The sequence below is a fragment of the Anabrus simplex genome, chromosome 1, assembly GCF_040414725.1.
Source record: "Anabrus simplex isolate iqAnaSimp1 chromosome 1, ASM4041472v1, whole genome shotgun sequence".
Lineage (NCBI taxonomy): Eukaryota > Metazoa > Arthropoda > Insecta > Orthoptera > Tettigoniidae > Anabrus > Anabrus simplex.
Genome location: NC_090265.1, coordinates 1,524,705,927 through 1,524,994,284, shown reverse-complemented (window position 1 = coordinate 1,524,994,284; position 288,358 = coordinate 1,524,705,927). Strand labels below are relative to the sequence as shown.

The 288,358-nt window shown below is 38.7% G+C and overlaps 1 protein-coding gene across 2 annotated transcripts; it reads right to left on the bottom strand.

The window, feature by feature from the left end:
• Nucleotides 1–91,302: 91,302 nt before the first annotated feature.
• Nucleotides 91,303–266,281, bottom strand: LOC136880077 (furin-like protease 1). Of its 2 annotated transcripts, XM_068229113.1 has the most exons (12): nucleotides 266,095–266,281; nucleotides 245,830–245,934; nucleotides 245,559–245,750; nucleotides 222,848–222,982; nucleotides 198,611–198,782; nucleotides 183,725–183,897; nucleotides 174,596–174,725; nucleotides 174,372–174,484; nucleotides 159,983–160,083; nucleotides 116,550–116,765; nucleotides 109,654–109,799; nucleotides 91,303–91,754 (listed from the first exon to the last, which is right to left on the bottom strand). In XM_068229113.1, exons 1-12 carry the CDS (start codon nucleotides 266,236–266,238, stop codon nucleotides 91,561–91,563), a joined length of 1,821 nt encoding a protein of 606 aa, XP_068085214.1. In that variant the 5' UTR covers nucleotides 266,239–266,281; the 3' UTR covers nucleotides 91,303–91,560. The 2 variants fall into 2 exon arrangements, with proteins under 2 accessions (XP_068085214.1, XP_068085215.1); XM_068229114.1 differs by lacking the exons at nucleotides 245,830–245,934; nucleotides 266,095–266,281 and having other exon boundaries at nucleotides 245,533–245,627.
• Nucleotides 266,282–288,358: the final 22,077 nt, after the last annotated feature.

The window sequence follows — 288,358 nt, the reverse complement described above, 5'->3', positions numbered from 1 at the left end:
AATATACACAACCAAACTTTATGGAAGTCTACCTACCTTGGTAGAAATTAATTTCTAAACCTTTTTTCTCATGTGCATCATTTCGATACGAGGATTAATAAGGGAGATATCATTAACGGACCGTTTTTTTGTACAAGTCCCATCGGACTTAACTCATAAGCCACCAGCGCAGTAAGACACTACACTAACGGTTAGCAAACATGCACCGGTCGGTACTACCTATAAACCGGTGTTAAATAAACAATGTTTATTAAACAAATCAAGGAAATCAGTCACAAGGATAGGAAAATTACATTCAACAGTTACTTACCCAGGAAGGCCCAAATGAAACTCCCAGAGGAAATGGATAAAATTCCTTGTTTCGGCGCTGAACCACACAGATAATAAAGGAGACACTGGTTTCAATGAAATAAACTTTTAATTAAAGAAAGAAAACTTAACATGAAACCAAAAGAACATCGTCCTATCTGAGGGAATAAAAGTATTTTAAGTAGTTCAAAACAATTAGTGAATAATAGAAAATACACGGATGAAACTGAAAAACGTAGTCCTTTTCAGAAAATGATACTGATGCAAATCATTAACTTAAAAACAGAAGGTTGTACTAATTAAAGACACTAAATCATTACCAGAAACAGTACACCTTGATAACATTACTATAATAACAGAAAATGATTCGAATTAAAACTTAAATTGTTCACAGAAGGTTTAAACGGGCCCCGTTTGTTAGACTACTAAAATTAAATTAAAACTAACGCATTAAACCTAGGGAAAGCCACTCTATTAACGAGTTTCATTGAACTTTCTTAATAAGAGGAGGCTTCGCAGGAGCATGGAACTCTAGCCCAATAAATAAACTACGAGGGGTTTAAAAGATTAGCGAACGGAAAACACACACAGTTAAACAGGGGAAAAGGAAGAAAACCGTAAGAGATCAAGTGAGGAACCAAGAAATCTTCCACAAAACTCGAAAATTCTAAGTAAACACAGGCTCCACAATTAACACGCAAAACCCATAGGCAACAATCACCGTCCTGCCCCCAAAAGCCAAACGTTACCATAGCAACGAAAACATACGCCCGCAAACCAATCATGTTACAAGGCACAACAAAGGCCAGAAACAAAATAAAATCAGGAAACACAAAAGTTTAAAATACCAGGAAAATAGAACCAAGGGTTTTTTTTTTAAACCGAGGAAACCAGAATTATATGCTTCTGCGGAACCTCACGCAGAATAAAGGGGACTAAGTGCCCGACACATTTTGAATTTACATGATCAATGAAGTTCATTAACGGGTGAAAATGATAGTTAATTTAAAAAGGATTTCCTTATTTTCGTAGTCTTTACATGCCAATAATTTTGATATATTATCAGGATTAACCTCACGTTCGTCCGCTTAGTAATTTCCAAAATAATTATTTTCACGAAATTCCACCTTGAAGGAGTTAATTTTCAAGACACAAATCACACGAATTTCCTTGCAGTTTCATAATCACAGGATATAACTTGCCAAATGATGAAGCCACTTACTTGGGTGAAGCTGACGCTCAGGCATGTTGAGCTAGTTCCTCACATACTTACAGATTCTTGCTGATCAGTTAGGTTTCCCCGGTCAGAATTCGTTGAAAAGTATCATAATAGGACGATGCAGGAAACAAAGTAATTTGGTTTAAAACCCACATCTCAAGACCCTTAGCCGGGGTCTATACTCCAACATGACGCCAACATCTTAACAATCCAGTTAACACAACCGCATGCCATGACTTCCCAATGCGTACTGACTCGGGTCAAAAATGGCGAGGCTCGCTTCCTCAGGCAGTAGCCGCGCTCTGATAGGTAGAAGAGCGCTTGGGGAGGGGAAACTTATTGTGGGTGTCTGGCGGAAGATTGCAGCACTTATTAGAAGAGAAATGAAACAGTCCGTACAATTCAGAAATGCGATAATCCAAAGACGTTGCCATCAGTCCACAATAAGAAATATAAATAAGTTCGATGAGTATCACCAAAGCACGTAGTAGTACGAGGGAAACCATCCGCTTAGACATATAGAAAGATTAAGATTTTCTACGGCGATATTGCCAGTTCAAAATAGGTTCACAGGGTAGGGTAAATTGCGTTACACCGTAACAGCCCTCTCCCCCCGAAGCCTAGTGTATTCACTGATATAGCTTCCAGTTCAGTTTAGTGGTCAAGAAGTAAGCTAATTTTCAAATCAAGTCCACATTAGATAGAGACCACAAATGACGACTTCATGTATGCATAACAATAACACACCGACCTTGAGTCATATTAATATCACAATCCTCACTTCAGTTCAAGTTTGTGGTGGCAAGAGTTTAGTAAAGAGATCACGCTTCCCTCAAACAGGGTTCCATTTACCTAACGTTTAAAACAGCTAGGTTTAGCTGAATTTACACTCTTTAGGCAGTGCGCTTCTAGTAAAGCCTGTTACATATTACAATTCACCCGTTTAAAGAATATTAAGATTAAGTACTTTATTACAGGTTAGGAAATAAATATTCTCTAGATTATCAAGAAATGCAGCCTCTTGTTTCATTAACATAATTAAAATTTACCATAACCGCAAAAGAGCAAAGAAGGAAAACAGAGGAAAGATGGGCTAAATTGGTGACTACGTTCCGACGGATACTAAGATCCAACTGTCAATTAAATTTAAAATCTCAACTACAATCAACTGAGTCAGGGCCAGAGCATACCACATAAGAGCATAGGTTTGCCGACGGAGCAGTACATGAGTAAACCGCACGAACATGAGCAATTCGACAAATACCACCCAATACAGAATGAACGACACTTAAAATACGTGCACACGTCCAAGATTTAGAAAATAGAAACTTTGACACCAATTTCAATGAGCAATGTAATAATCAGGATCAGATTCACCACATAACGGAAGTCCATTACCCGTTAACATCACCACAATATATTAAAAATCCACAACTTCAAGTTAAATAACAGTCCCCTACAGAACACTTAACTAGGTAATACACTAAGTTAAGGCATACATCGCATGTACTTACCAAACCAGGTCACGACCAACCACATCACGGTGAACATAAAATAAGCCCCGGTATTTTCAGAGGTTCAAAATTCCTAACCATAACACATTACAGGAGCGGACATTCCGAAGGTACACTTAATTTCAAATTATTAGAACAAAACCACCTCAATACTACCGCTCGGTGAGCAATTAGTGCATTTTACAATTTCTCAAGACATTATCACAGACATCAAGTAAATTTTACACCCATTACTGGTTCAACATTCCCAATCACAACACATTACCTGATTGAATAACAGAACTGAGAGGAAACAGAACTTCAACTCAAGAATATCACACACCTACGGCAAGTTTAGGAAAATGAAAATATCCTAGGGTTAGAGGAAAAGTCTTCGAGACAAGATAACGTTGGCAGCACGGAAGGAGACTTCAGATTCAATAAGATGGTGAGGTGCGCTAAATGTTTGTCATCAACAACCGAACAAGCGACAACAATACCAAGCCAAGATTAATTTTGGGATGGATAATATTAAATACATAATGGATGCTTCGATAACACCATAGGAATAACGGAATAGAAAATGGATGAAAGAAATTCAGTAGGGAAAACCAATCCGAAGTCACAAAACCTCAAACTTCATAGAATTCACAACAACATGCTTTCACGCAGGACACCTGATTAAGTAAGAAAAGGCGATGAAATCCACCTCAAACCAAGTGACCATCAGGAAATTAGAGCAATGACCTACGCAACCTAATCTACCGGTTGTCTTCTACAAGACCTCGGAGCTAGCCGGACTAATAATATATGACATCCGCAGATTCATACTGCCGCATTACCGCTAAGCAGGTACCCATCCATACAACCAGGAAACAAGGTAAAATAAAATATACATGGCAGAAAAGATGGCAGGACGTTAGCAAATGCTCAATGATAATGAAGAATAAAGGAACTCAACACGTAGATCCCATAATCTAACAGTTGGGCGACTTCGGTACCGCCTATGAACTAATAATCCGTCCCATACCAGATTAATAATCCCATAGAACGGCAAGATGACCAAACAACCTTGTCAAAAGACAAATTAGATCCACTGAAGAGAAAAGATGTCAAAGAGTGACAGGTGAACATTAACTGAGCTTTAACAAGAAGTACCAAAAGAACACAAGATAACGTCAGATCATTAGGTAATGCACTGAGACCAAAAGCGAAGAAACCAGGACACACCAAACCAACAAGTTACATGACACAAGTTAAAATCATTCCATCAGAGCAATAGATCCACACCGAAGGGTATTTCCAAATCTACGAAGACACAAGGTACAATAATAAGACCACGAACCAGTCCATACCTGACATGTCATAATGAGCCAACAACACAACACAGAAACCATAAAATAACCATGACTAGCTCCAACATGCATGCGCCAGACCCCGATAGGGAAAAAGGGACACTTAGAACCCTCAACGACATGCTGCGAAACTATCATGCCCACCCCGAAATATAAACCCCAAACAACAAATACTTGGTACCAATATCATCACCCAACACCGATCTGCACCCGATCCTATTAGGTTAAGAGGCTTTTCCATCCTCAGGCTACAGATCACATTAGCTCAACAGCAATCCAACACAGTAGAAATGGTAGGGAGGCCGATGGAATCCACAACTCAAAATGGAATGCAATTAAATACAAATAGGTTATAAATTTTCACAACATAGGAATTCCATTAACACAATGACCATGACAGAGTACCACAAACCATACAAGAAACTACTAGCCCCCTAAGAATATCCACACATGAACCAGACCTAACCGCAAGGAGGTTAACAGGACAACCCTTTTCAGAAATCATAAGTTAACTAAAGCAAGACCAAAATGTATGAGCCAGAAACTTGAGGAAAGCCACACACTAAGTGATCACACTACAACAAGGGAACAGGTTAAATTAATAGGAGAGCACAGTATCCGTTAGAAATAGAAGACTACCAGCAACCAATAACCAGCACGGATGAACTAGTAAAGACCTGAATAGGTCCAGACACAGGGTCAACAAGGCATCCACACAGTTACGGCCTGACAGAGTTCAACCATAACGAATGCATACACAATAACCCCATACAAACAGAATCCTTGGTTAAATAACTCGAGTGACCCCTGACCAACTCACCAGCCCACACCAACAGCGAGACAGGGTAAGAATAGTACATATTCACGCCATAGGCGAACACCAGTCCCACAATCAGTATAAGCCAGCAACCGCCCAGGAGGCACAAGAACACAACACCAACGAGAGTCCCCAGATCACCAGAATAAATTATACATGAGATATATTTTCAATACTCAGACAAGATATCACCACAAGAAAATATGACCGAACCTCAAGTAGCCCAGAAAGGTACCAATTTTGAACAATTCAGAAATAATTATAAGTCAAAGTTACTAATACATGGCAGCTCACATCAAATAGAAGGTTAGTTAAACAATTTTCAACCGTAGATCACAATAAATTTTCAAAGGAAGCAAGGCGAGCATAAGAACGATATCAATTAGGCCAAAGGTAGTTTCCAACAGCACATTATCACATACATCGCAGGTAAAAGGTTCACAAGTTAACCGTATGCAACCGTAAGCAATGCCTTCCCCATAACACATAATATTAAGGACGAGGTGGGTGAATGACTCAAACCTCTGCCCAGCAGTTCGCCAATCCATACCAACCGTGAGACAGGGTAAAAATGAAATACTTCATTCATGCAATTTTGCAAACCCCAACCTCACAGCTAGCACAGATCAGCAAACACGCAACAAAAGCAGAGCCATCACATCAACAGGCCATAAATAATCAAAACAGATGCTACACAGGTTAATACAGGCATTACAGGCTTGCCAAGCCCAGGTTACTGATACACAATAGAGCGTATTAAATCCAAAACCAGCATAAATAATTCACCACCGGTTAGGTTTCACTTAATTTAGAAAAATCAGAGCTAGCATGAAAACCGTACGAGCAAGCCCAAGGTCGATTTTAAACATAAATATGCACAAAAGGGCACGGAAAACACGACCACCAGGAAAATCACACTACACCAGAAACAATTAAAATACGTGGCACCAGGTAATAACGATGCTAGGAGAAGATAATTTCCGATATATGATGGTACAATACTAGTGGCACAAATGAATAACACACGATGCTTAGGCCTAAATTTAGGTTAAGTAAAATTTCCGTTCACACGACAGTACTAGTACAGCAGAACACACTAAGAAACAGTAGTTTCTCATATAAAATGTTGGTACACACCTTGACAAATACACAGGTCAGGGAACAACACTAATTATAATCACCACACTAAATCTGGGAATCAAAACACAATGCTAGGACAAATAATATAATAAAGCGTTCCCAGATCACGAACTATCACATCATACTTTAAACCAAAAAACCAACTGCACTTCACACGGAGAATAAAATCACACGAGCTTACCAAGTAGAAATTACAATTAATGCACACGGAAGTAGTATAGAGAACACACACGTTGTTTTTAAAATATCAAAACAGATATGTCACACGAATCACGGAGAGCACACTGCAAACCGTAGCATGCTCAAAGCCCAAGCTCAATGATTTGCGTCCAAATATAAATACTAGCAACAGTTTCAAGGTTTACAATAATACACCAAATTCCAAATTAAATCAATAATGCCGTACTCACCAATTTATGAAGAAACAAGAGAGGAAAAGATACAGGTCACCTGAGAAGCAGGAAACGAGGAAGCAGCTACACCGGAACCAAACAGCTGGTAGAGGAGAGCTACCAACTGTACACATGACCCGAAACACCAAAACACCACGAAGGCGAAAGATACAGAACTCCATGAAGATAATCACATGAAACAAAAGGTAATACCTTTAAACAAGATGAATGCATTTCTTTTCACAATTATGCATATAATTACCATACACAGTCATCCTTCATAATCCAGCGCTTCAACGCCATCACAAGTACAAAAACCCAGGGGAAAAAAAGGGGAAAGGAGGACAATGGTTAGCAGCGCCCTCAAGAGAAAAAAGACAACCACGCTCTGCTACCACTTTACTAAGCCACCAGCGCAGTAAGACACTACACTAACGGTTAGCAAACATGCACCGGTCGGTACTACCTATAAACCGGTGTTAAATAAACAATGTTTATTAAACAAATCAAGGAAATCAGTCACAAGGATAGGAAAATTACATTCAACAGTTACTTACCCAGGAAGGCCCAAATGAAACTCCCAGAGGAAATGGATAAAATTCCTTGTTTCGGCGCTGAACCACACAGATAATAAAGGAGACACTGGTTTCAATGAAATAAACTTTTAATTAAAGAAAGAAAACTTAACATGAAACCAAAAGAACATCGTCCTATCTGAGGGAATAAAAGTATTTTAAGTAGTTCAAAACAATTAGTGAATAATAGAAAATACACGGATGAAACTGAAAAACGTAGTCCTTTTCAGAAAATGATACTGATGCAAATCATTAACTTAAAAACAGAAGGTTGTACTAATTAAAGACACTAAATCATTACCAGAAACAGTACACCTTGATAACATTACTATAATAACAGAAAATGATTCGAATTAAAACTTAAATTGTTCACAGAAGGTTTAAACGGGCCCCGTTTGTTAGACTACTAAAATTAAATTAAAACTAACGCATTAAACCTAGGGAAAGCCACTCTATTAACGAGTTTCATTGAACTTTCTTAATAAGAGGAGGCTTCGCAGGAGCATGGAACTCTAGCCCAATAAATAAACTACGAGGGGTTTAAAAGATTAGCGAACGGAAAACACACACAGTTAAACAGGGGAAAAGGAAGAAAACCGTAAGAGATCAAGTGAGGAACCAAGAAATCTTCCACAAAACTCGAAAATTCTAAGTAAACACAGGCTCCACAATTAACACGCAAAACCCATAGGCAACAATCACCGTCCTGCCCCCAAAAGCCAAACGTTACCATAGCAACGAAAACATACGCCCGCAAACCAATCATGTTACAAGGCACAACAAAGGCCAGAAACAAAATAAAATCAGGAAACACAAAAGTTTAAAATACCAGGAAAATAGAACCAAGGGGTTTTTTTTAAACCGAGGAAACCAGAATTATATGCTTCTGCGGAACCTCACGCAGAATAAAGGGGACTAAGTGCCCGACACATTTTGAATTTACATGATCAATGAAGTTCATTAACGGGTGAAAATGATAGTTAATTTAAAAAGGATTTCCTTATTTTCGTAGTCTTTACATGCCAATAATTTTGATATATTATCAGGATTAACCTCACGTTCGTCCGCTTAGTAATTTCCAAAATAATTATTTTCACGAAATTCCACCTTGAAGGAGTTAATTTTCAAGACACAAATCACACGAATTTCCTTGCAGTTTCATAATCACAGGATATAACTTGCCAAATGATGAAGCCACTTACTTGGGTGAAGCTGACGCTCAGGCATGTTGAGCTAGTTCCTCACATACTTACAGATTCTTGCTGATCAGTTAGGTTTCCCCGGTCAGAATTCGTTGAAAAGTATCATAATAGGACGATGCAGGAAACAAAGTAATTTGGTTTAAAACCCACATCTCAAGACCCTTAGCCGGGGTCTATACTCCAACATGACGCCAACATCTTAACAATCCAGTTAACACAACCGCATGCCATGACTTCCCAATGCGTACTGACTCGGGTCAAAAATGGCGAGGCTCGCTTCCTCAGGCAGTAGCCGCGCTCTGATAGGTAGAAGAGCGCTTGGGGAGGGGAAACTTATTGTGGGTGTCTGGCGGAAGATTGCAGCACTTATTAGAAGAGAAATGAAACAGTCCGTACAATTCAGAAATGCGATAATCCAAAGACGTTGCCATCAGTCCACAATAAGAAATATAAATAAGTTCGATGAGTATCACCAAAGCACGTAGTAGTACGAGGGAAACCATCCGCTTAGACATATAGAAAGATTAAGATTTTCTACGGCGATATTGCCAGTTCAAAATAGGTTCACAGGGTAGGGTAAATTGCGTTACACCGTAACACTCACGAGCGGGTGCGTATAAAGCGTATTCCTTACAAATTGAAAACTACTGAAGACATTCGAACCAAAATTCATATTTAGCATCCACCTGTCCAAAGGTAGGTTTTAAACGTAAATAACATTTCATGTTCCGGAATGGACTGGCGGTTTATAGGGAACCGAAATGGTGATTTTACTCTTCCACAATATATACAGAACAAGACCAACGTGACTGGAAATCGACCAAATGTGATGGAATTCCACCTCTAAACCTTTTTTTTCATGTGCATTTTTTCGTCAGGAGGATTAATAAGGGAGATATCATGAATGGTCAGTTTTGCAGGTTAAGTCCAGCGCACATAGCCAAAAAGGTGTTTTACATGGAGCAGATTCCTTATCTATATAAATCAAATCGTAACGACTGTGTGCCTCTACACTGACTACTTTGGCGAAATTTTCGTACAGCTTTCCGTTTAAGGGGTAATAATGACCATCTGCATAATTATTGGTTTAGTTTCCTGAAAGTCCTAATTTTTACCCGCCTCGCCCAAAATCCAGATTGCGGCATAATCTGCCAGAAGAAAAAGAAGATAATTGAAATTTGACAAAATTATACGTTTTAGCCTGTAACGAACGGAAAACATCCAAGATCATTAAATTTTTCACTTTTTATCCCCGAAGAATATCGAAATATGCAGGCAATTTTAATGATGGTGCAGACCTTCGGAAATTCCTATCACATAACAGATTGCACAATCTCCGTTCAATTTGGAATGATCTACAACCTTGGTTTTATGACTTTTTGCCGTATCTGTATCCCTTTTACGTTTGATTTTTCTCTATTAATGGATGTTAAGTCAGTTTGGAATTTTCGCATGCATAATTCATACCTTCGATTACTTATATGAAATACAGAATCATCAAACTCTTCACGAAAATTGGCCCACCCAGTAGCCATATATGAGCCAAATGCTATGTATGTAGCTGTCACATAATTATCCGAAAATTAATGTAATGTGAGATAATCTTACAAGAACGTTACCCTGTTCCACGTTTCTAACTCAATCTGACCCAAGAATAGATGACATATCATAGGACCAGCCATTTAGGCCACTAAATCCGGCGTGTCTTATGGTATAATCCTTTGTCGATATGACGTACGTTTAGTAGCAGTTAATCTGTAAATGAAGGTCTTCAATATTGTAAACACGCATATACTTTCGTATGTCGATCTATATATATTCACTGATGTCGATTTGTAGCGATCGAGAAAGGGTGGGTCTGCTATTGTAATCAGTACTCCCCACACCGACTTTGACTGGCAGTATGAAAGGGTTCCTTCTCCAACTCCTGTGTAACTGTCATTAGTAAGGAAGGTCTACAATTGTAATGAATAGTTCACTTCTCGATTTGACTTGCAGAAGGCAAGGGAGCATGCAGTTTTGTTTAAAACTCCCCTACCCGATTGTGTTTGACAGTAAGCAAGGGTGCCCGCCATTATAAAGAAATGTCCTCATCTAAAATGTGACTGGCATTAGGCATAGTGGCCTGCTATTTTGATGGAAACTCACCAACTTGGTGTGACTGGCAGTAAGCTGGCTGGAAGTAGGAAAATGGGCCTGGCATTATAATGATAACTGCACAACTCAATTTCGAGTGATAGTAGGGTAATTGCCTGCCATTATAATAAAAACTGTAATCTGTCTGGAAGTAGGAAAGGGGGCTGCCATTTTAACGAAAACTCCCCAAATCGATTCTGTCCGCATAGTAAGCAATGGGGCTTGCAATTATAATGTAAACTTCCCAACTCGATTGTGAATGGCAGTAGGCAAGTGAGCCTGCCGTTATATCACAAATCCATAACAAACACTTTACATTGGAAACAACGTACGGGGACCTCCCCATGCTCTTCATCGGATAACGCTAAGAGACATGCAATTTTAAAACAATCTTATTTACTGCATGCACACTATTTACTTCGATATTCGAATACAATGTAGAATACCATAGCGAAGCACGGGTACATTCGCTAGTTAAACAATAAACATGTATTACTTACTTACACTTCCTGCTAAGTAACTGCAAACAAAATATGTACCGCTCGCATGTAGTAGCAGTTTAAATAAAATGAAAAACTAGTCTTAAAAATGACGGCTTCCCACTCCTGACGAAATTCCGCATATATCACAGGGCAATATCATGATCGTCGTCATCATCATCATCATCATCATCATCATATTCGAGCAAAAGGTAAGAAGATTTTCCTTGCACTCTGGTGAGGTAGTGGGTGCGATCGTTATACATATGGATTTGGCCTACTTTTACGATCGGATGCCCCTCCTGCATGGAGAGATGTATTTAGCTATTGCGTGTTTCTGTAGTGCTTGGCAGTGTCGAGTGAATTGTGTATTAAAACAATCTCAAACACACGGTCCCCGAAACACAGAGATTAACCAGATACGATTAAAATCCCTAGAATCGAACACATGACCCTCTGTAACGAAGGCCGCTACTCCGAACCGAAGATATGCCGAGGTTACTTCAGGGTTATAATATCGCCATTTCAGGAGCACAGTGAGAGGATATAAGCTGATATCTTCGACCGCACGGGTCTTTGAGCTGAGTATGATATGATTTCACTTACTTGTATCAAGCTCCATTTTATCACTGGTCCTGTCCGACCACCTTTGATCATGTTTTCTCTTCTCCCTCCTATACCGAACTTTTGCGAATGTTAGTAGGAATTTAACTTGTCCGACTCCATAGCTGAATAGTCAATGTAGCAGCCTTGGGTTCCCAGGATCCTGGGTTCAATTTCCTATCGACATTGCTCACTCGTCGTCCCTTAACCCATGTAACAGCTCCTAAGGTGAGTGGTTTATGGTAACTATGGCCGTGCTGAGCATATGAATGCTCTATACAGCTGATGATAATGCTGTCCTTGTGTCACTTTTGACATGGCAGATCCTCCAAAGAACGTTTTCTACGTCAGTAATAGTAATAATAGTATATATATTGCCCGATTATTATTATTATTATTATTATTATTATTATTATTATTATTATTATTATTATTATTATTATTATTATTATTATTATTATTATTATTATTATTATTGCCGTCCTACATAGCTTACCCGCTACCTTACTTATACATGGTCATCGCGCGGAATCTATGCGGCAATTACAACACAATTAAGCACTCGCGCGGCAATTAACATCTGATTACTGACTGCTAATTAATCGATGGTCGGCACATGGCAACTTTATCGTCACACGGCAATACATTCATTAATTAATTAATATTCACACGAATCGATATTTGACACACGTATTATGATCACTTCCTGGAAAATTTAATCACATAATCAATTTAATTTTATCACTCCCTATCTAAGTATTTCAAAGGGTGGAGTTTTTGTTGTGGCTGTCAGTTCGGCCGCTGAGCCTCGTAGCTGCGTGCCTTACGTACTGTAGTACTTACCGTTTTACATACCATACAGTTATCAAATTAATGAATACTCTAATAACTACTCTCACTGCACTCCCATAAACTAATTATTCCTGGTCTTCTGACGCAAATAAACAAACAGAATCTCCCAAGAAAGAAATAATCGAATGAATCTATATCCCATGCAAAGCTAGAGTATTATATTCCCTAAATTATTTACACTCAATTACTCAGACCTGTTGTCGGTTTCCTAAACTAAGAATTAATAACTACGCGCCCATTCCGGCGCTCTATTTCAACAGGACTACATCTTTAATCTCTTATAGCGTCAGTTTATAATAAATATTCCCATCCCTTCTATGCATGCCAGATATTTGAACTTTGTACTCATCTCTATCACATGATGATGACACCTTCGCCAACTCAGGAGGTCCATCCTGAGCTTACTCCTCCTCCATGGGCACCACGGTGATTACTTCATTTTCCATTCCATCTTGGAGTTGAAGATCCATTGTTCGATGCGGGTGGAGCCCTTGGCAGCTAATCCTGTACACACACAACGTCACTGTTTAATTCACACTTCGGCTAACAGCGTTCACTGTGAACGTCCGGTCACGATCTCGTAAGCTATTACGTAGTCCGCGGTTCAGTACCGAATCTCGTCTATCTCTCTGTTTTCCTATTCAGTCTGCTGCTACGTCAAATTATTATACTATCGTAATGATAATAATATTACTTTACACATCACGGTTTTCTAAAAAGTTAACACAGCCGTTATAGAGATCAAACTATACACTGTTTATGCGAACTGTATTATTTCACTAAAAATAGGAGTTAACTTCACTTGAACAAAGAACTAACGAGGGCTTAACCGAGCATAGCTTCGCCGTCGATAAGCCGCTAACCCCGACTGACGCTTGTCCCTTACTGCAGTAGTTTTTACAAGGGAGCAATACCCCTTCCACTAATTTGCGTAGCGCCTATTCCCGGCGTACTCGAGGTAAAATAGTACGGGTAATCGGTGACCAGTATCTAGTTGGTGCGATTGAGACGTAACCACTCAATTATCCTTCGGTGAATCTCTTTAAATTAATTAAAATCTGTTCTGCTTCCCCCACCATGCGTGGTGAACTCCCTTTCTCGAGGAGGTGTCGTGAGAATAAACAGATGGCCCAGTACTTTTCCACGCAGAAACCACACAGTATTCTTTCTTCTTCTGAAAGTTATCACGGAAGAGGACATTAAACACTCTAAATAAATGTCCCAGTGACATGTATCCCTTTTAAATCGGGAGATGACCCCCTAATTCGAGTTTCATTAATTTTCTAGATCGTAGGTAATTAAGTTGGCCAGTCCGAGTCCAAGATGGCTCCTATATTTCGTTTCGAAAAAGTTAGTTTCCCCTCATTCTGTGAGTCTTGAGGAGGGATGTCTTCTCTCGAGTGATGTCACAGGGAATCCCCATTCATAACCCCTCCCGGGTCTAAGTTGGCTTGGCTTCATCTGCGGGGCCCCCGCTACACAAAGGTTAATACTGCGCAATAAGTCGCAGACAAAGAAATCTCGTAGAATAATTTTAAAAGACACAATTTATCTATCTCAATGGTATGAATATTAATTAGTTTCGGTATGACCTCTATTAATGATATGAATATTAATCATTTTCAGCATTCTTTCCCTTTAATAGTATTGCGTGCGTAATTACGGAGATCGATATCAACCAAAGGTCCTTGGATCATGCCCCTGTCGGGTTCAATATACATTTTTTTTTACAAGTTGCTTTACGTCGCACCGACACATGGCGACGATGGTACAGGAATAGGCTAGGAGTGGGAACGAAGCGGCCGTGGCCTTAATTAAGGTACAGCCCCAGCATTTGCCTGGTGTGAAAATGGGAAACACCGAAAACCATCTTCAGAGCTACCGACAGTGGGGTGCGAACCCATTATTTCCCGAATACTGGACACTGGCGGCACTTAAGCGGCTGCAGCTATCGAGTTCGGTAATAATAGTTTTGAATCCAACTAACTGCCGGAAATCAGACCAAAACATTTAAAATAAAATTTTACATTCATATGTGTTCTGTTTCAATGTTAAAAAATATTCTAGCATGATGTTTCCATGAAAAGTATCAGAACGCTTTCTTTAACCGAGCATGTTAGTTACGCGGTTCAATTCGCGAACCTATGAGCCCGCATTCGGGAGGTAGCAGTTTCGAACATCACCGTCGACAATTCTGAAGATAATATTTTCCGTGGTTTCATGTTTCCACACCAGTCTATTCCTTAATTAAGGCCACGGTCACATTCTTTCATGTCCTAAAACTTCCGTCGCTAGAAGACCTGAGTCGGTGCAACGTTAGAATACTAGCAAAATATTGAATGGCAGTGCTGAGTGGCTCAGACGGTTGAGGCGCTGGCCTTCTAACCCCAACTTGGCAGGTTCGTTCCTGGCTCAGTCTGGTGGTATTTGAAGGTGCTCAAATACGTCAGCCTCGTGTCGGTAATTTACTGGCACGTAAAAGAACTCTTGCGAGATTAAATTCCGGCACTTCGGTGTCTCCGAAAGGCGTAAAAAGGAGTCAGTGGGTCGTAAAGCCAATAACATTATTATTATAAAATATTGAATGATAAATTAATGAATTCATTCATTAATCAACTTGATCAGCAATGATGATGATGAATTGGTGATTGTTGTTTTAAGGTCCAAACATCGGGGCCATCCCCTCTGGTCAGCACCTCCTAGAGAACAAGGCCGGCAGTACGATTCATGACGTCACGCGCGTGGGCCCCAGTGCGGGCTCTCGTAGCGCGAGTGGATAGTAGATGAAGCTAATTCCTTACGATATTTGAAAAATTCGCTGATTAAACTACATTCTACGAATATTAGATGCATTGTATAGATATGACACACATGAGATCAATTCAGGGTTAATCACTATAAGTTCCTTCAGTAGTAAACATTCTTGTGTGAGTGATTGTGAATTCAATTATGAATTTCCTCTTCCAGCATTATAACCTATTCACACTCTGGTTATGAATTTTCTCTTGGAGAAAGTACTCCTTCCAGCTTTTGTTATTGCATGTAATGAATTTAACATGTATCTGTGAAAAATTGGGGATTAATTACTTGATATCATCTGGAGCTTCTCGGTGGGCAGATGTGGTATCAGACAAGTACTCTGTGCAGTTTGGAAACTGAGAAGGAACGGCTCCTAAAACGTTTAGACCAAATTAGAATGCATTCATCATCATCATCATCATCTTCATCTGTTTACCCTCCAGGTTCGGCTTTTCCCTCGGACTCAGCGAGGGATCCCACCTCTACCGCCTCAAGGGCAGTGTCCCGGAGCTTCAGACTCTTGGTCGGGGGATACAACTGGGGAGAATGACCAGTACCTCGCCCAGGCGGCATCACCTGCTATGCTGAACAGGGGCCATGTGGAGGGATGGGGAGATTGGAAGGGATAGGCAAGGAAGAGGGAAGGAAACGGCCATGGCCTTAAGTTAGGTACCATCCCGGCATTCGCCTGGAGGAGAAGTGGGAAACCACGGAAAACCACTTCCAGGATGGCTGAGGTGGGAATCGAACCCACCTCTACTCAGTTGACCTCCCGAGGCTGAGTGGACCCCGTTCCAGCCCTCGTACCACTTTTCAAATTTCGTGGCAGAGCCGGGAATCGAACCCGGACCTCCGGGGGTGGCAGCTAATCACGCTAACCACTACACCACAGAGGCGGACTAGAATGCATTCACCTCGATATAAATGCACTCACCTATTAATTCATGGCACCACTTACTTCACAGGACTATGTCATGTCTTAGATATATCTGATTGGTTTCATATAAAATGAATAGCACACAAAGAGACAGAGAAAATCATTGAGTTAATGTTATTTTAGAATAATTATATAGAACGTAACATAATTGCAATAACATTGCTGTCTAGCCTGAACTAAAAGTATTAACCCACACTAAGAGGTATATTCCATTATGCGATATAACAAACAGAACTGCCTCACTTGCGGTTAAAGGTCCAGCACAGTAAGAATACTTGAAAGCCAATATCTTATATGCCTTCTTAATGTATAACTTTTGCCAGAATATTACTATACCACAACAGTAGTCCTATAAAGTAATGTGAATACTCAGCACATCCCAAACTAAATATAACTGGCAAATTCAATACAGCAAATGCTTAAATCAGTAAGATATAAATCACCCCGAAAAAATCTACTATTTAATTTATGAATAGCAAAGATATTATAGACCTACCCACAAACCTTTCACAAGCCTTGGATTAAATAAAGGTGCAGTCAATAATTTCCCATTTCTCTCATCACACATGCTGGTCATCCATTCAACCTCATGAGTTTTGAAATGGAGCTCGCACACCTACAACACAAGGCTCCATTTCAAGGACCATTCCACAACTTAAGTCATTGAATGAATGAAATCAGATATAATACCTACACTAATAACTAAGACTTACCTTTGCATTTTGGAAGGAACGAAATCATCTCGGCGAATAGCTCTTAACCGCTTAGCTCTCTCCGAGTCGTCAGTTGGAAGCGAGAAAACACTCACTTTAGGGCCACTGCGATAATTGCCCTTACAATTTGGAACACTGAATATCTGAGGCATCGTTATTCATAATTTGAAAAACAGTGATAGCAATTCACAGCAACACACCATTAAAAATAAACTCAGTTCTAACCCCACGTGGCGGCCATGCCGGCACTTTAAACACAATTTATTAACATTAACTATGTGTAAAGTACTACCACCTTTAACTGAACTGACACTAATAGCATGGGCGCCCATATGACAGTTTGTACGGAGGGGCCCAGACCTCGGGGTACGTATTTTTACTATTTTGGAAGATAAGTGGCGACTTGTATTCTGCGGTAGAATAACCCACGGTATCCCCTGCCTGTTGGTGGCTGACGGTACTACCCCTCCTACGTAATACTGACTTTTAAATCATTTTCTTGAAAAGAAAACACCGGACTACATTAGATTTTTGCCTTTCACTGAGAGCTAGAAGGGGGCCGCGGCCCCACCTTGCCCCCCGGGGATGGGCGCCCTTGACTAATAGGAATATTAAGCGAGTGTTAACGCACACGACTCGATTAGGATAATCGATGAAAAACACACATAACAGGGAAACGCGTCCTAATACGCCAAGCGGCACCAAGCTAACTGAGATACTGGCATGGGCCCACGTGCACATACAGTACGTCATCAGCTACTCTCATTCGTGTTGTCAGGCCTTGTTCTATTATTATTATTATTATTATTATTATTATTATTATTATTATTATTATTATTATTATTATTATTATTGGAGCCTCCGTTGCTCAGACGGCAGCGCGTCGGCCTCTCACCGCTGGATACCGTGGTTCAAATCTCGGTCACTCCATGTGAGATTTGTGCTGGACAAAGCGGAGGCGGGACAGGTTTTTCTCCGGGTACTCTGGTTTTCCCTGTCATCTTTCATTCCAGCAACACTCTCCATTCTCATTTCATAGCATCTATCAGTCATTACTAAATCACTTTGGGAGTGGCGACCCCATCGAACTAATAGCCTATATCTGTTTCATTCATTCCATTCCTGACCCGGTCAATGACTGGAAAACAGGTTGTAGGTTTTCATTATTATTATTATTATTATTATTATTATTATTATTATTATTATTATTATTATTATTATTATTATTATCCTCTTACTGAACGTTTTCCATTTGTTTGGGGTAGGCACTACATTTGCAGTTACTGAGAAAGTGCTTGCACGGTTTGGGTCACGCAGCTATCCCGTGGTTAAATTATGAAATTAGACAACTAATGAAACAAAGCGACTGCGCCCACAGACAATAAAAAAGGGACCCTATCATGCAACATTTAGAAGAATATAGGACATTACGAAAAAATACAGTTCAAGAAATACAAAATACCAAACTGCGACATGCTTACAATTGAATTACGCCTAAAGGTAGAACAGCGACGGCAATGTGGATATCTATTAATAACATTGGGCTTATGAAGAACAAGAACGGAGACGATATTACAGTACCGGTACCCCTCGAGACTCTAAACGAGTATTTACCCGCTAACTCCTCCGCATTACTACCTGATGATGACAAGCAGAGGCTCCTGAACCATTGCGATACACAGCCCACCCCTGACAGAGAGAAATTATATTTCAAGTCAGAAATTAGGTCCTCAGAATAAGCACGAAAGCGAAAGGAAATGATGACATTGGGACTGACGTGGTCAAACTCATTCTTGATTTCATATTACCAACCTTAACTCATATAATCATTTTCTCTCTTCTACAGGGTGCATCAGAAGTAAACTGACAAAAACTTTGGGATGCCTTCCTGTTAGGTTAGGAACGATGGCGCAGTCGGAAAATGAGAAAATGAGGTTACATTTTTAGTTGCAGGCGCGCGATTCCTATTGACGTACTCGTCATATTTGCTTTGTAGGAGCACAAGCCGCTACCGTGCTTCAGGAGAGGGAGGGGAAGTGGGATGTATGATGGAGACAGTGATAATGTTCTGCGCGTACGCACAAGTTTCCTCATTAACTCGCACAGGAGTGTCTTTCCTCGTACAGTCAATATCCACAGTTCGTTTATTAAACAGCCGTAACTGCACACGCAGTACAAGAACACACTGCAATTAAGACACACTTGTCAGTTAAGGGACAACGGCCGTAGCCGTGTTGAAACACCGGATCCCGTGAGATCTCCGAAGTTAAGCAACATTGGGCGTGGTCAAGATGTGGATGGGCTGCCATGCGCTGTTGGTGGTAGGTAAGGGAATGCAGGAGCGGAAAGGAACTGGCCAACCTACCGTACGTAAATTCCAGCTCAGGCACACCTCTGCGGAGGTTCGGACCTGCCTTCGGACAGAATACACCCTTACCTTTGTCACTTAAGGAATGCGCCAGATCGTTTCTCCTCTCGCCTGGTGGTCGTAGTAACGTTCTTTATTATGCAATGCTGCTGCCCCACTATTGTGTTTACTTTCACTTACAACATTGTAAATGGAATGAAATACTGAATAGGGGAATCAATAAGCCCAACGGTTTGATTTCAGTAGATGATCAGTATGCCCCTCTCCTACTTCGATGAACAATTCATAACTGTGTAGTAGAGACTTTTGGACTCTGTTCAGGATATGTGGTGTGTCGCGAACGACCTGGAAAGTTGTCTGTATTCTTGGTACAAATTCATCTTCTCTTTCTACGGGGTTCGCACTGTAGTCAATTTGTTCATAACAAAATGTACACTGCTTACCAAGTCTAGGATGCGACTGTGCGAAACGAACGAGAAACTTGTGCATTCGCAACGATCATTACCTCTGTCTCCCACTTTCCACTCCCTCTCCCTTCCCTCCTCTGACGCACAGCAACAGGCTCCGACTGGCCATCTGGCACAGCTAATACGGCAAGGTCGTTAGTTAAATGCGCGCCCGTGAGTAACAAACCACATTTTCTCGAAAAGAAAAAATTTCTCCAGCAAACCGATTGCACCATCGGTGGTAACACAACACGAAGAGCACCGCTGATATTTTGTAGGTATAGTTCTGATACTGTATACTTCACATATCCATCTCTCTGGAATAAGTCTATTGAGCTACCTGTTCCGAAAACTCAAACGTCTTCGGACGAGGAAGACTACCGTCCAATCTGTATTTTATCAGCTCTATTTAAAATCTTAGAATACCGGGTGTCCACGATTACAGTTATGGTATTCAGCGCGGTACAGTACGGGCTGTAATGATCGTAGGAGTTCGTAGATATGCAAACTATCAATGCGCTCGCGAATCGTGCCACAAACATTATCAATTCCAAATTTTGCCACCAGGTGAAAATATGACGCTGTAAGCGGTCAGAACGTGCAATATTCCGTAACTCTGACGTCAAAATGTTCTTCCGGTAGAATTGCGTTGCGTCAGTTCCTTGTTTGTTGCTTGGTAACGCATATTGATTCCTTTTGTGAAGTGAATCTTCCATGTAACGTAAGAAAGTTGAACTTCTCCATGTGAAACGCAATGCCTTTTGGGAAGAGAGACCGTGAACTACTAGTGAAGTTGTTTTATCAGAATGGCAGCAATAGCAACGCTGCATTTCGGGAATATCGCCGACAGAAACAGCAGAGAAGAGGTCCCATGACAAGTAATGGGCTGAAGAAAATGATTGAGAAATTTGAAGAAACAGGTGAATTAGGAGTCGCACCAGGGAGACGACGGCGGCTCATCCCCACGGATGTTCTTGTTGTTGTTGTTGTTGTTGTTGATGATGATGATGATGAAGTTGTTGTAGCTGTAGCAGACCGTGCAGCACATTCTCCCAATTCTGTAACCAGTGCTCGAGCTGTGTCCCATGAATTGTCGCTATCCCGGTCAACAGATCACAAGATTTTTCGGTGCATTTTACACGGTTACCCGTACAAATTTCATACTGTTCAGAAATTGAAACCCCAAGATGTAGCACAACGCCGTGACTTTGCCTTTCGGTTTCTGGAGCGCGTGGTAGTGGGCAACATGTGGCCGGGGAATATTTTATGGACTAACGAAGCACATTTTACTCTGGAGGTTGCAGTGAATGCATAGAACTGTGGCATATGGGGTGCGACTCCTCCAAACGTTGTGCAGGACCAACCATTCCATTCAGCTTACGTGACTGTTTGATGTGGTTTTCGAAGCTCCTTCATTCTTGGTCCGTTTTTCTTTGAAGAGATGACCTCTAGAGAGCCTGTTAGATGTACAGTGACATCTGCACGTTATAGGGATCTCCTTGTGCAACACGTGAGTCCAGCTTTGCAGGAACGCAACTGTGACCACACCGTTAGTTTCATGCAAGATGGGGCAACCAAACACATCGCTCGACAGGTGAAAGAATTGCTTTGAGAATCCTTCAGTAACGACCGTATTATCTCTAGGCATTTTCCAGATGCGTGGCCTTCGACGGCCCCCGACCTACATCCATATGACTTCTGGTTGTGGGGATATTTGAAATATCTTATCTATCAGGGATATGTCCGGCCTCTGCCTGATCTAAAGGCTAGCAACGACGACATGTCGCTCTTATTTCACCCGATATGCTGCGGACAACTGTCGACCATGCGGTGTTACGGATGCAGCACGTTGCTTACAGTGGCATATTTTCGCCTGGTGGCAAAACTTGGAACTAATAATGCTTCTGACATAATTCGCGAGCGCATTGCTTAATTAGCATATCTAAGAAATTTCAGACTCCAACAATCATAACAGCTCATGCTGTACCGCACTGAATACCATAACTTTAATTGTAGACACCCGGTATATAGGCTAGTCCATACACAAATGTCTGAATACCTTCAAACCCATAATCTTCCTAATCCAGTACGGTTTCCGAAAAGGACATAGTACAATTACGGCCTTACTCAATGTGACTAAGGAAGTTCGACAAGCAAGCAGGAAAAAGCTATTTCCCATGATTCAAAGCGTGCGCGGCGTGATGCGCGCACCACTCAAACGATAATCCCGCGAATCAAGTTGATCCACCAAATACGTAACAATCGGGAAAAGTACTGTGTGAAGGTCAACATTCCTGCAACCAAGTAAGACCATTCCATGTTTACTGTACTGAATATGTTGGATTATCACCTTCTGTAATCAACGTGTGAAGATTTATTTTGGACACTGAAATTGTACCATGTAATTTTGTATCCCAACATCTTGTCCCTTCGCCTCCCCGTGTTTTGGCTCTCGGAGGGGAGTACTGAGACAATAATTTACGATACCCTCATTCGTTGGACATATATACTTGTGTGTGGGGACGTTATCTACATTATCGGCCATTGTTGGAACTGTTGCCTAACTGTGGAAATTACCAGGCAAATTTAATTCAAATAACTTTTCCCGATTGTTACGTATTTGGTGGATCAACTTGATTCGCGGGATTATAATTTGAGTGGTGCGCACATCACGCCGCGCACGCTTTGAATCATGGGAAATAGCTTTTTCCTGCTTGCTGAGTGTGAGCTCGAACAGTGTGTTCGCCGCTACGATCCAAGATGGCTTTGTTAAGGGTAGCTCCCAAGAAGACTGCTTGGCGTAAAGGGAAGGCAATTGCAATGGAGCCTGACTCCGGTGGTTAAGTGAAGATGTTAGGGCTATGCCCTTTTATTCTTTTGAAAGTTTTCGAGTGTGCTTCAACCTTAATATTTTCTTAATTTAACATGTGAACTTGGTGTTGTGAGTTAACCGTTACCGGTATGAAAAGTTTTAAATGTGTTGTAAATTGGATACCCTAATTGCAAGTAAGTACTGGAAATTATAATTTATTGAAGGGATTTCGTACGACCAGACATTAAAAGTGAGTAATTTCATCGTGGATTTGACCAACATCATAAATGAACCCTTTCGGTATCGCGTAACTTTTGTAAACAAAATCTGGTACCGGTATCATCTTTGGACTGAATCAGTTGGGAGAAACAAAACAAATGTAATGTAGGGAGTTTGGGATCGCTAATTATGCGTTTACGAGGTGGTATTTGGTCTAGGTTGTTTTATCTTATTGTTTTGTCGTTGTGCATTATTGCCTACTGCGCTTCATGATGTGGATTATTATTATATTATTATTATTATTATTATTATTATTATTATTATTATTATTATTATTATTATTATTATTATTATTATTTTGATACTTATGTTGAGGTGTGTTTTTCTCCCTTATTTTCCTTCGCTGCTTGCATTTGGTGTCTGATTGTGTTCCTATTGCCTTCGTGGCTGATTATTTGTATGTGACCGTGATTTGCATTATTCGGGACGTTAATTAATGACACCTCATGTACGCATTGTAGCGCAATCCAAGGCCCCCTGAGTTCTAAAGTATGTATATATAAGCCGTAGGCAAACTGATTAGCTACAGCTAATGTAAATTGGTACCTCTTGCATAAATTATTATTATAAATTTTAATTGCGTCTAATCTTAAAATTGAAATTTGCTGGTTGACATTTAACTTAAAATATGCTGATTTCCGTACGTTTTCCTGTCACCTTCTGGTCATTGTTTTGGGCTCCTTGCCTTTGTTTTGATTACGTAATGATCCCTTCTTATCTAATCTGATGGACACCTCTAATTTTGGTGGCTTTGATGACTATTACTGGGTTATGGCTTGGCGTCGGTACTGGTAGCTCCTTGGGTGTGCTTCCGTGTTCTATTATTTTTTGTGAGGAACGTTCATTGTAATTTTCCTTTGATATACTGTACTTCATTTAGTTGAGACTGCTGTCGACTTTAATTTCATTGTGTTTTCATCTTGTTCGGTTATTTAATGTAATTTTTATTCGCGGTTGGAGCCACTATTTTTCCTTTTTCGTGTGTCCTTGTGTGTAACTTGTAATTAACTATTTTGTAATGTAGCAAATTTCAATTTTAAGCTATATCTGTAGTTGCAGGCCGATATACTGATGATCATCACTCTAAAAATAACGATGAATTTCTATATACTCATTTCCTAGTGTTTATCTTTTAATTTATTTGAAAAGGTTGCAACCTATTTTAATATTTTCCTCCCATATTTTAAGTAAATCTTATTGAGAATTTTATTCAGTGATGTCTGTTTGAGTAATTCAGTATTTATTTGAGGAAGCCTATTTTGCTAGCAGGTTCATGGTACCTTAATTTAAATTTCATTATAAAATGGTGTTTCACCTTTGAGTTTTAATTGCGTTATGATTTTTTAAAGAGAAGAATATATGTAAATTTAATTGTTTAAAACCTATTTTAAAATTTCATTTCTATTTATTTATTTATTAAAATTTCTTCATTTTCAATTTAATCTGGTCTCTCATTTGGTAGTTAGCAATATTGATCTGGCAACCTGTCAACCGTTAATGATAAGATCCAGCTTTTTCGTTCATGCTATGCCCTCCACGCTTCAGATTTTGTGCTACTGCCCTTACGGTAAGTATTGTGCTTGTTTTCTTCTTGTTGTTTGTGCTGTTTTCATTTTGATGTTTAGTGTTCTTTTGGTAAGGTTGCAGTAGTGTTTGGTAGCAGAGCGTGGTTGTACTGAGACAATAATTTACGATACCCTCATTCGTTGGACATATATACTTGTGTGTGGGGACAAGAAGAAAACAAGCACAATACTTACCGTAAGGGCAGTAGCACAAAATATGAAGCGTGGAGGGCATAGCATGAAGGAAAGGGTTGGATCTTATCATTAACGGTTGACAGGTTGCCAGATCAATATTCCTAACTACCAAATGAGAGACCAGATTAAATTGAAAATGAAGAAATTTTAATAAATAAATAGAAATGAAAATTTAAAATAGGTTTTAAACAATTCAATTTACATATATTCTTCTCTTTTAAAAAATCATAACGCAATTAAAACTCAAAGTTGAAACACCCTTCAATAAATTATAATTTCCAGTACTTACTTGCAATTAGGGTATCCAATTTACAACACATTTAAAACTTTTCATACCGGTAACGGTTAACTCACAACACCAAGTTCACATGTTAAATTAAGAAAATATTAAGGTTGGAGCACACTCGAAAACTTTCAAAAGAATAAAAGGGCATAGCCCTAACATCTTCACTTAACCACCGGAGTCAGGCTCCATTGCAATTGCCTTCCCTTTACGCCAAGCAGTCTTCTTGGGAGCTACCCTTAACAAAGCCATCTTGGATCGTAGCGGCGAACACACTGTTCGAGCTCACACTCAGCAAGCAGGAAAAAGCTATTTCCCATGATTCAAAGCGTGCGCGGCGTGATGCGCGCACCACTCAAACGATAATCCCGCGAATCAAGTTGATCCACCAAATACGTAACAATCGGGAAAAGTTATTTGAATTAAATTTGCCTGGTAATTTCCACAGTTAGGCAACAGTTCTAACAATGGCCGATAATGTAGATAACGTCCCCACACACAAGTATATATGTCCAACGAATGAGGGTATCGTAAATTATTGTCTCAGATTACAGTAAAGTTTTGACAGCGTAGACATGGACATTTTACTTATAAAACTGAAGGCTCTACATGTCTCTCCGAATATGATTACTTGGATGCATGCCTATCTTTATGGGCGTCAGCAGTGTGCGAAAGGTTGTAATGAACACGTTTCCTCGTGGCGGCACGTGAACAGAGGAGTCCCTCAAGGCTCTGTACTTGGATCTCTTCTGTTCGTACTCTTTGTGAATGACATGTTATAGAATCTAAGACACTCTAAATACCATATGTAGGCTGACGACCTTCAACTCTGCATCGACTCTATCTACAGTACTAGAACTTCACGAAAATATTCACTTATTAAACATAGACGTACAGGGTGTTAGTGACTGGCCTGCTGCTCGCGGCCTTAGATTAAACCCAGCAAAGTCACAAGTAATCCTTCATGACCATCGAAATCAAATGACAACTATAAGTAAACATCCCTTGCCCAGAGTAATTCTTCAAGACATTCCAATTTCTTCTGAATCACAAGTGAAGAATCTGGACGTTATCATCGATGAATGCATGTCTAGTCTGCACATATCATGCATATCTACCGAAACGTTTTCTTAGTTCTACAGTCTGTACATAAAAAATACATATCTTTCCAATAAAACTAATAGAAGCTCTTGAAATGCCACATTTTGATTATTGTGATGTTTTCAATTATGCTAGACCAGAATTATCTCTAAGAAAAAGAAAATATGACAATATACCGACATATTTCCTAAAATATTTCCTAACCATATTTCCAAGGCCCCACACCGCTGGCTTCACAGAAGCGTGTGACTGGGGAAGATGTGTCCATGCGCGTCAAGCTGAGAAGTGCCCACAACATGTGCTTGACGAGGAGATCGCAGTATGGAATTCATGCATTTACTTCACTTCGCACATACGAAAACTTCCGCCCTAGTAAATTATGACAGCCTACACCGACTACCGTGCACACACGCAATAAATAGGCTATACATACTATCAAGACTGTGGTAATATCAAAAGATACTTATGTATAAAAACAGAACACATTTTTATTATTATTACAATCGTGTAAATATGTATGTCTCACTGGGATGGAATTTTATTTAAATTTTGTTTCAGTTATAATATAATTTTTTGATTGTGTTAGAGTAGGCCTAATTTTATTTTGTATTAATTACGATAGCATTAATAATCATTATAATGTACAATAATTGGTTTAGTCTAGGAGGAGGCCCAATGGCCTTAATTACGCCAATAAAGATATGTATCTATCTATCAGCTTGCAATCGGGATATAGTAGTTTCGAACCCCATTGTCGCCAGCCCTGAAGATGGTTTTCTGTGGGCTACCACTTTTACAACAGACAAATGCTGGGGCTGCACCTTAATTAAGGCTACGGTCGTTTCCTTCCCACTCCTAATCCTTTCCTCTCCCATCGTCACCATAAGACCTATTTGTGTCGGTGCGACGCAAAGCAAATTTTAAAATAATAATTCCACCATTATTAACACCATCACAGATCTCAATTACTATTAAATTACCATTCATATCATCACTCATGAATGTTAAGAACAAATATAAAGGAAGTTACAATTGACTTAAATGCACAAACATTATCATGGTGATCATTTGGAGCCTAATTCACATAACCTTGCATCATATATATATTTGATCTTATTCTTACAGTGACTTTGATTGTATGGAGTTCACTTTAAATATATATAATTGTATCCCTTCGTAATTCCATTATCCCTCCATTTTAAAAGAAAACAATATTTACAAGCTATGAAAAACGCCAAATAATAACTAGTAGCCTGAATGGATAATAATCAACACCAACAACATTGACTTTCTGAAACATCGAAGACTCAGCTCCGGTTATCTTCACTCTCGTGGTTGCAGCTGAAAAAGAATCACAATAACTCTACATTTAAATCATGGAGTCGTGAATAAAATCTGCGGATGGTCTACTCAAAATAAAACCGGGCGAGTTGGCCGTGAGCGTAGAGGCGCGCGGCTTTGAGCTTGCATCCGGGAGATAGGGGGTTCGAATCCCACTGTCGGCAGCCCTGAAGATGGTTTTCCGTGGTTTCCCATTTTCACACCAGGCAAATGCTGGGGCTGTACCTTAATTAAGGCCACGGCCGCTTCCTTCCAACTCCTAGGCCTATACTATCCCATCGTCGCCATAAGACCTATCTGTGTTGGTGCGACGTGAAGCCCCTAGCAAAAAAAAAGTAAAATGACAATAGGGCTGCTCATAAATAATCGACATGAAGATAAGAATGCAACACCTACTTCCTCTACATTTCTTACTATCAACATAACGGCTACTGCCACTCAACATGATAATCTAAGTAAAGAATATTACCATCTCTAACAATAATCATATCGATATAATATACTAGGAATTAGATGACCCTAATATGTTCATCTTCTTGTGTTTACATATGAGGAATGTCTGTTCAAAAGGCACTATTTTCACCCTCAGAAAGTTGTGGAAATGGGCTGCCTGGCCGAGGCGACAAAGGCGCCCTTAAGGACGTGGGTTCGAATTCACGTCAGAGGGTCGTAAAATTTAAGAAATGTGATTTCCACTTCCGGAGGTGCACATGGCCCTGAGGTTCACTCATCCTACACCAAAAATGAGTACCAGGTTAATTCCTGGGGGCAAAGGCGGCCGGGCGTAGAGCTAACCACTCTACCCGATCAAGTGCCGAGGTTACAAATAGTGGAAGCCTTTACCTTCCACCCCTCCAAGGGCCTTCATGGCCTGTACGGAGATGATTTGGCTTTTGCTTAGCTTTGAAAGTTGTGGAAAAACTAAATGAAACGTATAATAAAGGGCGCATTGAACGTACCCATGATCGGATAGGAAGAATATGTTCCTGGTCTGGATTGCTCATGGCATTCGATGGTATTCAACTACTACATTGCATGTGGACGAAATACTAAAAAAACTGAAGTGATAATAAGCACCTTTTGAGTAGACACTCGTCATTTTTATTATATGTAGGTGACCTTAACGTTGTCTATAACCGAGAATAAGTGCATGTACACGTTCTTCATGAAGACATTAGTTTGTGAATTAGATTATTCCCACTGAACGAGTGGCCGCGTGGTTTGAGGTACATAGCTGTCAGCTTACAATGGGGGTATAGTACGTTCGAATCTCACTGTCGGCAGCCCTGAAAATGGTTTTCCATGGTTTCCCATTTTCACACCAGGAAAATGCTGGGGCTGTGTCTTAATTAAAGCCACGGCCGCATCCTTCCCCTTCCGAACCCTTTCCTGTCCCATCGTCGCCATATAACATATGTACTCTATGTCGGTGCAATGTAGAGCAAATGTTAAATGAAACATTATTCCCCAATAACTATGATCTGTTATTACGAAGATGTACTCTCAGAAGAATCTACATTCAGAACAGTGAAAATGAAAAAGAAATGAATACCTGTTTTCTAGTCTTTGACCGGGTCATGGATGTAATGAATGAACCATATAGGCTATTATTACAATGGGGTCGCCACTCCCAAGGTGATATTAATGACTGATAAATGCTACGAAATGATAATGGAGAGTGTTGCTGGAATGAAGGATGACAGGGAAAACCGGAGTACCCTGAGAAAAACCTGTCCCGCCTCCGCTTTGTCCAGCGCAAATCTCACATGGAGTGACCGGGATTTGAACCACAGTATCCAGCGGTGAGAGGCCGACGCGCTGCCGTCTGAGCCACGGAGGCTCTTATTCAGAACAGTATCAAGGCATATTATCCAATCTACAAATGTTCTTCCGTGAATATCATTACACTCACTTGTGGTAACATGCACCAACAACATAATGACACAATGTAGCACTGCATACGTTTAAAACATATCCTCAACTAGTATCATTAATCATTTACGAAGACTCCACCATTACCTTCTATCACTCATTATATATTTTAACGAACCTTAATTCTCATTGCTCTGTATCTACAGTACACTGTATTATAAATTCATGTCAATCAGGGTGGCCTAGGGGGGGTGATAAGGGTACAGGGAATTGGAAGTCAAGTAGGGATGACATAAAAAGGTTAGTGCTCAACTGTAGAAGTATTGTAAAGAAAGGAATAGAATTAAGTAATTTAATAGATATATACTTTCCGGATATTGTAATAGGAGTCGAATCATAGCTGAGAAATGATAATAATCGATGCAGAAATATTCTCACGGAACTGGAGTGTGTATCGTAGAGATAGGATAGGATTGGTAGAAGGGGAGTATTCAAATCAAATCAAAATCTCTTTATTTGCAAATGAGGTGTCTGCCTCGGTGGCAAATGGTACACTAAAATGCATTATTGTCAAGCACTAAACATCAAATTAACAAGAGAAAACATTTTCCTAGAATACAATATTATACAATTTTTGCTAAGAATTTTTTTCTATTAAACACACAGCTCATCCTTAATAAATTTATGTTATTTACAAAATTCTATTTACAATATCTCCTGTACTTACAAACATAGTCAACTCATATACAGTATGTGGAATTACAACAGGTATAAGATTAAAATTTACATTGCATTTATTTACTTTTTTTTACCCATTTTGGAACCTAAGTAGTATAACGGCCTGCTGCGTCTTAACCACAGCCCCTTACAGAGTTTAGAAAAGGATCAAACACTACCCCTCGTAAACTGTTCCACTCCTTCACGCCCTTCCCAATGAATGAAAATTTACCCCAATCGCTTAATTCCTTCTATGGTAATTTTATACTTGTGGTCAGTCCTGCCGATATAATTATTTTCCAACTGAAGCCTCTCACGGATATCTCCCCATGCTTCTTCTCATGTATAGTCTCTATATAATCTTATAAGTCTAGTTTTCTCCCCTCTCTTATTTAAAGTTTCCCACCCAAGTTCCTTTAACATTTCTGATACACTACACTTTCTCCTGAAATTCCCTGTTACAAATCTTGCTGCTTTCCTCTGCACACTCTCTGTTTCTTTTATGAGGTATTCTTGGTAAGGATCCCAAACACGGTTTCCATATTCCAATAATGGACGAACCATACTTAAGTAACTTTTCTCTTTTAATTCTTTGTTGCATCCTTTAAGTAGCCTCATTATGACATGTAACGATCTGTATGCTTTCCCAACAATGTCATCCACATGACCCTTCCAGTGCAAATTACTTTCAAATCTTACACGGACCGATGACCTTCGATGTTAGGCCCCTTCAAACAACAAGCTTTAAACAACAAGCAAGCAAGCAAATCTCACACCTAAGTATTTGCACTTGCCATCTTTTGGGATAACTACCTCATCCAAAGTATATTCAAATTCAGTTTTAAAACTCCTGTTTGTAAATGTTGTAACAGTTGATTTGCCTCCATTAACCGTCATATTATTTTCTTCAACCCATTGTTGGATACTCTCAAGGTCCCTTTGTGATTCTGAACAATCCTCAATGTTATTTATTTCCCTATAAACAATTATGTCATCTGCATACAATCTTATTTTTGATGTCATATTTTTCCCTAAATCATATGCGTATATTAAGAAAAGTAACGGACCGATTACACTACCCTGTGCAATTCCCTTCCAAACTTTCTCTTCGTGTGATACATTATTTCCTACTTTGACTTTCTGAACCCTTGAATTTAGAAAGGTTTTTATCCAACGTGTAACCTTTACGTCCAATCCTATTCCCTCCAATTTCTTTAATAATAGTCTATTCCATGTTCCACTCTATCAAAGACTTTGCAAAGATCTATGGCTATGTAAATCTAACTGGCCTCCTGAATCCAACTGATCTGATATGTCCTGCTGAAATCCCACCAGTTGTGCCTCACAAGAAAATTTCGTTTCTATATCCATACTGGCTCCTCATGAACAAATTTTTATCATCACATATCCCTCTGATGTACGGTACATTGCTATTAAACTCTCCAGTATTTTACAAACTATACTGGTCAGGCTGATTGGTCTGTAGTTCTCTGGTTTCCTTTTATTACCCTTTCCTTTAGAAATTGGTATTATTATAGATTCCTTCCATTCCTTTGGTATTACACTATTATCTATGATTATGACATAGTCAAAGAGAAATTTTAAATAAGGCACTATGTACCACCCCATTGTCTTTAATACCTCCCCAGTAATTTGATCACTTCCTGCTGCTTTTCCTTGCTGAAGCAGTTGGATTTCTCTGAAAATATCTTCATTTGTGAATGAGAAGCTTCTTGTTTCCCTATGTGTCTCTCCCTCTCTATCTTCTGTTACTGTTTCCAACTCCTGACAATCTTCTACTGAATCTCTGAATTCCCTACTAAATATATTTGCTTTCTCAGTATCTGTTGAATAGTGTTCACCCCCTTCTCCCACCATTGTAGGAATTTGGATTCCTTTTCCTTTTTGATTCCTGATATATGAATACAGCTTTTTCCACTTCCCTTTGTGGTCATTACCCTCTTGAAGTATGCCATTCATATAATTCTCTTTTGCTTCCTTTTTCACTCTATTCAGTTCCCTCATTAGCTGTTTTCTAGTTTCTCTACTCGCCCTATCTTCTTTGATTTTCCTGTTTACTATTCTACATTTTCTTTTTAATTTTCTTATTTCCCTTGTATAATAAACAGGGTCTGAGGTCATTTTACCCTTCTTAACAGGTACAAATCTCCTTCCCAAATGATTCCTTTAAATTCAGCCCAAAGTGTATCCATATTACTCCCTTCACTTATCCAACTACTGAATTGTGATTTAAGGTAAGTCCCAAATTCATCAACTTTAGTTTTTCTGTACAATTTCTTGTCTGTGTGACCCTCTTATTAAGCCTTTTTGGTACCAGTCCTACGTCCATTATTACAGCCTTATGGTCACCTATTCCTTCAATTACCTCAGTTTTATCAACTATTTCCCATGGTTTAACCAAGAATACAACTAGTAAGTTATTGAGACGAGTCAGTTCTTGTACTACCTACTTGTGTATATCCTCCCTCCCAAATTAACTTATTTGCCAGTTTCTGTTCATGCGCTTTACTTGCAGCTCCATTCCATTCAACTTCAGGCAAGTTCAGATCTCCCCCAATTATTACCATATCATTATTATTGTTTTATGAGTATAATCTATTTTCTTAAGTATTTCCATGTCCCTTTCCTTTCTTCCAGGCCTATATGTTCCTATAATTCCCACCTCCTTCATATTATCGCAAACTAATTTTATCCCTAATATTTCATCCATTTCATCGGTAAAACATTCATGCGAACAATAAGTTTCCCTCACCAGAATAAACATCCCCCCTCCCATTTTATCTCCTCGGTCTCTACGATAGACTGTGTACCCTTCTGGAAATGCTTCTCTATTACCCACCCCTTCTCTCAACCACGATTCCACTCCTATCACCACATCAGTCTCATAAGATTCCATCAATGTACCGAATTTTAATCGTTTATTTACTACACTCTTGACAGTTTATCAAGAGCAATCTCAGACCCCCTTCCTCCCTAAAACTTGACTGTTGCAATTGGTTAACTTAAAATTCCTTACTTTCCTGAGTTTCATTTGCTAGTTGACTGAGCCAGCTTGAAGTACAACTGGCTCTTTCTATTAGTTTTCCTGGTCAGTATTATAACTCAAGGGAGTTGCCTTTTTTTACAGTATATATCTTATGATTAATAAAATCTAGAACAATATTTACAATCTTCTGTTTACTTTAATTATTTAGATGAAGGCCATGCTTTGTGTAACAGTGTCTCTCGAAAGTGCTGCATTTAATTACCTGAGTACGATATTACGGAAATGTTTACAAATTTTAACCATATGTGTATTAACTTTGTCCACTTCAATGTTCACACACGAGTCTCTAATCAAATCATGGCTGTGGGGCACGTTCACTACAAAGATGTTAGTGTGAGTCAGCTTACCTAGTGTACATTTAAGTTGGGAAATGACATCCTTAGCGTCGTTGTGAGCTACGTCGTTCGTCCCGCCGATGATCACTACTGCATCACGACTTCCGAGATTTCTTGCTGCCTGTTCCGTGTTTTACAATACCTTCTCGATTGGGGCCCCAGGATAGATGACAGCCGATGCTGCAATATCTTCATTGTTCATTTCCTTCGAAATTCCCCTCGCCTGGCTATCACCACATATAAGAATGTTCGACACTTTCGCCAGTGCACTGTGTGGGATTTTAGGCCTAACTTTGCCGCGTCTCGTAACGGAGTTTGCGCTATACGTTTGACTGCTTCCCATACGGATAAGTCCTTGCGTATCGCTTACTTCCCTCAGGGCTGAAAATCTATTTTTGGTATCAATTACAAAGTTGTCCTTATTTAACTCTACACTTTTCCTCCTAGAATCTGAAGCAACTTGACACCACGCGCTAGAATTCACGGAGCCACATGTGGTCTGAGTGTTTACCGGTACTGGCACGGTTACTAGACTAGACGGTAGGGGTCATGCGCAGGCTCGCTTTGCTGGTGATGTCATGTGGCCTCCACTGCCGAGCTTGCAGTGAACACGACCCATTGTAATTGTGCGTTTCTGTTAATGATTTGCTTGTTTTTATTTAACCACTTGATTAATATTTTTCAATTTTGTCAAATATAATTGCCAGTTGTTATGTGTAGATAATTCATTCATTCATTCATTCATTCATTCATTCATCATCTGTTTACTCTCCAGGGTCGGTTTTTCCCTCGGACTCAGCGAGGGATCCCACCTCTACCGCCTCAAGGGCAGTGTTCTGGAGCTTCAGACTCTTAGTCGGGGGATACAACTGGGGAGAATGACCAGTACCTCGCCCAGGCGGCCTCACCTGCTATGCTGAACAGGGGTCTTGTGGGAGGATGGGAAGATTGGAAGGGATAGACAAGGAAGAGGGAAGGAAGCGGCCGTGGCCTTAAGTTAGGTACCATCCCAGCATTTGCCTGGAGGAGAATTGGGGAAACCACGGAAAACCACTTCCAGGATGGCTGAGGTGGGAATCGAACCCACCTCTACTCAGTTGACCTCCCGAGGCTGAGTGGACCCAGTTCCAGCCCTCGTACCACTTTTCAAATTTCGTGGCAGAGCCGGGAATCGAACCCGGACCTCCGGGGGCAGCAGCTAATCACGCTAACCACTATGTGTAGATAATTATGTTGTAATTCATTTCAGTATTTTTCGGAGCATTACAAGTGATATCACTGAATCTCCACTCCTCTGTGCGCCGCGCCAGCCGTCACGATGCAAGGGTTGTCCAATAGCTGCGTTGTCACACAGATTTTGAATCAATATTTCGACACCTTCCAGTTCGAAAGAACAGCTAAATGTTTGTACATTTCTATTTTATGTTCTACCCATCCTCTCAGCGAAATTGCACAGCTGATTTGAAATGAAAATATTAAGATACATTCATGGGCCTGTTGAAGGCTGTACGATGTGGAGAAGATGTAGTGTTTAAGTTAATGAATACGGAATTCGGTAACTGCATTCGCAAAAGTGCGGTCAGTATCCAGTATTCGGGATATAGTGGGTTCGAACCCCACAGTTGGCAACCTTGAGGATGGTTTTCCGTGGTTTCCCATTTTCACACCAGGCTGCTTCCTTCCCACTCCTAACCCTTTCCTGTCCCATCGTCGCCATAAGACTTATCTGTGTCGGTGCGACATAAAGCAACTTGTAAAAATAAATAACTTCATGAATTGTTTAATAAAGCGGATATCGTTACAACCGTAAGAGTCAGAAGACTGGAATGCGTTGGGCACTCACTGTGTATGAACATCAACAGATCTTCAATAAGATGCCAAAAGGAAAACTGGAAAGAGCTAATCTGAGGTGATGAATGTGCGAGCTAATTCATACGGTCCGTGAGAGTTCGAAACTGGAGGAGCCTGGCTCTAAATAGAGAGGAATGGCAAAAAAGGTTTGAAGTAAACCAAGTCCCACAAGAGGGTGTCGAGCGAATGGTGATGTTCTTCTTGTTCTTGTTCTTGTTATTTTCGTATAAGTAGTTAGTAGGACGTAAAACCAATTACATTATTATTATTATTATTATTATTATTATTATTATTATTATTATTATTATTATTATTATTATTATTATTCCCATACAGGCGGGTAAGTATCCATAAACGAAAATGTAAAAGATGTAATTAGAGCTCTAAATTTATAACTGAAAAGAAGGTAAAATTATAAAGATTGCCTTCCGTTATGTGGGAGAGGAGCCACTACGTACGCACGTCTTGTATTGACGCGAGTCCGGTTGTGCAGCACGCTCAAAGCCACTGCTGAGTTGCTGAGTCGTCGGTCGTTAGGGCTATTCAATGTCTGTCCGCTGCCGAGTCAGTGATTGCTGCTGTGGACGTGGACACGGGTGAACTAAAAAACTAAAACGGTACATCTTCTTGCTTTCAGACTGATCACGAGCAAGATAATTTAGCTGACTGTGTGTCTAAAAAGATCTGTGGGAGGAAGAATTTATTTGAGACAATCGGCAATATGTTGTCTGTGTTTTATCTGCTGGGAGAGCGTAGTTCTTTCTTGGAACACGGCGATTTTCAGCAGCTGACCTGAGTGAGGCGCTCTCTAGCACATACCTCAATCCCTTATATCAAGTCCTCGGATACTTTTGCTCGTTCTAGACCATGCCTCCTCAATAGGCAGCCGGAGGGCCACATCCGGCTCGCAGAGACATTTGCGCTGGACTATCATGAAAATTTCAGAAATGAGAGAGAAATTAGTTTGAATAATTCAAAGGAAATTACTTAAATGTTGCTATTGGGATTCTATTTGTTTTCAAATGACCCGCTTTTATACAAGTAGTTCTTGACATAACCGCAGTGCTGAAATATTGAAAGATTGATCACCACCAACTCGACTATCACTGCGCTCCTAGATCAAGAGTACAACCAGTATATGGATACTTAAGATCGAAAACCTCCTACGTCGTATATTTTCCTGAAAAAGATATATTTGGATCAACGGTTGAAAACCTCGTATGTCAAAACGCTCAGTGACGATAAATAAAAAAGAACACTGAATAATATTGCCTTCCAGCGACCAGCTAGTAAATCACGTAGCCTATATCTGGGTAGGCAGAATTTAGGTTGAAATACTCATTGGCCGTTGATAATCATTAAATATTTTAGATTTAGGTGTCTATAATAATGCTTATTTCAACAACTAGTGAAAGATTAAGTTGTCAAAATACTTTGTGCAGCCACATACATTAATATATTCATGTAAAAATTAAATTATTTCCACCTTTCATACAGTGAGTTATACTAGAGTATCCGATGAAAATGAAAATCTACAGCCTGTTTCCGGTTTCAACCGGGTCAGGAATGGAATGAATGAAGCCGCTATCTAGTGATGAGCATAAGAAATGTGCCGGCTGCCGAAGCCTGTCGCACTCCCCTGGGGCAGACTGACAGATGAAATGAAATTATATTGGAGAGTGATACTGGAATGAAAGGTGGCAGTGGAAACCGGAGTACCCGGAGAAAAACCTGCCTCCCCTCCGCTTGAACCACGGAACCCAGCGGTTAGAGGCTGGCCCGCTGTCGGCTGAGCTACGGAGGCTCTAGTATTTTTAATAATAATAATAATAATAATAATAATAATATTAATAATAATAATAATGGCTTTACGTCCCATTAACTACTTTTACGATTTTCAGAGACGCCGAGGTGCCGAAATTGTGTCCTGCAAGAGTTCTTTTACGTGCCATTATATCTACCGACACGAGGCTGACGTATTTGAGCACCTTCAAATACCACCGGACTAAGCCAGAATCGAACCTGCCAAGTTGGGGTTGGAAAGCCAGCGCCTCAACCGTCTGAGCCGTTCAGTATCTTTGTCCTTTTTGTTTTAGTTTTACAACTTGCTTTACGTCGCACTGACACAGATAGGTCTTATGGCGACGATGGGATAGGAAAGGGTTAGGAGTGGGAAGGAAGCGGCCGTGGCCTGGAATGAAAATGGGAAACCACGGAAAACTGTATTCAAAACTACTAACAGTGGGGTTCGAATCCACTATCTCACAGCTGCGCGCCCCTAACGGCACGGCCAACTTGCTCGGTGCCCTATAGTCTCCGGGAATGCAATGAAATATAACTTAAACCATGGAACTCATTACCATGAAAGTATGAAAAACGCGTATGCCCAATAACAGGCTGCCCAGCCAGTTGTCCTGTAGATATTTGGTCAGTGTGACAACTTCCTCTGTAGATCTATGGTATCCTCTGCCTATCGTAAAAGGCGACTAAGGGCACTCAACTTGGAAGCATGGCCTGTCTACCACTGGGTTTCTAGCTGAACGATGCATTGCTAGCACTTGCATGTGCTAGACTCCTCATTTCCATCTATCCTATCCGATCTCCCTTGGGTGATTCTCTTTCGACCCCGATGGTATTAGATTTGCGGAGCCTAGGAAGTGGTCCTTGCCTTTCGTTTCTCGCTACCTTTATTCCTCGAAGGATCAGATCTCTTCCTAATCACTTCTGATTAGAGTTAAATGGAGACGGTTGCCTAGTAGTACAGTGATTTTTCTCATCGATCCGTCGGTGGTCACGCATCACACACCACCACCCCACTCCGCAGTATAGCAGCAACCACGGCGGTTCCCTCACTTTCTCATTGTGCTCCGTGCTTAGAATGTACGAGTATAGTAAGTGTCGATCTGCCACACTCCAACTGTTCTAATAGTTATCAAGTGTTAGTTCAGGGTATAATTCTCATAATGCCACCACATGTGTATATAGTACAGGAAAAGGTATTTATGTACGATATCTACGTGAAAACATAGTCTTGCGGGGAAGTCGTCAGACTAATCATTAAACAATTTTCAGTTGCCTGCATTCTACATAAAGATACTGTGCGTAAACTCGTAAACAAATTTAGAGGAAGGGGTTATTTACTCGATAATAAGCGAAGGGTAAAAATGAAAGTCTGCTTACTGAGGCGAAAGTTAACGAAATCGCAGAACTAACTAGAGGGCGGATTTTGGCATATGTGCATGTTTTGTTTGTTTCAGGATGTAATATATCCGTATGGAATAAAGACAATTAGTACCATTTGAAATCGAATGGCTGTTTCATAGTGCATATAAATGCACATGTACGAAATACGCGCATATTCTTGACGTACGTGCATGTAAATGTATAATTACAGTTTTTAATGTTATTTTGTATAAAACAACACATAATATTTTATATTGATATTCAACTCGGTACAAGAATGCAAATAAGTGAATATGTAAAAATTCCTTTCGCCACCGCAAGCCTTTACAATGTATTGTTGTTGACAGAACACAGTATTAACAACACCTTGACAATGCGTATTTTTTTCGGTGACGTTTTGGTATTCAGTTCGAATGTTGGAATCATAGACAAATAATGTTTTACGAGACCTCAAGTAGGAGAGAGGAGAGGTCCTTCCTCGATACTTGCAAGGAACAAACCTACCCCCCCCCCGCCCCCTAACAGTATTCTTACTTAAATAGAAGAATTAAAAGAGAAACAGCCTGAACCTAATGATGCCACTATTTTATTTGCTCCTAGGGTCTTGTCACTAGCAGGACCCAACCAGTCGAGACCAATTGCCTTGTCAAGACCAACATTTCGTAGTTCTAACCCACCTTTACCGTTCATCTTTCGTGTTATTCAGTATCTGTGAATAATGCGCCGACGTTGCCAAGCCTATTTAGTGTATTGCTAACTCTCAGGAGCGGCAATGTTTGATCTATAACCTATACTTTCATCTCTTCGTTATATGAAGATCAACAATCATTAAAAAATCATGCCAAAAGAAAAAAACAGATAAAATTGTTCTGCTTCCACATTCGATATTTGAAGAACAAACCTTATAATTGGAGGAAAACAAGTATTTTGAAGAGTATGCAATAGTGCATATATTGCTGTTTTTTAGTGCAAATGAATACACGTACCACGTCTTGGACAAGAAACCGAGCATGGCGAGCTACGAAATTGTTAAAATAGAAACCATACAAGGTAACAGCGTCCACGTGATCATGATAAGCGGGTACGTTCATGATGAAATAATTGATCCATGCGTAATATTGTTCTCTGACGAAGCACGGTTGCATTTACATGGGTATGTTTCGACGCAGAATAACAGATATTGGGCTGTAGAAAAACCTCATCCCACATGCGATTTTCATATTTTTATGTCATATAAATTGAGGGAATTGACGTGCTTGTTGCTATACCGCGGAGGGGGAAGTGATGAGGCCTCGCGCGCCCGCCAGCCGACCGATGAGAGAAACTCACTGTACTTAAAACAATAATCACCACCACTTAGCCTATCCCATGGTTTTCTTGACCAGGTCTTCCCTCACTCGAACCAGACAACTCAGTCCCTCTGCTAGACTCACGATGCTAATTGAACCCACTTGTAGCTCTCAGCCCAGGATTAAAACTCCTTGAACGAGCAGGGAAGCGAACTACACCACATCGCATGAAGTAACTCTATTACTCTATTATACCAGATGAATCAGCAACGCCACTTTTCTTCAATATACACAACCTGCTAAGAATCAGATGTAATTTAGTCGCACCTTACGCAACATCTTACAGCAACTGTATGCACACACAGCCTGATACAATGCAAGAAACGTACAAGAGGCAGTAAGTGAGGATTATCTTTAAAATATTGCACCCTTTTATGCAGTGCTGAGTTCACTTCTCTAATCATTTTTTTTAATGAAATGTTACTGTACTGAAAAAACTACATCCATTCCTATAGTTGTCGCTGAAGAACTGCGTATCTGATTGTCCCAAGAGGCCTTTATGTTTGAATCAAAAGGGCAGACACACTATCATAGAAGACTTGGTAGGTAGGACGAATATTGCAAACATCTATTCACGACCATTCCGTATAGTCTCCACATATCATAATTGATACATGTTCTATTATGATATAAACTATAGCTTACGCCGTATAATAACTTATGTTAGAGCTTCCAATAAAGGCTTAAAACCGGGAGATAAGACTTTGACACACTAGCAAATTTTCGAAGTGAGAATTTCGGTCTCCTAGTGAATGCAGAATTATAATGCATTAAGCTCTATACTTCATTTAGCTGCGTTTAATTATGCAGGGTAGGTTCATGTAGGATGCTCATAGTAATGAGGGTTGTAACCGTCCTTCGATCATGCTTTTTTTCATTTAGTGCTAGGGTAGTCATTCTTGATGAACAATTGACTTTTCTGATGTCTCGGGTATCCTTATGATAGTTATAATAAATAAAGTAGACATAATAAATATCGTAGTCCCGGGCAAGACGCTAAACTGTGTCCACAGACCAAGTGATCACCGGAATAAGTGGTACCCCTTCATCAAGTGCCTATAGCCTCCTCGGAGAATGAATGAGCGGATGGAGATTTCAGGGCAACCTCACGTCTTTGAGTTCCTTGAATGAATCACTAGCTGGTCAGTGGCATAGGATGTGGAACACAAGTGAAAACCACCGCATTAAATATCCACCAGATATCCCAAGTATCGGCAGCTATGAAGAAACATGCTCTGATATAATCCGGGGTGATATTCCCCATTCGAATTTCCAGGTGGGGACTGCTGCAGATTCCCCTTTTGTGAAAAATAGAAGTACAGAATGATCGGAACGTGAAATATCCAAACTCTACTCCGGTGTGGTAAGCCTGAAAAACTAAAGCTTGATATGAAGAAGGTATTCTGGTAATATTTGAAATGAGATGGCCTGATAACAGTGATGTTTAGAGTGATAATTATGGAATAATTCATACATGGACAATGGAGAGCAGACTTCGAACAGGAGAAGTGATCGTGAATTACGCTATGGGATGTAGAGTAAAGGGTGCGAAGTACAGTGGAAGAGTGATGTTAGTGGAAACAGGCAACAAACTCAACGAAATTCTGGTTATGCAAGTATGCAAGCCTACTACGAATCAAGATGATGAAATGGGGGATGTATACACTAAGCTGAACGAAGCTGTATGTGGTGTTAAGGGATATGTAAATCTAGTTATAATGGGAGACTGGAACGTGGTTATAGTGGTTGGAGTACAGTTGTAGGTCCCTTCAGACTCGGGAAGAAGAATAAACACGGATATCGACTGATAGAATTCTTCACCACGAATCAACTCGTGGTGTCTAGCACATGGTTCCATCATCATCCATGCCGTCATTATACCTGGAAGGCTGCTGAAGACTTGCGGCAGTACCAGATTTGCTCTATTTTAGTTAAAAATAGATTTAGAAACCAAATGAAAGACGGCAGAGCTTATGAAATCCTAGACATTAGCAGTGGTTATTGGAGAGTTCCAACACAACTTAACAAACTGAAAATAAAATTGAAAGGAGAAAGTTTGACCTAGTAGAACTTAGTAGAGGAGCAAAGCGGTTCCCACAGCCCCCAATCAGAGGACGCGGAGCGGGTCACGTGACTGCGCGCGGGAAATTTGAATTCGGCGCGTGCGAAATTTGAATTTGCAAACAAAGCTACGTGCTCTTGTTTGTAAACAAAGCATGTGCTTTTTTGACAGCTGTCAAGCTGACATCTTGAGCATCGCTAACCTCAGTGCTGCCATCTTCATGGCACTAAACCTTATGGCTACTACCTTAGGCACGTGGTGGCGGGCAATTTGAAATTCCACGTACTTTTTTGACAGCTATCAAGGTGACAGCTGTCATCTTTAAACAACAGACTATCGCAAACTTCGGTGCTGGCATCTTGACGAGGCTAAATCCACATGGCTGCTACGTTATGCACGTGGTAGCGGGCAATTGGAAATTCTACATGCTTTTTTGACATCTGTCAAGATAACAGCAGCCATCCTTAACCACGTGCACTTGTTCTGAAGATGGCTTACTTCAGTGCTGCTATCTTGACGGAAGTAAACTTTATAGCGCGGAATTTAAATTGATCTTGGCGGGACTTAGCTACACTGCGGACAAGCAAGCTGCCCTTTTCAACTTACTACTATCTTAGTTATAAAGCAAGCTGCCCTTGTCGACACATACTTACCATCATATAGCGAGCTGCCCTTCTCATCATACTATTATCTTAGAGAACCTAGTTTTTAAGTATACTTAAACCAAGCTGCTCTTTTCAACACTCTAAGACTTTGTTTTTGTTGACATACTTACTATCTTAAATGAAGCTATTGTTACTTACAACAGGTGTTGAGAACACTGATTGTTGTGTTCATAACACTAAATAACTGATTAAATCGTGTTTACTGCTTAGCAGGGAATACCTTAGTCCTAAGAAGATGAATTTTATAGGATTCGAACAGAGAAAAAAATATATTGCCTACTGCAATGGTAACAAGACTAGAATTCTGAACAGCTTGCGAAAGATAGCAGATAGGCTGTTATGACCTCCTCCTCCTCCTCCTCCTCCTCCTCTGCCTCCTCTTCCCGCTCTGTCAAGGCATAGTTTTATGTCTCTATCGGTCCCAACATGCATTACTATAATGACACGATCTTATGCATAAGGCTAGAGTGAGCACGTGCTATTATTCTGTTATAACCTGAAGCGATGACATCATCACAGTTATGCATGTTTAGACTTGATCGTTATGAATATAAACGTTATTTACAAAATATGAATACAGCTAACACACAACTTCTATCATTTGCCTAGTGCGAAAAATCAGAAACTGCGGAAACACATACCGCGTAGCCAAATCGCTCGGTAAACGCTAATTTACAAAATATGAATGCAGGTAACGTACATCTTCCATCATTTGCCTAGTGCGAAAATCAGAAACCGCAGAAACACATATTGCACCTACCGCGTAGCCAACTCGCTCGGTAAACGCTAATTTACAAACCATGAATACAGCTAACGTACATCTTCCATCATTTGCCTAGTGCGAAAATCAGAAACCGCAGAAACACAAACCGCGTAGCCAACTCGTTTGGTAAACGCTGATTTACAAAATATGAATACAGCTAACGTACAACTTTTATAATTTGCTAGTGTGAAAATCAGAAACCGTGGAAACACATATTGCGCAGCCAACTCGCTCGGAAAACGATAATTTACAAAATATAAATACAGCTAACGTACAACTTCTATCATTTGCTAAGTGCGAAAATCAGAAACCGCGGAAACACATAGTGGGTAGCCAACTCGCTCGGTAAACACTAATTTACAAAATACATACAACTTAAATCATTTGCCTAGTGCAAAAATCAGAAACTGCGGAAACACATACTGCGTAGCCAACTCGCTCGGTAAACGCTAATTTACAATGTATGAATACAGCTAACGTACAACTTCTATGATTTGACAAGTGCAAAAATCAGAAACCGTGGAAACACATATTGCTCGCCTAGTGCGAAAATCAGAAACTGTGGAAGCACATACCGCGCAGCTAACACGCTCGGTGATAGCAAATTTACAAAATATGAACACATAACAACAGGGGTTGTCGAGCAGAACACACAACTTCTATCATTTGCCTAGTGCGAAAATCTGAAACCGCGGAAACACATACTGCGTAGTCAACTCGCTCGGTAAACGCTAATTTACAACGTCTATAATCCGGAAGTGTGAAAATCAGAAACCGTGGAAACACATATTGCTCGCCTAGTGCGAAAATCAGAAAGCACGGAAACACATGCCGCACAGCTAACACTCTCGGTGATAGAAAATTTACAAAATATGAATACATCACAACACGGGTTATCGAGCAGAACACTCAACTTAAATCATTTGCCTAGTGCGAAAATCAGAAACCGTGGAAACACATACTGCGTAGCCAACTCACTCGGTAAACGCTAATTTACAAAATATGAATTCAGCTAACGTACAACTTCTATGATTTGCTAAGTGCGAAAATCAGAAACCGTGGAAACATATATTGCTCGCCTAGTGCGAAAATCAGAAACTGCGGAAACACATACCGCGCATCTAACACGCTCGGTGATTGCAAATTTACAAAATATGAGTACATCATAACACGGGTTATCGGGCAGAACACTGATATATGCGCACACATCACTCCTTTTTCGAAGAACGCAACACACGCACAAGAATGTTGTGAGATAGCTCTTACACACACTTTACACCACTTACACACGATTTTTAATTTACTCTACACACAGATATATGAATTACCTAAGATACTTACATGTGAAAAAGGGGGAAAAAGATCAAATCATAATTTTGTATTGCACCCTGGTGGGGGTGTGATAAGCGTCATGCAATTGTAATTATGATGAATTATTGAGGAATATATATTTCATGTTCAGAATAAATAGTATCTTACTGTACATACAGTAAGAACAGGCCAGGCCGAGATGGCAGGTTTCACCATACCACAGAATGTTGTCTCCAGTGAGATTAACAAACACAATGAGGGACAGAATTAGGTTTCTCAGAACTTGGGACAACGAAGGAAAGAGAGAGGGTAACTTGTTGCCAAAGTTTTCCTAGCCCCGGGCAGTCTTGGTAGTAGCAACAGCGCAGGGAGCCGGGTGCAAATTTCTGAGAAATGATGGCGAGGTATCTCCATGTAACTAGCGAGAGTGGAACACGGGGTTGGCACTGGAAGAAAAAAATATGAGCCTTCCCGGTCACGTGGTTAAGGTGGACCAATGGAAAAATTCACTTGACCAAAGCAAGGCAACAACTTCGTATTGTAAGAAGCACTAGCGAGGCTAACTCCGTGGATTAAACTGATAGAAAGAAGTGAAATATCGATTCAGAATAAAGTGGAATTTAGGAGCCGTACTATATCATAAAACTCATATAAAGTTAATAATTGCGGGAGATTGCATGGTGTAATTCTGAGAATTCATGGACGCTATTCGTTGATTGGCTGAAGGCAAAGGACGCCACAATAGAGCGCGAAATCCCGAGCCGGCATACGGCAGCTAAATTCGCGAATATATCCATTACCAGCGAACGATAATAGTTGAGAATTGGTATAGAGCATTTGAGAACATAATTACATCATTGGATCATATATGTAAGCCACGGACCAAACCGCAAACTGTCGTATGAAGATATCTTCATCTTGGGATGCATCCCAAGATGACCTCCGTTGAACTCGGAAGAGAGGGGAAACAAGTATAAATATGAGGTCGTAGGCAAGGACTCGAAAGTACTTCTGATATTGTGTTCGGGCGGTCACCACGCCAGTGGTGCGTAACTACTTTTGACAAAGCGTTCGAGCCGTGACTACGCCAGGGGTGCGAGTGTGTACTTACTCAAAGTAGAGTTCGAAGTATTATATTGTTACATAGTACAGTGATTCATGACGTGATGTAGCTCATAGTACGGTCTTGAGCAGTCTACTAATATGAAGTGTTTCAAATAGACAGGACTCAGTAAAGCCTAACTTACGGAGTGTGAGATTCTACCAACAGATTAGGAAGTGCGTTACATGAGAACGGTCACGAGTGTTTATGTCACCTAGTAAGCAGTCGATTCTAAACTGATACCTGGTCAGCTACACGAACGTGAGACGGGAAATTCAAGTGCGCGCACGGGTCGTAGTAAAGGGAATCCCGAGGTAACCCATGTTCCTAGTGTCCGGGAAAGGAATGAAGAATGTAAATCTACATTAAGTGGGCTAGATACAAGGCCGAGAGTGTAAAATTTGTGAATAGAATTTAGGGTGGAAATTATTCCAAAGTGCAACAGTTAATTTATTTGTTTTTATTCAAAATGTGTAAAGTTGAAAAGGGTCAAGGATTAATTCTTCAAGCTGGCATGAATACCAGTGGAATGCATTGCTAAAAACCGGAGGGGCTATGGCTTCTCGTCCGGTTTTAGCAGACTACAGTGGCAGAGTTGAGTACCTTTTAATATGTTTATAGATTGCTATCGTTAGGGGGAGGAAATCATATTAATTTATCATGGTAACTTGATTGTGAAACGAGCCGTTACGGCTCGTATAAATTGATAGATAGACAAAGGGACAAATTAATATGTAGATTAGATCGAGCACTCATCATAATTTTGATTATTAAATAGAGTATAGTAGGGTTGAGTTGTTCATTCAAGTGCTTGAGTTGTTTGATATAATATGGAGCACGTTTCACGTAAAGATAATGTAAATATTCATTTCGGAGTGCTTCCAAAGTGTTTTTCCGTTATCGGAACCTTTATAGATATTAAGGCATGTTGTTAAGATAATCCAGGGGTAGGATTGCCAAGTGATTTAAATTGTTGTGGGACGGAATGAAGTCCATTGATTAGTTTGTAAATATCGCGAAGTTCGCCAGTGGACAAAATAATAATAGTATGTACAAGTGTCGTAGTACATTAAAATTTGGTAATGTGTAAAGGCGTGTTTAATAATAATCTTTGAGAATAAAGGCACGGGCCTAGTTGGATAGTATGATTGCAAATTAAAGTAATTTAAATGTGGAGATCACATGTGCCGTGAATAATTATAATTTGTGCAGTGAATCCGGTTTTAACACTAATTGTTGATTTAACGTTTTTGGACTCCATAATAATCTATATAAATAAAATTGTGTTTGTTTGTCTGTTTGTCTGTCTGTTTGTCTATTCCACAATCACGTCGAAACGGCTGGATAGATCTCAACCAAACTTCATATTTAGGGTATACTCATCCCGGGGAAGGTTTTGATATGCATATCATTTTAAAATCCTTGAATAGACAGGGGGTTTATAGGAAAACCAGAATGGTTTTTCCACCATCACGTCGAAACGGCTGGATAGATCTCAACCAAACTTCATATTTAGAGTATACTCATCCCGGGGAAGTTTTCCATATGCATATCACTTTAAAATATTTGAATAGACGGGGGGTTTATAGGAAAATCAGAATGGTTTTTCCACCATCACGTCGAAACGGCTGGATAGATCTCAACCAAACTTCGTATTTAGAGTATACTCATCCCGGGGAAGGTTTCGATATGCATATCATTTTAAAATCTTTGAATAGACGGGGGATTTATAGGAAAACCAGAATGTTTTTTCAACCATCACGTCGAAACGGCTTGATAGATCTCAACCAAACTTCATATTTAGAGTAAACTCATCCCGAGGAAGGTTTCGATATGCATATCATTTTAAAATCCTTGAATAGACGGGGGGTTTATAGGAAAACCAGAATGGTTTTTCCACCATCACGTCGAAACGGCTGGATAGATCTCAGCCAAACTTCATATTTAGAGTATACTCATCCCGGGGAAGGTTCCGATATGCATATAATGTTAAAATCTTTGAATAGACGGGGTGTTTATAGGAACACCACAGTGGTTTTCCTCCATTTTCTCTTATACTATTGATTTTCTGTAAACTTCGTTTACCGTACGTGAAACGTCTCTTCATTATAAACAACTCTCGTTATGTTCATAATTTACCTTACTCTTCACATGACGGAGAAATTTACAATTTTCTGCTGGTATCATGCTCTGCATTTAGTGACCGACAGACCGACAACGAACCTACAGGTTACTATGGCAACGTCTCTGACTGCATGCCAGTAGGGAAGTAACGTATTGCCATTTTCCTCATCATGCTTTTAAATTCGTGGTTGTTCCTTGGGTAGATGGCAAGAGAGGCGTCAATCGGCTCATCTGCGGGATATTGGCGGAATATCGTTGGAGGTTATAACCGCCCTCGAATAGATTAAGTAATAACACCATTAGTCATCTTCTTATTTGTTTACCTAAGAATCACTGGACCTAAATTTCTCCTCTGTTACCGCTTTATTATATCCATAACTCACACTAGCATAATTTATTGAGGGGCATTTGATTTTCCAATACATTCACTTGGCATTTACATATTTGTCGTTATCCGGCTGTCCTCAGTTATAATCCATTTTCTATTAGTTTCAACATTCTTAACTGTATTATTTTCTTCCTTAATTACGCCGTATGTACGTGAGTGCTAGAAACTACTGGATGCATTTCCACCAAGATTCGTATTTAGAATACACCTGTCCTTGATAGGTTTTTAGGGCAAATATTGTTTCTAAATCCCTGAACTGACTGGGGGTTTATACGAAACCGAAACAGTGATTTTGCACTTCCAAAAAATATACACAACCAAACTTTATGGAAGTCTACCTACCTTGGTAGAAATTAATTTCTAAACCTTTTTTCTCATGTGCATCATTTCGATACGAGGATTAATAAGGGAGATATCATTAACGGACCGTTTTTCTGTACAAGTCCCATCGGACTTGACTCACGAGCGGGTGCGTGTAAAGCGTATTCCTTACAACTTGAAAACTACTGAAGACATTCGAATCAAAATTTATATTTAGCATCCACCTGTCCAAAGGTAGGTTTTAAACGTAAATAACATTTCATGTTCCGGAATGGACTGGCGGTTTATAGGGAACCGAAATGGTGATTTTACTCTTCCACAATATATACAGAACAAGACCAACCTGACTGGAAATCGACCAAACCTGATGGAATTCCACCTCTAAACCTTTTTTTTTCATGTGCATTTTTTCGTCAGGAGGATTAATAAGGGAGATATCATGAATGGTCACTTTTGCAGGTTAAGTCCAGCGGACATAGCCCAAAAGGTGTTTTACATGGGGCAGTTTCCTTATCTATATAAATCAAATCGTAACGACTGTGTGCCTCTACACTGACTATTTTGGCGAAATTTTCGTACAGCTTTCCGTTTAAGGGGTAATAATAACCATCTCCATAATTTTTGGTTTAGTTTCCTGAAAGTCCTAATTTTTACCCGCCTCGCCCAAAATCCACATTGTGGCATAATCTGCCAGAAGAATAGGAAGATAATTGAAATTTGACAAAATTATACGTTTTAGCCTGTAACGAATGGAAAAATCCTATATCATTAAATTTTTCATTTTTTATCCCCGAAGAATATCGAAATATGCAGGCAATTTTAATGATGGTGCAGACCTTCGGAAATTCCTATCACATAACGGATTGCACAATCTCCGTTCAATTTGGAATGATCTACAACCTTGGTCTTATGACTTTTTGCCGTATCTGTATCCCTTTTACGTTTGATTTTTCTCTATTAATCGATGTTAAGTCAATTTGGAATTTTCACATGCATAATTCATACTTTCAATTACTTATATGAAATACAGAATCATCAAACTCTTCACGAAAATTGGCCCACCCAGTAGCCATATGTGAGCCAAATGCTACGTATGTAGCTGTCACATTATTACCCGAAAAGTAATGTAATGTGAGATAATCTTACAAAACCTTTACCCTGTTCCAGGTTTCTAACTCAATCTGACCCAAGAATAGATGACATATCATAGGACCAGCCATTTAGGCCACTAAATCCGGCGTGTCTTATGGTATAATCCTTTGTCGATATGACGTACGTTTAGTAGCATTTAATCTGTAAATGAAGGTCTTCAATATTGTAAACACGCATATACTTTCGTATGTCGATCTATATATATTCACTGATGTCGATTTTTAGCGATCGAGAAAGGGTGGGTCTGCTATTGTAATCAGTACTCCCCACACCGACTTTGACTGGCAGTAGGAAAGGGTTCCTTCTCCAACTCCTGTATAACTGTCATTAGTAAGGAAGGCCTACAATTGTAATGAACAGTTCCCTTCTCGATTTGACTTACAGAAGGCAAGTGAGCATGCAGTTTTGTTTAAAACTCCCCTACCCGATTGTGTTTGGCAGTAGGCAAGGGTGCCCGCCATTATAAAGAAATGTCCTCATCTAAAATGTGACTGGCATTAGGCATAGTGGCCTGCTATTTTGATGGAAACTCACCAACTTGGTGTGACTGGCAGTACGCTGGCTGGCAGTAGGAAAATGGGCCTGTCATTACAATGATAACTGCACAACTCAATTTCGAGTGATAGTAGGGTAATTGCCTACCATTATAATAGAAACTCCTCAACTGTAATCTGTCTGGAAGTAGGAAAGGGGGGCTGCCATTTTAACGAAAACTCCCGAAATCGATTCTGTCCGCGTTGTAGGCAATGGGGCCTGCAATTATAATGTAAACTTCCCAACTTGATTGTGAATGCCAGTTGGCAAGTGAGCCTGCCGTTATATCACAAATCCGTAACAAACACTTTACATTGGAAACAACGTACGGGGACCTCCCCATGCTCTTTCTCGGATAACGCTAAGAGGCATGCAATTTTAAAACAATCTTATTTACTGCATGTACACTATTTACTTCGATATTCGAATACAATGTAGAATACCGTAGCGAAGCACGGGTACATTCGCTAGTCATAAATAAATTTGGTAGAAACGAGATAGGCACTTTTATAATATGGTCACGCTATGTTTGAGATCCAGAGGGATTTGAGCCAAAAGTTGAGATTTGGAGTTTTGTGGGACAGAAATCCGGCCCGAAATGATAGTGAATTGTACTGATGTTGATGAAGAAATAGATGGATCTTAAGGCCCACATAGAGGTTGTATTTATATACCGGTGTATTGAGTGGCAGAATAGAGTCCACACACCGAGGGTTAATTTGTGAAAATGTTTTGAAGAGTTCCAATGGATAAATGGACTTCAAAATGGAAAGGGAAGGAATAATTTAACACTTGCAGAGATTGGAGGTATTTGCCCAACTGCGAGGTGTTATGGGATTTGAGAATTGTCTTAGGAGCATATGGTCTCCATGAATTAACGGCAGTACGAAAATAAGGTTGCGGGTTCGAAAACTATTATGTCCCGACCGATGTGAATTCGGATCTTGGTGATTTCTGTTTGGGAGAGAACGTATGTGACCAAATTATAAAGATGGGGAATAAAAATAGAGATTCTCGAAAGAATAATAATAATAATAATAATAATAATAATAATAATAATAATAATAATAATCCGAGTAAATCATATCTGGATTGATTATTGCCAAAATAAATAGGAGTTGTAAAAGGGGTTATGCGTTAAACATATTAAGAGTGGACTACCGTGTAACAGGCGAAATAATTTTTTTTAATTAATAATAATAATAAATATAAAAAATACTTTTTTTAAGAAGAAGAATTTACTTTTTTTATATTTTGGACATAATATTGATGTTGGGAGTTGAAATGAAAAATTTGAGATTTTTAACTAATAATAATAAAAATGAGAATATTTGAAGAAGGAGAAGAAGAATAATCAACGAAGGTACTTTTATTTATTTCAGATGAAAATAAATAAAATCGCGAAAAGTTGAAATATTAGTCCGAGGATGATTATGGGTTACGATAATCATGATCTCCACAAAACATAATGATAATAATAATAATAATAATAATAATAATAATAATAATAATAATAATAATTAATAAAATATTTTTTTATTTTATTTATTTTTCTTATTATTTCGGATGATGATGATGGATGATACTAGGGAAGTCAGCTGGCGAATTAACGTAATAATGTCAATTGGTTGTAAATAATAAGTTAAGTTAATATGTGTAAAATGAAGGCAAATCCTTACATCTGGACAATTAGGTTAGAGTCCCTTTGTCGTATTCCTTCAACTAACGATTAGCATATCTTGGTTAGGAACCCGGGGAGAGTTTGTAGTTTCCCGGGTTGGTCTCATCTCAATTAAAGTGGAGGCGATAACATGGTCCATGTGATCGCGCCTACTTAGCCAACAGGTATTTGGTCCATGATCAAATATGGTCATGGTGTTAACGAAGGAAAATCTGATACCTTCAGATATCAACGGTTCCACCACCCAAATGGAAGGGTGGTCAAAAGTGACAAATATTATGTAATCATTTTTCAGGAATAATTTGCCAAATTACCGGCAAATCAAGGGTCAACAGATTTTGATTGTGTGTAAAATTTCATTTGTTTACTTAAATAAATGCTCCTTTAGCATTTGCAAGGAAACAGTTCCAGGTTCTTGTTCTTGTAGAATAGTAAACCCTTGGTGACCGTTTAAATATCCGTCCCCATTCCTAGGACGGAGCCTTCATGATTTCCCTTTGATCTGAATATATATATAATTTGTGTGTTTTATGATGAGCCTTAAAGTTAAATATTAGAGTGTCCCGTTCAACCCTGTAGTACTGATTGGATGGCGCCCTTACATTTAGTTTGAGATCTTATATCTCAAAATATTTTTTATTGAGTATTAGTTGCGATGGATTCGGACCGTAACACTCCCTGAGATAAATGCTGGTTGGGACTCAGACTTTGAGCGGGTACAGTATGTAAGCATGTAGTCTGCGCCAGGTCATAAGAGCAAATGAGAGCGAATACTGTGAGGTTCTGCTACTGCTTGTAAAAACGTGAACGGAAGTCACATGACAACTCAGCAAAATACACATGACTTTGTTCGGACATAGTCAAGTAAGACGCACATTTAGTTTGAAATAAAATGATGGATACTGAGGTTCAAATCCCGGTGACATAATGTCCTGTTTCTTGATAGACCTAGCAATTACATCTTAGCGTTAGGAAGGGCATCCGGCCGTAAAACAGATTCTTGTGTTTGTTTCTGTTCTCGTTTACTTGATAGACTTAGTTTCTAGTAATTGCATCTTAGTGTTGTCGTCAGGAAGGCTATCCGGCGGTAAAACAGTATCTTTGATTCTGGCTTGGGAACTAAAAGCCCATACAACAAACAGGTACACTATGTTTGTTATTCAACTACTATGTGTATCAGTCTGTTAATGCATCTTACTCGAAAGGGCCGAGTTTGATTCTACAGGACCAAGCGCCCAGCTCAGAGACCCAGGGTCGCTAACTCACGCTCTCAAGTTAAGAGCCCCTGGAGCCTCTCTTAGTCGCCTCTTACGGCAGGCAGGGGATACCGTGGGAGTTATTCTACCGCCTCTACCGATAGAGGGATCTTCATGAAGACTAATATATAAATGCTTTTTATTTTGTTCTGCATTCGTTATGGCATTATTTAAAGTAATTATTTATTTTTGCTGATACATGGTGATTGCATAGCACATTAGTGATGGTGGTGCAGGTGATTATTGTTTTAAGAGGAAGTACAACTAGGCAACTATCCTCTATATAACACTAGTCAGAGGGAAAAGTAGAAGGGATCAGTTACTTTGAAAAAATGAAGATATCGAAGAAAGGAAGACAAGTGCTACGAAGGGCGTAAAAATGAAGGACTCCCTAGGTTTCGAAACCTAATATTGTCGGAGTCGAAAAGAACAAGAGTTGACCAAGGGAGGAAGCAATGCTAGGACTCAGCTAAGGGTCCCATGGTCGCTAACTCATGCTCTCAAGTTAAGAGGCCCTGCGGCCCCTCTTAGTCACCTTTTACGGCAGACAGGGGATACCGTGGGTGTTATTCTACCACCCCTACCCACAGGGGAATGTGTTTGTGTACTTCTCTATCAACAAGGTTGCTTAAAGATTTATCTATCATAACACGGTCTAATATACAGTACATATCCCTAGGCCTCTATGCGTAATACCGTCGGGGTTGGAAGGAACAAGAGCTGACCAAGGGAGGTCGGATAGGTTAGATGAAAGTGAGGAGCCTGCTCTAAATAAGTGGAAGCAATGTAAGGACCCAGCTCAGGGCCCCGTGGTATCTAACTCACTCTCTCAATTTAAGAGCCCCTGGGGCCCCTATTAGTCACCTTTTACGGCAGGCAGGGTATACCGTGGGTGTTATTCTACCGCCCCTACTGGTAGAGGGATCTTCATGAAGACTCTAATATATAAATGCTTTTTATTTAGTTCTGCATTCATTATGGCATCATTTAAAGTAATTATTTATTTTTCTGATACATGGTGATTGCATAGCACGTTAGTGATGGTAGTGCTGGTGATTATTGTTGTAAGAGGAAGTACAACTAGGCAACTACCCTCTATATAACATAGTCAGAGGGAAAAAATAGAAGGGATCAGTTACATTGAAAAATTTAATATATCGACTAAAGGAAGACAATGGCTACGAAGGGCGTGAAAATGAAGGACTCCCTAGGTTTCGCAACCTAATATTGTTGGAGTCGAAAAGAACAAGAGTTGACCAAGGGAGGAAGCAATGCTAGGACTCAGCTAAGGGTCCCGTGGTAGCTAACTCATGCTCTCAAGTTCAGAGCCCTGGGGCCCCTTTTAGTAGCCTCTTATGTCAGGCAGGGGATACCGTCGGTATTATTCTACCACCCTCTACCTACAGGGGAGGCATAACACGTTGTTCGCTACATTTTATATAAACTCCCCTTGTAGGTAGGGGTGGTAGTATTACACCGGCGCTGAAATTAACAATAAGAAAAAACAATCATCTACGGCACATCAGCCTTCGCTAGGTTTCCCAACCTAATATCGTCGGAGTTGAAAAGAACAAGAGTTGACCAAGAGAGGTCGGCCAGAACGCTAACTGTCGCTATCTAGCTACTATGTTAGAGGAGCCAACCTCAGTTTTACGGGCAGATGGCCTTCCCAACGCTAACAGTCGCTATCTTGAATGGTCAAACCTTACTTAAACGGCTAGATGCCCTTCCAGCACTCTAGATCATTCCCAGACCAATAAGATCCCTCCAATGGAGTCTGTGAGGTTAGGCTTGCTCTCGTACGCAAGATTCTGTACTTCAATGGCTTAGAACCTGCATTGCCTTACTACTCAACTAGGGTCAATGACCTCGCTGCAGGATCGGCATAGCCTTACTACTCAAGTGGGGGTCAATGACCTCGTGGGAAAATGCAGACACAGCACCCTTTGTTTTAGAACATACGTTGCCTTACTACTATCTTCTAAAGTACCATGCTTTGCAATAAACAATTTTATAACGGGCTAAAGTAACTGGAGGTTAGTCTGGCTCGATTAAGGGTCCATTCGATGGCTGTATCCATACCCTGCGTTGGCATTTATAATCGGTGGACAATCTTAATTAAATGTAAATTTTGAGTTCAGCTGTGAAAGTCAGTTTTTTTCACGGGTCATGTAGATTAACCCATAGTCTTGACTGGAATCTGAGTTCCGGACTTCCAAGTTTTTCGCGCTTTCATTATGGTTTTGCTTTTTCATGTTTCTAACTAAGAACGTTTCCTTTGCAATGTCAGATTTTTATACATCAACTATCACTACCCGTCGCGGCTCCGCATTGATTGTAGTTGCTTGACTTACTCCTGTTTAACGCCGTGATAGTTAGAACGTCTTTGACGCACTTTTTTTTTATGCCTTCATTTGTGGAGAAGTTAAGACTCACGGCCCTCTCTTACACTTAACAACATATTATCTAAAATAAACTTCATAAAACAGAATAATGAAATAATATAACAAAATATAAATCCTAACCTCATTCATTCTTCCATTCAAACAAGCTGGTAATTCTGTAAAAATCTGTAAAAACTGAGATTTCTCTTCTGAATCTAGCCCAAACGCCTATATCATTTCTATGACCATTGTTATTTCTAAACAACAACAGGAGTATAGAAAATAACTCATTTCCATATGAGGAAAGTAACAAAATCAGTTCTTTTCTCATTCACACACAGAAATACCTTACACAGTATACACACTGAATGTGGCGTTCAGTCCCCTTTTCTGCTTACACGTAATTCACATCTTCCCTTTTGGAGAGAAAGTTTGGCCAGTGTGCACCTCGATTTTGTAACCTGATTTCGTTGCTGACAGAATGCATTCTTCCTTCTCTTTGCCCATTTGGTCTTCCTCGTCTTTTGCTTGGTGTTCTGCCGAAAGTCCTTTGAAACGTACCATGCTTTCATCAAAGCTCTGAAACTGATCAGGTAACCGAAGTTTTTGAAAGTTTTCTTTCAGGGCAGTAATAAGCGGTCGTATCTTGTACAATCCCTCCTTTCTTGTGAAGTTCCTTCTGGCTGGCTGAGGATTTATATCTTCATCCTCCGTATCGTCGGTGTCTTCATCCGAAGAATTCTGTTGCATTCCAGAAGTGGAGGAGAATGCATTCTGGGAGAACTACAATATCACCTGTTGGACTTACTGCTGTGTCAGATAATTTTCGTCTTCCGATTTATCACAGCTGTCTTCATTCGGCGTACCTACATCAGATGGAATTTCTGTATTGAAATATACGAAATTTCTTCTTCTGAAAGTTTACTTCATTCCATGGCACTGAAAGAGAAAATAATAGCGATAATTATTACTTTGCACGGACTGAAATAAGTGGCTGCGTACAGTACGAAAATTTACCAGTAGCCTCACGGGACTTCTAAGTCCACAATGACCGAGCTCGATAGCTGCAGTCGCTTAAGTGCGGCCAGTATCCAGTATTCGGGAGATAGTAGGTTCGAACCCCACTGTCGGCAGCCCTGAAAATGGTTTTCCGTGGTTTCCCATTTTCACACCAGGCAAATGCTGGGGCTGTACCTTAATTAAGGCCACGGCCGCTTCCTTCCCACTCCTACCCCTTCCTTGTCCCATCGTCGCCATAAGACCTATCTGTATCGGTGCGACGTAAAGCAACTAGCAAAAAAAAATAAATAATAAGTCCACAATGATTCTGTAGCTAGAAAATCCATCCAAGTATACCATTTTCACCAGGACTATGTGTACCACATCAGTATACAGTATTTATAAGGATACGAAAAAATATTTGAACACCTACTCTGTATATACTCGCCGAAACTGACAAACGAAATAACTGACACACTCTCTCCTGCTCAACTGCACTGGCGTCACTAAGCCACATGCCAAACAAGGCTGTAGAGCTCGCTGAAATGGAAATGGTAGGTTCTGCGATCTGGTATACGTATATGCCTAGGGTACTACAATGAGAAGAAGCATCTAGGTCCCGGCAGACTGTACGACCAGCTATGATTACTAGGGACTACTTTACTAACAGGGACCTAAAAGTCCCGACAGGCCATAATGAGAATGGTAAATCGTTTTCCTTTAGATAAACGGTCGTGTTATAATTAATTGCTGACAAATAGCTGGGTGGCTTGGTTATTTATATAATTATCTTCCATTTTTAAGCTCTCTGTGTTGAGTACTGCAATAAGTTAAGTCGTATCGCTAATCAAAACCGAATTAAACCGAAAAAATTACTATAGAAATGTCCAAAATTGTCGTGTTGAACTTTTCACAGCTGCACCTTTTCGAAACAGGAACAATATACTATGTGTCATTTTTCCAGAGTGACTTGGAAGGATAAAAGAATAAGAAGCTACCAAGAATCTCTGATTTTTTAGAGACCGTAAACTTTCAATCTCATAACTCAGAACTAGTCTTTTTTTATATGTCTTACTTTTGAACCAGATGTTGACATACACAGTAGATTAGAATTGTAATTGTTATGTGTCGTTTATATTGTAAGCTAAAATATCAATATATCGTGTGATCTTAGTCATCTATATTATAAACGTGTATGCTATTAACAATATAATCCATTATCACAAACGAGGAAGCTGTCGAATTCCTAATCAGAATAGTGTAACTCACTTTGGCATATTGTAGATGCCTATGTAATAACGGCAGGCATGCAGCGACGTCCTGAGTCTTCAGTCTACCAAGTTTTATTATAATTGATGCCTTCGATACGCCACGTTCCAGAAATAAATTACTCTTTTTTTAAGTACGGCCTACGTAAATATTCTAGGACAGAATGGTAATGTTTATGATGCCATAAATGATTATCCTGCCAAGTTTTATTGTTTTCGGTCTGGTCCAATAAGACCAGTTCCCTCGTTAGCTACAGAGTGTAAATCTGATAAGAGAGGTTTCACTGGGAAGTCCTTCAGCCTCTCCCTCCCTGGTGCAGTTCTGTTCCGGCTACATGTTGTATTCCTAGACTGTCGGCAGGTTATCGCTATTCCGCTCATGGGAGATGGATCATAAGAAAACATCATCACCCCTCTGACCACTATACAACAACAACATTCACCTTTAGGTATAGAGCGGCCGGGATCATCCGACTTAAATCTCCATTAGGGCAGGGGTGCTATTGTCCGGGATCTCGTTCGCGCATTTCACATTCTGTTCACGGTCCAGCGAGGGGATTGGTGAGGCTCCTGGATCCTGCGAGATGAGACCTTCAACATGCGTTCTTTCTCATACAATTGTCGGGGTATTAGAGAGGCGCGTGGCAAGAAATAGGAAAAAATCTTCTAAAAGTGGAAGATACTTCACACGGCTTTTACCACCTCATTTTTTTTTTTGTACGATTCTCTCGCATGTGTGAGAATTATTTCAAATAATGTAGGTTTTTTACTATAAATCTGACATTCACATCTAGCCATGATCTGCGACAGCTGATGGTGCGTCTGTTGGGGATCCAACCCAGCCTTCGAGCTGAAGAAATTATTATTATTATTATTATTATTATTATTATTATTATTATTATTATTATTATTATTATTATCAGTAGTAGTAGTAGTTGTTGTTGTTTTTGTTGTAGTCACATACTAGAACAGTAGTATGAGGTCGGTCTACGGATCCCACTGATTAAAACCTGACAGAGGAAGACAAATATTCGAAGAGCAGAAAGAAATCCTCAGTAGGCCTACTTCCCGTACTACGGTGATGATATATAAAAGATACCTGGTGACGTGTTTGGTGGAAATCCGACAAAATTTAAAACTCAGCCATAGATGGCACAACAAATATCTGTTTCTACGCCATCTGTTTGAGAAAAGTTACCATCGAAATTAACAAGCAAGCTGCTCAAATGTCGTGAAATCGCGATACAGAATTTCCTTTTAATTTCACAAGTTGCTTTACGTCGCACCGACACAGATAGGTCTTATGGCGACGACGGGAGAGGAAAGGGCTAGGAGTGGGAAGGAAGTGACCGTGGCCTTAATTAAGGTACAGCCTCAGCATTTGCCTGGTGTGAAAATGAGAAACCACGGAAAACCATCTTCAGGGCTGCCGACAGTGGGGCTCGAACCCACTATCACCCGAATACTGGATACTGACCGCACTTAAACGACTGCAGCTATCGAGCTCGGTTGCACACAGAATCAGACATCAGCGAAATGTCTGATAAATTTCCGAGTTCTTTGAAATCATTTTTTTTTAAACTAAATAGACCTAAATAGGCCTCAGTGCAGATCAATGATTAGTGGGTCGTTGATTACAAGCATTTGTGCTCGTTCTTCGCACGGGAATTTGCAATGTATTACATGTTTCCTTCATGAATTGATCCGAAGTTGTATGCCTCTATTCACACGTTCAATACGGGATGTTAAACTGACACGTGGCAGTAACGTGAGGTACGATAAAGCTGAACTAAGACGTTCCGACAAAGTAATTGATAAAGAGACACACGATCGTTATGATTTTCATTTATATAGATAAGAAATCTGATCTACGTGCAACCGCGTTTGGGCTATGGCCGCAAGGATTTAGACTGTAAAATATTCCGTTAATGACAGCTCCCTCCTATCGAAAAAGTGTACATGAGAAACAAGATTCAAAAATAAATTTCCATTAAATTTTGCAGATTTCTATTAAGGTAAGTCATGTATATTTTGTGGGACAGTAAAATTGCTGTTTCGGTCTTCCTACAAACCCCCAGTCAGTTCCGAGATTTTGTAACGGTATGCACCTTAAAACCTACCTTTAAAAGATGAAATTTGGTTAAAAAAATTGCCAGTATCTTTCCAGTTATAAGAACTCAGACAAACAGACAAACAAAAAAACACCAGAGCTAAAAAAATGTAGGTATTCATTATTACACCTGAAACGGATAACTATAAGAAAATTTCTCCAAAATAATCAATGTACAGGCACAGAGTCCTTACGATTTTATTTATATACATTATTATTATTAATATTAAGCCTCCATGGCTCAGGCGGCAGCACGCCGGCCTCTCACCACTGGGTTCCGTGGTTCAAATCCCAGTCACTCCATGTGAGATTTGTGCTGGACAAAGCGCAGGCGGGACAGGTTTTTCTCCGGGTACTCCGATTTTCCCTGTCATCTTTCATTCCGGCAACACTCTCCGATACCTTTTCATTTCATATGTCATTCATTAATTAATGCCCCAGAGGAGTATGACAGGCTTCGGCAGTCGGCACAGTTCCTATCCTTGCCGCTAGATGGAGGCTTCATCCATTCCATTCCTAACCCGGTCGAATGACTGGAAACAGGCTGTGGATTTTCATCATCATCATCATCATCATCATCATCATTATTATTATTATTGCTCGCCTCCATTGGAGGTGTGCCTGAAAAGAGCTGCACCGCCTCGGTATGAGGACACGAGATTGCATTATTATTATTATTATTATTATTATTATTATTATTATTATTATTATTATTATTATTATTATTATTATTATTATTATTATTATAGAAGGAATGGATGAGGTTGAATACATTGTCATAATTAAAGTAACCTGAACGGTTTTCTTTGTTATATATCTGTTTCCACACAAAGATCGACGAATTTTGCTGTGCCTGGATGTTATAGAATAGTATATATGTTCAATAAATAAGAGCTTAAAAGAAATAATCCAGTAAAGCCAGAAAGTTTGTAAATATACAAATACGAAAATATTGATATGTTGGGCTTTATCGTAAAAATCTAGAATCTATGCAAAACGTTGCCGTGTTGAAATTTGTCCTAATATTCTATTTTCGCGGCAGAAAAACTATAAGTCTGTCAAAATAAATACATAAATCGGAATATGAGTTCACTTTGAAATGTAACTCCCCATGTATGCGAATCCCATATCATATCCCCAAACCAGCTCAAGTCTCTGTACAGCACCTTATACAATAACTATTATATGATGGGTCTCATTGAGCATCCTTCTCTATTAGTTTTCATTTACTTTATATACAGAATGGAAGGTAACTGGTGCACCAAGTTAACATATATAATATTCTTTGGGAAGAGTATCACAATGTCCCAAGTTTCAGGTCTGTAGCTTGCATCGTTACACTAAAATATTAAAATGAAATCAGTGATGTAAAGGATTAATGGCTCGAAACGCAATACGATGGAGCAAACAAACATCTAGGAATAAGCGTCAGAACAAATGGTTATTGGTTATTTGTCCTGTACCTCGATGAGTTTAGCGGTTAAAAAAAAGGGAAAAAGTTCTTACACAAGAACCTCGTTTATCCGGCCCTCATTAATCCGAATCTCCGGTTTATCCGGATCGAAAATAATTAAAAAATATAATTATTTGCACAGTATTTCTTTTACGGCGTCGACTCTTCTTGAATGTCTTTTCCGCCAAGGATAGTAGGGCAGAAATTGGAAGTAATTCGGCCACGGTATAATAAGGAATCGTCTCGGCGTTCGCCTGGAATTGAAAATGGGAAACCGGGGAAAACCATTCTCAGGACGGCCGAGGTGGGATTTGAACCCACGCTCTTCTGAATGTAACGCACTACTAATTCATTGATGGTGAATTCGAGAATGAATCCGACGCTCCATTGGAAGAAACAATGACTCATGGAGAGGCAACAATGCAGCTGGACAAACTGATGGCCTATTTAGAATCCTTGACAGAAACCACATCGGCAAAACTGTTGTTACTAAAAAGATCTTCGTGATCGTGTTGCGCGCAAACGCTATACAAATGTAAAACAGAAAAAACTCACACATTATTTTAGTGCATAAAACAGAGTCGTAAATGCAAGAAAAGTGTTCTTATATTTTTTTGTACAATTGAAAAAGGTATTACTGTGCAACTTGATTATATAACATGTACTGTATTTTTGTTTCTTACTTTTTCGGATTATGCGGGTTTTCGATAATCCGGATCAGTTCCGGTCCCACTTAATTCGGACAAACGAGGTTCTTGTGCACTTGAATGGTAGCAAAGAACATGTGGTAACGCAGCTACGATGAAGCGAACTGTGCCCGAGGTCGGCAGCCTCGTTGGGAGGGCAGGAGAGACCTGTTTCGTAATCTTTACAACCCGAACAAGACTAGTGTGTAACTAGTGAACACACGCCGCTTAGCCATGGCACAGTTCACATCAATGAAATATCTGGACATGATTTTAATTTACGGCGAAGTAGAAGAAAATGCTCGAGATGTACGCTGAACGATTTCCCAAAAGAAGGGCTCCATATCAGCACATGACCAATCAACTACCACTGATTTTCATTTAGTGCTGTCGCCCAGGGAACGGATTCCCCATCAGTTGTCTACTAGTCTTAAATGATTTCAAAAACGCTGAAAATTTGTCAAACATCCCCCTTGATAAATTACTCCAGTCCCTAATTCCTCTTCCCATATATGTACCAATTTTTCCTCTTGTATTTCAACTTTATCTTCATGTTATGATCTTTCCTGCGTCGATGTCAATCATTCCATCATTTTGCACAGACCTCCATTTAGGGCTGTCGCTCAGGTGGCAGACTGCCTATCAGTTGTTTACCTACTCTTCCTTAAATGATTTCAGACAAGTTGGAAATGTATTGATAAGTTATTCCGATCCAATTATTCCTCTTCATATAAACGAATATTTCCTCCAATTTGCCATCTTGAATTCCAACTTTATATTCATAATTATGAATTTTCTTACTTCAACAACTCCGTTCAAGCACATTCAACGCCATCTCTCTACTAACTGATCGGAACATACCTCTTAGTTAAGCAGCTCGTTCCCTCATTCTTATGTCTTCCCAGCCCAACGTTTGCAACATTTTCGTAAAAGTAAATTTGTATCCTCGTCCCGAGGTGGCGCAGCCTTTTCAGGTATACCCCATTGGATCTGAGATTCACGTACATAACAGCCCTCCTGCCAATCTTAAAATCCTTCCAGAAGGGAACAGGAAGTGTATGTAGGACAGAAAGGTCAGACGACTGGCTGTGAATGACGTACACGTTACCCGACGATCACTCAGGCTGAATATTCTCATCTCTCACATCTACTGTTTAGTTCTAAGGAAAGCAGAAAGAGGAAATAAGCTGGTGTTGTGGAGAACCCCGCCTGCCCACGTTTTATCAGCACTTCATTTCGACCCTCCCAGTAAGAGATTGCCTATTCAAATCTGTAGTCTGACCTCTCTAAGTCAATAGCTTCACTATATTCACGTCTCTTCCAGTGAAAGGTCATCTATCCTAGTCCATAGTCTGGCCTCTCTAGATCAATAACTTCACTTTATTCTCGTCTCTTCTAGTGAGAGGTTGTCTATCCTAGCATACAGTCTGACCTCTCTAGGTCAACAACTTCACTTCATTCTCGTTTTTTCTGGTGAGAGGTTGTCTTGGTAGCAGCTATGCAGAGAATAGCTAACATTGGAAATGTCATGCCCAGGAGTGAAGCTGGGGGCCTAGACATGATCTTCGTGCAGAGGACCGACATTAGAACTTATTGTAGAGGACGCCAGCAGCAGTACTCGCCAAGTAGCGGCGGTCGTAGGAGTACCGTATCCCATCGGACCGTCCTACGAGCATTAGGGGAAGACTGGCAATACCGTACCATCTGCGATGTGTTCAACACCTACGGGAGAGAGATAATGCACCGTGCATGGCCTTTTGTGAATGGGTCCATGGCACCCATCGTCAACCCAAAGTCTTCATGAATTATATTTTATTCATAGACGAGCCCTCTTTTACGAGGAGTGACATCTTCATTTCTCACAATACACGAGTGTGGTTGGAGACACCACCAGGTTCGTTTTTTCATTAATGTGTGGACAGGGACATTGGGAGGCATTATCATAGGACCTGTGGTATTACCTCATAGTAGGCTGACTGCCATATCTTATCTACAGTTTTTGGAAGGCAGTCTACCCCTACTTCTAGAGAATTTTTCACTCTATACTCCATGACACATTTGGTTTCAACTTAATGGATCACTCCCAACCCCGCACATTACCAACGCAGTGCGCTGCCATCAATCCGCAGTGATGGGTTAGGCTTTTGGTCCTTCACGACTGGCTAGCAAGAAGCCTCGATCTAAACCCCCTTAGATTACCTTTTTGGGGGCTACATGAAATCCAAGATGTATCACAGAGAACTGGAAACCATACAAGAGCTCCGGAAACGTGTCTTGGTAGGTGCTCAGAACATCAGCCAAAACCACGACGTACTGAGGCGGGTTCAAGAGAATTTTCTCCGAAGGTGCCAAGCATGTATTACCGCTAATGGTGGACATTTCGAACACCTGCTGTAACAAAGTGCACCACTTTCTACGACCAATCGAGTGTGTCACTCTCTAAAAGGTACACAAACCCTTTGCCGTTTTCTCATTTTTTTTCTATTAAAAAGGAAAAGTACGCTTAGAAATGTACGTGCCCTTTACTTTTGTGATCATAAGCTTTTGTGGAATCCAACCCATAGGATATGACATTTCCTTTCGTAAATCACACATGCAATTGCCGGGAATCAAATCCGTACCGCCCTGGTAAGAAGCGAGTTGCGATGCCACTGGGATTGTTTCTATTACACCCCATTTATTTCCTGCGGGGTCAGGGGTTGTAGGAAATTTGGCAGAGGTTTACGGCCGAATACTCTCCTTGTCGACAACCATTACAGGTAATATTGCCTATTAACCCCTTAAGTGGGTATGATGTCTTTAGATTTTCGCGCTGGGCTTCTACAGTGGGTATGACGACATTAGTCGATTGTAAAATTTATCGCGTTTTTATCTTTGGGGTGAAGGCATATGGCATTGCCATGAAATCTATCGCATTAGTCCATATGTTTTCCACGAAATCAAGCTGTGTATTGTATTTTAGAGCTGTCACAGCTTCGAGAAATGTATTTATTTTGGCGCCTTGCACGAACTTCCCGCGCAGCCATTTATGTCGCGAAGCATGGCTTCCAAACGTAAAGTAGATCGGCTTGATTGTGCGGGTATTTCGACAGTTTTAGAAGCGGAGAGTGATGATGAAGTATCTTCTTTACCTGATGATGATGAGAGGATTCATACTGATGAAGAGGACAGTAAAAGTGATCCTGAAAGTGAAAATGAAGTCGTTCCAGACGAACGAAGTGACGCGGACGACGTTCAAAATGTAACTCAGCCGGCTCACTTCGTTGCGAATGGTGCCCCAAGACCAAGGTTTGCTTTTACAGGTGTAAATAAGATCAATATAGACTTTAGTGACGTGCACAATGTCGCAGAATACTTCAGCGCGTTCGTAGGTGATAATACATTCCAGTTATTAGCTGAACAGACTAACTTGTTTGCTACCCAATTTTTAGCTGCTAACCTTAACCTAAAACCACGATCCCGAGCGAGAAGCTGGAAAGACACAAGTGATGCTGAAATGAAAACTATTCTTGGATTTCTCCTTCTCCAGGGTCTCGTTCACAAACCAGAAAACGGTCTCTACTTCACAAAACGTGAAAGTATAGCTACCCCCTATTTCTCCAAAATTATGTCCGAAAAAGATTCCATCTGCTTTTTAAATTCCTTCACTTTGTAGATAATTCCAAGTTTGATCGTCAGATCCACAATAGGAAACTGTACAAAATACAGCCAATCCTCAACCATCTCCTAAACAAATTTTCCTCCGTATATACTCCTGAACTCGTCGCCATAAGACCTATCTGTGTCGGTGCGACATAAAGCAACTAGCAAAAAAAAATACTCCTGAACAAAATGATTGTGTTGATGAATCCCTTCTCCTCTGGAGAGGACGACTAAGCTGGGTACAGTTCATACCCTCAAAACGCATGAAACTCTACAAATTGTGTGAGTGTAGTTCTGGATATGTTTGTAAATTTACTGTGTATACTGGTAAGGATACTCTACATGGTCAGAACCATCCATGAGAGAGTACAACTGCAAGAATAGTTCTTGAACTCAATGATGAGTTACTAGACAAGGGATACTGTTTGTACCTTCATAACTGGTATACTAGATAAGCTTTGTGAAAGGAAAACTGATGTTGTAGGGACTACGATGACTAATAGAAAGGAGTTTCCAGACTATGTGAAGAAGGCAAAATCACAGAAGGGCGAAAGAGTTTCAGGTTATCGAAAGGAACAGATGAGAATGAAGTGGAAAGATAAGGGTGATGTCACTCTTGTAAGCACTTTTTATGATGAGTCCATGGAGAAGATGAACTCGAGAAAGGGAGTTATTGAGAAACCAGTGGTAGCCATGGACTATAATAAGAATATGGGAGGGGTGGATACGAATGAGAGTCAACTTCACAGCTATAAAAATGCTCGGGAACGTCTCAAGAAGTATTACCAAAAGATGTTCCGATACTTGATTGATATGGTTTGCCATGAGGGGTGGTGCAGCCAAAAAAAGTCCACCTTCTAAATCACCAAGGCCATCTCGTCAATCAATCAGTCAGTCAATTATTTGCATTTAGGGCAGTCGCCCAGGTGGCAGATTCCCTATCTGTTGTTTTCCTAGCCTTTTCTTAAATGATTTCAAAGAAACTGGAAATTTATTGAACATCTCCCTTGGTAAGTTATTCCAATCCCTAACTCCCCTTCCTATAAACGAATATTTCCCCCAATTTGTCCTCTTCAATTCCAACTTTACCTTCATATTGTGATCTTTCCTACTTTTAAAGACACCATTGAAACTTATTCGTCTACTGATGTCCTCCCATGCCATTTCTCCACTGACAGCTCGCAACATACCACTTAGTCGAGCAGCTCGTCTCCTTTCTCCCAAGTCTTCCCAGCCCAATCTTCGCAACATTTTTGTAACGCTACTCTTTTGTCGGAAATCACCCAGAACAAATCGAGCTGCTTTCGATTTTTTCCAGTTCTTGAATCAAGTAATCCTGGTGAGGGTCCCATACACTGGAACAATACTCTAGTTGGGGTCTTACCAGGGACTTATATACCCTCTCCTTTACATCCTTACTACAAACCCTAAATACCCTTATAACCATGTGCAGAGATCTGTACCCTTTATGTACAATGATGTTTATGTGAATACCCCAATGAAGATCTTTCCTCATATTAACACCTAGGTATTTACAATAATCCCCAAAGGGAACTTTCACACCTCAGCCGCTGCTTCCCGGAAAATATTCCCAGCACTGCGTCAAGGATAAAACCTCTCCGAAGGTGTGTTGTGTGTTGGTCCCAAGGGAAGAGGAAGGAAACATCATACTGGTGTCCTGACTATGAAAAGGCTTTGTGTGTAACACCTTGTTTCCGCCTATATCACACACATAACAATCTACAAAACCTATAATCATCGGGATTCAGAACAATGTAAATAATGTTAGTAACCCATTTGGATTCATAACAACCATAGTCAGAGAACACGTCCCGTCCATTAGCGATTCTTGCCCCTATTCACTATATTGAAATTGTGGGGTTTACCAGTGACATTGCAATGCAATATTATTGTCCACACCGTACATTTCCACGTTATGGAAAATTGTGTCCATTGCCAACATTGCAGTTGAGAGTGTGAACGAACACACAACAGACACTGCTGAAACCCCCCGTGCTACACGACACTTCTGTAGGATGTGGTGTAGTTATGAATAGACAGACGCAGCTGAAATCCTATGAACTATACGATATATCTGTTGCTTCAAATCAGCACAGTTCAAATCCCATGTGCCATACGACAGTTCCGTATGATGTAGTGTGGTTATGAATGAACAAAGTTCAAATCCCAAGTGCTACGCGACATGCGCCCCGTGGTTGCCAAGTCACCCTCTCAAGTTGAAATCCCCTGGGGCTCCCTTTCAGTCACCTCTTACGACTGGTAGGTGATACCGTGGATGTATTCTACCGCATCCGCTCACAAGGGATACCGGGCAATTGACTAGAAACATCCCCCTGTGGGTGGGGGCGGTAGAATAACACCCACGGTATCCCCTGCCTGTCGTAAGAGGCGACTAAAAGGGACCCCAGGGGCTCTGAACTTTGGAGCGTGGGTAGGCAACCAGGGGACCCTTAGCTGAGTCCTGGCATTGCTTCTACTTATTTGTGCCAGGCTCCTCACTTTCATTTGTCCTATCCGACCTCTCTTGGTCAATTCTTGTTCTTTTCCGATCCCGACGGTATTGCGTATGGAGGCCTAGGGAGTCTTTCATTTTCACGCCCTTCGTGGCCCTTATCTTCCTTTGGCCGATACCTTCATTTTTCGAAGCGTCGGACCCCTTCCATTTTTTCTCTCTGAATAGTGTTATATAGAGGATGGTTGCCAAGTTTTACTTCCTCTTAAAACAATAATCACCACCACCACCACCACCTGACTAGAAACAGATTCAGTATCGTAGATTAGAAGTTGGTATATACATGTAAGTGCAAATAGCAGCGTATCCGTTTTAAAAGTCGTATATCGACCTTGCCACATTTCATCTCCCCATCTTAGAAAGTTTTCCTCTTTACTTGACTTGATATTATTTTAAAATTATTCTTATGAGAGGAAGATAATCATGATATTATTTTCCTCATAATAACATTAATCAACATGAGAGCCAGGGTAAGTCAGTTAACGTTCAACTCCTTGGATAATGGTCAACGTCGAGGCCTTCGGTTCAGAGGATCCTGTGTTCGATTCTTGCGTAGGTCGGGGATTGTAACTGGTTTTAGTTAATTTTTCTCAGTTGTTCGAGTCATCAGTCCATAAACTGGTTTGATGCAGCCCTCTATGCCACCCTATCCTTGGTAACCTTTTCATTTCTACATACCTACTACATCCTATCTCTACCATAATCTGCTTGCCATATTCATACCATGGTCTACCCCTACCACTCTTACCGTCCACACTTCTCTCAAAAACTAACTGAACAAGTCCTGGATGTCGTAAGATTTGCCTAATTATTTTATCTCTTTTTCTGGTCAAATTTCGCCAAATCGTTCTCCTCTCAACAATTCGATTCAATGTCACTTCATTCGTGATTCGATCTATCCATCTCACCATCAGAATTGTCCTGTAACACCACTTTTCAAAAGCTTCTATTCTCTTTTTGAGGTGGTTATCGCCCATTTTTAACTTCCATACAAGGCCACGCTCCAAACGAAAGTCTTCAAAAGCACCTTTTCAATGTCTATATCAGTGTTCGAAGTAAACATTTATTTTCTTAATTTATCTTAAAATATTTTGTTGTTGTTGTTGTTTTACTCGCCGCGAATTACACTTTTATGCTTTTTGGAGATCTCCAGGTGGTGAAATTTTATCCTGTGAGGGTTCTTTAAATTACCTAGTAATATGCCGACACGAGGCTGACGTATTTGAGCACTTTCAAATACCAACGGACTGCTAACTATGGCTCTAACTGTCAGCCAGCCCGCCCGACGGTAATTTCTCTAACTAGGAGACTGGTTGGCTGTATTTGTCCCAACACACACCTCTTGTATGTATACACAACATACTCACACTACCAATTACCACAGAAACTCGCAATACTGAATACATCCCTCCCACATAGAGATGGTGTCAGGAAGGGCATGGTGTGATATAAATTGCTTCCTGTTTACTAGGGATGTATGAAAACTGCCTCTTATTTGCCTAGGACGTCGAATCTCTTTTTTTTTAATTGGCTTTACGTTACACTGACACACATATGCCTTATGGCGTCGATGGGATAGCAAAGGTCTAGGAGCGGGAAGGAAGCGGCCGTGGCCTTAATTAAAGTACAGCCCCAGCATTTGCTGGGTGTGAAAATGGGAAAGCACGGAAAACTATCTTCAGGGCTGCCGACAGTGGGGTTCGAAACCACTATCTCCCGAATGCAAGCTCACAGCTGTGCGCCCCTAACCGCACGGCCAACTCGCTCGATCCATCGAATCTTCAAATCCGCCACTAAGTGTATCTCACACAGTGATATTTGTTCTGGCAGAGCAACAGTCATGTTCAAAGCATCACAAAAAATTGTGAATTAGAACAGTTAACAGTCTTTTCAACACTAACCATCTAAATACCACGTCACTGAAGTTCTTAAACAATACATTGTGACATCTACGTGTTGCTTATAAGCCTATAAAAAAGAATACATCCAGTGGCGTGCGGTGAACATATTCATTATCCCAGCTGCAAAAAAGTGTTTTTAAATATAAACAATCGTAGTCCCACTACACTCTCTAAAGTCAACAGTACCACTTTATAAGGCTGCATTTTTCGTGGAAAGGTCTATCTGAGAAAGATATCTAAAGAATATTTTCAACCACACCCTCGCTCATACTTCCAAATTGATATTCACGGCAGTGACGACACCATCATAACTTAATCTATAGCAGATTTTAAACATGTACTTATAGTTTCATCTGGTGACGCTTCGTGATAGTATAGTCATGGTTTTCACAAAAATACACTGGGACTAACTATTTGTTTTGTTTTGTTTTTACTTAAAAAGCCTAATCTAAACTAATCAGCAAAATTTTACTGGTATTTTACCGTCGTTGAAGTTTTATAGTTTCACTCGCATACTGAGTGTACGTGTATCAACGACAAACGAGGGAAAATATTTGCCACGATGTATAACACACGTTATATTCATGAAGAATGCCACAGAACTCGCGAAACCTTCACCTATAATCCAAGAGGAACACTACAAAAATTCACTATATACCACCATCACAGACAACCAAATACAAAATTATTTTACTTCGCGCTTAACTCCGTGTTCATGCTGGGCAACCTAAATATTTTTCTGCAGCTATCGGAACACATACTCTGCACGTGCCATCAATGAATTACTCGGAAAAAAACTGTATACATACCGAAACCCAAGACTAAAATAAATTATTCTATATTACAATTGATTTCATATAGCCTACTGGCTCTATTTTATTAGCAAGACGATATTGAAGTGGCTATACTGTTAAGATGTTGATATTTTTCTTGCAGTCTCTAGTGTGTGGCGCTGAAGACTTCGAGTGTCAAGTATTAAAACTAACATTACCTTACCTAAGCTAGCTGGCCTGTCGCCGTAAATTGCTTTCTGGGGGAGGGGCCACAGCTCCGCCTCGCTCCCAGGACAAGGAAGCTTCAAGTGCATGCGTCACCCAAGCGACCTTAAATTTCGCTGGAGTAGCTAGCTCTCTATCGCGCCGGCGAGGAAACCCAGCTCGCTGGAGAAGCTGAACTGCGGTAGTGCGAGCGGCTTGTCGAGACAGCTGCATATGCTTGGCTTAGATGTTCGCAATTTTTTAAACAGTATAAAAAGCGTTCTAAGGAATAATAAAATGTTAATACAAAGCTCTTTACCCCAGCAGCGCTGGGGTAGATGGGGTTCAGTGCACGCCACTGAAGAATCCATATTGCGCAAAGAATTATTAATATAAAATAAAATATTTGCACTTCTACACGAACAGATTACTCAAGATTGTTGGGACTGTTTGTTTAAAATTTCTGCTTGTTTAGAGAAGTCAGTATTTTAATGTTTTAAGAAGATTTTAAGTTTTTTCTAAGTCTATATTACTGATAATCTTCAGTCTTGAAATCGGAAGGAAAAATTTGGTTACAGTGGCGTATTTATAAAGAGGAAACACGTTCGATCTCTCAAGTAAAGAGGAGGCAGTTAAACTTACCGTAGCTTAAGTAGACGTGGACCTGGAAGAAGATGGATCTCGTGACTAAAATATGTCAGAACATGGTTTCTGGCTTTATCCACTGAACTGTTCCGAACGGCAGTAAACTATGACAAGACTGCCATGTGGAGCGCCAACATCCGATTACTGATCGGCACTTCAAGTAGTAGTAGTAGTAGTAGTAGTAGTAGCTCAAGTAAACAGAAAACAGTTTACGTCATTTTTTTGACCTGAGGAAGCAATTAACCGTCTCCGAAGTCCGCATGTGCGACATAGTTCGCATATATGATCTCCCAAGGGTGTGGGAAAATCAGCAGAAAAAGAAGTCAGTTATATCCTGTAATCTTGAATATACATGTTATTTGCTTTACGTCCCAATGACTACATTTACGGTTTTTCGGAGATGCCGAGGTGCGGGAAATTATTCCTGCAGTTTGTTTACGTGCCAGTAAATCTACCGACACGAGGCTGACGTATTTGAGCACCTTCAAATACCACCGGACTGAGCCAGGATCGAACATGCTACTCAGCCCGGCAATTCAACACTTGATCATGTTCTGGATTAGTTGTACTACCCATTACTTTATTAGAGCTTAGCATGTAATTTTACTAGTTGTTCATAACGTGACAGCAGCTTTTGATGTAGCCCACAGCAGGTGGAAAGCAAACGCCGTGAGCATAAAACCAACGCACAGAAACTGAAGGTTAGCCAAGGGTAGACCGCTAGCCGCTTGAAATGTGTTTAAAGCTGTCGATATGAAAGGGGTTAGTCAAGATTTATCGTTTCCATGAAATATTTACGCTTCCCATTAAATTACATTGAGGAAGAGAAGAGGGTGGGGTGTATGTATGTGTGTGTCTGCGCACGGCCACTATTGAGATCCAATACTATTTAGTTCAGCCAACATTTTGTTTTCACAGTAGGATGCTGTTGGTAGCATCAGACACGAAACGCGGAACGAACTACATTTGCATTTGTTTGCAATGCAAAAATCTTTATTTGTCTTCTCTATCGAAGATGGAAAAGACAAAGAATTGCTGCTGGGAGTCCATGAACAAGACGTCGGTCGGATGTGACTCAGAATTGAATAATAGCGAGACTGTCATTAGGTTAATGTTTTCATTGAGATCTTCCGCAAGGCGAGCGAGTATTATTCCAGTACGTACATTCATCGAAGAGGGAGAGACGAAACAATGTAGACGCTCGCAGTGTTTGTATTTCAATGAGAAAGACATTTTCTGCGTTATTTATCTAAGTTTGCCTTTTATGTTAACAGGGGGGAATTTCGATGAATAAATTCATTAAATAACGATTTAATTATAATGGTATTGTTAGGTTAAAACCTGCATCCTCTGCGGATAGTGATAGGGTATCGGCCATTGGATCCCAAGACGGCGAGTTCAAACCCGGCAGAGGAAGGTTTTTTTTTTTTTTAAGGCAGATAAAAATCCATTCGACACTCTATGTGTCGTAAAATGTCGCCAGGTAAATGATGTCTGGTGACACATTTAGTGTTTACCCGATAAAAGTAATTAAAACTGGCATAGATCGCACAACAGAGATTTCCTGTATGGTGAAGTAAAACGAAACGTCGATATGGACATGCAGATAGCCTTGTCTGTCGGTTAAGTCATCAGCCCAGAGGCTGGTTGCATCCTCAAATAGCACCACCAAAGGTTATGTGGTTATAAGGAAACTGCAACAACCAATTGTAGCACCAAAATGAGACGTACTAGGCAAATGGGAAGTGAGGTAGTTTGCCATTGCTTTCCTCACTGGGTCAGAAAGTGCTATTACAGCACGACTGACCCTATGAGCAACACCTTTCATAACATCAGACACACTGGTCGTGCTCCGAACGTCATTACTCAGCACCACCCATACCCCAGCAGCTTCCATATTGTCACAGCCATGGATGAGACTGGGACTTCGGTGGAAGCTACATTTTGCTCTGGCCTGTGCCATGAGATGGATGCAAAAGTACTGCATTCATCAAGAAATGACAGCAGGCAGCAGGTTGCCCTAATGGCAATAAATGACAATGCTTGCACATGGCAGCTGAGGCCATATTATTATTATTATTATTATTATTTTGCGAATGAGCCCATTAGGACTACGCAAAGTACTTAGGAGACAGGCATTTGCCTTTCTTTGTGCCCACACTTCCTTCATTCGTTTGCTGTGTGCTTCTTTTCTCTCTTGAGACCATGTTGTTCCGGTCTTCTTCCTTGGTTCCTCCTCTTGGTCAACTTGCCACTTATGAACTTTGGCTCTGAAGATAACCCGGCTTTGGATGTCTTCAGGTGTAATTCCTGCCAGTTTGAGATCTGTTTTAATTTCGCAATCCATTTTATTGTGTCCGTTTTGGCTTTACTTCGGTTTTGATAAAATTCAACTATTTGCTTGGTAAGTCTATCTGGGTTCATCCTTTTTATATGTCCAAAGAATCTTAATCTGCGTTTCCTGATGTCGCTGTGAATGTTAGAAAATTGTTTGATTTCCTGTTTCCCTCTAAGGCGGTACTGTTCATCTACGAGTTTTGGGCCTAAAATTTTTCTAATGATCTTGCGTTCCTTTTTCTGAATATTTTCTAGATCAGTTTTCCTGTTCAAAATTAGTGTCTCTGATTCATAGAGGCATTCTGGTTTTATTACTGTATTATAGTGTCTTAGTTTTGCATGCTTGGAGTGACACTTTTTGTTATAGATATTTTGGGTGAGTCTATATGCAGTTTCCATTTTTTGGCATCTAACTTCGTTGGCTTTTGTTTCTATTCCATTCTCCTGAATTATTTCACCGAGATATTTGAATTGCTGGACCCGATTTATTTTGCCATATTTTGTCTCCATGAATTTAGGGGCTTCTTTGCTGCAGGTCATGTATTCAGTTTTTTCAAACGATATTTGGAGGCCGACTTTTTCCGCTGTTTCTTTCAGGAGTTCGATCTGGTTTATGGCTGTTGAAACGTCACGAGTTAAGATTGCCAGATCGTCCGCCAATGCCAGGCACTCTACTGCTAATTTGCCCCTACCAAGAGTGATTAGTTGGTCAATCTTGAGGACAGACTTCTGTTTGCGCCATTCCTGTATTACCTTTTCAAGGACGCAGTTGAAGAGTAGTGGAGAGAGCCCATCTCCCTGTCTTACTCCTGTTTTGATCGGAAAAGGGTCTGAGATTTCCCCCATGAATTTAACCTTAGATTTTGTGTCTGTCAATGTCTCTTTTACAATTGCGAGTGTTTTCCGGTCTAGACCCTGTTCTTTTAATATCTGAAACAGTGATTGACGATCAACTGAATCATAGGCCTTTTCGAAATCAACAAAAGTACAAACTACATTTTTGCTACAAATTCTCTGATGCCTTAGGATTAACTTTAGGTTCAAAATTTGCTCTGGACATGAACGGCCTGGTCTGAAACCTGCTTGATATTCTCCAATTTTTTGTTCTAGTTGCTGCTGGGCTCTATCGAGAAGGCACTGAGATAAAATTTTGCAGGCAACAGATACCAATGAGATTCGTCTGTAGTTATTTACGTCTGTTCTGTCTCCTTTCTTATGTAAAGGATGAATTAGTGCACTTTGCCAATCTTCTGGAATTTGTTCTGTTTCCCAAATCTCTTGGATGATACCGGTGAATTCTTTTATAGTATTTGGGCCTGCTGACTTGAGAATTTCTGCTATGATCCCATCCTCACCTGCAGCTTTATTAATTTTAAGTCGTTTTATCTGTCTGGTAATTTCTTCTTCATCCGGTGGTACTGAATTTGGGTTTGTGAAGTCAGGTTCCTGTGGTGGAAATCTTTGTGTTGGCTCTGGGCAGTTATTATTATTATTATTATTATTATTATTATTATTATTATTATTATTATTATTATTATTATTATTATTATTCACGTCATTAAAAAATATTTATCCAACATCTCCCTTGGTAAATTATTCCTGTCCCTAATTCCTCTTCCTCCTGTGGGTGGGGGCGGTAGAATAACACCCATGGGAACCCCTGCCTGTCGCAAGGGACGACTATAAGGGGCACCAGGGGCTCTTAACTAGGGAGCGTGCATTAGTGACCATGGGGTCCTTAGCTGAGTCCTGGTATTGCTTCCCCTTACTTCTGCCGGAATTCTCACTTTCGTCTATCATATTCGTCCTTCCTCGGTCAACTCTTGTTATTTTCCGACCCCGACAGTATTAGATGTCGAGGTCTAGGGAGTCTTTCATTTTCACGTCTTTCGTAGTTGTCTTTCTTTGGCCGATACCTTCATTTTTCGAAGTGTTTGACCTCTTCCACTTTTCCTTCTTCTAATTAGTGTTGATAGAGGATGGTTGCCCAGTTGTACTTCCTCTTAAAATAATACCATCACCACCCAATTCATCGTCTTATAAATTAATGAAAATGAAAATCCTTAACCTGTTTCCAGTCATTCGACCGGGTCAGGAATGGAATGAATAAAGCCCCCATCTGGCGGCGAGGATAGGTATTGTGCCGGCTGCAGAAGCCTGTCGCACTCCTCTGGGGCAATGATTAATGGCTGACAGATGAAATGAAATTGGAGAGTGTTGCTGGAATGAAAGATAACAGGGAAAACCAGAGTACCCGGAGAAAAACCTATCCCGCCTCCGCTTCGTCAAGCACAAATCTCACATGGAGTGACCGGGATTTCAACCACGAAACCCAGCGGTGAGAGGCCGGCGCGCTGCCGCCTGAGCCACGGAGGCTTTCTTATAAATGAATTTGCCCTAATTTGTCCTTTGGAATTCCGACTTTATCTTCATATTATGGCTTTCCTACTTCTAAAAAGCTATTCAAGCTTATTCGTCTACTGCTGTCATTTCACGCCATCCCTCCGCTGACTGCCGCTTAATCGAGCAGCTCGTCTCCTTACTCCCAAGTCTTCCCACCACAAAATTTGTAACATTTTTGTAACACTGCTCTTTTGTGGGAAATCACCCAGAAGAAATCGTACAACTTTCTTTTGACTCTTTTCTAGTTCTCGAATCAACTGATCCTGGTGAGGGTTCCATACACTGTAACTGGTCTTACAAGTGATTTTATGCCCACTCTTACACATCCTTACTACAACCCCAAAATACCGTCATAACCATATGAAGAGACCTGTAACCTTTATTTACAACCTCACTGATGTGTTTACTCTCCAATTAAGATCCTCCATTACATTAACACCTAAATGCTTATAGAGTTATCCTTGAGGTACTTCCTCTGCATCAAACACAGGATATTTCCTCTAGATGAAACTTACAACCTGACTTTATGCCCCGTTTACGAAACGGTTATTATTAGTGTCTGCTGTCTACCTCACAACATTGTCGAAGTCCTTTTGCAGTCGCTGACAATCCTGTATCGTTTATTACTCTATACCAGAGGTGCTCGCGCTGAACTTTTCGTCCCGCAGGCACACAGCAGGTGAGCGATAAAGTGTGTTCGCTTCAGCGACAGCAATGTTGTGGTTACGTCACAGGCCGTAAGGTCAATGAACGGTGAACATTAATTTGACTATTATTATTATTATTATTATTATTATTATTATTTAAAACTTGTCCGAAGTTTTAGATCTTCAGTCACCTCGAGATTTAATATCTGATAAATGATTCAGTGAGATATATTGCAGCGATATAGAAAATGTTGTTGAATATTGGATGGCCGATGATCAGCGGCACTCTTAAAGCGGTGTTTATATTAGCTTTCGTATTTCACTTTAATTCTAAACCTACAGGCGTACTGTATACAGTATATGAATCTAGTATCACACAATTACCTCACCATTCAGCTCACCATTGAATCCTAGTCAATAGAAGACATTAAAATAAAGAACACGCGGTATTATACAGGCTGAGTAAGTTTCAATGTTAATCTCAATTAACTAGTAAATAGAGCAGATTTTTCAAATGATTTGCTGCAAATAAGTCACAAGAGTGCCAGGAGAGAATGAAAGTAAAAGTATCAATGATGCAATCTCCTTCACAAAATAAAACATATCATTCAATCAATCAGTCATCAATGGTCAGTATGTATGACTGTTACCCAGGTGGCAGATTCCCCATCAATTGTTTACCTAGCATTTCCATAAATATTTTCAAAGAACTTGGAAATTATCTTCATACTGGCTGATGTACCCGTGCTTCGCTACGGAGGTAGTGTACACGTTGTGTGCAAGATTGTATTAAATTACGTAGCTCTTAACATTACACTAGAAACGCGATGGGGAAGTCACCAAACGTTTCTTCTCATATGAAGACTGGGTTAGGGAATTTTCATTGTAATGGTAAGCCGCTTGCCTACCATCAGTCACAATCAGGTTGGGGAGTTTTCATAATAATGGCAGACACTCACTCTCCACCTGCCTTTTTACACCCTCAGAAATACTGTCTTAGTAGTTTTCCCAACTGAAATGAACATGGGTCATTACAATGACGTCAGTAGGAATGGCGCGATTAAAAGAAATGCTTTCATAAGAAATACTCGATCAAATGAAACACCACACATTTTCTCACTTTTAGCGAACAGTACTACGCTGCCGATCTAACAGTCCAAAATTCCAGAGCTGGAATGACCAAGCTGCAGACAGCCGTGATCCGTGAACACTCTCCGTCTTTTCCGGGGGGGGGGGGGTCGAATAGTGGAGAGTCCCAGGGCAAAAACTATGCCCTTTTACTAATCTGATTCCTAGGAATACGGTACCTGATAAGTCAGAAAATGTTAATTCACTACACTGGCGGCAGAAAAAACTATCTGAATTGGGGGCAAATTTTTCATACAAGCCAGAGGACAAGCCTGCTAATCTGGAATAAAATGACTGTAGAATTGAATAAAAGTGAAGAGAAAGAAGATTTTCTTAAGAAATGGATCTTTTCAGGGTTGTATTTTGATTTAATTAGTGAATTGTGGTGCTATAATTTGGTATGGGCCTAAATTGTAATTCTAGACCAGGTCATACTACTACTACTACTACTACTACTACTACTACTACTTGAGCTTCTGCCTTAAGTGTGCAAACTGCTCATTCAAAACAGTGCATCAGAGTAAGGATCAAATAGCTGGAATACTATGATGAACCAGTGTGTTACAAACCAGCAGTATCAGGAAATGTATGAACCAGAGGAATGGCATGCTAAAGAAAGAAGTTTTCTAACTCCCAAACTATTTCCCGCCAATATTCAGACAGACCGTTATACTCGGTATGCAGCAGTAATCTCATGTATTGGAATTGAGTGGCAGCATAAGAGAAAAAGAACATCACAACAAACAATGGACAATGAAATGTTGTTGATGATCAATGTTATGCGCTTTCGATATTGTAGGCCTTCACATTTAGTTTTCTTCCGACTCTAAAATACCACTCTTATCATAGTCGGTACGGTAAAACAGAACATAATATAAATGATCGGAAGTTGTATTCTCTATAACTTTTGTTATGTAGGTATTTAAAAATTACATTTTAGGTGCCTTCCCTTAAACTACAATTTCATCCAGGGTGAATAAAATGGTTTATAGCTTTGACTGTAGTTTCTTATTCCCCCACTATATATACTGATTTTCATTACATTCTGTTTACCCGTTTTCTCGTGGCTCGGCGTTGATATGGACTTAGCAACAAAAATACAAATGCATGAATATCTGTGTTATCATAGACGGTATGGTAAAAATGTATAAGACATAAATGATTGGAAATTTAATTCTATATATGTTTAGTTATGTAGCATTTATAGATAGGACCACTAATAATATAAATATTTGAGAATTAAATGTTAAGCCTTCCCCTAAACTGCTATTTCGCTCAACGTGAATAAAATGATTTATAGCCTAGATTGTAGTGGCTCATCCCCTGACTTTACATTACTGATTTTCATTAAATTCACTTAAGCCGTTTTCTCGTGATGCATGTACAAACATACAGATAGACAGAGAGAAATTACGGAAAAGTAAAAAGTGCATTTCCTTGTTACTGTGGACACGACCGATACATAAATACCATTATTTTCAAATTCTGAGCAATGTACAGACAAAACTCCTATTTTATATATATAGATTATGATCTTCTTTACTCCTTAAATGCTTCACCGAAGCTTAATGGTACACCAATGTGAATGTGGAATGTCAATGTGAAAATATGGAATGTGGAAACATATGTACCTTTAAAGGTTATAAGGAATGGTAAAGACTGCTAAATTATAACAGAGATGTGAAGGAACTAAGAAGGAGGTGCAGGTTGGAAAGAAATAGAGTTTTATAAATACAAGTTGTTTTAGGTCTTGTGGCAACGATGGGATAGGAAAGGGCTAGAAGTGGGAAGAAAGCTGTCATGGCCTTAATTAAGGTGCAACAACAGCATTTGCCTGGTGTGAAAATGGGAAACCACAGAAAACCATCTTCAAGGCTGCCGACAGTGGGGTTCAAACTCACTATCTCCGGAATACTGGACACTGGCCGCACTTAAGCGACTGTAGCTATCAAGCTTGGTAAAATGGAGTTAGAAATGGTTGTGGAAGTAAGGAGAAATTGAAGGTACGGTACTTACTAGGAAATTGAATCTAATGAAGGTCAGTGAGGATAACATGATGGCAAGCTTAAATCAGCGGTCATACAAATTTTAGTGAAAAATGGAAGGGTATGTACAGGTACTTCAAGGCAGAAACAGGTTCCAAGAAGGACATTCAAGGAACAATTAATGAACAAGGGGAGTGTGTATGTGAGGATCTACAGAAGTATTCCATCAGCAGTATGTAAAGATTGTTGGTTACAAGGATAATGTCCAGATAGTAGAGGTGACTAATACTTAACAAAGTATTGAAGTTTACCTATGATAACAAAGACATTTACAGTATGATACAAAAGTTGAAAACTTGAAAAGTAGCTTGAATTGATAAGATTTCTGGGGACAATGGGTTGGGATATAGTACCATATCTGAAATACTTATTTGATTGAAGGAGCTATACCAAATGAATGGAGAGTTGCTATAGTAGCCCCTATGTATGAAGGAAAGGGTGATAAGCATAAAACCAAAAATTACAGGCCATGTGTTGCATGTAAGCTTTAGGAAAACATTATTTCTGATTGTATTAGATATTTTGTGAAATTAATATCTGGTTCAATAGAAGGAAGTTCGGGTTTAGGAAAGGTTATTCCACTGAAGCTCAACTTGTAGGATTCTAGCAAAATATAGCAGGAGGTCAAATGGACTGCATCATGACTGAGCTATCTAAGGCATTTGATAGGGTAGATCATGGGAGACTACTAGCAAAAATGAGTGTCATTGGACTACATTAAAGATCCTGTAATCATTAAGAGGGGAATTCCTCAAGGCAGTATTCTTGGATCTTTATGTTTTCTTACATATATAAATGATACAAGTAAAGTACTGGAATCAGAGATAATATATTAATCGTCAATGGACAAAAGTAAATAAATGAAACACAAAAAACACAGTTCATCAAGATTTGAACATGGTGTGCAAAATTGTGAAGCTGTGGCAAAAGCCATTGTGCCACCACATCAGTTCAACTCGCTGCGCACTAATAGGCATGTAAAGCATGTTGGAAACTTCGACCGCCACTTTCTCAGAAACGGTCGAGTGCCTACGGATAAGCCAAAACATATGTTCGCTTATTTCGACTCCTCACTGAGCAAAGTTTCTGGCAAATCGGGTTGTTACACTTGGTGGGTTCCCCTCGTGAGACACATTTGGTCTCAAATGGACAATCTTGAACCTGCAGATAAGCTAGCAAAATGTGTTACTGTACTGGATGCGATTCTGTTGATATCTTCTGGCTTGAGACAAGTCTCTTTCACTACAGTCAGCAACTGCATCAAAAAAAGCTGGATTTAACTGGAAGGATAAACCTACCTTCAGCCATCTATGACAGTGTCCAGTGATATGAGGACAACGAAGGTGATCTTCATGATTTACAATATGTGACTGCTGAATCTGAGGATTATGTCACTAATGATGCACAGAAGATGTGTCAACACATATCACTCGATATCAGTGAACTTGTACAAGATCTTCATCAGGAAGAGTTTGGTGGTGGTGAATAGTGGAGCAGTCAGCAACACGATGATGATGATGATGATTATGGTGATGATGATGATGATAATGGTAATGATTCTGATTATGATGATGATTATGATGATGATGATGATGAAGATGATGATAATCTGGACTACCCTCCACTTGCAAGTAATGAAGCTCTTGAAGATGTGAGGAAGTAAAAGCATTACTTTTTAAGGAAAACAGACAAAGAGAGACTCAGTTCAGTATCTCAATTTGAAGCACATATTGAAAAGACAATTGTAAAGAATTTTATTTAGAAAAAGATAAATGATTATTTTGGACAATCAGGACTAGCCAGAAAAAGTTAGAGGCTATAGAAAATGAAACAGCATTTTGAATGCAGTAATTTAACAAAGGATTACACTATATGTAGGCCTACTGTATTTTTATTTATTTTTTTAGATTTTTATGTAGGGATAATTCAGTAAATTCAAATTCACTGTATGTATTTTGTTCCTTAAGTGTAGGAAAATAAACATTATGATTTTTTTTAATTTGTATGTAGGGATACTTTACTAAATGTAAATTCTCTGTATGTATTTTGTCCCTTGAACATATGAAAAATACATAATATAAAATACTGTAATCTGCTTATCCTATTGTGTAACATTCTACACTTTTTTCTTTACCCAATGGACTCTCGTGTAAATATCCCTGAGTGTCACACTGACTCAGATTTAAATCCCAGTGGAGAAGTTGTTTGTGCAACACAACGGAAAATATATTGTAAAAAGAGAACAATACAAGATATTAACCTGAACGTTTGTCATTAGGTGAATGAATGCATGTACTCACCTAAAACGATGTTTTAGTGTGATAGATTTCAAATCAATCAGGGAGATGTAGTGGAATTTTACACATCTTGCTCTGCCACATTGTCTCACTTCTTTTCTTTTGTTTTGAGCACACAAAGTATCGCTTAGAGGGATGGCTCTTCTTTTCAGTACTAGGGATATGCATGGGAAAATGAGCCCAGTTTCAAGCTTGTAGCCTAAGAGGGGTTGCACTAGGTAAAGGTCGTCCGCTGACCTTGTAATCAGGCAGCTGCACGGTCGCAAGTAACTGTGTCGCTATGGTCACATGGAAGTCTGTATAGTAGGGTTTCCTGTGCTCCGACTGTGAGAAAGTAGAGTACACTACAAAGGAATTGAAAAGACAAATATCTAGAAGATAGAAAAATAGTTTTCTATATCCTTTGACTGTTCACCTCAGGATGGGAAAAAGGGCAGTGACCTGGTCTTGTAAATCTACTCCCTTCATCCCATTTTGGTACTCAAGGTCCGGTTTTGGTTCCTTTACTTCTTCCTGTGGCACTTGTCTGTGCTTTCCCCTGAGTTTTCTCATTGATGTAATATTTGCTGTTGTATGTTTTGAAGAAAGTAAATAAACATCTTAGTTACCCTTCCATTTGGGGCACAAAATGCTGTTTAACGACCGCATTCTGTATTCACCTCTTTGTAGTACTTTAGATGAAATATCAGGTGGCATGTTTCTGTTGGGCCTGACAGTTCCTACAATATTTGTTTGTTTAATAACCTTTTTACAAAGGTTTGGAGACATGTACCAGTTGTCAAGGTACAGAATGCGACCTCTGTTGAACAAATGTTCACACATGCTCATAACAACATCAGTGCTCGCAGGTAAGGAAGGGTCAATCATATCATTTCCTGTATATATACGAAAGGTGTTGCAGTAGCCTGTATTTGCATCGCAAATTTTATATATTTTCATGCAAAATCTGGGCCTCTTACTGCGATTACATTGTATGTACGGCAGCCTGCCACAAAATTTCGTAAGGGATTCGTCTAAGGCGATGTTTCCTGACAGTTCAAACAACAAAGAAAATGTGTCCAAGAAGTGCAAAATTATAGAAATAATTTTCCTCATTTTGTCACTAGCATCACTTGAAACGTCATCAGTGAAGTGTACTGTGTAGGAAATGAGAAATGAGGAGAAATCTTTCCCTGCTCATTGTTTCTGAAAAGTTAGGAGTTTCAATACACCTATCTTTACTCCATTATAACTGGATACAAGGTTTACAAACCTGGGACATCAGGATACACAAAGCAAAGTACTCCTTTATTTTATCCTCCGTTGTTTTAAACCATTTCTTGTCATCTTTTTACTTTTTCCTCTTCTCATCTGAAGTTGTTTCTGAGCATACTTATTTGTCTCTGTAGCAATTACAGAAAACAATGGGTTCATATAGTCTAAAAAGACGGAGAGCTCTGATGGAGCTGTGGCCGCATATTTCTGAAATAAAAACTCAGTGAAAGGGTGAATGATAGGATTATTATCTCCACTTATCCACACCCAGTCATCCTGTTTCACACATTTTGGTTGTAGAGGCCTGGCGCGAAAGTTTTGCTCATCATCGCTCTCTGAGCCACTAGTGATGTATACATTTCCTGAATCATTTACACTATTTACACTCAACACTTCCTCACACAAATTATCATCTTCTAATTCCTGAAGATCTTCATTTGTACTATTGTCGGAATCACTATCTAAAACACTGTTAATTAACTTCACTAATTCTGTAACGGTTCATATTCTGTTACAAGAGGATATCTGTATTTTTATTATTGTATGATTTTATCTGTATTTTATTATTATTATTATTATTATTATTATTATTATTATTATTATTATTATTATTATTATTATTATTATTATTATGTTATCTGTGATATTGTTACTATTATTGTAATTATCAGTCTTATTTAATTCGATTTTGCAATGCCTGTTGCTTGCAAGATTGTACTTAGATGTATGCATATATACGTATGTGTAGATTATCATTAAATACCTGTACAGTGAGAGTTTCGATGTACCAGATGTGGAAGTGACGTTGTTATATTGCTATACCACTGGCGATTCTGCCAAGTCATCGCTAAGTCATGGCTACGTCATCGTGAGCTTTTAGAATATGCGCTCAGAGAGTCAGCCGCGCCGGGCTATTTCACCACTGTATGTAATATCTGTCGCGTAGGTGGGAGGATGTCATTGTTATTTCTGGAGATTACGTAGCTGTGTCAACCAACGTCTATATAAGGTGGGTGCATATTGTAGCGTCAGTCATTACTTAAACGGAAGCAGTACAGTGAAGAAGTCTACTAGATCAAGACGCCTTAGTTGGTCAGTCAACGAGTGTGAACGAGAGATGGAGAAGACTCAGTGAGCCATTATTCTTTGGTCATTGAGAGAGTGAGGCCAAACTTGGTCCGTCACTTAGTTGAAGACACGGACGCAAGGGCTTACCATGAAGTCAGAGAGGGCAACCCTGGACCTGCCAAGAGGTAATACCATATTGACTTACAAAGAAGTCAGATGATATGGAGAAGAAGCAGTCACAAGGATGTATCACCAAGTTAGGCGTGACACATCTACAGTAAACACCAGATCAAAGGAATACGTCGTAATTACACTAAAAGTGTTGAAGGTACAGTCAAGTGAATCAGTGAGGGAAAGATTTCGTATAAAGTGTTAAATGTCCGGTCAAGAAGAATTCAAATTCATGCCTAGTTTCTTTCAGTTGCAATGTCATAATTTCATATTCTCATCTGTTTTATCGCAACAAGACTCACTATTTTTTATATATTATTTAAAGAATATATTTTGTTCTATCAAACGAATTCATAGTTTCATTTCTTTGACAGTAAAATATCTTAACCTCAAAATTAATGGGGAAACCGAGCGCCAATCTCCTTTTCCCAGAACTTATATGGTATGTTGTCAAAAGTAAGCTTATTACCCCACACCTTAGAGATAGTCAAGAGTCTCATTCTATTATTGCTGCACTGAGTGGCAGCTGGCGCCCTTCAAATAACGTATGTGTAAGTAAGCAGGTAACAAGTAAGTGTGAGTACAAGGTTCGACGAGTGTGTATTTTATTTAATGAATGTTAATTTTCATCATTTTCATGTTAAATGCAGATATTCAGATTTTCAAGTTAAAATACAGATTCATAATATTTGTAAAGTCAGTCAGACACTTAGGCATCTCACAATTCTTCATGTTCAGAAACACATGCGCTGCTAGTTGCCATATCGACTACTGGCTTGAAAAGAATTTGAAGTATCTCGGAGTCATCCTATACCCGTGGTGTGAAGGTCAAACAAGGGGAAACTTTGATATATCCTCGCCTCAACCTTCTAGTATACGTAAATCTTAACGCAAAAGCCATCTCGGACGTCATCATCAGCCAAAATTGGGCAAGTAAACAAAGATATACACATGTTAAAATACAATCTACACGGTGAACAAAAAATGCCGAACGTGGAGGTCGGCATGTGGTTCCTTGTCAAAATTCACGACAAAAGTTTATCTTGCAAAACCTAGTCCCACCAATGGGTTTAATAGAAATGCGAGTTAAGAAATGAGGCTCTGGCAATGCTGTAATGGCGTGCAGCATGGCCAAGCACAGGTCGCATGAACTTGGCGCTCTGCCAGAGCTGTCTCATTAGCTCAGTGAGACGAGGTAATACCATAAATGCTGGTTGTGTGGACGCGCCGTTGTTTGAGTCACATTCACGCCAATTTTTTTTTTTTTTTTTTTGGTTTATGTATCAAATTGTATCCAATGTACACCTCCACTATGCAATACACTATGTTCTGTCTTACCATTACAATTACCTTTATTTAAACATTCAAACATAACATGAACTTCTTACAGAAGTAAACGACCACTTTGTTTCATCCATGGCACAAATAAAGCCAATACATAGAACATAATAGTGGATACAGTAACATCATCTCTATCCAGTGCGGTACAAGGAAACACAATACAGTACAGTAGGTAGGCTACACTGCATTGTCCATTATGCTACACACAATAATTCCATAGTGTACATGTGACGTCCAGTCTTATCTTCACAGAGCCGGTACGTACACTTACGAGCAATGTTCACTTCAAAGCAGATGTCCAAATTTCAAGATTTTCATACTCACAGTTTATAGATTTTCTAGAAAAAATGACACTTAGTCTACTGATGCAATTTAAGGTATTTCTCACATGCGAATAATGCATCACAATGCTACACTGATAACCCCTTACTGTTGAGTATCTACTGAGTAAGACTTCAAAAAATATGTGACCACAGTCGTTATTAAAACCTGAATCTCCTACTGCACTAAGTGCTTGAACCATCACGAGATGCGCTACAACTCCGGCACATTATTAAAGTTTTAGATGGGGAAACATTAGAAAGGGAGCTATGCCCTAAAGTCACTGCTATAACCACTTATTGATTTGATGAATTTCAACTGATCTGAGTCAAATACAAATGGTAAGAAGTGAGACATTGTAGTCTATAAAATGCAATGCATATTTCTTTATGGATTTTCCTTCACAATAGGCCTATTATGTTCTGAGAGTACAGTACTGACGTGATATTTTCAAGCCTATGGATAAGTTTTGTTCTGCTTTAGACACACATTAGTTGCTAAGTAGAATGACAGTCTCTCATACCATTAGGAGACGTTGACCTAGATGTTAGGCCCCTTTAAACAAGCATCATCATCACCATCATCATCATAATTATAATGGCAGTCCCTTAAACTAAGTAAAGGATATGGAGTCCAGTATGATCCGGTTACGATTACCTTATTCCAAGAAAAATAAAGCAATTCTGAAAGAAAGTATAGAATTGTAATTACTTATCTCAGTCGAACAGAACAGGAACAGGAAATGTGATTAAAATATTTGCTCCCATAAATTCATATAAGACACTGGACAGGTAATTCAGTTCATTCAATCTCGAAATCAGGTTCTCTATTGAATCCATCTATGCTGTCCGCAATGTCAGAATCTCCTTGAAGTCTCTGGTAAAATTTTTGGCATCAGCGACTTAAGGTCTCCAAGTTCGGCTTCAGAGATAGGTTTTCTGTTTGGTCACAAAGATATTAATGCCTCATTAAAAGAAACTCTAGTTTCCCATGGTAGGCCCTGTCTTGATGTATTTAGATTTACTTCCATATATTCACCATCAAATTTAGTTTTGAAATACATACTGAACGGCTGTGATTTCAAGAACTGGATTTCTTTTAGTTTTTGCCAGTTTATCTTGCAACCAAGGACATCTGTTTCCCAATTCACAATCAGTTTTTCAAGTTCTGCTGAACTGAAGAAAGACGTGTCTTCCATCTGGCAATCAACAATGGGGTTTTTCTGCCTGCAGTTTCTCATTACGTTTACATAGTCCTCTGCAGTGTATAAACACTGATGAGATTTGAGGGCACGCTAGATATCTGCAAAGTCACTGCATTCATTATTCTGATCTGGAATTCACTGATTTGGCGTGTATTACCCAGCATAACATATTAAAACAATGTTACAGTGAAGCCTTTGCAGCTTCTTCAAATAAATATATTGATACAGAAATATTACTTACATTGCAGAATACCGTATTAGATATCGTACAACAATCTCATTTTGATACTAACCTTAGAAAGTTCTTCTAGAATGATCCTCCAACGTAACCATTTTAGCAAGCTGCATTAGTAGCATTGTCCTTCTCCTTACTTTCGGAAGTCCTTGATACATTGCTCAACTTTGTCACTTGATAACCCACTCAGTGTATCACCACATCAATAACTTAGCACTACCGAAAACGTGGGCCCCATCGCTGTCATCCATGATGCAATATGAGGAATGAGGTGCTTGGTCTAATGATGCAAAATGGAACGTCGTACAGTCTACTGGTTCAATTTACAGTTTAACTGATTCCTGCTATGTCACTTAGGTTTTCAGTTTACTGACAACTAATGCCATCTTGTAAGATAGTGGGGAATTTATTATAAGTAGTTCAAGCTTCCCTCTATAAGATAGAGCTAAAATCTCAATTTTCATCAAATGGCACTTAGTCTATTGATGCATAACTCCATCCAATTATACTTGCCATCATGTTATCCTTAGCTGACATCTTTGCTAGATTATATTTCCTAGTAAGTTCATTCAGTTTCTCCTTACTTCCACACCCTTTTTTAACTATTTCTTTCCAATATGCACCTCCTTCTTAGTCTCTTTATTTCTCTGTTATAATAATAACGTGGGTCTTTATCATTCCTTACCACCTTTCAAGGCACAAACCTGTTTTCACATTCCTCAGCAATTGCTTTAAACCCATCCCAGAGTCTGTTTACATTTTTATTTACCATTTTCCACCAATCATAGTTACTTTTTTTAAACTCCCTCATACCTGTTTTATCAGCCATATGGTACTGACTAATAGTCCTAATTTTAAGACCTTCCTTTCTAACACATTTATTTTTAACTATGACAAAAACAGCTTCATGATCGCTAATACAATCTATTACTTCAGTTTCACTATAGAGCTCAACTGTTTTTAGCAGCACCCCATCTAGGATATTCTTCCCTCCATTTGGTTCCATCACTTTCTGAATCAGCTGTCATTCCCATATTAACTTATTTGCCATTTGTTGGTCATGTTTCCTGTCGTTCGCATTACTTTCGCAATTGACATTTGGTAAATTCAGATCTCCTGCTACAATTACATTCCTTTTCATGTCATTTCCCACATAGTTGTTTATCTTATCAATTAATTCTGAATCAGTGTCATTGCTACCCTTTCCTGGTCTGTACACTCCAAAGACATCAAGTTGCCTATTATCTTTAGAAATGAGCCTTACACCTAGAATTTCATGTGTCTCATCTTTAACTTTTTTGTAGCTTACAAATTCTTCTTTCACCAGAATGAATACTCCCCCTCCCACCATTCCTATCCTGTCTCTATGATACACGCTCCAGTTCCGTGAGAAAATTTCTGCATCCATTATATCATTTCTCAGCCATGATTGAACTCCTATTACAATATCTGATAAGTATATATCTATTAAATTACTTAATTCTATTCATTTCTTTACAATACTTCTACAGTTCAACAATAACACTTTTATGCCATCCCTACTTGACTTCCAGATCCCTATACCCTTACCACCGCTCCCTGGACCACCCCGTTTCCCTGAATGTACCTCCCTATAACACCTCCAAACGAATTTCCTAACTTATACGTACCACTGCGGTTTAAGTGAAGGCCATCTGAGCACAGATCCGTTTCTCCCACCCACCCAAACTTATACGTACCATTGCAGTTTAAGTGAAAGCCATCTGAGCGCAGATCCGTATCTCATACCCACCCATTAGGATCTAGAAATCTCACTCCCAGTTTCTCACAAACCCACTCCATAGTCTCATTTAAATCCTCAGTCAGTATCCATCCCACACAGTATTCCACTGAGAACAATCTCTATTTCCTTAAACTTCACCCGTGCTGCTTTTACCAAATCCCACACATCCCCAACTATGTTGGTACTTATTCCTGCTTGCCTTACATTGTTGGTACCAACGTGAAACACTACCACCTTCACCTTTTCCTCCTCCTTCTCTTCTATTTTCCTCTACATCTGCTCAACCTAATTCTTGGATAACACTCTATCCTGGTTCCCTTTCCTCCACACACTTTCTCCACATGTCTAACAATGGAATCCCCCATGACCAGAGCCTCAATCCTACCCACCTCATTTGATCTCTTCCTCTTACTTCCCCACTTCTCAGCAACAGTTCCCTGTTCCTCATCTTCCCTTTGTTGTTCTACCTGCAGTGGCTCGTACTGATTTCTCATAGACACCTGTCCTGAATTCTGATCCTGAACAGAGCCCTTAGCTTGCAATCTCCTTCCCCTTAGAACATTAGACCACCTGTCTTCTGCAATTCCCCACTTTCCTTCCCATCCCTCTTTTACACTTACTGTATCCTATATATTGTTTGAGGGAGGCCTACCTTCCTTCCTGTCTTCTGAGAGAATCCTAATTATCTCCCTCAAACTCTCCAACTCTTCCTCATACTCCTTGATGCCTGGCCACACCCACAGTTCCTACACTTGCACTCCTTAGTCATTCTTTACAGAAAAATGAAAAGAAAACGAAAAATAAAATAAATTATGTGCAAAAAAAAGGAAAGTAATATTGTCTAGGATAGTACACAAAAATTACACAATAATAAGGTAATTAATATACTGCTACACTACAATACTACTTAGTTGTCCTCTATTTTTATCCTACAACACCCTAACAGGATAAGAATTGCTGTTAATTACTGAATACTGAAAGGAATACACTGCAGTTAAGCCTACCCTAATTACAACAACAAAATTCTAGTAAGACAGTTTCTACAGATAACTCTCCTCCTCTTCAATCACAGTTCTTCTACATACATCTCTTCTTTGGACTTAACAAACTCATTTCTGCTTCCCAACTTCATCAGGAGGAGGGAGTTCAACACTCATTGAGGAGGCATCTTGATAGAAGTTGATGTTGATGTAGGAAGTGTAGGATAGGAAGAAAGCTGTATAAATACAGGAAGAGGGAAGAAATGTGATAAAAACAAATATAAGTGGTAAAAGATTAGGAACATAGGTCAAACGCACAAGGGTAAATTGATCCCAGTGGAATAATGTAAGTATGCTTCTTCCCTTTTCCTGTATTTATCTGGCAACATTATTTTAAGAAAGGTGAGTAACAAATGAACATTATATCTACTGTAAGATTGTGTCAAATACAAGTAACAAATAATATTAACAAAAGTTCAAAAGTTCTGCAAATACACAGGTGATATATCCAATTAATTGCAATCACTAGACTTATTAAAGAGTACAAGCTATATTATATTATCATCAGCTTCATCTTCGTTGTTATTAAATAGACTTCAGAATTCATGCTAACTTACTGTTCCCTCTAAGAATGATAACCAAAAAACTGGTATGTTGCAGATAGTAGCTGTCCTTTCATATTTGAGTGATTAATGATTCTAAGTTGCCAAACTCCAACTGGATTTTCACCCCACAAGTTCACAGACATAAACTTCCAGTTCTTGAACCCTGATGTCATGAAGTCATTCTTTCTTTTGGTTAAAATCTGTGACACAGTCCCTACAAGAACAATGGAACATACTAATGTTATAAGATTACAGTCGGTAAACAATCTACAGTATACAGTATATATATAGATAATTTGAAAGTGTAGCAACACCTATTTATTATACATCAAAATAAAGATCCCCATCTCAGATTACCGTACTAGAAAAATGTTATTTATTTCATTAAGTCCTTTATTTGCATAAAATAGTCATTTATTCTAATAATACGATGCTTAGCTCATTGCAGTTAACTTAATTCGCTAGTAGATGACACTATGAAAGTTGTCTATGCAAATCTTTCTATGTTAGTCTGACAGATGGCTCTGTGAAATCAAGTTATCACCAGAATGTTAGCTGTTGCTCCATGTCAGTTTTTTCTTTTTTTCTTCTTTTTTTACAGTTGTTTTACGTCGCACCGACACAGATAGGTCTTATGGTGATGATGGCACAGGAAAAGGCTAGGAGTGGAACGGAAGCGGCCGTGGCCTTAATAAGGTACAGCCCCAGCATTTGCCTGGTGTAAAAATGGGAAACCACAGAAGACCATCTTGAGGGCCGCCGGCAGTGGGGTTCGAACCCACTATCTCCCGAATACTGGATATTGGCCGCACTTAAGCAACTGCAGTTATCGAGCTCAGTCATGTTGGTTCTAATAAGCAAGAAACAAAGAAATCCATCTCAGGGTATTCTATTCTATTTCAGAAAGTACTTTATTATGAAACTTACATTGAATAATTCAGTGTAGGGTTATTAAATGAAATCTGTATGTACTGCCAAGCATGGCATTTTGCTGCTGAATTTATAAATGGACATTTTCATTCGTGTTACCACAATGGTTTGGTTTATGTTCCACAACCTCAAGTAAACGATGTACTTAAAGGTATGATGCTACATGATAATGATTTCATTAACCATGTAAGGCAGTATAATAGTACAATGTCCTTTGCATCCTTCTCTGCCAACTGTAGCCACATTTCAGGATTAGGCCCTTACTGCTTTAATATTCAGGGGATGATTCATAGGTACATTTCAGATTTACTGCCTCCTGAAAATTAGGGATGCGCTTGAGAACGGTTGGCTGTTGAGAGAGCTCTTGCATTATTGTAGTAATTAAGTAGTGAAAACCTATTGAAATAGCTAAATTTTGTGTATATCTGATTCATTTAGTGCTTTTTATATAGTGGTGTTTAGTGCTTGTTGGTAGAAATTGGGAGTAGTGAGATTTATTTAAATTTTGTAACAAGTAATACAGTTGGTATTCAGTAAATTACGTTTTCTAGGTTAAGTAGGCTAGCTAGGTGTACCTTGTTTCAAATTTAGGTTTAGGAAATACTTTAGGTAATATTATTAACTTTAAAAATATTTGTAAATATCTGTAGGTTCGTTGGTTATACTTACAAAGATTATCATAAGGAATAGTACCGTAACTTCTGCAGCAACTTCTCCGGTATTTCGTATAGATATCCGTTCAAACTATCGCGAAGGTAATAATTAACTACATTAAAAAACACGATACGCCTGTAAACTTCCATTTAAAAAGAAGTTAAAGAGATTACACGGTAGGTATAGTTAACAGTCGTTGTATTGTTATTGATTATTGTCGCTCCTCATATTGAAATATTGCATTGTTGGCTACAGTCGTGAACAAAGGGTGTAGTGTACCGGTAGTCAAGTAAATATAAATAAAAATCAGCTGACCTTGTATTCCATTCATTTGTACTTCTGAGTAGGTAGTCAAAGTATCCGTAATTTATATTTCGCTCCCTCGATCTTTCAGTATTTATGAGCGGTTAGCTAATAATAATAACGTTCATATATCCCAGTAATTGCAGTTCAAGTCCCTGGAGTAGTAGTAGTTTTGATAAAAATATTTGAGAAATTACTGTAGACAACCTCGTATTTTTCGGTAGGCCTAATAGAGGACACTTTTATTCTCCGTCCCGTGGAGTAGGGAAAATAATAGTAATCCACCAGCTGTAATAATCACATAACCACATTTCAGTAGAATTGTAGTGAAGATAAGGTATAATATATTAGATAGTATCTTGCCAGTTATATTCGTGTTTTTCTTCGTGTACGGCAATCCTTCCGATACTTAAGCATTTAACCAAACGCAGTGTAGTGTAGTGTAGATACATTATAGTATAGATACAGTATATTTATATAGTGCCGTATCCTGCCTGTTATTTTTCGTGTGTATCTATTAGACCGCAATACTAATAATAATTTGTCTAAGCATTTAGCTTCGTTGGTAATCTATGAGTACAGTAGTTCTTGCAAATTTCATTTCTGTTGTGCTTAGTTTAGTGACATACGGTTCGGTACCGGTATCGTAATTAGGATACGTCTGACAGTAGTTTAAAATTACTGTAGTGTACTGTACAGTAGTATACGAGTAATATCCTATTAGAATTTAGTGTGATTATTTTATTATTGTAAAATATTTGTGTAGTACTGGTATAGTAGAGGTATCCGTAGAAACTCTTACTAAAATACTGTTGTTGTAATTAGAATAGGCTTAATTGAAGTTTGGAATTGTGTAGTTCTTGTGTAGGCTATTACTTTCGATATTCAGTAATTTACAGCAGTTTTTATCCTGTCAGGGGTTGTAGGATTAAAAAAATAGAGCACGACTAAGTAATATTGTAGTGTAGTCTTATATTAATTACCTTATTGTTGTGTACTATCCCAGACAATATATCCATCCGTTCATTTATTTTTTGCAAATAAGTTATTTTATTTTTAATTTCTTTTTCCCCATAAAGAATGGCTAAGGAGCGCGAGTGTACTTACTGTGGGTGTAGCGAGGCATTGAGGGGTATGAGGGATGAGTTGGAAAGTTTGAGGGAGATAATTAGGATTCTCACAGAAGACAGGAAGGAAGATAGGACTCCCTCAAACAATGTACAGGTTACAGTAGGTGTACAAGAGGGAGGGGAAGGAAAGGGAGGAGTTGTAGAAGACAGGTGGTCTAATGTTCTAAGGGAAAGGAGATTGCAGGCTAAGGGCTCTATTCAGGATCAGAATTCAGGACAGGTGTCTGTGCGAAATCAGTACGAGTCACTCCAGGTAGAACAACAGAGGGAAGATGAGGGACAGGGAACTGTTGGTGAGATGTGTGGAAGTAGGAGGAAGGGAAAAGGTAGGAAAGGAAAACGTAGAGTAGAGGATAGGAAAAGACAGATGGAACAGGTTCATGGGAAGGAGAAAAGGGAGGAGGAAGTAGCTTCTGCAGCTATCAGGAAAGATAGGGCTGACCAGGAGGGGAGGGGATCAAATGAGGTGGGTAGGGTTGAGCCTCTGGTCATGGGGGATTCCATCGTTAGACACGTGGGGAAGGTGTGTGGAGGAAAGGGTACCAGGATAGAGTGTTATGCAGGAATTAGGTTGAGGCAGATGTTGAGGAAAGTAGAAGAGAGGGAGGAGGGGAAGGAGAAGGTGGTAGTGTTTCACGTTCGTACCAACAACGTAAGGCAAGCTGATATAAGTACCAACATAGTTGGAGATGTGTGGGATCTGGTAAATGCAGCACGGGTGAAGTTTAAGAAAGCAGAGATTGTTATTAGTGAAATACTGTGTAGAAGGGATACTGACTGGAGGGTGATTGGGGATTTAAATGAGACTATGGAGTGGGTTTGTGGGAAACTGGGAGTGAAATTTCTAGATCCTAATGGGTGGGTAGGAGATAGGGATCTGCACTCAGATGGCCTTCATTTAAACCGCAGTGGTACGTATAAGTTAGGAAATTTGTTTGGAAGGGTAATAGGGAGGTACATTCAGGGAAACGGGATGGCCTAGGGAGCGGTGATAAGGGAACAGGGAACTGGAAATCAAGTAGGGATGACATAAAATTGTTAGTGTTGAACTGTAGAAGTATTGTAAGGAAAGGAATAGAATTAAGTAATTTAATAGATATATATTTACCAGATATTGTAATAGGAGTTGAATCATGGCTGAGAAATGATATAATGGATGCAGAAATTTTCTCACGGCACTGGAGTGTGTATCGTAGAGATAGGATAGGAAGGGTGGGAGGGGGAGTGTTCATTCTGGTGAAAGAAGAATTTGTAAGCTACGAAAAAGTTAAAGATGAGACACATGAAATTCTAGGTGTAAGGCTCATTTATAAAGATAATAGGCAACTTGATATATTTGGAGTGTACAGATCGGGAAAGGGTAGCACTGACGTGGATTCGGAATTATTTGATAGGATAGTCAGCTATGTGGGAAACAACATGCAAAAGAAATGTGATTGTAGCGGGAGATCTGAATTTGCCAGATGTCAATTGGGAACGAAATGCGAACGACAGGAAGCATGAGCAACAAATGGCAAACAAGTTAATATGGGAAGGACAGCTGATTCAGAAAGTGATGGAACCAACCAGAGGGAAAAATATCCTGGATGTCGTGCTGATAAAACCAGATGAGCTCTATAGGGAAACTGAAGTAATAGATGGTATTAGTGATCATGAAGCTGTTTTCGTGGTAGTTAAAAATAAATGTGATAGAAAGGAAGGTCTTAAAAGTAGGACTGTTAGGCAGTACCATATGGCTGATAAAGCAGGCATGAGGCAGTTTCTAAAAAGTAATTATGATCGGTGGAAAACGGTAAATAAAAATGTAAACAGGCTCTGGGATGGGTTTAAAGAAATTGTTGAGGAATGCGAAAACAGGTTTGTACCATTAAGGGTGGTAAGGAATGGTAAAGACCCACCTTATTATAATAGAGAAATAAAGAGACTAAGAAGGAGGTGCAGACTGGAAAGAAATAGAGTTAGAAATGGCTGTGGAAGTAAGGAGAAATTGAAGGAACTTACTAGAAAATTGAATCTAGCAAAGAAGGCAGCTAAGGATAACATGATGGCAAGCATAATTGGTAGTCATACGAATTTTAGTGAAAAATGGAAGGGTATGTATAGGTATTTTAAGGCAGAAACAGGTTCCAAGAAGGACATTCCAGGAATAATTAATGAACAAGGGGAGTCTGTTTGTGAGGATCTTCAAAAGGCAGAAGTATTCAGTCAGCAGTATGTAAAGATTGTTGGTTACAAGGAAAATGTTGAGATAGAGGAGGAGACTAAGGCCAAAGAAGTAATAAAATTTACATATGATAACAATGACATTTACAATAAGATACAAAAGTTGAAAACTAGAAAAGCGGCTGGAATTGATCAGATTTCTGGGGATATACTAAAGACAATGGGTTGGGATATAGTACCATATCTGAAGTACTTATTTGATTATTGTTTGGTCGGAGGAGCTATACCAGATGAATGGAGAGTTGCTATTGTAGCCCCTGTGTATAAAGGAAGGGGTGATAGACATAAAGCTGAAAATTACAGGCCAGTAAGTTTGACATGCATTGTATGTAAGCTTTGGGAAGTCATTCTTTCTGGTTATATTAGACATGTTTGCGAAATTAATAATTGGTTCGATAGAAGGCAATTCGGTTTTAAGAAAGGTTATTCCACTGAAGCTCAACTTGTAGGATTCCAGCAAGATATAGCAGATATCTTGGATTCTGGAGGTCAAATGGACTGTATCGCGATTGACCTGTCTAAAGCATTTGATAGGGTGGATCATGGGAGACTACTGGCAAAAATGAGTGCAATTGGACTAGACAAAAGAGTGACTGAATGGGTTGCTATATTTCTAGAAAATAGATCTCAGAGAATTAGGGTAGGTGAAGCTTTATCTGACCCTGTAATAATTAAGAGGGGAATTCCTCAAGGCAGTGTTATCGGACCTTTATGTTTTCTTATATATATAAATGATATGAGTAAAGGAGTGGAATCAGAGGTAAGGCTTTTTGCAGATGATGTTATTCTCTATAGAGTGATAAATAAGTTACAAGATTGTGAGCAACTGCAGCGTGACCTCGAAAATGTTGTGAGATGGACAGCAGGCAATGGTACGATGATTAACGGGGTTAAAAGTCAGGTTGTGAGTCTCACAAATAGGAAAAGTCCTCTCAGTTTTAATTACTGCGTTGATGGGGTGAAAGTTCCTTTTGCGGATCATTGTAAGTATCTAGGTGTTAATATAAGGGAAGATCTTCATTGGGGTAATCACATAAATGGGATTGTAAATAAAGGGTACAGATCTCTGCACATGGTTATGAGGGGTTGTAGTAAGGATGTAAAGGAGAGGGCATATAAGTCTCCGGTAAGACCCCAACTAGAGTATGGTTCCAGTGTATGGGACCCTCACCAGGATTACCTGATTCAAGAACTGGAAAAAATCCAAAGAAAAGCAGCTCGATTTGTTCTGGGTGATTTCCGACAAAAGAGTAGCGTTACAAAAATGTTGCAATGTTTGGGTTGGGAAGAATTGAGAGAAAGAAGAAGAGCTGCTCGACTAAGTGGTATGTTGATATAGATGTTGATTCCCATAGGGAATCTGAAATATTTGTCCTGAATGAGCAAATTTATAATACCAATATAAATGGTCCGTTACTGGACATTATAAATTTTCCAGCTAGCTCATTCCTGGTTGCCAGCGTTTCGCCCTCGTGTGCTAGGGTGGGCTCATCAGTTGGTACCTAGCACACCTACCAATACGCTGGCTAGTGCATACCGTGGAAGCCACTGCGTAGGCTAACTGGAGCCACCGGCAGTGCCAATGCACTAAGAGACTTTGTCTCATCACTAAAAATTGATGCCTGCTTGGCCATCAGATGATATAGATGTTGATTCCCATAGGGAATCTGAAATATTTGTCCTGAATGAGCAAATTTATAATACCAATATAAATGGTCCGTTACTGGACATTATAAATTTTCCAGCTAGCTCATTCCTGGTTGCCAGCATTTCGCCCTCGTGTGCTAGGGTGGGCTCGTCAGTTGGTACCTAGCACACCTACCAATACACTGGCTAGTGCATACCGTGGAGGCCACTGCGTAGGCTAACTGGAGCCACCGGCAGTGCCAATGCACTAAGAGACTTTGTCTCATCACTAAAAATTGATGCCTGCTTGGCCATCAGATGATATAGATGTTGATTCCCATAGGGAATCTGAAATATTTGTCCTGAATGAGCAAATTTATAATACCAATATAAATGGTCCATTACTGGACATTATAAATTTTCCAGCTAGCTCATTCCTGGTTGCCAGCGTTTCGCCCTCGTGTGCTAGGGTGGGCTCGTCAGTTGGTACCTAGCACACCTACCAATACGCTGGCTAGTGCATACCGTGGAGGCCACTGCGTAGGCTAACTGGAGCCACCGGCAGTGCCAATGCACTAAGAGACTTTGTCTCATCACTAAAAATTGATGCCTGCCTGGCCATCAGATGATATACATGTTGATTCCCATAGGGAATCTGAAATATTTGTCCTGAATGAGCAAATTTATAATACCAATATAAATGGTCCGTTACTGGACATTATCAATTTTCCAGCTAGCTCATTCCTGGTTGCCAGCGTTTCGCCCTCGTGTGCTAGGGTGGGCTCGTCAGTTGGTACCTAGCACACCTACCAATACGCTGGCTAGTGCATACCGTGGAGGCCACTGCGTAGGCTAACTGGAGCCACCGGCAGTGCCAATGCACTAAGAGACTTTGTCTCATCACTAAAAATCGATGCCTGCTTGGCCATCAGATGATATAGATGTTGATTCCCATAGGGAATCTGAAATATTTGTCCTGAATGAGCAAATTTATAATACCAATATAAATGGTCCGTTACTGGACATTATTTTTAGTGATGAGACAAAGTCTCTTAGTGCATTGGCACTGCCGGTGGCTCCAGTTAGCCTACGCAGTGGCCTCCACGGTATGCACTAGCCAGCGTATTGGTAGGTGTGCTAGGTACCAACTGACGAGCCCACCCTAGCACACGAGGACGAAACGCTGGCAACCAGGAATGAGCTAGCTGGAAAATTTATAATGTCCAGTAACGGACCATTTATATTGGTATTATAAATTTGCTCATTCAGGACAAATATTTCAGATTCCCTATGGGAATCAACATCTATATCATCTGATGGCCAAGCGGGCATCAATTTTTAGTGATGAGACAAAGTCTCTTAGTGCATTGGCACTGCCGGTGGCTCCAGTTAGCCTACGCAGTGGCCTCCACGGTATGCACTAGCCAGCGTATTGGTAGGTGTGCTAGGTACCAACTGACGAGCCCACCCTAGCACACGAGGGCGAAACGCTGGCAACCAGGAATGAGCTAGCTGGAAAATTTATAATGTCCAGTAACGGACCATTTATATTGGTATTATAAATTTGCTCATTCAGGACAAATATTTCAGATTCCCTATGGGAATCAACATCTATATCATCTGATGGCCAAGCAGGCATCAATTTTTAGTGATGAGACAAAGTCTCTTAGTGCATTGGCACTGCCGGTAGCTCCAGTTAGCCTACGCAGTGGCCTCCACGGTATGCACTAGCCAGCGTATTGGTAGGTGTGCTAGGTACCAACTGACGAGCCCACCCTAGCACACGAGGGCGAAACACTGGCAACCAGGAATGAGCTAGCTGGAAAATTTATAATGTCCAGTAACGGACCATTTATATTGGTATTATAAATTTGCTCATTCAGGACAAATATTTCAGATTCCCTATGGGAATCAACATCTATATCATCTGATGGCCAAGCAGGCATCAATTTTTAGTGATGAGACAAAGTCTCTTAGTGCATTGGCACTGCCGGTGGCTCCAGTTAGCCTACGCAGTGGCCTCCACGGTATGCACTAGCCAGCGTATTGGTAGGTGTGCTAGGTACCAACTGACGAGTCCACCCTAGTACACGAGGGCGAAACGCTGGCAGCCAGGAATGAGCTAGCTGGAAAATTTATAATGTCCAGTAACGGACCATTTATATTGGTATTATAAATTTGCTCATTCAGGACAAATATTTCAGATTCCCTATGGGAATCAACATCTATATCATCTGATGGCCAAGCAGGCATCAATTTTTAGTGATGAGACAAAGTCTCTTAGTGCATTGGCACTGCCGGTGGCTCCAGTTAGCCTACGCAGTGGCCTCCACAGTATGCACTAGCCAGCGTATTGGTAGGTGTGCTAGGTACCAACTGACGAGCCCACCCTAGCACACGAGGGTGAAACGCTGGCAACCAGGAATGAGCTAGCTGGAAAATTTATAATGTCCAGTAACGGACCATTTATATTGGTATTATAAGTGGTATGATGCGAGCTGTCAGCGAAGAGTTGGCGTGGAATGACATTAGTAGACGAATAAGTTTGAATGGCGTTTATAAAAGTAGGAAATATCACAATATGAAGATAAAGTTGGAATTCAAGAGGACAAACTGGGGCAAATATTCATTTATAGGAAGGGGAGTTAGGGATTGGAATAAATTACCAAGGGAGACGTTCAACAAATGTCCAATTTCTTTGAAATCATTTAGGAAAAGGCTAGGAAAGCAACAGATAGGGAATCTGCCACCTGGGCGACTGCCCTAAATGCAGATCAGTATTGATTGATTGATATTGACATTATATGGCCAACTGTATGTGATAGATTCAAGTCTTGCCAACAGAATTCATTGTAAAAATTCTATAAATTACATTCCATATGTACAGTCCCAATGGAAGTGAAAGTTTAAAGGCAAATAAATAGTCTTCAGAGTTCAATATATTTTCTGTTACTATTCTCATGCTTGTGCTGGCCCCGTGGTGTACGAGTAGCATGCCTGCCTCTCGCCTGGAGGCCCCGGGTTCAATTCCCGGCCAGGTCAGGGATTTTCTCTCAACCTGAGGGCTGGTTCAAGGTCTACTCAGCCTACGTGATTAGAATTGAGAAGCTATCTGATGGTGAGATCGCAGCCCCTGTCTCTAAAGGCCAGAATAATGGCCGAGATGATGTGTCGTGCTGACCACATGACCCCTCGTAAACTGTAGGCTTTCAGGCTGAGCAGCGGTCACTGGACAGGCCAGGGCCCTTTCAAGGGCATTAAGTACCATGGGGTTTGGATTCTCATGCTTCCTGTATCATCAGTTTCATTTTTAGTCTTTATTCGCAGCTATTACTGTGACAGACCACCAGTGTTAGAATAAAAGGTGAAATAAGTCTTTATCTTAAAGTTGCACAAGGCAGGTGCAATGCTAGTCGAATGGTGATCTCACGATTTGCTGTTGTGGTAGCAGAGTTATCTGCAGCCTTAGGCCAGCAGCCGAGCGGGGTGATGTCATATGTAATGCATTAATGCGCGAGACTGATAAATGAAGTCATCTTATCAACTTCGGCTAGAATTTAGTAATATTGCCATCACTCCAATGGTAATATATTTAGTTAGGCACTGTTGTTTCTGTATGGGTGCTTTCAGTACAGTTTGCTTAAAAAGTAATAACGACATCACACACTGTTAATTAGACTGGCAATAACAAGGGACATTCTTGGGGATCGTGTAATTATCTGACCTGCTAAATCCCTCATTTTGAATGCATATTATTATTACTCAGGAGATGTTGAAAGGAAAACTGATGACAACAATTCACACACAAAATAAGAACTAGATGAGAACATTCGTCAAGTCAAATCACGTATCTTACAAGCTGAAATTCACTGTGTGTCTACAAATCTGTTTAGAAGGTGCCAAACATGTTAGAGAACTGAGACACATCACTTTGAGCTTCTTGTTTAATGCCAGAGTAGCTTTCAGTCCCTTAGTTTCACCAGAAATAGAATTCTATGGCTATTATTTGCCGCTTAGTAGCACACAGATAGAGTAGGCATTTTACTGGTTAGCGGCTGAGTTTCAACATGGCAGCTTGTCATGGTTTGAGTGGTCCTGCTACACAATATAAAATAAGACCCTACATCTACCTTTCTTTACCTATTCTCAATTCTCTTGTGGAATATAGATTTCCTTGAATATACAGTGTCCACAAATGATTGATTTATGTACCTGTAATACTATATATAACTAGGATTCTTTTCAGCCTACACTTCCCAGATTTCTGGGTTGTGTGTTGGAGGAAATGTATTTCACAAATTTTGAATTGGTTAAAATTTCAAGTGATCTATTTTTTGTTAATTCTCAGTAGCATAATTACATAAAATAAATTATATTACCATATGAAGTGTTACTTTAAATGCATTCTATGTGGAACAGTCTGTATAATACTGGTACTTTTCTGACTCATTAAAGCTTGTTTTAAAATCATTGTTGTTTCATTATTTCTCTCCTTGTTCTTGTCTGCTTTAAAACAGACACAGTCTCATATTAATGTCATGCAAATGTTTTAAACCCTCTGTTGAAGTACAAAAATAAGCAGAAAATCTAGCAATGTTTTAAAGTAAAACTGAACAATAATATAGTATATACATACAAAAGACTGTGAAATGAACTATGGAGCATACGTGTTTAGAGGTTCACTATCAAACTTCCTTTTATGGTAATTAGTGGAAAATGAGAATATTTCAACCAATTTCAAATTATGTTTGCTCTATTTGATAGGATAATTCACTCTTTTTTCTCTTCAGAAAATTATAAACAGCCTAAATTTGCACCAAAGGGTCTCTTTACAATGTAATCAATTCTTAGTATATGAGCTGAATGTTAGAACCAGGATACAATTGTCATATCATAAAATCTGGCTTAACAGTTGCCGCGTGAAGAAAGTCGATGTACAACTTAACACCACCATGCGTATGATCTCTGGTACTCTGAAGCCTACTGCAACGCACTGGCTGCCAGTCCTGTCTTACATTGCTCCACCAAGCCTGCAACGTTCAAGAGCCCTTGTTCAAGAATATGATAAGATCATGTCAAATCCAACTCTGCCCATCCACAGGGATGTTGCAGATCTCTGGAGACAAAGGCTGAAATCCCGTAAGCCACCAATGAAAACAGCTAAGAATCTAATGGATGCTGGTTTCAACTTAAAAGAGGAATGGAAAGAACAATGGTTTCGTACAGCTCCGGAGTGGCCAAGCCTCTTTAATCCAAACCACACCCCAGCTGGTTTCAGTTTGCCAAGAAGACCGTGGTCATCACTAAACAGGTTTCGCACTAATTGTGGAAGATCTGCATTCTCCCTTCACCAGTGCGGCTTAGGGACTCTCCAGCATGTGATTGTGGTGCACTGGTCCAGACCATGCATCATATAATGGACGAATGCCCTCTGCGTGCTTACGCTGGAGACCGGAAAGACTTTGCTGATGTCTCAGTATCCCTAGTGCAGTGGATAAATAATTTAGATATCCATGTGTAATTGTTCCCTACTCAGTACCATGCATTCTTTGCAGGTTTTTCTTTTGTATAATATTGTATATACTTGTCAATTATGTAAATTCCATATGCTTAATAATAATAATAATCATAAAATCATCTTGCATTTAAATCCCAGGTTTGAAGCCATCTGAAAAAATGTCCATTTATAAGGAAACACACACAAAAAAACAACAGAATATTTTGTGAGACAGTTCTTTCTTATTCTTAAAATATGACAGCAGATATGCCCATTCATAGAATTGCATATTCTGAATTTGGTAAGAATGTCTTTGAAGAGTGTAGTACATGATTTTATATTGCTTTAAGGCTGTTGTGCCTCATCCTGGGTTGGAGAGTGGCTGATATTTCACCATCCTTACAGTAGGCTTTGTCAAGGCTGACTGATTGATTAGTGTAAAGTAAAGGAAAGAGTCTTGGAGATAGGATTGCACAATGGAAGTGCTGTCATCTCTGGTAGTGCGAGGCTATTCTTGCATTGATAATTGTCTTCAAAAGACTAGCTGTCAGACTAGTTTCCAGATATTGGATAGCTATAAGCCTACATCTCTGCTGAAGTTATTTGGATGTTTCTGAATTTCTACGATTTTCCTGAATTTTAATGTTGTAAGTGATGGATAGAGGCTAGAAGATTGGTGTCATCAAAAAGGATGAATTCTCTGTACAGTAGAACCTCATTAATCCAGACTAATTGAGACTCTAGGTTGTCTGAATTAATGAAAATCTGGATTAAACAAAATACCGGTAACTTATGAAATGAGCCAAGGCATGTATTTAAACACACTATTCAGTAAAAAGAATGTTTACAGTACAGTATTTTAAATTGAAGAAATACAAAAGGTTATTTATACCATACAAGATATAATGCAATACAGTATTAGGCCTTACAAAATACAGAATAACTAGTGCAATACAGAATTAGAACATGACAATCAAGGCACACCTTCACCGACTGCACTTGACATACTTACTAGTTTGAAGAAGCTGCTGATCTTTTGCTATCTTCCTTTGACATTAATTTCTTTAATACCATTCAGATGACTCAAATGTTCATAAAATGCACATGTTTTCATTGTTGTTATCTTCAACTTATTTAATGACAATGGTCTTTAATTTAATTTTGGTGTAGGGTCATATTCATCCATTTCAGAGATTTCTGCAGCGATCACACTTTCAGCGATCTCCCCCTGAGTAGTTTACAACATTGCGTTCGTAACTCATCTTTATACTGTAATTACATTCATGTATTATTATTAAATGGCTGTCCGGATTAAGCAAAGTCCGGACTAATGGGGTCCGGATTAATGAGGTTCTACTCTGGTTGATTTTGAAAGCTGCTGGAGCAGTGTTTATCTCATATGTTATTCCTGCCTTGCGGCCCAGTTCTTTGATGTAGACACATCCAGAGCCACACATTATTCTACATATTCCTCCCTGTCAGAGCTACAGGTCATCGTTTACCAGATGAATGAGATTCCATTGATTTGGTCCAGAGTTGGAATGTAGTGTGTATTTCTTGTTTTCCTAGTAACTTGGATACGATATCTTACCTTTGATGTCTTCTTTTATATATGTAGATAGGCACTGTGTTTCCTGTTTTCCACTGAGTGTGTATGGTCTTCCATTTTTTATTTTTTTTACAACTGCTTTACATCACACTGACACATATAGGTCTTATGGTGATGATGGGGTAGGAAAGGGATAGTAATGGAAAGGAAGTGACCATAGACTTAATTCAGGCCTGGTATGAAAATGAGAAACTATGGAAAACCATATTCAGGGCTGCCAACAGTGAAGTTCGAACCCACTATCTTCCAAATGCAAGCTAATAACTACGTGACCCAAATCACACAGCCACTTGCTCGGTCATTGTGTTCTAGCTTGGGTGTGATGGTTCACTCTATTTTGCTCAGGAAGTAGCCATTTCTTCAGATGGTGACATTCAGTTCGTTCAATTATTCTCATTTTTACAGCCTCCAGTGTGTCACCCAACTTCTTTACTCTGTTATTCAGGGTGGCTATTATAGATCTTTACCATTTGCTTTACATAGCACTGACACAGATAGATCTTATGGTGACTATGAAATAGAAAAGGGCTAGGATTAGAAAGGAAGTGACCATGCTCTTAATTACGGTACAACCCCAACATTTACCTGATGTAGGGTTACCAACCGTCTGGCTTTTGCCAGACATGTCCCGCTTTTCAATCATTTCGGTTATGTCCGGCTGGCATTTCTAATTTATCGACACTGTCCGGCATTTTTCGTTACAAGATTGCTCACTTAGGTTTTAGGCTGAAGACAGCATGTTATTGTGTCGTACATCAACTCCATGTGCTCAGGGCGCTACTTCCAAGGGTGAAAATAAGTAATACTAATATTCGATGTATTGAACTCGAAGTCCAGGCATCGATCAACCAATCAACGCACTTCATTTCCACATTTGTGTTGAGAGAAACCGGAAGTGTCGAGAGCTACAGTTTACATGTGCTTGCCATATGATTTGCAGCTATCGTGTTTGGTTATCTGGTTGTCGCCGTAAATTATAGTGCGAGTATGCAGCGAATGGAGTGAAATATTAATCTCATTGCATCCTATTATGTACCGGTATGTCATCTTTGCAACCTGAAAGAAGTGAATCTAAAAAAAAAGACAGTGTAATTTCCGGATAAACTAAAACATAAGTATCCTTGCTTTACTCACGGACGCAGTGAAAGTGAAGCGAAATGTGCAGTGTGTGATAGTTATGTTAATGTTGGATACAAAGGTGTTGGCGACTTGGAAAGACACGTTAACAGTGAAAAACACAAAAAAGACGGTGAGAACTAGGTCAATATCATGTTCAATGTTATCATTTGTCACTCCCAAATATTCACCAGATGATACAAAAGTTCAAGCCGCAGAAGCTACAATGTCATTTCATACAGTTTTCCATCACCAGTGGTACAAATCAATGGACTGCACAGCTAAATTGAATAAGAGTATGTTCTTAGGTTCTGAAGTAGCACAGAAACTGACCTGTGCAAGAACTAAAACAGAAGCCATAATAAATAATGTTATTGCTCCTCACTTGACAGATATTATAATTGAAACTCTTAACAATAAAGTTCCATTTTTTGGCCTAGGAACAGATGCAAGCAATCATGGTGCTCTAAAGTTGTTTCCAATTGTCATCCAATTCTTTGATTAAAAAAATAATGGCATTCAGATAAAAGTTCTCGATTTACAAGCATGCCCAAATGAAAGTTCTGAATGTATTTCCTCCTATATTTCAGATACTCTCAAAAAGCATAAAATTACTTCTAGATGCATTGCATTTTCTGAAGACAATGCCAATGTTAATTTTGGAGGCCTTGCACACAGGGAAGGGCAGAATGCATTCTCTGCTCTCAAAAAAGACTTGAATGAAAACATAGTAGGTGTTGGATGTCCTGCTCACATTCTACATAACTGTTTGCAGCATGGAGCTGATGCTCTTCCTGTTGATATTGAGTCTGTGGTGATGAAAATTTTCAACTTCTTTCATATATATGCAGTGTGCACTCAGGAACTGAAAGACTTTCGTGAATTTGTTGATGTAAATTACCTGCAGCTTTTAAATCATTCTAAGACTAGGTGGTTAACATTGTATCCAGCAGTTGAAAGAATTCTGCAATTGTTCCCAGCTCTGAAATCCTACTTTCTTTCTCAGGGTAGGAAGTCAGTGCCTTCATAAACTAGAAACTTCCTTGAAAATGGCTTTTCAGAGCTCTATCTTTTCTTTCCTCAACCATGCACATTTTTCACTATAAAATTTTGTCACTTGAGAAAGAACATAATTCAGTTGTAGAAGTGCTTGAACTATTAGAATCTGTCCAATCTTCATTGAAAGGTAGACTTGAAGGTCAATTCATTCCCCTTAAAGTCAGACAGATGTTAAATACATTTTCAGAAGATGGTTTGGATAAAGAATGCAAAGTGTTTATGGAGAATGTATCTTGTTTCTATGAAACTTGCACTGAGTACTTGGATAAATGGATGCATCCTATAGAGGAATTCAAGTGTTTCAAATGGTTGAAACTTCAAAACATTAAAGACCTCAGCTTTGACGATATTGTACCATGTATTCAGTACTTACAGTCAAAAGGTGTAGAAATAGATGATTCAAAATTATTCGACCAGTTCTGCAACGTAAGGGCTTATTCTAAAACTTCAACTTTGGATAAAGATACAACACTAGACCAACAATGGTCTGGTTTTTTTTAATAAGTGCCAGAACATTGAGGTATTTTCTGAACTTTTGAACATTGGCCAGTTTTTTTTTTTTGCCATACCAGGCACCAATGCCTCCACTGAACATGTGTTTTCATTCATAAATGCTCAATGGACAAAGGAAAGGAACCGTTTGTTGGTAGAATCAGTGAAAGGAATGTTACTTGTGAAGTTCAGTTTCAAAGATGTATCGTGCGAAGAATTTTATAAATATGTACTTCAAGAAAAAAACTCGCGTCTTCTTTCAAAAGTAGGTTCTGTTGAAAAATACAGCTTCAAGAAATGAACTGCAGCAAGGACTGATCATTAAGTAAGGTATTTCCTTTTGTAAAAAGTTGTGTGTAATATATGTATAATTTTGTTATCAATTGAAATTGTCAGGCATTTTTCATAAATGTCCTTCTTTTTGCTAAGCAATGTCCTGCATTTGGAAATTTTCAGTTGGTAACCCTAGCCTGATGTGAAAATGGGAAACCCACCTTCAGGGCTGCCGACAGTGAGGTTTGAACCCACTATCTCCTGAATGCAAGCTGACATCTACATGACCCAAACTGCATAGCCATTCACTTAGTATTATAGATTTCTTCTGCACTGGGTGGTGGTGTGAGTGTTACTGTGCATGTGTGTGTAGGTACGAATTGGTATGTGTGGGTTTCATGTAGACAGTACGGTTTAATGTCCAATCCATCTTCTGCATTACTATGATGTTCGAAAAGTGGATAGTTCTATTTTCTTCCAGCATGTGTGAAAAGTTCATATTATCTTCCATACTCGTGGAGTCCTTCTAGGTCATGTGGCCACTCTATGAAAGTCTTGCTCACATACCTAAGCCAACACTTAAATTTTGCCAGGGGCTAATGAAAGTGCAGTCTGTTTGAAGTGCCCCATGAAGAGGTTGGCTACAACTGGAGAAATCCAAGGCAATTTCCTTTGTCTTTTTTGTAATATTGACCTTCTCAAAGAAAGGAGGCAAGCAGAATATATGAGAATTAGTTATACACATCTTAAGCAGCTTTCAAAATCAACCAAAATTGAATACACACCACACTGCAAACACTCCATCCTGTTTAATGAAACCAAGCGTCTAGTCTCAAACCACCACTTCTACCAAAGAAAATTGAAAGAAGCCACAGAAATTTTAAAACTCCCAAATAACTTGCCTTACAAATACAACTAGCAACACAAGAATAGCCTCATGTTCCCCCAGATGAAAGCACTTTCGTTGTGCAGTCCAACGTACAAAAAACACACATACATTTCACCTCCATAAATTAGTCAGCCTTGACAAAGCTTACCATAAGGATGGTAAAACATCAGCCACTCACCAACCCAGAACACAACGCACCAACCTGAGGCACCACTGACACAGCACCAGTTTTCGCTATGAAAATCTACAAAGCAATTTCATTATTTTCATTGAAGCTCATTAGAAGAAGGTAGAGAACAGTTATCTACTCACCTGATGGAGAGATGATAAACATTTCAAGCAAACCTCTTTTTCTGTGTTTCAGTGTAAGAGTCACCACCACATGCTCCAAATAATTAATATAAACTGAGCTGTCAACTGTTGTTAACACTACTGTGGATTTATATGCTTCTATTTTTCTGAAACAATATTGGTAGAAATATAGTATGTAGAAGAAAATGTTATTACAAGAGAGAAATTCTACAGTCCAAGTCAGTGTCTGGCAACTGAACTGGGAAAGGTAAAACAGAATAAAATCATTTTCTTGCTGTTAAACAACAGAGTATTGACAAAGTCAATAACATAAAATTAAATTTCTTATGTACATGTAAACAAATTAATTTCTTACTCTATATCAATGCCAAAAGCTGTCTGTCTGTTAGGTCATCAGCCCAGAGGCAGGTTGGATACTCAAATAGCACCACCAAAGGATATGCTGTTATAGGGAAACCACAAAAATAAATGGTAGCGCCAAAATGAGGTGTACTAGTCAAGATGAGGAGTGAGAACATTTGCCATTACATTCCTCATTGGGCCATGGGCCAGTAAGTGCTTTTGCAGCACAACTAACCCTATGACCAACAACTTTCACAACACTCAGACGCCCTGGTTATGCTCTGATTGTCATTACTCAGCACTAACCATACCCCAGCAGTTTCCGTATTGTCACAGCCATGGATGAGGATGGAACTTCAGTGAAAGCTACACTTCGCTCTGGCTTGTGTCAAGAGATGGATGCAAAAGTACCTTATCTATCAAGAAATGACAGCAGGAAGTGCCAAAAGCTATGGTCTACAAATTATTGAACTGTTTTGAAGCTTTTAAATGTAGTCTACAGTCACCTTTACTGTTTATAATTGTGGTGGATGGTATCATGAAGCTTCCCTCCAATATCAGCTCATATCGACCCATTAACTTGTAAGTATCCTCTCAAAAATAATGGATGGATGGACAGACCACCCATTCTTCATCAAGCTAAACTGATTTTAAATCTATTTCAGACAGTATATCACTTAATGTAAAATCATAAATAGGGAACAGAGAAAATGAGAATTTTTATGGTTCTAGTATGTCATTAGACTTACCCATATCTAGTAGTCCACAATGGCCTAAAGTTTGGACTAATGAAATTTGGCAAACTAAAAAAACGGACATTTCCATTGCCAGTATATTACATGGTATAGTTTCTCAGTTACGAGCACATAGAAAGGAACATGTTTCAATTTCCAATGAATGGAAATTATATGAAGTAAATTTATATGTATCTGATAAATCAGTTCAGCTACTTTGCTGAGAAAAAAATACTGAAGCACAAACAATCCAGTGGTCATTTGACAGCAGAAAAAAAATGAGTGTAACAGGTAAAAATGAACAATGGAATTATTTAGATCTACGAAAAGTGATGATTCTGGAACCACAAAAGTAAACGGTGTTGATCTAGGTGCTGGACTATACTGCAGATACAGTGCCATTGAAATTATTAGCCATGTCTCAAAAGAAATGTAAGCCAGAATAGTTTTAAAAGTTTTAGAAGTGTCTGTTTCAGTTTTGATAGATGAATCCTCAAGCATAGGGAGCAAATTGACATTTGTAGTTTATTTGAAATATGAGATTGATAAGGACATTCCTCCCCATTTTTTGTTTCTGGGCTTAATTGAACTTTTGGATCAAGAATCCAATATTGTATTTGAGTGCTTGTTAAACTGCTTCGATAAACATAGATTTGATGACAACTACCTCAAAACATATTTAGTTGCATCTGGTAGTGATGGTGCAAGTGTAATGTTAGAAAAAATATCAGGAGTAGCACTTAAGTTGAAAAATAAGTATACAAATGTCATTGTATGGCACTGTATGAATCACCGGCTTGAATTAGAAAGTGATGTAGTTGATAAGGTGTGGTATTAACCATTTCAAAATATTTATAGACAAACTGCACAGTTTATAAGGCAATTCTCCCTTAAATCAGTTAGGCTTAACTGAATGTGCTGCTTTATTAAACCAGTAAATCAACAAAATCAGACGAGGTCCAAGTACACAGTGGACCATGCTTTCTTTTACAACAGTGTCTGCAGTTTGGCAGTTTTGCAGTTCATTGCTTCTTCGTTTCAAAATTTTCATGATGAGAGAGAGCTATGTATCAAGGTCTTATAAGGCATTTTTCTTCTAAACAGTTTTTACTGGATCTTGCAATCATGTATGATGTCTTATAAGAATTTATAATAATCTCTGGGAGTCTACAAATCAGGAGCACAACAGCTGTATATGCTGATGAATTAATAAAGAAAACTATCAGATTTATAGAATATCTAAAAGAAAAACCAGAAAAACAATGTTTAGAAATGAACATAGTTTCGTAATCAAAGAAGGGAGCTTTTGTCATTTCCATTAATTGACAATCCAAATTTGTCTTCACTTAACCATCAGCAGTTGCTGTCAAGTATAATAAGTAACCTGAAAAGGGGGACGTAGTGGTAAAATTCTTTGTAGTAATGAATAATATTTTATTTGGAATTAAAATAAAATCTAAGTTTATGTTTACAAACATAGACAATGACCTTAAAATACTGAAAACTGTAAATAAAGGCCATTTATTCAACATATATGAAGAAATTTAGATTTATCTAGACCAAAGGAACAATCCAACAAACAATATTGATGAGCTTTCTGAGAAGTATAACACCTTATATGAAGAATTAAGAAAAATCGTCAGACTTTAACACATCACACGCTTGTTGACACTCAGGTCGTTCACCCTAGGACACGCCCTCCCACTTCCCTTCCACATTCCTCGCTCAGCGTAGAAACTTCCAGTACTTGTTTTGAATCAGATACGCACTTACCTCAGTAGAAGCGACTCCTTCTCCGCACATCGAGGCCAATAATAAGGAGTAAATAACACAATTACATTATATTCATTTCATTTTCCATTTCTCGTTACTTACACTTAGTTCTTTTATTTTAATTTCAGATAAAATAATATTCATTACCGGTACTACAAAGAACTTTACCCCTATGGCCCCGAGTTGACTTTGGGGGGCTATGCCCTTTTTCCATTCACCATCCCTAAATTGTAACTACAATTAGTGGAAAATAAATAATAATAATAATAATAATAATAATAATAATAATCTAAGGAACGCATATCAAAGATCTAACAAATCTCTTACCAAGAAATACTTTGCATCAAGTGTTTTATTCACAACAATGAACATTTAAGATTTTATAAAAGCAAAACTGTTATTCTCAAGAATATTATCGAGAGTTTAATGAACAATTTAACTGTTTCTTATCGATCGTATGACTTACAATTTTAACAAAATTTGCTAAGATTTTATTTAAATGTCATACCATACATCAAAATTTTTTAATGTGTCTTTCCAATTTTAATAATATCTATTTTGTATTCTAATATATTAATGTTAATTTATTATAGCTGATGATGTCCCTTAGGGGACGAAACGTGTACTAAATATAATAAATTATATATTGTATTGGTTATAATATTTAAGTTTATCTTAAATATTTACTATTTCATTTACCCCTAGTCACCTCACCATTAGGAAGTTCTACAAATTGGATAGATTCATTTTGAGTTCTTCTATTCTTAACAATACTGTATAACAGTTTTTTTATTTCCATCCTGCATTATTTTGGTAGCCAGATCTTCCTTGCATTTCTGCTTTTCAGCTACAACCAACTGTTTGACCTGTAATTTTTTCTTTCTGTAAAGTGACAGCTTCTCCTCTATTTCATGTTGATCTCCCCGTGTTCTTGCTTGATATAAGGATCTTCTTGCACAGTTTCTGTCATTGATATCCTTTTTAATATCATCATTCCACCAGGCAGTTTCTTTAGGTTTCCTTATTTGACTCTGTCGTGCACATACCTTTTCTGCTGCACCAACCTCAACCTTCTTTAGAGTATCCCGTTCTTCATCTACCAATTTCAGTTCTCTTAGCAACAACCTGCAGACACCTTCCCTGAATTCTTGCTTTACACTTGGCTCAGTTAGTCGCCAAGTTTTTATTTTTGGGACTCTTTTGTTACAGACTATGGGAGGTCTTTTCTCTGCAATAACTGCAACCAACAGTCTATTGGTCTCCACCAAGGTCTTCACTTGGAATGACCTAGACATCATTGATATTTTTCCATACATTTTGATCTATCAGAATATAATCTATTACTGTACCTATTTTATCATCCCAGCTATATCTTGTAATTTTATGGGAGTCCCTTTTCTTGAACCAAGTGCTACTCACTATCAGGTTGTTTCTCATGCATAGATCTAGCATATATTCTCCCTCTTCATTTCTTACAAGTAATAAAGAAGTTAAATAAATACCGTATAACTTAATTTAGTCTTCATGTGTTTGTAGATTCATTCAATGTATTTCTCTCAGTAACTTTTCATGGTTCTTTTTAAATAGAAAAATTGGTTGTGTGCTATTCTGTATCAATCAGCAAAGCCATATACAGTACCTTGAATCGGATAAATAAATGTATTTTTACACCAATTCAATTATTTTATAATTCTATGAGCATAAGTAACAACGAGATAATATTTACATTTTGTGATTTAAATTGTTTGATGATGATGAGAATGAATTGTAAATAAATTTTTGGGTTATCACCTTTAAAAGAACATAATACAAATAATTTTATATTAACAATAATAATAAAAATACACTAATGTCACATAATATTTTGTAATTGAAATCACATGCTAAAGGCCTCATAACTCAACATTTTGTTCTTATTGTCAAAAGTTTCCAGAGGAGGGGACCCTTATCGCTATTCTGGGGGCTATTTCACATCCCTTGGTATACACAGTTGCCCCACTGCTAAATTTAGCACTACACCAGTGGTGGTGGTGGTGGTGGTGGTGGTGGTGGTAGGAATAGTAATAGTATCAGTAGTAGAAAGTGGTGGTGGCTATGTTATTGTTTCACTTTGAGTGTTTGAAATGTGTTGTTAACGAGACCCAACATTTTGTTTTCATCAGTATGAAAGGAAAATGTGTGGTGCAGGAAGTGGCAACACTATAAAATAGTTTCTTCATCTTCATCAATTCATATTTAATTGTCAAATTACCAAAATATTTGCTTAGTATCCAATATGATCTCCTCTGTGAACCATGTGACCTTGGTGTAATAGAAAGACTTATGTATCCCAGTGAAGCAGGTAGCCAAGCCATAGGGTGCAACCATAGGTCTAATAGATGGGTATCTGTCAAGAGATCATACTAATAAACAGTTCATTGAAAGTAAATAGCAGCCAATCAGAAGTTGTAAGAGTGGTAGTCTGGATGATTGACTGAAATGGTCTAACCATGGCTTAGCTATGTTGATAATGCTACATGGCTGAAAGCAACAGGAAACTATAGCCATAACTCCCAAGAACATCCAGCTCTCTCTGTATGATTGAATAATAATAGCTTTCCGATGCAAAAATATTCTGAAAATAAAACAGTCCTCCATTCATATCATCAAGAAGATGAATACTGACATTCTGCAAGTTGAAGCATGGAATTTAGAAGTTTGAATCACTGTGGTAGGTTAGAGAATATGGAAAAGGAAATAGATAGACGAAAGTTAGATGTATTTGTTATGACTTAAATATGTTGGCATGAGGAGTAGGATTTCTGATCACGCAACAACAGAATTATCAACACAAAATAAAGTATGGGAAATGCAGGAGTTGGTTTAGTAATGAATAAGAAAATAAGGCAATGGGTAAGTTACTATCATCAATATCTGTAAAAAGAGAATATCGATTGGGACAAAGGGATAGAAGGCAGTAAAGGAAAGCAAAGAGGAATTTGGAAAAAATCACAGTTCTAGGAGAAGTAATCAAAATCCTGAGATTTGCCATGACATTGTATTTTAACTGAGTGCAAAAGATCTGGAGAAATTTCTCACTGCTATGGACACAGGAGAATGGATACAAGTTGAAAGTAAATAAATCTAAAACAAAGGTAGAAGAATGCAGTCGAGTGAAGTCAAATGATGAGATAATATTGAATTAGAAAATGTTTCAAAGAAAATAGATGAATATTGTTATTTGAGCAGTAGAATATCTAAAATTGGCCCTTATCTTACAGAAATGTAAAATATTTTTGATCATTTTGAGATAAATGTCATGATTTACAGAATCAGTAAAGCAATACACCCTGTATTTAAAACTACATCATGTACAGAAAAAAAAAAAAGGAATTATTTTCTGAAAGTTGCAGAATAAATATAACATGAGATTATACTGTATTTGAATGTAGCTAGTGCATATATCAAATGAAAATTGTTTTCTATAGTTATATTACTGTAGTATACAAAATATTTCCATCAAATGCCTTTTCTATACAGGTATTTTTATAACTTTTCAAAAATCCTAAAATGTATTTGTCATCACTTTCCTCAAGAAAGGAAATTTGCTCACTTTAAACATAGATATGCATATTAGAAATGTTTTATGTGGAGTGTGGCATTGTATGGAAGTGATATATGGTCAATAATTATTATCACAGAAAGAAAGAGAATAGAATCTTTTGAAATGTGGTTTTAAAGAAGAACACTGAAGGTGAAATGGGTAGATTGGATAACAAATAAAGTGGAATCAAGGTGGTGAGAGGTGGATGATTAGACATTTAACCAGAAGAAGAGAAAGATTGAGAGTACACGTCTTGGGATACCCATGACTTGTCCAGTTGGTCTTTGAGGGAAGCATGGGGAGTAAGAATGGTAAGAGAAGACTAAGGTATGAATATGACAAAGATTAGATTAAATGTAGAATGAACTAGTTGCTAGATATGAAGATTCTTAGCACAGAATAGGATGGCATGGAGAATTGTATAAAATAAGTCCATGCACTGATGATGTGCTGTTTGTAATTACCTTGGTACTCCTGTCACTTTAAGAGTGAAGTTTCTCTGTTCTGGCACATTTTTCCAATTTAGAGCTGCAGTCACCATCTTCAAAGCATTCAATGAGCCAAATCCATAAATAAGATGATAATGAAAGCCAGCGCTATTTGTTCTCCAACCTGTATCATTTGTTTTCATTGCAGTCTGTACCACTAGATGTTGCATGTCACGCCATGTCAAATTTGGACTGAAACAAATCATAATTCTACATGTTGTTTCATTCAGTCCAGAAACAGTAATAATAATAATAATAATAATAATAATAATAATAATAATAATATATAATGGGTGATTGTTTGGTCCGCCCTGTCAATATATTATTAGTATTTGAATAATTTATACGTACATGTTTCGGGAGTCTTAACTCCCTTTGTCAGCGTATTTACATCAAAATCTATCTTATCCAAGTCTCAAGATACAACATCTCATCACATTAACATTAAGCATTTTCCTGTTTAACCTCAACACTAGTCACTAAATGTACACTTTGCTGTTTTTTGTATAATAATGCCTGTTGTAACCCAACACGTAAGACATGGAACATATTTAGGAACACTCTTGAATTGTCCACTCATTCCTCCTACCCTTTTCACTCCTACAACATGTATCATCACCCTGGATGGATCCATTAGTTGAGTCAGCCACTGATAAAATGCACCTTGTCACTGCTTGTATTTTTGCTGCCACTAGGAATCTACCATCTTAACGTCCAATTTGACAGGCTTTGAAGTTAATACCCTTATAGGTTGCACTGATTGAATTAGAGCGGAACAAACCTCCCGTTATGTTTCTGCAAATGTTCCTCTAGTATTATAAAAACAAATAAAGAAAGAAAAGCTATTTTTACCTAGTTTACCTAGTGTACATAGTACCAAAGCTTAATTCGTGAACATCAGATTATTATTATTAAAGCAACTTTATTGTGATGAAGTGAGGTTTCCTGGCCCTTTCTTACACTTAACCACTTTACGTATATAAATTAGTACTAATTTACAATATATTTTTTACAATTTTACAATGTAATAATTTCAACAATTCACATTTTAATATATAGTAACAGCATAAAAAAGAAATGACCTCATTTAAACATATTAAATCTTCACAATCGAAAGTATAAACTAAACAAACCAAAGTAAGTAAAGTATAAAGTATAAACTGCACCACGTTACAATAAACAACCACATTTATTCTCATTCATGCATCCCATTCACACTCAGGAAAGACTGGAAGTGCTTATAAGATGATGCTGGCAGAGGATTTTAAACTTTGACTTAGATTTAGCTTCGCTGATGTCACTGGGAAGTTCATTCCACCAGCCCATGGCAGTAATCGTGAACAAAATCTTGTAGGTTGCGGTTCGATATACAGGAATTTCTAGCATACAGCCTTACTGGGTATTGAACAGGTATAGTGAACTAAGGTAGTGAAATCTGGTGGAGAGGTAAGGAGGAGTGTTTTCAGAAAGCACGCCTCTAGTATCCAGGTAGGTGTACCTACAGTAGCCGTTAGTTTCTGTACTTAGCCTACTCATTCGTGTACTTACCACTGCAAACAATGCCAGAATGCGTATCCTTTACAATTATGTTATACTAGCAAGATACCCGTGCTTCGCTACGGTATTATACTGAAATTTATAATTGAATGCTTATTGTTTTAGATATATAATCCGCCGAAATTCGCGATCTGACTCGTTTTCTGCGAGAATCCACCAAAATTCCCGATCTGACTCGTTTTCTATTAGATTACGGCACGTTTCCTCCCATTTTTCAATCTTCCTTTCCAGCAATCGATTTCGTACTTCCCGGGTTAGGCTCAGGTATTCCTCCCGGTCAGTTGGGTCCGTAAATCTTTGCCATCTTTTCCTATAATCATTTTTAATATGGATAAAATCCTTCAGAAGATACAGCGTGGTGTCATATTGGGTGCCTTGGCAGCACTGAACCCGCGGCTGGACTGCATTCTTAGTCATTACCCGTCCAGGAGCCGTTTCCAGCGTGGTCAGCACATTTGACGACGGTCCGGAACATTATTATTATTATTATTATTATTATTATTATTATTATTATTATTATTATTATTATTATTATTATTATTATTATTAATAATAATAATAATAATAATAATATTACTATTATGTGTTGCTGGAAAGAATGATGACAGGGAAAACCGGAGTATCCGGAGAAAAACCTGTCCCGCCTCCGTTTTGACCAGCACGAATGTCACATGGAGTGACCAGGATTTGAACCACGGAACCCAGCTGTGAGAGGCCGGCGCGCTGCCGCCTGAGCAACGGAGGATCCTTATAAGTACATTAAGAACAGAAAAATCAATAGGTCTCACCTCCTTTTACACCCCACCACCCTTAAGTTTATTTACCGCCAACCCCCCCCCCCAAAAAAAAATTTTTAAAAGAAGGCGTGTTTCTTTAAGTTTAAAGGAGATTCCAAACACCAATGTTCACGTCTATTACCTTCAGTTTTGAGATATATGTATCCCCATAAAAATAATTCACTTTTTTCACTTCATTTCCAACTGCTACCCCCCCACCCCCCACCAAGTGAACTTTCCCGCAAAAAATACTTGATTCTTTAATAGTAAAGGATCTTCTAAATTCCAATTATCACGACTCTAACTTCTTCAGTGTTTGATTTATGTGTCCACATGAAAGGAATTCAACTCCTTTACACTCCCGCCCCCCAAGATGGTTTCCCCCCAACACGCGTTTTTCTTTGTTTTTAAAGGAGATCCAAATACGAATTTTCACGTCTGTAACAACTTTAGTTTTTATTAGATGTATGTATTCTCATACAATTAAGTCAATTAATTTTTCAATTCCTTCACACCGCCCACTTCATTGGATTTTCCGAGAATACGTGTTTCTTTACTTTTAAAAGAGATTGCAAATATCAAATTTCACGTCTGTAACATCTTCATTTTTGAGATATCAGTAGCCTAATTAAAAGAATTCAACACCATTTTCAGTTACTTCTACCCCCCCCCCCCCCTCCACCAAAGTGGTATTTCCGAAAACTAAAATTACACGTTTCTTTATGTTTAATAGAGATAAAAAAAAAACAGTTTTCACTTCTGTAACATGTTAAGTTGTTTTAGATATACCGTAAAAGTTCTCATTTTAAAATTTCACCCCTTTTGAATTCCCCTTAAGTGGAGTTTCCAAAAACAAATCACCTATGTTTCTTTACATTTACAGGAGATTCCAAACACCCACTTTTTACGTCTGTTACATTTTGCGTTTCCAAGATATTCTGTAGATATAGTCTTTCAAAAAATTCACCCCAATCTGTCACTCCTGTTTAACCGCCATTAATTGGATTTTCCAGAAACTAAAAAATAAATGTTTCTTTATTTTTAAAGGAGATCCCTTATACAAATTTTCAGTTCTGTAATATCTTCCATTTCTGAGATATATGTATCCTCATTGAAGGCATTCAACCCATTTTTCACCCTTTGACACCCCTCCTATTGGGATTTACAGGAAACAAAAAAATACGCCTTCCTTTATTTTTAGAGGAGATTCTAACTACCAATTTTTACATCTGTAAATTTTAAAGTTTTAAGATGTAGACACTCTCATTTTAAAAATCTCACCCCCATTTTCACCCCCCAATATTTGGATTTTCCAAAAACGAAAAAATACGTGTTGCTTTACTTTTAAAGTAGATCCCAAATACCAATTTTCAGGTCTATAATATCTTCAGGTTCTGAAATATAAGTAGCCTCTGAGATATATGTATCCTAATTAAAGGCATTCAACCCATTATTCTCCCTTTTACACCCTTCCTATTGGGATTTTCCAAAAACAAAAGAATACATGTTTCTTTATTTTTAAAGGAGATTCTAAATACCAATTTTTACATCTATAAACTTTAAAAGTTTTGAGTTATAGATACACTCATTTTAAAAAATCATCCCTTTTTGCCTCCCAATTAATTGGATTTTCCAAAAACAAAAAATACATGTTTCTTTATTTTTAAAGGAGATTCTAAATACCAATTTTCATATCTATAACATTTAAAAGTTTTGAGATATAGATACACTCATTTTAAAATATTACCCCCCTTAATTGGATTTTCCGGAAACAAAAAAATATGTGTTCTTTATTTTTAAGGGAGATCCCAAACACCAGTTTTCAGGTCTGTAATATCTTCAGTTTCTGAGATATAAGTAGCCTCATTAAAGGCATTCAACCCCTTTTTCACCCCTTTTCATCCCTCCTATTGTGATTTTCCGAAAACAAAAAAATACGTGTTACTTTATTTTTGAAGAAGATTCTAAATACCAATTTTTAAATCTGTAAACTTTAAAAGTTTTGAGATATAGATGCACTCATTTTAAAAATTCACCCCCGTTTTCACCCCCCCCATTCATTGAATTTTCCAAAAACAAAAAAATATGTGTTTCTTTATTTTTAAAAGAGATCAAAAGTACCAATTTTCAGGTCTGTAATATCTTCAGTTTCTGTATATAGGTACCAGTATCCTGATTAAAGGCATTCAACCCCTTTTTCACTGTTTTTTACCCCTCCTATTGGGATTTTCTGAAAATAAAAGAACACGTGTTTCCTTATTTTTAAAGAAGATTCTAAATACCAATTTTTACATCTGTAAACTTTTAAAGTTCTGAGATATTGATACACTCATTTTTAAATTTCAACCTCCTTTTCAGCCCCTTTGCGAAGGAGTATCCAAAAATCCTCTCTTAGCGAGCACCTACATCTTAATATGAATCTATGTCCAGTAGTTTTGGCTAGGCGATGATGAATCAGTCAGTCAGTCAGGACAAGTTATTTTATACTAGCAAGATACCCGTGCTTCGCTACGGTATTATACTGAAATTTATAATTGAATGCTTATTGTTTTAAATATATAATCCTCCGAAATTCGCAATCTGACTCGTTTTCTGCGAGAATCCACCAAAATTCCCGATCTGACTCGTTTTCTATTATTTTACGGCACGTTTCCTCCCATTTTTCAATCTTCCTTTTCAGCAATCGATTTCGTACTTCCCGGGTTAGGCTCAGGTATTCCTCCCGGTCAGTTGGGTCCGTAAATCTGTGCCATCTTTTCCTATAATCATTTTTAATATGGATAAAATCCTTCAGGAGATCCAGCGTGGTGTCATATTGGGTGCCTTGGCGGCTCTGAACCCGCGGCCAGGCTGCATTCTTAGTCATTACCCGTCCAGGAGCCGTTTCCAGCGCGGTCCGCACATTTGACGACGGTCCGGAACATTATTATTATTATTATTATTATTATTATTATTATTATTATTATTATTATTATTATTATTATTATTATTATTATTATTATTATTATTATGTGTTGCTGGAATGGCTGATGACAGGGAAAACCGGAGTATCCGGAGAAAAACCTGTCCCGCGTCCGTTTTGTCCAGCACGAATGACACATGGAGCGAACGGGATTTGAACCACGGAACCCAGCTGTGAGAGGCCGGCACGCTTGCGTCTGAGCAACGGAGGATCCTTATAAGTACATTAATAACAGTAAAATCAATTGGTCTCACCTCCTTCTACACCCGACCGACGTTAAGTTTATTTACCGCCACCCCCCCCCCCCCCCACGAAAAATTAAAAGAAGGCTTGTTTCTTTATGTTTAAGGGAGATTACAAACACCAATGTTCACGTCTATTACCTTCAGCTTTGAGATATAAGTATCCCCATAAAAATAATTTACTTTTTGCACTTCATTTCACACTACTCCCCCCCTCCCCAAGTGAATTTTCCCGCAAAAAATACTTGTTTCTTTAATAGTAAAGGATCTTCTAAATACCAATTATCACAACTCAAAATTCTTCAGTTTTTGATTTATGTGTCCTCATTAAAGGAATTCAACTCATTTACACTCCCGCCCTCCAAGATGGTTCCCCCCCCCAAACGCGTTTTTCTTTGTTTTTAAAGGAGATCCAAATACGAATTATCACGTCTGTAACAACTTTAGTTTTTATTAGATGTATTCTCATACAATTAAGTCAATTAATTTTTCAATTCTTCCACCCCCCCCCCCCCCCGCTTCATTGGATTTTCCGAAAATACGTGTTTCTTTACTTTTAAAGCAGATTCCAAATATCAAATTTCACGTCTGTAACATCATCATTTTTGAGATATCAGTAGCCTAATTAAAAGAAATCAACATTTTCAGTCACTTTTACCCCCCCCCCCCCCCGCTCCACCCAAGTGGTATTTCCGAAAACTAAAAATACACGTTTCTTTATGTTTAATAGAGATAAAAAATACCATTTTTCACTTCTGTAACATGTTAAGTTTTTTTGAGATATACTGTAAAAATTCTCATTTTAAAATTTCACCCCTTTTGAGTTCCCCTTAAGTGGAGTTTCCCAAAACAAATCACCTATGTTTCTTTACATTTACAGGAGATTCCAAACACCCACTTTCTACGTCTGTACTATTTTACGTTTCCAAGATATTCTGTAGATATAGTCTTTCAAAAAATTCACCCCATTTTGTCACTCCTGTTTAACCGCCATTAATTGGATTTTCCAAAAACTAAAAAATACGTGTTTCTTTATTTTTAAAGGAGATCCAATATACACATTTTCAGTTCTGTAATATCTTTCGTTTCTGAGATATATGTAGCCTTATTAAAGGCATTCAACCCATTTTTCACCCTTTTAAACCCCTCCTGTTGGGATTTAAGGAAACAAAACAAGACGTGTTCCTTTATTTTTAGAGGAGATTCTAACTACCAATTTTTACATCTGTAAATTTTAAAGTTTTAAGATGTAGACACACTCATTTTAAAAATTCACCCCCCTTTTCACCTCCCAATATTTGGATTTTCCAAAAACGAAAAAATACGTGTTTCTTTACTTTTAAAGTAGATCCCAAATACAAATTTTCAGGTCTGTAATATCTTCAGGTTCTGAAATATAAGTAGCCTCATAAAAGGCATTCAACCCATTACTCACCCTTTTACACCCTTCCTATTGGGATTTTCCGAAAACAAAAGAATACGTGTTTCTTTATTTTTAAAGGAGATTCTAAATACCAATTTTTACGTCTATAAACTATAAAGTTTTGAGATATAGATACACTCATTTTAAAAAATCACCCCCTTTTCACCCCCCCATTAATTGGATTTTCCAAAAACAAAAAATATGTGTTTCTTTATTTTTAAAAGAGATCCCAAACACCAATTTTCAGATCTGTAATATCTTCAGTTTCTGAGATATAAGTAGCCTCATTAAAGGATTCAACCGCTTTTTCACCCCTTTTCACTCCTCCTATTGCGATTTTCCGAAAACAAAAAAAAAACGCGTTTCTTTATTTTCAAAGGAGATCCCAAATACCAATTTTCAGGTCTATAATTTCTTCAGTTTCTAAGATATAAGTATTCTCTTTAAAGGCATTCTACCGCTTTTTCACCCCTTTTCTCCCCTCTTATTGCGATTTTCCGAAAACAAAAAAATACGTATTCTTTTATTATTAATGAAGATTCTAAATACCAATTTTTACATCTCTAAACTTTAAAACTTTTGAGAATTAGATGCTCTCATTTTAAAAATTCACCCCCCTTTTCACTCTCGCATTAATTGGATTTTCCAAAAACAAAAAATATGTATTTCTTTATTTTTGAAAGAGATCAAAAGTACCAATTTTGAGGTCTGTAATATCTTCAGTTTCTGAGATATAGCTACCGGTATCCTGATTAAAGGCATTCAGCCCCTTTTTCACCCTTTTTCACCCCTCCTATTGGGATTTTCTGAAAACAAAAAAATACGTGTTTCCTTATTTTTAAAGAAGATTCTAAATACCAATTTTCACATCTGTAAACTTTTAAAGTTTTGAGATATAGACACACTCATTTTAAAATTTCACCCCCCTTTTTCACCCCCTTAGCGACGGAATATCCAAAAACCCTCTCTTAGCGAGCACCTACATCTTAATATGAATATATCCCCAAAATTTCATTTCTTTATGTCCAGTAGTTTTGGCTCGGCGATGATGAATCAATCAGTCAGTCAGTCAGTCAGTCAGTCAGTCAGTCAGTCAGTCAGTCAGTCAGTCAGTCAGTCAGTCAGGACAAGCTACTTTATATATATAGACTAGCAAGATACCCGTGCTTCGCTACGGTATTATACTGAAATTTGTAATTGAATGCTTATTGTTTTAGATATATAATCTGCCGAAATTCGCGATCTGATTCCTTTTCTGTGAGAATCCGCCAAAATTCGCGATCTGTCTCGTTTACTAATAGGTTACGGCAAGTTCCCTCCCATTTTTCAATCTTTCTTTCCAGCAATCGATTTCGTACTTCCCGGGCTAGGTCCAGGTATTCCACCCAGTTAGTTGGGTCCCTAAATCTTTGCCATCTTTTCCTATAAGCATTTTTAATATGGATCAAATCCTTCAGGGGATCTGTCGTGGCGTCGTCTTGAGTGCCTTGGCGGTAGCCTACTGAACCCGCGGCCGGACTGCATTCTTAGTCATTAGCCGTCCAGGACCCCTTTCCAGCGTGGGTGGCACATGTGACGATGGTCAAGAATATTATTATTATTATTATTATTATTATTATTATTATTATTATTATTATTATTATTATTATTATTATTATTATTGTGGACCCCACAGCAAGATGCAAGACCGCTACTTGGCGGTAAATTACATCTGCTGCCATTGTCATTGTTGACAATGTGACCAGCACCATTGTCGCGCGTAGGCAAGTGTGCGGGATTTCTGGCGATACGAATGACATACCTCCGTGTATTATTGACCTTGTTATAGAGGTGAACAATTTGACGGCCAGTCTCATTCCTACCGTTTATTTCAAATGTGTTTAAATTTTTATTTATATGCCAGGAGAATCTACTGTAATCTAAGAACGTTCTCCGAAGGAAAAGATGGCTGTTGAAAAAGAACCCAGGAAAGATTAAAAATGATCGGTTTATGATCAGAATAAGTACATCGAAAGTCTACAGCCTGTTTCCTATCATTCGACAGGATCAGAGATGGAATGAACAAAGCCCAATCTAGCGGCGACAATAGGAATTGTACCGGCTGCCGAAGCTCCCCTCTGGGGCAATGATCGATGAGTGACAAATGAAATGAAATATTGTACAGTGTTGCTGGAATGAATGATGACAGGGAAAGCCGGAGTATCCGGAGAAAAACCTGTCCCGCCTCCATTTTGTCCAGCACGAATGTCACATGGAGTGACCGGGATTTGAAACACGGAACCCAGCTGTGAGAGGCTGGCGCGCTGCCGCCTGAGCAACGTAGGCTCCTTATAAGTACATTATGAACAGTAAAATCAATTGGTCTCACCTTCTTTTACACCCCACCGCCGTTAAGTTTATTTACCCCCCAAAAAAAAAAAATCTAAAAGAAGGTGTGTTTCTTTATGTTTAATGGAGATTCCAAATACCAATGTTCACGTTTATTACCTTCAGTTTTGAGATATAAGTATCCCCTTTAAAATAATTCACTTTTTTAACTTCCTTTCACACTACCCCCCCCCCACAAAGTGATATTAAGGCAAAAAATACTTGTTCCTTTAATAGGATAGGATCTTCTAAATACCAGTTATCACCACTCTAACCTCTTCAGTTTTTGATTTATGTGCCCTCATGAAAGGAATTCAACTCCTTTTCACTCCTGCCTCCCCCCCCCAAGATTGTTTCCCCTGTCGTGTCAGCCCCAGATTGGAGCTCAGGACTCATTCTTCCGAGGATCGAACCCATGACCGGGACGTAGGAGGAATGGTGTCGCTGAGATATACGTTAATATTATAAGGGAAATTATAAGTTAATAGTAATGACTATGTAATGGCAACAAGGCCAAGGAATCATAATTATAATGCTGATATAAGTAAATTAAGAATCATACAAGATTTAAGAGTTGAAGGCACACCAAAAGCTGTGAGCCACAAGTTGTGTAATTAGAAGTAAGGCTTGGTCGAAGTAGGTGAATCATAAGCTGCACCCTGCTAAAGGTGCGTAGTATATCTTCAGAAAAGGTGGGTAGCGAGTGAACGGAAGAGGCAATTCCGTTTTCGTGTGTCTGAGGACATTCTCCATAGGATGGAAACTTCGATGGCCTTCTCGAGGGGAGGTGAAAGTTAGTGAAGGTATAAAACAGGGGTACACACCCTGATCGAGTTTTTTGGAACAAGTCAACTAGAAGTGCGGGCGGAAGCCCTGTCAGTCAGGTCTCCGATAATAATAATAATAAGGTCCAAGTGTGGACTTAGAGTATTCACTTCAATACTTCGACCACGCCAAGTCTTCTATGTCAGCGTCATTTGAAGTTAGGAAGGAGATTGTAAATACTGTATATAATTATACATACTCATCAGTCTGCTATTAAAGGAAGGTTTTGGGAAATAGAGGACTTCGTCTCTTCACACGTAGCAAATCTCCCAGGCCCATTGAACAATCCCTCATTACCGCTCGGAGGAAGTCAATCTGATTATTTATCATTCTCGTCGTGGCAAAGCCTGTGTCACGACAGGAAAAACTAAACTGGTGTGCAGCTGCGGGGTACTGGGTTCGATTCCGCCTCAGTGAAGAGACAGATTTTTAAGAGCCACGCAGAAGAGGCTAGCTCAAGCAAGAAGATTCGCAGATCCGGTCCAGAGCAGCAGACGAGAGGCCTACCGTTCCAGCCTACGCAGAAGGAAGCGGACATCAGGACAGGAGAGCAGCAGGAGGCACCTGGAGGAGCTCAACGCCGAGACACCGAGAGAAGACAGCAGATATTCGGGCAGTGGTAAGTACCCACAAGTGTTGTAAATATGGCAGATTCCAATGTACCCAATGATGTGCCAGATAATGTTTCTGACTATGATAGTGCTGGGGATGCACAGGATGGACATTTATACGTGTCAGTTACTGAGGGATATCGGTTAATAGGTCATGAATTTAGTGGTGCCAAACCAGAGCAATTGCGTGAGTTTATTGCTAATGTGGATGCCGCACAGAGTATGATCAAGGATAGGGACCAACCGTTATTCTTTAAATATATTTTGACAAAGATTACGGGTTCTGCTCGCGAAAAGTTATTATCTAGATGTGACATAATCAACTGGGAAAGAGCCAAGGAAGCTCTTTGGGAATATTATGGAAAACAGGGCACTTTTGACTTGTATTTGTGTCAATTGTTCCAAAAAAGCCAGGGACCGAAAGAGACCGTGGCCGAGTGGGCCCATAGAATTGAAGAAATGGCGTTGATGTTTCGAAACGCTATATTAGAAAATGAACCGATAGAATATCGTACAGGGCAGCGCAGAATGCTAGTGAAAATCGCAATAGCGGCTTTCACTCAAGGGATTCATACAGCGCGAATACAGGGTAAGCTACAGGATCGTAGCCCTCAAACTTTTGAGGCGGCTGTAGCTATTGCTAGACAAGAAGAAGCCATGATTAATTCCCAGAAGGAGAGAGAGGCACTCCTCAGGAATAGTACGGCTTCTAGAAAAGAAGGCGCGCACACCCAGCCGGTAAGCTACACGAAGGGTCGGTGGCAAGGCAAGGCCACGCAAGGGGCGCAAAAACCTAGTAAATCTCCCCATTATAACAAGGTGCTGCTAATATGCTTTAATTGTAATAAGGAGGGACATATAGCTAGAGATTGTAAGCACAAGAATCAGAGTTCTAAGACAAAGGAATCCCTTACTCCTCGAAGAAACGCCGCAGGAGAGATAAAATGTAATTATTGCGGAAAGCCAGGCCATTGGGCACGGCAGTGTAGAAAGAAATTAGCTAACCAAAACAGAAATAGAGAGACCGGTAAGACCGGTAACGAGGTGAACATAGTGCGCACCTCTGGTTACCAACAGAGCGCGAATAAGGTGGGACCGAAATGCTTTAAGTGTAATGAAAAAGGGCACAAAAAGGCAGAGTGCCCACGTAGAAATTCGAAGCCGGAATTCAGGCGTTGTTACGCTTGCGGCAAGGTTGGCCACCTACAGTGGCAGTGTCGCACCAGATGCGATAGCGAGCCCAAAGGTAGAACAGAGTTCTTGCCTAGAAGACAGACTAGGAATGTTCAGAGTTGTAACGGTAATAATAATAATTCCCGTGATAGAACACGCGAAAAGACGCGATGTAGAATTTGTAGGCGATGGTCGCATTCAGCTAAAGAATGCTGGTTTAAAACCGAGAGAGAGGCTTTAAACTAGATAAGGGAGACAAGTCAGGGACGCTTGAGATCTCCCATAAGACCATCAGTCCCAGTAAGGTCGGACAGCATGAAGAGGGTACCGTATTAATAACGGTAACCGGGCGTAAGGATGCCTTAAGATTTTTAATCGACACAGGAAGTGATGTCTCTCTTATTAAGGAAGGTAGTGTTCCTTACGGTGCTTGGGTTAACCGCAAGGAAATTCTGAAGTTAAGAGGCATAACGAAAGGTTCGAAGCAAACCAAAGGAAAAGTTCGAATTCCCGTTGGTGGTAGATGTCCAGACTTCCATGTAGTGGACAACGACTTTAATTTGAAACAAGACGGTATAATTGGAAAGGACGTGTTAAGAGACAGCGTCTTAAATTATAAGGAAGGCTATGCTGTGATAGCAGGAAAAAGATACCCACTAGGGGCGAAAGAGGATATGTGGGTGGTGCTCGAACCAAGAGTGGAGAAAATCGTAGCCATAGAAGTAGACAAACCGTCAGCCGAAGGCTTGATAGAGCGGCAGGAAGTAAAGCCAGGTGTATACCTAGCTGAGTGTTTAACGAAAGCCAAGGATTATGTCGCACTCGTTAGTATGTTGAACACTACTGACAGGGAGTGGCGATTAAAAAGCCCAGTAGTTAAGTTACTGGATGTAGAAAGCGAAAACACAGCGGAGGTACACAAGGTTGAAGAAACCATAGCTGTAAAGGGCGATAGTCAGGCCAAGAGGCCGATCGCGCAGAGGGATGATAATAATAATCATAATCAGGAAGGTAAATCTCGAACGCAGCGAATACGGGAGCTGCTTAGAGTAGATCACTTAGCTCCCCAAGACAGGGAGAAAATTTACGCTATCTGCACGGCTTATCAGGATATTTTTCACTTAGAAGGGGATAAATTAACGCATACGAATATACTTCAACATGCTATCCCCACACGCGTAGATCAACCTCCAATTCATGTGAGGCAATATAGGTTACCCGAGGCTCAGAAAGAAGAGATAGGTCGTCAGATAAATCAGATGTTACAGGATGATAGTATTACTCCTTCGACTTCCCCATGGTCTAGTCCCATCCTTTTAGTCCCAAAGAAATTAGATGCTTCTGGTAAGCAGAAGTGGAGGGTCGTAGTGGACTACAGACTTTTGAACGACGTCACCATAGGAACTACGTATCCTATTCCATTAATTTCTGAAATATTAGATGCCCTAGGAAAAGCGAAGTATTTTTCCACTATGGATCTGGCCAGTGGATACCATCAGGTATTGCTGAAGCCTGAGGACAGAGAAAAGACAGCATTTTCTGCCTTAGGGAGGCACTATGAATACAAGAGATTAGCTATGGGACTTCGAGACGCGCCAGCAACTTTTACGCGTTTGATGAAAACAGCACTAGCAGGCTTAGAAGGCATTAAATGTTTGGCGTATATGGATGATTTGATTGTGTATGCTAGCTCTGTAGAGGACCACAATCAGAGATTACGTGATGTTTTTCAGAGATTGAGAGAGGTAAATCTCAAATTAGGTCCAGATAAATGCGAATTTCTAAGAACGGAGGTAGCTTTCTTAGGACATGTAATTACTAAGGGCGGTGTTCAACCTGATGATCGAAAGGTTCAAGCAGTAAGAGAATATCCTCAGCCTACCACTACGAAACAGCTGAAAGGATTTCTAGGCTTGTCAGGCTATTATCGTAGGTTTATTCCGAACTATAGTAAGATAGCGAAACCACTGTACGAGCTGCTTAAGAAGGAAGTACCGTACGAGTGGACGGATAAGCAAGAGCAGGCATTCCAGATCTTAAAGAAAAAGTTAACAGAGAAACCGATATTGCAGTACCCAGACTTTGAGAAACCTTTCATATTGACCACAGACGCTAGTAATGAGGCCTTAGGAGCAGTGCTGTCACAAGGACAGATAGGTAAGGATTTGCCGATAGCTTACGCTAGCAGGACTTTAAATAAGGCCGAAAGAAATTATTCTGTGACAGAGAAAGAATTACTAGCAATTGTTTGGAGTGTGAAGTATTTTAGGCCGTATTTGTTCGGCAGGCATTTTACGGTAGTAACAGATCATAAGCCTTTGAAATGGGTATTTAATGTCCAAGACCCATCTTCTAGATTAATTAAATTCCGATTGAAATTAGCAGAGTACGACTTTGAGATAGTGTACAAGGAAGGCAAACGTAACTGCAACGCAGATGCCTTAAGTAGAATTCCAGTTAGAGACGAAGAGCCTGATCAGAAAGTGCGAGTAGTTAAATCTAGTGATAATAACCAAGAGACTAGTAATGAGGAGTGTGAGGCTAATGACAACTTAGGAGGACCTGTTAGCTCAGATAAAAATGTGCAACCACGGAGACTCAGCTCTGAATCCGAGGACGCCACGGCAGAGGTGACAGAGCCTGAGAGTGGAAGCGAAGAAGGTAGTAGTGATAGTGAGGATGTAACCGAAGAGGCTAGGAACACTAGCCCGGAGCTAACAGAACAAGATAAATTAGAGATTATTAAGGAATGCCATGAGTCATTAGTATCAGGCCATCAGGGCATATCCAGAACGTATGCCCGGATAAAAGACCATTATCAATGGGAAGGGATGCAAAAGGATGTAGAAAGGTATATACGCTCATGCCCATCATGTCAAAGGAATAAGATTACCGGGCCTGAAGTAAGAGCAAAAATGGAGATCACAGATACTCCGAAAGCAGTCTTTGAGAAAATAGCACTAGATGTGGTAGGACCTTTAAATGTAACGGAAGCAGGAAACAGGTACATACTCACCTGTCAAGACCAGCTGTCTAAGTATTTAATTGCGAGTGCTATGCCGGACCAAAGTGCAGAAACCATAGCACGAACTCTGATTAATAGAGTAATTAGTATATTCGGTATACCAAATATTATACTGACAGATCAAGGTGCAAATTTTATGTCAGATGTTTTTAAGAAGTTATGTAGAATATTGCGAATCAAGAAGGTCCATACAGCGGCATTTCGACCGCAATCTAACGGTAGTTTGGAACGCTCTCATAGGGTGCTCTCAGAATATTTAAGACATTATGTATGCAGTTCACAAGATGACTGGGATAGTTATCTTCCTATGGCAATGTTTGTGTATAATACGACCAAGCACACTAGCACAGGTTATACACCATTTGAGTTAATATTTGGGCGAAAGGCAAATATCCCTGGTGTTCTTCAAAGGAAACCAGAGCCAAATTATAATGAATGCCAGAATGTCTTGGAGCAGTTAACCAGACAACTGCAAGAGAGCCATGAAATAGCTAGAAAGACGTTAATTAAAACCAAAGAACGAGATAAGGAATACTATGATAAGGCTAAGAATGAAGTTTCATTCAAAGTAGGAGATCTCGTGTTGTTACGTAACGATGCCCTACGAAGGGGACGTTCAAAGAAACTTTCTCCACCGTATCAAGGTCCTTATAAGATTACTAAGGTATCGGGAGTGAATTGCACGTTACAGGTAAACAAGCGTGGTAGACAAATTATCGTGCACCAGAATAGATTAAAAATGTACATTAATTATAGAAGAATGTAAGGTAATGGTTCCTATTTAGGTCGCAGTGAGTTACACTTCCCTCACTCCAACGGCATTGTGGATTATCGTGTACCGCTGATAAAGTTAGTTGAAATACTCTGTCAGGTCGCGTCGAAATCAGGAAAGTACTAGAAATTTTAACCTAAGTAAGAGAGGAACCTAGGAATTTTGGTACGGGAGTACCATTGTGAGTACGTCCTAAGTACCCGTCAGAAAGGCTACAGGTGACGAGACTGTATGTCCATATATCAACTCGTCAAAAATGAACCGCAGGGTTCAAACTGAATATGGAGAGAATTCGAGTTCATAATGAGGATTAAAATTATCTACACTTGCTATATGCACGTTCTGAAAAGCCTTCACTTACTGTCACTAGAAATTAAATGAGTAAATTAGGTAGCGTCGTATGTAAAATAAATGAGATCTGCTTGTAATTATTAAAATCAGAAAGGGCGTGAAGCCAAGCTTAGTTCCACTGAAACGAAATTCATTCATGGTACAGAAAAATTTCACAGATAAATGTTTTACGTAATCCATATGATATCTAATTGAAGGTCGTTATCCTGAAGATAACCCCGTGTGGTGTCGGGGATTTACGCAAACAACACTCTACACTTTGGTACTCTTCTTCCCATACAGTTACACAGCCAGAATAACACCACGACTCGAACCTGTCTGTCGTAGGAGGCGACTAAAGGTTCCACTTAGGGAATGGCCTTGTATTTAGTCCTTTATGCACGAATACGGGCGTCCTGAGTGAGGCATGGAACCCAGTGAGGCGGGTCCTGCCTGGGAAATATCACCATTAGGCCGGTGATTTTCCACAACAGTGTGATTCTCGTGGGAACAGAATCCACTGAAGGGAATTTTCTCACCACGTTAAGAACCATCCCGTGAGATGTGACTCCAAGGGTACGGAGTACAATCCCATAAAGATCACTTCGGTAGATTCATACCTGTATTTAACTTTAACTTCTGTAACCATTCCTGGAGGTAAATCCTCTGCAGTCTTTAACAGACGCTATTCAAATTCTTAATTGCCAATGATGCCTTTCATCTGTCCGTAAGGATAAGGAGGAGTAACGCAGGTACGTCAAACAAGGAGAGAATTTTTGAATGGGCTAATGATGGCTCTAAAATTTTGTTAGAGCTGCCCAAGAGTGAAGTTTTACAGAGATATCAGTTACGAAAAAGAATTCGTAGATTTATTTAAATTGCTCACGAGTATACTAGTAGACTAGTACAGAGCATAATTATGAGAAGACAAACGTTATAGTAAGACAGTCAGTCACATTAAGTGTGTATTCAGGTACAGATAAACAGTTGAGGGTAGGTTCCACAACACCTAACAGTATAGTGTGTAAGGGAGAGTGACAAGAAAGTGAAAGTCGTGTTTACCTTGCAGGAAGGTGAACGAACCAGGCAGAATGAAAGGGATGACAGACCGCACGACCTGGAGAATGCTGGTCGTCGCAGTTATGTTGCTAGGGGTGTCCATACCCACCAGTCAATTGGATTTCAAGATGAAACGGTACGAGAATACAGCCGGAGTCTATTTTGATTATCAAGGAGAAGTACAATTATACACTGTAGAATGGAAACTGGTTACTTATATTAACCTTACACGTTTGGCAGATCTATTTGTGATAGCCCGTAGAAATTTACAGAAGACTAAAACCCTCTGTATTCAGATAGAAAGGGAAGTACATATTAAGTGCGAACATGAGATAATGTTAGTAGAGCAACAATTTCGAAGGATTCAAGGGATTAAAGATTTAATTAGGAAAAGTACTAGGATCGAAACACCGGAAGGCAACGGGAAACGAAGCAAGCGCGGGTTAATAAATGCAATTGGTACCATCGCAAAGACGTTATTTGGTACGCTTGATGACAGTGATGCAATGTATTACGAGGGCAAAATTAAGGAACTAGAACAGGAACAATTGTCCATGATACAAGTAGCAAAAAGTCAAATGTTAGTTGTAAAGTCAACTTTGCAATCTGTCAATAATACCCTGTATGACATCACAGCAAATGAACTCAAGCTAAGTGAAAACTTTGAGCAACTTAAGAGTTACATTCAGAATGAAACAACGGGTATAAATGAGGCTTTTAGACAATCAGAAATGCAAATATCATTAAATAAACACTTAATTGAATTGCAAGGATTTCTGATGCAATTGCACGAGCATTATCAGATCTTATTAGATAGTATTGTAAGTTCTCAGACAGGCACGGTGAGTGTCCAAGTGTTAAGCCCCGATGATCTAGTAAGGGCATATAAGAAGGCCCAAAGAGATTTCCCTAAGGGTTATGATCTGCCATATGATTTGCAAGTCACTTATGGGTACTTGATTCTAAAAATATCATCAGTGAGTGTATATATAACTCGAGATACCTTGGTGTATATTTTACGCACCCCTCTTACTAACAAAATAAAGTACAATTTGTACCATTGTATACCTTTCCCCTCTCCCATGAAGAGTAATCCAAACCATTTTGTGTATATATCTAATGAAAAACAGTATGTATTAGTTGATCAAGAAAGACAGACATATGTAGAATTAAGTGATGAACAAGTGAAACAATGCAAGTGGACTGACAATGGACAGAGATTATGCAAGGCAATTTTTCCTATTAATAATGTAATGTCAAAGGGTAGTTGTATTGTCAAGTTGTTAACTGGTGTTAGCTTTATTCCAGAAGACTGCAAGAAAAGTGTGATGTCGATTTATGAACTCTTATGGATACCTATTGATGATAACATGTATATTTTTGTATCGCCTCATGAAACTAAGGTCACCAGTGTTTGTCAGGATATTACCAGTGATATAAGTTTAAATGGTGTGGGAATAATACAATTCACAGACTTGTGTACAGTTTACAGTCCCACAAGTAAAATTCAGAGTGCAGGTTCAGTGAATACGACAACAAGGAAAGACTTAGTGCCAGAAGTAATGTTAATATATGATTGTTGTGAACAATTAGACAGTGAGATCAAATTAGAGGATGTACCAGAATTAAATAGGGTTACAGTAGGAAGCTTACTGAATCATATAAGCGACCTAAGGTTAGCCAGTCATAAGACTGAAGATGTAGAAGCACTGGTAATGCAGAAAGAAAAGGAATTTAAAATGCAAATGACCCAACAGTATACAAGTGTATATCAAATTGTAACTGGTATTATTTTGTTTGCAGTACTTATAATAGTCTGTTGCTGTTGTTGTTACTGTTGTGGTTGCTGTAGAAGGTGTAGACCTTTAAGTAAATGCATAGAAGATAGTAGAGAGCGCTGTCCCAACTTATGTATTTTTCAGAATGTGATCGCTAATGACCACAGAGCTAAGGTCTCTGATGAGGACATTACTGTCCATTTTCAGCATCCTCGACTGGCTGAAAGGGCCCTCAGCCACTCAGGATCGCTGTCGGGATTAGAGTTACACGAACGCCCTACTACAGGTAGAGCAAGTATCAGAGATAACTTGGCACAGCGCACCCACGAACAAGAGCATGGAGACTCTAACAGGATGTAGAGTAAGAGTAAAAAATGAATGCAGAGGTATTGCATTCATTTTTCCCCAAAGGGGGGAGGTGTCGTGTCAGCCCCAGATTGGAGCTCAGGACTCATTCTTCCGAGGATCGAACCCATGACCGGGACGTAGGAGGAATGGTGTCGCTGAGATATACGTTAATATTATAAGGGAAATTATAAGTTAATAGTAATGACTATGTAATGGCAACAAGGCCAAGGAATCATAATTATAATGCTGATATAAGTAAATTAAGAATCATACAAGATTTAAGAGTTGAAGGCACACCAAAAGCTGTGAGCCACAAGTTGTGTAATTAGAAGTAAGGCTTGGTCGAAGTAGGTGAATCATAAGCTGCACCCTGCTAAAGGTGCGTAGTATATCTTCAGAAAAGGTGGGTAGCGAGTGAACGGAAGAGGCAATTCCGTTTTCGTGTGTCTGAGGACATTCTCCATAGGATGGAAACTTCGATGGCCTTCTCGAGGGGAGGTGAAAGTTAGTGAAGGTATAAAACAGGGGTACACACCCTGATCGAGTTTTTTGGAACAAGTCAACTAGAAGTGCGGGCGGAAGCCCTGTCAGTCAGGTCTCCGATAATAATAATAATAAGGTCCAAGTGTGGACTTAGAGTATTCACTTCAATACTTCGACCACGCCAAGTCTTCTATGTCAGCGTCATTTGAAGTTAGGAAGGAGATTGTAAATACTGTATATAATTATACATACTCATCAGTCTGCTATTAAAGGAAGGTTTTGGGAAATAGAGGACTTCGTCTCTTCACACGTAGCAAATCTCCCAGGCCCATTGAACAATCCCTCATTACCGCTCGGAGGAAGTCAATCTGATTATTTATCATTCTCGTCGTGGCAAAGCCTGTGTCACGACAATAAGTATCCCCTTAAAAATAATTCACTTTTTTAACTTCCTTTCACACTACCCCCCCCCCCCCCACAAAGTGATATTAAGGCAAAAAATACTTGTTCCTTTAATAGGATAGGATCTTCTAAATACCAGTTATCACCACTCTAACCTCTTCAGTTTTTGATTTATGTGCCCTCATGAAAGGAATTCAACTCCTTTTCACTCCTGCCTCCCCCCCCCCCAAGATTGTTTCCCCCCAAAAACGCGCTTTTCTTTGTTTTTAAAGGAGATCAAAATACCAATTTTCACGCCTGTAACAACTTTAGTTTTTATTAGATGTATGTATTCTCATACAATTAAGTCAATTAATTTTTTTCAATCCTTTAACCCCCCAAACCCCCTTCATTGGATTTTCCGAGAATACGTGTTTGTTTACTTTTAAAGCAGATTCCAGAAATAAAATTTCGCGTGTGTAACATCTTCATTTTTGAGATATCAGTAGCCTAATTAAAATGATTCGACACCATTTTCAGTCACTTTTACCCCCCCCCCACTACCCAAGTGGTATTTCCGAAAACTAAAAATACACGTTTCTTTATTTTAATAGAATAAAAAATTACCATTTTTCACTTGTGTAACATGTTAAGATTTTGAGATATACTGTAGAAATTCTCATTTTAAAATTTCACCCCTTTTAGTTCCCCTTAAGTGGAGTTTCCAAAGACAAATCACCTATGTTTCTTTACACTTACAGGAGATTCCAAATACCCACTTTTTACGTCTGTAACATTTTACGCTTCTCAGATATTCTGTAGATATATTCTTTCAAAAAAATTCACCCCAATTTGCCACTCCTGTTTAACCGCCATTAATTGAATTTTCCAAAAGCAAAAATATACGTGTTTCTTTATTTTTAAAGGAGATCCCATTTACAAATTTTCACTTCTGTAATATCTTCAGTTTCTGAGATATATGTATCCTCATTAAAGGCATTCAACCCATTATTCACCCTTTTACACCCTTCCTATTGGGATTTAGAGAAAACAAAGAAATACGTGTTCCTTTATTTTTAAGGGAGATTCTAAACACCACTTTTTACATCTGTAAACGTTTAAAGTTTTAAGATGTAGACACACTCATTTTAAAAAATCACCCCCCTTTTAACCCCCCATTATTTGGATTCTCCAAAAACGAAAAAATACCTGTTTCTTTATTTTTTAAGTAGATCCCAAATACCAATTTTCAGGTCTGTAATATCTTCAGGTTCTGAAATATAAGTAACCTCATTAAAGGCATTCAACCTCTTTTTCACCCTTTTCCACCCTTCCTATTAGGATTTTCCGAAAACAAAAAAATACGTGTTTCTTTATTTTTAAGGAAGATTCTAAATACCAATTTTTAAATCTGTAAACTTTAAAAGTTTTGAGATATAGATGCACTCATTTTAAAAATTCACCCCCATTTTCACCCCCCATTCATTGGATTTTCCAAAAACAAAAAAATATGTGTTTCTTTATTTTTAAAAGAGATCAAAAGTACCAATTTTCAGGTCTGTAATATCTTCAGTTTCCGTATATAGGTACCAGTATCCTGATTAAAGGCATTCAACCCCTTTTTCACTGTTTTTTACCCCTCCTATTGGGATTTTCCGATAACAAAAAAATACGTGTTCCTTTATTTTTAATGAAGATTCTAAATACCAATTTTTACATCTCTAAACTTTAAAACTTTTGAGATATAGATGCACTCATTTTAAAAATTCACCCCCCCTTTCACCCTCGCATTAATTGGATTTTCCAAAAACAAAAAAATATGTATTTCTTTATTTTTGAAAGAGATCAAAAGTACCAATTTTGAGGTCTGTAATATCTTCAGTTTCTGAGATATAAGTAGCGGTATCCTGATTAAAGGCATTCAACCCCTTTTTCACCCTTTTTCACCACTCCTATTGGGATTGTCTGAAAACAAAAAAATACGTGTTTTCTTATTTTTTAAGAAGATTCTAAATACCAATTTTCACATCTGTAAAGATTTAATGTTTTGAGATATAGACAAACTCATTTTAAAATTTCACCCCCCTTTTCACCCCCTTAGCGACGGAATATCCAAAAATCCTCTCTTAGTGAGCACCTACATCTTAATATGAATATATCCCCAAACTTTCATTTCTTTATGTCTAGTAGTTTTGGCTCGGCGATGATGAATCAGTCAGTCAGTCAGTCAGTCAGTCAGTCAGTCAGGACAAGCTACTTTATATATATAGATACTAGCAAGATACCCGTGCTTCGCTACGGTATTATACTGAAATTTATAATTGAATGTTGTTTTAGATATATAATCAGCCGAAATTCGCGATCTGAATCGTTTTCTGCGAGAATCCGCCAAAATTCGCGATCTGACTCGTTTTCTAATAGATTATGGCAAGCTTCCTCCCATTTTTCAATCTTTATTTCCAGCAATCGATTTCGTACTTCCCAGGCTAGGTCCAGGTATTCCACCCTGTCAGTTGGGTCCCTAAATCTTTGCCATCTTTTCTTATAAGCATTTTTAATATGGAACAAATCCTTCAGGAGATCCGGCGTGGTGTCGTCTTGGGTGCCTTGGCGGTACTGAACCCGCGGCCCGACTGCATTCTTAGTCATTACCCGTCCAGGACCCGTTTCCACCGCGGTCCGCACATTTGACGACGGTCCAGAACATTATTATTATTATTATTATTATTATTATTATTATTATTATTATTATTATTATTATTATTATTATTATTATTATTATTATTATAGATGTTCTGGACCCCACAGCAAGATGCAAGACCGCTACTTGGCGGTAAATTACATCTGCTGCCATTGTTATTGTTGAGAATGTGACCAGCACCAATGTCGCGCGTAGGCAAGTGTGCGGGATTTCTGGCTATACGAATGACATACTTCCGTGCATTATTGACCTTATTATAGAGGTGAACAATTGGACGGTCAATCTCATTCCTATCGTTTATTTCAAATGTGTTCAAATTTTTATTCATATGCCAGGAGAATCTACTGTAATATAAGAACGTTCTCCGAAGGAAAAGTTGGCTGTTGAAAACGAACCCAGGAAAGATTAAAAAGATCGGTTTATGATCAGAATAAGTACATCGAAAATATACAGCCTGTTTCCAGTCATTCGACAGGGTCAGGAATGGAATGAATAAAGCCCCATCTAGCGGCGACAGTGGCAATGATCGATGAATGACAAATGAAATGAAATATTGGACAGTGTTGCTGGAATGAATGATGACAGGGAAAAGCGAAGTATCCCGAGAAAAACCTGTCCCGCCTCCGTTTTGTCCAGCACGAATGTCACATGGAGTGACCGGGATTTGAACCACGGAACCCAGCTGTGAGAGGCCGGCGCGCTGCCGCCTGAGCAACGGAGGCTCCTTATAAGTACATTATGAACAGCAAAATCAATTGGTCTCACCTCCTTTTACACCCCACCGCCGTTAAGTTTATTTACCCCCCCCCCCCCAAAAAAAATTAAAAGAAGGAGTGTTTCTTTATGTTTAAAGGAGATTCCAAACCCCAATGTTCACGTCTATTACCTTGAGTTTTGAGATATAAGTATCCCCATAAAAATAATTCGCTTTTTTTACTTCCTTTCACACTTCTCCCCCCCCCCCCCCCCCTTTAAGTGAATTTTCCGGCAAAAAATACTTGTTTCTTTAATAGTAAAGGATCTTCTAAATAGCAATTATCACGACTCTAACTTCTTCAGTTTTTTATTTATGTGTCCTCATGAAAGGAATTCAACTCCTTTCCACTCCCGCCCTCCAAGATGGTTTCCCCCATAAAACGCGTATTTCTTTGTTTTTAAAGGAGATCAAAATACCAATTTTCACGTCCGTAACAACTTTAGTTTTTATTAGATGTATGTATTCTCATACAATTAAGTCAATTAATTTTAGAATTCTTTCCCCCCACCCCCTTTCATTGGATTTTCCGAGAATACGCGTTTCTTTATTTTTAAAGGAGATCCCATATACAAATTTTTAGTTCTGTAATATATTCAGTTTCTGAGATATATGTATCCTCATTAAAGGCACTCAACCCACTATTCACCCTTTTACACCCCTCCTATTGGGATTTACAGAAAACGAAAAAATACTTATTCCTTTACTTTTAAAGGAGATTCTAAATACCAATTTTTACATCTGTAAACTTTTAAAGTTTTAAGATATAGACACATTCATTTTAAAAATTCACCCCCCTTTTCACCCCCCATTATCCGGATTTTTCAAAAACGAAAATATACGTGTTTCCTTATTTTTAAAGTGGATCCCCAATACCAATTTTCAGGTCTGTAATATCTTCAGGTTCTGAAATATAAGTAGCCTCGTTAAAGGCATTCAACCTCTTTTTCACCCTTTTCCACCCTTCCCATCGGGATTTTCCGAAAACAAAAAGAAACGTGTTTCTTTATTTTTAAAGGAGATTCTAAATACCATATTTTACATCTATAAACTTTAAACGTTTTGAGATATAGATACACTAATTTTAAAAATTCACCCCCCTTTTCACCCCCATTATTTGGATTTTCCAAAACAAAAAAATACGTGTTTCTTTATTTTTAAAAGAGATCAAAGGTACCAATTTTCAGGTCTGTAATATCTTCAGTTTCTGAGATATATGTATTCTCTTTAAAGGCATTCAACCCATTTTTCACCCCTTTTCACCCCTCCTATTGGGATTTTCCGAAAACAAAAAAAATACGTGTTCCTTTATTTTTAACTAGCAAAATACCCGTGCTTCGCTACGGTATTATACTGACATTTATAATTGAATGCTTATTGTTTTAGTATATAATCCGCCGAAATTCGCGATCTGACTCATTTTCTGCGAAAATCCACCAAAATCCCCGATTTGACTCGTTTTCTATTAAATTACGGCACGTTTCCTCCCATTTTTCAATCTTCCTTTCCAGCAATCGATTTCGTACTTCCCGGGCTAGGCTCAGGTATTCCTCCCGGTCAGTTGGGTCCGTAAATCTTTGCCATCTTTTCCTATAATTATTTTTAATATGGATAAAATCCTTCAGGAGATACGGCATGCGGTCATATTGGGTGCCTTGGCGGCACTGAACCCGCAGCCGGACTGCATTCTTAGTCATTACCCGTCTAGGAGCCGTTTCCAGCGCGGTCCGCACATTTGACGACGGTCCGGAACATTATTATTATTATTATTATTATTATTATTATTATTATTATTATTATTATGTGTTGCTGGAATGGCTGATGACAGGGAAAACCGGAGTATCCGGAGAAAAAACCTGTCCCGCCTCCGTTTTGTCCAGCACGAATGTCACATGGAGTGACCGGGATTTGAACCACGGAACCCAGCTGTGAGAGGCCGGCGCGCTGCCGCCTGAGCAACGGAGGATCCTTATAAGTATATTAAGAACAGTAAAATCAATTGGTCTCACCGCCTTCTACACCCCACCACCGTTAAGTTAATTTACCGCCCCCCACCCCCCAAAAGTAAAAGAAGGCTTGTTTATGTTTAAAGGTTATTCCAAACACCAATGTTCACGTCTATTACCTTCAGTTTTGAAATATAAGTATCCCCATAAAAATAATTTACTTTTTTCACTTCATTTCACACTACTTCCCCCTCCCCCCCCCCCCAAGTGAATTTTCCCGCAAAAAATACTTGTTTCTTTAATAGTAAAGGATCTTCTAAATACCAATTATCACGACTCTAACTACTTCAGTTTTTGATTTATGTGTCCTCATGAAAGGAATTCAACTCCTTTACACTCCCGCCCTCCAAGATGGTTTCCCCGCCAAAACGCGTTTTTCTTTGTTTTTAAAGGGGATCCAAATACGAATTTTCACGTCTGTAACAACTGTAGTTTTTATTAGATGTATGTATTCTCATACAATTAAGCCAATTAATTTTCAATTCTTTCACACCCCTCCCCACACTTCATTGGATTTTCCGAGAATACATGTTTCCTTACTTTTAAAGCAGATAGCAAATAACAAATTTCACGTCTGTAACATCTTCATTTTTGAGATATCAGTGGCCTAATTAAAAGAATGGTGTTGAATTCACTCAGTCACTTCCCCGCCCTCCCGCCCAAGTGGTATTTCCGAAAACTAAAAATACACGTTTCTTTATGTTTAATAGAGATAAAAAATACCATTTTTCACTTCTGTAACGTGTTAAGTTTTTTTAGATATACTGTAGAAATTCTCATTTTAAAATTTCACCCCTTTTGAGTTCTCCTTAAGTGGAGTTTCCAAAAACAAATCACCTATGTTTCTTTACATTTACAGAAGATTCCAAACACCCACTTTTTACGTCTGTAACATTTTACGTTTCCAAGATATTCTGTAGATATAGTCTTTAAAAAATTCAACCCAATTTGTCACTCCTGTTTAAAACGCCATTAATTGGATTTTCCAAAAACAAAAAAAATACCTGTTTCTTCATTTTTAAAGGAGATCCCATATACAAATTTTCGGTTCTGTAATATCTTTCGTTTCTGAGATATATGTATCCTCATTAAAGGCATTCAACCCATTTTTCACCCTTTTACACCCCTCCTATTGGGATTTACAGGGAACAAAAAAATACGTGCTCCTTTATTTTTAGAGATTCTGACTACCAATTTTTACATCTGTAAATTTTAAAGTATTAATATGTAGACGCTCATTTTAAAATTTCACCCCCACCCTTTCATCCCTCAATATTTGGATTTTTAAAAACGAAAAAATACGCGTTTCTTTACTTTTAAATAGATCCCAAATACCAATTTTCAGGTCTGTAATATCTTCAGGTTCTGAAATATAAGTAGCCTCATTAAAGGCATTCAACCCATTATTCACCCTTTTACACCCTTCCTATTGGGATTTTCCGAAAACAAAATAATACGTGTTGCTTTATTTTTAAAGGAGACTCTAAATACCAATTTTTACATATATACACTTTAAAAGTTTTGAGATATAGATACACACATTTTAAAAAATCACCCCCTTTTCACCCCCCCCCCCATTAATTGGATTTTCCAAAAACACAAAAATACGCGTTTCTTTATTTTTAAAGGAAATCCCAAACACCAATTTTCAGGTCTGTAATATCTTCAGGTTCTGAAATATAAGTAGACTCATGAAAGGCATTGGACCCCTTTTTCAACCTTTTCCACCCTTCCTATTAGGATTTTCCGAAAACAAAAATATACGTGTTTCTTTATTTTTAAAGGAGATTCTAAATACTATTTTTTTACATCTATAAACTTTAAAAGTTTTGTGATATAGATACACTCATTTTAAATATTCACTTCCTCTCACCCCCCCCCCCCCCATTAATTGGATTTTCCAAAAACAAAAAAATACGTGTTTCTTTACTATTAAAGGAGATCCAAAACACCAATTTTCAGGTCTGTAATATATTCAGTTTCTGAGATATAAGTATCCTCATTAAATGCATTCAACTCACTTTACCCCTTTCCACCTTTCCTATTGGGATTTTCCGAAAACAAAAAAATACGTGTTTCTTTATTTTTAATGAAGATTCTGAATACCAATTTTTACATCTGTAAACTTTCAAAGTTTTGAGATATATACACTGATTTTAAAAATTCACCCCCCTTTTCACACTCCCATTAATTGGATTTTCCAAAAATAAAAAATACGTTTTTTTTATTTTTAAAAGAGATCAAAAGTGCCAATTTTCAGGTCTGTAATACCTTCAGTTTCTGAGATATAAGTACCGGTATCCTGATTAAAGGCATTCAACCCTTTTTCCCCCATTTTCACCCTTTTTCACCCCTCCTATTGGGATTTTCTGAAAACAAAAAAATACGTATTTCCTTATTTTTAAAGAAGATTCTAAATACCAATTTTTACATTTGTAAACTTTTAAAGTTTTGAGATATAGATCGACTCATTTTCAAATTTCACCCCCCTTTTCACCCCTTTAGCGAAGGAATATCCAAAAATCCTCTCTTAGCGAGCACCTACATCTTAATATGAATGTATCCCCAAAATGTCATTTCATTATGTCCAGTAGTTTTGGCTCGGCGATGATGAATCAGTCAGTCAGTCAGTCAGGACAAGCTATTTTATATATATAGATGAAGATTCTAAATACCAATTTTTACATCTCTAAACTTTAAAACTTTTGAGATATAGATGCACTCATTTTAAAAATTCACCCCCCTTTTCACCCTCGCATTAATTGGATTTTCCAAAAACAAAAAAATATGTGTTTCTTTATTTTTGAAAGCGATCAAAAGTACCAATTTTGAGGTGTGTAATATCTTCAGTTTCAGAGATATATGTATTCTCTTTAAAGGCATTCAACAAATTTTTCACCCCTTTTCACCCCTCCTATTGGGATTTTCCGAAAACAAAAAGAAACGTGTTTCTTTATTTTTAAAGGAGATTCTAAATACCATATTTTACATCTATAAACTTTAAACGTTTTGAGATACAGATGCACTCATTTTAAAAATTCACCTCCCTTTCACCCTCGCATTAATTGGATTTTCCAAAAACAAAAAAATATGTGTTTCTTTATTTTTCACAGCGATCAAAAGTACCAATTTTGAGGTCTGTAATATCTTCAGTTTCTGAGATATAAGTAGCGTATCCATATTAAAGGCATTCAACCCTTTTTCACCCTTTTTCACCCCTCCTATTGGGATTGTCTGAAAACAAAAAAATACGGGTTTCCTTATTTTTAAAGAAGATTCTAAATACCAATTTTCACATCTGTAAACTTTTAAAGTTTTGAGATATAGGCACACTCATTTTAAAATTTCACCCCCCTTTTCACCCCCTTAGCGACGGAATATCCAAAAATCCTCTCTTAGCGAGCACCTACATCTTAATATGAATCTATGCCCAAAATTTCATTTCTTTATGTCTAGTAGTTTTGGCTCGGCGATGATGAATCAGTCAGTCAGTCAGTCAGTCAGTCAGGACAAGCTACTTTATATATATAGATATAGATTGCATCAAAGTAGACCTCGGTAAAAATGAAAGAAATGAACACCCTAGTCCCTTGTTGACACATATTTATGGAATGGGGAAGGCCCATGGTTGACTATTTGCATACTTGGCACAAGCAACATTCAGGTCCATCTACCTGCAGGCCAACACGCTGCTCAGCACATAATGCAGGGACAACGCTCTTGAGATCTCTTGAAATTTCTCGCGAGAAATAGTGCCTGCGCTAGTCTTGAGAAATCTCGAGACCTCATCTCAGACTGCCTATCACTGCCTTATGCCGTTCTTAATCCTGCCCATCCCTCTTTAACTAGATCTTCCTTAGATCCTCTTTACTCCCACTCATAAATCCATAGTTTGCCTACAGCATTCATTCCACAGTCACCTGTTAAATTTATCCAGACCACCAAAGTCTGTTTTCTCTCTTCTATTCGTATAAAAACTTCCCCACCTGTGTTTGTTTTCATCTGTCTTTATTTCTCACCCTATCCCTTCTTACCTTATGTAGCAACTAGCAAGATACCCTGCTTCGCTACAGTATTATACTGAAATTTATAATTGAATGCTTAACGTTTTTTCGTGGAAATTCACGATCTGACTCGTTTTCTGAGGGAATCCACCAAAATTCGCGATCTGACTCATTTTCTGAGAGATTACGGCAAAGTTCCTCCCATTTTTCAGCCTTTTTTTTCCAGCAATCGATTTCGTACTTCCCGGGCTAGGTCCGGGTATTCCATCCGGTCGGTTGGGTCCATAAATCTTCGTCATCTTTTCCTATAAGCATTTTTTTTTTGCTAGTTGCTTTACATCGCACCGACACAGATAGGTCTTATGCCGACGATGGGACAGGAAAGGCCTAGGGATGAGAAGGAAGCAGTCGTGGCCTTAACTAAGGCACAGCCCAAGCATTTTCCCGGTGCGAAAATGGGAAATATCAGCAATTTTAATGTGGATCAAATCCTTGAGGAGATCCGGCGTGCTGTCGTCTTGGGTGCCTTGGCGGTACTGAACCCGCGGCCGGACTGCATTCGTAGTCCAGAATGTTGTTGTTGTTGTTGTTGTTGTTGTTGTTGTTGTTGTTGTTGTTGTTGTTGTTGTTGTTGTTGTTGTTGTTGTTGTTGTTGTTGTTGTTGTTGTTGTTGTTGTTGTTGTTGTTGTTGTTGTTGTTGTTGTTGTTGTTGTTGTTGTTGTTGTTGTTGTTGTTGTTGTTGTTGTTGTTGTTGTTGTTGTTGTTGTTGTTGTTGTTGTTGTTGTTGTTGTTGTTGTTGTTGTTGTTGTTGTTGTTGTTCAGGACCCCACAGCAAGATGCAAGACCGCTACTTGGCGGCAAATTACATTGCTGACTATGTGACCAGCACCATTGTTGCCCATAGGCAAGTGCGCGGGATTTCTGTCAATACGACTGATATACTTCCGTGCATTATTGACCTTATTATAGAGGTGAACAATTGCACCATCAATATCATTCCTATCGTTTATTTCAAATGTGTTTAAGTTTTTATTTATACGCCAGGAGAATCTACTGTAATCAAAGAACGTTCTCCTAAGGAAAAGATGGCTCTTGAAAACGAACCCAGAAAAGATGAAAAATGATCGGTTTATGATCAGAATAAGTACATTCAAAATACACAGCCTGTTTGAAGTCATTCTTACGGGTCAGGAATGGAATGAAGCTCCCATCTAGCGGCGAGGATAGGAATTGTGCCGGCTGCCAAAGCCTGTCGCACTCCTCTGGGGCAATGATTAATGAATGACAAATGAAATGAAATGATATTGGAGAGTGTTGCTGGAAAGAATGATGACAGGGAAAACCGGAGTACCCAAAGAAAAACCTGTCCTGTTTCCGCTTTGTTCAGCACAAATCTCACATGAAGAGATCGGGATTTGAACCACGGAACCCAGCGGTAAGAGGCCAGCGCGCTGCCACTTGATCCACGGAGGCTCATAATAAGTACATTATGAACAGTAACATGAATTGGTTTCAACTCCTTTTTCACCCCACCGCCGTTAAGTTGATCCCCTCCCCCGAAAAAAAAAAAGGCGTGATTCTTTATGTTTAAAGGAGATTCCAAATACCAATTATCATGACTCTAACATATTTAGTTTTTGAGATATGTGTCCTCATAAAAGGAATTCAACTCCTTTTCACTCCCGCCCCCCAAGATGATTTCTCCCCAAAACGCATTCTTCTTTGTTTTTAAAGGAGATCCAAATACCAATTTTCACATCTGTAACAACTTTAGTTTTTATTAGATGTAAGTATCCTCATACAATTCAATCAATTTTCAATTATTTCACCTGCCCCTGCCCTCTTCATTGGATTTTCCAAAAATACGTGTTTCTTTACTTTTAAAGCAGATTCTAAATACCAAATTTAACGTCTGTAACATCTTCAATTTTTGAGATATGAGTATCCTAAGTAAATTCAACCCCATTTTCAGTCACTTTTACCCCCACCCCCCACCCAAGTGGTTTTACCGAAAACAAAATATACACATTTCTTAATTTTTAATGGAGATAAAAATACCATTTTTCACTTCTGTAACATGTTCAGTATTTGAGATATACTGTAGAAGTTCTCATTTTAAAATTTCACCCTCTTTTTAGTTCACCTAAGTGGATTTTCCAAAAACAAATCACCTATGTTTCTTTACCTTTACAGGAGATTCCAAACACCAATTTTTACGTCTGGAATATTTTACGTCTCTGAGATGTACTGTACATATAGTCTTTCTAAAAATTCACCCCAATTTGTTACTCCTGTTTAACCCCATTAATTGGATTTTCCAAAAACAAAAACTACGTGTTTCTTTATTTTTAAAGGAGATCCCATATACCAATTTTTAGGTCTGTAATATCTTGAGTTTCTGAGATATAAGTATACTCATTAAAGACATTCAACCCCTTTTCACCCCTCCTGTTGGCATTTTCAGAAAACAAAAAATACATGCTTCTTTATTTTTAAAGGAGATTCTAAACAATTTTTACATCTGTAAACGTTTCAAGTTTTGAGATATAGATACACACATTTTAAAAATTCACCCCCCTTTTCATCCCCCACTATTTGGATTTTCCAAAAACAAAAAACACAGTTTCTTTACTTTTAAAGGAGATCCCAAACACCAATGTTCAGGTCTGTAATATTTTCAGTTTCTGAAATATAAGTATCCTCATTAAAGGCATTCAACCCATTTTTCACCCTTTTTCACTGTTAAGTTTTTGAGATATAGATACTCTCATTTTAAAAATTCACCCCCCTTTTCACCCCCTTAGCGACGGAATATCCAAAAATCCTCCCTTAGCGAGCACCTACATTGTAATATAAATGTATCCTCAAAATTTCATTTCTTTATGTTCAGTAATTTTGGCTCGGCGATGATGAGTCAGTCAGTCAGTCAGTCAGTCAGTCAGTCAGTCAGTCAGGACATGTTCTTTTATATATATAGAAGTAACATAATTCCATGGAATTCCATCAGGCCCAGAGAGTACATTTGACTTTCATATGCAAGGTGCACATAAAGTCTGTAATATCTCCACACCCCTCTTAATTATATACATATTCGGAAAGGTGGAATGTACCTTTAGGCATCCAAAACATCAGTATATGTGCTTCCTCTGTGGTTGCTGCATAGTCAAATGCCCAGTCAAGTACTGTTGTTCTTGCCATTTGCCTGGTGTAAAAATGGGAAACCAAAGAAAACCATCTTCACGGCTGCCAACAGTAGGGTTCAAACCCACTATCTCCCGAATGCAAGCTGACAGCTACACGACCCAAATCACACAGTCACTCACTCGGCCCAGGTGGCAGATTCCCTATCAATTGTTTACCTAGTATTTTCTTAAATGATGTACAAGTAGACAGAAATAAATCGAACATCTCCCTCAATAAATTATTCTAATCTCTAATTTCTCTTCCTGTAAATGGGTGTTTGCCCCAATCTGTGCTCTTGAATTCCAACTTTATCTTATTTTATTATCTTTCCTACTTTTAAAAACTCTATGCAAGCATAAACATCTATTAACGTAATTCCAAGCCATCTCACCACTATATTGTATTTTATACGATTGCTAATGAAAAGAATGTTTATTGTTCTCAAAACATCTCGACGGAATAGAAACAAATGGTGTTCCTTCGTTGAGTTGAATTGATTTAAGATACACTCTGACGTAAGATTCCTACAACATCTGGAAGACTACACTTATATGTGAAAATCAACACAACTTTCAAACACAGATAAATCTTCAACTTATACTCCATTTCAACGATTATGTCAGAGTGTATCTTAAATCAATTCAACTCAACAAAGAAACACCATTTGTTTCTTCTTAACCTAAATTCAACAGTTGGAACGTATAATTTAAAACAAAATTCATCCTCTGATCTACTTAGCAGCGACTGCGGCAAATATTACTGACTTTTACTAAGAAAAGGATCCATTTCAGTTCCAGACACAATGCCGATTTTAAAAACTTCTTATTACAAATAATTTTTAGACAATATTGTAAAATATACTACAATAATTTTATCATGTGCTCGTACTTCCCATGTCAAATTTCTTAACTACTGATTCAAAGGGAAAAAAATAATTTAATATCACAACATATCTCATCCCAATTTTTCATAATCAATAATGTAATCATCCTTAAAAAAATTGTTTGTTTTAAGATTAACTAAAGTGCTGATGATGCCCAATAAGAAGGGCGAAACATGTACACAACTTTTTAATCTTTTATGATTATGTAACCACAAAACGTGGTATTGTAGGTATTGAATAGGTGAATAATAAATGTATACTTTGTAAAATTGAATGTGAACATATCACTTAGTCAAGCAGCTCATCTTTCTCCCAAGTCTTCCCAGCCCAAACTCTGCAACATGTTTGTAACACTACTCTTTTGTCGGAAATCACCCAGAACAAATCAAGCTGTTTTTCTTTGGATTTTTTCCAGTTCTTAAATCAAGTAATCCTGGTGAGGGTCCCACTCTAGTTGGGGTCTTACCAGAGACTTATATGCCTTCTCCTTTACATCCTTACTACAACCCCTAAATAACTAAATACCTGTCAGCGGCTAGAAAAGTATGATCAACAATGCATTCCTCCTGGCAATATTTATGAGTATGCTTCCTCTTTGTATCAACACAGAGCAAGAATTCTGAAAGGAGCTGCCCCAGAAAGAAACCTGAATCTTTTTCTTTTCTTTTACTATTGGCTTTAAGGGCGCTGAAAATTATCTACATTTAGGGAAATGGTTTGGCAAAGATACAGACAGGAAATTGGCCACGGACATGTTTTGAGGTTAGAGTCATGGTATTGACCTGAATATAAAATCGGAAACAATGGGAAAAAATGGAAAATATTTCAGGGATGACTGATGGTTGGAATAGCACCTGTAGCTAGTGATGGGCAGTCTGAGACGAGGTCTCGAGATTTCTCGAGACTAGCCCAGGCACTATTTCTTGCGAGAAATTTTGAGAGATCTCGAGGGCGTTGTCCCCGCATTGTGCGGCAAGCAGCGTGTCGTAGACCTACAGGTACAAGTAACTATTCTCATTTTGGTTCCGTATTGAAGTTGACGTATGTCTCAAGTATTATTACAATATTATAAGTCCACCTGTTCAATACAATACAATATGATCCACTATTTCATATGGTCAAATATTTTTTATACATAATACATAAAAGTCAAAGGTACATGTTTCACCCTCCTTACGGGCATCATCAGCCTATATCAATCTTAAAAATAATACATATACTTATAAATTATAGGTTAAAATGTTGAAAAATGGTTTCGTAAAACATTATACAATAACATCTAAAACAATGATAATGCACCAAAGTATGTTAAAAGAGAGTGAAATTAACATTTTTGAAGATTAAAACGTGATTAAACATGAAATTTTGAGAGTCTAAAACTAAAATGGATCCATATTTTTATAATATCATTAAGACTGTGATGGCCTTGAGTATAAATACAATCATCAAAGGGGGATGTTTCTTCAATTCCTAAGTTAAGTCCAATGTGGTAAAATCACAGTCAGTTATTTAAAACGGAAGTGGATGTAATAAACAAGTTTAAAATGTATATGTTTGGGATATCTGAAAGTCGAGAAGAAAATGGAACTTCTGTAGAGGCGTTGCTTGTGATAAAGTCGAAAACCCAGTCAAGCTAGCGTTGCTGTAACAACCTGACGTACTTAATACGCTCCGTACAAAAAATCCTGAACATTTCTTCCTACAAATGTTTCAACGGAATTATAATATCAACTTGACTATCTTTTAGATCCATTCGCCTACCATAATTTCTGAACTCCGCTAGCTTTGACATACGTTTTATCACAAGCAACGCCTCTACAGAAGTTCCATTTTCTTCTCGACTTTCAGATATCCCAAACATATACATTTTAAACTTGTTTATTACATCCACTTCCGTTTTAAATAACTGACTGTGATTTTACCACATTGGACTTAACTTGGGAATTGAAGAAACATCCCCCTTTGATGATTGTATTTATACTCAAGGCCATCACAGTCTTAATGATATTATAAAAATATGGATCCATTTTAGTTTTAGACTCTCAAAATTTCATGTTTAATCACGTTTTAATCTTCAAAAATGTTAATTTCACTCTCTTTTAACATACTTTGGTGCATTATCATTGTTTTAGATGTTATTGTATAATGTTTTACGAAACCATTTTTCAACATTTTAACCTATAATTTATAAGTATATGTATTATTTTTAAGATTGATATAGGCTGATGATGCCCGTAAGGAGGGTGAAACATGTACCTTTGACTTTTATGTATTATGTATAAAAAATATTTGACCATATGAAATAGTGGATCATATTGTATTGTATTGAACAGGTGGACTTATAATATTGTAATAATACTTGTGACCTACAGGTAGTCGGAGCTGAATGTTGTTTGTGCCGAGAATGCAAATAGTCAATCACGGGGCTTCTCCATTTCGTAAATACGTGTCAACAAGCAACTAGGGCATTCATTTCTACAGAGGTCTATTTTGACGCAGTATAACATAATTATAAAGGATACGCATTCTGGCACTGTATGCATTGCTAGGCACATGAATGAGTGGTTTAAGTACAGAAACGGATGGCTATTGTAGGTACACGTACCTGGATACTAGAGGCGTGCATTATTCGAACTCGAAACAAGGCAAGATGTGCCTTGCTGCACATGCAACCACCATTACACATGAGTGGAATGTGTAATCTACAATGCTTCAGTTTGCTTCAGTTCTTTCGACAGGCAGGTGTACATCGTTATCAGACCCCACATTCAATAACATATGACCACTGCTTGTGTTTACCAATATTTTGGTGGCGAAGGAAATAATTCCTTACAATGTTACAGAGTATTCGCGTCATAATTAGATACTTCGATATATGACGGTTCGGTGTGAAATTGTGTCTAGCTGTACGCGACAACTTGAAGACTATGTCCAAAACGTAACGTAAGTTGTGGATGTCGGTTATTTTGAAGAGACGTCACATTGCACAAGACGATGTCCGAAACGCAACGTAAGCCGTGGATGTCAGTTATTTTGAAGAGATATCACATAGCACAGCCTGCTGTGTTGCTTGTTCAAAGGAAGTAAAATACGTCGGCAAAAATACTTCTGGGATGAACCGTCACTTTCAAACGCATAATATCATGAAGAGGAATCGTCACAGAACACCTCCAGCCCGGTCTGAATCACAAGAAGGTACCCTGCCGACGTTGTGAGGCATCCAGGTAGGTTTACATCCTAATAAGAGTTATTAACAAATTATACGGTTTATTCGGCTAAGAAGTCCACCTGAAATAACTCGTAAAAAGTTTAAGATACTGACATTCTCTCTTCACTTTCGTTAATGGTATTAAAGAGCTCATAGTTCAACATGCGGTGCTTATCTAGGCTTTTGACAAAATTTATCGTCACACACATTTCCATATGAAAACTGCTAATGATAATTATGAAGCTTACACTCATAGTTACTGGGACGTCGCACAGCTCGCAGCACACGAGAATCGGTCTCGAGAGCATTGCCCATCACCTCTGCTGAAAGAATTGGAGCAAAGTCGGGCATTTTAGATTACACGTTCTACTTGTGTGTAATGGGGGTTGCGTATGTAGCAAACCACATCTTCCTCATCTCAAGTTCGAATAATACACGCCTGTAGTATCCAAGTAGGTGTACATCCTATCTACAGTTATTCACAAATTATGCAGGGTTATTCAACTAAGATGTCCACCCCAAATATGTCGTGAACAGTTAAAGATACTGACATTCTCTTTTCACTTTCGTTAATGGTATTAAGGGGTTCATAGTTGAACATGCAGTATTTTCCAGGCTTTTGACAAAATGTACTGGCTCACACATTTTCATATGAGAACGTTATTTCACGCAAAAACTGCCAATGATATACTATCAAGTTTACAGTCGTAGTTACTGGTAAGTCACACAGCTTGCATTACAGGAGGAGGACGCCGAAGAGCTACTCTGGCAGGGACACCTCATCACAATATCTACTCCCAGAATTTTTTTTCGGCCGGGCAGCCTTCACCTTTAATCGCAGCTCAGCCGACCGCAACAAAGCATAAACAGGCAGACGCCTCGTTGGCTGTCGCCTCCCCCATCCACCATGCCCTACGTATTCATCCCAGGAATAGACCTTACAATCTCAGAAAGTGACATTTACCAAGAGCTCAATGCAGCAGACCCTCAGGTGGTTAATGTATTCAGACCAGACGATTACCACACCAGGATGCCTACAGCGCACATCATAATACAAACCAGCGGAGAAGAAGCAGAGCGCCGCCTGTTCACCTCCGGAGCAACATTCCGAGGCAAGAACTATTCTGTGATACCACCTCCCCAATCAATACTGAACCAGCTACAGAAAGATCCTGGCCTCATACCCCTCCTCCATGAGCCCCCACCCCCGACAACAACAACCACTACCACCACCACAATTACTACCTCTCCCTGCAATCTGGCATCAACCGTGATCACTACCAGCGTAACCTGCCACCCCTCCCCAGTCATGTCATCATCTCTCCCGAATCCCACGTCACGCTCACCCCTGCAACCCCCCATCACTACGCAGGAACTACCTCCGCCATCGCCGTCAGTCAACACTTCGAACATTCCAACATCGATCCAACAGTCACCATCGCCCCAGCCCAGGCCCAGCTGCGTGCTACGTGGAATCTCTCCGAATATCGCCGAGCCGGACATACTCCACGAACTCCGAACTGTAGGCATCCCCGCACAACGGGCCATAAGGATACGCAACAACCACGGACCCACTTACATGGTCCGACTACAGCTGCCATCCGAACTACACGTCCAGCAACTCATCAGCTCAGGAGCTCAAGTATTTGGCCAACATCATAGAGTGGAACCTTCCTATTCCCCGCCCAACCACCGTACCCCTGACCACGCACACCCCCGTACCCGACCACCTCCCACTCCAATCCCAGCATATCCAACAGTCTACCTCACCCCTCCCAACATAGCATACATCACCCCGCGACCTCCCACACCTGACCTTCGCATCCTCATCACCTCTCTCCAACAATGCACAACTACTCTCCACCTCCTAACCTCATACCTAATTCCAGGCATATCAACCCATCTATGCTAGAGCCACTGCACCTACCCTTCCCCGCTCCATTTCAGCAACATATAACCCTCCTAATCTATATGAATGTACAATAGCTTTAAGATAACATCAATGTAAACACTCAAACTATGATATAATAAAGCACCTCGCCATCTCTCCTACACATTCACATCCTTTACCCACCTCCTTCTTCCGTCACATCTCCCCAACCTGCCCGCATCTCTTGGCCAGAGAGAGGGCGACACCCTCTAGGTGGCCCGCCCCACCCCTTCAGGGTGGGGAATGAAAGCATTTGAACAACAACAACATTACAGGAGGATGTCTCGAGATCCTCGCAAGAGTCTTGAGATCTGCGACGTCAGTCTTGAGAGTGGAACCCAGGGTTCTCACCCAATTGCTGTGCTCCTTGATTGTCAATGTGCAGACTGACAGCCGGCAGTAGACTTACTCCTCAGACAGCCGTCGTAGGTGTATTGCCTCTTTGCAGGAGTTGCTGGGAGCCATGTACTCAGACTCTGTGGAGGAAAGCACAAATGTGTGCTGTTTTCTTGACTCCCAGGAAACAGGACCTCCACTCATTGTGAAAGTGAATCCGGTGTAGGATCTCCTGTTGTCAATGCAAGTGACCCAGTCAGCATCAACATAACAAGCTAGACTGCCCCCTCTCGCTGTGAAGGTGATGCCTAAGTCCAATGTCCCCTTGAGGTAACGTAGCACATGCTTTGCAGCCTGCCATTGTTTGGCACCAAAACAGTTAATGAACTGAGAACACTGGTTCCATGAGATATGTCAGGACTTGCCCCAATAGAGGGGTACATGAGCGCACCGACGAGCTTGCTGTATGGCAGTTTCTCTCTGTCCTTGATGGTCCAAGTGTCTGTCTTCAATAGCTTCGTCCCAGGATCAAGTGGCGTGGAGACTGGACGACATGAACATTCCAAAGTGATCAAGTACATTCAAGATCTACCCTCGTTGACCCATGATGATTTTCAAATCAGTGCAATTGAATTTGATTCCCAAACAGTATGATATGTCACCCAAATCATTAATCTCGAAAGAGTTCTTCAAGAATTTGTAGAGGTCATCGATTCTTCTGGGATTCTAACATGTTATTTGACTTATCAGTCCATAGACTTGTTTGATGCAGCTTTCCATGCCACCCTATCTGTGCTAACCTTTTTCATTTCTACATAATTGCTGCATCCCACATCTGCTCTGATCTGCTTGTCATATTCATACCTTAGTCTAACGCTACGTTCTTACCCCCTATCAAAAACCAAACACCATGGCACTACAGCCCTTTAAGGGCCTTGGCCTACCTAGCAACTGCTGCTCAGCCTGAAGGCCTGCAGATTACGAGGTGTTCTCTGGTCAGCACGACGAATCCTCTTGGCCATTATTCTTGGCTTTCTAGACCATGGCCGCTACCTCACCGTCAGATAGCTCCTCAATTCTAATCACGTAGGCTGAGTGGACCTCGAACCAGCCCTCAGGTCCAGATAAAAAACCCTGACCTGGATGGGAATCAAACCTGGGGCCTCCGGTTAAGAGGCAGCCACGCTACCCCTACACCACAGGGCTGGCTCTTACCCCCTACACTTCCCTCAAAGATCAACTGCACAAGTCCTGGGTGTCTTAAAATATGTCCTATCATTCTATCCCTTCTTCTGGTCAAATTTAGCCACAGTGATTTCCTCTCACTAATTCAATTCAGTATCTCTTCATACATGATTTGATCTATCCATCATACCTTCAGCATTCTTCTGTAATACCACATTTCAAAAGTTTCTATTCTCTTTCTTTCTGAGTGAGTTATCGTCCATGTTTCACTTCCATACAATGCCACGCTCCAAATGAAAGTCTTCAAAACCATTTTTCTAATTCCTATATCAATGTTTAAAGTGAGAAAATGTATTTTCTTAAGGAAAGCTTCCTTGCTTGTGCTAGCCTGCATTTTATCTCCTCCTCATTTCTGCCATCATTAGTTATTTTACTACCCAAGTAACAGTATTCATCTACTTCCTTTAAGACTTCATTTCCTAATCTAATATTTCCTGCATCACCTGATTTTGTACGACTGCACTCCATTACTTTTGTTTTGGACTTATTTATCTTCATCTTGTACTCCTCACCCAAGACTCCGTCCATACCATTCAGCAACTTCTCCAGATCTTCTCAAGTCTCAGATAAAATAGCAATATCATCAGCAAATCTCAGGGTTTTGATTCCTCTCTTTAGATTGTGATTCCCTTTCCAAATTACCATTAGAACAATAATAAATTAAATCTACTTGGTGCCCTTTTAAACTGCTTTAAAATATGGTAGTCTGTTGCTTTTTTTTTTTTTGCACTCTTCAACAACTTACTTTTTTATGCCCATTCTAAGCTTTCTACGAGGGTAATCCCAAAAATAAGGTCTCCTATATTTTTATAAATACAGAACTCTGTTTGTGTGGCTGTTGGTCACAATATTTTGAAGAGTGTTTCCCGCACTCGCATATAAACATGTGCACGCTGCACTGAGGCACTCATTCTTGGCTTGGCAGCCGTTGGGAATGGATCTCCCATTGGATGTTACCGCCAAGTGCAAAGTACGCGCAATTATTCGGTTTTTGAACGCAAAAGGTACTGAACTGATTGAAATCCATTGCCAATTGATGAGCAAAGGAGCGGGAGACCGTCAATTTCCGTCGAGACAGTCGTGAAGGTTGAGCAAACCATGCGTGAAAATCGGCGGATCACCCTGGATGATCCCTGCACTTTCGTTCCTGAGGTTTCCCAAAGCGCCGCTCACAGAATTTTAACAGAAAAGTTGAAATACCGGAAGATGTACGCAAGATAGGTGCCACGCATGCAGACTGAAGACCACACTTCCTGAACAGCATGGCGGCGATCCCTTGGCGGTGAGCTGGTATGACATGGGTATACAAAAACTGTCACAGTGTCTACAAAAATGCATCGACCAAGATGGTGATTATGTAGAAAAATAGCTAAATGCTCAAGCTGTAAAATGATATAAACCACTGTAGAAATAAACAGGTCTATGTATTTATAAAAATAGGGAAGTTTATTTTTGGGATTAACTTCGTAGTTACAAGAATGTCTGAAAAATCCATGTCATCCTCTTGCTATCAGAACCAAGTTCATTAACGACTCAGCCAACTCCAATGCGGATTGAAACGGTACACGATTATTCATGATCCACTCTTCTTCCTCATCCCCCTCACTTCAGTTGTCACTTTGCAGGTGATGATGAGTACTGCCTTAAGGAATTCCCCTCTTAATCATTACAGGATCAGATAACACCTCACCTACTCTATTTCTCTATTCTTTATTTCTCTAGAATTTTAACCACCCATTCAGTCACTCTTTTGTCAAGTCCAATTGCCTCACTTTTGTCAGCAATCTACCCTATCAAGAGTCTTGGATAGGTCAATAGTGATACAGTCCATTTCACCTCCTGGATCTGAAATATCTGCTATATTTTGCTGGAATCATACAAGTTGAGCCTCAGTGGAATAACTTTTTCTAAACCCAAACTGCCTTCTATTTAACTAGTTCAAGAACTGGAAAAATTCCAACAAATCCACAACAATAACAACAACAACAAAAAACAGACAATCTCATTCTGAGTGATTTCCAACAACAGAGTAGTGTTATAAAAATGTTTCATACTCTGGGCTTGGTAGACTTGGTAGTAAGGAGTAGAGCTGCTTGACTAAGCTGTATGTTCCAAGCTATCAGTGGAGAGATGGCATGGAATGACATTAAGGAGACAAATAAGGTTGAGTTGTATTTTTAAAAGTAGGAAAGATCACAATATGAAAATAAAGTTGGAATTCAAGAAGACAAACTGAAGCAAATATTCATTTATAGGAAGAGGAGTTTGGGATTGGAATAATTTACCAACGAAGATATTCAATAAATTTCCAATTTCTTTGAAATTATTTAAGGAAAAAAACCTAGGCAGCAACTGGTAGGGAAACTGTCACTTGAGCAACTGCTGATTGATTGATTGATTGATTGATTGATTGATTGATTGATTGATTGATTGATTGATTGATTGATTGATTGATTGATTGATTGATTGATTGATTGATTGATTGATTGATTGATTGATTGATTGATTGATTGATTGATTGATTGATTGATTGATTGATTGATTGATTGATTGATTGATTGATTGATTGATTGATTGATTGATTGATTGATTGATTGATTGATTGATTGATTGATTGATTGATTGATTGATTGATTGATTGATTGATTGATTGATTGATTGATTGATTGATTGATTGATTGATTGATTGATTGATTGATTGATTGATTGATTGATTGATTGATTGATTGATTGATTGATTGATTGATTGATTGATTGATTGATTGATTGATTGATTGATTGATTGATTGATTGATTGATTGATTGATTGATTGATTGATTGATTGATTGATTGATTGATTGATTGATTGATTGATTGATTGATTGATTGATTGATTGATTGATTGATTGATTGATTGATTGATTGATTGGATTGATATTTTCTGGAATAATCATTATCCAGACCTTTTTGTTCCATTTGTCAATTAGAAACATATGATCTGAAACATTGGAGATCACCACAAACATAAGTTAAAAAATATATTAAAAAATGTGCTCTTCATACATACTTAGCTTGTAGAACCAAGGCTATAACACCAGCAGCCATAGGTGCAGCAGCAGAAGTTCCTTGAAATGAGTCTCGGCACTGACCATTCAGCTCGGGTACAACCTGGAATTATAAAAATATTTGTCAGTTTATATCATGAACTGAAACTCAACCATCCTGTTCTTCCAAATCCAATTTAGTTAAAATAAGAATCATTTGCATACATCGGGAAGAGGTACTCCTGTTAAACAAAGTAAAACTTAATGTAGGCAAAGGTGCGATGTGATCTTTAATATAAAATTTTCCTTCCACGTGCAATTGAAAAGCAGCAACTGCAATAAAATATATTTGTCCTTTAGAACCTTGTACTTGTGTAACTGTATATTGCACCCATCCAAATAGTACTTCATGGGAAAAAATGGATATTTGGTTTAATTTTCATTCTTTTATTCATACACACGCATGGATGAGTTAACAGCTGATAGCCAGGCCATCCCGTTAAAGCAAGTAAGCCGGAACAGGGTCGAGCGGTCAAGGACACATGGGCCACGTTGCAGCAGTATGCTGATATCATGCGAGAAAACTGGAGAAGGGGTGTCAGAATTCTAGAAAGATCCGTATTCTTGTAGTGGGAACAAATCAAGTTAAGCTGCAATCTCAACCAATAGCAACTCTAATTGGGAGATTACGTCACGTAACTAGACATAACGAGAGATGTAATGTTAAGATGATGAGAAGGAACGAACAGTCTTCAATTTTCTCTCTTTGAAAATGTTAGAAGCTACTTCTAGAAATTTCTAATTCGTCTACGCAATCTTATGGACTTTGTCTGTAAATATCTTATGAGTTTGTATTCCAACTGGGAGTTAGAATTTCATTCTATGATTTTGTGTGGATTACTTAGATCTGAAGTAAACTTGAGAAAGTTTTGATTCATTGAGAAGGTATTGTTATTTCATGAGCGTACATTTGAATCCGTCGAATACGAAGTGGATCGACATAGAAGATTATCAGTGCATAAGCCAGCTAGAGACAACTTCAAGAAGCTTATGGCAAGAGTTATGCGAGTGTAGGACACTGAATCAAGATATTAAATGCAACTGATACTAGCTAGGAGTTATACGTATTGAATACTATTCCAATGAGCCAGTGACTGAATGGAGTGTTAAATGTTGTACATCTTTGCATCAAGAAATGGACAAGTATAATAGTGCACAAGTGAGTGGTATAAATACAAGTGGATCAAATTTCTAATCTGAGTTTTAGTTTCAGCCTAACTACGAGAGCAAGATCATCAGTCATGGATCGGCAAGAGAGGATCTTTGCAAGAATTTCATGGAATTATCACCACAACTTTGTATGGCCTGACTTCGTGGACATTATGTATGTCTAAGCTGTAACTGTGTGAACCAGCACAATGAATTTGTATTATCCAACTTAATCAAGAGATGAGACCTGCCTTCACGTCTACACATCCCAGCTGAATCTGTCTGCATCGAGAAACATGAGTACCAATTAAATCTTATTTTCTTTTCTGTATATTTAGTCAGATTGCATTCTAGATTAATTAATTTCTTTACTATGAGATAAATTTGATCTTTTCTTTCATCTTGGTGTTGGTTAATTAGAGCAGGAGTGTTACTAGTTCATTAGTCGAATATGTGTGTGAATTACGATCTTCAAAGATTATCAATGGAATATTGAGATAATAATAATAATAATAATAATAATAATAATAATAATAATAATAATAATAATAATAATAATAATAATAATAATAATAATAATAATAATAATTTTGGAAGCCAACATTAAAGCAGTTACTTAAATTAGGATATTATTTGTAGTTGAGATGTATCCTAACCATTTGAATCAGTTCGTAACATTAACTTCATTCCTTGCCAGCCACATGATATTTTATTTCTTTGAAATATTTTCTCATGAGATAGGGGATAATAATCAGAAAATAAAGGTCAAGTGAAGTAGTACAAGATAATTAAATATAAGTTATTGAGAGTTAAATTTAGTTGTAAGGTGATTGTTGAAATGCAATAGATGCCCAATTTGACTGAAATGATATGGAATGAATCCATACGGCGAATGTGATGCATGATTTGAGCTAATTGAAATGGTGGATTGAATTATAACCACGTGGTGACTACAAGAATACATGTTGTCCGGCCCTGTGGTATAGGAGGCAACCCGTCCACCTGTCACCCGGCGGTCCTGGATTCGATTCCTGGCTGGGTCAGGGGTTTGTAATTGTAAATGATTTATAACCCATGCCTGGGGACTGGATGTTTGTGTTGTCCTTAACATTCCTTTCCTCACATTCAACTCTTTACACTTCCGCAATTTCCAAATACACACAGGTTCATAGCATATGGTGCAAGTAAGGACAAAAGATCTTTCTAGGTCGACACCCCAAACAAATAGCATTTTTTTTAAGTGGGGGTAAACGTAGGTCATGTATCATAATATTTAATTAATTTAAATTATTTCAAACACAATTAAAGACTTGTATGCTGTGAATAAGTATTGGTTTTGTGCGATTGAGTGTATGTTATCTGAATTTATCTCTAATTATATGTGGTGGTAGCGGAGTAATTTATGTCTGATACGCAATTTTTCGTCTCATTCTTTGTTTTCATCCATTTACTAGGAGTTACGTGTGTCGTCATTGTAGGGTCATCTACATAATCTGAGGGCTTATAATCTAAAAATAAAATAAAATAATAATAATAATAATAATAATAATAATAATAATAATAATAATAATAATAATAATAATAATAATAATAATAATAATAATAATAGTGAGATATTCTGATCAAGTTGAACCCAGGACTATGATTGTAGATGGTTTATACTCTAATATTTCAAACAAATGGTTTAATACATTAAATTCAGTTTTGTTTGATGATGAACTAGATTGATTACAATCGAGTGAGGTCTTGGAAAGGAGGGAATAAACCCAAGAATATGATAAGAAAGAATTTGATAAGAATCTGATAAGAATAGTAGTTAATAACAATGAAGGTAGTAAATAATAGAAAATGTATTGTAAAAACTTTGAGCCAAAGGAATGTAATATTCACAGTGTGGTGAATTTTGTCAATGTGGGGTGCTAATAAATATTATGTTCATACCAATGGCAAAAAGGACGAAAATCTTAGCATAGATAATAATAGGATGGTCGACCCACAACATCAAAGATCGTCAAACGGTAATCATTAGGACACCATAACGCTAAAGGCAAACAAATGTTATTTCACTGGTGGTGACTTGTCGGACCACGGAAAGGCATGCGCTTAATGCCTCGTTGGGTCAAACCTAGTATATCAGACTTATTATTCATCAATCAGCAGAGCCAGTGGACGCCACGGCGGGCTAACCGAGAGGGGTGTCCGTGGTAAGTACAATGTTCCAAAAAAAAAAGGGAGCAGATAAAGGTAAAGAGTGAGAGAGAATGTACAACAAACCAAATGTAAGAAAGGAGAATGGATTTAAAATAAGTTGTATTTAAACTTCAAATGACTAGAGTAGGCAGTGTATAACAAGCAAAGAAGGGGAATTACAAACTTTTAACAAGGGCTCAGCCCGTTTGACAACCAAAATACAATCAAGAATAATAATAATTAAGAATTCTTGGGAATAACGATTATGATTTTCAAGAAAAGCCCAAGACCAGAGTTCGACAGAAAAAACCAGAATCAGCACCTATATAAGTTCACAACCTTTTTTTTAAACACTTTGGTTAAGAAATAAAGCCACTAAATATTTGAAAAATAATGATTTAAGGCCACCCTTACAATCTTCATTTAAAACCCAAAGGAGGGCAAGAGAGTTATAGCACATCGGGAGACAAAAATTTTTACAACTCAATACCGGAAAAGAAAAAAGGGAAAGAAAAAGAAACAGAGTGAGAAGGGAAGAAGAGAGGGAAAAAAGGGGGGGGGTGATCCTTCCAGACTGCTTAAACGCTATCACGTTGGCCACTCGGGCCTGTAAAAAAGTTCAGGATGTGGCAACACTTCTATCACTTGTCCAAGCACAGTTTATTTTGGTGTATGAGATAGATAAAGGTATCAGTCTGAAGGACTTAGTTAGAGTGGAGACCATGAAGCCACTAAATAATTTAACATTCAAAGTTCAAATCTTGATATAGACCACGAAAGATATAAAAGGTTGTAACATTTTGCTCACCCAGTCTGTTGGTAAACAATGCAGCTATTCACAAATAAAAGTAGGTAAAACGTCGCAACGGGCCAGCCGTTAGCGAACAGTTCCGCTCTCTCCACTCGTGTTGTTTTCCAACTCAATGTCTGACCGCGGAAACTAAGGAATAGCTTGCTTATATAGGTGGTGAACAGATTCGAGAAGTTACTCGATGAAAAATACGTAGGTGTGACGTCACAACGAGGAAGCAGCAACAGTGCCGGAGAACAGACCAGTTAGTGAACAGCTGGGCGAGCAAGCAGATGAATGCGACAGAAGGCAGAAGGTAAGATGTAGTAGAGCGGTCGTAACATATTCCCACCACTCGGCGAATCCGAAGGATGGGGGAGATGACGATGATGATCCAGAGGCGGAGAAGAAATTCCCATGGTGACCACGGAAGATACCATCGCCGGAACTCGTAGAACGATGAAGCAGAAACGGAAAGCAAAAACCAAACAGGCATAAGCAGCGAAATATAAAGAAAAAAAGGGAAGAAAGGGAAAAGGGGATGGGATGGGATAGAGAGATAAAGAGGGAAAAAAAGAGGTATAAAGTAAAAAGGAAGAGAAAAGTAATATGGAGTGAAATAGAGAATTACAAAAATATACATATATACATTAATAAAAAAGGAGTGGCCTTAATATATATATATAGAGAGAGAGAGAGAGAGAGATGCAATAAAAATAAATGTTTTAGAACAATATATGTAATTTAAAGTAAAGTTTCCCATATTAGAAATCAAAAATGGAATATAAAACCCCCAAAATTTATATATGGGAGAGTCAGTCATAGGGCGAGGGTGAGTGGAGAGAGCAGAACTGAGTGAGCAAAAGGAAAGGAAAAAAATACAAGTATAGAAAACTCAAAATGGACAAATGAAAGAAGATAAAAAAACCTAACCAAAAGGAACAACAAAGGCAGCCTGGAAGAAATCTCTATCCCTAACCCTCAGGAACAGAAGGAGGAAAAAATTTCTTCATCTGAGAAAAATGAGCCCTTTTAACATCAGTAGGAGTGTCAAGGGATTGGAGGAGGGCAGTGGTCGGAAAGGGAAAAGAGAGGATACAGAAAGGGCCAATCCAGCGAGGGGAGAGCTTTGCAGATAAATTTTGAGAAGTAGAACTAATGGGGTGATTCTTTAATAATACAAAATCAGAAACTTGAGAGAAATTAGGAATGTATTTGGCATAAAAGCCCAGCATGCCTAAAAAGGAGCGCAATTGTTTCAAATTCTGAGGAGGGGGAATTTTATGAATGGCGGAAACACGGTCAGGATCAACAGTGACACCCTGTGAGCTGAGGATATGATCAAGAAATTTGATAGATGTTTGAGCGACAAGAACCTTGGAAGGGTTAACAGTCAAGCCAAAGGAACGAAGACGTGTAAGAACTTCACGGACATGCAGTAGGTGAGATTCAAAATCAGGAGAATAAACAAGGATATCGTCAATAAAAGGAAATAAATATTTGTACTTAAGATCAGAAAATAAAGAATCAACAAAATGCTGCATGATCTGGGATCCAAGATTTAACCCAAAAGGAACTTTTTTGAACTGATATAAACCATTAGGCGTAATGAACGCAGTGTAGCGAGAGCTAATGTCATCAAGGGGAATCTGATTGTAAGCGGAGTTGAAGTCAAAAATAGTAAAATAATGAGAATTAGGAAAATGTTGAAAAGCAGATTGTAATTTAGGCATCGGATAGGCATCATACAATATACGGGAGTTCAATTTTCTATAATCGACAATAAATCGAAAGGAGCCATTAGGTTTATTAACAATGAAGGCAGGAGAAGCATAATTGGAAGATGAAGGAACGATAGTGCCATCACGAAGCATCTTATCAATTAATTCATTAAGAATCTTCATCCTAGGAGGGCTGAGAAAATATGGTGAAGAACGAACCGGAGTAGTGTCAGTCAGATCGATATGGGCAGTGAAGTTCTTAACAGTCCCTAAGTTAGGGGTGATCACATCAGAAAATTCCTGGAGGAAAGACTGTACCTGATCAGAATAAAGGGAATTAATTGTGAGGGAGGAAGACTGATGGAAAAAGGGTTAATCAAAGGGGTTTACCAACGGAACAGATTTAGATGAAAAATGAAAAGAAACCTGGGAATGAACTGAATCAAGAATGAGACCAGTGTGAGAAAAAAAATCAAAACCTAAAATGAGAGGAGACAATAAATGTTCAACCACAAGAAAAGTAAAAGGCCAGGAAAAATATTGCATTTTAATGTTTAAAGATATAGTGCCAAGAACATGAAGGGGTTGGTTTGATGCGGAAATACATTGCCGAGAAGATGGAGTATACTGCAAATGAGGAAAATTAGCTTTTAATGATTCAGAAAATGGCAAACTAATAAGGGATATGGCAGCACCTGAATCTAAAAGAGCAACCGATGGCAAATTATTCACAGTTATCAACACATGAGAAGTACATGGAAGAAAAGAAGCATTATATATATGAGAAGAAAACTGAGGAACATTTTCAGCAGGAGAAAAAGTAGATGAAGGCAGGTCTTCCCCAATAATACGACGACTGCCTAACGACGTGGGTGGAAGACGTTTCCCGAAAGTGAGGCAGTACAATACTTAGAAATATGTCCCTGACCTTTACAACGAAAGCATGTTATAGTTGAACGATTTGTTGATGGAGAAGGGGAGACGGAAAGCAAAGGTAACGAAATAGGTAAGGGAGGGAGTACGATACCAGGTGGGGGAATAGATGAATAATATGAAAGATCTCCTAAGGAATTAATGACATGAGACTGAGCCAAATTATATAACTGAAGCATGGTAGTGGAGGGGTTAAGTGCATCAAGGAGCTGACGAAAGGAAGGAGCAGCATAAAAACGGACAATTGAAATTAATTCAGAAGTATTATAAGCAATGTTCAATACATCACTATAGGTAGAAATAGAATCAAGATAGTCATGTGTTGTGATAGGACATATATCACACCCCCGAATTATATGTAGAAGTTATAGACATTATTGTCAGTATTCGATTTATTATTATTATTATTATTATTATTATTATTATTATTATTATTATTATTATTATTATTATTATCAGTACTTCATTTGTATATTTTGCCATTTATATTGGTAAGCTGGAAGATATCCACATATGTAGGTATGAGTAATTTGTTTTGCACGAGTGGGAAAACATTGCTTTAATAACTCTGGTGATTTGAATGAGTCATATGGCTACCCCAGTGTTTGTTGTGATGTACTTGTGTCGGGAAATTCATGAGTCATGTATATATCCCAGTCTGATGAGATGAGCTTTTTGCTGTATTAGGAAAGTTTGTTGACTCATCCGAGGCAAACCCCAGAGTTTGTTATTGTCTTGGGAGGAAGAAGTAGTTCAGGGCTTGGTCTTGACTAGAGATCACCCATGATTGGTGGGCAAGCACCAATCCAGACGTATCATCTGAGAGGAGGGGGATGTTGATGTCTATAAAGGTTGATCATACGGCGGCAACCAGAACCAAGGAGCAGCTGACTGTCGTAGCAAGAGGTCGTACGTGCCTGTCGCTCCACTTTCTCTCTCCTTACCAGGCGCTCAGTACTTTCAAGTGCTAACCAGGCAGCTGTACTTATTAGTACGACTTCGAAAGAGCTTTTGTCTGAGCTGAGCACTTCTCAGTGCTCGCTTATTCTCTTTCAGGAGGACCAGAATGAAGAAGACGGACGTGTGGCGATCGCCGCACTACTGCTGGGCAGCAGAGGACAACGAGCCGCCTGCACCCGAGCCGGAGCCGCAACAGGGGGAGCCGGAGACCGAGGTGGAGACGGAGCCGTACAGGGACGGGTGCGACCCCCCTGACGGGTTTCTCTTCTCCGAAGGCCACACCGACCCGGAGTACGAGGCGCTGCTCATGTACTACAGGCCAGGGCGCCCTGTAACTTCTGAACGGGGCCTCGTCCTGGACAGAATACGGCGCCCTCGCCGAGGAGGCAGGATCATCTCGACAACCATGGCCGTAGAGAGCTTCCTACCAGGAGGCCTCATTATCCGGCATCACGACCAGGAGCGGATGCGCGACGCAGAGAGGGAGCTTTCTTCTCTGTTCCAGGTCATCCGTCTACCAGGGAGGGACGGAGTACCAGGGATGAACGCCGGCGCAGTCAGGGCCGCGACGGAGGCCAGGAGACGCCGAGGAGGCTAAGGAATAGGGCGGTTAACACCGACCTAGTCCTGGCCACCCAGCCGCCGACCAGCGACGCCATCACGGAGGTGGGGCATGACGCCCTCTGGCGCCGCGACTGTGCGACTTCAGTGGAGGAGGACGCCCCCTGGCGTTCTGAGGCTGCTGTCCAGGCCCAGCCTGCCAGCACATCTATCGAGCTGCAGACCTCGATGTGCGCCCCACAGGACAGGGAACGCAGTCAAGTGTTAGCACCGACCGATGCCACCGCCGCCGCCAGCCAGGAGAAGGAAGGAGACGGCGATGCAGCGGAGCCATCAGCCACCCTGGGGTCACCAGGCCGGGAGGAGGGTCACCAGGACGAGGACTCTTCCCCCGCCGAGAAGACACGCCCGGGAAGAAGAAGAAGAAGAAGAAGAAGAAGACGCCGGACCACGAAGCAGAAGGCGACGCCGGCCCACCAGGAGAGGGCCGCCCAACCGCAACCCAGGACTGCTCCCAGGACAGCAGTGAACCGAGGAGCCAATCAGGAGAGGACCTCAGCGGGTAGCGGCAGTCAGGTGAGAGTAAAACGTCCCCCTCAGCAGCTCTTGCAGTGTTTCCGCTGTCTGAGGTGGGGCCACCGTCAGGTTAGCTGTGGACTCCAAGTGAAGTGCAACCGCTGTGGTGGTGATCACCACTACACGGCCTGCGCAACACTTAAGGAGGCGCCGGTGGCGCCAATTGCGCGGGGGGCCACCCGGCCTCCCACCGCAGTTGCCCAGTCTACAGGGCCATGGCGCGGGCAGAGAGGAGGGAGGCCCGGCGCCATGACCCACCCCCTTCCAGGAGGCCCCCGCCTCCGCGGGCTTGGCCTCATTCTCCGGGATCGGAGACTGGGTACGAGGTACCCCAAGGAGGTGGAGTCGTGCAGCGGGCCCTAGTGGTACTTGATGCATGGCTCCGCAGCTGGCAAGGACCGTGCTAGTCACAGCAGTGCCCAGACAGACTGATCCCCAGACGATGGAATGGCAAGGAATTGGTTTATGTTTTGTGCATGTTACCTGTTCCTAACTAACACAACCTCTGGTCTTTTTCCAGCCCACATCTTGCATGTGCTATCAAAAGATGTCAGGTTTTACATGTAGGCTCTTTCTTCTTTCTGCCTATGTGGTTTTTCCCTGACTCTTCAATACCAAACTTCAATACCATATACCTAATACAATATCGCCTGGTAGCGTGTCTGACATGGAAACAGGCAGATACTCCTTGTATCACTTCCCACTCTCCCCTGCTATCTCTTTCTTCATCTTAGAAATAATAGCATGTCGGAGGCCATGTAGATTGAGTCGTTGATCACGCGGGGAGAGCGGGCTTCGGGGGCCCCCCCGAAAAAAAAAAAAAAAGCGGAAACCAGAAACATTGTAAGGGTGATTGTAGAGGTGATTGTAAAGGAACGAGAAGGAAGACAACTACAAGCAGTAACACTGTATGAAGGAACGACAACTGACACACTGTACGAGAAGGAAGTAGTGCTGATACACGGTACTGGAGTGACACGGCTGCAATGGACTGGACTTCAAACGTTCGTGGAGCGTAGTCTTGTTATGTTCGTGGAAAGTGACTGATTGTGGAGAGTGCTTGCGCATTAAGTAGTGTAGCACTTGTGGCGGCCTAGCATTATATGTTGGTGAAAGCTATCTCAGACTTTCCATAAATTTATGTTGAGGATCGACAGACGTGTGTATATATCTTTACAACAAGTGTTAAAATATGTGAACACAGTAGTACAAGGTACAGTATCTGTGTGATGTGATAACTGCCGATTATGAGAATCGGTAAGTCGAATTAATATAGACAGTGAAGGGTATTTATCTTCATACATGTACATTGTTCATCGGACTATCTACAAATGGTAGCTTAGTTCTCACTTTCGTTTTCCCACGATTTTCATTATGATTGTTGTTGTTGTTGTTGTAAATATGGAGTCTTCCAGCAATATTTTATGTGTGTATTATATGTATAATGTTGTATGTTGATGAGGTGCTCATGCACGGAATTTGTTAAGAATATAGTTAGCTATTTTAGAATCAGTGTTATTGATAAACCTAGGTGCAGTTCCTACCTAATTAGTTGTTTTCAGGAGGTTAGGTAAGGCCTGCAGCAGATGTACCAGTACGCAGCATTATGTACACGCCCTGGGATATAAAGTTTATCATGCTCTTATCTAAATTCAAGGGATCCATTCTGATGAACTCTGGCGCCCATACTACGGACATTTTGGTTAATTATGCTTATTAATTTTATTAAGTTTTTGAGTAATTTTATTTATATATTTTTATTCATGACTTTATTTATTATTATTCATCAAAAAAAAGTTTCAGTGTAGATTCAGTAGGTAGTTGGTGGTGACGGACAAACTCAGTACTTAATTTGTAATGAATCTCATATGGCAAAAAGTAATTGTGTATTATAGTCCGTAAGTGAAACCATGAAGAAAAATGAGACATATTATCAAGCCAAAATTTTGAAAAGGAACCAGTAGTTTTAGCCGACAAAAGACCGATTAATTGAGGAAAGGAAGCAAGTGTAATATTTAAAAATTTTCTCACAGAGAAAAGCCAAATGGTCAAGCTGCGAGGATCAGTAGCCTGTAGCTGAGGTACAAGAAGCAATGACTGCTTAACTATCTGAATATTAAGTGCACTGTCAACAGAAGTAAGATGAGGGGAGGAAGAAAAATGGGATGGTGGAGACGGAAACATTGCATGTTGAGCAAGGACTGGAGGAGATTTTATGTCATCAGAAGAATGCATTAATGAATCAGAAGAAGGAGAGAAAGAAATCAAGTCCCCGACAGGAGGGTTGGGTAAGGACAAATTATGATATGAAGGAAGTGGTGAAGAATTAGAACTGTCACCCAGAGGAAAGTTATCCGAAAAACATGCCATAACGATAAGTAAAAGAAAAACAGAGCATATAATTAATAGAAAGGATTGTCTGCTACCATTTGTGATGAATTTTGTCAATGTGGGGTGCTAATAAATATTATGTTCATACCAATGGCAAAAAGGACGAAAATCTTAGCATAGATAATAATAGGATGGTCGACCCACAACATCAAAGATCGTCAAACGGTAATCATTAGGACACCATAACGCTAAAGGCAAACAAATGTTATTTCACTGGTGGTGACTTGTCGGACCACGGAAAGGCATGCGCTTAATGCCTCGTTGGGTCAAACCTAGTATATCAGACTTATTATTCATCAATCAGCAGAGCCAGTGGACGCCACGGCGGGCTAACCAAGAGGGGTGTCCATGGTAAGTACAATGTTTCAAAAAAAAAAGGGAGAAGGAAAAGGTAAAGAGTGAGAGAGAATGTACAACAAACCAAATGTAAGAAAGGAGAATGGATTTAAAATAAGTTGTATTTAAACTTCAAATGACTAGAGTAGGCAGTGTATAACAAGCAAAGAAGGGGAATTACAAACTTTTAACAAGGGCTCAGCCCGTTTGACAACCAAAATACAATCAAGAATAATAATAATTAAGAATTCTTGGGAATAACGATTATGATTTTCAAGAAAAGCCCAAGACCAGAGTTCGACAGAAAAAACCAGAATCAGCACCTATATAAGTTCACAACCTTTTTTTTTTTAAACACTTTGGTTAAGAAATAAAGCCACTAAATATTTGAAAAATAATTATTTAAGGCCACCCTTACAATCTTCATTTAAAACCCAAAGGAGGGCAAGAGAGTTATAGCACATCGGGAGACAAAAATTTTTACAACTCAATACCGGAAAAGAAAAAAGGGAAAGAAAAAGAAACAGAGTGAGAAGGGAAGAAGAGAGGAAAAAAAAGGAGGGGGGGAGATCCTTCCAGGCTGCTTAAACGCTATCACGTTGGCAATGTAAGCGACCACTCGGGCCTGAAAAAAAGTTCAGAATGTGGCAACACTTCTATCACTTGTCCAAGCACAGTTTATTTTGGTGTATGAGATAGATAAAGGTATCAGTCTGAAGGACTTAGTTAGAATGGAGACCATGAAGCCACTAAATAATTTAACATTCAAAGTTCAAATCTTGATATAGACCACGAAAGATATAAAAGGTTGTAACATTTTGCTCACCCAGTCTGTTGGTAAACAATGCCGCTATTCACAAATAAAAGTAGGTAAGACGTCGCAATGGGCCAGCCATTAGCGAACAGTTCCGCTCTCTCCACTCGTGTTGTTTTCCAACTCAATGTCTGACCGCGGAAACTAAGGAATAGCTTGCTTATATAGGTGGTGAACAGATTCGAGAAGTTACTTGATGAAAAATACGTAGGTGTGACGTCACAACGAGGAAGCAGCAACAGTGCCGGAGAACAGACCAGTTAGTGAACAGCTGGGCGAGCAAGCAGATGAATGCGACAGAAGGCAGAAGGTAAGATGTAGTAGAGCAGTCATAACAACAGACCCAATTGACTTACTGATGCAGTGAGAGATAAAAGTCTTGTATATAAAAAAAGGAAAAATGATACAATAGTATTAAAGAATGAATCTAGGGTTAAAATGTGACTAAGTGGCGGTAGGAGTAAACATTGTCTATAATTAGTTGAGAAGTAAAAATGGTAACTTATGACATAAAAGGCACTTAACTAAGAAACTTAAAATACAGCATAAACAATTAAATCATTACAGACTTAACTTGAATCTTTCTGTATAAAATGTACAGTAATGTAGGCAAAAATTAGGACATAGAAATAGAAATTATAATCTAATTTCTTAAAGGATGTAATATTAAAGATAATAATGAGGATGTAGATGTACCTATTGAACTCTACATGGTTAATACACTACTTGTTGCAAGTGACTAATCTCATGTTTTAATCCGTATTGAAATCTGTTATTTGCAACAACAAAGTTTTATTATAATCCACCTGTTCAATACATTATGATGTTGTTACATTTAAAATATCTTCATTAATTAAAAAGTTATTTGTGAGACATTTTGCTCCCCTACAGAGCATCATCAGCCAAATCTGAATCTCGAAGAATGGTTATGAACTATTAAGAACTATTAAACCATTTTTTCACAAACTTAAACTTACTCTACTTCAATATCATAAAATACAGAATACAGAATAACTTGGGCTTAATAGGAGAGATACATTAAAATTGTGATAGAATGAGTTGTTCTAAAATACTTAAAACAAGTAGCATGTCTAACATCTTTGAAAGAGGTGAAATTCAATCTTAAGAACAAAATTTGAAAATATCTTTGCAATGAGATCTGGTAAAAAAAATTATATCCTTTAAGAATAAGAGTCTATAAAGATTCAAAGATCTTGTCAATTTGATAATTGAACTTGTGACAGGATTAGCCAAACCTTAAAGGATATTAAAAAAATCATAAACACAGTGAGAAGTTGTCTAGTTTTGTGTTCTCACACCTTCGCTGCAAATTTCAACCTTTTTCACATTTAGAAATGTCCTTACAGGCAAGGAAACTTCACCATTGAAAAGACTGCTCCCCCAGACATTAAGAAGATGATGTTAAGTTTATTGAGGGGAAGATAAACCAAGACTGAACAGTAAATGAAGTAGGGCCTTTTGATGTTATTCTCTGACAGTGGTAATAAACCAAGACTGAACAGAAAATTCTATTCTCTGATAATACTGATCTATTGTAGCCATTTAATGTTTCCACAAACTCAATCTTTGGTGTAAATACTGGATTACATTTAAATTAAAGCACTATATTTATGTCTTGTTTATAGAATTTTACCACAGAAAATGCTGCCTGCATAAAAAGGGCTCATAATATTGATTTAAAAGTTCTTATTTATTTAATTAATGAAATATTTAAGTCATCTCTTACAAAAATTATTCGTATTTGAATTAAATATTCTATAAAATAACAAACACTACAGTACAGAAAAGAAATCAACACCAAAGAAAAACACAGACAAAGATTTAATTTCCTTTTTCTCCAACATGAATTTTCACCTATGTGCCCTTTTTACATCGACCGCATCAATTATAAGTATTGTACTGCAACTTACAACATTCAGAGTCCTTGCCTTACGCTTCAACAATCCAGGATGATGGTGATGTCCACCAACATACACACTTGCCAAGGTGGAGGAGCATGGCTCATCATAGAAGCAACTCAAACCTGGAATTTTGTTAGAATTATATCACAACCCAAAACAATAATATAATGAGCACAATACCAATGGAAAGCTAAGCAGAAAATAACAGATGGATAAATAATCAACTCAAATACCTTCCTCAGTAAGTGAATTAACAGACAGTGTATAGATACTAGAAGCATAACCGTCCAGATTGCAATTGTCTCCTTTATATCCACCATTGCCCACAGCCCATACATAAATGACTCCTTTTCCATTTCGACCCTGAAATAAGCAAGTTGAATATTTCAAATGATAACAATGAAGCCAAAAACAGATATCATTTCAAATACAGTACCACCCATTTTTATTGAACCAGTAATACTAGACTTGGTAATCTTTTGGATTATTCCACACAAAACAAGGTAAACTGCATAATTCTCACTCATTGTATCTACAGATGAAGATTGATATTAAGGATGCAGACATTTTCTCCTGGAACTGAAATGTTTATCATATAGTCAGGATAGAATAGAACGATGGGAGAGTATTCATACTGATGAAAGAAGAATTTGTAAGTTTCAAAAAAGTTAAGAATGAGAAACATGAAATTCTAAAAGTAAGGCTCATCTCAAAAGATAATACACAACTTGATATTTTTGGGGTATTCAGAACTAGGATAGGTGATGCTGATGCAGAATTATTTGATAAGATAATCAGCTATGTGGGGAACAACACAGAAAGGAACATTATGGTAGCAGGTGATCTCAATTTACCAAATGTTAACTGGGAAGGCAATGCAAATGACAGAAAGCATGACCAATAAATGGTAAATAAGTTAATCTGGGAAGAACAACTGAATTAGAAATTGATGGAAGCAACTACAGGGACGAATATTCTAGATGTGGTGCTGTCAAAACCAGATGAGCTCCATAGAGAAACTGAAGTGATAAACAGTATACATGATCATGAAGCTGTTTTAATCATACCAGTAGTAAGACATAAATATATATGATAGAACATTACATACACTAGGGTGACCAGATTTCCACAACCAAGAAAAGGACACTTTGAATATTTCAACACCAAAAAAAAAAAAAAAAGGACAAAAACAACATATGACTATATTGTATACAGTAATTATTTTGAACATAAGTTAAATCCAGGACTAAAGTGTTTATGATTACCATTATATCATCATCATTATTTTACAGTTCCAACTGACAGTAAGTTTTTGTAGTGGGTTTCTTTTCTCTTGGAGCACCTTAAACACATTACACAACTTTTTGCACCAGGCGAGTAGGCCATGCGGTTTGGGGTGTGCAGCTGTGAGCTTGCATCCAGGAGATAGCGGGTTCGAACCCCACTGTCGGCAGTCCTGAAGATAGCTTTCTACACTTTCCCATTTTCACAGCAGGCAAATGCTGGGGCTGTACCTTAATTAAGATCATGGCTGCTTCCTTCCCACTACTAGCACTTTCTTATCCCATTGTCACCACAAGATTTATCTGTGTGGGTGCGATGTAAAGCAAATTGTAAAAAATTGTCCATTTTTCTACCTTGTAGTTCATAACATTCATCTTCATCATTGATGTTGCTATCAACATCGCTGATTGTTTTTAGACTGCTTTGAACATCAGCCCTTGCTGGTGGAGTTTGGAACTTTATCTAATGGAATGCTTTTAGTGGTTGGAAATGGTGAGTACCATAAAATAAATTGTGTAGTGGTTAAAAAATCTTGTTCATCTTTCAGTTCTGAAATAATGAACATTTTAAAGCTCTGAAAGTTCCCAGCTTTCCTACTTGTAATTTTCTGTCTGAACAATGCCAGTTCAATACCACTTCAGATGCCAAAATGTTTTATTTTTCTAATTCCATTATTGTTGCTGAGAATATTTTCAGCTGGCTTTGAATGAAATGGACCCTAAAGAGTCATTGTTAATCTTGAAAAACATGATATTGACAATGTAGGACATTTGTCTTGTGACATAAAGTAACTTCTAAGTTACATGTTAGTAACTCAGCTCACAGCCGGTAGTAACAATAAACATCTTGTTTCAACGCTACCTAGAATACGCTTGTATTAAATTTCTATAAATTCACAGATTTTTTCAATTCTTCTACTCTTACAGTGTAAATATGAGAATGCTGAAATATTTTATTTATAACTGTTTTGATATCAATAGGCAAAATATCAGCACTTGTATGGACACCATTATGAACAACATGAGCAGCACACCCAATACCAAGAATGTTCACTTTTACCTTATTTTCTCAGTCTTCAAAATATACTTTGGTACTATTGGTACCTCATTCATTTCCACCAAAACAGGTGTTGCAGTTATTTGCAGAAAATGCAATAATTTTCTCTGTCAGCTGGTGCTTTCGCAAAATATTTATGACATGGTTTGCAAGCAGTTCTGCTGTTTCTCCTGTTATTTTCTGGAACTCAATAACTTTGACCTGAATATCTTCAGGAGGGATGAAGTGCCTAATAAGGAAGGGTACTAACTTCAGATCTCTATGGTTTAATGTGTCCACTGTACCAGTAACTGAAACATACAGTATTTGGCTTCTTTTAGTTCAGCTGCTATTTTTTGCATTGCTTAAGGTGCCAGGACATTCACTAAAATTGATTTGCACTTTGTTCATCCACATGTAAACTTCTTTTGAAACAAATTTCTCACTATTGCAGAAGTGCAGTCCATCGATTTCAAAGAGAGGTTATGTTTTGCTACATGGAACACAAACAACCCTTCTTGCAATGTAAGACATTTACTTTCTTCAGTTACCAGTAACTTCCCCATTACATTTTTTGTGAAAAATGATTTAACATCTTGTCTTGAACTGGAAGCAGCAGTTGCCAGTTTATGTTTTTGCTTGTTCAAATTTTGGTTTATATCAGAACAGCTTTTGTATTCAATCAAAAAAAGTGATGATTATTACCAGTACTACACACAGACCTGGCATTTGGCATACACGCTTGATGCAGCAGTGCTACCAATCATTTCAGCATTTTCTACTTATTGCAAAGACAGTGCTTTCACAAAGGTGGATAATAGACATAGTACGGATGTTTTTGATTTCAAAATATAACAAATCATGTCCAAACATACAATACCGGTAACAAAGTCATGATATGAAGAAAAAAAGGATAAAATGGGATCAAATTCTATAAAAAGGGAACAATAAGTATCCCATTCAGGTTTCATTTGGACAACGAGACCACACGCTAAAAAAAAAAAAAAAAGAGGGACATCTGGTCACCCTAATATAATACATCTTCATTATAAAATATTAGCTCCCTCTGTGAGTCAGTGGTAGAGTGTGAGCCTCCGGATCCCAAGATAGCAGGTTCAAACCCAGCAGAGGTATTCGGAGTTTTGAAGGGCAGAAAAAAGTATATGCAACACTCCATGTCATACAATGTTGGCACGTAAAAGATCTCTGATGACACATTTGGTGCATACTGGTACCCAAAAAAATTTCATTAAAACTCAGCCAAAGATGCCCAAGAGAGATTCGGTTTACTCTGCCATCCAGTAGGCCTAGAGTAAAGGTCAATTCACACATCTCCGGGACGTGACGGCACTTCCGTGACGTGACGGCATCTTCCGTGAAAATAAAATAACGTCGCCATGTAAACGAAGGGATGAGTTCCTACACTTCCATTGACGTCATTTGCCGTGACCTTCAGTGCTTCTCCGTGATCCGTGCCAGCAATACGTATTCGCTGGCCAACGATATTTTCTTGTTTTCACGGACGTAATTTCTCTCTTCCCGCCTTCCTGCTTCTCTGCTTTCTTCGAGTACTGAGGTTAACTGTGTACGTTTGAACTGTTCTTTACCTTTCAAAATGAAGGACGAACTGCTGCTTGAATTAGTGATGATGATGATGATGATGATAATTGTTTAAAGAGGAAGGCACACTCTTTTCTATATAATTTAGCTGATTCGAAATATATGGATAGTGGTTTGAAGAAGCGTCTATGGGACGAAATTGGCGAGAAAATGGAAGCTGAAGGTAGTTAACTAACATTTTTTGCTTTTAAGATTAAGGAAATCTGTCTGTACATAGGCACCGACTTTGGCACGGCAAGGCACTTTCTGCCCCCAACCTACAAAGTAAGGGGTATTAAAATTAATCAACGATTTCATTTATTTAATTTTTCAAGTAATTATTATTAAATTTTTCAAGTAATTAAAAGCAAATGTAGTGTATCCGTAAAATTTTACTTCGTCGTCCTTCAAGCACTTCTATAGAGTAGAAAATTCTCCTTCCTTACCCCTGCGTTTCCATATAGGATGAACCCACTGTTTCTTCCTCTCTTTCTCCTCTTCATCCAAAATTATAGCTATCATTAACAGTTAATCATCACTAAAAAAATTCATCTAACGCTTGATTGCCAACTTATAACTGCGCGGAACTGCATGGAACTGAAGTGTGAGAACAGACGTGAAGTATTAATGTCGGAAAGGATGGATACGGACAAGGAGAGCACCGTCATATCCCGGAGATGTGTGAATCGACCTTAAAACGGTACATTGAAATTGATGAGAAGACAGCAAGATGGCGTCAGATAAAAATGTCTGCTCATGGTAGCTGAGGCCATACAATTATCATCATTGTAGAATATTGCGCCTTTCAGTATTCCATCTGCAAGTCTCTGTGAATTTACTAAATGCCTCCACAATCTTCTATTTGTAATTAGTTCTGTAGCCTCAAATCATTCGATACCTCTTATCTTTAAATTATTAGAAACTGTGCTGTATCTAACCATGTTGCCATTGATGCTTTCACGGCCCGTACTTATAGACACGATACTGTATAGTCTTTCAGGCTTATGCCGTGTCAAGAAAATAAGGTGAAATTATTTACGTTTTGCAGAGAACTGTGTTTACCTTGGTCTCTCTCTACATTTCTTACCCTACAAGATCAAGTCCAGCATTCTCCTAGGTAACCCATTTTCCTCTATTCGTCTTGCAGGACTCCACCACCAAAGCGGGTTTATGCGTACCACTTCAACCATCGAGTTCATTCTAACCATAGTCTTTATCTCCTCATTCTAAATACCCTCCTGCCATTGTTCCCACCTGTTTGTACCAATGATGATCCTTCTCACTGCTTTCAAGTCTGTTACTTCTAACTTATGAATAAGATATCCAGAGTCTACCCAGTTTTTACTACCATATAGCAAAGTTGGTCTGAAAACAGATAAATCTAAAGATAGTTTTGTCCAGGAACACTCCTTGACTGAAGGAGGAGGAGGAAATGCAAGGGAATATAATCTTATTGGCTACCCTCGTAAACACACCCCTTCCCAAAAGTACAGAATTGTTACTACCACATCCGCTGTAGGTGTAGCAACTAGGCTGCAATCAAGGGGAAAAAAGAGGTTCAAGTAACTCACATATTCACCAGGGTTTTGGATCAACTTGTCAAACTGTAAGCACAGAGAACCGCTCTTGCTGGTTCCAAGCCTGGATGAGAAAGGAGGAGGATTAGTGTCGGGTAGGTTGCCAGCTGTAAAAATCCTTGCCACATCTGAATATGGATCATTCTTTCTTCTTTTGTTTCCCCTCTTTTCTTAGTGCCCAGTATTTCTTCATTCTTTCTGATCCTCGTTTCTTCTTGTCTTCTGAGATGTGGCTTTTAATGCAGATTTGTCTTGGAACTTTATATTTTCATATTTAGTTATTAATTTAACTGTTCAATCGAATAGTGAATTTTCCGTCATTTTTAATTCTGCTAGGTCTTTTTCAGTTTCTTTAAACCAGTTGGGTTTTGTTTTGCAGTTATGGAAGAAATCTAATATTTGTTTGGTTAATCTATTAGAGTTCATTCTGAGAAGATATCCATAAAAATGTATCCTACTTTTTTGCATAGTATCTGAGACTTTTTCAATTTTTTGTAGAGTGTTTTATTCTTGATTATAACAATCCTGAAATTTTGGTCCTATGATCTTTCTTAAAATTTTCCTTTCTTTTAGCTCAAGTTTCTCCACCTGGCCTTTGAAATTCATGTTTAGTGTTTCTGCTGCGTTTAGTGCTTCTGGTCTAATCACTGTTTTATAATGTTTAATTTTGAACCCCCATGAAAGGGATTTCTTGTTGTATGTATCTTTTGTTAGTTGGAAGGCCAGTTCAAGTTTATTCTTCCTGGATTCCATTGCTTTGCATTCCACAGCATTCCAACTAATCCATTCTCTGAGATATTTGATATATTCTTTTACTATTTCAATCTTTTGTTCTTGGACTTTTAGTTATTTATATGGGTGTTTGTTGTTTGTCATGATTTTAGTTTTTTTTTGAAGGAGATGTGAAGACCTATTTTAGCTGCTTCTTTCTCTAGTTCAAGGATTTACTCCCTTGCTTCCTCCATTGTTTCAGCAAACAAGGCCATATCATCTGCAAAAGCAATACAATTGATTCATCTTCTCTCCAAACTCCGAAAGTGGACTGAACACAGTTATAAATATCCTCTCATATATTTTATCGGCCGGGTGACGCCTCAACTCTAATTCACACCTAGCCGAACCAAAAGCATATAGGCCTGACACCAAGAGGAAGTCGGCCGTCCCACCATGTATTATACCTGTATAGTCCGTGATGTTGACCTTGCATTCTCTGACGAGGTCGTCCAGACCGATCTCCGCATGCTCGGCGTTCATAGTGCCGCACGACTCTACGACGGCCCCGCACCATCACCCAATGTACTTTTGTATATCAACTCTGCAGATGCCTACTTCAACATCCACGATAATGGTGCGCTCATCCAACATTGTCTTCACCGTGTGGAATCTACTCCTCCCAACGTCTTAGCGCAGCTCATGGACAACGCACCTGCTACAGCCGCTTCACCCATCGCAACCCCTCCATCCCCATCACCACCACCACCTTCATCCTCTAGCTACACCACCCCTGTTACTACCATTACTACTATCACCACTCTACCACCTCTGCGGCACACATCCCCCAACACTCCTATTACCACCACAATGATGTCCCATCTTTTCCCCCTTACGATGTCTTCTCTCCCCATCCCTCGCACCCCTGATCTACCACATCCCCAGAGCTCATATCATCAGCCACCTGCCGAGGGAACTACTACTCCTGATACTCCTGGGAAGTACTGTATGTTACTTCCACCATCGACGCCACCGCCTTTTGACCGTAATAACCTGTATAGCTGCGTCGTTCGCAGTGTGGAACCAAGTATACCAGCTGACGTCATCGCCCAGGAACTCCTCCAGGCAGGACTGCCCGTGCGAAGAGCGTTTCACATCCACAACATTGACGGTCCGACCTTCTTAGTCAGACTCCATCTTCCAACTTCTGAAGACGCTCAATGTCTCATCGACAACGGGATAAACCTCTATGGCCGCCACCATCGAGTTGAACCATCTCCCTCACCTTCCCAAACCTCGCCCCGACATACCACACCTCGTCGCCATCCTCAACCTGCCCCTCCTCCTCAACCACCTAGTGCACATATCCGGCCTTATCCACACCCACCCCGTTACTTTTTGCCACCATCACCAACCTCTCGCCTCCTCAGCCTTCTACTCACTTCTCTTGTTAACTTCTCCTCCTTCTATCACATCCTTGCACTTCATCTTATCCCTTGCAACCTTGGTTAAACCTTCCCTTCTTTGCATTTCTACTATACATGTATTTGTAAATCTGTCCATAAAGCACTAGATAACCTACACATCCTTTATTCTCATCTCCTTAACTATAAACCGCCTTTTACCCATCTCCCTCTTCTCTCAATTCTTCCCAACCCCATCTAATCTCCTGGCCAGAGAGAGGGCGTTACCCTTTAGGTGGCCCGCCCCACCGCTTCAGAGTGGGGAATGAAAACATTCGAACAACAACAACAATTGATTTTAAGGTTCTTCTTTTTTGCAAACCAGTCTAATTCCACTCTTCATATTTTTGTTCCAATCTCTAACTACTTTCTCAAGCGCACAGTTGAACAACAATGGTGAGAGCCCATCTCCCTGTCATACTCCCATTCTAATTTTGAAGGAATCTGATAGTTCACCCATGAATTTAACTTTCGAAAATGTATTTGTGATAGCCACTTTTATGATATTAGTTGTTTTCTTACCCAAACTCATTTCCTTCAGGACTGATAAAAGAGATTCTCTATTAATCGAATCATATGCCTTTTTGAAATCAATGAAGGAGATTACATAAGACTTTGCCGTTGATTTTTGGTATGCCATAAAGATTTTGAGGTCCAATTGTGGCTCTTCCCTGTTTAAAGGGACTTTAGAAAGAATCTTGTATGTTACATCCAGCAATGATATTCCTCTATAATTGTTTGGGTCTGTTTTTGTGCCTTTCTTATGAATAGGGTGGATGGTAGCTGTTTTCCACTCTATAGGTATCTCTTCTTCTTTCCAGATTTTATCAAAAACACATTGAAGGGATGTACTGTAATTGCATTTTTGTCAACTTTTTTCCACAATTTGGTCACTATTTGGTTTTCTCCTGATGCTTTGTTGTTTCTTAGTTCTGAAATGACCTTTTGTAATTCTTCAGTTGTCAGTGATTCTGAATCTGGCTTTTCCATGTTATCTGGGATTGATTCAAAGTATTCTACTAGTATCTTGCTATTTTCTGCATTATTGTGAGCAATGACCCCATTTACATCCCAAAATCAGAGGGTGGGTGCTTTGTATCTTGATCATTTTTGCTTGAAAGTTCTGTAGAGGCTTCTTGTGTTGTTTTTGCTATATTCTTCATCAATTTCTTAACCCTTTTTATATTTTTATCTAACACGTTCCTAATTGTAATGGAATTTAGTCTGCTTCTGTTTTCTCTGATTGCTAATTTTTCCATGCCTGTTTTCTTGTTTCAATGTGTGCATCACATTCTAGCAACCACCAGGCAAGCTTTCTAATTTTTATTTGAGGTGCTATCTGTTCAGCTTTAGTAAGTAGGCTTTCCTTGATATTTTCCCAACTTTGGGTCTGAATTGTTTCCGTTGTTTTTGTGAAGTCACCTAAACTTAGTATATTTTCCGTGCTGTACTTCTGACCCTTAATTTGCTTTACTTTGTATTTCCTGTTTGGGATGACTTTGAATTTAATTTTAGAGAGGTAGTGGTCCGAATCCAAATTGGCACCCCTGAATACCTTAACATTCATGATTTCTTTGTGAAAGGTTTTCCTGATTGCCACATGACCAAATTGGAATTCCCCTAGATTGGGATTTGGGAAAAAAAGTATCACTACCATTACAAAGAATTTATTGTATGAAAGAGGCAAACTTACCAATGTTACACCTCGCTGGAATGCAGCAGTTGCTAATTTTCTGGGTCCATCTACTTGTACACCATCATCTTTTGGACCCCATGAAGCACTGAATATATCCACTTTGTGCAGACCATAACTGAGAGCAAGAGACTCCTGCAAGTCAGTGACAGCTCCTTCCAGTAACCGAACACCTGAAACACAATTCAAATTTTTTATGTGCAATTCACTGTCATAATCAATGAAATCAATGCCAATTCTGGATTGATACACGAGCATACTTGTTATGCTTGAAAGGGACAGGACTGAGCTGATAACAGTCATATTGTAAAGTGTTAATTTTCTTTGGAAAATGTTAGTACAATTTCATACTTCTTAGGGTGAGTGAATGACTTAATATTACTCTCTAATTTGGCATAATGCCACAGATGATTCTTCTTAGTCCAAGAATGCAGAAAGTAACTCAGTTCATTAGCATGTAAGGATGATTTAATACAACAGAATGAAATTCTTATCACTAGAACAGCTGAGAATCTCACATTCCTAGAACAGCAGTAAGGGGTCATTTTGACCCATCATAAGAAATGCTTGGTAATGTTCAAAATAGAACTCAATAAGAGATGTATTTTATTCTACTGTGTTTCCACCAATGTATCTATATACAGAGACCTGACTTTAGTGCATAGACCTTTTATATTTCTGGAGGACACAGGAATAATCACAACCAACTGCATCGTGTTTCTGTTTCCCTATGGAGTTTTCACAAAATTAACCAATTGAACACATTTTGTTAGTCAGTCACCCACATTGCAACAATTATACATTTTCAAAAATATTTTAAGAAAGTAAAAAAACTACCTAAACACCTGTAGCAATTGAGGTTTTCACAGCCAACGTTACAAATCATGTCAGCGTTTTCCGGGCTTGTAGGCCGTGGTCCAGGAGCGAGTGAATGTCCCGACGTTTCACCAAAGACTGCGTTCGGCATTGTCAAGGGTTCCAACTTACTTTGATAGCAGCGAAGCTCTCAGTGGAATGAAATGCTGTTGTAATTGAGGAGTTGGATGCAATAACAGCGTAAGTAGACTTACGTTATTTTGAGAAACAGAAGCTTCAAGTTTATAAATGTTCTGAGTTAAAAGTAATAATAGGAATCAACCTGAATTTCATTTAAGGACATTTAAAAGGGCCAGGAAATTAATTTCTCAAAGAATCTTATTGATCTGTTACCTAATAAGAAAGACAGAGTTATTTAAAATTTAATTTTATACGCTGTTATTGCATGAAGACCAGGAATATTATATTTTGCCATACACCAGTATGATCAGCTAGTTAGAAAAGCATGATCGCTCACTATAGAGGAACAAAAGTGGCAGTTATCCCACCTCAGTTCTTCAAAATGTGTAAATTTACTTAAATTAAGAACAAATTACTAAAAAAAAAATTGTCAACTAAGAAAGGTAAAACCATTAAATTTATTCTTTATTTAATATTCACCTTTTTCGTTCTTTTCTCGTAAAGGGTCGAGAGAATTTTGTTAGAGTGCTCTCTCCAACTATGGTATTAGGCTACGGTTATTTCCCCCCCCCCCCTAACAAATAGTTGAAATGTTATAAAATTAGTAACATTCCTTTCTAAACAACTTTTATTCCTATTTTCATTTACAAAATGATTCTCTAAACCTAAAAGAAAAGAAACAAAAAAACAGATTGCAAAATATATAATTGGGATTTAGACATTGTGTATCTTACTTGTTTGAAATACTCAAATGCATCATTGATCAAAATCGGGATGATTCATCTTCATATGCTGCATTAGCAGACTCTAAGGAATCATTACACACAGACATGACTTTCACATACCACTCAACATTTTCAGTTTTTAAGTATTTCATTAGTGAAATAACATCAACCCTTTTGTCTGCTTTTACACCACACATCATGTAGCCTGAAATCATTAAAACTGAGAAAGCTATCATTCCTCTTTAAGAAGGTAAATGGCACGTAGGGGTGTAGGACTGTGACTCTGATTCAACACCATTATGGTAATAATGTCACACAAACTTCTGTATCATGAATCTGTTGCTTTTAGCAGAAGGCATTCTTAGAAACATAGGTCAAAGTGCTGATAACTAGTCTTTTATTAAATGTGATGCAACAAAACCTTCTATTCCACTCGCTAACATCTTCTCCAGCCAGAGAACTGGCGGCAACTGAACGTGCCACTCGTGAAGCATGCCTCATGCAATAACAGCGTAGCGCATGGTACCAGTTTTAGTGAGCTCCTGACCTCTAGCGGCATCCTAGCGAACTAAGACCTGGACTGGGTTGTAGTGAAGGGACCAGGATATCTGAAAACAGCATTCATGCAATAACAGCGTAAGTAGACTTACGCTGTTACTGCATCTAGCTCCTCAATTTCACCTATTTATATAGTGCAGGGTACGGTATGCTGCTCGCCTATTGGCCGCCATGGTGGGGGGGCAGTCGCTGATTGGCTGTTCTTCGGCCAATGGTTGAAGCGTTAGGGAGCCCGGTGTACATTGACAGGCAGCTAATCACCAGTTGCTTTCTTCTGGTCTGCCGCGGCTATCGTGTCCTTCAGGATTTAGAGCTTTCAAGACTGGAAACCAGGCTTTATTTACCCGTTCAGGTTCCTCCTTATGGTTGAAGCTGTTGATGTGCTTTAGGATTTCAACGGCTTCCCTCTGTAGCCGGGCGTGATAAGACACAGTAGTTGACAGTACTCCGGTGTTGCTGTACTGTATATCATGGCCTGCTAGCAGCAAGTGTTCAGCGACTGATGATCTATCTGTCTGTCCCAGCCGGCTATGTCTGTTATGCTCCTTCAGTCGTGTGGCGATGCTGCGTTTGGTAGTGCCTATGTATACCTGGCCGCAGCTGCACGGGATCTTGTAGACACCTGCTGTGGAGAGAGGATGGCGCTTGTCTTTGGCAGCCCTAAGCAGTTCCTGGATTTTCTTCATCGGCCTGTATATGGTTTTAACCCCATGGGACTCCAGTAGCCTCCCTATTCTGTCTGTTACTTTCTCGATATAGGCAGAAAGGCTTTAGCTGCTGGCCGCTCCTCTTCTTTTTTCTTGGTTGTTGGACGTCTGGAATGGAGTGCTCGCTGAATATCTTTAGGGCAGTGAGTAGGGCCCTGATGAGGTGGCTGAGTTCTTCGTTTAAGTGCTGAGGTTGACAAATTATCTTAGCACGGTTGGCTAGCGTCTTAATCACTCCGTATTTTTGTCATGGGTGGTGGTTGGACGTCTTCTGAAGATAGCAGTCTGTGTGGGTCGGCTTGCGGTATACTGTGTGTCCCAAGTTTAAATCGGCAGTCTTCATTACCAGAACATCGAGGAAAGGGAGCTTTCTCTCGTTTCCTGTCTCCATAGTGAACTGAATACTGGTGTTAATACTATTCAGATGCTGTAGAAACAGCTGTAATTGTTCCTTTCCGTGGCTCAAGATCACAAAAGTGTCATCTACGAAGAGCAGCCACATCTTAGGTTTCAATGGTGCGGTCTTGAGTGCTGTTTCTTTGAACTTTTCCATATAGAAATTTGCTATCACTGGATTCAGAGGGCTGCCCATGGTGACGCCGTCCACTTGTTCATAGAAATTGCCATTCCACAAAAAATAGCTTGTCGTGAGGCAGTGGTTGAACAAGTTGGTAATGTCCTCGGGAAAAATTAGAGCAATGTGGTCCATGGCCTCATTTACAGGTACCTTAGTGAAGAGTGAGACCACGTCAAAGCTGACAAGCAGGTCTTCGGCTTCTAGCTGGATGTTATTCAGTTTTTCTATGAAGTGGCCTGAGTCTCTGATGTACGACTGTGTGCCACCGATATAAGGTTGTCCTTGTGTATCTTGGATAAGCCATATAGACTCGGAGGTAGAGCTTCACTTCTGGAGGTTTCCCTCTTCACACTGTCTGGCAATGAAGAGGCCTTAATAAGGCTGTTGGTGTTATGAAGAATCCGATTGGTTGAATCTTTCGGTAGTCTGTAGTAGGTCTCTGGGTCCAAAATCTGCGACATCCTCGCAGTGTAATTATTAGTAACCATGATGACAGTGGCGTTCCCTTTATCTGCGGGAAGAATGAGTACACTCTCGTCCATGTTCAGAGTTTTGATGGCCTTCCTCTCTTGAGCCGTGAGGTTGCTCTTCGGTGCTGGTGCCTTTCTCAGTATCCGTGAGGCTTCGTTGCGGATTTCTTCTGCCTGGTCAGATGGTAAATTGTGAATAGCAGCTTCGATATTCGCGATGATCTCCTCCACGGGAATCGAAGGAGGGGTAACCGCAAAGTTTCCTCCTTTAGCCAGTAGAGAGGTTTCTGCCTCTGACAGGCAATGGCTAGTCAGGTTGACGATTGTCCGTGAGGTATCCAAGGCAGGCATAGTCTTAGGCGTGGGACACTTCTCTTGATATTGCTCGAACTTACTCTTCTGTCGGTTGGTCGACTGATCGAATGTCGAAGTCATGGAAGAGTAGGTGATACGATCTGTTTTTTTCCAGTCCTTTGGTGAAAGTGTGGTGCTCAGAAGATAATGCAGATGTAAAAGCGCCTGGTCGACAGTAGCGAGCTCCCTGCGTATGGATCATATATGTTCCCGCAGCAGTAAGCGCTCCTGGACCACGGCCTACAAGCCCGGAAAACGCTGACATGATTTGTAATGCCGGCCGTGAAAGCCTAAATTGCTACATGAATCACCTCTATGAGGAGGAAATTTCAAACTCACTCTGTCGCTTCGAGAAACTACGTAAGAAGACGCAGCTCTTGTCTTCACTCACTTTTCTTCTCCGATGCAGAGATTCAGGTATAGTGCCCAAATTTCGGAGAATGAAGAGCCCATTCAGCCCTGCCCAATCACATCGCATCTACGATAGAATGGAGCACTATATAAATAGGTGAAATTAAAACAGCACTTCATTCCACTGAAAGCTTCGCTGCTATCAAAGTCAGTCGGAACCCTTGACAATGCCAAACGCAGTCTTCGGTGAAACGTCGGGACATTCACTCGCTCCTGGACCACAGCCTACAAGCCCGGAAAACGCTAACATGATTTACCTAAACACATTTTTCACATACACCTACTTTTTTTGCACAGTTTCTGCATACTGCTTTGAGGCACTTGCTGGAGGCATCACTAGATTTGTTGCCTTTCCACAGACCAACATGGCACTTCTTCCAAGCCAAACAGAAATTCTGGATCGTGTTAGACAACAACGTCATTCGACATCAAAATCAGAATGGGCAAGCCCACTCCATATGGTCACCATAAAGGATGGTTCCTTAAGACCATGTGGGGATTAGAGATGTTCAAATGACAGGACCATATTCCTAGGATAGATGACTTTCAACAGATTCTAAGAGATGCAAAATTATTTTCTAAAATTGATTTATTCAAGGCATTCTTCCACATCCCAGTGGCTGAAAAAGATAAGCCAAAAACTGCCATAATTACCCCATTCAGTGTGATGAGTTGGGTTACGTAATGACCCATAAACTTTTCAATGCTTTATTGATGAAGTGTTGCAAAGTCTGGAATTTTTGTTCCCGTATCTTGACGATATTCTTGTTGCATCAAAGTCAGAAGAAGAACATTATGAACACCCAAAATTTGTATTGGACAGACTAGCTAAATTTGTTTTGAGAATAAATGTTGCAAAGTCTATAATTGGTTTCCAGGAACTTGAAATTTTGAATTACCTCATAACATCTGAAGGCTCTAAGCCAATTCCAGAGAAAGTTAAGACTAAGAGATTTTAAGCTACCGGAAACAGTTCGTGAACTTCTCACTTTTCTAGGTGTTATAAATTTCTACCACCAGTACATAAAAATGCAGCACGGACACAAGCAATCCTCCATGATTACCTGAGAGGAGCCAAGAGGAATGATCAAATGAAGATCAACTGTGCAGAAGAGGCTAAAATCCAGTTTGAAGAATGCAAGAAAAGTCTAGCAGACACAGTCTTCCTTACTTTTCCCAGTGCTAATTCTTACCTTGGACTGTTCACAGATGCATCAGACTAAGCAATTGGTACAGGACTCCAACAAAATGAAGGCATGGGATGGAAACCCATTACCTTTCATTCTAAAAAACTGAGTCCAGAAGAGAGATCCTACAGCACATATGACAAATAGCTACTATCAATATACTGGGCTGTGCAGAAGTTCAGACATCTATTGGAAGCAAGATCTTTCTCCGTCTTCATGGATCATAAGCCACTGATTTATGTATTTAAACAGAAAAATGAAAAGGCTTTTCCTTGACAGTTTCATCTGCAGTACATATCGCAGTACATTACAGACATTCGACATGTTAGTGGAAAAGATAATAAAACTGCTGATACGCTGTCACAACCGAGTGAAATTACAGCAATTGATTATGAAGAAATGCCAACCAATGCCAATTGTCCTCAGAAAATACCCTTCTTTGCGACACTTCAACAAGCAATATCCAACCCTATGTACCAAAACCATTACGCTTTCAAGTTTTCAAGCAAATCCACAATTTAGCCCATCAAGGTGTTAAAAGTACTATTAAACAAGTGACATCAAAATTTGTGTGGTCGAATATAAAAGATGATGTCCACAAATGAACACAGTCTTGTATAGGCTTGTCAGAAGAATAAGATAACGTGGCATACAAAATCAGCAGTAGGTCAACTGAAAGAACCCGTTGAGAGATTCAGTATGGTTCATGTGACCCCTTCCACCATCTGAAGAATTGTATCGACAGATTCAGTGGTTGGTGTAAGTTATTCCAATGACTACCTAAACAGTCGCAAGATTATTTTATGCACACTGAATAGTTCTATTTGGTGTACCTACTGCATCATTAAAGAACAGGGCAAGCAGTTTGAGTCTGAATTGTGCAGAAATTTAGCTATAATATGTGGAACTAAAGTACAATATTTCTCGAAAAAGACTTTCAATGTATTAGGTCGTGTTACGTACATGTAGTATGTGTTGAAGAGATGTTAAGTACAGAACAAAAATGACCAGCCGGACACCAGTGGGATCCGAACCCACAACCTCCCGATTTCGCGTCGGTTGCTCTACCAATTGAGCTATGGTGGCCTAGGCCATCTTTGTTCTGTTTGAAAGGATCTGAGCTACAGGTCTGGCACTGCTGCTAGCACACTGTAGAGTGCGTTTCGGTCGCCCGTTGTGGGGCATGTCAATGAATATTGAATTTTCACGACCGCATTGTAATCGAAGCAGACTTTCAACATATTAGGTCGTGTTACGTACATGTAGTACGTGTTGAAGAGATGTTAAGTACAGAACAAAAATGGCCAGCCGGACACCAGTGGGATCCGAACACACAACCTCCCGATTTTGTGTCGGTTGCTCTACCAATTGAGCTATGGTGGCCTAGGCCATCTTTGTTCTGTTTGAAAGGATCTGAGCTACAGGTCTGGCACTGCTGCTAGCACACTGCAGAGTGCGTTTAAGTTGCCCGTTGTGGGGCATGTCAATGAATATTGAATTTTCATAACCACATTGTAATCGAAACAGACTTTCAATGTATTAGGTCGTGTTACGTACATGTAGTACGTGTTGAAGAGATGTTAAGTACAGAACAAAAATGGCCAGCCGGACACCAGTGGGATCCGAACCCACAACCTCCCAATTTCGCGTCGGTTGCTCTACCAATTGAGCTATGGTGGCCTAGGCCATCTTTGTTCTGTTTGAAAGGATCTGAGCTACAGGTCTGGCACTGCTGCTAGCACACTGTAGAGTGCGTTTAAGTCGCCCGTTGTGGGGCATGTCAATGAATATTGAATTTTCACGACCGCATTGTAATCGAAGCAGACTTTCAACATATTAGGTCGTGTTACGTACATGTAGTACGTGTTGAAGAGATGTTAAGTACAGAACAACAATGGCCAGCCGGACACCAGTGGGATCCGAACCCACAACCTCCCGATTTCGCGTCGGTTGCTCTACCAATTGAGCTATGGTGGCCTAGGCCATCTTTGTTCTGTTTGAAAGGATCTGAGCTACAGGTCTGGCACTGCTGCTAGCACACTGTAGAGTGAGTTTAAGTCGCCCGTTGTGGGGCATGTCAATGAATATTGAATTTTCACGACCGCATTGTAATCGAAACAGACTTTCAACGTATTAGGTCATGTCACATACGTGTAGTACGTGTTGAAGAGATGTTAAGTACAGAACAAAGATGGCCTAGGCCACCATAGCTCAATTGGTAGAGCAACCGACGCGAAATCGGGAGGTTGTGGGTTCGGATCCCACTGGTGTCTGGTTGGCCATTTTTGTTCTGTACTTAACATCTCTCAATACATACTAAATGTACGTAACATGACCTAATAGGTTGAAAGTCGGTTTCGATGACAAGATAAGTATTTCAACATTAGCATTATGAGCAGAGAAGTTAATATATCCATCAATAAGTTAAAGCCAATATTTATTTTGTCTTCATGAAATGACTCTTGCCCTCAGCCTCCAGCCAGCTAGTTCTCATACCCAGGAGACAAGAACAAGAAGAGGTCTAGTGGTACATTTACCTGCACGATATCTGGACTATGCAAGATAGTACGTGAAGTGCACATAATGTATTCAGTATATTGTTAGAATTGTGATAATTATTAGTAGTTTTATTTTCATTGTTATGGTTCATTTTAATGGAATTATTTGGAATAACAGTGCCACTAGAATCAATATTGTACCGGTACCTTCATTACTGGCAGGGGAGAAAACTGTAGTGTCTTGGCCCCATGAAAGAAAATTAGAAACTCGTAATACTAATAATTTTGTGAGATCAAGGAGACATGGAGTAAATAGAAAAGAAGAATAGTAAAAACAAACATGAGAGCACACATGTATATTCCTTAATAAACAGAATGTTTGTGTATTTAACATTGGTTATATTTAGTTATAAATACATTTAAAATTCAAATATGCATCAATAGCTTGGCAAGTTCTTTTTCTGGTGCATCCCTCAATCCTGCAATTTTCTTCCTAAGGTTCACTTTTTCGTGTCTCCCTTTCACTCTAACATGCACTTCTTCTAAGTTTTTGTATACTCCCTTGGGCCATATAGAAGTTTTTTTTTTTCAATTTTCTTTTCCTCATCATCATCAACAATTCTCCAGTCCAGCGAGCTGAGTGCAGGTGTTTAGAAGCCTCTTTCAGTTCATCCTGTCATCCACAGCTGGTGCTATACCTTTTGCTGCCAATTTACATCATGTTTTGAAAGGTCTTTAAAAATTTCCTTTCTCAACCATCATTAGGTCTTCCTCTGGGCCTCCTCTTTCCAACACATTCCTTTCAGTACACTCTTGGGGTCCTAATAGAAGCCATTCTTCTCGTATGTCCATACCATTGTAATCTGCTTAAATTTTTTCAGCAGACTCTTGTCCAATCTAAGTTGTTGCTGGATATTCTCATTCCTTATTTTGTCTCTCCTTGTCTTTTTGGAGACAAGAACAAAGGAACTTCATTTCAATGGTCTGCAGGTGACTTTTTGTAGGTTTAGTCAACGTTGCTGCTTCTGGTCCATATATTAGAACTGGTACAAGATATGTTTTGTGCAGTATGAGCTTGGAAGCTTAGGGAAATGTGTCATCCCAAAGTAGTTGATGAACGAGACAGCAGAATTTTGATGTAGCTTATATCCTATTGCCTATTTCTAGGCTTATGGTACTGTCAGGACAAACAAAACTCCATAAGTATTTGAAATAATATCTACTTCTTCATTTTGCACTCTCAGGTGGACTGCTTCAGGATTTCGACTCATCACTAAAGGACGGTTTTAGTTCGACTGGTGATCGTTACAAGTAATAAACATCCTTCCCATTCTTTCAAATTATTCTTGCCAAATATCTAGTTTACTTTGAACTCTCTCTCACCCCATAGCATAACATCATCAGCAAATACAACTGCATTTGGTTGTCTGATCCTTTTATTTTACTACTTTTATAACCTCATCCATTATAATAATGAAGAGGAGCGTGACATACAACTTCCTTGTTGGACTCCGTTCTTGGTTTGAAAACAACTTAACCTCTCTCCTTGAATTTGCATACAGCTCTTTGTCTCTCAATATAGTTGTTTTACCCAAGCTATAATCTCATCTGCCACTTCTTTACGTCTCAGACATTCTCGTATGTGTTTATGTGACATGTGATCATATGCCTTCTCAGTATCCAAGAATATAATTCTTATCATTCTATTCTTATCCTAATATTTTTCAAAGAGCACTCTTGTCAAAAAATGAGGTCTAGGGTTGATCTGTTTGGACTAAATCCATGTTATTCTTCCTCAAGTTTAGGTTCAACAAATTGTTCTGATTTCCTCTCTAGGATGGACTCATATATATTTGTTGTTACACTACTTTCAATCATATTTCTTAACGATCCTGCAGACTTGTTTTTCATTCTATACCGTATATCACCATCTCCAATTCCAGCCAGGTCAAATTTCCTGCATTATTGTTTACAGGATCTGGAGGGTCATCTAGTGGATCATTAGTTGTGTTACAGTTCAGTAAGTGATTGAAATGTCTAATGAACTCCTGTAATACAGTTATTTCTTTTTTATTTCTAGTTAGCTCTCCATTTGAAGAGCTCCACAATATTAATAGCACTATTATCACTTCTCTTAACAATGCTATACAGGAGCTCCTTGTGTCTGTCTTGTCCTACTCTGTTTGCATGTTCTTCTTTGTATGTCCGTTTCTCATTGTCAACTATTATTTTGACCTTTAATCTTTTTTTTGCTGTAAACTAATAGTTTAACCTCAATTTCACATGAATTTCCTCACACTCTGGCATGGGACAAAGCTCTTCTTGCAGCACAATTTCTAGCTTTGACAGCAGATTTTACATCATCATTCCACCGTGCTGTTTCTTTGGATTTTCTTGTTTTAATAGCATTTAGAGTGGATGAGAATACAGAACCAGCAAGCGATCAATGAGGGTTCAGGGAATGTCCAAGGTCAAGTGTAGTCACTAAACCCCACTAATTGGGCGAGGGAATGTATTTGTTGGGAGCAACAGAAAGTAGGCTTTGATGAGGTGATCAGTTTAGTTACCAGGTTGAAACATTGAGCATCCAAATGTCTAAGCATTAAGTTTTTGTTTTTTTTTTTCTTTTCAAATATAAGATAGGATGAGAAAGTTCTGGGAGAAGAAATTAACTCAAATGTATTGATTTAGGTGCTCCAATGTGGACGTAAAATATGTAAATAAATAATAATAATAATAATAATAATAATAATAATAATAATAATAATAATAATAATAATAATAATAATAATAATAATAATAATAATAATAAGATGAACATTACAGGTATCACTGAACATAGAGTTTCTCAAGCGGATGTAGGTCAGGAGTATGGCTTGAGTAAATGTACCGTGAGCAATGTTAAAAATAAGGATAAAGTCTGAGTGCCTTGGATACAAACAAACCTCAAACAAAAGGAATTTTGTACAGCTTATCGAGACAACACTGAACGAGCATTTCTAAAATGGTTCACTACTCACTGCTGTAATGAAGAACAAAAATGAGGTACTAGCCAAGTTACAGGATGGGACTCAAGAGTTCTTGAGTTTGGAAGGATGACCGGACAGGTGAAAGAAGAGGCTCTACATTCTGGCCAGAAAGGTAAGTAAAGAACCAAAGTTATCGGATCCAGAAATAACAGCGGAGTGGCTGACTTCAGAGTGGCCAAAAACTTCCTCTGGCTACTCACCTGATGACATTTTCAATGTTGATGAGACTGGACTATTCTGGGTTAACACCAGACAGAACATTTAAGTTTAAAGGGGAAAAATTTATAAGTGGTAAAATATTTAAGAGCATGTATAATGCTGCAGATAAATGCCAACAAGACAGGGTCAGAGGAAAGAAAACCACAGCTAATTTGGGAAGTTTAACAACCTGAGGTATTTTAGAAACTTTAGGTGACTTCCTATGAACTACAAATTCAGTACTAAAGCCTAGATGATGTCACCCATTTTTTAAGAAGTGCTTTGATAGTGGGATCAAGAGGTGATAGTAAAGTAAAGATTCTTCTTCTGGTAAACAACTGTTCAGCTCATCTTCACATTGAAAATCTCAAGAATATCAAGCTGGTCTTCGTGCCTGCCAACATAACCAAATTAGGCCTATTATGGAAAGGAAGTTATGCTTCATACAATCCAAACCTTGGAAACTAAACAGAACATACCTATGAATATTCTGAAAGCTATCCAGTTTGGCCATGACGCATGGAGCAATGTGTTAGTGGTCACTATACGGAACTGTTTTCGCCATGTCGGTTTAGCCATCAGGTTTGTAGCATTCGAGGGAGAAGATGATTACAACTGATGGAATTGCTTGAATATGTCAGTAGAAATTCTGTTGAAATGGATGATTTTATCAATGTAGACCGTGAATCTTGAACAAATGAAATCCCTTTAGATGAAGCCATTCTTGAAGTTGTAAAAGGCAATTCCAGTATGGGAGGAAATGAGGGTGAAGATGATATCGAGGTGAAGAAAGGGTCCCAACAGTGAAAAAAGTTTTAGAAGGTACTAGGATCATTCTAAGAGTTTTAGAATGTACTGACAAAGTAGAATCTAGTGTAAGTAGAGTGCTATATCAAACTGATTCTGTTTGTTGTGTCGTATTTTGTTTTGTTTAAGTAACAGATAATCAATTAAATATAAGGAATGATCTTCATTGCAGTAATCATATTAACATAGGTTACAGATCTCTTCACATGGTTATGAGAGTATTTAGGGATTGTAGTAAGGATGTAAAGGAGAGGGCGTATAAGTCTCTGGTAATCCCCCAGTTAGAGTGTGGTTCCAGTGTACGGGACACACATCAGGACTATTTGATATGAAAACAGGAAAAGATACAAAGGAAGGCAACATGATTTGTTCTGGGTGATTTCTGACAAAGGAGGAGTGTTGCAAAAATGTTGCAAACGTTGAACTGGGATGACTTGGGAGTAAGGAGACAAGATGCTCGACTATATGTATGGTGGAGAGATGGCATGGAATGACATTAGTAGACGAATAAGCCTGAGCGGAGCTTTTAAAGGCAAGAAAGTTCATATTATGAAGCTCAATTTGGAATTCAAGAGGACAAACTGGGGCAAATAATTATTTATGGGATGAGAAATAAGGGATAAATAATCAATAAATTTCCAAGTTATTTGAAAATATTTAAGTGGTGGTGGTGGTGGTGGTGGTGGTGGTGGCGGCGGCGGCGTCGTCGTCGTCGTCGTCGTCGTCGTCGTCGTCGTCGTCGTCGTCGTCGTCGTCGTCGTCGTTAACCTTAACTTAGTAATAAACCCACATTTTTCCAGGAAAATAATTATGAGTAGAGTTATGTAACCAGTCAAGCTTACTTGACAGCTAACAGCATTGTGAAACCATAAAAGTTGTAACTGTTCGCTCTCCTCATCAAGACACTTGGGGAGATGAAAGTTATTACTTTGGGACACATGAATATCAAATAAACTATATGTGGCTTGCCCGCAAATTGCCACGCAAATAGAAACAATTAACATTCCATGGTTTCCCATTTCTCTATGTGATGTTTGGGCGCCAGGGTTACAGTTTTAAACAAAACTGTAAACCAAAATTTATATTTACTAGCATAGAGACTTATACTTAAATCACAGGGGTAGGATTTTAAATAATTAACCATTAAGTATTGCTTAAGAAAGAAAATTAACACAATATAAAATACAAATGAATTTATTATACAAAAAAAATGAGATGAATCAGAAAAATTCCTTAAAGCGTGGAGGGATTTAGAATTTACTTTACTGAATTTACTAATTGCTTGCTTTATCTAATTGAAGCTCACCAATTGCAGCTTTCGTTGAAGACATCGGGTTTCCGTGGTTACTCGTTCTCTTCTTCTTGATGTAGAATTGGCTCCATGGACATCCTTCCTTCCTTCTCTGATGTGGTACGGGCTATCTGGACTAGCACTCCCTAACTGCCTAGTCTTTAAATTAGACATTGGCCCTATACTTGTAAAAGCTGATCAGCGTTGATGGTATGAGGAGAAAATTCAGAGATATGTATTTTTCCATATTAGTAGAAATCTCAATCCTACTGAGCTATACTATTTATATGGTACAGACTTGTACCAAATTCCGTAGACTTGAACTAAACATAGTTCTTCATCCAGAAGATTTACTGAATGTAACACAAGCCGTAAGCTTGTTTCGTCTCACGCAGATCCGATAACATAACCGCAGCTAAGTACTGTATCGAAGCGAGCACATACCGTCTCAAAAATCAATAACGTCGTTCACAGTAGATGTTCACAGTAGAAGTTCTAATAGTAGTTAGGTTCCTAGTTCTCATGGTGAGAATCTCTATATATCCAGGCTCACCCCCACTCTTGTTAACAGTTCAATCTCAAAACTCATATACAACGAAGTATCTGATTTGTAGATTGATTTATCAACTCCCCTTCTCTTCATTTTTGACAAGTCCAGTAGGCGTGGTGATGATGTAGCTGACCAGCTTGCAAGCCTCGTGCGCGGGTCGCTGTTTACTAGCCTTGGCTCATGAGTTAAACCCAGTGAGTCATGCAAATTTCCACGCTCAAGAATAACCTTTTCCGTATACACAAATATGAGATGAAATGGCAACAACTATATTTCAACATATTAAACAAATCCAATACATAATGAATTCCAATCATTAATAAATGATGTTATAATATATACAATATGATTCCTTGTTTACAAATGATTGACGTAGAATAAATATGTTAATACGAATAATTGGCGATGGCGGATAAACTTGATATCAAATGATATCGCGTAAAATGATAGTATATTAAATTAGTCTGGCTGGAGAAGTCTGAACGGTTACAAATTTTTCAGTGCAAAATCTGTTCTAAAGTACCATACCTCCAACTTTGGCTTCATAGGCTACTCCAACTCCACAATAGCTATTGTTGGCAACAGCAGCCATTATTGCAGCACAATGAGTACCATGGCTGTTATCAGATGAGTTCATATTGGGACTAGGATCTGTGTCCTGTGCATCCAAATCAGCAACATCATAACTCACAGATGGTTCCTTAAACAACAAACAAGATTCTCTGAATTAAAATCAATTACCGGTACCTGGAAGATCAAAAATATCAAATGGATCACAACCTGATTTGTCACAGTATATGAAAATCTTCATGTTTACAATTTGTCAATAACATAACATTTCTGGGAAGGTTCCAATGATTTCAGAAGAGAAGAGTTAAAATTTTGACATTTTTTTCTTTCAGTATCCTAAAAACTGCTGACTATAGTAAGTCACCCATATCTTACCATATATTTGCCACACATTATGGAAATACACTCATTTACAAAAAATAAAAATGCACTATGAATGAATCACATGAGAACAATGAAGATTGGCACATAATATTATCATAGGCTGACATGTGTCCCATTTTCATTTAATGCTGATTGCTTGCATGGAAGTGCCACTAGGGGACATAAATATTCCTCACTAATTCATAGATGCAAGACACTAAACAAGGCCTTAGCAGCAAAGTGAGTCACAGAACTAAGTTGAGTGAACACACACTATGCCCAGATGGCACATTTGACAAGGCTTTGACCAGCTAGAAGAGTTTGAGAGAGGATACAACATCAGAGCAAGGGAGGCAGGTCAATACATTTTGGCACAATGCTTGTCACTTAAACATTGATGTTGGATGCAGTGGGAATGTAAGGGTACATATGCATCTAGAAGCCTCAGGTCAGTCTAGGCAAACCACTAGCATGGGTGATCATTTCATTGGAGAATTTGGCCCTTGCCAGTGTCCTTTACCCCCAACAACTGCCTCTGGAGATATGACACCTATGCAACAAGTTGTAAGCTCTCCATAGGCATCACTGTGCACCATCCAGAGACATGTCATAATAACTGCGGATATTCCTATGTCCAAGAACAGAATTGCAGTGTCCCTTACGATGTTTACGATTATGACCGGAGCATCACCAAACACGTGTGAACTTCTGCCAGGAACAGGCAGCATGGCAGCTTGTGGATTGGCAATGAGTGATGTTCCTGTTTCTGTCTGGATACAGAGACCGGGCGAGTTGGCCGTGCGCGTAGAGGCACGCGGCTGTGAGCTTGCATCCGGGAGACAGTAGGTTTGAATCCCACTGTCGGTAGCCCTAAAGATGGTTTTCCGTGGTTTCCCATTTTCACACCAGGCAAATGCTGGGGCTGTACCTTAATTAAGGCCACGACTGCTTCCTTCCAACTCCTAGGCCTTTCCTATCTCATCGTCGCTATAAGACCTATCTGTGTCGGTGCGACGTAAAGCCCCTAGCAAAAAAAAAAAAAAATGGATACAGAGACCTGGCTGGAGTCGTCCTGTCCAGCATAATGATCCATGCTTCACTGTAGAGCAACACACCACCCCAACAAGAGGTGACAAGGTGTGGGGTGCCATTTCCTACAATTCCCGTGCTCCACTGAAGGTGACTGAAGGAACCTTGGCATCGCAGTGACACATCCAGGATATTCTGCAGCCATATGCTTCCCTTTGTGATGCAGCTCAACAACCCCATTTTGCAGCAGGATAATTTTTGTCCTCACACAGCACAGCTATCTCTGGCCTGTCTCCATACCTCTCGCCCAACGAGAATGTTTAAGTGGAAATTGGGCGGCAACTTCAGCCAGAGGCAATTATGACAGATTTGGAGGGTGGCAGTGCAAGATTTTCCTCAGGAGAGCATCCAATGTCTGTATGTCTCCATGCCCAACCATATTGTACTACGGCTGGTCCAGTACTGTAGTAAGTGTGTCCCGCAAGTGTTGGTTACATTGCAATAAATGTTTAGTGTGGTACAATATTTTGATGTTTACCTTATCCTTTGCCTGTACACACTTGCATTGGTTCCTTAACACATTCACTCCCAGTTCCCTCCACAGGTATTTAATCATGCAACCCAGCAATTTTTAGTTACCACCCTGACTCGCTAGGTAACATGTAAAACACAGCTTTAACTTAGTATCACTCCCACACTATAAATCCTAAAAATCTGAAAATTTGTACATATCTTCACATGATGATCTAGTACAATTTTTTTAACTTGCAATGAATACTCATAGTAACACTCAGTGGCACTTGAATTCCAACTACACACTTCAGAAACCTCCAAACTGGCAATGGTTTATTTAGATCACACATTTCACAATGCGGGAAATTACCCCAAACTCTAGTAAAATGTTCATCTACCCGCTGTCTACCGGAAAACTGATATAGTGTGTCATCTAACATACATTTGAACATAAATAGCTGGTGCAAATTCAAATCTGACTAAGGACGGATACCATGATTGGATATGGGAGTGAACGTGTTAATAGTGTGCAATTTTCTTTTGCAAATGAGTATATATCACACTGGGGGTATTAGTCTATTTAGTCCTGGGTCTTATTTAAGTGTATAATTGACATGGAATTGGCATCAAGGACAAAACATACAAAGATTATTACCTAATAGCTGCTATAATAAGGAGGTATGGCCACCGGAAAGGCCTGGTGCAGGTCTTTCAAATTGACAACTACAGGGCAACCTGTGCCTCTTGTGAGGTTTGGGACTTACCTGTGATGAATTCTAATATTGAAGATGGCATACACACCCAGTCCCCAAGCCAGAGGAAGGTTAAAATACTTGGGATCCCTTGGACCAAAGGCCAGCATGCTAAACAATTTAGTCATTGAGTATCCATCACTGACAGGCCAGTTTTTCTAACTGCAGCAGTAATTTCATCTAACAGAGATGAGCAGCAGCAAAAAAAAAACACACACACTTCAACCACCAACAACAGTCAGCTAGTGTATGTAATGCTATTATCGATAAGTTTTAGGAGTGTAGGACATTGCAGGTCATTAAATTTTGTTTTCTTCTGACTCAGCAATCATATTTTTCTCCTAATTTTTACAGTCATCTTCATTATCTTCCTGATACATAAGGGCTAATGATCACATGGTTATGCTTATAAAAACAATTCCATCAACAATCACTACCATCACCATTGGCAGTTAATTCGTTACCGTGGCGACTGAACAATATTAACAGATCAGCGAAGCATGCCGTCGATGTACTTGGTAATAAAAATATAAATCTATATATACAGGGTGGCGCACAAATAGTTTACACAGTTGAAAAACAAATATAAAATGCAATTTACGTATTATGTTGTTAAAATTTCGCGCACACCTTTCCTGTTTCATGGAAATATCTGTACAGGTGTCACTTATGCTTTGTCTCCAAATGCCTGCTTTGTCTGCCACGGCCGACCATGGCCGACTCTCCGTTAACACTGCGCCAAAACAGTTATCTTTTATTGCGAATCAAAAAGTGTTACGGGGACACAAAGGAAATTTCGAGCCGTGTTTCAGACTAGGTGTGCACCAGCAAGGAACACCATCCTTCGCTTATACAGAAACTTTGAAGAACAAGGCAGTGTGAAGGAAAAAATGCAACCACGTGCACCAGCAGTTCGGTCTCTGAAAACATCGCTGCGGTGAGGGTCGCCCTGCAGCGCGGCCCACACATGTCAACACGGGGAACTTCAGGAGAAAGTGGAATATCGCGCCATTCAGTGTTAAACGGTAACCTTCAATTGTACCCGTGCAAAATGACTGTTCTACACAAGCTCACAGATCTTCACAGCCAGAAGAGTTTGCAGTATGCCTTATGGACTAAAGATAAAGATGAAGTACTGCTTAACACTTGGTTCTCTGATGAAGCCTATTTTCATCTCAACGGAGCAGTTAATAAACAAAGTGTGCAGTATTGGGCTACAGAAAAACCATACATTAATAACGAAAAAGACACGTATGGAGAAAAAGTATGTGGGTAGCTCTGTCAAGTCATGGGTTAATTGGACCATTTTTCTTCAGTCAGACAGTTAATGCACGGCGATAGAAGGACATGCTGGGGAATGAATTCATGCCTCAAATTCTCGCTATCCGTATTCATACGCAGTGGTTTATGGAAGGTGGTGCAACACCTCACACAGCTAACAATGTTCTTGAGTTTTTGAGGGGAGTATTTGATGATCGTGTAAGGTCTCTTCGTTATGCGCAGTACAACAATAATGGCGGACTCCTCTGGCCTCCTTAAAGCCCAGATTTAAATCTTTGTGATTTCTTTTTATGGGGCTATTTGAAAGAAAAACTCTTCGCTTCAAGACCTCAAAGCCGCATGGAAATGTGTGCTCGGATTGTGCGGCTCTGCAGTGAAATTCATGAAGACCTGTGCCACAAGTCGTCAGAAACATGCGTACTTTTCTCGAAGAGGTTATCCGCCGCAGTGGAGGCCACATTAAACATGTGATATAGTGATGTGTATTTCCAGGGTCCAAGCTGCCTGTGTATAAAATTTCATTAGTGTTCTGTGAAAAGTAAAGTTGTTATTCTAAAATTAAATGTGTCAACTTTTCGTGCGCCACCCTGACTGACTGACTGACTTGACTTGACTTGACTTGACTTGACTTGACTGACTGACTGATTCATCATCGCTGAGCCAAAACTACTGGACATAAAGAAATGAAATTTTGGGGATACATTCACATTAAGATGTAGGTGCTCGCTAAGAGAGGATTTTTGGATATTCCGTCGCTAAGGCAGTGAAAAGGGGGGTGAAATTTTAAAATGAGTGTATCTATATCTTAAAAATTTAAAAGTTTACAGCTGTAAAAATTGGTATTTAGAATCGTGTTTAAAAACAAGGAATCAAGTATTTTTTTTGTTTTTGGAAAATCCAATTAATGGGAGGCTGAAAAGGGGGATGAATTTTTAAAATGAGTGTATCTATATCTCAAAATTTTCAAAGTTTACAGATGTAAAAATTGGTATTTATAATCTTCATTAAAAATAATAAAACACGTATTTTTTGTTTTCGGAAAATCCCAATAGGAGGGTTGAAAGGCGGGAAAAAGGGGTTGCCTTTAATGCCTTTAATGAGGATACTTATATCTCAGAAATCTCCTTTAAAAATAAAAGAACATGTATTTTTTGTTTTTGTAAAATCCAATTAATGGGAGGGGGGGAAACGGGGTGAATTTTTAAAATGAGTGTATCTATATCTTTAAACTTTAAAAGTTTATAGATGTAAAAATTGGTATTTAGAATCTCCTTTAAAAATAAAGAATATGTATTTTTTTAGAAAATCCCAATAGGAAGAGTGGAAAAGGGTGAAAAGGGGGTTGAAGGGCTTTAACGAGGATACTTATATCTCAAAAGCTGAATGTTACAGACGTGAAATTTGGTATTTGGAATTTCCTTTAAGAATAAAAGAATACTTTTTTTTTTTTTTTTTTTTTTTTTTTTTTTTTTTTTTTTTTTTTTTTTTTTTTTTGGAAAATTGCCTAAAGGGAGGAGGAAATTGAAAAATTACTTGAATTATTTGTATGAGGATACCATTATCTCAAAAATGAAAGATTTTGCAGACATGAAAATTAGTATTTAAAATTAAATAAACACGTATTCTCGGAAAATCCGATGAAGGTGGGCGGGGAGGTAAAAAATTGAAAAATTAATTGAATTAATTGTATGAGGATACTTACATCTAATAAAAACTAAAGTTGTTACAGACGTAAAAATTGATTTTGAATCTCCTTTAAAAACAAAGAAAAAAGCGTTTATGTGCAAAATCATTTTGGGGGGCGAGGGGTGAAAAGGAGTTGAATTCCTTTTATGTGGACACATATCTCAGAAACTAAAGGTGTTAGAGTTGTGATGATTGGTATTTAGAAGATCCTTTACTATTAAAGAGAAAAGTATTTTAATGGGAAACTCACTTAAGGAGGGGGGAGTGTGAAAGGAAGTGAAAAAAAGTGAATTCTTTTTATGGGGATAATTATATCTCAGAACTGAATGTAACAGACGTGAGCATTGACATTTGGAATCACCTTTAAACATAAGGAACCACGCCTTCTTTTTTTTTGGGGGGGGGGGGGGTAAATCAACTTAACGGCAGTGGGGTGAAAAATAATTTGAGACCAATTGATTTTACTGTTTATAATGTATTTATTTTGATCATAAACTGATCATTTTTAATCTTTCCTGAGTTCGTTTTCAAGAACCATCTTTTCCTTTGGAGTACATAAAATTAGATTACAGTAGATTCTCTTGACATATAAATAAAAATTTAAACAAATTTGAAATAAACGATATGAATGATATTGACCATGCAATTGTTCGCCTCTATATCATTCGTGTCACCAGAAATCTCCGCACTTTTGTACGCGCGACGAAAATGCTGGTCACATTGTCAGCAACGACAATGGTAGAGGATTTACCGCCAAGTAGCAGTCTTGCATCTTGCTGTGGGTTTCAGACCACCAGTATTAAGAAGAAGCAGAAGAAGAAATAGAAGAATAATGTTCTGGACAGTCGTCAAAGCATGCGGCCCGCGCTGGAAACGGGTCCTGGCCGAGTAATGACTATGATTGCAGTCCGGCCGCGGGCTCAGTACCGCCAAGGCACCCAAGACGACACCACGCCGGATCTCCTCAAGGATTTGATCCATATTAAAATGCTTATAGGAAAAGATGGCAAAGATTTAGAAACACAACTGGCCGGGTGGAATACCTGGACCTAGCCCGGGAAGTACGAAATCGATTGCTGGAAAGAAAGATTGAAAAATGGGAGGAACTTTGCCGTAATATGTCAGAAAATGAGTTAGATCACGAATTTTGGCGGATTCTCTGAGAAAACGAGTTAGATCACGAATTTTGGCGGATTATATATAAAACGTTAAGCATTCAATTATAAATTTCATTATAATACCATAGCGAAGCACGGGTATTTTGCTAGTTACTAAATATATTTGTTATTATAGTTCACATGATATAAATGTCCGGCTCCATGGCTAAATGGTTAACGTGCTGGCCTTTGGTTACAGGGGTCCCGGGATTGATTCCCGGCAAGGTCAGGAATTTTAACCATAATTGGTTAATTTCACTGGCACAGGGCCTGAGTGTATGTGTCGTCTTCGTCATCAATTCATCGTCATCACAACACCCAAGTTGCCTATGGACGTCAAATCAAAAGACCTGCATCTGGCAAGCTGAACTTGTCCTCGGACACTCCCAGCACTAATAGCCATACACCATTTCATTTCAAGTACAAATGAAGTATTCAGTCAGCTGTATGTAAAGATTGTTGGTCACAAGGATAATGTCCGGATAGAGGAGGTGACTAATACTAAAAAAGTATCAAAATTTACCTATGACAGCAATGCCATTTACAGTAAGATACAAAAGTTGAAAACTCGAAAAGCAGCTGGAATTGATAAGGTTTTGGGGGTTATACTAAAGACAATGGGTTGGAATATAGTACCATATCTGAAGTACTTGTTTGATTTTTGTTTACATGAAGGAACAGTACCAAATGAATGGGGAGTTGCTATAGTAGCCCCTGTATACAAAGGAAAGGGTGATAACATAAAGCTGAAAATTACAGACCAGTCAATTTGACATGCATTGCATGTAAGCTTTGGGAAGGCATTCTTTCTGATTATATAAGACATGTTTGCAAAATTAATAACTGGTTTGATAGAAGGCAGTTTGGGTATAGGAAAGGTTATCCCACTGAAGCCCAACTTGTAGGATTCCAGAAAGATATAGCAGATATCCTGGATTCAGGAGGTCAATTGGAATGGCATTTGATAGGTTGGATCATGGGAGACCACTGGCAAAAATGAGTGCAATTGGACTTGACAAAAGAGTGACTGAATGGGTGGCTCTGTTTCTAGAAAATAGAACTCAGAGAATTAGAGTAGGTGAAGCTTTATCTGTCCCTGTAATAATTAAGAGGGGAATTCCACAAGGCAGTATTATTGGACCTTTATGTTTTCTTATATATATCAACTAGCAAGATACCAGTGCTTCGCTACAGTATTATGATGAAATTTATAATTGAATGCTTAACATTTTATGTATAATCCACCGAAATTCGTGATCTAACTCATTATCTGAGAGAATCCACCAAAATCCGTGATCTGACTCATTTTCTGAGAGATTACGGCAAAGTTCCTCCCACTTTTCAATCTTTCTTTCCAGCAATCGATTTTGTACTTCCCGAGCTAGGTCCAGGTATTCCACCCGGCCAGTTGGGTGCCTAAATCTTTGCCATCTTTTCCTATAAGCATTTTAATATGGATCAAATCCTTGAGGAGATCAGGCGTGGTGTAGTCTTGGGTGCCTTGGTGGTACTGAACCCACGACTGGACTGCAATCATAGTCATTACCCGAACAGGACCTGTTTCCAGCGCGGTCCGCACATTTTGAAGACGGTCCAGAACATTATTATTACTATTATTATTATTATTATTATTGATGGTCTGGAACCCACAGCAAGATGCAAGACCACTACTTGGCAGTAAATTACATCCTCTACCATTGTCATTGCTGACAATGTGACCAGCACCATCGTCGCGCGTAGGCAAGTGCAGGAGATTACTGGCAACATGAATGATATACTTCCGTGAATTATTGACCTTATTATAGAGCTGAACAATTGCACGGTCAATATCATTCATATCGTTTATTTCAAACATGTTAACATTTTTATTTATATGTCAGGAGAATCTACTGTAATCTTACTTTATATACTCCAAAGGAAAAGATGGTTCTTGAAAACGAACCCAGGAAAGATTTAAAATGATCAGTTTATGATCAGAATAAATACATTATGAAGAGTAAAATCAATTGGTCTCAACTTATTTTTCATCGCACTGCCGTTAAGTTGATTTACCCCCCCCTCCCAAAAAAAAAGAAGGCATGGTTCCTTATATTTAAAGGAGATTCCGAATATCAATGCTCATGTCTGTTACATTCAGTTCTGAGATAAAAGTATCCCCATAAAAAGAATTCACTTTTTTTTTCACTTCCTTTCACACTCCCCCTTCCTTAAGTGAATTTCCCATTAAAATACTTGCCTCTTTAATAGTAAAGGATCTTCTAAATACTAATTATCACAACTCTAACAGCTTTAGTTTCTGAAATATGTGTCCATATAAAAAGGAATTAAACTCCTTTTCACCCCTCGCCCCCAAAAATGATTTTGCCCAAAAATGCTATTTTCTTTGTTTTTAAAGGAGATCCAAAATCAATTGTTACGTCTGTAAAAACTTAGTTTTCATTAGATGTAAGTATCCTCATACAATTAATTCAATTAATATTTCAATTCTTTCACATCCCTTCACTGGATTTTCTGAGAATACGTGTTTGTTTAATTTTAAAGCAGATTCCAAATACCAATTTTCACGTCTGCAAAATCTTTCGGTTTTGAGATAATAGTATCCTCATACAAATAATTCAAGTAATTTTTCAATTTCCTCCTCCCTTTAGACAATTTTCCAAAAAAAAAAAAAAAAAAGTATTCTTGTATTCTTAAAGGAAATTCCAAATACCAAATTTCAGCTTTTGAGATATCTGTATCCCAATTAAAAGAATTCAACCCTATTTTCAGTCAATTTTACCCCTCCACCCAAGTGGTTTTTCAGAAAACAAAAAATATATGTATCTTTATTTTCAATAAAGATAAAAAATACTATTTTTCACTTCGGTAATATGTTAAATTATTTAGATATATTGTAGAAATTCTCATTTTAAAATTTCACCCCCTTTTTAGTTCCCCTTAAGTGAAGTTTCCACAAACAAATCACCTATGTTTCTTTACTATTTCAGGAGATTCCAAATACCAATTCTTTACGTCTGTAATATTTTACGTTTCTGAGATATAATGTAGATATAGTCTTTCTAAAAATTCACCCCAATTTGTCACTTCTGTTTAACCCTTATTAATTAGATTTTCCAAAAACAAAAAATTACGTGTTTCTTTATTTTCAAAGAAGATCCCAAATATAAAATTTCAGGCCTGTAATATCTTCTGTTTCTGAGATATAAGTATCCTAATTTAAGGCATTCAACCAATTTTTCGCTCTTTTTCACCCTTCCCAATGGGATTTTCCAAAAACAAAAAATATGTGTTTCTTTATTTTTAAAGGGGATTCTAAATACCAATTTTTACATCTATAAACTTTAAAAGTTTTGAGATAGAGATACACTCATTTTAAAAATTCACCCCCTTCTCACCCTCCCATTAATTGGATTTTCCAAAAAAATATGAGTTTCTTTATTTTTAAAAGAGATCAAGAGTACCGATTTTCAGGTCTGTAATATCTTCAGTTTCTGAGATATAAGTACCGGTATTCTGATTAAAGGCATTTAACCACTTTTTCACCTGTTTTCACCCCTCCTATTGGGATTTTCCGAAAACAAAAAAATGTTCACTTATTTTTAAAGAAGATTCTAAATACCGGTACCAGTTTTTACATCTGTAAACTTTTAAAGTTTTGAGATATACATACACTCATTTTAAAATTTCACCCCCCTTTCACCCCCTTAATGACGGAATATCCAAAAATCCTCTCCTAGCAAGCACCTACATCTTAATGTGAATGTATCCCCAAAATTTCATTTCTTTATGTCCAGTAGTTTTGGCTCGGTGATGATGAATCAGTCAATCAGTCAGTCAGTCAGTCAGTCAGTCAGTCAGTCAGTCAGTCAGTCAGTCAGTCAGTCAGTCAGTCAGGAGAAGTTATTTTATATGTATAGACTAGCAAGATACCCGTGCTTCGCTACGGTATTATACTGAAATTTATAATTGAATGCTTATCGTTTTAGATATATAATCCGCCGAAATTCGCGATCTGATTCGTTTTCTGCGAGATTCTGCCAAAATTCATGATATGACTCATTTTCTGACAGATTACGGCAACATTCCTCCCATTTTTCATTCTTTTTTCCAGCAATCGATTTCGTACTTCCCAGACTAGGTCCATGTATTCCACCCAGTCCATTGGGTCCCTAAATCTTTGCCACAGGAGATCCGGCATGGTGTCGTCTTGGGTGCCTTGGTGGAACTGAACCCACGGCCAGACTGCATTCTTAGTCATTACCCATCCAGGACCCGTTTCCAGCGCGGTCCGCACATTTGACAACGGTCCAGAACATTATTATTATTATTATTATTATTATTATTATTATTATTGTTGTTGTTGTTGTTGTTGTTGTTGTTGTTATTATTATTATTATTAGATGTTCTGGACCCCACAGCAAGATGCAAGACCGTTACTTGTCGGTAAATTACATCTGCTGCCATTGTCATTGTTGACAATGTGACCAGCACCACTGTCGCGCGTAGGCAAGTGTGCGGGATTTCTGGCAATACGAATGACATAATTCCATGCATTTTTAACCTTATTATAGAGGTGAACAATTTGACAGTCAATCGCATTCCTATCGTTGATTTCAAATGTGTTTAAATTTTTATTTATATGCCAGAAGAATCTACTGTGTTCTAAGAACGTTCTCCGAAGGAAAAAATGGCTGTTGAAAATGAACCCAGAAAGATTAAAAATGATCAGTTTATGATCAGAATAAGTACATTGAAAATCTACAGCCTGTTTCCAGTCATTCGACAGGGTCAGGAATGGAATGAATAAATAGGAACTGTGCCTGCTGCCGAAGCACTATTCTGGGGCAATGATCGATGAATAACAAATGAAATGAAATATTGGACAGTGTTGCTGGAACGAATGATGACAGGGAAAACTGGAGTAACTGGAGAAAAACCTGCCCACCTCCATTTTGTCCAGCACGAATATCACATGGAGTGACCGGGATTTGAACCATGGAACCCAGTTGTGAGAGGCCAGCGTGCTGCCGCCTGAGCAACGGAAGCTCCTTATAAGTACATTATGAACAGTAAAATCAATTGGTCTCACCTCCTTTTACACCCCACCGCCGTTAAGTTTATTTCCCTCCCTCCCCCCAAAAACAAAATTAAAAGATGGAGTGTTTCTTTATGTTTAATGGAGATTCCAAACACCAATGTTCAGGTCCATTACCTTCAGTTTTGAGATATAAGTATCCCCATAAAAATAATTCACTTTTTTTCACTTCCTTTCACACTCCTCCCTACCCCCATTGAATTTTCCAGCAAAAAATACTTGATTCTTTAATAGTAAAGGAACTTCTAAATACCAATTACCATGACTCTAACTTCTTCAGTTTTTTATTTTTGTGTCCTCATGTAAGGAATTCAACTCCTTTTCACTCCTGCCCCCAAGATAGTTCCCCCCCAAAACGCATTTTTCTTTGTTTTTAAAGGAGATCCAAATACCACTTTTTAAGTCTGTAACAACTTTAGTTTTTATTAGATGTATGTATTCTCATACAATTAAGTCAATATATTTTCAATTCTTTCACCCCCTCCTCCCTTCATTGGATTTTCCGAGAATACGTGTTTCTTTACCTTTAAAGAAGATTCCAAATATCAAATCACCTTCATTTTTGAGATATCAGTAGCCTAATTAAAAGAAATCAACACAATTTTCAGTCCCTCCCCACCCCCCGCCTCCCAAGTGGTATTTCGAAAACTAAAAATACACATAATAGAGATAAAAATACCATTTTTCACTTCTGTAACATGTTAAGTTTTTTGAGATATAAGCCTACTGTAGAAATCCTCATTTTAAAATTTCACCCCTTTTTATTTCCCCTTAAGTGGTGTTTCCAAAAACAAATCACCTATGATTCTTTACATTTACAGGAAATTCCAAATACCCACTTTTTACATCTGTAACATTTTACATTTCTCAGATATTCTGTAGATATAGTCTTTCAAAAAATTCACCCCATATTTTTCACCCCTGGATTTTCCAAAAGCAAAAAATACGTGTTCCTTTATTTTCAAAGGATATACTAAACACCAATTTTCAGGTCTGTAATATCGTCTGGTTCTTATATATAAGTAGCCTCATTAAAGGCATTCAACCCATTATTCACCCTTTTACACCCCTCCTATTGGGATTTTCCGAAAACAAAAAAATACGTGTACTTTATTTTTAAAGGAGATTCTAAATACCAATTTTTACATCTGTAAACTTTTAAAGTTTTAAGATGTTGACACACTCCTTTTAAAAATTCACCCCCCTTTTCACCCCCCATTATTTGGATTCTTCAAAAATGAAAAAATACCTGTTTCTTTATTTTTAAAGTAGATCCCAAATACCAATCTTCAGATCTGTAATATCTTCAGGTTCTGAAATATAAGTAGCCTCATTAAAGGCATTCAACCCATTATTCACCCATTTCCACTCTTCCCAATCAGATTTTCCAAAAACAAAAAATACGTGTTTCTTTATTTTTAAAGTAGATTCTAAATACCAATTTTTACATCTATAAACCTTAAAAGTTTTGAGATATAGATACACTCATTTTAAAAATTCACCACCTTTCCCCCCCCCCCATTAATTGGATTTTCTAAAAACAAAAAGTACATGTTTCTTTATTTTTAAAGGAGGTACCAAACACCGATTTTCAGGTCTGTAATATCGTCTGATTCTGAAATATAAGTATCCTCATTAAAGGCAATGAACCCCTTTTTCACCCTCTTCCACCCTTCCTATTGGGATGTTCCAAAAACAAAAAATACATGTTTCTTTATTTTTAAAGGAGATTCTAAACACCAATTTTTACATCCATAAACTTTAAAAGTTTTGAGATATTGTTACACTCATTTTTAAAATTCACCCTTTTCACCCCTCCCCCCCATTCATTGGATTTTCCAAAAACAAAAAAAAATATGTGTTTCTTTATTTTTAAAAGAGATCAAAAGTACCAATTTTCAGGTCTGTAATATCTTCAGTTTCTGATATACGTACCCGTATCCTGATCAAAGGCATTCAACCCCTTTTTCACCCTTTTTCAACCTTTTAATAAAACATTTATTGCAGCAAAATAGCCATACATTAGTGAAGGGTGTTATAACAATTTAACACTTGCACCATTGGATGCATAGTCTCTGATTGATCTAGTCCTCTTGTTGCAGAGTTCTAAGTGATATCGTTCACATAACTGTCCACATAATGTACACTTGCATGAGTTTGACGGTTCGTGGTATGTTGTGTTTTCGCAGATGACATGGTGGAATCCATGTACTGCAAGTCTTGTAAACACGTGCCTCGTCTCAAAATTTGCTGCTGTCCATGGCCTCAGTTCCACAGAATTCCGTTGGTACTTCTTCTCTTTTCCTTATTAGTGTCCTTAGTAGGTTCTCCGATGCCGTTGTGTTAGGCAGGGGGTACATTGTCCTTAAATCCTCTATGAGGAAAGTTTCCCACGCGAGATGGTAGACTAATCTGGATCTTGTTGTTTTTGCCACTCCGATTGCTCTTTTGATGTATGTTGCTTTAACTCTTTCCAGTGTTGCTAAGTTCTTTTCATTCAGGTGTGTCCATATAATTTCAATCCCATACGTAAGTATTGGAACAATTTTCGATTTGAAGAGCGCCATTGCTCTGTATTTATTTGTGTCCTCTGGGTCTCCTTTGCCTTTGAAAATTACCTTTACTATTGATTGTCTCCACTGATCTGGGATTTTGGCTGTTTCTATGCATTTATTGTAAAGTTTCGTCCAAATTGGAGCTAGTAGATGAGCCGTGTCTTTCAGGTATTCATTGTATATCATATCCGGTCCTGCAGCTTTTTTCTTTTTTGTGGATTCAATAATGTTTTGAACCTCAGTTGTAGTAAGTGGAGACCAAGCTGCCATCTCATACGTTGTATGCACTTGGTTGGTTTCCGGTGTTCCTTCTCTTCCTTCTTTGCTGAGGGTGTCTTTGAAATGTCTCGTCCATTCCTCCGTGCTGATATAGTGGGTCTGTGCCTGCTTTCGAGGGCGGATTGTTATGAATGGGTCTCTCCTGGCTTCCTCAACTATTCTTCTTCCTTCTTCTTCCCTGTATGCCATTTTCTTCTCCCGTGTTAGTGTTTTGTAGCATCTTCTTTTCTCGGTGTATGTCTGGAGGAGTGTATGATTCTTGATGTCCGATTTTAGTCGGTGTAGAGCTTGAAGCACCTCTTTCCTTAATAGAAAGCACTCTTGATCGAACCATGCTTTTGCTGTTCGCACTTTCCTGGGGCTGGCTGCTTGTGTTAAGAGTTTCTCCAGTTCATGCACAGCTTCCTCTACATTTGAGTTGTCGATTAGTGTTTTGATTTGTTCCATCTGTTCTTTGCATTCTTCCGCTTTTCTAACATCCAATCTCCTTGAGAGTGGTCTCATTTCTTGTTTTTTCTTTGCCTTCCATTCACTTTGTATGTTGATGCTCATTGGAATGTGTTTTCTTATTGGTGTGTGGTTCACGCACAGAAGTGGATTGATATCCCCTTTTATTTCTCCTCTAACGAGGGCGATGTCTATAGTGCTTTTGCCATTGTAGCATATATATGTAGGGACATTGGTGTCGTTTAGCAGGTTGAAACGTTCTTCTTGCAGTGAATCTATTACTAATTTTGTTTTGTGGTTTGGTATGTCCAACCGACAATTTAAATCCCCTGCAATAACTAGAGGGATGTCTTTCTTGCTCTGTGTTATTTGTTGGCCCAATTCGTCTATTATATCTATAGCCGTTGCATTTGGCTGAAAGTAGGTTGCTAATATTGTGATGTATTTTGTCTCTATTAGAATGGAGTGGTTCTGCTCTGATGTCGATACAATTGGTGTTATCCACGGTTTAAGAAGGACTGTTATTCCTCCTTGGGGTCTTCCTCTTTCTCCTTGTTTCGCTAGCAGGTGTATGCTATAGTATTCCGGGTGCTGCCAATGGTCTGTGAGAAAGGTTTCTATGAATATAGCCGCTTCATATCCTTCAAGAAAGTCTGGTGGAGCTATGCATGCTGCGCTCTTTAATCCTTCTATGTTCCATAACATTATTTTCATCCTTCTTCTCCCGTCGATTTCTCCCAGTCTTGTAATTTCCGAGAGCTTTTGAGTTGTTTTATTCAAGTGATGCCCCTGTTTCTCTTCGAAAAGACCGAATAAAACGGTAGCGTCTAACTGTTACTCCTGTTGGCCAGAATTCCCTCTTGTTTGCACTTTCAAGGAAGTTGAAATGTATTCCTACCTTGAAAGCTTTGGTGCTGTATCTTGTTTCTATCTCTTCGCAAGTAACATTCTCTGCGACTCCCTTTTTGGCTAGGAATCTTTTTACCGCGTCTTTCGTTGTCTCCTGTCTTAGTCTTCCCACATACAGCCAGGCCCTCTTTTCTTCTGCTTGTAAGTCATCGTCCTTCGCTCCTGTACCGTTCATGGTTTGTTGCTGTCTCTCCGGGCGTCTGTGTCTTTTGTGGGTTTGTCTTGTCCATTTTCCTCTTCTTCTTCATCCGTTATCTGATTTTGTTCTTGGTGTTGATGCGGTACTTCTGCATATGGCTGTATTCTTGTTCCCAGGTGGAGTGGTTTCCCCTTCCACTACTCTCCTCCGTGAGGCAGTGATTCTCTCTCGTATGAAGTCGTTCTTATTTATTCTTACAAATTCCTGTGGTACAGGGTTCTGCTGCTTGTAGCTGCCATTTCCTCTTTAATCATATTTTTGATATTGTGTGTGATGTCTGCTATCATTGCTCTCATTTGATTGTTGACTTTTTCGGTAATTTTGTATTCTAGTGATTGATGTAGCTCGGGGTCAAGATCATCTGCCGTTTCTCCTGTAGGTGGCAGCGTGTGCTGAGTGCCTCTTGTTAACTCTTGTTCTTGGTCGCTAGATGGCGCCACTTGTCCTGCTATGCAGCTGTTGCTCTTCTCTTGTAAGCTTTCTGTTTGTGTTCCCTTAACCTCCATTGATGGCATGTTTTTATCATCATTTTTTGATTTTTGAACATTTTTCTGCCCAGTGTAGTAATTTCTCAGTACCCTCACCACTTTTAGGATTTCCTCCTTCTTTTCCTTCTTCATATAACCTCCTGTTTCCGCGATATCTGTTAGGTATAGTAGAGCATCTTCTACACGAGCTTCCGTGTCGTCCACCATTTTTTTTCAAGTCAGTGAATGTCCGACCGGATTTTATGCAGCTGTGGAGTTTCTCTCCTAACTGAGTCAGTTTGTGCAGTAGGGGTGAATGTTTGTGTGCACTTATTGCAACTGTGGATTTTATCGCCTGTGTGGGTCGATTCGTGCGGTGGCGTGAGTTCACTCGGTTTGTGCTATCTGTGGTAACAATTTTAGGTGGGTTTGTTATTGAAGTGTGAGTTTTGTGTAGTGTTACAGTTTGTTAAACTTAACCTCACTATTGCATGCAGAGATGAATGGTGAATATAATGCTCGAAAACTGACGGATTACCTCCACTGTTGTTTGCACCATAACGTCTACAGCACTGATATCTTCTTTCTTCCGTTTTGTCATGTAATTGGGCGACATTGACTTTCTTTTAATCTTGATTTGCAACATTCACTAACACAACCTATTAAGAGTAAGCACTTTTTTCACCCTTTTTCACCCCTCATATTGGGATTTTCAGAAAACAAAAAAGTACGTGTTTCCTTATTTTTAAAGAAGATTCTAAATACCAATTTTTACACCTGTAAACTTTTAAAGTTTTGAGATATAGCTACACTCATTTTAAAATTTCACCCTCCTTTTAACCCCCTTAGCGACAAAATATCAAAAAATCCTCTCTTAGCGAGCACCTACATCTTAATATGAATATATCCCCAAAATTTCATTTCTTTATGTCCAGTAGTTTTGGCTCGGCAATGATGAATCAGTCAGTCAGTCAGGACAAGTTATTTTATATATATAGACTAGCAAGATACCCGTGCTTCGCTACGGTATTATACTGACATTTATAATTGAATGCTTAACGTTTTATATATAATCCTCTGAAATTCGCGATATGACTCGTTTTCTGAGAGATTACGGCAAATTTCCTCATATTTTTCTATTTTTCCAGCAATCGATTTCGTACTTCCCGGGCTAGGTCCAGGTATTCCACGCGGTCAGTTGGGTCCCTAAATCTTTGCCATCTTTTCCCATAAACATTTTTAGTATGGATCAAATCCTGAAGGAGATCCGGCATGGTGTCGTCTTGGGTGCCTTGGCGGTAATGAACCCGTGGCTGGACTGTATTCGTAGTCATTACCAGGCCAGGACTCGTTTCCAGTGCGGTCCGCACAATTTGATGCCGTCCAGATTATTATTATTATTATTATTATTATTATTATTATTATTATTATTATTATTATTATTATTATTATTATCATTATTATTATTATTATTATTATTATTATTATTATTATTAAATGTTCTGGACCCCACAGCAAGATGCAAGACCACTACTTGGGGGTAAATTACATCTGCTACCATTGTCATTGTTGACTCCTCTGGGGCAATGATCGATGAATGACAAATGAAATGAAATATTGGACAGTATTGCTGGAATGAATGATGACAGGGAAAACCGGAGTATCCAGAGAAAAACCTGTCCCGCCTCCGTTTTGTCCAGCACAAATAACACATGGAGTGACCGGGATTTGAACCACGGAACCCAGCTGTGAGAGGCCGGCGCGCTGCCACCTGAGCAACGGAGGCTCCTTATAAGTACATTATGAACAGTAAAATCAATTGATCTCACCTCCTATTACACCCCACCGCCGTTAAGTTTATTTACCCACGCCCCAAAAGAAATTAAAAGAAGGCATGTTTCTTTATGTTTAAAGGAGATTACGAACACAAATGTTCACGTCTAGTACCTTCAGTTTTGAGATATAAGTATCCCCATAAAAATAATTCACTTTTCACTTCCTTTCACACTCCTCCCCCTTCCTCCATGTGAATTTTCCAGCAAAAATTTACTTGTTTCTTTAATAATAAAGGATCTTCTAAATACCAATTATCAAGACTCTAACTTCTTCAGTTTTTGATTTATGTGTCCTCGTGAAAGAAATTCAACTCCTTTTCACTCCTGCCCCACAAGATGGTCCCCCCCTCCCACAAAAGGCGTTTTCCTTTGTTTTTAAAGGAAATCCAAATACCAATTTTCACGTCTGTAACAACTTTATTTTTATTAGATGTATGTATTCTCATACAATTAAGTCAATTTATTAATTTTTCAACTCTTTCACCCCTCCCCCACCCTACATTGGATTTTCCAAAAATACGTGTTTCTTTACTTTTAAAGCAGATTCCAAATATCAAATTTCACGTCTGTAACATCTTCATTTTTGAAATATCACTAGCCTAATTAAAAGAAATCAACACAATTTTCAGTCACTTTTACCCAACCCCCCTCCACCCAAGTGGTATTTCCGAAAACTAAAAACACACGTTTCTTTATTTTTAATAGTGATAAAAAATACCATTTTTCACTTATGTAACATGTTAAGTTTTTTGATATATACTGTAGAATTTCTCATTTTAAAATTTCACGCCTTTTTATTTCCCCTTAAGGGGAGTTTCTAAAAACAAATCACCTATGTTTCTTTACATTACAGGAAATTCAAAATATCCACTTTTTACGTCTGTAACATTTTACGTTTCTCAGATATTCTGTAGATATAGTCTTTCGTAAAATTCACCCCAATTTGTCACTCCTGTGTAACCGCCATTAATTGGATTTTCCAAAAAAAAATACGTGTTTCTTTATTTTTAAAGGAGATCCCATTAACAAATTTTCAGTTCTGTAATATCTTCAGTTTCTGAAATATATGTATCCTCATTAAAGGCATTCAACCCTTTTACACCCCTCCTATTGGGATTTACAGAAAACAAAAAATGCGTGTTCCTTTATTTTTAAAGGAGATTCTAAATACCAATTTTTACATCTGTAAAGTTTTAAGATGTAGACACACTCATTTTAAAAATTCACCCCCCTTTTCACCCCCATTATTTGGATTTTCCAAAAACAAAAAAATACCTACTTCTTTATTATTAAAGTAGATCCCAAATACCAATTTTCAGATCTGTAATATCTTCAGGTTCTGAAATATAAGTAGCCTCATTAAAGGCATTCAACCCCTTTTTCACCCTTTTCCACCCTTCCCATTGGGATTTTCCGAAAACAAAAAAAATACGTGTTTCTTTATTTTTAAAGAAGATTCTAAATACCTATTTTTACATCTGTAAACTTTTTTTTTTGCTAGGGGCTTTACGTCGCACCGACACAGATAGGTCTTATGGCGACGATGGGATAGGAAAGGCATAGGAGATGGAAGGAAGCGGCCGTGGCCTTAATTAAGGTACAGCCCCAGCATTTGCCTGGTGTGAAAATGGGAAACCACGGAAAACCATATTCAGGGCTGCCGATAGTGGGATTCGAACCTACTATCTCCCGGATGCAAGCTCACAGCCGCGCACCTCTACGGGCACAGCCAACTCGCCCGGTTCTGTAAACTTTAAAAGTTTTGAGAAATAGATAAACCCATTTTAAAAATTCGCCTTTTTTCCAGCCCCCCCATTAACTGGATTTTCCAAAAACAAAAAATACATGTTTCTTTATTTTTACATGAGATACCAAACACCAATTTTCAGGTCTGTAATATCTTCAGGTTCTGAAATATAAGTAGCCTCAGTAAAGGCATTCAACCCATTTTTCACCCATTTCCACCCTTCCTATTGGAATTTTCTGAAAACAAAAAATACGTGTTTCTGTATTTTTAAAGGGGATTCTAAATACCAATTTTTACATCTATAAACTTTACAAGTTTTGAGATAGAGATACACTCATTTTAAAAATTCACCCCCTTCTCACCCCCCCCCCCCCCCCCCAATTAATTGGATTTTCCAAAAACAAAAAAATATGTGTTTCTTTATTTTTAAAGGAGATCCCAAATGCCAATTTTCAGGTCTGTAATATCTTTAGTTTCTGAGATATAAGTATCCTCATTAAAGGCATTCAACCAATTTTTCACCCCTTTTCACCCTCCTATTGGGATTTTCCTAAAACAAATAAATATGTGTTTCTTTATTTTTAATGAAGATTCTAAATACCAATTTTTACATCTGTAAACTTTCAAAGTTTTGAGATATAGATGCACTCATTTTAAAAATTCACCCCCCTTTTCACCCTCCCATTAATTGGATTTTCCAAAAACTAAAAAATATGTGTTTCTTGGTTTTTAATTAATGAAGATTCTAAATACCAATTTTTACATCTGTAAAATTTTAAATGTACCAATTATCAGGTCTGTAATATCTTCAGTTTCTGAGATTTAAGTATCCTCATTAAAGGCATTCAAGCCATTTTTCACCCCTTTTCACCCCTCCTCTTGGGATTTTCCGAAAACAAAAAAAATTGTTTTCTTTATTTTTAATGAAGATTCTAAATACCAATTTTTACATCTGTAAACTTTTAAAGTTTTAAGATGTTGACACACTCCTTTTAAAAATTCAGCCCCCTTTTCACCCTCCCATTAATTGAATTTTCCAAAAACAAAAAATACATGTTTCTTTACTTTTAAATGAGATCAAAAGTACCAATTTTCAGGTCTGTAATATCTTCAGTTTCTGAGATATAAGTATCCTCATTAAAGGCATTCAAACCATTTTCACCCCTTTCACCACTCCTATTGGGATTTCCCGAAAACAAAAATTATACGTGTTTCTTTATTTTTAATAAAGATTCTAAATACCAATTTTTACATCTGTAAACTTTAAAAGTTTTGAGATATAGATGCACTCATTTTAAAAACTCACCCCTCTTTTCACCCTCCCATTAATTGTATTTTCCAAAAACAAAAAATACATGTTTCTTTATTTTTAAAAGATCAAAAGTACCAAATTTCAGGTCTGTAATATCTTCAGTTTCTGAGATATAAGTACCGGTATCCTGATTAAAGGCATTCAACCCCTTTTTCACCGTTTTTCACCCCTCCTATTGGGATTTTCTGAAAACAAAAAGATACATGTTTCCTTATTTTTAAAGAAGATTATAAATACCAATTTTTACATCTGTAAACTTTTAAAGTTTTGAGATATAGATACACTCATTTTAAAATTTCAACCCCCTTTTCACCCCCTTAGCGAAGGAATATCCAAAAATCCCCTCTTGGCCAGCACCTACATCTTAATATGAATCTATGCCCAAAATTTCATTTCTTTATGTCCAGTAGTTTTGGCTCGGCGATGATGAATCAGTCAGTCAGGACAAGTTATTTTATATATATAGATGATATGTGTAAAGAAGTTGAATCAGAGATAAGGCTTTTTGCAAATGATGTTATTCTGCACAGAGTAATAAATAAGTTACAATATTGTGAGTAACTGAAAAATGACCTTGATAATGTTGTGAGATGGACAGTAGGCAATAGTATGATGATAAACTGGGATAAAAGTCAGGTTGTGAGTTTCACAAATAGGAAAAGTCCTCTTAGTTTTAATTACTGCATTGATGGGGTGAAAGTTCCTTTTGGTCATTATTGTAAATACCTAGGTATTAATATAAGGAAAGATCTTCATTGGGGTAATCACATACATGGAATTGTAAATAAAGGGTACAGATCTCTGCACATGGTTATGAGAGTATTTAGGGGTTGTAGTAAGGATGTAAAGGAGAGAGCATATTTGTCTCTGGTGAGACCCCAACTGGATTAAGGTTCCGGTGTATGGGACCCTTACCAGGATTACTTGATTCAGAAACTAGATTAAATCCAAAGAAAAGCAGCTCGATTTGTTCTGGGCAATTTTCGACAAAAGAGTAGCGTTACAAAAATGTTGCAAAGTTTGGGCTGGGAAGACTTGGGAGAAAGGAGACGAGCTGCTTGACTAAGTGGTATGTTCCGAGCTGTCAGTGGAGAGATGGCGTGGAATGACATCAGTAGACAAATAAGTTTGAGTGGTGTCTTTAAAAGTAGGAAAGTTCACAATATGAAGATAAAGTTGGAATACAAGAGGACAAATTGGGGCAAATATTCGTTTATAGGAAGGGGCTGCCACCTGGGCGACTGCCCTAAATGCAGATCAGGATTGATTGATTGATTGATTGATTGATTGATTGATTGATTGATTGATTGATTGATTGATTGATTGATTGATTGATTGATTGATTGATTGATTGATTGATTGATTGATTGATTGATTGATTGATTGATTGATTGATTGATTGATTGATTGATTGATTGATTGATTGATTGATTGATTGATTGATTGATTGATTGATTGATTGATTGATTGATTGATTGATTGATTGATTGATTGATTGATTGATTGATTGATTGATTGATTGATTGATTGATTGATTGATTGATTGATTGATTGATTGATTGATTGATTGACTGGAAATCATATTTTCTATAATTATTGTTACATACATGTTTTAGATTGAACTAATATTTCTGGGAATATTTGAAAGTTTGTGAAAAAAAAGTATAAATTATAATATCTCCATTATTATTCCACTCAAAATAAAAATGAAGGAAACATAAAGAATGAAAATTATATTTTACATAACCTTTACTATGATCAGTGTTTTGACGTTGTTCAAAATTTTGATACTGTTCAGTTTTTTTATGTATATAATATTAATAAGGAAATTTGGCATCTGCTTTTTTTGGGCCCTTTATTATTGCTATGCCACTATAAACTAATTAAATAAAGAAAATCCACAGCCTGTTTCCAGTCATTTGACCAGGTCAGAAATGGAATGAATGAAGCCCCCCATCTAGCGAGGATATGAATTGTGCCGGCTGCCAAAGCCTGTTGCACTCCTCCGAGGCAATGATTAATGAATGACAGATGAAATGAAATGATATTGGAGAGAGTTGCTGGAATGAAATATGACAGGGAAAACTGAAGTACTCGGAGAAAAACCTGACCCGTGTCCACTTTGTCCAGCACAAATCTCACATGGGATGACCAGGATTTGAACCACAGAACCCAGCGGTGAGAGGTCGGTGCGCTGCTTCCTGAACCACAGAGGCAATTAAATAATATACATATCCCAAAACACAGCCCGGCTATCCCTGAACCTAAATGTCAAGTTTCGAGAAATTCTGTTCAGCCATTTCCCTGTGATGTTAATACAAACAACCCATACAAAATATGAGGCACAAATTTCAAGAGTATCGGCAAAATAATATTATTTATATACTGTATGAGCCATCATACTAGAGTGGAGAATTACAGCTGATAGTTCACATGTAGCAAAATATTGCAGTGATCCTATCTTTTCAGCATAATTCACGACTTAAATTTTTTTCAATGTTTCTGTAACAAAAATTATTATAGAACAATTTTTTACAAATTCTTTCTAAAGAATTATTAACACACTTACATAGTTGGGCCCAATGTCAATGTTGGAGTACTGAAGGCCATCATCTAGTACTGACAAGGTTACACCAAGTCCAGTCCAACCCATCTTCCACACAGGCTCCACATTTAGGTCATGATATTTTGAGATATTGTTATGCTGCAAAATAAGATTTGTGGTTCAACATTAGAAATCTGTACCCAAGCTGCTCAGACATGCACTTCCTGGTAATACAGGTCAACACAAAAGAAAAGGAACCCAATGGGTCAATACAAGTAATGGAATGGAACAAACAAGCAATAAAACAAGTCAACTTAGGGATGTCTCCGAATCATCGTACATTTTATTTGAAGAGGCAATCCAATGACAGCATAAGGAATGGGCAAAGCTGCTGGTATAAGACCTCTACTGTTTTATCATTACATTAAGTATGACTACTTGCTTCAGTTCTAGTTCTATCATTTAAAACTGGCTTTCTGGTATTGCTAACACTATCATCACATTTGAGGCAAGTGTATTTAGTGTACTGACATTTAGCCTTGATTGTTATATCAATCTAACTCATGTACATTTATTACTGCCATCATTAAACTGCATAATACTGCAAAAATGTAATGTTATGAATATTAATTAAATTAAATGTAATAATAATGCCAGGCTGAGTAGTTCAGACGGAAGAGCCCAACTTGGCAGATTCGACACTGGCTCAGTCCGGTGGTATTTGAAGGTGCTCAAATATGTCAGCCTTATGTGGGTAGATTTACTGGTACATAAAAGAACTCCTGCAGGACAAAATTCTGGCACATCAGGACCTTCAAAACTGTGAAAGTAGTTGGTGGAGCAAAATATATTGAAATGTTGAGCTTAATAGCTCAGATGATAGAGCGTTGAGTTTCTAAACCCATGTTGGTGGGTTCGATCCCAGCAAGTCCAGTGGTATTTGTAGGTACTTGAATATCCCAGCCTCATGTCTGCAGATTTATCAACATGTACAATAACTCCTGCAAGACAAAATTCTGGCCCCTCAACTTCTCTGAACACCATAAAAGTAGTCTGTTGGACACAAAACTTATAACATTTATTATTATTCATGGTTTTGTGGTGTAGGTTACTGCAGTCACGTCCTAGTTTGTGAACCATGGTGTCATGTCTCCGACATGGCGCATCCCACCACCCATGTATGGAAGGGCGCATGGGTCGTCCCTCCCAGAAGATAAGTATTAACTAAAATAGGCTCTTTAAGACTCCTTAAGTAGCTTGAAGTGTATTCAGATTAGGAAGTTCCCTCATTAACGACAGCCAATGGCTATAGCCATGTTGAAACACCGGATCCCACGAGATCTCCGAAGTTAAGCAACATTGGGCGCGGTCAAAATTTGGATGGGTTGCCATGTGCTGGTGGTGGTGGTGGTGGTGGTGGTGGTGGTGGTGGGTAAGGGAATGGAGTAGCGAAAAGGAACTGGCCAACCTACCGTACGTAAACTCCGGCTCAGGCACACCTCTGCGGAGGTTTGGACCTGCCTTCGGGCAAAATACACCCTTACCTTACTTCATTAAGGAGAGAAAGTTCACTCACTTGTAACTGTGTAAATTTTGTACATATTCTTGTATAATTTGCTTGGTGATTTTCAATATATTTCAGCTCAGCAAATAGGCCATTTAAATTGGTGTTATTATTGTAACAGGTAGTTGTGCATTAAACCCGTGCCAGTCCCCAGCCTGAGCTATCCCTAGGATATGACAATGGGCAATGGTTGAGTGGCCTAGTAAGTGGTCCTACAAGTAGGGATACCAGTTACTGCGGAATGGGAGTGTGCATATCGGACATATTCTGAGTCATGGCTCCCCTTGTGCTCAGGCAGCTAGGACTGTACAATCAACTGGTGGTCCCTAAACTGTTAGAAGAGAGATCCTCACTAGGAATACATGTATGTAAGGATAGTATCCCACTTCACAGAATTTTCACCAAGCACACTCAGAACATTTTAAACAAGCCTCCAAACTATGATAGTAATGGAGTCCCACTCCCATTTTAACAGGCAAGGGCCTCCTTGGAAACAACTCGGAGAAGGAAATGGAATTTGATGGGGAGCTATCAATATTATTGGGGCTTATGCAAGAAAGAAAGTAGAACTGGCTGAGTCAGAAAAGTGGATGCATCTGGATGTGCTAGGAGTTAATGTTATGTGGGTAAGGAGAGATAACAAGGAAGAGGTAGGAATTATATGGTGTACTTGATGGCTGTTAAAAAGGGAAGGGCAGAGTGTGAGGTAGAACTGTTCAACAGGAATACTACTCAACGCAACACAGTTTCTGTTAGGTACATAAATGAGTGAATAATATGTGTAGATTTGGCTGTTGGAAGAATAACGAGAATTGTCTCATTGTACTCACTATGTGAGGATGCAGATGAGGATGAAGTTGACAAGTTTTATGAAGCATTGAGTGACATCGTAGTCAGGGTCAACAGCAAGGATAGGATAGTACTAATGGGCAATTTCAATGCAAGAGTTGTAAATAGAACTGGGGAAGATATGGAAGCTAATAGGAATGGGAAGCGTTTGCTGGACTTCTATGCTAGTATGGGATTAGTAGTCACGAATACATTCTTCAAGCATAAGGTTATTCACCGCTACCCATGCGAGGGTAAGGGCACCAGATCCATAATAGACTATATCATAACTGACTTTAAATTCAGGAAATCTGTTAGGAATGAGCAGGTATTCCAGGAAATTTTTGATGATACAAATCAGTATGTGATCTGTAGTGAACTAAGTATCTCTAGGCATAGGATAGAGAAAGTAAAATCTGTCTGCAGATGAATAAGGATAGAAAACCTCTGGGACAAGTAAATTAAACAGAAGTATATGGATATGATTTGTGAAAAGTTCCAAACAATGGACAGTAAACAGGTTTAGGATATAGAAAGAGAATGGTTGGCATACAGGGATCCTGCAGTAGAAACAGCAAGGGAATGCCCAGGAAAAACTGTGTATAAAGATTGAAATAAATTGATTCCCTCGGTGGAATGACGAAGTGAGAACAGCTTGTAAACATAAAAAGAAGGTATACCAGAAATTTCTCCAAACAAGGACTGATGCAGACAGGGAATTGTATGTAGATGAAAGAAACCGAGTGAAACAAATAGTTGTTGAATTCAAGAAATCATGAGAAAATGTTGGTAATAACCTAGAAAGGCAAGGTCAAGCAGCAGAGAAAACTTTCTGGTCAATAAAAAAGAATCTTAGCAAGCGAGAGAAAAGGAAATGAATAGTGTTTTGGATAAATGAGGTGAACTCATAACAGATCCCAGGGGAAAGGTGGAAAGAATATTTTGAAAATCTTCTCAACATAAAAGGAAATCTACATATACCAATTCTTTATCTTTAACCCCAGTCCTGTTGTTTCAATTAAACTGTTATAATTACGATACATGCTAATTAGGCTTACTGCATCACTGTGTGACATTTGTCTAGTAGGGTAAAAATCTCTTTTGTGTTAGTGCATGGGTAGAAGAACAAATAACCTGACTATTTAGTTTTAACTCCAGCTCTATTGTTTCACTTAACCTGTTATAATTAGGAAAACTCTAAGAGTAGTTGAGAATTGTAGTGTAGTTATTAGACACTATCTTGCCTGCTATATTCATGTGTTATCCTAGTCTATGGTAACCCTTTCAATAGTTCAGTATTTAACTAATGGCAGTTAACACTTCTATGAGAGCATAGTAGGATAAAATGGTAATAATAATTATTATATTTATATATTTAGCTTTGTTGTGTAATACTTGAGCAGTTCTTCCAAATTTCAACTTCTAATGGAAATTAAATTTCTGTTTGTGTGTAGTAGGCCTTATAACATTTTGTAATTAGAATACGTCTGAACATAGTTTAGAATTATTGTAGTGTAGTTATTTTATTGCCGGCCCCCGTGGTGTAGGGGTAGCGTGCCTGCCTCTTACCCGGAGGCCCCGGGTTCGATTCCCGGCCAGGTCAGGGATTTTTACCTGGACCTGAGGGCTGGTTCGAGGTCTACTCAGCCTACGTGATTAGAATTGAGGAGCTATCTGACGGTGAGATAGCGGCCCCGGTCTAGAAAGCCAAGAATAACGGCCGAGAGGATTCGTCGTGTTGACCACACGACACCTCGTAATCTGCAGGCTTTCGGGCTGAGCAGCGGTCGCTTGGTAGGCCCAAGGCCCTTCAAGGGCTGTAGTGCCATGGGGTTTGGTTTGGTTTAGTTATTTTATTAGAAACCAGCTGATGTACCCGTGCTTCGCTACAGGATTCTCAGAAAGACTGACTTTGTGGTCTTCCTAAAATAAGTCAACACAGATCATTACAAAAATGTCAGTAGAAATGGCACGATTAAAAGCAATGTTATCATATAAAATACTCGATCAAATGAAAAACCACACATTTTCTCACTTTTAACGAACGGTACCACATTGCCGATCTGGAATGACCAGGCCACAGACTGCCATGAACACTTCTCTGCCATTATTCCGTTAGGCCTAAATATGCACACTGATCATTCCAATCAGTGCCTCAGAGTAGGGATTGAATAGCTCGAATGCTATGATGAACCAGTGTGTTATATACCAGTACTATCAGAAAATTTATGAACCAGAGGAATGGCATGCTAAAGAAGAAGAAAGTTACTTAACGGCCCAGCTACTTCCTGCCAATATTCAGGCAGGCTGTTACACTCGGTACGACCGGGCGAGTTGGCCGTGTGGTTGGGGGCGCTCAGCTATGAGCTTGCATCCGGGAGATAGTGAATTCAAACCCCACTGTCGGCAGCCCTGAAGATGGTATTCTATGGTTTCCCATTTTCACACCAGACAAATGCTGGGGCTGTACCTTAATTAAGGCCAAGGCCACTTCCTTCACACTCCTAGCCCTTTCCTATCCCATCGTCGCCATAAGACTTATCAGTGTCGGTGTGACGTAAGGCAAATTTAAAAAAAAGCTCAGTACGCAGCAGTAATCCTATCTATGGGCAACAGAAGACACAAAGCACATCACAACAAACAATGGTCAATGTAATGTTATTGTTGATCAATATTATGAGCTTTCTACATTGTAGGCCTTCACATTTAGTTTTCTTTCGACTCTGTGATATTAGGGCGTCTTATAAAATTATTTATAGCGTAGACTGTAGTTTGTTATTCTCCGACTTTCCATACCGATTTTCATTAAATTCTGTTTACCCATTTTCTCGTGACTCGGCGCTGATATGGACAAAAATCCAAATTCATTAATATCTCTGTGGTCATAGTCAGTACAATAACAATGTATAAGACATAAATGATTGGAAATTTAATACTATGTAACTTTAGTTATGTAGTACTTATTGATACGACCACTAATAACATAAACATCTGATAATTAAATTTCAGACCTTCCCCTAAACTATCATTTCACTCAGTGCGAATAAAATTATTTATGGCCTAGATTATACCGACTTATTCCCCGACTTTGCATATCGATTTTTATTGAGATAGACTAGTAATAACATATATATTTGAGAATAAAATTTTAGGCCTTCCCCTAAACTACCATTTTTGCAGCGCAAATACAATTATTTATAGCCTAGATTGCAGCAACTTTTTCCCTGACTTTGCCTACTGATTTTCATTAAGATATGGCTACTAATAACATAAATATTTGAGATTTTTTTTGCGCTAGTTGCTTTACGTCGCACCGACACAGATAGGTCTTACGGCGACGATGGGACAGGGAAGGGCTAGGAGTGGGAAGGAAGCGGCCGTGGCCTTGGCCTTAATTAAGGTACAGCCCCAGCAGAATTAAATTTTAGGCATTTCCATAAACTACCATTTCACTCAACATGAATACAATTATTTATGGCCTAGATTATATAGAATTATTACCTCGACTTTGAATACTGCTTTTCGTTAAGATACGACCACTAATAACACAAATATTTGAGAATTACATTTTAGGCATTCCCCTAAACTACCATTTCACTCACCGTGAATAAAACTATTTATAGCCTAGATTGTAGCAACTTATTCCCCAAATTTGCATAACGATTCTCATTACATTCTCTTCAGCCGTTTTTTTCGTGATGCATGTACATACATACATACAGACAGACAGACAGACAGACAGACAGACAGACAGACAGACAGACAGACAGACAGACAGACAGACAGACAGACAGACAGACAGACAGACAGACAGACAGACAGACAGACAGACAGACATCACAGAAAATTAAAAAGTGCATTTCCTTGTTACTGTGGGCACGACTGATACAGAAATACCATCCTTTTTAAATTCTGAGCAATGTACAGACAAAACTCTTATTTTATATATATATATGGCTGAGAGAGGCAGGTGTAAGGACTGTGGGTGTGAGTGGCGACTAAGGCAGATGAGGGGAGAGATAGTGAGTTTGAGGAAGATAATTAGACTTGTAATGGGGACAGGAATGAAGATAGGTCTCTCTCAATCAATGTACAGGTTATAGTAGGTTGACGAGAGAGAGGGGAAGGAAGGGAAGATGTTGTGGAAGACAAGTATATATATATATATATATATATATATATATATATATATATATATATATATATATATATAGATTAGCATAGTTATTTTCTTATAGTGAAATATTTGTGCAGTATCCAAAATTTGTGTAGTAGGGGAAATATATCTCTAGAAATTTGGCTCTTACTAAAATTCTATTGTTGTAATTAGGATAGGCTTAATTACAGTTTAGAATTGTAGCACAACTATTCTTATTAGACAGCATCATGATTACCTTTTCTGCTTACAAGGAATAATAATATTAAATGCAATAATAATAATTTGTCCATAACTATACGTATTTAGCGTATTTAAACATTTCTATACTTAGCCACTTATTCCTAGTATTTTATAATCAGGATACATTTAACTAGAATAATTGTAGCGTAGTTATTCTTACAGTTTGCATTATCTTGGTGATATCTTTGTGTAGTATATATCGTATTATTTCCTTCGTTGGACAATTAGAATAACTATCTTACTTCAGTTGATATTTCCATATTACATATTTCATTGAAGAGATAAAAGAATGGCTGAGAGAGCCAGGTGTAAGGACTGTGGGTGTGAGTGGCGACTAAGGCAGATGAGGGGAGAGATAGTGAGTTTGAGGAAGATAATTAGACTTGTAATGGGGACAGGAATGAAGATAGGTCTCTCTCAATCAATGTACAGGTTATAGTAGGTTGACGAGAGGGAGGGGAAGGAAGGGAAGATGTTGTGGAAGACAAGTAGGCTATGTCTTAAGGTCAAGGACGATAAGGGTAAAGTGTTTTCCTCAGGAAGTAGGCCCAGGAGAGCAGTGGCGTATGCTGGGATCAATACATGGGCTACTTACAGACTTAGGTTACCCCTTATCGATAGTTGGTTTAGTGAACGTCAAATGTTAAGCATTTTGAGCTGAAGCCAATAGCCAACAGAGTAGCATGCTGTGTTTAGCAAATTAAAGTCCGGCTTTGTGGCTAAATAGCCCCGGTTCGATTCTCAGAATCAAACCCATCTGACTTGGGACCTGGGTGTTAATGACAACTTCGCCATTCATTTCATCCTCATTAGGTCACCACCAAGCTTATACAGATTTCATGCACTTTTTTTTTTCCTACCACTTTTCCCACACTTATGGGGTCGTGGGTGCAAGCTGTGTCGCACATGCGGATTTGGCCCGTTTTACAGCCAGATGCCCTTCCTTTCGCCAGACCTATATGGGGGGATGTAATCACTATTGCGTATTTCTTTGGTGGTTGGTTGTATAGTATGTTGTTTGAATATGAAGAGGAAAGTGTTGGAAAAACATGAACACCCAGTCCCCAAGCCAGAAGAATTAATGAGACGTGATTAAAATCCTCGACCTGGCCGGGAATCGAACCTGGGTCTTCAAAACCAAAGGCCTCAACGCTGACCATTCAGCCAAGGAGTAAGACTCATGCACCATTATTATTATTATTATTATTATTATTATTATTATTATTATTATTATTATTATTATTGATTTAGGCCCATGAAGGAGTGCTTAAGACTAATTCTTCTTAGGTGCTTGCCTTCATCTCCAATGCCTCTTGAGTCTTGCTATTTATTACTGTTATCATTATTAAATTAAAATTTTGAATTTTACAGTATTACCAGCGGTCATACCCATTGTTCGCTGGTTTATTAGCTTCCTCCAGAGTTCAGTGACCGACCCATTATCACGGGTTCTATTCTAACCAACAAAAGAAAATACTAAAACTGAAATATTGCATTTCATTTTAGCAGGTCTATCTATAAAAAGAAACCTATATTACTCCTATAACGAGCAGCTTTGCAGTGTCTTACTTCAAAGATGTAGAAGTAAACGGGAGTGAAATACCAGCACTCTGTTATCTCTAAGTCAGAAGTATATACGAGGAGTAATGCATGGTTGTTCGTTTGCAGTGGCGATTTGATGGAGCGAAGCCTAGCACACCTATCACCCCCGATCCCTGCACCTATCAGACATCCAGCATCTTGCCACGTGAGGTGTGGCGAGGGGAGAGGGGCCCAGCACTTGGAATGCAAAATCAGTCTCTGATGCCAAGCTCTCAGAAATACGTGCGACATTTTTTCTCATTGCTTTAAAGTTTTGTAAATGGAACAATGTGCCAGATGCTTACATCATAATGTGCTTTAGATGTCCATCATTCTTGTTTAAGGGTTGGGCTTCAACGATAGCCTTGGTAGCCCTCAATATACGCCACTGCAGGAGAGGTATTGGTGAGGAATTGGTATGAGTCAATGCAGGTAGATCAGCAGAGGGAAGATGGAGATCAGGGACGTGTTACAGAGGTGGGGCAGGGCAAAAGGTAATGGACTAGTAGGAGAGGGAAACGTAGAGTAGAGGATAGGAAGAGGGAGATGGAACAGGGTAATGAGAGAGAGAAAAAGGAGGATGAAGTGACTTCTGCAGGCATCAGAGAAGTTAAGGGAGACCAGGAATGGAGGGGATCTAATGAGGGTGGGGTTGAGGCTCTGTTCATGGGTGACTCAATTGTCAGGCATGTGGGGAAAGTATGTGGAGGAAAGAGAACCAGGATAGAGAGGTTAAGAGAACCGGGTTAAGCAGATGTTGAGGAAAGTAGAAGGAAGGGAGGAGGGTAAGGAGAAGATGGTAATTTTCCACATTGGCATAATCTAAGGCAAGGAGGAATAGGTACTAACATAGTTAGGGATGTTTGGGATCTGGTTATGGCAGCACGGAAGAAGTTTAAGTAAACAGAAATTGTTATCAGGGGGATACTGCGTAGGAGGGACACTGAATGGAGGATGATTGGGGATTTAAATGAGACTAGCGAATGGATATGTAAGAAACTGGGAGCGTGATTTGTAGATCCTAATGGGTGGGTAGGAGATAGGGATCTACACTCAGGTGGCCTTCACTTGAACTGCTATGGTACGTATATGTTAGGGGGGTTTGTTTGGAAGAATTATAGGGAGGTACATTCAGGGAAACGGGGTGGACCAGAAAGCAGTGATGACAGTGTAGAAAGCATGAAGTCAAGTAAGGATGATATAAAATTGTTAGTGTTAAACTGTAGAAGTCTTGTAAAGAAAGGAATAGAATTAAGTAATTTGATTACCAGATATTGTAACAAGAATTGAATCATGACTGAGAAGTGATATTATGGATTGCATAAAATAAATGTCAGCCATAAACATCAATACACTCTTGAGTTAACCATTATTGGACAGGCAGTTGACGGCACTCTACTGCACATTTTCCCACCTATGAAATCACAGTCAGATATTCCGCCTACCGTATTATCAAGAATTGTTAACATCATCACGCCAACAAGATGAACTCAATTTTATTTTACTGAAACCATCACTTATGTTTAACATACGTTTAATAATTTATCTTCATTCTACTAGAACTAAACATTGTGCTCCATATCACCAAGTTTCAATCAACACATTCAGCAAACTGTATTTCAACACATCATCACGTCAAGAAGGACTCTATTACCAATTTTACTGAACTATCTCATGTGTTCAATATAATTTTTAATAGTATCAAATGTTGTGCTCAAAACATTCCAACATAATTTTTCAACATTTTAACTGACGCATTCGGTATTTTGAATTATTTTAATGTGTTTTTATCTTTGTTCTTAATCTTAAAACTTTTCGGCTGATGATGTCTACGAGATAGACGAAACATTTTCCATTATTTTAAAATGTTATTTAAATAAATAAAAAAAATAGTATTGTAAAGGTGGAACATTTGACCATACCTTTTTGATATTATGGATGCGGAAATTTTCTCATAGAACAGGAGTTTTTATCATAGAGACAGGTTAGGGATGATTGGAGGGGGGAGTATTTATACTGGTAAAAGAAGAATCTGTAAGTTAAGAAAAAGTTAAGGATGAGGATCATGAAATTCTAGGTGTACGACTCATCTCTAACAATAATAGACAACACACAAACCAAGAAATACCAGACAAGTCAAATTTACTTATGAATTACCATGAAGAAACATTAGGCCTAAATAAAATAAGGTATGATACTCATGGGAAGAAGCTGTAGGTTTCTATCAATGAGACAACTGATGCTGTGGGGTGCTTTATAGCAATGTTGTGATTGGAATATTGGAATTAGTAGACCAGGTGAAATAATTTTATTGACTGCCGAAGTGTTAGAAAAGGCCAATTACTCAACGATATCCAAATTGTTTGGCAGTGCTATGTTTCTTCTGTAGCCTGATAGCATAAAACATGACAATGGCTTTTATTTTTAAGTGATGCAGCACCGTATATGGTACAAACAGGTAATTCACTGAATGCACTTTACTCTGAAATGGTACATGGTACATGACTAGCATATGGCCTACATAGGGTTTGTGAAGAAGTATGAGCAAATCATTCCAAAATAGACAGTCTTGAGGCAAATGTTAAAAAGGTTCTCATAAAAGCCCTCTCACCAAGTTACACAATTCAAACCAGAAGCTCCAGACATCGCATTACCACCACAACCTACAATTACATGCTGGGACACATGGTTAAATGTGGTATAGTGAAAAAAATAGTAAAGATTGTTGACTGTGAAGAAGCTGCTTCAATACAAATGGCTCAAGTTATGCTCTCTAAACCAAACATGCTGGTATATATTAAGTCAAACTTCACAATACTTTCAACATCACTTCACTGGAGAATAAATCTGATATTAACAACACTCATGGTGAAATTGCTACAGCTATTACATTTAAATTGAAAAAAGTGCTGGACTAAAATACTAGATATAAAACTTGTGTCAAATCTCAGATATACTATGTGGCAAAAACTACTCCATGGATGGGATTGAGGAAGATTTAACAGCCAACGATCTCCCCACTTCAAGCGTGCTCCAATCACATCAGCTGATGTAGAGTACAGCTTTTCAAGGTATAAAAACTTGTTAGCAAATAATCACAGATCCTTCACTTTCCAGAACTTGAAAATGATATTTGTCATTCAGTGGAACACAGACTAAGGTGAATTAAAAGAAGATATAATTAAGTAGTCTTATTTTTGTTCTTTCGAGTCTTTGTTTCTGAATCATATTTATATTTTAAATTTTGAAGATAATTTTTCAAGTTGTTTCTTCTAATTTTTTAAAATGTTTTTGTAGACTTTAATTTCACAAATCATCATTTATTGTAGTATCAAGTTCTTTTCAAACTATTTATTTTTCAAGCAATATTTATTGTGTTGTGTTTTGTCTTCAAGCAGCCTCCAAATAAAAGGCCTAATATTCTTTATGCCATTAACATCCAGGCCTTATACATATATATTTTCTTCTTTTGTCCATCTGAGGACCATGTTAATTCACATCAGCTTCATTTCTTCTGGTATTTCTCCTTGTCCAATATTCTTTCATTCTCATACTTTGCAACTTTCTTTCCTTTCCTGGCCATGATGATTTTGTTCTGGGCCTTGTTCTGTCCTGGAAACCTGTGCAAGCCTGAATTTTTTATTTAAAAACTCTCTGTTGTATATCTCTGGTTCCTGTATTATGATTTCTTCTAGATCCCTTTGTATCTTTTATCCAGCGCACTTTGGTTCTCTTGTTCACAAGAAACTGTATTATTTTCAGTATCAACCTCCCCTGGTCCATTCTCAGCATGTGTCCAAAGAACACGCTCCTTCTTTTCCGTATGATGTCTGAGATTTTCTGTATCTTGGTATACAGTTCTTGGTTCGCTCTTCTTCTAAATTGACCGTCCTCTGTTCTTCGCGGTCCCAATATTTTCCTGACAATCTTTTGTTCCACCATTTCTAATCTTGTAAGTACTCCTGTTCTTACTAGGTTAAGAGTTTCTGCTGCGTATTAGGTTTAGGGCAGATAACTGTCTGGTAATGTCTCAATTTTGCATTAATCAAAATATTCTTTTTATTGTAGATATTCATAGTTTGGATGCTAAATTCATTTTGTTTATTCAAGCTCCCATTGCTTCTTTTTCTGTCAGTCCAGTTTCTATCCATTCTCCTAAGTTTTTAAATCTCTCCACCTTATGAATTTTCCCTCCTTCTATTGTCATCCATCTAGAAGCTGCCTTGATGTTTGTCATATACTGTGTCTTTTTGATCATTCACTACTGATCTGCATTTAGGACAGTCACCCAGGTGTCAGATTCCCTATCTGTTATTTTCCTAGCCTTTCCTTACGAGATTGCAAAGAAATTCGAAATTTATTGAACATCTCCCTTGGTAAGTTATTCCAGTTCCTAACTCCCCTTCCTGTAAATGAATATCTATAGGCCTGCTTTAGCCACTTGTCTCAGCAGTTGCGTGGTTTGGTTAACCACCTCTTCTAATGATTCGGACACTATCACAATATCATCTGCGAATGTTAGTGAATCTACCCGTATTCCTTTATTCTTGCATCCCAGTCATATTCCACCCACTCGTTTCATTTCTCATCACCATTCCCTGATCACCTTATCAAGTACACAGTTAAAGAGCAAATGGGAGAATCTGTCTCCCTGTCTGAATCCGGTTGTAATCTTGAAGGCCTCTGAAAGCTTTCCTCTGAACTTGACCTTGGACGTTGTGTTGCTCAAGGTCTGTTTAATCAATTCACTGGATTTTCTAATCCAAACTCATCTTCTCTAAAATTTGGAACTGTGTTTGTCTATCTACTGAATTAAAGGCTTTCTTGAAGTCTATGAATGTGAGCACAAAATTCTTGCTCCTCTGTTTTCGATAGACAATTACAAGTTTCAGATTCAAAATCTGTTCTGTGCATGATCTTCCCTTTCTAAAATCTCCTTGGTACTCACCAATTTGTGGATTTCTGAATGGCAAGTGATTGAGAACTACACGGGGAGCGATCACCAATATATCATCTTTCGACTGCTCCAAGAATCACCTCAAGAAAGAAACATTTTGCGCAGGCCAGCACGGTGGAACGTAGCCGGTATCAACAAGGAAAAGTTCACTGATGTAATATGGAATGAAATGGAGAACATAACTGAAAAATGTTTTGCTTGTAGAGGGAAAGAAGCAGCTGGTGTATGTGTTGAACTCACTATGCAGCTAATCCATCAAGCATGCAACGCCTCAATGCCCCAAAGGAGACCGCGAAATAGCAAGCGCCCAGCATACTGGTGGACCGAAGAGATTGCTGAACTGAGAAAGAATTGTCTGCGACTTCGACGTAGGGCTCAGAGGATGAGAGGCAGTCAAGAGAATACCTCAGTCACAGCGGAGTACAAGTCAGCGAAGAAGGAACTCCGTAATGCAATCAGAAAAAGTAAAGCCGATAAATGGTGGGCACTGGCTAAAGAAGTAGAAGATGATCCATGGAGACAAGGTTATAAGATTGTAATGAAGAAACTCGGGACATTTTCAACCCCGAGTGCGGATCCGCAAACAATTAAACAAATTGTGGATACACTATTCCCAGACCATCCAGAGAGGACTGACTGTGACGATGAAAAAGAACTGGATGATATACCCCTCTTCACTGTACAAGAGCTGAATAGAGCTATTAGCTCTCTTAAAAACAAGAAAACTCCAGGACCAGATGGTATAACTACAGAAGTGCTAAAGATAATAGCAGAACTATGTCCAGAACTGTTGCTGAATATGTACAATCATTGCCTGCAAACGGGTGTTTTTAGTCCCCGATGGAAAATGGCTCGTTTGGTTCTGATCAGCAAAGGAAACCTTGGTGGTTATAGACCTTTATGTATGCTGGACACAGCTGGAAAAGGCCTGGAGAAACTTTTGCAGCCCAGAATCCTGTCAGCAGTTCAACTAGCAGGCGATCTAGCTGTTCGCCAACATGGATTTCGGAGAGGACACTCGACGCTAGATGCAGTGTGGGAGGTGGTGAATACAGCAGAAAGGGCACAAATGGGCAACCATCATTCCCGTAAACTGACACTTCTTGTGACCCTGGATGTGAAGAATGCCTTCAATTTGGCAAGATGGAGCGACATGTTGGTAGCTCTTGAGGAAACTTTCAAGCTACCACAATATCTTATGCGTATAATGAGAGATTACTTCAAAGATCGCACTCTGTTGTATGATACAGAAGATGGAGAAAAGACAAAACGCCTGACGGCTGGTGCAGCGCAGGGATTGATCCTTGGTCCAGATCTTTGGAACATAATGTATGATGGCTTGTTACGTTTGGAGATGCCAGAGGACACGAAGCTTGTGGGCTACGCTGATGATGTGGCCACCTTGATAGTAGCTCGTAATGTTGAAATGGCCCAAATCAAACTGAACCAGGTGATGCGGCGCATAAAAGAATGGATGATGAGTCACAGTCTAACATTAGCCGAACACAAAACGGAGATAGTTCTTCTGATGAGGAAAAGGATCGAAACTCTTGTACCAATGACTGTCGGAGAGTTAGTGATTGAAACATCTGCGAGCACAAAATATCTAGGAGTGACACTTGACTCCAAGAGAGAGCGACAGACAAGGCAGTAAAGTACATGACTGCACTTAGCAGACTAATGGGAAATATTAAAGGTCCGAAATCCAGTAAACGATGTCTTCTCATGTTGACGGTTCAGTCAGTGCTCCTATATGGCTCTGAAATCTGGGCTGAATCCTTGAGATTTGCTTGGTATCGGAGAAGGATAGCTGCCATACAACGGAGAGCGGCTTTACGTATTGCATGTGCATACCGCACGGTTTCCGAACCTGTAATCCTCACGGTGGCAGCAATAGCCCCAATAGACCTACTTTCATTGGAGCGATATGAAATCTGGCGTACCCAAGGAGAGCTGGGAAAGAAATGTGCAAAGAAGCGTACCTTCAATCAACGGATGAGGCGATGGCAACTCAGATGGGAAAGTGACCCTCGAGGCAAATGGACCAAGCGACTGATACCACGCTTGGATATCTGGGTTGAAAGAGCCCATGGTGAAGTAAATTACTACCTCACGCAGCTTCCAACAGGGCATGGATAATCCGGAAATTCCTGCATTAAGTGGGCAGAGCGAGTGACGCAGCATGCATATACTGTGATGACATTGACGACGTATTTCACACCTTTCTTGTATGCGGCCATTGGACGATTCAGAGAAGATGTGTGGAAACTGAACTAGGAGAACTGACAACAGATAATATTATTTTGGTGATGCTGCGAAACCAGGAATCCTGGGATCGCATGGCAGTGTACGTGGAGAACGTCCTTCGTCAGAAGAAGAAGGATTTGGAAGCATACAAACGTTCGTAAAGGAGAAATGAAGAAAGAAGACATCTGAAAGACAAAGCACGATATCACCCTGAAGTAATGCGAGAGCTGTTCCGGGGTGATGACACACATCGTGGGAAAAGGGTGTGTGGTTTTTAGTGGGTAAGAATCCCACAAACTTGTGGAGTGCGGACCCTTCACAAGCGTCTTTTGAAGATTTTCCACAATCCCTCGTTAAAATATTATTATTATTATTATTATTATTATTATTATTATTATTATTATTATTATTATTATTATTATTATTATTATTATTAACTAATAATCAATTCAACATAATCACTTAAGAAACATTTGAATAAACATTAAGGGGTGCATTTAACTTGCGTTTTGACATAATATTGTAAATTTAGTTATTATGATATCTATGTAACTAGCATCATTAATTTTGATGGAATCAATCAATCAACACTGATCTGCATTTAGGGCAGTCACCCAGGTGGCAGATTCCCTATCTGTTGTTTTCCTAGCCTTTTCTTAAATGATTTCAATGAGATTGGAAATTTATTGAAATGTATTGCTGTACTCTTTATCAATCACTGATATATTTGTTAAGAATGATTAAACTTGATCATATTTAGATTTTATCCTTGCACTTAAATGCAGTAGAAAATGTAGGAGAAACATTATGAATATGGGAAAGATGTAGTGATGGCATTTTTGGTATAGAGATGTCATATTGTAGTGTATGCAGAGTTAAGGTTTGGGAAGCACTCATAAAGAAAGGAGTAAGTCAATAAATGAGAGGATTAAGAGTATGCATGTGAGAAATTAGAGCTGTGTGAAGGTTGAAAGAGAGGTAGTTAGGTTACAGGGTGGTCTTACACCAGTAAGAGTGCTCTTTCAGCTCTACTGTCTGTCATAGTGATGGACGAGTATACTGTAGATCATATGGCTGGAAGGACTGCAGAAGATGAAATGAAGCAATGCTTTTTGCAGATGATCTGATGATATGTGGTGACATTGAGAAAGAACTACAAGAACATTTGGATGCATGAGAAGAAGTAGTCTCCATACAAAGGATGAAGTTCTCTGCAAAGAAGAGTGAAGTAGTCGTCACAACATGCATTAAGAATAAACAAGATATGGAAATAACATATGAAGGAGTGAAATACAGAAAGAAAACCATTTTAAATATTTGGGAAGCATCACTGGGGAAAATGGGAGAAACAGGAGGGAAATAAATGAATGGCAAAGAAAGGAAGACGAGTTTTAAGTGTTTAAGAGGTTTGATAAGGAGGAGAAAAGTGCAAACAGATTTTACATAACAACTATGTTCCTATACTGACTTATCTATTAGAGACAAAGTAGGTTACAGACCTGTGAAATTAAGTTCCTTAGGAGTAGGATTGGAGTGACAAGTTTAGACAGATGAAGAAATCAAAAAGTGAGAGAGGTGGAGAAAGAGGAACCCTTAACAGCTGGGATAGAAAGATCAAGATTATAGTGATATGAGCACATGCGGAGAATGTATGGGAAAGATATTTTATATGATTTGCTTAGGCTTAGAGATTCCACAGAGTCAAACATGGAGGCAAACTCCGTACAGACTCTTTGAAATAAATAAAGAAATATTTTGTATGAGAATGGAAGGAAAGAGACAGGAGTGAAGGAGTGAAGGAAGGACTAGAGGCCAGATGACTCGAATGGAGAAAGATAGAAGAGAACAGAATGTGGGCAGCCAGAAGACAGAGGGGAGGCTGAAGACTGGAAACTGTTCAAGATGATGACTTGAATGCAATGAACAGTAATGAGAAAAGCATATACCGTACTGCATTTACTGGAGTGGTGGCCAAGAGGCAAAAAATGGAGTGGATCTGATGATTTCAAAGCAGCTGAAGGAGAATGTTGATATGGTAGAGTACATCAGTGAAAAATTAATGAAAATTAGACTGAGAATGAGAAACAAAGTGAAGGACTTCATACAAGTGTATGCACCATAGACAGGGAACAAAGAGGAAGATATTGAGGAATTCCTGGAGAAACTAGAGAAGGAGATAACTGATGTGGAATTTATTAAAATAGGAGATTTAAATGCACAGGTGAGAAACGAAAGGCAAGGAAAAGGAGAAGTAATTGGACCCTGTGGATATGGGAAAAGGAATGAAAGAAAGAAACTAGTTGATAGGCCTAACCTAGAAAGCATGTTTGTGCTTGTATTTCGCATTCCTTTCAGAAGTTTAGAAATTTATTCCGTGTTGAGTCATACAGTGAAAGGTAGCGAATATTTGTTGTGATAGCCTACATACAGATGAGGAACACAATTGTATTAAGTTTACTAGCATGGTCATATTATTGTGTAGCCCAGTTATAGATACTGAAAAGGTAGTGATATTTGCTTACTAATGACGACAAATTAAAATCCAGGAAGAGGACAAGCGCCCACATCTTTCAACAGTGGGGTGTATGTAGAAACTCGCACCTGGAAGTTTCGACTAGAGTCTATCAAAGTGTTGTCACATTTGAGATGGCAGTCAAAGTAATCCTCTTGCACATGGCCGAGTTTAACCTCCAAATAATTCTTGGTCAAAGAGTGTGACCAGAAAACAACATTTAATAACCTACTGATCCAAAATATAAGACTTCAGCCGACATTTGTTTCAGAAAGAGTGTGATCTGCAAATAATGCACTCATACTTGTATGGTCCCCAATGCAAATGTTTTATGTTGTCTGATGTTTTACACACCTTATACACCGTCATTGTTTAATACGCCCAGTGGAAAAGATTTTTGTATTTGTTCTCTCGTCTTTTTCATGCCTTTTAATACTCTCATCTTTAAAAATAGTAGATAGCCCATCTCTTTCAGTGTCGCCGTACATACACGACGTAAAATGTACTTACGTCAAAAAAAAACCCTTATCCCTGTCGGATAGTTCTGATTTGTATATTCAATAGTAGCCTATGTTTTCTCGCTTAACACATTTTCTTTCCTCGTCCCCTGCAGAAATGTCCAAACGAATAAACTAACCTCACAAATCAGTCATCCTTTCTGCGCTGTACTTTTTAAAACATTGACTTTACGTCCTAATAACTACTGTTATTTGGCTATTTGGATACATTGATGTGCCAGAATATATTCCCGCAGGAGTTCTTTAACGTACCAGTAAATCTACCGACACAAGTCTGACGTATTTGAGCATCTTCAAATACCATCGGACTGAGCCAGGATTGAACCTCCCAAGTTGAGGTCAGAAGGCCAGTGCCTCAACCGCTTGAGCCACTCAGTCCAGCATGCCATATTTTGAGATGTATCACATTCTTACTTAATTTCACTACATAAGATATGAATTTCATTATGGTCTGTATTGACAATTGATCACTATCAAAGGATAGCATAACATTAAATTAATCGATTGTTTACTTCAGCCTTTATTTCCAAAGAGTTAACTACTACTATCGGCCAGGTTAATTACGCATTTATTAAGGAAACATGTTCTCTTTCATTTTTGAATTGTGTTTACAGAACAACAGTCGAGTATTACTAATCGACTCTGACATTTCCTTCGAGTTTGAATGTCGGCGAGAGAGCTCGCTAGTGCACATAACGCGGGAACTACACCTAAGATGATCGTTCGCATTCATTATCATCACTGGAGTCCATAAATATTGATTATGAAAATAATAATGCAAGCTTAATTGCTCATAATAACGGATACATCAATAATAGGGTTCTCACTGTAACCAAAGGATAATGTACAGTTTAATATAGGAATTTTCAAGGTACATAAAAAATCTGACGTTATAACGGAGTTCTCGCTATATGCCGTACTCGCTATAGCAGACTCCTGTATGTTAGAGGTGGAAATATCAGTCTGTAAAATGAAAATAGGGAAGGCACAAGTGATGGATGAAATTAGTGTGAAAATGATTAAGGCTGTTGGACCTGTTGGACTACAATGGGTGTACAGATCATTAAAGTGCATATGGAAGCAGAAACTTGTGCCAGAAGACTGGGAAAAGGAAATAATAATACCAATCTTTAAGAATAGAGACAAAAAAAGTGTGTGATAACTGATAACTATAGAGAAATCATACTCTTATCACAAGTGCCTAAAATACTGGAAGAGGAGAATGAGAAGAAAGATAGAAGGAGAGTTGCAAGAGGAACAGTATGCTTTAGAAGTGGAAGATCTACAATGGACCCAATCTTCAGTACGAGGCAATTAATGGAAAAGAATTGGGAATATGGAAAGGATCTTATTATGACATTCGTAGACCTAACAAAAGCATACAATAGTGTTCCTAGGGAGAAGGTGTGGGAAACCATAGCCAAAAGAAAAAAAAAGATTGGGTACACAAACTATATAAATGGTGCAAGCAATGTACAAAAACTGTGTCAGCAGTGTACAGACTCCGTTTGGAAAGACAGAATGATTTAGAAATGAAACTGGTCTAAGACAGGGGAGTATGCTGTTGCTTCTTTTGTTTCTAATGGTTACGGATGAAATTGTAAAGGTGATAAAGGAAGCATATTGGAAAAGGAAGAGGAAGTTATTTCTATTTGCAGATGATCTGGGGAATAAACAGCAGAAAAGTACAAGCACAACTTGATGCATATCAAGATAAGAAAGACAAGGGAAAGGCTTTGTGAAAATTGTTGGTCAAAGCTTTGAAATTGTTGACTGTTCAAAATACACAGGTAGTAAATTAATGCAGAATACAAGGCAGGGCATGGAGATTAGCAAGAGGATTCAACAGGGTAATACATTCTACCAGAGTGTAAGAAACCTTTTCTGGAATAACGAAGCACCAAGAAAGTGTAAAGAGATAATGTACAAAATGTATTATGCACCCATATTGACTTACGCAGCTGATACCTGAACAATGACAAGTAGGAATAAGAGTAAAATTCAAGCCAGTGAAGATGATAGGAAAGATGCATTGAGAAAGGAAGATGTGAGAAAAGAGGTCAGAATGGAAAACCTAAATGAGAGAATTGAGAGGAGTAAACTAAGATGGTTTGGACATGTAAAGAGGATGGAGGAGGAAAGAATACCAAAACAGATAATGGAGATGAAGTTCGAGGGAAAGAAAGAAAGAGGAAGACCTAGAACAAGGTGGATCAATTCGATAAAGAGGAGTGGAAGAAGAAGAAATCAGCACTGGGACAAAATAACGGAAGAGGAATGGTGGAAGGTGGAGAAATGTTATAAATGCAACATTGCAGGAGCTGGATAAGGGGAAAGGATGATGATGATGATGATGATGATGATGATGATGATGATGATGATGATGAAAAGAAAATAAAGTAAATAAAATACCTCCTTATTAAACCCAACTATTCATCATCACCATCATTGTGTCCCCTTATTCCAGCTCCTGTTTCTTTATGCTAATCTTAACCAAGTCCTTTCATTGCATCCAACTCTATAATAACTACAAATATGGAAGCACAACAATTGTTTGACCAGTTTTAATACAAGACGTTCAGAATCTAGTGCCAAGCATGCTGCGCTAGGCCTGCCCTCTGGTGCCTAGCGAACACGCTGGGCTGGGCCTGGCATGAGGCGGGCGATCTCAAGGCCAAGAAGTACCACATAATCTGTTAACTGCAGTTTTGAGTGAGGTTATATGAACATGTCAGACATGTGATAATGATGTGATAAACTAGAAAGCAGCAGATATTTCTCACTGAGACATATCTTTTAAAGAAGAAGTCATAAAAAAAATGTTTACAAAATTTTTTTCATCATTATACAGAGACTCCTTGGCCATTGAAAGTACTGTAATACAGTTGTTTAAGAAGTGGAGAGAAACAGGCTCTGTTTCCAATAGGAAGAAGCAGTGTCCTAAATGAGCTCTTACCAAGGAATGGCTTCAAGATATCCAAGTGATGAACAGCTTCAAGATATTTGAATGAGGAAGGATTGATTGAGGGAATTGAGTCCAAAAAATTCTATCTGGTGGCTCTTCCAAGAATGTGGCGTGTTTATAGGTTTCACCTGTGCACAATATCTGCAATTCATAAATTAAATCCTACATGCATGCTCTTTTTACAGGTGAATTTTTCATTCTATATATGATGGAACTGTGGATTCCACACTTCTTTTTATGAGTGAAGAAGCTTGGATTCATCTGTGTGGTTATGTGAACAGTCAGAATAGTCGGTACTGGGATAGCAAAAATCCCCATGCAGTTCACAAAGTTCCATTGCATGATGACAAAAGTTAGGGTATAGTGCACAATTAGTCCAAAACAGATAATCAGTACAATATTTTTTCAAGACAATTAATTCAGAAAGCTATGCGAATAACATTTTGCAACCATTTACTGAAATCCTCACAGAAGAAAAACAGTACATTTATTTCCAACAGCACAGTGCAGCAGCCTACACATGAGCATACTGAATGACACTTTCAATGACCGGGTAATTACCCGCAGATTTTGGCCTCCTTATTCCCCGATTTAATGGTTTGTGACTTTTATCTTTAGAGTAACCTTAAACAGAAAATGCATAGTAACAACCTGCAGTGTCTTTGGGCTCTGGAGGAAGAGATCACAAACATTTTATGGAGTATAACCGAAGATGAACTGCAATGTATTTTCCAGAATCTTCTGCACTACTACAACTTGTGCCTGGAAAAAGATAAAGATCTTACAATCTCATGAACAGCTTGCAGTGAATATGTTGGTGTGTGAGCTGTTGTACTGTCCTATTGAAAGTGAGTATACTGTTGATTTTTTTCATAAGCATTTGAGCAATTGGTAGCAAAATATTATTCACCATATTCTGTGAAAGCAGATAAGAATAAGCTTCCAATAAAAGAGTTTTCAGTCAGGTAGCATTGCCGTTGGATCCCCTTAAGTGCTGCCTCGGCAAGGCTACCCATGTTGTCTGCCAGGCGACAGAGGCCAGGCCCAGTGGAGCATGCGTGTTGCTATTTTCTGAACACCTGGTACAAGTACACAAAATTGACAAATATGAACACATATAATCACATAAATTATTTACATTATTATGCAAGGTTGTATACAGACCAAATACCATTGCTGACCATAAAACGGATCATTGAAGAGTAAACTGTCAGACTGGTATGTATTCAAAACATCAGTGGATAAAATATTTCCATCCTTAGGGTGCACCATTTTGAAGTATGCATTATCTTTCAAGTAATCAAAAACTCCCCTATTGTATCGATGATGTGGAACTTGATGGTCAATAGATATCACCTGAAATGAATAAGCAAAATGCAGTAGATGATGATAACACACAAGGATATGTGTATAATAGATTATATGTGCCGCATACCCTCTGGTCAGCCTGTACCAATTTCAGGTGTCTTTTAATCTCTCTTTTGCTCCTTCTTGTATGGTTGGGGTTCTTGAGGTGATAGATGTTACCATCTGGAAACAACTGAGTAATTTACCTCAATTAATTATATTCATATAGGCAAGAATGTATGCTAAACGTTGCAGCCAATTGACATTTTCTTCCAAATTAAGCTTGATGACTTGAGTAACAATATGGGAATTATACCACAACATAGGATGACCATATCTGAACACAACATATCAGCTATGTTTAAGTGAATCTTGTAGTGTCAGAGATAAATAACCTCATTTGTATACACAAACTTCGAGTGCGATACAATGAAACATCCTGAAGTGCTATAACAACTGTGTGACAGGAAAATAACTCAACATCATAGTATCCTCATGAAATACGGAGTAACTATTTTATAAAGAACAGCACAGTTATCACATAGAAGTACAATATGCTGCAACAGGTTTTGGATAATGTTGATAACCAAGAAATTTTATACATCTAATATTATAAAAATGATGTGCAATTTTATCACTCATGAATAGAATGTGACTACCAGGTTTGAAGCAGAGGATTTATAATTGAATACAGAAATGTTTGTATGATATCCTGGTAAATAATTTCACAAAAGGTTTGAACATATGATTTATCTTTCAAAAATATAACAAAATAGATAACTGCAGGAGTACGATTGGCAAACCTGAAAATTATTCCAATTTTCTGAAATCGATCATGACTGAAGATGAGATATGTTTCATATAAAACCCAAAAACAAGTGCAACAATACCAAAAGATTGTTACAATGACAGCCTACTCCAAAAGATACCTAAATTTAAAATGATATTTACCACTAAAGATAAAAGAAATCAGAATAATATAAATTGGTGAGAGTGACAAGTTTAATTATCTTGTATTTACAATAGCTGATGGTGGTCATCTTATTGAAGAGATGAACACGAAGATTAATGCAGCTTGAATGAAATGAGAAACTACAACATGCATCACCTGCAATTCCTGGAAGAAAGAACCACCTAAAATTGATGATTTTTCATACCACCATCTTTCCTGCAGTACTAGACAGTACAAAAGTCAATTACAAAAAAAGTGGAGCACTGAATAAGCATCAAGGAAACAGAGACACTGAGATGGTCAGCTAGATTCGATCTTGTTCCTAATGCAGGCATAAGAAAATAATTTGGCACAGCATCAGTCTAAGAGAAAATTAATGGAAGCCAACTACAATGGTTTAGACTTGTTCTTCAAGCAGAAGCAGATACAACTGGAAAGATGAGCTACACACTGGAAGTCATTGGAAATAAACCAAAGAGATGACCTAAGTAACGTGGATTAATATACAATATAACAGCATAAAGAGAGTAAATCTATTGGCTGACATGGCCCACAATCGAATGAAATGAAGATACTGGAGCCAGACAGTGGACCCTACCAAAAAGGTGGGTTGAATGCTGATGTACAGGATTATCATATTTGATTGCAGTATGGGCATTTACAAAGCAAAATAAAGCAAGATGTTCTATGCACTGTCCATAAGGCCTATGATGTAGTAAACAAACAAAGAAGTTCCCACTATACATAACTCCTATTCGAAGTAAGAAGGAGTTACAACTTATAAATTTAATTTTTCGTTCTGTGCCTGCTGTCATTTCTTGATGGATACAGTGCTTTTGCATTCATCTCTTGGCACAGGCCAGAGTAAAGTGTAGCTTCCACTGAAGTCCCAGTCAACATCCATGGCTGTGACAATATGGAAGTTGCTGGGGTATGGGTAGTGCTGAGTAATGACATTCATTAGTGCATCTGAGTGTTATGAAAGTTGCTGCTCATAGGGTCAGTCGTGCTGCAATAGTACTTTCTGACCCAGTGAGGAAAGCAATGGCAAACTACCTCACTCCTGATCTTGCCTAGTACGCCTCATTTTGGTGCTGCCATTTGTTTTTGGGGTTTCCTTATAACCGCATAACCTTTGGTGATGCTATTTGAGGATCCAACCAGCCTCTGGGCTGATGACCTAACAGACACATGGACATTAACAATATTTATACAAAATTCTTAGAAAGAATTTATTATAAGGGACCACCTTTTCAATACTTGATTGAGGCTATTCACATGAAATAGCCGTGTTAAAAGTAGTACATGTTTTGGCCCCTACTAGGACCATCTTCAGCTAGAATTTTAAAAATTATTAACCATATAGTTGTTACATGTTAGAAACAAGTTCTTCACATTAAAAAACCATTGATGCACATTGAGACACATGAACACACTTTTCATTAAAGACTACAAAAAAAGTTAATTTGCTTGAAAATGTTCTTGATTGAACTGTTGTAAAAGATCTTAATTGGAGAGGAAACTTTTGTTATGGAATGGGTGGTTATGCCATACAAACCAAGTGAGCCTGGAAGAGATTTTATCTAAAATTGTTGTTCTGTGGATCTTATTTTAACAAAGTATTTGTAGAGATGTCAATATGGAACTTATGAGTTTGATATAGTGGCTAAGTAGAGTCCATTTTGACATCTATACAAATACTTTGTTAAAACAAGGTACATAGAACAACAACTTTAGAGAAAATCTGTCCCAGTCTCCCTAAACGTGTAATAATTGGCATAACCACCTCTTTTATAACAATAGTCAGCTCTCTAATGAAGATCTTTCAACCAAGAACATATTCAAGTAAATTTTTTCCCATAGTCTTTGATAAACAGTGTGTTTACATGTCTCAATATGCATTAATGGTTTTTAATGTGTACAATTTGTTTTTAACATACCACAACTGTTTATACATATATATATACTAGCAGTTACCCGCGGCTTCCCTCGCATGGATTTTGTAATGTGTTAAAAGTAATCGTTCCTCAGTACTTTACTAAGACATTATCTGAAAAAGCAATAAAGTATAAAAACTCATTGAAAAGTGAGTTCCATTTATCCCAGAAACTCTTTGTGAATTCAATTTTCCATGCCTTACAAAGTTCCTACCCACGATTTCTACCTCCAATAACCCACCCTCCTAACCCACCCTAAACTACCCCTCCGTTATTTCCCTATCTTATCCTTTCCCATCCTCTTTTAACTTCCAATCCTTTTAATCTTCTCTTATCTATTAACTTATTCTATCTTTTCTTTTCACCATTCCTCTCGGAAAAAAAACACACACACCCCCAACTTTCCGAATTGAACTGTATATACTATAGTGCCACCTGCATTTTGGGTCTTTACATTCAAATTTAAACTCATGCCTTGTGCTGCCATGGACTACCTCAATTACGACCTGAATTCTTATCTTCAAGAAGTAGCGCACTGTGCATATACGTTTTTCATTTGTTTCCGGTATTGTGCTTTTTTACCATTTTTCGCTTCACAATTGTTTTTTATGTCAACTGTTCTAAAGAATCTGCAAGATCCTAGTTACATACTTCAATTATATTAAATTGTATTTTATATATATACATTTTTGCAACCGAAACAATTACAGACTAGACCATCAAGCTATTTTATTCGGCTGATGATGACCCAGATTGGGGCCAAAACTGGTACCGCTTCCGCTTATAATTAAATAGAAATGTAACACTACATTTCTTATTTATTTGTATTGAATAGGTTGAACTACATTATTTGTTAATTAGTAATGAAGAGGGCAGAAAAGAATACAGGCGATTAAAGAATGAAGTGGATAGAAAGTGCAAAGTAGCTAAGGAAGACTGGCTGAAGGAAAAGTGTAAGGATGTGGAAGGTTGTATGGTCCTAGGAAAGGTAGATGCTGCAGACAGGAAAATCAAGGAAACCTTTGAAGAAAGGAAATCTAGGTGTAGGAATATTAAGAGCTCAGATGGCAAGCCATTTCTAGGGAAAGAAGACAAAGCAGAAAGATGGCAGGAACATATACAACAGCTGTATCAAAGTGAAGATGTAGATAATTTGGTTCTGGAACCAGAAGAGGCTGTTGATGTTGATGAAATGGGAGACCCATTGAGGTCAGAGTTTGATAGAGCTGTGAGCGAACTAAATAGGAACAAGGCACCTGGAATTGATGACATTCCCTCTAAATTACTGACTGCCTTAGGAGAAACCAGCATGGCAAGCCTATTCCATTTAGTGTGTAAGATGTATGAGACAGGAGAAGTCCCATCCGATTTTCGGCAGAATGTAGTTATAGCTATTCCCAAGAAAGCCGGTGATGACAGGTGTGAAAACTATCACACCATTGGTTTAGTATCTCATGCCTGCAAAATTTTAACATGTATTATTTACAGAAGAATGGAAAAACAAGTTGAAACTGAGTTGGGAGAAGATCAGTTTGGCTTCAGAAGAAATGTAGGAACACATGAAGCAATCCTGACTTTACGTCTGATCTTAGAGGATCAAATCAAGGACAAGCCCACATACATGGCATTCGTAGATCTAGAAAAGGCATTCGATAATGTTGATTGGACCAAGCTATTTAAGATTCTGAAGGTGATTGGGATCAGATACTGAGGACAAAGAATTATCTACAATCTGTATAAAAATCAGTCTGTAGTGATAAGAATCGAGGGCTTTGAAAATTAAGCAGCAATCCAGAAAGGAGTGAGGCAAGGCTACAGTTTGTCCCCCCTCCTTTTCAATGTTTACATAGAACAGGCAGAAAAGGAAATCAAAGAGGAATTTGGAAAGGGAATCACAATCCAAGGAGAGGAAATCAAAATCTTGAGATTTGCCAATGATATTGTTATTTTATCTGAGACTGCAGAAGATCTCGAGAAGCTGTTGAATGGTATGGACGAAGTCTTGGGTAAGGAGTACAAGATGAAAATAAATAAGTCCAAAACAAAAGTAATGGAGTGCAGTCGAACAAAGGCAGGTGATGCACGAAATATTAAATTAGGAAATGAAGTCTTAAAGGAAGTAGATGAATATTGTTACTTGGGTAGTAAAATAACTAATGATGGCAGAAGTAAGGAGGACATAAAATGCAGATTAGCACAAGCAAGGAAGAGCTTTCTTAAGAAAAGAAATTTGCTCACTTCAAACATTGATATAGGAATTAGAAAGAGGTTTTTGAAGACTTTTGTGTGGAGCGTGGCATTATATGGAAGTGAAACATGGACGATAACTTGCTCAGAGAGAAAGAGAATAGAAGCTTTTGAAATACTATACTGATACTGAATACTGATCTGCATTTAGGGCAGTCACCCAGGTGGCAGATTCCCTATCTGTTGCTTTCCTAGCCTTTTCCTAAATGATTTCAAAGAAATTGGAAATTTATTGAACGTCTCCCTTGGTAAGTTATTCCAATCCCTAACTCCCCTTCCTATAAATGAATATTTGTCCCAGTTTGTCCTCTTGAATTCCAACTTTATCTTCATATTGTGATCTTTCCTACTTTTATAAACGCCACTCAAACTTATTCGTCTACTAATGTCATTCCACGCCATATCTCCGCTGACAGCTCAAAACATACCACTTATAATACCAATATAATGGTCCGTTATTGGACATTATAAACTTTCCAGCTAACTCATTCTTGGTTGCCTGCGTTTCGCCCTCGTGTGCTAAGTTAGGCTCGTCAGTTGGGACTTAGCACACCACCCAACACGCAAGGCTAGTGCATACCGTGGAGGCCACTGCGTAGGCTATTTGAAGCCACCAGCAGTGCCAATGCACTATGAGAGCTATGTCTCATTACCAAAAATAGATGCCTGCCTGGCCATCAAATGATGTAGATGTTGATTCCCATAGGGAACCTAAAATATTTGTCCTGAATGAGTAAATTTATAATACCAATATAATACTCTTTTGTCGGAAATCACCCAGAACAAATCGAGCTGCTTTTCTTTGGATTTTTTCCAGTTCTTGAATCAGGTAATCCTGGTGAGGGTCCCATACACTGGAACCATACTCTAGTTGGGATCTTACCAGAGACTTAAATGTGGTGTTACAGAAGAATGCTGAAGGTGAGATGGATAGATCGAATCACAAATGAAGAGATATTGGTATTATAAATTTACTCATTCAGGACAAATATTTTAGGTTCCCTATGGGAATCAACATCTACATCAACATACCACTTAGTCGAGCAGCTCTTCTTCTTTCTCTCAATTCTTCCCAACCCAAACTTTGCAACATTTTTGTAACGCTACTCTTTTGTCGGAAATCACCCAGAACAAATCGAGCTGCTTTTCTTTGGATTTTTTCCAGTTCTTGAATCAGGTAATCCTGGTGAGGGTCCCATACACTGGAACCATACTCTAGCTGGGGTCTTACCAGAGACTTAAATGTGGTGTTACAGAAGAATGCTGAAGGTGAGATGGATAGATCGAATCACAAATGAAGAGATACTGAATTGAATTGGCGAGAGGAGATTGCTGTGGCTAAATTTGAGGAGAAGAAGAGATAGAATGATAGGACACATCTTAAGACACCCAGGACTTGTTCAGTTGGTTTTTGAAGGAAGTATAGGTGGTAAGAACAGTAGGGGTAGACCAAGGTATGAATATGACAAGCAGATTAGGGCAGATGTAGGATGCAGTAGTTACGTAGAAATGAAAAGGTTAGCACAGGATAGGGTGGCATGGAAGGCTGCATCAAACCAGTCTATGGCCTGATGACTCAAACACACAACAGCGAAACAATGCCTAAATTGCACTTAGTGAAAGAATGAATTGCTTCAGATGGACACTTCGCTACAGATGGTCGAGTAGTCTTCTGTCAGGCATGCTCCAAAGAAGTAAGTTTCCCGTAACTGACCTAAAATCTGCAATGCAATACCCTAGCTTGCTTACTGAAGAGTACTTAGGATTTGGATTCTCTATTTCGGGTTAAATGTGAGCAGAAATCCCATCTTGAACAGCATAAATCTGCAGCTACTCAGATGGCTAGCTAAGCAAGGAGAAATAAGTCCAGCAGCAACAGTAAGCAAACGTTTATTTTTTCCACAGTTTGCAGGTCTGAAGATAATTTTTACTTTTGCCCTTGTCAGGCATTGATGTCTGCAAACGTCCCATGGAACGTGCTAAATAACCTGACCATGAAAACATTCTTGGGAGACATCAGTGGCTGCAGTGTACCTAATGAATCCACTTTAAGGAAGAATTATTTGTTTATCCTGTTTACCAGAAGACATTAGATGAAATAAGAGAAGATATAGGCGATCACAATATTTGGTGTTCTGTTGATGAAACATCTGACAGTTGCGGTCGCGTCATTGTGAATGTGGTAGTAGGTAAGCTGGATCAAAATGAATCAGGTAAACCTCACCTAATTCATTGTAAAGAAATACAATAAACTAACAACAACACAATAGCCTGCGCTGTGAGGGATGCTTTACACATATTGTGGCTAGCAGAAAATCAAGATTAAGTTCCTTCTGTTAGTGACAAACCGTGCTGCCTACGTGTTGAAGGCAGGGCAGGTTCTACAATCCTTCTACCCGAGCATGCTACACGTTACGTGTTTGGCCCACGGCCTGCACCGCCTTGCGGAGGATTTTAGAAACAATTTCAGTGACGTGAACAGTGTGGTTTCTTCAGTCGAGAAAGTTTTCATAAAAGCCCCAACATGTATACAGTTGTTCAAAGAGAAACCACCAGCAACACCTCTTCCACCTGAGCTGATACTTACCCACTGGAGAACTTGGCTGTTTGTTGCTATTCACTATGCTGAGCACCTAGAAGGAATTAAAAATGTCATCAATGACTTGGATGAAACAGAAGCTTCCTGCACTGCCAAGGCCAAGATATTACTTGAGCGCCCAACCCTTGTCACTTCCCTAGCATATATTAAGACACAGTTTTGTTTTATACCAGAAGCTATTCTCCAGTTGGAAAGTGCAACTTTGCCACTCAAAGATTCTCTGGATATCATTGGCAATGTTTCCAGGAGAGAAATACCTGCACCATTGGGAGTGGCATGTTCTTCGAAGCTGCAGAATATTCTTCAACACAATCCTGGTTTTGAAGATATGAAAAAGTCATCAGTTCAGTATTACAGAGAGAAAAGTATTCAGAAAAGTACCCCTACAACTTGCTGCATCAGCATCTATGTACTACACTCCAATGACGTCATGTTCCGTTGAAAGAACTTTTTAGTCATATAAGAATGTGTTACTTGACAACAGGAAATCATTTATGCCAAATCATTTATGCCAGACAATTTGGGTATGTGGTTGTTATTGACTGCAATGCCAAAGTAACTTACAAAGGAAGCAGTAAAGTGTATTCTCTGTGTATTTTTATGAATATGAATATGACAATGTAAACTTTTGTGAAATAAGTACATAAATAGACATGATACTGTATAGGCTTTTGGGCTTATGCTGTGTCGAGAAAGTAAGGTCGAGATTTCTTCTGACGACACAAAGCACAGTTCTCTGCGACACGTAAAGAATTTCACCTTATTTTCTTGACACGGCATAAGCTCAAAAGTCTATACAGTATCATGTCTATAAGTACGGGCCGTGAAAGCATCAATGGCAACAAAAAAAGCAAAGTCACCTCCATACAGGCCATGAAGGCCCTTGGAGGAGTGGAAGGTAAAGGCTTCCACCATTGTTAACCTCAGCACGTGATGGGGCAGAATGGTTAGCTCTAAGCCCGGCTGCCTTTGCCCCCAGGAATTAACCTGGTACTCATTTTTGGTGTAGGCTGAGTGAACCTCAGGGCCATATGCACCTCCGGAAGTGGAAATCTCGTTTCTTAAATTTTACGACTTCCTGACGGGGATTCAAACCCACGTCCCTCCGGGCGAACCGAGCACGCCTTTACCGCCTCGGCCGGGCAGCTCCTTCAATGGCAACAAGTACATAAACAAATTTTACAGAACTACAAAAACAGAAAATTATTGCTGCCTGTGTTGATCCTGAAGGCAAAACCTAAAATATCCTATTTTAAGAATACAAGAAACCTAAAGTGAAGGTTTATGCCACCTAAAAATCCAGGCCCTAGTCATGAGTGTACCAAGTTTGGTTGAAATTGCTCCAGTGGTTTAGGAGGAGATGTGAAACATACATACAAACATACATACTGTAAGAAAATGGAAATACACCATCAAGGCATTGGTCATTTGTGTTGATTTTCAAGATATGGAACGATGCCATGTAGGTATGTAAACGATCAAAGTTTCAGACCCATTGGATTGCTGCTACAGGTCTCCCCATGTGATTGGTCGTGGAGGAATCAACTCTAGTATACGGACTCTGGTGTAGCGTAGTTGACTTGCAGTCTGTGCAGTGAAGTGTTCCCCGACAAACATGCCTCGATGACAGAGAAGAGCACGCTATTAACAACTGTCGCCGTTTGAGAGGGCCCGGATAATTGGGCTGTGTGAGGCTGGATTATCGCTAAGAACTGTCGCTGCACGTGCTGGCCGACAGGCATCTACGGTACAACGTGTATGGCAGCAGTGGTCAAATTAAGGTACCCACACTCGTAGACCTGGCACAGGCCCAGCGCGACAGACAACTGTGAGAGAGGTTCGCTGCATCATTCGGATGGCCCGGATGGAACCCCATGCAACAGCAGTGCAAATTCGAGCAGCTGTGGCACCCCACGTTACACAACAAACAGTTGGTAATCGCCTGCGTGCAGCTGGCTTACAAACCCGTGTCCCTGCAGAAGGTGTTCCATTGACCCCACAACAGCGATGTGTACAGCTGGCCTGGTGTCGAGAAAGATGGCATAGGGTCGTCTTTAGTGATGAATCGCACTTCTGTCTTGCCCACAGTGATCGCCAGAATCATGTGCGCCGACGTACCGGGGAGAGGGGCCACCCAGATCTTATTGTCGAGAGGCACGCAGGCCAACACCAAGCATTATGGTCTGGGGAGCTATTGGCTTTAAGTGTGAAATCACAATTAGTGGTTGTTGAGGGCACTATGACTGCTCGACAGTACAGTACGTTGATAGGGTACTCAAACCAATGGTTGTCCCTAAGATGGCGAACATTACTAAAGGGATGTTTCAGCAGGATAATGCCCGGGTTCACACTGCACGCATCTCCAGAGAAGCTCTCCACGACATCACAACCTTAGAATGGCCCGCCAGATCCCCTGACCTCAGTCCTATTGAGCGTGTGGGACATGATTGGTCGACAACTGGCTAACCGTCCTCAGCCACCCACAACTCTGGAACAACTGACTCGTGCAGTGTAGCAAGCATGGGCCACAATTCCTCAGGAAGCGATCCAGGGCCTTACTGACTCCATGCCTTGACGAATTCATCAATGTATTGCAGCTCGTGGTGGGCACATCCTGTATTGATTGTTGTCCAAACTTGCGATCAGAGGGACCTGAAAGTGTAATCATTGAATCACAACCGAACACTCGTCCTACATGTTCAATTGCAGCAATTTAGCACCACTCCTTCTGGGTGATGCAATTTCCATTTTCTTCAGTGTATGATGAGAAACACCTGGCCTCTCTTTTGTCAGCATGACATATGCCTAATTTGTCATAACGGAGCGGCAAAATGTTATCATACAAATATAAATGGTCCGTTATTGGACATTATAAATTTTCCAGCTAACTCATTCCTGGTTGCCAGCATTTCACCCTCGTATGCTAGGTTGGGCTCATCAGTTGGTACCTAGCACACCTACCAAGACGCATGGCTAGTGCATATCGTGGAGGCCACTGCGTAGGCTACTTGAAGCCACCGGCAGTGCCAATGTACTATGAGGGACCTTGTCTCACTACCAAAAATTGATGCCTGCTTGACCATCAGATCTTATAGATGTTGATTCCCATAGGACATCTGAAATATTTGTCCCGAATGAGTAAATTTATAATACCAATATAAATGGTCCGTTATTGGACATTATAAATTTTCCAGCTAACTCATTCCTGGTTGCCAGCGTTTCGCCCTCGTATGCTAGGTTGGGCTCATCAGTTGGTACCTAGCACACCTACCAAGACACATCGCTAGTGCATACCGTGGAGGCCACTGCGTAGGAATGAGTTAGCTGGAAAATTTATAATGTCCAATAACGGACCATTTATATTGGTATTATAAATTTACTCAATCGGGACAAATATTTTAGATTCCCTATGGGAATCAACATCTATATGATCTGATGGCCAAGCAGGCTATCAATTTTTGGTAGTGAGACAAGGTCCCTTATAGTGCATTGGCACTGCCAGTGGCTTCAAGTAGCCTACGCAGTGGCCTCCACGGTATGCACTAACCATGCATCCTGGTAGGTGTGCTAGGTACCAACTGATGAGCCCAACCTAGCATACGAGGGCAAAACACTGGCAACCAGGAATGAGTTAGCTGGAAAATTTATAATGTCCAATAACGGACCATTTATATTGGTATTATAGATTTACTCATTCAGGATAAATATTTCAGATTCCCTATGGGAATCAACATCTATATGATAAAATGTTATCAATCAAGCGGGGATGGACTAGCTCGACATTAAAAAAAAAGGGAGGAAATAAATAAATCATGCACCCTCACAGCTGTGTCTTATCTAATAAATGAAAGGAGATATCACCGGAAAGCATTAACAGCGCGATCTAAGGTAATTACAAATGTACGTGTCAATATGAAACTAGGTCATACAGTAATCTAAATTGCGATATTAAGAATTTAATTTATACCTAAATCTCTGACAACGCACGTATGACTTTAGTGCTGATTAAATCCAATCAGTCTACAAGAATTCAGTATCTGAACTGGACCTGTATTTCCGATGACTAGTGGGGGAAAGTGCTCTATTTAAATGAAGCAGTATACATGTTCATTCTCGTTCTGATTGACAACGTCGCTGCATATCCAAACTTCATTTTTGGAACGTTACTACGAGACCTCATTCCGATCCTGACCGTTGCAGTGGGCAGTGGGGCGACCTGTTCGAGTGCCAGACGGGAGCTTATAAAGTGTGCCAGCTTCCACAACTCAGACATGAACTACTTAACCAACAGACATCGAATGTGATTAAATTATTAGTAAGAAAGTATGTATCTTTCAATAATATTGAAAGGAACTGTGCCTAGGGTTATTGCTAATTATTCTGTGCAAGTTTCAGAGAATTACTCTGGAACTGTGGCCGTGAAGAGGACCTCTACAACCAGCATAATACAAGGATGGAGTTCGTCACTATGTTCAACATGTAATCCACCATGAGCTACTAAAAAATCAAACCGTCACCAGCGGAGTGGAAATGCAGGGACATCCACCTTAAATTTGCCAATTAAGGACGACTTCCCATAACTCAATCAGGAGCCTACAGTTTAAGTTAAGTCGATTATGTCTTATACTAAATATATGTTCTATACAGTTGTTTATTTATTATTCTTGTGGTGTGGTCTCATAGCCTATCCTTTGCTCAATTTCCTATATTTCTTTTCTTAATTACTCTCTAGATAAAATGTGTTGAAATGTGGATCTCTATTCGGATATTTGAGTCACATGGAATTACAGGTTTTCCTAGCCATGTGTTACATTCTCATGACAGCGATGGATCACTGAAAGTTTATCCGTGGGTTATCCTGATCATCCTTATACATTTAAAGAACATTACGATATGTGTGAATAGATATGTGTGAATAGATATGTGTCATATGAACCTAGTGTGGTAATATTTTCCATTTTCAATCAATATTTTGGTAATATTTGGAGATAACACTCATGCCTCGCAGTGATTGAACTTAGTGTCATCAGGATATTAACTTAAAGATCAGGTAATTGTTTAATTTTGGAGTACTTGAATAAAAGGATATGATTTAAGAGTGTTAGATTTAATCCTTGAGATTGATTCGACAAATTAAGGCTTATTTCTTGTGTGATATTTTGTGATTTTTTCCCGACCACATGTTTTATGTGATATATGATAAGGGATTACAATGGTTGACATGGTGAGTTTAAGTGGAATTATTGAATTAATGAATTATTAATGAGTGTGGTTATATTCTTCGGATAATTGAATTCTGACATGTTTTTGGGCTGTGATAGTAGATGATTCGACATTTGAATGTCAATGGAGATAAATTGTAGTGTGTTGTTCATGTAGATGGGATTGTGGTTGCATTAGCAAAGTCTTTTAATAATAATAATAATAATAATAATAAGTCTGACAGGTGTACTCCTAAATCCTGAATTTGTGACTGTGAAAAGAAGTTCATCCTGGTGTAATTTAATGAGATAATTTGCTCGAAATTGTCGAGTGTATTTGTTGGCTATTTACCAAGGAATATTTGGATTATGACATAGATTCTTTCATAATTAATAACTCAAACTTGCGTCAGTTCAATTTCAAGTGAACCCAAATCATAATTGCACGAACTCCAGACCACGTGTTACATTTCATGTCCACCATTCGCATTATTAATAATCTTGACCATGATGGTCGGGATTGGATCCGTATTGACTTAGTAACAGTAAATATGTTGGAAGATGGTCCGCCTAGTCAATACTATTTATTTATTTACCTTTCACCTTAACATCTAGTACATGTTTCGAGAATATTATGCATTCTCTTCCTCAGCTAGTGGATTAAAATTCAGTATACAATAAGACCTGACTAAAATAGGGGGGGGCCCCCATTAAAAATAAAAAAAACAAACTTAAAAATTTGGATGGAACAAACATAGAATTAAAATCCCATTTTGTCAAGTACAAATTAAAAACACAATATAGTAATGTCTAATTAAATACAACGTCTTGTGATGATATGAATTCACAGTATCCTTGAAGTTGCCTTGCGTAGTTCAAAAAAGTTGAGTTAGGAATGAATGAAATTGCATTAAAACTTGAAGTCCTGCCGATATCCACCGTTAATGGGTCTATTTAAATTAAAATATTGGACACAGCGTCATATAATGATGTGAATTTACGGTGTCCTTCGAATTGTAATACTATCTTGCGAAGTTCAATTGGATTTGTACAAGATTAAATGAAGTTGCGTTAAAACTTGGAGTCCTACTGTTACTAAGTCAATACGGATCCAGTTCCGACCATCATGGTCAAGATTATTAATAATGATTATGCCAGCCAGGCTAGAAAAATGATAAACAAATTTAAGAACATCAAGGTTAAAATTCTTAGTATTTCAAAAGACCTGAACTTTCTTAAGAAATGTATTAAAAGTAACGTTATACCTAAACATTTGAATTCCGTACAAAAGAGAGGTAGATTGCTGCGTCATGAAATGAGAACACAGCGGAAAGTAAATCACTTGTGGATTAAAGATGAAATCAGGTTCTTACACCTTAAAAAAATGAAGCTGAACAACACGCTTTATGAATTACACCTACTCATCACTAGTCAAATTTCGACTCTGGAATGGGAGGAGGCGCAATTTAACATTGACCTCTCATTATTTACAATACTAAAGAAAAACCAGATATTCTAGATAGAAAATACCAGAGGCTCATTGAAGACAAATGCATCACCAAAGATGAAATGCGAAACAACAACACACACATGACAACACACACATTTTATCCGCCACTCAAAAACCTGACCAACGTTGATTTCAACGATGACGAAGTCGAAATCTTAAGTAAGGGTCCCAAACATAACTGACCACACATGAGTAAGACTGTCCAAAATAGAGAACTAGTGAAACTGATAGCGGAATCTGAAGTAACAATTGCAGAGGTACCTATAGACGAACAACAGAATATGAGGTTCGAGGCTAAAAATAAAATTTGTAAAATAATGGAACATAAAACCATCGCAGATACCCACACAAATAACAATCTCCGAAAGATTAATAAGAAGATCAAAGATAATAACATAATTGTCACGAAGGCTGACAAGGGTAACATTGTAGTTTTAATGAATAAAGATGATTACATCAGTAAAACGAATGATTTCTTGAAGGGAGACAACTTTCGTCAGATGAAGAAGGACCCCACTAATTTTTTGATGAATTCGAATGAAACAAAACGCTTGGTAAATATGAACCCAGGATTACCGAAATTGAGGGCTATGCCTAAGGTACACAAAGAAGGAATACCTATTAGACCGGTTGTAAACTTCAGAAACAGTCCTACATATAAAACGGCCAAATTTGTACACACGTTTTTAAAGAAACATTACAGATTCAATGTAGATACAAGTCTCTGCAATACCATAGATTTTTGTGATAGGACAAAAAATTTAATTTTATCGCAATATAATACTATCCATAGCTTTGATGTGAAAGATATGTATTCGAATATTCCGATCACAGAGACTATCAACATTGTTAAGAACAACTTAAACACACATAGTTTGTTGAGTAAAGTAGAAATTGATGAATTCATCAACTTATTAAAGTTCATATTAGAAAACAACTCTTTTACTTTCAACAACAACATGTACAAACAAGTTAATGGGTTGGCCATGGGATCACCAGCGTCTGGTATCCTTGCAGATATATTTATGGACAATATGGAATCTAATAAAATAGTCGAAAAGGATTAGACTTATGGTTAAGGTTTGTTGATGACGCGTTCGCTATCATTAATGAACAAGAACTCAAGCCAAACGAACTGTTAGACCAATTAAACAACCTTGATAAACATATAATGTTTACAATCGAGTCGGAAGATAATAAAAGTCTAAACTACCTAGACGTAACAGTAACCAGAGACAATAAAAACTTGATTTACCAAGTATTTAGAAAACCTACACACACAGATGTTGTTATTAGGAAAGACTCGAACCACCCAGGAGAACATAAGAAAGCGGCATTTTACAGCTTCATCAATAGAGCAGTAAGAATACCATTAAACAGAAATGATTTTAATAAAGAGATTATACAAGATATTGCCAAAAGAAATGGTTACCCCATAAACTATGTCAATAGGATAAAGAGTAAGGTCGTGAATAGACCTAACACTCTACTTGTAAATAAGGAAGAAAAAAAGAAATTCGCTACATTCACTTATATTAATAAACAATCATACAGTTTGGTTAAACTATTCAGGAAACACAATATCCATGTATCCTTTAGGACAGATAATAATAATAATAATTTATTGTACAATTTGAAAAGCGTAAACACCAACAGTAGGTTCAGTAAGTCAGGAGTATACAAACTGTCGTACCAAGACAGCTTCATCAATAGAGCAGTAAGAATACCATTAAACAGAAATGATTTTAATAAAGAGATTATACAAGATATTGCCAAAAGAAATGGTTACCCCAAAAACTATGTCAATAGGATAAAGAGTAAGGTCGTGAATAGACCTAACACTCTACTTGTAAATAAGGAAGAAAAAAAGAAATTCGCTACATTCACTTATATTAATAAACAATCATACAGTTTGGTTAAACTATTCAGGAAACACAATATCCATGTATCCTTTAGGACAGATAATAATAATAATAATTTATTGTACAATTTGAAAAGCGTAAACACCAACAGTAGGTTCAGTAAGTCAGGAGTATACAAACTGTCGTACCAAGACTGCGGAAAAAAATATGTCGGACAGTCAGGTAGAAGTGTGGTGGTACGGTATAAAGAGCATATCAATGCACAAAAACATTCTAGATACTCTGCAATGTGTGAACTTATGCATGAAAGCTGCCATCATTTCACAAATATTGAACATGATATGACTTTATTACATTCATTAAGCAAAGGCAAACAAATGAATGCCCTAGAGAAATTAGAAATATACAAATTACAAAAATTTGATAATGAGAACAGCCTAAATGAACACATTGCAGAAGACAATCAGTTGTTTAAATTGGTAACCCAATACCCTAGTAAGAGGCCAAATGATGTCAAGCGTGTAAGGGAAGAAGTATGACTGTAGTATCAGGGGCGGTTCCTTCCACCCCTCTTTCCATCCACCACACAACCCAATGTAATTCCGTAACCAGTTGCCATACAACATCAGGTGCCTTCACATCTATCCAACACATGCATGCCACACGTAATATTTACATCATCACACTGGTAAGGTTTAATATTTTTGCCCCGTTGTATTCTCATTTGTTCAGTTGGAGCCTTTTGTTAATTTCTATTTCATTTCCTTTTTATAGACCATTTTAACCTATTTTCAACCTGGCTGCATAATACATCTATCAACCGAAGATAATGGCAGGACTCTAAGTTTTAACGCAACTTCATTTAATCTTGTACAAATCCAATTGAACTTCGCAAGATAGTATTACAATTCCAAGGACACCGTAAATTCACATCATTATACGACGCTGTGTCCAATATTTTAATTTAAATAGACATCATTTCAACACCCATTAATGGTGCATATCGTCAGGACTTCAAGTTTTAATGCAATTTCATTCATTCCTAACTCAACTTTTTTGAACTACGCAAGGCAACTTCAAGGATACTGTGAATTCATATCATCACAAGACATTGTATTTAATTAGACATTACTATATTGTGTTTTTAATTTGTACTTGACGAAATGGGATTTTAATTCTATGTTTGTACCATCCAAATTTTTAAGTGTTACATTGTAATACTCATTGTTTTTTTTATTTTTAATGCCCCCCCCCCCCCTATTTTAGTCAGGTCTTATTGTATACTGAATTTTAATCCACTAGCTGAGGAAGAGAATGCATAATATTCTCGAAACATGTACTAGATGTTAAGGTGAAAGGTAAATAAATAAATAGTATTGACTAGGCGGACCATCTTCCAACATACTACTACTACTACTACTACTACTACTACTACTATCACCACCATTCACATATCAAAGTTAACTTGATTGATGAGTGAAAGTATTGATTCATTATTTGTAGATATTGTAGATAACTCTTCTATAGTATTCTTCTTAGTTAGACTGTAGAGTAGAGTTATATTTGTAGTTAAGGAAATATTTGATAGTGTGATTTATTTCAGAAATATGTGTTATGACATACAGGCAGATCAGTGAGGACCTCTACAACCAGCATAACACAAGGATGGAGTTCGTCGCCATGTTCAACATGTATTCCACCATGAGCTACTAAATCACCAGACTGTCGCCAGTGGAGGAGAAATGCAGGGACATCCACCTTAAACTTCCAATTAAGGATGACTTCCCATAACTCAACGGGGAGACTACAGTTTAAGTCGATTATGTCTTATACTAAATACCTGTTCTGTGTAGTTGTTTATTTCTTAATATTCTTGTGGTGTAAGTAAGGACTTGACATCAACAGCTATAGTAGACACAAGGGGCAGGATAATAATAAGATATTTAGGGCTAATAACTTGCCTCTACCACCCCATTTGTTCAAAATATTTTTTTGTTATTTCAAGAACCTTAATAAAATTAACCTTAATGTAGTGATCATATTCATAATCATAGTTAGTCAAGATGGCTAGACATTTTTCTTCATTTTTATGAAGAAATTATGTACAGTTTCAAATGATATTGATCTGGCCTGTACCAAGAGACAGATGCAAAATTACTGCATTCATCAAGAAATGGCAACAGGCAGAATCTTACCATTATTGTTGCTGTCCATATTTCAGCGTTGGTCAATTTTGATTTTGAAGAAGAGTTATTTATTTCAGTTTATTTGAAATGACCATTAACGTTAGATGTTTAATTACATAATGAATTAACAGATAATTATTCAGAACATATATAATTTAATTTAATTTTGACAATTCTGAAAGCATATTCAAATAAATTTAAATTATAATAAATTTTATTTGTAACTTCCAATGATGTAATTTCAATCTAAAATTTCATTACAGGAAAATGCAGTTTTGTGAATCTTAAATGTTTTATAGTTCAAATTTTAACTAAAATTTAATGTATTTTCCAGATTTGCTCAAGAAATTTTACCTCGACAGCCTCGTTACTCAAGACATACAAACTTGAATTGTTTAAAATCTATTAAACGAAATTGTGATCATCAATCAATTCTGTTAGATTAATTAGGGCTAATAATTTGCCTGTACCATCCCATTTGTTCAGAATATTTTTTTGTTACTTCAAGAGCCTTAATAAAATTATTCTTAACATAGTGAACATATTCATAATCATAGTTAATCAAGATGGCTAGACATTTTTCTTCATTTTTATGAAGAAATTATGTACATTTTCAAATGATATCATTTTTTTTTCTTTTTTCTGAACCTATCATTATTATCCTGCCCCTTGTGTCTAATATAGCCAGGTTCTATTCCCTTACCTGTACTTAATCAAGTCCATTTGTAATAATTTGGGATTTCTTTGACCTTTCTTTCTCTCATTTACTATTACATAGATTGCTTCTTCATTATTTTTTCATTCATCTGTTTAATATGTCCAAACAACTCTTTGGATATACATGTGTACAATATACATCCTATGAATGTGCCATTCATGAAGTGTTTTGATTGGTATGGTTGTGATAAAAGAAAGACTTAAAAATCTGTTAAATTACTACTATAAAGGTTTGACTCAATAAATTTATTGGAAATGTATAACTACACAAAAGACAATCTTATCCTGTGTCTGTTAGGTCAACAGCCTGCAGTCTGGTTGGATTCTCAAATAGCACCACCAAAGTTTAAGCAGTTATAGGGAAAGCACAAAAACAAATGAGGCATAGTAGGTAGGATGAGAAGCAAGGTAATTTGCCACTGCTTTCCTGACAGGGCCAGAAAGTGCTATTGCAGCACAACCAGCCCTATGAGTAGCACCTTTCATAAACCTCAGCCACACTGGTGGTGCTCTGAATGTCATAACTCAGCACCACACATGCCTCAGCAGCTTCCATATTGTCACAGCCACGAATGAGACCGGGACTTGGGTGAGAGCTACATTATTTTATTTTATTTTTTGCTAGGGGCTTTACGTCGCACCGATACAGATAGGTCTTATGGCGACGATGGGATAGGAGAGGCCTAGGAAGCGGCCGTGGCCTTAATTAAGGTACAGCCCCAGCATTTGCCTGGTGTGAAAATGGGAAACCACGGAAAACCATTTTCAGGGCTGCCGATAGTGGGATTCGAACCTACTATCTCCCGGATGCAAGCTCACAGCCGCGCGCCTCTACGCGCACGGCCAACTCGCCCGGTAAAGCTACATTTTTATCTGGCCTGTACCAAGAGACAGATGTAAAATTACTGCATTCATCAAGAAATGGCAACAGGCAGAATCTTACCATTATTGTAAAAAAATTATACTAAAAGTATTTCTTATAATCCATTCAGAAAAATTTCATAATGTTCAAGCATTATTGGTAAGTAATAGAACGTAAAATTACTATAAACTAATCACGAAGAACTTTATTTAATTGACTGGCAGATATAAAAATAATTAAATAATCATTTAATGTTGCAAGAAATAAGCAGTTCACTTACTTTGCCAATAATTAAGAAGTCATATTCTAATGCAACAGCTTGTGCCACAACTTCAGATCCATTTACATGTACTGTAAAGCTGTCTATCCCAAACGTTTCTTGTAGGAAGCATCCTGCCCACCAGATAAGTATATAAATAAGCATACTAGATCCATGAACAACAGACTGACCCCTACTCAGGAATTTAGCCAAGTACTTTCTCTCAGTGTACTGGTACACTACAAACTGAATATTATTTTAATGCCAAGAATTTTGAACCGTAGTCTGTGGTTTTAACAGGATATTTCATGTTTCTTCCTGTGGCATGGAATTTCCTCTTGTTTCAAGGAAGTGTGATAACCACTAAAGTGCTTGCATTTAATCCATACAATCAATCAAAAAGTGCAAATAAAAGAAGTACCTTTAAATACTTCATTAATCTCAACCTTATGTGGTAGATAGTACAGTTATCACACATTTGTGGTTTAGGTAAGTAGAAAATTTATAACGAATGACCTTGCTGACTGTACTCTATTTCAATGTTACTTTCCTCATCTAATTCTCTCAGGTTTTTTTTTTTTTTTTTTTTTTTTTTTTTTTTTTTTTTTTATTTTTTTTGCTAGGGGCTTTACGTCGCACCGACACAGATAGGTCTTATGGCGACGATGGGATAGGAAAGGCCTAGGAGTTGGAAGGAAGCGGCCGTGGCCTTAATTAAGGTACAGCCCCAGCATTTGCCTGGTGTGAAAATGGGAAACCACGGAAAACCATTTTCAGGGCTGCCGATAGTGGGATTCGAACCTACTATCTCCCGGATGCAAGCTCACAGCCGCGCGCCTCTACGCGCACGGCCATCTCGCCCGGTAATTCTCTCAGTATCTCCACTATAATTTAGATATACTTCTTATAGGTACTAAAATAATGCAAGAAGTTTTGATCACATCGGGTAGGAGAAAGTTTCAGTCCCAAAATATCCTTAGCTTACTATTACTTATTATTATTTCTTCCATCTGAAATACCATATCTTCTTTCGAAGGACTTCATTTTACCATGCTTTTGGCTTGAAATTTTTATCTTTCTGTCCTAGTTTTGTTGTTTAGTAGTTCATTGTCATGGATCCTTTTATTATTCATTAATAGTGAAAATGTACCAAGTAATATTTTTTTTTTGCTAGGGGCTTTACGTCGCACCGACACAGGTAGGTCTTATGGCGACGATGGGATAGGAAAGGCCTAGGAGTTGGAAGGAAGCGGCCGTGGCCTTAATTAAGGTACAGCCCCAGCATTTGCCTGGTGTGAAAATGGGAAACCACGGAAAACCATCTTCAGGGCTGCCGATAGTGGGATTTGAACCTACTATCTCCCGGATGCAAGCTCACAGCCGCGCGCCTCTACGCGCACGCCCAACTCGCCCGGTAAGTAATATTTTAAGAACACTGGGTTATGACAGCTTAATTCAGGCACCAATACAGAATTATCATCTGTTATTAGCTTCCCTCTTTCCAGTATACCTACATCAATTATTAAAAATTATTTCCAACTACCTATTGAACGTTGAAAGGCATAACAGTCTATAATGAAGATGAATGTACTCTGTGTGTGTGTGTGTGCGTGTGTGTGTGTGTGTGTGTGTGTGTGTGTGTGAGAGAGAGAGAGAGAGAGAGAGATCCCTGATATAAGATATTAATTCAATTCCTGCATGTGTTAGCAGTCAACTGTACGGAGAGCTTCGGACAATCAGTTGGCCGAGTCAAGGTTAAGCGAGACCAGTTTTCATCTACCCTCTATGAGGAAAATAAGAACTATTAAGAAAGTCAAGAAGGTGATATATTCATATGTATGTTAGTTTCAGGTATTAATGCATCGCTGCAAGACCCAGTGAAACATACGCATCAATACGTGTCTCCAGCTGAGGACTTGTGTTTGGATTTATAAACGTGGCATTGCCTGAAACATGGCAACATGGAAAGTCAAGGCTAAGTGGAACACGATGGCCTAGCCCAATAGTGAAATCCCGTGAAGGAGTGAAGGCCACGAGATTAACTGAAGTCATCTACCATGAGTAGAAACAAAATTTATTTTTGTACAATTTGTGTAAACTGTTCTCACACTTTTCTATCATAGTAGTAGATTAAATGAGTAGTTATTGTATCAGAAAACATTCCTCTCTATTTCATATCTCTCTTAGACATTGATGATATGACTGATTCAGATACTGAGGACTAGGTGTCCTATTAAATGAGTCTTTGGTTAAATTAAATTTGTTATGGTAGATAATAATAATAATAATAATAATAATAATAATAATAATAATAATAATAATAATAATAATAATAATAATAATAATAATAAATGTATGTATGTTGGGTATTCAGCCCGAAGGCTGGTTGGATCCTCCACAGTTCCGCCAACAGCTGTCATAGCCTAGGCGTCACTGAAGAGGCATACTAGGGAAATGAGGAGTGAGGTAGTTTCCCGTTGCTTTCCTCATAATAATAATAATAATAATAATAATAATAATAATAATAATGACAATGACTTGAATATTATAATGTCCGACTCCTTGGCTGAATGGTCAGCGTTGAGGCCTTCGGTTCAGAGCGTCCCGGGTTCGATTCCCGGCTGGGTCAGGGGTTTTAATCACCTTTGATTAATTCTTCTGGCTCGGGGACTGGATGTTTGTGTTTTTCCAACACTTTACTCTTCATATTCAGACAACACACTACACTACCAACCAACACAGAAATATGCAATAGTGATTACATCCCTCCATATAGGGTTGGCGTCAGGAAAGGGCATCCGACTGTAAAACAGGGCCAAATCCACATGTGGACCCTGTTCACACCTGCGACCCCACAGGTGTGGGAAAAGTGGTAGAAAAGAAAAAAAGAAGAAGAATGTTATAATAATTTGTAATGAGCCTTATTGTATGTTATGGTTACATGCTGTAAGTGAAGGGGAGTTTAGATTGACATTAGATGCTGCATTTGATACTGCTGTGATTAGTTCAACTTATGATATTTCATCTGCTTATTTCATCGTGTTTCATTAGAATAGGAGTGACTCACAGTTAATGTTATTGTTTAGGTATTAAATGTAAGAATAGTGTCATCAAGTCTGATGTGATCCATCTGAAAACACTATAATAATCATGATGTAATAATAAATGATAGACTCATTAAATCATGATCTAAGAGTTGGGATCCCAGTAGTTTGAATAGTAGTTAGTTATTCTACGCATGCCATTGTACAAGATTGTACAAGATATCAATTCGAATCACAACCGGCTGTGTGGCATTTGGCTGATTTTGGCATCTTTGCTGGTATTGGGTACTAAAGATGCATTGATAGCTTGGATATTGCAACACTTCACGAATTTTGGCAGTGTACATGAGGAGATTCTGATGCTGCCTTATTTGTAAAGATGGAATTCCAGATCCGTGTAGTAGGCTGGGAATCGTACCAGTATGGAAAGCTCTGGTTGCCTATTCAATACACTTGACAATGATTCAGTTACACTAAATAGTTTATTTGAAGTTAGTTTCAACCCTTATGGGATCATCCTCAGCTAACACTAAAAATCACAAAGAATACAAGTAAAAATAAACAAGATGCAAGGACATTTAAAATATGTACTGTATATAACACACAAACACATTAAAACCATCTTATAAAAAATCTTGCTGTTTTTACATCTAAAAAATTTATTATTAAGTTCTCATTCATGAGGGTGCTATCTGATGAAGTGGTTGATATATAGAGGAAATCCAAAAACTGAGGCTAGAAATATTCTCCTTTAGTACGGTGGATGTAACTGTCATCATAAATTCTTGTTAGATGGTTGTCAATATGGAACTTAGCATGCAAAGCTGTGTTTGAAATGTCCAAGAGTGAGAAAAATCTGAACAAGAAACAACAGAAAAGATGGGGGGAAAATGTAAAAAAGAATGAAATTGGTTAGTTAAGGAAAAGGAGAATAATTGAAGTACTGTTTACCGGTTCTCTTTCAGCCTTGGAGTGGGTTTGTTCATGTGTTATTGACACCTGAACAAGTGTGAGCATATGAGTGCCTTGAGTCAGCCTTAATGGAGGGGAGTGGTGAGGTGGAAGAAGGAGAAAGAGAAAGAGTGACATGGGTGGGAAAGTTTCACTTACAGCGTATTGATGACAATTTATTTATTTTTAATTGAGAGTTGAGATTGCAAGTAAACACATTTTTCTTAATTAACCATTTGATTTTTTTAAAGTTTCCATTCCTTCTTTTCTTTCATTTTATTTTCAGATTGTTCTCATTATTGGACATTTTTAAACACAGCTTTGTATACTAAGTTCTATATTGACAACCATCTAACAAGAATTTGTAATGATGGTGATGTCCACTGTACTAAATGAGAACATTTCTAGCCTCAATTATTTCAACCACCTCACCAGATAGCACTGTCATGAATCAGACCTTATGATCAATGTTTTAGATGTAAAAGCAGCAAGTTATTTTACAAGATGGTTTTAATGTGTTTGTGTGTTATACAGGGTCCAGCAGAAACAATCTACCACTTTCAACGGTTGGTAGCCCTGCAATGGGGATAAAACCAAGCAGGGTAGCGTGTAGCAGGAAGGATGCCATTTTAGTTACATGGAGCATTGGACCGCGATGCATCGCGCTTTTGTGATTGAAGCGTATTTTAAAAGTGGTGATAGTGTGGTAGCTACGCAGCGGAAGTTTCGACAACAATTCAACATTAAGAGACATGGAAGAGTACCAGAACAGCACACAATTCGGAGGTGGGTTGAGCAGTTTCATCCTACTGCAAGTGCCACGAATAAGAAACCACCGGGAAAGCCAAGGACAGTGTGGACGCCAGAAAACATTGAGAGAGTACGGAATGCTATTGACAAGAGTCCTAGGCATTCAGTAAACAAACACACTCTAGTTTTATACATTTCAGACAGAAGTGGGCGCTGCATTCTCCATACAAAATGCAGGTGACTCATAAGTAGAGACGGGAATTTGCCTATTTGCCTATTTTATTCCTGTGTTCAGAAACGTAGGCTTCTGAAATATGAATCCGTTTTAGGGTCTTTTTAGCTATATTTCGTTGGGTTTATTGTGCCTATAAATGCCTATTTCACGGGTTTGTGCCTATTTGGAGTATAAATGCCTATTTGATGCCTTTTGACTGTATTTTAAAAAAGCCGATTTTCTTCCAGTGCATTATATTGTAGCTAGTGTGCTCGACAGAATTATCTTCTCTTTTTCCAATATCTGTTTATCCCACGAACAAAAATGGGAATTCTCAGAAGTCATCAGAAATAGTTCTAGGGAAATTTCGATCAGGAGAAACAAGGAACAATTTAACCTCGAAGCCTTCAACCCCTCCAGCCTCCTAAGACTTATGCGAGAACCAGTCAACGTCGAACTATATTGCACAACCCATATGACCTGTATCTCCCTTTCAATGCGAACTGTTGTACGCGTACGCTTTTTGTTCAGAACGTGTTATGATTTATTGTGAAGTGGAAGAAGAAAAAAGAAGTGTGTTTGCGGCAATGTCCAAAGAAAAATCGTCGAAATCCTACTGGTTGAAGCAGCGGATCACAGGGGATCCCAATATCACTACGGATGGAAGGGTAGTCCGTCAAGCCTGCAGTAAGGAGGTAAGTTCGTTTGTTCCTTTTATCTTTTTTTGTAATTGAGAACTATGATCGCATTTCATTGTAGCATATATAGGCCTATTAATTTATGTGTTGTGGCAAGTTGTTTTGTTGCAATGCTGTATTAGTCGTGAACTTTCAATTATTCTTTTATATTGCTAAAATATAAATAATCATTAAATTACTGAACGAGGAGTTAGAATGCCGGTGGTCTCTTGTCACAGAATGGATGAAAATTAAATCGGTACTTTGAACTGTGATCATTTCCTGTGAAATTAGAGATTTGCAACTGAAATGCAATTTTTAAAACTCCCTTTAAAAAACAAACCGAGCTCGATAGCTGCAGTAACTTAAGTGCGGCCAGTATCCAGTATTCAGGAGATAGTGGGTTCGAACCCCACTGTCGGCAGCCCTGAAGATGGCTTTCCATGGTTTCCCATTTTCACACCAGGCAAATGCTAGGGCTGTACCTTAATTAAGGCCATGGCCGCTTCCTAACCACTCCTAACCCTTTCCTGTCCCATTGTTGCCATAAGACCTATCTGTGTCGGTGCGACATAAAGCAACTTCCAAAAAAAAAAAAAGTTGTGAATTCTATTACACTTCTGCTAAGCCTTCGCGAAACACAGATTGCAGATTCAATGTAGCCCAGCTAGGACGATACTTTTTTTTTTTTTTGCTAGTTGCTTTACGTCGCACCGACACAGAAAGGTCTTATGGCGACGATGGGACAGGGAAGGGCTGGGAGTGGAAAGGAAGCGGCCGTGGTCTTAATTAAGGTACACACCGGGCGAGTTGGCCGTGCACGTAGAGGCGCGCGGCTGTGAGCTTGCATCCGGGAGATAGTAAGTTTGAATCCCACTATCGGCAGCCCTGAAAATGGTTTTCCGTGGTTTCCCATTTTCACTCCAGGCAAATGCTGGGGCTGTACCTTAATTAAGGCCACGGCCGCTTCCATCCAACTCCTAGGCCTTTCCTATCCCATCGTCGCCATAAGACCTATCTGTGTCGGTGCGACTTAAAGACCCTAGCAAAAAAAAAATTAAGGTACAGCCCCAGCATTTGCCTGGTGTGAAAATGGGAAACCACGGAAAACCATCTTCAGGGCTGCCGACAGTGGGATTCGAACCTACTATCTCCCGAATACTGGATACTGGCCGCACTTAAGCGATTGCAGCTATCGAGCTCAGTAGGACGATACTACAGCGTGTTTTACAAGGTTGCCAAGGTTATCTTTACAAGACCAGGCCAGCGAAAAGACCGTTGGTCTGGATTGGTGAGGACCGGTTAGTAACCGTTGTGCTTGGGGGTGGGGGGGAGAGCAAAGAGAGTCTCAGGGATGTAAGCTCCCAGATTAACAAGCCTCTAGCATTCCCTCTAGAGTCTTACTAAATTGTGACAAAAATAAGTTTATGGGCACATGTCATGACAGTTTCAAATTACGCGGTTTTTAATTTTCAACGAGGGTGGCGGCCTTGTGGGCACACATGATGCAGGATCTATTGCAGACGACAGAAAATAGTCTTCATGACAGCTGACCTGGCTGACCAAAGCTGGCGAATAGAAACAAGTAAAATGTTCACAAATCTGAGATTTATAGTGCATCCGTTTTCAATCTTCTTGTTTCTGAATTTGGCCGCCTATGGACCCCATTGAACCTAAGGATTTCTCTTTTTTTTTTTTTTTCTTCTTCTTCTTCTACTCCTCCTCCTCCTACCAAGCTCGATAGCTGCAGTCGCTTAAGTGCGGCCAGTATCCAGTAATCGGGAGATCGTGGGTTCGAGCCCCACTGTCGGCAGCCCTGAAGACGGTTTTCTGTGGTTTCCCATTTTCGCACCAGGCAAATGCCAGGGCTGTACCTTAATTAAGGCCACGACTGCATCCTTCCACTTCCTAGGCATTTCCCATCCAATCGTCGCCATAAGACCTATCTGTGTCGGTGCAACGTAAAGCAAATAGCAAAAAAAAACCTCCTCCTCCCAGAACCTCTTCATCCTTTCACTTCTAACCTTCCTTTCTTTCTCAGATATGACCAATTTGGGTCTACAATTTGGTGCTTTCTCCTGGAATGTTTCGATGCTGTACATTTGGCTTCTAAATTCTTTTCTGTTGTGAATCATATCCATTGTAAGTCCACTTTCTATTGCATCTTTTTTTACCTCTTCTACTCACTTCGTCAAAGCTTTTAGTCCAGTGATGTACTTGAATATTTTCTTAGTTAGCTGTTCCTCATCTATTCTTCCTACATGCCCATAGAATTTTAGCGTTCGCTTTCGCATGGTGACAGTGATTTTTTCGTTGTATTTGTAGAGATCATCATTTTTCTATTCCTTCGCTCCCCATCAGCATTTTTCTGTGGTCCTAAAATTTTCCTTAAGATTCTCCTCTCCTTTTTTTCGAGATCTTGAAGCTCAACTTTTTTATTCATTGTCAGACTCTCTGAAGTGTAGAGACCCTCTGGCTTTACCACTGTGCTGTAGTGTCTAAGTTTTGCTTTCATTCTTCTATATAAGTAAAAATACTGCTAGGGCCAGCTTGGTGGGTCCTTGGCAAGCATAAAGGACGGAACTCGCCTACGCTACTCCGGTATCGTTTCACGTCTTTTTTATTATATTTTTCACTTGGTGAACTCGACACGATACTTCCAAATTATAACTGAAAATCCTTAAGGACAAATTTCCATGTAAATTACTAATTCCGTTGTTCCTACTTTAAAGTTTTGTACTTCTAGAAACATCATCTCTAATAGTCTTTTTTTTATGAAACAATTGCATGATATATACTAAGCATTATTGCCAATTATCCCAACTGTAGAAATTTAAGATATAGGGGCAATGTAATTGATGTCAATTTTATTATTTTTCAGATCAAATGTGAGAAAAATACCACAAAGATCAACTTAGAAATACTGCGATGCATCTGATACGAGTACAGAAATTTGTATCAACGCAGCCTTTCTACCAGTCCACTTTGGACAGCGACCAACAACCATTTTCTTCAGACCTATGCACTGTAATGTTGGGAACTAATATGCCCCTGCATAAACCGGAGCATCTTCAAATTTCAACAAGTTGCCGGGAGCAATCACCAAGTTGGAGAAGAGTGGCATGCCCCTGGTAGTCATTTAGGATTGTGGAAGAAGTCAGGGGAAGTTTTGACCGAACCTCTGGGATGGCAGCCGCTGTCAACGAAATAAAATCAGATTAAGTGACTTCACTGAAGTTTTGTCCAATCACTTCTTGTGATATTGAGAGATCTTTCTCTCAGTACAAAAATATTATGCGTACCGGGCGAGTTGGCCGTGCGCGTAGAGGCGTGCGGCTGTGAGCTTGCATCTGGGAGATAGTAGGTTCGAATCCCACTATCGGCAGCCCTGAAGATGGTTTTCCATGGTTTCCCATTTTCACACCAGGCAAATGCTGGGGCTGTACCTTAATTAAGGCCACGGCCGCTTCCTTCCAACTCCTAGGCCTTTCCTATCCCATCGTCGCCATAAGACCTATCTGTGTCGGTGCGACGTAAAGCCCCTAGCAAAAAAAAAATATTATGCATGAGAGGAGAAGTTTGTTACTGGAAATCATTGAAACGTTGCTTGTAAATTCATTTTATAGTAATTGAGTGTGTTATTAAATTATAAGTATTTTTTCATGCCTATTTTGTTGCCTATTTTACACGTTAGTGCCTATTTGAATGCTTATTTTGGCTAATTTAAGAGCCTATATGCCTGCCTATTTATAACTGTTTTTAGTGCCTATAATTCTCGTCTCTACTCATAAGTTATCGCAGCATGACTATGCCTCCCAGAAACAATTCTGTACCGACTTTATCGACTAATTGGATGAGAATAGGGACATTCTTCCCAACGTGATAATGTTGGATGAGACACACTTTGAACTGACAGGCTATGTCAACAAGCAAAATATGCGATACTGGAGTAATGTGAATCCACAAGAACTCCATGAAAAATTACTCCATAGTGCAAAGGTCACAGTTCGGTGTGGTGTCTCAACTTCTAGGATTATTGGAGCCTACTTTTTTGAAGATCAACAATGAAACGCAGTCACAGTGAATTCAGAAGGTTACAGACGCCTACTGATGACCTTCCTGAATCCTGAATTACAGACATCACTCTATTTCCAGCAAGATGGGGCAACTGCGCATACCGCTTGAGACATGATGTTATGTACGGTGTTCACAGGATGAATCATCTCACGTTTCGGGGACATACTGTGCCCAGCCAGATCCCTGATTTGCGTGCTTGTGATTTCTTTCTGTAGGGGTACCTCAAGAGCCAAGTGTTTACATCATGTACCCCCAATTTAAAGACTCTGAGGCGATGCATTCATGAAGAGGTCCAGGCAATTCCACCTGAAATGCTGGTGAAAGTAATGGACAGCTTTGTTCGCTGACTTCATGCATGAATCGCAAAGGATGGTGGTTATATAACAGATGTAATTTTTTTTAAAAGGAAAGAAAACATGATTTGTGTTGCTGTGACATAAAATCGCATTATGTTACCTATTAATTACCACTCTAGTCATCTACATTCTCTATTTAGTGTTACTATAGGGCCTATACTAAAATGGTAGATTGTTTCTGCTGGATCCTGTATACAGTACAACCTTGTCAGCTGAGGACTGTCCTTTTCAATTCACGCTACATATGAAACATGACCTAGCTGTTCACATACAGAGTTGCTTTTACCTGTTTCTGACAGCTTGGTATTCGCTATACTGTACTCATATGTGCAATATGATAAAATGTATGATTTAACACCTTTAATACTGTAACAGGTAACAGGTGTAGAAACCAATGTAGTTCCATTTAAAAAAAAAGCAAAGTTAGAACCATTATCTCAAAAGATGCTGAAATCATGAAATCATACTATAAGTCCAATTATGAGTCCCTTAGTACCATTACTGAAAGTGAAAACAGAATGTCAACATCTCAAATGCTTCAGGGTTCATTATTTTTGTACATGCATTACTACATCCCCCTTTTTTTTTATCGTAAAGATTTTATTTCTGAGTGCTCATGGGATTTGAACAATGCCGATACGCTATGTAAATCTGTCTATCATCGGAACTGATGGACGTCTCATATCTGATGTATCATGAAATTGCAAGAAAATGGGTAATTATACAGCTTAAATTCAAGTTGATATTTGTTACTATGGAAAACAACAATGACACATCCTATTAACATTAATTAATGTCATTTATTCAAGAAAGTAAGAATTAAGTGGATGAGAAAGGTAAAATGTGAGAATTAAGTTTAAAATTAGATTAATATTCATTCTTCTCATATGTAATAATCATCTGTGCTCGTGTAATCAGCATCAATTACGAGATTTAGCTTCTTGCCTCTCCTATCTTTCACTATTTTTACAATATATCACAAATGAAATGGATTATTAATTGCACCCAATAAAATATCCATTAAAAAATATATAAATTGCATTTTGATATGGGAAAATTGTTGGTTGTATTGATTGGAAGGATCATTCTGTACATTATCATATCGCTTGTTATTCAAGAATCACCTAAATCGCAACATGTTTCTTTATTTTACAAATGCTGGGGCTGTACCTTAATTAAGGCCATGGCCACTTCCTTGCCATTCCTAGCCCTTTCCTGTCCCATTGTCGCCATAAGACTTATCTGTGTCAGTGCGACGTAAAGCCAATAGCATTAACTTTGCTTAGGACAGGATGATGTGATAAGATTCTCAAATGTGACCAAATACATTAACCCATTTATGTCCACCTGGTCGTTTGCGACCCGAAAGACAAATTTCTGCTGAGCGTATTTTTTTTTGTTTCGCATTGGTAGTGCATTCAGTGTGTGTAGTAAGATTGCCCACACTGCCATGTCTTGGTTGGAGCAGCTTTCCCACCACAACGCAGATGCTGCGCGGCAGCTAGTTGAGTCATGGTGGAACCTGCATCGCACTCTTGCCGTTATTGGTAAGTAGAAAAGTTAACAGTTTTAAAATGTAGTGTTCAGTGTGCTGATGTTGTTCGGGGATATCTGACGCATCTTTAGATGCCTTTACTATTTCAATATGTCAATTAGTTCTTACAATACACCACAAATAACATAGTGTGGATCGCAAACGACCCGCTGGGCACAAACCACAGAACAATAGTACTTTAGCGTATTTTTGCATTTAGATGGTTACAACACAAGGGATTGGCGGAAAATGTTCTAAATTAGTGTTTTTGAAACAATATTAACCATTTGGAGCATATTTAAGTCGTTTATTCGTTAACTAATTAGCAAATTGCAGTATTTTAATACTTATTTCATTTTTTTCAGGCAAAAAATGTAACTACTGCTGAAATTCTATCAGAGCTTGAGGTATTGACTGCCAGCGATATTCCTGGAACATTAGTGGATATTTCTATCACTCCACCGGATGATATGGGTCCTGTATCAGACGAAGATGATTGCTGTAATCCAGACAAAATGAGCGGGTCACAACTAGGGACTGAAGCACAAGACTGCGAGTATTTATCAAGGTGCAAAAGCTAACGAAAAATGCTCTAAAGATGTTGGCTTAGGGGAAAGCCTTGTTTTGAAATTCTGCGATGCTTTATCTAAGTTTAAACCCCAGTGTATGCTTCTCTTTTTACTGTGTTAAATTTTTTACTTGCCCAAAGTGTTGTTGTTGGAGTTAAGAAAGCGAGGAATGCAATGCACTGGTACCGTTTAGGCTAACCGGATGGAGGGCTAGCCATTGCCAGACAAGAAGACGATGAATAAAAAAGAAAGGGGATACTTTGAAAGTGCAGTTGACAAAGAAGAACAAACAGTGGCTGTGACATGGAAAGACAACAACGTTGTGAACATCCTGTCAATCGAGCATGGCGTAGAACCTGTTGAAGAAGCTGGGCAGTACTCATTCGCGCTGAAAAAACCTGTGAAGATACCTCAACAACATTTTGTTTCTAAATACAAGAACATGGGAAGATTAGATCAAATGGACAACAATGTATCTACTTTCCACATCAACATAAGAGGCAAAAAATGTTATATGTCAATTCTGCTCTGGCTTCTAGAGGTTGTGATGAACAATGCTTGGATTTTGTTGAGATCTCACACCTTGAAGCTTGACGCCTTGGTGTTCCGACGATTCATTGTGACTAGCTTGTTAGAGAAATATGGAACTCCTCCTCGGAATGTTAACACGGGTGCACCAGTGACTAAGCCATGCGGGAAAGCCACGGTGGCCATCCTCTGGTGGACAATCAGTCCCGGCAATGTTGTCGCGCCTGCAAAAGTAAAACTGTCCAAGGATGCCAAAGATGTGCTGTTGCCTTACACCATTATTGTTTTGGAGAATTCCACAAGATGTAAAGTGCACTGTGTAAATGAGAACGTATTTTTAGCTTCGTAGTTTTAGTAATTTTGACTGATTCAATTTTTTTATGCAAGACAAAATGTTTTATAATAATGATGCCAAAGCCTGTTGTGCCACTTCAGTACTGAATATTCAAAGCAATGTGTAAGACTGACTAGGAAGCTTGACTGATAGTATATTTTACATTCTTAATGTTAAATTTGGATACTCTTTACATTTTTAGGAAAGATTCTTTCTTATGGCATTTAGTGAAGAGCAACTTCTTATTAGCATTTTTTATGTGCTTTATAATACCTCTGTAGTAGATATGTCATTTTCATTTTTCAATAATAATGAGTCATAAAATACACCAGCTGTTGTTCTTTTATCATTAAAAATATACCATGATGAACCCAAACATGAAAATAGCCAAAGCCCATGTTGGAGATATGCCCCTGGGGCCCATGCCAATTGGGTCGTTTATGACCCATGCTATAATTTTTAAACAACAACAACAAACATTTTTAAAACAATTCTCGGTGCGTTTTTGGACATAAATAAACTGATTCCAGTAGTCAAAACCATAAAATTCAATTAAAAAATTCTTGGGCATAAATGGGTTAATAAATGACCTAATGTGCGAGTTATTCTAAGTATCTTGCCTAGGGAAAATCATTTTTGAAGACACTATATAGTATCTACCCTCAATTATATTTATCACATAATATGATAGTAATTATCCATGTTAATCTCCATTATGCCATCATTATTTGGGAAAAATTGGACTTTAAAATACTGTAGTAACCTTAAGTAAAAATATCCAAGTGCATAGCCAATTATTCTTACAAGAATTTGATTTTGATGATCTTGACCTACAATGACATTCCGTAAGTATATGTATGTATAACCACGTCACCATTAATCTAGGATATGGATTCTCAGACAAAATACTGCTACTGTATAATTAACATATATGATCCTGCTGTGCATCAATATTCCTTTCCTTACTCTTCAAATAAATCATTTATATCTCATATCTCGTTGTAGTATTACATATTCATTCAACAAATTCTTTGTTCACAACATATAACATTCGTATGTTTTCATCATAACTCATTTTACCTTATATCACTCCATATTCCTTCATATATTTCAACTATACATCTTATCTGAAGCTCAAATAACCGTATTTCCATTTATTCACATTATCAGACTAATAACCTATCAAATAACGTTAACATGTTTTCAATCTGCCATTATCTCCATATTGAATGCATATCCTGATTTGCTACGGTAACATATAACCTCTACACATTGTAATATCAATTGGCATTGCGTATCAAAGATCCTAAAATTATCCCTCTTATTAACATATCACATATGGTACAGTATAACATGGTTAATTGGGATTCTTTGTTTTCATTAGAACACTATTAACACTTTATTACACTTCCTAACGTGGGTTTGTCTTATATTTGTTGAAGACTTCCTATTCCTTTATATCACTGGCATAAACAACCACTTGCAAGAATATAATGTAATTTAAGTCATTCTGAAGACTCTAAACACATATCTATCAATGTAGGCTTTAACTACAGACATCATAACCATTATTTATCTATACACATGATTAAATTATGTTATTGGCTAACCTCTTTTAGAAAACTTACCTTTTTCCGTCGCTTTTCGGAATGATATTTATCATTTGATCATCCTCTACACCTTGAGATTCTGGTCATTCTGCTTGGCTAACATCGTTGGTGTCATCGTGGGCCAGGGGTCATCTCAGCCATGTCAGTCCAGTTCAGAATCATCCAGATATTACATGTTATGAGTCTCATTATGATAGCCATATTGGAGTACAGAATGTAAAAAAAAAATTTCAAACAAATTGATTAAAAAAACACCATGTAAAGTATTGGAATGGTGGTTTTTTAATAAATTTGTTTGAAATTTTTACATCATCCAGATAGTCGACTCTCAATCTTCTTAGTAAGCCATGGTTTTCCTCAAAAACTCGAATGAGAATACAGAATACAATGATGAGAACAGCTGTGACATTATAACAGTTTCAAAGCCTTATTACATGAATTATATAATTGGGTTCCACTTAATATAACTTCGTATTGTAACAGGAACGCCCACACTTTAGCTTTATCGGAGGGCATGGGTTGATGCCAGGGTGTGTACGGTCCATGCCAGGAACCACAGAGAGAAGGGTATTTGAATAAGTTCTTTAGAAATTAAACTCCTTGTTTATTCAAGTTAGACAAGAAATATATCACCTATCACAGATGTGAAGGACAGATTTGAGAAAGTCCAAACAGTGGTTGGAAGTGACGCTGCCTATCGGCATCGGCGATCTCTCGTGTTGCCAGACTCCTTCCCCCTCACCATGGATCTTCTCTCAGCACCATGGAACCACATTATCCCACGGTGGTTGATGACTAGTCTTGAAGGTCCGATGAGGATCAGGATTGAACCTGATAGTCTGACGCCTGATGATCGATTCCATGCAATGTGGAATTATTGATTTAGCATTTAATTCCACTTCAGTTCCATGAAGGGAGTAAAGAAGTGTATAGGCATTGCACAGAATGTCAATGAGATCTGGTACGACACTTCTCTACTGCACTACACTTTTTGCGAATGAGTACCTTCACTGAATATTACTATTCAACACTGTTCGTAGAATTTACAAGTTCCACTGTTCATAACGAAAGAAGAAGATTAACACAGTTCAACATAAATTAAATGATCATCGTTTGATGCACTTGTCGACATAACTCAAGTTAATAGAGTATCACAGTTCATAATGAAAGAAGATTAACACGGTTCAACATGAATGAAATGATTGTCGTTCGATGCACTGTTCTAATGCACCAAGCCTACTTAGTGAACAAACACCTCGAGTCTATTCTGTCACTAAGGCACAGTCTCATGAAAATAAATTCTGTAGTTAAAGCACAGTTTTTACAAAATTAAATTTGTCACTAAGGCACAGTCTTATGAACTTAAATTTTGTTATTAAAGAACAGTTTTCACAAAATAAATTCTGTCACTAAGGCACAGTCTTTTGAAAATAAATTCTGTTATTAAAGCACAGTTTTCACAAAATAAATTCCATCACTAAGGCACAGTCTTATAAACCTAAAAAGACATGATTGTAACATGATCAGCATAGTTCGAAGGAAAGAAATTAACACTGTCCAACAAATAAACGACAGTCTTTAGAAATTATTATGACACAGTTTGTTGCAAAAGACTGACATGAGTCAAATGGTCTTGTTTGTTTTTTTTTGTTTTTTTTTTGCTAGTTGCTTTACGTCGCACCGACACAGATAGGTCTTATGGCGACGATGGGACAAGGAAGGGCTAGGATTGGGAAGGAAGCGGCCGTGGCCTTAATTAAGGTACAGCCCCAGCATTTGCCTGGTGTGAAAATGGGAAAGCACGGAAAACCATTTCCAGGGCTGCCGATAGTGGGGTTCGAACCTACTATCTCCCGAATACTGGATACTGGCCGCACTTTAGCGACTGCAGCTATCGAGCTCGGTGGTCTTGTTTGTAACTGAACTATCCCTTCCCTGAATATGCACAATAACACGACGATAAACTATTATGTTACAGTTTATGCAAGTTGATAATACTGTAATATATGATTGTTTGCTCGGAGAATTTAGTACCGTTCTCAAGAATGTTAATTACTCGAACTGTTCAAGTTTAATACACAAATCTATCAGATGTTGATGACTCAAAATATTATATAACTTCCTATCTCGCACAAAAGTAGAGTTCAGAGTTTCCACCTTCGACACTTAGAAATTTGTACGTCCACAGACACGAACACTTGTAATTTCTGTCAACATAACTACCGTCGGCAGTCTGCCGAACAGAGTTACGATCTGTGACTGATATCTTCCACAGCTGGCCCGCACACCATAGCAGCTGGGAATACACACAGATACTGATTTAAGCTAACTCAACTAGCTCCTTTTATACCCGTAGTCCAGGCAGCGTGGTTTCAGTGTCGAGAATCTTCTATCTTCATTTTATCTGTTATCCCACTGCCGATTTTAATGAAATTGGATTGATGGCATCAAGGAAGCCACGGCTCTCAGTTTAGAAAGACTTCGGAAAATAGTATACGACAGGAAGAATGGCGCACTTTGGTGTATGGGGTCACGGAGAGTCGAAAGCGACTAAACGACTAACAACAACAACATTCTACCCTCTGTTGTTATGGGCTACATGATGATGTGATTGAAATTTTTATATCACATTCGGTTCTGGAAATCATGAATTGGAAGGAATCGAATGTTCGATGGCTACGTCATATGTCCTTGGCTGGCTTTCCTTCAGCAAGCAGGTTGAGTGCATAGCTGCTACATCCATCACCTGTAAAAAAATATACAGACAACAAACAGTACCCGGGTATTTGGGATATAGTGGACAGACGGACGGATGGACGGACAGGGGTGGGGGTGGAGGTTTATATACATCAAAACTTTAAAAAAGCTATAAAATGGTAAGTTATTTCATGCTCTCTGAGCGAATTTGGACAGAAAGGTAAAGGTTGACAGTTTACCAACTTAAGTGCAGTAATAATAGTTTTAAAAGATTTTGATTCAATACCTAATATATAATAAAATTTTCACCAAAGGAACAATACTACACATCTGTTACAATTAAATAGAAGTATGGCATAATTGTACAATTAACATCATTTAGTATTTGACTGCAGGGGCCTCCATGGCTCAGGTAGTAGCCCACCGGCCTCTCACTGCTGGGTTCCGTGGTTCAAATCCCGGTCACTCCATGTGAGATTTGTGCTGGACAAAGCAGAGGAGGGATAGATTTTTCTCCAGGTACTCCGGTTTTCCCTGTCATATTTCATTCCAGCAACACTCTCCAATATCATTTCATTTCATCTGTCAGCCATTCATCGTTGCCCCAGAGGAGTGCGACAGGCTTCAGCAGCCGGCACAATTCCTATCCTCACTGCTAGATGGGAGCTTCATTCATTCCATTCCTGAACTGGTCGAATGACTGGAAACAGGCTGTGGCTTTTCATTCATTTCAGTATTTGACTACACACTAAGACACTAAAGAGACTGCCAGACTGACGAATGTGCATGGCAAGCTGGTGAATCATACCTCAGTGTCCATGACCTTGGCAAAATGTATACCCCTGCTACCCTTCCTCACAGCACATGCAAAGTCTCCGCTACTTGCTGTGGCGCCATAGAAATCAGTTAGCTGGGATGAACAACATTTTGTGTGTGTTTCTGCTAATCATTTTGTTAATAATTAAAGAAAATATAGGAAAGAATTAGCTACTGTAATTAGGCAACAGGGCTTTGAAAAACTTGTTTTTTAATAATTTCTATTTTCAGCCAGCTAAAATAGAATAAAAATGTAGTTTTTTCTTCACGGGGGGTGGGGGGCAGCTGCGCCCCATCGCCCCTCTCCCTAATCACTAATCACCGCTACTAGCCCCTTGGTACCATTGCTGAAAGTGAAAACAGAATGTCAATATCTTGAATGGTTCATGAGTTGAGGTGGGCATCTTAGCTAAATAAGTCTGCTTGATTTGTTTTGCTACTTGTTTAACGCCGCACTAACACATCAAAGGTTTTTGGTGACAGAAAGATGGGAAAGGGCTAGGATTGGGAAGCTAGCGGCCATGGCCTTAGTGGAGGTACAGCCCCAGCATTTGCCTGGTGTGACAATGGGAAACCATGGAAAACCATCTTCAGGGCTGCAGATGGTGGGATTCTAACCCATTATTTCCCGAATGCAAGCTCACAGCTGTGTGGCTCTAACAGCATGGCAAACTCGCTCAGTGTGTACGTATTTTAAAACATCTTTGTATCTTGTTTATTTTAACTTGTATTCTTTATGACTCTTTATGTTAACTGAGGATGATCCCGTAAGGATCAAAACATTTACTAACTTCAAATAAACTATTTAGTGTACCTGAATAACTGACAACTGTATTGCATAATTGGGTGTGTTTTAAGAAAGTTTCTTTTGTAATATTTTTGTCTTAAAATTGTAAGTCAGTATGGAGCATACATTATTATTATTATTGATTTAAGCCCACTAAGGAGCGCTGGTGACTAGTTCTTCCTCGATGCTCTTCTTTGTTCCCAATATCTCTTGAGCTCTGCTGATAATTTCTCCTTTCTCTCCTGTGAAAGGGGCTTCCGACTTCTAGGAACTCTAGGTGGTGGGGTCCAAGACTGTACCATAGCACAAAATTTGGAACGATCTTCTATATCAATATCTGAAATCCCAGCCGAATCCAAGTCCTTCTGTACTTCATTAAGCCACAAGCTTCCAGTCTTGTAGCTTTTAACAACAGAAAAGCTTTTGTTACTTCCACCTGTTTCATACATGTATCCATCTTTTGATGAAGTGATTTTTAATCAAACATGTTTCGGTTCATTTTGAGCCATCTACAGTGAAAAAATATATTAAAAGCTACATGAACTGATGTTGAAAGAGTATCATTAAAAACATTGAGAAAGAGTATATAAAATCCAAGTGAAACATGATGATAAATCTAAAACAAACAAGGTTGTAACAAGGTTGGAAACCTCTATGTCTAAAAGTATTTTATGTCACTCTAAAATGAGGACAAAAATCACAAATTAAAAAAGTGGAACAGTCCATCTTCAATATGTCACGTGTTCATATAGTCTAGAGGGCAACAGAAGCTAGTGAACATAGGATAAGTGAAACAAAGGCCAGGTACAGCGTTGTGTGTTTCAAATAGTGGAAACCGTCAATATCATATAAAGTCCAGATGTGAACTCTAATGGAAAAAAAGTGAACTTGGAACTTACCACTTAATATTACACGCGATAACAATCATTCTTGGATCCGTATTGAAAGTACTTGTCTATATATATAAACTAAGAGTTTTGTCTGTACATTGCTCAGAATTTGAAAAGAATGGTATTTCTGTATCATTCATGTCCTTTCCGTAATTTCTGTCTGTCTGTCTGTCTGTACATGCATCACGAAAAAAACGGCTAAAGAGAATTTAATGAAAATTGGTATTTGAAGTCAGGGGATGAGCCACTACAATCTAGGCTATAAATCATTTTACTCACGCTAAGTAAAATGGAAGTTTAGGGGAAAGCCTAAAATTGAATTCTCAAATATTTATATTGTTTGTGGTCCTATCGATTAATAATACATAACTAAAGTTACCGTAAACCGGGGTTACTTTGTGACTGCAGGGGTTACTTTGTGACAGGTGCGCGCCAAATAATAATTTCATATTTCGCGGGATATGCATTGATGGTCTGACAATGAACACTATATGTTTTCACTCCTCAATAATGCTGCTACCTGTGTGTACAATGATAATGTCCTGGATTGTTGGCAACAGAGATCCTTTTGTTGTATTGTACTGAGCACGTGATTTTGTGAACAGCGGGAAACTTTTGTCGGCGACAGAAAACGTTACACATCAAAGTAAGTGGAAATCTTAATTTCATGTTTCCTGATAAAAATGCATGATTCTCATGACACTTTGAGCTTTCTTTCAGTTATTTATGTTAAAATAAAATAAAGAGGAGAAGTTTAAGGGGTAACTTTGTGACAACAATGACTCTGCCACAAAGTAACCCCAGTGTTCTAAAATTGCCTTTTTTAGTAATGTGGAGTCTGAAAACGATATTCCACTATACTGAAACAAGAATGTCCATCTCTTGTTAAGATCTAATTGAGAAATAGTTAAAAATGGTCTGAATAATCTACGTTCTTGATGCAGGAAATGTAGTATTTGCCCTCTAAGCCAGGAAGAAGTGCTGAAGCACATGTATAACAGAGCAATGGATGTAGAAGGTGATGCTGTGAAACAAGCTGTAAGTAAGTTTCATTGAGCACTTGAATCTCAAAGGGGGTAAGGTAACAAATAATGGGTGAAGAAAGGGGAGAAGTATAGATGTGTCCCCTGGAAGAGGTATGACAGCTTCAGATTTTGACACTGTAGATGAGATTCCTAGCTGTAGTGGCACCGACGGGAACTGTCCCTCAAAGAATATTAATGACACCCGAAACGAGAATTCAAGTAAAAATGACAATGATGACATCTGTACTGAGTCAAAAGACAACTCGTTGCATGAAGAAGAATTTAATTCTGACTCTGAAGAACTTCCTATTCGTGAAAATCGTATCTTGGAATCCGATTATAAGATTGTTGGGACACGCATAACTGTACTGTCCAAGAATCGTAACAAAAGTATACAAACAAGGTGCAGTTGTCAGTGCTATGGATAGCACCGTGAAGTGGGTGGATATCAAAGTGCAGTTGTCAGTGCTATGGATAGCACCATGAAGCGGGCGGATATCAAGGATGAAATATAGTATGCAGATGACAAAATATGGTGTAAAATTAGTTCAACCATACAAAGGAGAAAACTTGAAATCTATGACATTCCAGAACTCACAAAACACAGCAAAAAGTAAACAGTTTGTAAACTATTCACTCTTTAATGATGCAGATATTTCAAGTGGTTATATCTCAGGTTTTAAAAAATATACAGTGTGTTGTATTATCATGGTTATGAAAGAAATTCTCCTTTTATATTTAGCCAGAGTCGTAAGTTATGACTTAATGGGGGTAACTTTGTGACATCTGCACCAAACATGGAAATATTAAGTGATTAAATGTAAATACACATATAAAAATTATTTCAAAACATGAATAAAGGATGGAAGAATACGACAATATAGAAAAACCTTAATACATAATGATATTATTCTTATTATCCTGAAGAAATCGCCAAAACTGTCACAAAATAACCCCAGTTTACGGTATATCGAATTAAATTTCCGATCATTTATATCATACATTATTCTAATGGAAACAAGAGAGGGCTCCTATTCAATATCATATAATGTTATAAGAAAAATAACATTTTATTATACTCGGTACCGGTTTCGATGCTGGTGTGCATCGTCATCAGCCAAAAATAAGAAAAATATACATAGACAAAGTTACAATAAACAATGCATAAAGTACATACAAATTTTACAGAACTGGCAAGACCTAATTAAAAACGGGATCCATAAACATTAACCTATGACTTAAACTTAAAAATAGCACCAACTGTCTTAAAACTATGAATATACGTCCTCTTGATAAAAGCAAATACAGTTTCTTTTTTACTTGCTTCAGGTCCTAGTTTGAACCGAGAACAGTACCCTGGAAACACGGCGTCCGCCAATATTTTTCATCAAAAATCTTGTTATCTAATACTTAAAGAAAGCGGCTA

What these genes read in the sequence shown, in the direction of transcription:
- LOC136880077 (XM_068229113.1), bottom strand. Translation starts at nt 266,238, where the DNA reads ATGCTTATTTATATACTTATCTGGTGGGCAGGATGCTTCCTACAAGAA. An exon ending in AGGCAAGGACTCTGAATGTT is followed by an intron (nt 160,084 to 174,371) that starts GTAAGTTGCAGT and finishes TTATAATTCCAG; the next exon opens with GTTGTACCCGAGCTGAATGG. An exon ending in GCCTTGGTTCTACAAGCTAA is followed by an intron (nt 116,766 to 159,982) that starts GTATGTATGAAG and finishes GATTTGTTTCAG; the next exon opens with TCCAAATTTGACATGGCGTG.